We start from the raw sequence: 245,600 nt of genomic DNA, 5'->3' as shown, positions 1-245,600 counted from the left end.
GTAATCCTGTTCTTTAATGTAAAAAGAGAAGCCATAAACATTTAGATCAGCAACATCTGAAGAGAAAAACAAAGTTATGTTTCATGTTTGTGGAGCACTTGTTTGCAGGAGTGACTCCCAAGCTTTAATTCATCATCTAACTCTCACTCTAACCTATCTGTCTTCAGTTAGGTCAAAGCAAACTTGAGGAACAATCTCTTGCCTTCTCAATCAATATCAAATTCTCCAGATAAGGTAGCTTTTTTGTATCAGAACTGATTCCTGATGCTAGTATATTCTGCCTATTATGTTGACTTGATTTTTCTTGTATTACAGTTTGTGTAATTTGATCCACTGGATGAGTCCCAAAGCTTATCCTTTTTTAATATATTATACATACAAGCTTAGTGTGCTGGGAATTGCCCATATGCCAATTGGACAGATTATCAAAGATGTTCTTCGTTTTGCACCTCATCACCTCCTGAAAAATTAAGTTTCCTATCATTCCAACTGTTGCATGTAACCAAATCCAGTTCAGTGGGTTTACAGAGAAACAAGTCCTGGCACAGGGTGAACTGGCACAGGGTGAACTGGCACAGGGTGAACTGGCACAGGGTGAACCTTTTTCTTTTTAACTCAGTTACCACTTTAAGTAATCCCTATGCCTTTGGGGCTCTGTGTTAAGTAAAGGATTGCTTAAGGTGGTATGTGAGTGGAAAGGGAAAGTTGAGAATCACTGCTCTTGACCCAATTTTTACTGAAATAGTTGGAGAAAAATTGTCATTGGTCCATTTCCTTTGGTGTTATGAAACCGTGAGCATAATGAGTCAATTAGGGACGACTAAAACAGTGGTTTTAAACTTTTTCTTTCTACCCACATCCTACCTGAAGCAAACTCTTACTAATCACAGAGCACCTGTGGCATAGGGAATTCTTAGTGGTATGTGAGTGGAAAGAAAAAGGTTGCGAACCACTGAGCTAAACCAAGAATAATATTTATTGCACACATGGGGAAATGGTAACGGGGATGACACAAAATAACACTCTGCACTTCAAACAATGTAAGCTGTCACATCAGATACAGTGATCTCTGATACAAGTGGCACACGCACGCACTCTCTCCTCTGGCAGGTCATATGATCCTTCACAATCCATACTCCTAGGACTTGCTACCAAAATGATAACGATTTAGCCATCTCCAATACTGCCTGTTTTGAGCATTTTCTTTTATTGTTTAATGCTTTGGCTACAGATTCTGTCTGATCTGCTGAATATTTCCAACACATTTTTTAAATTTGTTCATTTTCAGCTGGATGTATTTGTCTCTTTCTCTATAACCCTGTATTTTTTCCTTTTACAGTCACTGTTCAATGTTTTTGAACTGTTTCCCCACCTCTTTCAGTTCATTGCTGACTGGATTTTATTTTGAGGTCAAAGCTTTAATTCTTTTGCTAGTTATCTTAAGTGAATAGGTAAGCATTAGATTTGTAATAACAATTTGTATTTATTGAAGTACACTTAATAATTTTGAACATTCTCCACTGTAGGGCTAACCCAGAAACAAGTTACATGGCTTCTTCAGTCTGCTTTTCTATTCAATATGGTGTGGCCAACTTCATCAATTGCCTCGTCTCTACTTTCCCGCCTCACTGTGGGCAAATTTATCTTGATTAAAAATAGTATAAAAATAAGGAAGTCATATTGCAGTTGGGCTGCACTTCGTATTATACACATTGGTCGAAGTTTGTGGCACTTTTGGAAAGAGTGCAGAAGAGACTCTCCAAGCGCCATCAAAATATGATTTTTCTGAGGCCTGAAAATTTTAGTTTATCATATGATCTTCGTCCCAGGAATCTATCAAATGAATCTTCTGTACACTACTTTCATGATGCATGTCTTAAATAAGACTAAAGTTGCATGCTGTTCTTCACTTGTAACACCAAAGCCTGTGCAAGTAACATTTTGGGAGGGGGAAAACATTTTTTACACAATAAAATATAATTTAAGAAATAATATCACAGTATTTGAGCTAATTTGGGAACCGTACATGGAACACAACAGAGAAGTCCTACCGCGGACCTCCACCCCCTAAAATGACAGAAGGAGAAGACGAAATGAACTGACCCAGTGTGTAAAAGTAGAAGACACAAATTTCTTGTTTATTTTCATTGTGTGACGACATTGTTTAATGGGTTTAATGTATCATATAGGTTGAACGTTAAGTGAGTGGGGGGGGGGAGAAAGGGGAGAAAATTACACTGTATATTCAAGAGGGAAATGTTTGTGTGTATTTTGGTCAGTATGTGAAAAAAAAATGTTTAATTCATTTACCTAACTAAACCTTTATCCATTTTTGTACCAGAGCCCAGAGGTTTCTCTGAAAGCCAGCACTTATTTGTCTCATCATTTAAAGATTCAGGTTTTTTTTTCTGTTTTCATTAAAGTAGATGACTTCACATTTTTGTTTTATGTTCCATATATCTCAAAAATAATTTTGTTCTTTACAATAGTGGGCAAGAACAACTGCTTCATCTTTTCATATAACTGAAGATTTGCATACTAGAAACTTCACAGTGACAATGATACAGTTTTTTTTAATAAGCTGTAGATTATCTATTTTTAATCATGTTTTGCCAACTGCTGTTTCTCTAAATTCACATCAAAGCCATTAAGCATCTACCCTTCAACAAAATGTTTATGGAAATTAGGGAAATAATTGGTGCCTGAACACAGCAATCCATTTGGCAAAGAAAAGCTGGTTGTGACTGGAAATGCAGTGTTTGCCAATCCAGTATTTTCTTGCCATGACACCACAGTGAACAAGTGAATTCATTTATAAGTCATGAGAATTCTGTCCGTGTACAACACCGAGAACACAAACAACTTGGTTGCAGACCAACTCAGCGAGACATACCCAGTGCCTTTGGCATATTTGTTTCCTTTTCAGACATTTCTGTGCAATCTGATTGGTCACGTTCAACATTGGCCCCACTGTTGCAAGTGATATTCATTCAAAAGTTGCCCTGACTGTCAGATGTGCTTGAACATGTGTTTTTGACAGACGTAATAATCTGCTCCATAACAGTATCAATTGATTGGTTGCTGAACTGATGTTTGTATATTAGTTTTTTTTTTAATTTCAAGGACGTGATCATTGTTGATCAGGCCAATATTAATTGCCATTGGTTATGAGCTGTCCCCTAGAACTACAGATCACAGTGTACAGAGTAGGTAGCATTTTGATTATAGATGATGATAAAAAGGTATGTTTGTCCAAGTCTGGTTGTTTGACCACATAAGAAGAGCACGATGTTGAAGTTCCCGGTCTCCCTTTTGAAGATAATTTGGAAAGTGCAGTTGAAGATATTTTGCTAATTGATCTTCTGTACATCATGTTGCTAGGATGCCTGCAACCACTGTGTGCCATTGATACACGAGGGGCCAATCAAACAGTTGTATTGTCCTGGTTAGTGGAATGGCAGATGCAGTCGATTTTTTATTACTTTTTATAGTGGTAGTGGATTGATTTTCCTCACTGCAAAACACACCGCCTGCATCTTCTGTTATCGTTTTAATGGAGCAGATTCAGCTGATGGTTCTAAAGAAGTTGAGAATCAGTGTAGTTCTAAATGAATACTGCTCCTCAGTAATAGCCAGTGATGAGGAGGCTGGAGAGTAACAGGAATAGTACTTTGATATTCAGGAAGGAGGAAATGTAGCAAATATTGGTGCCCATTAGCATGGATAAATCATTGGGGCCTAATGGAATCAATCGAAGGATGATGAGGCAAGCAAGAGAGTAGATTTGCTTGGGGTCTTAACACAGATTTTTACAATATTGTTTGCCACAAATGAGGTATCAGAAGAAGGGGGATAGCCAATGTATTATTCATAGGGGGCAGAGAGGATAAACTTGGAAACTACAGGCTGGTGAGCCTTGCATCCGTGTTAGGGAAGTTGTTAGAGAAGATTCAGAAGGAAAGGATTTGTGTTCATTTGGGAAAGGCAGGAAATAATTAAGATGAGTCAATACAACTTTGCGCAGGGGCAATGACCATTCACAAATTTGAATTTTTGAGGAGATAACTAAGAACTTTGTTGGAGCCATTGCAGCAGACATGGTTTACATGGACTGTAGAAAGGTTTTTGGCAAGGTCCTGTGAGCTAGGATGGTCCAACAGTCTAAGACATCTGAGATGCATTGACAAACTGGATCTAAAATTTGCTTGTTGGTAAAGAAGCAGAAGGTAATGGTGAACAAAAAATCTGCAAATGCGGGAGCCTAGTGTAGTGCAAAATATCACAGGAGGGTAATGATGAGTGGGTGAATTTTCTGATAGGAAGTCTATAAAAAAAAGTACTGCTGGGATCTTGCTGGTTTAGAAATAATTCAGAGGAGAATGTGGGTGGTATGATTTTTGCAAACAATGCAAAATTTGGAGGAGCCATTGATGGCAAAGAAGGTTGTACAGGAATACAGCAGGACATGGCTAGCTGGAAAATTGGGCAAAGCAGTGGCAGATAGAATTTAATCCAGATAACTGAGGTAATGGATTTTTGAAGGTCAAATTTGGGCAGGACTTGCAGAATGAATGTCAGGAACCTTGGGTGCATTGAAAGCCATAACAGGCGGATAGGATAGTGAAGAAGGCATTTGGTATGCTTGCCTACAAAATGCAAGGTATTGAGTATAAAAATTGGATCATACTTGATGACATTTATTGGGAGAGTGCTTAAATTAGGCTCAAAAATTGTAGAAAGCCCTTTTCATCCACCATTCTATATCTTTGAGCCATTCCCATCAATAAGGAGGTGCAGAAGCATCAAAATTATGACTGCTAGGATAGGAAATGGCTTCTTCCTGCAGGCTGAGGTTCATGAACTGTATCCTTTAAATAACTAAATCCTCCTAAACTATATATAGGTTTTGCCCGCTTTACGAATACTCGAATTACAAAAGTTCACTTTTATGAAGAAAACTATGCTTTTATGAAAATAGCCTCCAATAGTAGTCGATGTGTCTTTGCTTTATGTCATTTCAGCCTTATGGAAGGCTTCCTAGGAATGTTCTAGTTTTGTAAAGCAGGGTATACATGTATATTTTGTTTATGTATGTGTGTGTGTGTGTGTGCGCACACATGTGATTATTATGTATTGTGTAATAAATGTGTGCACCATGGTCGTCAAGTTCTATCTATAGGCAGATGATATTTTTTAAATGAATTTGAGTAGTACTTAGTTCTGGTATCCACACAACAGAAAGGAGGTGCAAGAGAGTGCAGAAAAGATTTACCAGGATGTTGCCTGAAATGTAGGACTGTAGTTTGAAACCCAAACCCAAACCCAAATGAAAGTGATATATCACAGTCGGCAACACCTAGCAATCTTTTCCTGATGATTGATTGTAGATGGGATGATAATGGTGGATTTATTCTGCCCTTTGGGTACAGGACATAACTGGATGATTATAGATATCCCACAGTTGGATAGGTGCTGCATTCACAGCTATTTCTTGATCACATTTTCATTGCTACTGTCAGGATGTTGCTATTAGGTAACAGTCATACAGCATGGAAACAGACCCTGTGAGACTACACCAATCATCCAGCACCCACTTACACTAACCCTAGCCTAATCCTACTTTATTCTCCACATTTTCCCATCAACTAATCCTAGACTCTACCCATACACAAGGTCATTTACATTTGTCGATTATTTTACTAATCTGCATTTCTTGGGAATGTGGGAGTGAAACCATGGCACCTCGACAAAACCCATACACTTACAGAAAGATCTCCACACAGATGGCACTGGAGGTGACGATTGAACTTGTGTTGCTGGAGTTGAGGCAGCAGATCTGCTTGCTGTGTCACTGTGCATTCATCAGGGCTATATTTGCCAAATCGGTTTCCCTAAATGATTGCTCTCTTTTAACTGAGACCCATGGTGCACTGTCCCCAAGAGGTATTTCTGTCTTTGTTGAAAATAAACACAAGATGTTTGTTCTATACTTCCACCATTTCCTCTTCCCCAATACCATTCCTTCTGTTTAAGAATGTTAAGTTCCTGCATTTCTTCCATATATTTAGAAGATGCAACATCTGGTTTCCCATGAACTTGGTCTTGTATTTTATTTTCCCTTGTCAATCCTTTCTTGTCTTCTTCCTGTTCCTCAGGTGGACTACTTTTGGTCACTTGCAATTCTTTTCCTTTGAACATTTTTCCATTGTTTGTAACCTTTGAATATAACTTGTTCTGCCCTATTGACTTTAAGGTTGATTATTGCTAGTTTACTGATAGTAACCAAGAATGCCGTTTTCTGAACTGCCCATATGCCTTTATGGTTTGCTTCATTCAAATTGAAGACCTTCAACCAAGTCATCTCCTGTCTTTTTGTAACATATTATGATCACTGAGCTTTCCGAAGGCCCACCACATCATCTGCTCATCTTTCTTCATTTTACAGTAGAAATGTAAAATAGTTCTACAAGATCTACCCCATCAGAACAGGAAGTGCTCAGGGTTTATTCCAGAACCTAATGGTAATGAATTTATAATCCTATATATTGTCAAATGTATATAGACACTGAATTTCTTATTTGCTGCAGCTGAACAGGTATTTAGTTTCAAAAACAACTGCAATAAAACACAGTGCGGAAAAATATTTTAAAAAACTGCAATAGTGTACATTAAAGAAAAAAATATAAAATATAGATTATAAATATTAACAGTTGCCACAGTGCAGAAAAAAATACATTGCAATAGTATAGCCTTTTTATGATATTGGAGCAGTTCTTGATTAGTGTAATCAGGGGAGTTTCAAGATAGCTGTTGGAAAGCAGTTCTTGAATGTGGTCTTCAGGCTTCTGCATCTTCTACCTTAAGGTAATAGTGAAAATAAATTGTCTTGGGGGGTCGTTTGTGATGCTGGCTGCCTTCAATGGAGCTTGTGATGGACTATGGTAGTCGCTTCAATGCAGTATTCTCTTACAGCTGTATTCAAGTGGCAGAGATTTTAACATTAGGCTATATGCTTAAATCCAAAAACAATAAATCTCCCAGTAACACTCAGCTAACGTAACATCAACTGAAGATAGCTTTTTTTTGCCACCGTTTGAGTGTGAAGCGGAAACAACAATAATTTAGTTACCTTGGGGAAATGTGAATCATTCCTCACACTAATCTATGTCAATAGCTTGCTCAGATAAGGAAGTACATCCAATCATGTGATGATGACTCAGTGATGTACAGTGAATGATATATTCCTTTTGAGATTGTTCAATGTATTGTACAATCCCTCTCATACCTCTTTCCTTATAAGACTATTGGTGTAATCTGGATTTTGAAGTTAAGTCCTTGTGGATGTATTAGTAAAACTGACCCATTTACAACTGCTACAAATTTCCAATACCATCTCTAAAGTATACCTGCATTTGGTGAACACACAGGATATTGCACATATGTGCAAACACAAGCATTTTAAACAAAAAATAGTAATTAATTCCTTATGGTGGCAACCAGACTTGAAATCCATGCAAGTACATGGTATTTTTAAAAATAACAATTGGAGCCAGGTTCCATGATGATTCCAGCATCGTGCCCTCAGCAGGAGGGAGTGTATTACTGGGTTCGGAAGCACAGGGTGACAGTTCTAATTACTCACAGCAGTGTAAGGGAAGATTTTAACCTTGTTAAACATTTCTGTCTGATAAATTGCTACCTTTGTTATTTTGTTGAATCTTCATAATATTTTTGAGCTTTTTGTTTTTGCAGAAGGTAGGTCCTCTTCCATCTAATGATGTTTTCGGGGTGGGGAGGGGGGAGAAATGAAAAACATTAAAATATTTTTATTAGAAATTTTGATTTTGTACTCTATCTTTCTCATATACAAAGCAAACCTGTCATTGAAATGTTATTTCAGATTATGGGCTTTCCAAATAATATTCCAACTTCCATTTTAGTTACTTTTGACAAATCCTTGTGAAATATAGTACTTCTACAATTATAAACAATCAGTATTTTAAAATAGGCACATTAGCAATAGTGTAGCCTTTGAGGAACTTCAGGTTATTTAATTTGGATTCAGGCTTGAACAGTCAATCTTGCTAAACAAAATTCCTGTCATTAAATGTCACGAATTGAGGACATTAATGGAAATTCCAAAGCCTGCATTTCCTTTTATTCTTTATGTATTCCATATTGTACGCCAAAGCTTGACAATGGCACAATTAGAGTTGTCACCGTCGGATTGATGTACATTTTTTTGGAGTCCAGGCATTTCCTTGGCTAAATTGCCTTTGGCTCCTTTTGTGCACCGCAGCTGTCTGCATGTTGGCCTCTTTGATGTAAAGAAGGGCATAGATCACCCAGCGCTCTTTTGAAGAACCATCCACAATTCAGGAGAGAGAAAAACACAAAAGAAGTAAATAGTTGTTTTTATCATCTTCCAGCAATCTGACTCGATTATATTTCCAGAGCGACAATGCCTGGGCTGAAGGGAGGATCATTACAGATGGCTCTTTGACATCTCCCCAGCTCGAAACAGAAACAAAATGCCAGAAGTTGTGGCAAAACACAGCAGGCTCATGGAATGTGTTAGTGCTCTACGTCACCCCTACTGTGGGTTCAAATGTATAAGCAATTGGTAAAAGAAATTCAGCATATAGAGCAATAGGTATTTTACATTTTCAGTGAAATGCAGCATATGATATTGAAAGGAATTTTATTTGGGGTGCAGTACTTCACGATTTGACAAAGTGGAGGTTGGATTCAAGGACATTGCAGCTAGTTAATATTTAAATAGTTACAGGGGTAATTGTATTGCTATTAAACACAAAAGTAAATGTTTCCCTTCAAATATTTCCTCGCCAACAGTGATCTGGAACAGTAACGGCTTGGTTGGCATGGCAGTTCACACAACGCCTTGGCAGCACTAGCATTCGGGACCTGGGTTCAATCCCACACTGGAGGAGTTTATACGTTCTCCCCGTGTCTGCGTGGGGTTTCCCTGGGGACTCTGGTTTCCTCCCACCGTTCAAAATGTACCGGAGGGGTTGGGGGGGGGGGGGGGGAGTTGGTTAATTGGGTATAAATTAGGTCATGGGCCAAAATGGCCTGTTACTCTTATGTATGTCTAAATTTTAAACTTTAATCTATTAGAAGAGGTTTTTGAGCACAGACTACACCGAAGACTGAAACAGCCAGTGGTGATAGGTAGGCAGTTTATAGCTGACAGGTTCTTAATCTTGTCTCCTCATTTTCTTGACCACCTTTGCATTTTGTAGGGAATAGCTACAATCTCGAGTCCGTCCACTGGGCATTGAGGGACTGAGATTAAAGGAAAGCCCCTCAAGCAATGGAGGGGGAATATCGACAAGGTGACAGTGGTAGCAATATTGCAAATAGAGAGCAATGTACAATGATGAGAATGTATAGACATTAGGGTTAGACTTTAAGGATGTAAATAGACTTTGAACAGTTTTTGGTTTAAAAAGAAATTGTGAATAACAGTTAAAAATGTATTCTGAATCTACAAGTGCAATAGATGGCCCATAATTGCATGAATATTGAGCAAAAAGAAAGAAACAGGAGGAACTCAGCAGGTCAAGCAGCATTTAGGTGAGGGAGAGGGGTTGTGATCCTGCATCGGGTCTTGTTCCTGCTCGAATATTGACTTTCGCAATATAGTCATTCTGAATTTAAGTTCTTCACAACCAGTTAAGTACATTTGCAGCTTGGTCACTCACATAATACCAGAAGAGTGGTTGTCAATCTGTGCAGAGCACGAGTCGATGAACTTCATTGTCAGAATGGACAGTTGTTTCAAGTGAGAGGAGTAATTGGAAGGAAGTGCCCTGCTCTTCGTAACTGTGTCTTGGGAGTATTTGTAACCTTTCATGAATGCAGACGAGGCCTTGATCCAACATTTTCTCTATAGATCAATACAACCTGTTCTCATCTTGCATCATATGCTCTTGTTTTTGGAGTGGGATTGAGTTCACAGTAATTAATTTATGATGCCTGGTGCAAAACCAATTCTAACATGTTTTTTTTCTCCTGTAAATTAACTGCTCTTAAATTACTAGCCATATTACTGTAGTTCAAGAACAATTCAGGTATATTTTAATCTATAACTTCAGAATTGTAACTGAAATAATAATATATAAAATTCATGAGCTTCAGAAAATACAATATCCAGTTGTTTTGGTGTCGGCCTGCTGCATGCCAGGAGGTTTAATATTGTACAACTTTTTTTAAAAGTAGTGATATCCTGGCTGTTGGTATAGATAACACTGGACAACATTTGTTTCCAGAATGTTTGCTTCCAAAACAATTTGGGATTATGAAAGACAACTTCAAACTGAACAGAAATATAATTTCAAATTTGCTGTATCATGTAGGAAGTTGGAGAAACATTAAATGAACTTTTTATTAAATTTAGTATGTTTAATTGCATGATGATGCTGAGACATTGCATTAGTTCAACTGACCAAAAATATTTTGCTGCTAATTTTTGTTTGTCCTCAGCATCTGATACCTCTTGTGTCAGTGTCCAACAACGTTCGGCCAGCATTGATAGAATCCAGTTGCCCTGATACTGCTTTTCCATAGTCGCAATGTCAGCATGTTCATCACTAACTGCAAGATCAACAGAAAAGACGTCCAAGTACAAATGCAGAAAATGAATTTTCAATGACATATTGCACTTCATGTTTAAAATAGACTTAAAATATAACCAGAAAGCACAAAAATTGGTCATATCTAAACAACGGAATGCAATAGGAAATTTTGGGGGCAATTTTCGTGATCAACAGCCCAAAATTCATAAAATACACTCAAAAGTGTTCAGGAAGTAAAATCTTCAATGTCCACTATTATCTTGCATTCTGCTGAGGGGAGGGAGGAAAACAACCCTCGGCTCTTAAATTATGTGCTTTATATATCTGCTGATCACCCAACCCACCCATCTGAAATTGATGGAATAATTATTTCTCTGTTTTATTGATTTTTTTTGTGTTCATTGAAGGAATACATAAATAATTGCCTGTCTTCTGTAACAGTTGCACAACTGGAATTGTGCAATGTATGGTTATTGAGTTTGCAAACATTAACTACAGTCCTGACTTGAGCAAATATAGAGTGGAATTTTAGTAGGGAACATTGCACAGTGAAAATGCTGATAACAAATCCATCCCTTTATTTCACAGTTGTAGCATTGAAAAGAAATTGATACAGATTAAGTGAATACTTAACAATGTTCTTTCACCAAGAGAGAGTAAAAACATGTATATTTTGTAGCTTTATGCGATGCAGCTTTTCAATTAAATTTTTTTTTATGTAAACAATTCAGGGGTACCAGAAAGAAGGGAAAAATTCAGCCAAGATAACTAACAAGTGGTCAAGATGGCATTGTACTTGACATTTTGAGGCCCCACAGCCATTGAAGGGATTGCAGTCATGGTGGGTTAAGTACTGGATCCTGCTTTCATTACCATTGCCCACAGCACAAAGATCATAGAGAATTTTTTTTTAAAACTCACTGTTTAACATAGTGGCCTCCAAAGTGGTCAATATTGCACCTGGGGGTCGATGAGACTATTCAAGGGGTCAAAAATTGCCAGTGCGTCGAAAGGGGGTTGATAAATGCCAGAGGTTCAATTGAATTTATGGGCTCAAAAATATTGTAGAGCTCGAGGTCCCCATCCAAGGTGACTTCTTCGATGCGGACAGAAGCACACCTGATGTTGAAAATGGAATTACTGTTGACAACGCTGAAGTCTTGGACCCAGCTCCGTTTGGCATCTTCCCAGCCAGAAGCAAAAGTTTTTTTTTTAAACTTATAATCGCTTTCTTAATTTACAGATTTGTTACTTGGTGATTGGGGTGTTGTAACAAAATTTGGGTTGTTGCTGGGAGGTCCAAGCACTGCGCATATGGTATGCAGTTGCCCTCTAATACATATGGAAAATGCACATCTACCTAATTAATTAATTTTGTACCTGCCTGGGGGTCTGAGGGATCAACGATTCCATGAAGAGGTTGATGGTCTAAAAAGTTTGAGGAACCCTGGTTTAACACATCATCAGTGCAATAATTCATGGGATCATAATGTTTGAACAAAAATCTATTCTGAAATGCTTTCATGGGGAATTAAACTCAAGATTTTCATATGCTGGTTTCATAACTTAAACAGCAAAGCTGGAATATTGACATTCACTAAACTTTGGGCAGGACTAGAGAAATTGATCACAACCAATAAATCTTAATAATGTACAATGTATTGATTATGTAGTTCTCAGATTATGATTTTTCAGATTTGTTTCAACTTTCATACTTTGGCAAGACCTCTTCCTGACAGATTGATTTCACCCATCTCTGCTTTTTTCTTTATACCAATTCCTAAGATAGATGGCTATAAACATTGTTGTGAAATACAAAAGTCTGCAGACACTGATTGGTGTACAAATATAGAAATGCTGAAGAACTGGGCAGGTGTTGCAGTGTCTGTAGGAGGTAAAGATATACAACTAATGTTTTGGGCTTGAGCCCTTCAATGTACAAATTAAAAGCAAGCAGGTGCCTGAATAAAGGCTATGGAGAAGGAAAAAGGCAGGGGGAGTACAGACCAATAGACAAAAGGTGGACACAGACAGGAGAGAGGAAAGGTGAGAATTGATAGGGGGAGGGGGTTGGCTCTGTGAATGCAGAGGTAGGGAAAAGGAGGCAGAATGAATAGAGGAGAGAGAGTGACAGAGCTAGAGGAAAGGAGACTGATCGAGAAGGGGAGTTGGTAAAGGAAATGGGGAAGGTTGATATTAATACCATCCAGTTGGAAAGTGCCCAGAAGGAGATGCTATTCTATCAATTTGCGGGTAGTCTCATTCTGGCAGTGCATGAGACCATGGGTAGACATGTCAGCAAGGGATTGGGGAGGGGAATTGAAATAGTGGCCACTGGGAGATCCACACTATTGTGGCAGATGGAGCCAATGTGCTCAGCGAAGCGATCTCCCTGACTGGGCACTGTCCAACTGGATACCATCAACATAGACCTCCTGGTTTTGGTTAGTCACTCCCTCCACTATTACACTATATCTTTCCTCCATCTCTTTCTTCCCTTTTCCCGCTGCCTCCTTTCCCCCAGCTCTGCATTCACAGAGCCGAAACCCACCTTTCCTCTCTCCTGCCCTCTGATCCCTATCCAATTAGGCCCTTTGTCTGTTGGTCTGTGCACCTACCCTAACCTTTCTTTTCTTCTCCCCAGCCTTTTAATTCATGTACCAGTCTGTGTTTTACTCATCCCTTTTTTTTTTAAAAAAAGCAAGCAAGTCCAAAACATATACACATACGCGCACACACACACACACACACACACACACACACACACACACACACACACACACACACACACACACACACATAATAATTATATATTTATATCTCTCTCTCTCTCGCCCCCTCGCCCTCTCTTGGATGCTGCAAATCCTGCTGAGTTCCTCCAGCATTTCTGGGTTTTTACTAGAAATATTGTCTACTTTAGTAAGGCATTTGACAAGGTCCCATGTGGTAGGCTGATCCAAAAGGTTACAGTCAATAAAATCTGAGATGAACTGGCTAATTGGATACAAAATTGGCCTGGTGATCGTAAGCAAAGGGTAGTAGTAGATGGGTGCTCTTTTGATTGAAAGTCTATGATGACGGTGTTCCACAGCGATTGGTGTTGGATCCTTCTTGTTTGTGGTGCATAGTTAATGACTTGCATGTGAATGTAAAAGTATCTAGAGGACTTCCAAGTTTGTGTTTTGGATGGTGAGAAGAATTGTCCAAGGTCAAAGCAGGACATGCATCCCATGGAAAGTTTAACAGAATATTGACAGATGGAATTTAATCCCAACAAGGGTGTTGCATTTTTGGAAGCCTTATTGCAATAGTAAATATTGCAGTAAATAGTAGTGTTAAGGAATGTTGATGAACAGAGGGACCTTGGAGTTCAAGTTCAAGGTTCCTTCAAAGTGGAGAGGGCAAATGGCAAGCTTGCCTTCATAATTTAAGAGCGTAGAATATAAAAATTGGGCAACTACATGGCAACATCACAAAACAGTGCACAGTTCTGTTTGCCATGAAATGGGAAGAATGTGGTTTTGCAGTGAAGATTCCCCACCGTGATGCTTGGGTTGGAGGACGTAAGTTATAGGAGAGATTGGAAAGCCTGACATTATTTTCCCTGCAAGGATGGAGACTGAAGAGTGATCTCATGGAGGTACATGAAATTATATCAGGTTTAAATACAGCAGATAGATTCATTTTCCCCCATGTTAGGAGAATTGAAAAAAAGATGATATTAAGGAAGGTGAAAAGTCTGGTTTGGAGGGGATTTGAGGGGAAATTTATTTTGTACAAAGTGGTTAATATCTGGAACTCGCTGCCAGAGGAGGAGGTTGGAGTCGGATGCAGTCACTTCATTGAAGAGACATTTTGAAAGGCTATTGAGCAGTGAAGGCGTAGAAAGATATGGATCAACAATCTGCTGGAGAAACTCAGAGGATCGAGCAGAACCTAATGGGGAATGGGATTGTCATGTTTGAGTTTAGACCCTGCATCGGGATAGTGGGGGATTAGTGTATGTGGGTTGAAGAAACCTTTTCTGTGATAGCTAATAAGTGGAGAGGTGGATTTATCTTCCCTTCCCTGTGCTAATGCTAATTGCCAACATAATCAGCATTGCATACAAACCAGTCTAAATCCATTAAAAGAAAACCGATTATGACACAGATAACAATTATGGACAGAATTAAAAGTCAGAATAAAAGGAAATATGATGCTCCACATATAAAGGAAATGGGCGCTGGTTGAATAAAACCATAAGACTGTCACATATAAGAGCAGAAGTTGGCTATTTGGCCCATCAAGTCTCCACCAAGCCATGATGAGCTGATCCACTCTGCCCCACTCCCCTACCTTCTCCCTTTAATACCCTGACTATTCAGACACCTATCAATCTCTGCCTTAAATACACCCAACAACCTGCCCTCCACAGCCACCTGTGGCAGCATATTCCAGAAGCTCACTATCTGGCTAAAGGAATTCTTCTGCATCTGTTTTAAATGGGCATCTTTCAATCCTGAAGTTGTGCCCTCTTGTCCTTGACTCCTCTTCCATAGGAAACCATATTGCCACATCAACTCGGTACAATCTCCCCACCCCCCTGCTCTGTTCTCCAAGGAGTACAGTCCAAGAGCCATCAAACATTCCTCATATGCTAATCCCTTCATTCCAGGAATCAATCTTGGGAATCTTCTCTGAACACTCCCAAAACCAGCACATCCTTTCTTAAATAAGCAGCCTAAAACTATAGCCTGTTCTCTAATTGAAACCTTACCAGTGCCTTGTATTCTATTCCTCTAGAAATTAATGCCAACATTGATTTTGCCACCTTCACCAATGTGGAGGTTAACCTTTAAGGTATCTTGCATAAGCACTCCCAAGTCCCTTTGCACCTCCAAATTTTGAATTTTCTCCCCATCCAAATAAGGCTGCCTTTTTTTTTCCTTCTATCAAAGTGCAAGACCGTGTATTTTCTAACATTGTATTTCATTTGCCACATCTTTTCCCACCCCCTCCCCCCCACCCCTTATAACTTAAAGCAGGAAATGAAAGAAAAGAAGAAATAAATGATAAGAAGAACAAAAGATAAAGAAATAGTATCATCCAATATTTCATATTCAATTTTTTTTCATAATTGTAAACATCACTTCAAGAGATGTTGGTTTCTAATAAACCTTGTGCATGGTTCCCAAATTTGTTCAAATAGAGCACATTTGTCTTTTCGATTGTAGGTAATTTTTTCTAATGTAAATACACCTGCTCATTTCCATGTACCATTGTTGTATTTTTAAGGTTGCTTCTGTTTTCCAAGATATCATTTTTTTTTACTGCTGCGAGTGTCATAATAAATTGTTTTTGAACCCTGTCTAATTTTACACCTAATTCTTTATCTTTTATTTTGTTTAACAGGAAGATTTTTGGGTCTTTTGGTATCCTACTTTCTGTAATTCTATTTAATATTCGATTTAAATCCTCCCAAAACATTTTCACTTTTGCACGTCCAAATTGCATGTATTGTTGTTCCAATTTCTTGTTTCTTCTTTCTTTGGCTTGGCTTCGCGGACGAAGATTTATGGAGGGGGTAAAAAGTCCACGTCAGCTGCAGGCTCGTTTGTGGCTGACAAGTCCGATGCGGGACAGGCAGACACGGTTGCAGGGGAAAATTGGTGGGTTGGGGTTGGGTGTTGGGTTTTTCCTCCTTTGCCTTTTGTCAGTGAGGTAGGCTCTGCGGTCTTCTTCAAAGGAGGTTGCTGCCCGCCAAACTGTGAGGCGCCAAGATGCACGGTTTGAGGCATTATCAGCCCACTGGCGGTGGTCAATGTGGCAGGCACCAAGAGATTTCTTTAGGCAGTCCTTGTACCTTTTCTTTGGTGCACCTCTGTCACGGTGGCCAGTGGAGAGCTCGCCATATAACACGATCTTGGGAAGGCGATGGTCCTCCATTCTGGAGACGTGACCCATCCAGCGCAGCTGGATCTTCAGCAGCGTAGACTCGATGCTGTCGACCTCTGCCATCTCGAGTACTTCAACATTAGGGATGAAAGCGCTCCAATGGATGTTGAGGATGGAGCGGAGACAACGCTGGTGGAAGCGTTCTAGGAGCCGTAGGTGGTGCCGGTAGAGGACCCATGATTCGGAGCCGAACAGGAGTGTGGGTATGACAACGGCTCTGTATACGCTGATCTTTGTGAGGTTTTTCAGTTGGTTGTTTTTCCAGACTCTTTTGTGTAGTCTTCCAAAGGCGCTATTTGCCTTGGCGAGTCTGTTGTCTATCTCATTGTCGATCCTTGCATCTGATGAAATGGTGCAGCCGAGATAGGTAAACTGGTTGACCGTTTTGAGTTTTGTGTGCCTGATGGAGATGTGGGGGGGCTGGTAGTCATGGTGGGGAGCTGGCTGATGGAGGACCTCAGTTTTCTTCAGGCTGACTTCCAGGCCAAACATTTTGGCAGTTTCCGCAAAGCAGGACGTCAAGCGCTGAAGAGCTGGCTCTGAATGGGCAACTAAAAACTGCCTCAGGATCTTCGTGATGCCACCATCATCACCCTTTACAAAAACAAAGGCGAGAAATCAGACTGCTCAAACTACAGGGGAATCACGCTGCTCTCCATTGCAGGCAAAATCTTCGCTAGGATTCTCCTAAATAGATTAATACCTAGTGTCGCCGAGAATATTCTCCCAGAATCACAGTGCAGCTTTCGCGCAAACAGAGGAACTACTGACATGGTCTTTGCCCTCAGACAGCTCCAAGAAAAGTGCAGAGAACAAAACAAAGGACTCTACATCACCTTTGTTGACCTCACCAAAGCCTTCGACACCGTGAGCAGGAAAGGGCTTTGGCAAATACTAGAGCGCATCGGATGTCCCCCAAAGTTCCTCAACCTGATTATCCAACTGCACGAAAACCAACAAGGTCGGGTCAGATACAGCAATGAGCTCTCTGAACCCTTCTCCATTAACAATGGCGTGAAGCAAGGCTGTGTTCTCGCACCAACCCTCTTTTCAATCTTCTTCAGCATGATGCTGAACCAAGCCATGAAAGACCCCAACAATGAAGACGCTGTTTACATCCGGTACCGCACGGATGGCAGTCTCTTCAATCTGAGGCGCCTGCAAGCTCACACCAAGACACAAGAGAAACTTGTCCGTGAACTACTCTTTGCAGACGAATTTCTTGTTTACAATGGAAGCATTTGTCTAATAGTGTTGGATTCCATTCTTTTAACTTTTGAGGCGTAACATTTAGTCTACAGTATTGTATCATACAAAACCAAGTATTTATGGTATTAATCATGGTACCTGCACATAGTTCCTTCCACGTTTCATTCTTTATTCATATATTTAAATCTTTTTTCCAACCTTCTTTGAGTTTATTTATTACAACATCATTTTTCTTGTTTTGTAATTTGCTATACATGTTTGATTATATTTTTTTATTATCACAGTGTCTGTAATTAAGTATTCATAGCCCCTACTCTCAGGTAATCTTAGACTTGTTCCCAACTTTTCTTTCATAGAAGTTCTCAACTGATAAAATGAAAATATTGTACCAAGTGATATTGAATATTTATTTTTTTTCACTGTTCAAATGTCAATAAATTATTTCCCAAAAAGCAATCTTTTATTCTTTTAATTCCTTTTCTTGCCCATTCCTTAAAAAAATGTCTATTGAAAAAGAAATTAATGAGTTTTGCGTTAATAACATTTTTGGTATTTGATCATTTATCTTTTGTTCCAGATGTATTCTCTTCCATATTTTTAGTATATGATGTAGTATTAGTAGATTGTTATGTTGCACCAGTTTCTCATCCCATTTATAGAGTAAATGTTCAGGGACCTTTTCTCCTAATTTGTATAATTCTATCTTGAGCCAAGCCAGTTTTTCTCCCATCTGATTTAATTTTTTTTTAATTGATAAATATCTTAACTGTGGTGCCCTGTAATAGTTTTTGAAATTTGGTAGCTGCAATCGTCTTTGTTTATGCCCATGTTAATTTTTCCAAAGCCACTCTTGATTTTTTTTTTACCCTTCCATGGCAACTCATTAATTTTTTTAAATTTCATAAAAAATTCCCTTTAAGGGAATTGGTAGCATTTTGAAGCCATGGAAATACATTTATCTTGATGCAATTTACTCTCCCTATTAGAGTTAGTGGTAAATCCTTCCATTTCTCGAAGTCTTCTTGTATTTACTTTATTAATGGTTGGTAATTTAATTTGTACAAATGATTTAAATTATTATCTATCCTGATACCTAGGTAACATATGATCTGTGACTGCCATTTAAAAGGGGATTCCTTTTTACATTTTGCGTAATCAACTTTGTTCACTGGTATCACTTCACTTTTATCAATATTAACCTTGTATCCTGATATCACCCCATATTCTTTCAATTTTCTATATAACCTTTTTTATTGATTTATCTAGATCCATTAAATATATTAATATCATTTGCAAATAAGCTAATTTTAAATTCTTCCGCTTTTTTATTTCCCTTTATCGTAGGTTCTTTTATCAGCTCTGCCAATGGTTCTATAGCCAAAGCAAATAGGTCGTGACCTACTTAATTTAAAGTGGTCTGAAATATCTATTGTAACTATTTTTTCCAAAGGACCATTTATACAATGCTCTAATCCAATTAATAAATTTTTCCAGTAATTTGAATTTCTGTAGTACTTTAAATAGATAGCTTTTGATAGGGTGGAATGGAGTTTTCTCTGCATTAAGAGCCACTGCCACAGTTGATAATGTTTATTTGTACTGTATGGATTAAATTAATAAATTTACAGACATCTGCCACTCTCCTATTTTTAGCAAATCTTGTCTGATCTAATGTCACTAATTTCGGTACACAATATGTTAATATATTTGCTAGCAATTTTGCAATTAATTTATAGTCTGTATTTAGTAGAGATATTGGTCTATATGAAGCTGGTGACCATGGGTCTTTTCCTGTTTTTGGAATTACTGTAATTATTGCCATTTTACATGAGTCAGGCAAATTCTGGGTTTCTTCCACCTGTTTCATTACCTCGAGGAGGGGCAGAATTAATAGATTATTGAGTACCTTATAAAATTCCATAGGAAATCCATCTTTGCCTGGCACTTTATTACTTGGTAATGTCATCAGTGTATCTGTATTTCTGTAATTGTCAGGGGGTTTTAGTAATTTATTTTGATCTTCCCGTTGTAATTGGGGTGATTCAAAGTTTGACAAAAAATCATCTATTTTGTCATTCTTCCCTGGGTCTTCGGTTTGATACAATTGCTTATAAACTTTTAAAATTTCCATTACTCTCTAATGGGTTATATGAGATCTGTTTATCCTCCCACCTTCCTTGTTGCTATGATAGTTTTGTTGCTTGTTCTGTTTTTAGTTGCCAAGCCAAAATTTTATGGGGTTTCTCTCCCAATTCATAATATCTTTGCTTTGTTTTCATAGTATTTTTCTCCACTTTGTAGGTTTACAACATATCATATTTCATTTTTTTCTGTCAATTCTCTTTTTCTCTATATCTTTCCTTCTCATTAAATCTTTCTCTATAATTACTATCTCTTTTTCCGACTGCTCTATTTCCCGATCATATATATTTTTAATCTTGATCGTATAACTAATTATTTGACCTCATTCTATCCCATAATATAAATTTGTCTGTTACAGAATTTGAATTTGTCTCAAAATATATTTTCATTTGTTGTTCTATGTATTCCTGAAAGTCTTGCCTTTTTAACAATATGGGGTTCAGCCTCCATCTATATGTTTTCAGCAGAATATCCTCTAAAGCAATTGTCAATAACAAGGGTGAGTGGTTTGATAAAAGTTTTGCCTTGTATTCGGTCTTTTGGACTCTCCCTTGAATCTGTGCCAACAACATGAACATATCAATCTTAGAATAGCTTTTGTGTCTGTTTGAATAATTCCTTTTGGATGTTATTTTCTCCCTATATCAATTATCTTCATATCATGCATTGAATTTAATGTAAATTTGGCTGTTTTATTTTCTATAATAGTCTTCCTGATTTTTATCTATTGATGGGTCAAGATTAAAATTAAAGTCTACCCCTAGTGAAATATGTCCCTGTGTGTCTCCTATCTTTAAAAATGTCCTGCATAAATTCCTGGTCATCTTCATTAGCTGCATAAATGTTCAACAAGTTCCAAGATTTTGAGTAAATCTGGCACATCATCATTACGTATTTACCAGCTGGGTCTGTTATTATTTACCTTAATTGGAAAATTCTTATGAACTAATATAGCAACTCCCCAGCTTTTGAATTGTACGATGGTGCAACTACATGGCCTACCCAATCTCTCCTCAATTTGCGATGTTCTATCTCAGTTACGGATGTCTCTTGCATAAATGCTATGTCTATTTTCTCCTTTTTAAGTAGTGTCAGTAACTTTTTTTCTCTTAATTGGATTGTGAATTCCATTAATATTAATAGTCATATATATATTCAGTGTTATTCATCTTATCTTATCCATCTATTTTCACCTCTATTCCATCTCTTCAACCCCCCCCCCATCTCCCTTCTAAAATCACACTTTAGATTGTTCTTACTCTTTACTATATGCGACGACACAACTAGTGGGAAAATAACAAAAACTATAAAAGATGAAAGAATAATATTAAAGAAAACCACATTAAATCTCCCTTTAATGAGTTGTACTTGCTACCTCGCAAGACAACCATAACTCCCTTTTCTTTGTGGGTTGTGGAATATATTGCGAATTTTAACAGATTTCGCAGTGGACAGATCCTTCCCCCTCCCCTAGAGAAATCACTATATTATTCTTAAAAATACAAGTTTTTAAAATTTTTTTCTTAAACGTCTGTAATCAAACTATTAAACATTCAAACTTATTTATATACATTATTTTAACAACCCTTTTGTTATTCTCCTTACTCCTCTTCTTGTTTTTTATTTGGGAATTGGACCGCAAAACGACGGGCTTCTTTTGGATCTGAAAACCATCTATTTTGTCCACCAGGGATAAATATCTTCAACATTGCTTCAACATAACACAAAGTTGTAACCTTTTTTTCCATAGTACAGTTTTTGTTAAGTTAAACTCCTTATGCTTCCTTAAAAGTTTGAAGCTTGTATCTGGGTAAAGAATTTTTTTTTCTCCATTGTACTCCAATGGTTCCTTGTTTTCTTTCACTCTTCTAATAGCCAGTTCCAATATTTTCTCTCTTGTTATGTATCGCAGTAGTTTTACCAGTATGGAACACTGTTTCTGCTTTGGTGCCAATGCCCTGTGGGCTCTTTCAATTTCTATTTCTTCTTGGAGTTCTTCTATTCCCAAAATCTGTATGGATCCATCTTTTTATAAATCCTTTTATATCTGCCCCTTCTATTATTACATCTGCTAAAATTCTCTAAAATGTCTATTTTCTAGGCCAATAAGTCACGTGTCCTCTTAATCTTATCTCTGTCTTCCAATTTTTCTCTCAATTCATTCACCTCCATTTCCACACCTATCACTCTGTCTTCCACTTCTTCACTTCGCTTTCTCATTTCTACCATAGCATTCTCCATTCTTTGTATTTTTACATCTGTCTCTTGCATGTTTTTTTAATAGTACTGAACTCAGCCATTATTGTTTCCATTAAAATCTTTATTTGACTGTCAAAATATTCCTATTGTAAGGTAAAACATCATGAGATGGGAATGTGTAGGGAGTTACCCTGTACAGGGCAGTAACAAGAAGGGGAGGTGTCCTTGTACTCCTGTTAGGTAAAACATCATGAGATGGGAATGTACAGGGCTGTAACAAGATGTGAATGCATCCTTGTACTTACAAGATAAGAGAGACATTGATGGATTGAGAGGCAGGAAGCTAGCAGGGAAAGGATAGCAACAGTTTTAGTCATTGGACAAGTAATGATATGATGATGTTCTAAGCACATATCCAAGGGTATAAAAAATCACCATTTTGCTGATAACGGCAGAATGCATTCTCCGACTAACATGGTTGGTCGCAAGTGTTACAATCCGGTAATAAAGAACAAAGAACCCTGATTTCGACTCAGCCTGGTGTTTGTCTCACTCATTCATGAACAAAGCAGACCTAACACTATCCACCATGTTTTTTTTAACCTTGTACATTTTCTTGTATTTATCTTCTTAATCTTCTTTCTATCGCTCCATTTCTTGGCTCAGTGTTGATCTTGCTTCTATCGTTGCCTTCCCTGTGGCTTCTCCCATTATAGAGTTAGCGTCTTGCTGTCAGCATCCGTTCCCTTCAGCAGCGTCTTTAGTATGAGTACTGTGCATGCGTGACTCCTCGCACATGCACGCTGATATTTTTTTCTGGCTCCGCAAGCCAGCATTCCAGACTGCCCCATGGGGACATCACCCCTGAGAGCCCACTTACCAGCATCACAGTTCGGGCCATCCTCTTCAGCAGAGCTCCATGTTTGTGGACTCCAGTAAGGACTTCCTCTTTTTTTCCTGGTGATTTCTTCACCTCTTCTTGTCATTGTAAACTCTTCTTTCCTTTAAGCCATCGTCAGCTTCTTCTTATACTGTTTATCTTGCAACTTTTTAATGTTTTACTTCTCGACTGTGTTTTTCTGCCTTTTCTTTTCAACTTTCTGTGTGGAGGGCGTCCTAATCTAAGTATCTCTGCAGCCTTTCATTTCCTCCTCACTATCTGCCCCACCATCTATCTTTGTATCATCTGCAAACTTGGCCACAAAACTATTTATTTATCCGAATCATTAACATGCAGCATGCTTTAGAAGGTCCTTGCAGTAAGGCATGATTGCTTCTTTGCGTAACGAGAGCAATGACTCATCTGGAAATGACCCTGCACAAATAGTTCCCATTCAGATTGTTGCCACTCACATGATAAAAATATTTGCCATCCAAAACCTCCAGCTCATACACAAATGGATTCCAGATTCCCCAGGTTGTCACATCCTTGGCAGTAGGCAAAGAGCTCCACTTGTTCACAATTCAAAATGGCCAAACTGATGCCTGCTCAATGCTGTTGAAATAGCTGTTCATAGTGGCTGAAAGAAAACAGTTGACATCATGTAAGTGACTTGTTCATCACCCTTATTCTAGGTGGGTGTTTAGGTAAGGGTCAAGTTTAACAAGTCCAAGAAGCAACAAGTCTAGGCACAGATCAGTTGTAACAAAGGTCTATTTGCTTGCAAGGAAAATTCGCCACTGTGAATCGTACTCACCCACAGAGTACATACAACATGTGCAGCAAGAGGCAACTAAACAAGCAAGAACTATAAAACAGGCTAGATATAATGTAGAGGAAAACCCAGCCACAGTACTGTGATAGAATGTGTTTTATATTGTATATTGATGTGATTTTGGGAGATAAAATGTGGCAGGTTTTTTTTTTAGTGTAGGTCACATACAGACACTTCAAAACAGATCTCATTTAAAATACTGGAGCTCTGCTCAAGCTAGACTTTCTGGCTCGAAGGACTTTGCAAAAGCTTTGGGGAGTGCCCAAGGGACTTCACTAATGGATTGTTGTTTAGAAAAGCAACAGATAAAAGAACTCGGAGGAGTAGGTCTGGAGCTGCAGGCTCTCTGGGAGTGCTGCTTGATGTTCTAAGAGGGTCATGTGATTTTTGCAAGCAGAGAGGAAAAAAAAATAGACTTTCTCTATGAGAGAGAGTTCAGTTCTGCAGTGCTGCAGTCAGTAGCAGCAACTGGGACTGGAACAGGACCAGCTGGCAAGCTTGTGGAATCCCCCATTTTGAAGATTGATTGTGAGTACTTAGTTCAGCCTGGTCAAAGTCCTTGTGGTCATTATAAGAGGAGATGGCTGGCTGTATAATGTTTCACTTGAAATAAGAAAAACAAAAAGGAACTCTGTGGTGACCTGAAAGAAAGAGGTTATCATCTGGAAAACCCTGATGGGACAAGTTTCTTTGGCAAGACACTGACGTGGCTGATTAAAAGGGATCAATTTGTGTCCAGGAACAACAAATCTCTCTCTGAAAACCAACAAGAACCTTCCTGAGCAGTAACCATTTACCTTACAAGTCTGGTGAACTTCATAAATGTTAAATTCTGGGCACAATATAAGAATTGCCTCCAACCAGTGAACTTGGAGGAATGAGAAGTGAGATTGGACTGTGAATTAAAGAACTTTTCCAAACTTGCACACGCATTAAATACACATGCACTTAGAACTAGAAGGGGGTTAAGTTAGGTTAATTAAGTTGATAGTAATAAATTAGAATTTGATCCTGTTTTCAGGTTTAAAGATAATTAAACTTTTGTTTAAGTAACCATTGGTGAATATCTATTGCTGCTGGGTTTTGGGGTCCTCTGGGCTTGTAACAGTACTCACCATCCCTTGACATGGTGCAGGTATGGCACTAAGATTAATTAAGAAACACAATATAATGATGGTTTGTTCATGTACATCGCGAAAACCCCACTCCCTTGATATCAATTCTCTGGTGTCATCTCTGCCTCGTGACCTGGAGTGGAACTCATTCCTCAGGGAGAAGAGACCCAGCTGCTCCACGTGTCGAGCTTTACATCCCCTTGCTGGTCAGTGGGGCCAGCCCAGGTGATTAGCAGTCAGTGGTGACGAGTGGGGTCTTTTGAAGAGGCCAATTACAAAGTCAGTGTTCAGCATGGGTGGTCTTGAGCTTGATTGACAGATGTGGCTTCGGATCAGATTCCTGCCGGAAAGGTCACATGACCCTCCACACTACAGGGGGCCTGTATCACAGCATTTTAACCTGAATGCCACCGGGGAATCTGGGCAAAATTTGTTTGAAGAACTTGGTGGGTTTCATATTTCTATGTGTACATTTTATTTAGCTTGGATTTTGCTGAGCAATCATTAATCTGGTTGATATCAACCAGCTAACATCTGTGTTAAAATATCTCTGACTGGAAGGGCCTATTATCTATAAAAATTATAAAAAGCTATTAAAAACAATAGGAATCGAAGGATACTGGGTATTTTTGAGCTATCTATGGTAAATTGTCAGCTAAATACAAGTTAATAGTGACTGATTTTATTTAAATTTATTCATTTGAAGCAGGGGTCGGTAAACTTTTTAAACCATCACCCTTTTCATGGAATCCTTGATCTCTCATCGACCCCCCCCCCACATGTAAAATAAATAAATGGTATCAATGATCAATTTCTCTATAGCCTAGACATTTATCGACCCCCTTGGATAGTCCAATTGACCCCCAGGTGTCAATATAGACCACTTTGCTGACCCCAGATTTAAAGCCTACTGTTTTAACTGTACAAAGTGCATTTGCTCTGGGTCCTTTCCCTGAACACATGCCTGTTATGAAACAGTCTGGTGTTAAATACCATCTGCTCTTTATTTAGCCCTCTCAATAGCAATAACGATCAGCAGCAGGCTAAGGACATTGGACATGTTCGTCAGTGAGAGGACCTCCAGTCACTTGGCCATCACCATACAGAACAGGGTTAAAATATATCCAGTATATTTCTCTGAAGCATTTGTTGTGCTAAAAGCTTGTCAACCTGCCTCTCTCTTCTCAAGCACTGGCTGACGCAGCATTTTCTGAATTATTTCCAAAATCTGCAGGAGGTTTGGTTTTGCATTATTCTTTAATTTACAATAATGCTCAGCATAAATAATTAGCAATGGGATTTTTGCCCATCTTTTAACCTTGCACCTCATCTTAACCATATAACCATTTACGGAAACAGGCCATGTTGGCCTTTCGAGTCCGCACCGGTTCACTGATTTTGTGCGCTCTCTTCAGGCAGTGGTGATTTTAAGTGTAGTGTATCTGAGAATTTTAACATCTATCCGTAGGTACTCTGTACTTTGGATGTGAAATCTCATATTAAAATATTCAAAATGGGAGAAGCCAGTGAGTGGCCGTGGACAATAGCTTCTCAGACTGGAGGCCTGTGACTAGTGGTGTGCTGTAGGGATCGGTGCTGGGAATAGCGTAGCTTGTCATCTAGATCCACAATCTGGACAACAATGTGGTGATTGGATCAGCAAGTTTACAAGATAGGTAAGTTGTAGGCACAGGCACAAATTGCTCAGTTGAAAGGGCAAATGACCGACACTGCCTGAACGGCTGACATTTTCTGCTTTTACTTTTATCATCAGATTCAGACTTATTGTCGGAATACATAAAACCCAGAGATACTTTTTCTTGCGGGCAAGGCGGAATTACCACTTTTTAAAATTATGCAAAAAAAACTGCACAATGTACACAAATAAAAGAAATGAAAGCAGAAAGAAATGTAAACAAACGGACTGCAGTACAGAGAGAATTTTTAAAAAATCCATGTAGTGCAAAAGTAAGAGTCCTTAATGGAATTTATTGCTGAGGAGTCTAATAGTGGAGGGTAGCAGCTGTTCTGAACCTGGTGATGCAAGTCTTTGTAGCACCTATACCTCTTTCCTGACGGCAGCAGCGGGAACCGAGCGTGTGCCGGGTGGTGTGGATCCTTGATAATTGCTGCTGCTCTCTGACGGCAGTGTTTCCTGCAGATGTTCTCGACAGGGAGGGTTTTGCCTGTGATGTCCTGGGCTGCATCCACTACCTTTTGCAGGGCTTTACACTCTGGGGTATTGGTGTTCCCATATCAGACCGTGATGGAGCCGGTCAGCACATTTTCCACTACGCATCTGTAGAAATTTACCAGGGTTTCTGGTGTCATACCAAACTCCTGAGGAAGTAGAGACGCTGACGTGCTTTTTTCACGATGCTGTAAGTGTGTTGGGTTCAGGAGAGATCCTCCGAGAGAGTGACTCCCAAGAATTTAAATTTGCTCACCCTCTCCTCCTCTGATCCCCAATGATCACTGGATTGTATATGGTGGATGATGTTATTGCCATGCTGAGCCACACACTTGTAGGTGTAAAGCCCTGTCGCGCTCTGGCACCATGAGATTGATGGAGATTTGTATCATTCTTGACACCCTTTGAAGATCTGAATCAGAAGTATTTGCCCCTGCTCTCATAGGGAAGAAAGCAGGTGCATTTTTATGGTCCCTTCACTATTTGATGATACCTCAAAGGAGTGCTTTTGAATTTTGTAAATAATGGTATTACAAATCAATTATTACAGTGGGAAATGTAAGCAGTTCACTTGCTTTTTCTGCATTGTGTGGGGGATAATTGGTTTGGACAACAGAATAGTTGCATGTGGTATTTTATTGCTCATGTCCAAGGATTTATTGAGTTAGGATCTGTGTTCCTCAGTGCCAAATCCCCAGAGTTGTATCCTCTGGATATGCTGTTTAACACTGATTAACCAATAACTTTGATGGAAATAGATAGCATGTCACAGTTTAAATATATCCTTTTCCCTCTCCTCTCTCCAATCTAAGCTCTCTGCATTCTGTTTGATGGGATCGTGTTGAGCTGTCCTTTTACCTGGATAGCAACACTTTACATTTCAGAATGAGTTCCAGGAAAATGAAGTTTGAGGTGTCAGAAAGACTTATGGTGGACATCTTCACATTATAATGCATTCCTTTATTTGCACTAAAAGTAAGTTGAATTAAACAGTGCATCTAATTTATAAGTAATGCTCTAACTTGAGAATGTAATCAAAACATTTGAATGTTTGTGTGGAAGAAACCGCAAGTGATTCCAACCGTTATTTTGGATAACCTTGCTACAGGATTGCCATCAATTTTATTTTGTTTAAACAGGATTGTTCAGCAGCACAGAGAGTGAAAGGACAGTAATTAAACAAGATTTCTTTTTTGTAGCACAAGTACAAAGGGAGCTATAGGGTACATGTCTAAAGCTCTGCAGAGGACAACACTATCCCCAAATAGAAGTGTTGGGTAATGCCCTTTCAAGTGAAGCTTTGTGACCCTGTAAAAATTGATTTTCTACACACTATTTGTAATAACTATCTTCCATCTATTGTGTAGTTCTGCAAAAACTACCCTGATATTATTGGAAGAATTTACTATAGTTGCTGTGGTAAATTAGACCTTAGCTCTGGCAAAAAGAGTAAATTGGAAACAGATGTTCAGGGTGAAAGCACAGAACCAATGTGGAGGAAGTTTAGAGACCACTTGTGCTGGGTTCAGGATAGGTTGTCCCACTGGGACAGGGAAAAGATGGTAGGAAAAGGGAACCACGGCTGATGAAACAGATGAGTCAAGAGGAAGAAGGGAGCATACATTAGATATAGGAAGCTGGAAACAGGAAGGGCTCGTGAGAATGATATGGTAGCCAGGAAGGAGCTGAAGAAATAAGTAAGAGCTTGAAGGGGACATGAGAAGGCCTTGGCATGTAGGATTAAGGAGAACCCCAAGGTGTTCTATGCGTCTGAAGAACAGAAGGATGATGAGAATGAAGGTGGGGCCACTGCGCCTGGAGACGGAGGAGGTTGGGGAAGTCCTAAATGAATATTTTGCGTCAGTATACCCCTGTTTTACTCCAAAGAAAAGACCTTGAATAGGGGGAGGTTGGAATAGAATAGGTTTGTGTGCTGGACAATGTGGAGATAGAGGAAGAGGACGTGTTGGATCTTCTTAAAATCATTGGTTGATAAGTCCCTGGGCCAGACACTATTTACCCCAGCTTGCTGTTGGAAGTGAGGGAAGAGATGACTGGAGTCCACTTTGGCCATAGGGGAGGTGCCAGAGGATTGGAGAATGACAAATGTAGTCCCCTTGTTTAAAAAAGGTAATGGGGAGAATCCTGGGAATTATAGACTGGCGAATCTTCTGCCAGTGGTGTGCAGACTATTGGAGAGGATTCTTAAGAATAGGATCTAGGAACATTTGGAGAAGTAGTTTACTCAAGGATAGTCAGCACGGCTTTGTGAAGGGAAGATCGTGCCTCACTGGTCTAATTGAGTTTTTTGAGGAGGTAACAAAATAAATTGATGAGGTTAGGGCAGTAGATGTGGTTTAATTGGATTTTAGTAAGGCATTTGACAAGTTCCCCCATGAGACTCGTTCAGAAAGTCATGAGGCATAGAATGTATGGAACCTTGGCTGTGTGGATAAAAAATAGGCTTGCAGGTAGAAAGCAGAGAGTAATAGAAGAAGGTAAGTGTCTGGAGGACAGTGACTAGTGGAGTGCCACAGGGATCTGGAACCCCTGCTCTTTGTGATTTTTATAAATGACCTGGATGAAGAGGTGAAAGAATGGATCAGTAAGTTTGTGGCTGATACAAAGGTTGGAGGAGTTGTGGATGAAGCTGAAGGTTATCTGAAGTTACAAGAGGATACAGGCAGAATCTAGAGTGGGGCAGAGAAGTGGCAGATGGAGTTCAATCCAGATAAGTGTGAGGTGATGCATTTTGGAAACCAGAAGACTGAGTACAGGGTTAATGGTCGGTTACTCAAGAGTGTGGATGAACAGAGGGACCTTGGGGTCCAAATCAATACATCCCTCAAGGTCGCTGCACAGGTTGATAGGATAGTTAAGACAGCCAATGGGATGCTGGGCTTCATTAATAAGGGTATTGAATTCAAGAGTGGAGAGGTTATGTTGCAACTCTACAAATCTCTGGTGAGTGTTGTGTTCCGTTCTCATCACCTCATTATAGGAAGAATGTGGAAGCTATGGAGAGCCTGTAGAAGAGATTTACCAGGATGTTACTGGATTTGGAAAATAAATTTTATGAGGCAAGGTTGGGAAAGTTGGGACTTTTCACTTTGGAATGTAGAAGGATTAGAGGAGACAATAGAGGTCTACAAGATTGCGAGGCATAGAGAGCTTGGACAACCAGTGCCTTTTTTCCCCAAGGCAGGAATAGCAAACACCAGAGATCACAAGGACAAAGTGAAGGGAGGGAAGTTTAGGGGAGGCATCAGGGGTAAGTTTTTTTTTATATAAACACAGAGTTGTGGATGTCGGGAATGCTTTGCCAGAGGTGGTGGTGGAGGCTGAAACATTGGGGGCATTGAAACTCTTGGACAGGCTCATGGATGGGTTACAGGGTAGGGAGAGTTTAGTTCTTTTTTTTAAAGGAATATATGGGTCGGCACAACATCAAAGGTCCAAGGGCCTGTATGTGCTGTTGTGTTCCATGATCTTAAAAGCATAAAAGGGAGCCCAAGCTCAAAAGAGCTGTGATAAAATTCTAATTATGGGCTGAATTTTCCATTTAACTAACCTTTTTATTCCTTAATTAACAATTTTAATTCCAATCACTTCACCAAAATTTAATTAGTATTTGAAATTTGCTGCTGGTTACAGCATTAGCCTGAAGAGTGGACTGGAACAAGTAGCAACACAGCCAAAATATTAATACATTGCTTGCCGTCAACGAACATGACTTTAGTGGCAGGGAACATTGACAGTTGTTGATTAAATCATAACCTGATATGTAGGTAGAAGTATTTTTGCTCATATTTCTTCTATTTATTCTTCTATCAGTGTACGTGCATGGCTGGCAAGGCCAGTATTCAGTGCCCTTGAGAAGGCAATGGTAAATTACCTTTGTGAAAATTGCTCTGACCATTGTTGTGTAGTCTGACCCTGTTGGGCAGAGGGTTCCACAACGTAGACACAACAATGAAGAATGTGATGTATAGTAGAAGTTAATCCGACTGGGGAATGTGGAGATGATGTTCCTGTGTACCTGTGCCGTTGGCTGCCTTGGTCATGGGAGGCCCTGGGTTTGGAAGGTGATGTCAGAGCACCAAATAACTATGGGGTATTTAGTAGATGCTGCACACTGGATCCACTCTGCTTCTGTGGCAGAGGGAATGAATGTTTGGATGCCAGTCAGGCTTTAGGGTGCCAACAGAAGTGTCACCCCCCCCCCACCCCCCTCCCCGAGTGGATATGCAGCCTCTAATCCTCCCTTGTAACCATGAAAATTGTGTTTGATCTATGGTGACCCACCAGATGTTGTTGGTAAGGAACGTTGTGATGATAATGTCACTAAAAATCAAGGATGGCCACATCCCTGGTTGGAGATGGTCATTACCTGGCACTTCTGAAATATACCCACCACTTTTCAGTCAATCCCTGAATATTGTCTCGGTCTTGTGAATGAGGGAATGGATTGCTTTATTTCCTGCAGAGATGTTAATGTATTTGTACATTGTGCACTCATTAGCTGACATCCTCATTTCTGACCTTATTTATAGAGGAAAGATGTTGATGAAGCACCTGTAGATGGTTGGGATAAAATACTGCACCAAGGAAATGCTGCAGTGATGTCCTGCAGTTGTTTATGGTCTCCAACCATCACAGTCATTGGATTATTTTCTCTTTGATGGCCCTCACTCAATTTTGCCAGGACTTCTTAACGCCTCACTTAGTCAAATGCTACCTTGATGCCAAGGGCAGTTACTCTCACCTCCTTTCTGGAATTTAGTTCTTTGAACTATGGTTTTGAAGATGTCACAACCTGGAGAATCCTATCAAGGCATTAGTGAGCATTGTGATGCCACTTGACTTTTGATGATATCTTCCTTCAGCTGATGATTGAGAGCAAACTGAATTGGTGGTGTGACAAGAGATATATAGATATTATTTTGGGAGATGAATTGGGAAAGGTTTGTTAGAGAAGGTCACATACAAACACTTTAAAACATCTTATTTGAAATACCAGAGCTCTGCCCAATGCTAGGCATATCAGGGCGTTTGAAGAGGGCTCAAGAGACTTCACCAATGGATTTTTGTTTACAAAAGGCAACAGATGAAAGAGTTTGTTGGAGCTGCATATTGTCTGGAAGAGAACTTGCTGTTGTAAGAGAATTATGTGGTCTTCCGAGCAGAGGGAGTCAAACCGGCTTTCTCTCTCTGAGAGAGAGAGACAGAGATCACTTGTACAGTGTCACAGACAGCAGCTGGGACTGGAACAGTGCAAGCTTGTAGAATGCCCCATTTTGGAGGACGGCCTGATCAAAGCCCTTGTGGTTCATGCAAGAGGATATCTAATGTTTCACTTGGAATAAGAGAAACAAAAAGGAACTGTGGTGACCTGAAAGAAAGAGATTATCATTTAGAGAACCCTGAAGGGGCAAGTTTCATCACCAAGACATGGAAATGGCTGGTGGAAGTACATCAGTTGTGGATGTCCTGAAACAACAAATCTCTCTCAAGACCAACAAGAACCTTCCCGAGCGGTAACCATTTACCTTTCAAACACCAAAGCCTGGTGAATTTTATACATGTTAAATTCTGTGCACAGTATAAGAATTGCCTGTAATCACTGAACTTGGAAGAATGAGAAGTGAGATTGGACTGTGAACCAAAGAACTTTTCTGAACTTACACACCCATTACATACATGTGCGCTTAGAATTAGAAAGGGGTTCAGTAAGTCAATAGAGATAAGTTTGATTCTATTTTCATGTTTAAAGATAATTAAAATCAACTTTTGTTTAAGTAACCATTTGTCTTGGTGAATATCTATTGCTGCTGGGTTTTGGGGTCCTCTGGGCTGGTAACAGTGGTAATTAGCAGTTAATTAATAAAAGAACTGGAATAATTTGGCACAGTTATTTCTGGAATGCAACTCCTCAGTAGCACCACTAGGATGTTTCCCGGTCCCATTACCTTTGTATATTTAGTGTTCTGACATTTCTTTATATTACCTGGAATGGGTCAAATTAGATAGAGGGTTGGTTCTTTGATGATGGGGATTTCCGAATGATGTCAAGGTAGATCATCTGTTCAGCGTGTCTGGCTGAACATGTTCACAAATTCTTTATCCTCGGCTCTCACATGGAGCTCCACCAACAGTGAGGATGGAGATCTTCTTGGTGCTTCCTCCCCTTGTTAACTATTCAACTGTATCCTGCCATTCATAATTGGAGGTGCTAGGGCTGTCAATCTTCAGTCTGATCTATTGATTGTGGGATAACGGATCTCAAATCTGTGTTGCTTGTCATGCATGGAATTCCATATTGTGCCCAATTAACTGATGCCTGATCATTTTTGGTTTTGCCTTGTGCTGCCCCAAGCAAGTCCTTTTGTAGACCTCATTAAATCAAGGTCAATCCCTGACTTGCTAGTGAAGGTAAAGTGATGGATATGTCAGACCATGAGATCACTGACTGTACATGGCTGAACTGAAGGCCCACAGGACCTCATGGATGCTGAGTTTAGAGCTGCCAGATCTGCTCTGGGTCTATCCCATGTAGCACAGTTGTAGTGCCACACACCACACCATGGAGAATGCATTTGGTATGAAGTCTCCACGGGGACTGCAGTGATCGCCTACACTAATGCTGTCATGGGTAGATTGACAGGGATAAGGTCAAGTAGGTTTGTCCCTTATGCCAGTTAGCTTTTCTCCTGTCGCTGACTTAGTCCAACAGAATTTTCCATCAGGATGGCCAGCTTCCTCATTGCTGATGCTACCAAGCCATTTTTGGTGATGGTCTATGAGAACCTACTGTGGCTTGGATACATTTGGAACTTTTTCCATGATCTGCTCAACACTGAGGACCACTGATTCATCACCAAAAAAAAGACGGTAGATGGTAATCAGGAAGATGTTTCCTCAATTTTGGGGAGAGAATTGATCCCACTTGATATTTCTCATCAGCCTTTACTGTGGAGAAGTTCGTGGAAACTAAGCAATTGAGGCAAATGAATTGTGATGTTGTTGATCCCATTAGAAGTACTAGGGAGGAGGCTTTGGCAGCCTCGGAGTGGACAAATCCCCAATGTCTAGCCAAGTGGGAAGCAGGGGAAGAAATTGCAGAGGCCCTTGCAGAGATATTTGCCCTTGGGTGAAATGCCAGAAAACCAGATGTTGACTAATGTTATGCCGCTGTTTAAAAAGTGAAACAAAGACAAGCCAGGGAACTGCAGGCTAGCAACCCTGATATCACTCATTGGAAAATTGCTGGAAGTGATTCTGATGGACTGGACTGATCAGGATTTGGACAGACAGGGAATGATTGAAGGAAACTCATATCTCAGTGGTTAGAACACTGGTCTTGTAAATGAGGGATTGCAAGTTCATTCCTTGCTGGGGCCTCATTTGTGTGAGGGGTGCTGGACAAAGTAGTGACTGTCTTCCTTACTGTAGACAAAGTTAAAGAATTTCATGTGTGTTACATTCTAAATGTAGTATTACATGACAATAATGGAACTTTTGTTAGCGTGGCTTTGTGTGCGGGCAATCGCATCTCATGAATCTAACTTTAATTTGAAGAGGTGACAAGAATATTGAAGGCAGAGCAGTGGATCTTCTAGATGTGGACTTTAGCAAGGCTTTTGACAAGATCCTGGATGGCAGGTTAGTCTGGAAAGTTAGATCACATGAGATCCAAGGTGAACATAGCAGTTGGATTCAAAAATGGTTTGGTGGAAGGAGTCAGAAGGTAATGAAGATGCCTTTTTGATTGAAGGGCTGTGGCCAGTGGTGTGCTCTAGGGCCTAGTATTGGATCCATTGTTATTTATGATCTTCAACAATCTGGATGACAATGTAGTTAATATAATTAATTAATACATTTTCAGCTGACACCAACATTGGTGGTGTAGTGGACAGTGAGGAAGGATATCATAGTTTACATCAAGATCTAGATCAGTTGCTAAGGAGTGACAAATGGAATTTAACTCTGACAAGTGTGAGGTGTAACTCTGTTCTACACCACTATCAGGACCCTTGATAGTGTTGTAGGACAGAGGTACCAAGGGATGCAGGCACAAAGTTCCACAAAAATGACGACGGGGTGGTGAAGATGGTGTTTCACATGCTTGCCTTCATTGGATGAGGTATCGAATACAAGAGTTTGATCTTGTGACACAGTTGTGAGTCCACTCTTAGGTGTATTGTGCACAGTTCTAGTCAGCCAGCTAGAGAAAGGACATCAAAATGTTGGACGTTCTGCAAAGGAGATCCTTTTGGGTGATACAGGGTCTGAAGGGCTTGAGTTCTGGGGAGATGCTGGCCTTTATTCCCTGAAGCATAGGAAGCTGAGGGATGATTTTCCAAGGGTACATAAAATGATGAGGGGCATGGATAAAGTGATAAATTTTTCCCCAGGGAAAGATGATTTGATGTCTTGAAGGCATGAGATTTAAGAGGGACCTGAGAGGCCAGTTTGTCACCCAGAGGTAGTCCATATTTGGAATGAATTGCCAGAGGAAGATCTAGAAGTGGATACAATTACAATGCTGAAAAGATTAGATAGGAAGAGGTTAGAAGGAAGTGGATCAAATGGGATGAATCCAGAATTCCAACTTGGGTGGCATGGAGGAGTTGGGCTGCAAGGCCTGTGCTGTATGAATCTTCCTCTTTCAACAAAGTAGAACAGTGTTTTATCTGGTGTCCTGCCTAATATTTCTCATCTCTTAACCAATATTTAAAACAGATAATTTGGTCATTAACAAATTCCTCTTTGTGAGGCATTCCTGTGACCAAAATGGCTGACGGGTTTCCTGAAATAGCTTCCACATTGAAAAGAGCTCTTAAAATAGAGTGCTTGGCATGTCCAAAAATTCATTACATGCCTGTGTAAGTGCTAAGTTGCAGTTGGCCTCCTGAAAATGATAACTTAGAAAAACTCTTCGATTTGGCATTTTAGCTTTGAAGCCAATTGTCAAGTATCTTAATTTGCAATGGATTAAGTTACAAATAAACTTGGGCTTTTGATACTTAAAGAACATTTAGGTCTATGTGTATGTTTACATATATAAAATTCAAATTACATTAGAAATACTTACTCAAAGATGTTAAGAGTATCATTCATGATTGTACAACTGCCACGGAGTGGTGTTCTGCCAGGCTTTTATTTTTACATCGGGATATTGTAAATATTTCCCCTCCTTGAATTCAGAAGGGTAGTTTATATAAAAATATTGTTGCATAGTCTTGGAGATAGAAAGAAATAAATCAGAATGATTCTGAAATTGGAATCATCAGTTGTAGTGCCACACACCACACCATGGTGGTAATGATTGCTCAACTTAACCTACTCTCCAAATCGGTGTTTATTTTAAAATCTTGTTAAATGGTATCGCCTATTGCTTGTATGAAATTTTGTTTATTAAATACCACCAATATAACCATGTACATAGTGATTTAGATCCAATTATGTAAATTCAAAGTGCCCCTTTTGAAACCTCACCAGATTATCTTCAAAGTTCAAATTTATTGTTAGACGACGTAAATGAATGACGTAGCATACAACCTTGAGGTTAACGATACTCAAGAAAAGCGATACGTAGGGAAGGTGAAGGAGGTCAGGATATGAAGACATTTTTAGAAAGTTGGATACCACAAGTGCTGGGAATGGAAGAATTTAAAGGAGACATTGAAATTGAAAGAGCGCATAGATCTTTAAGATCAAAACCACGGGCCAATATTGGTTAATTTCTTTTGCTGTGAGGTGAGAGAGCAAGTTCTGGAACTAACAGCAAAGCAAGCGAGGGCAAGGCAAGCCCCAATGATCTACAATGGAAACAAGATCTTCTTTTATCTGGATACAAGTTTTCAACTGTTGAAAAAGAAAAAGGAATTTAATGTAGTTTAAAAAATTTTGTGGAAAAGGTATATGCAATTGTTTTGTGATATCCTGCTGTGTTTAAAAAAAAAAAAAATTCTTGATGATCAGCATAAATTTTTTTTGGGATCCTTTTTCAGCTTTTGCTGAATCTTTGCCTGTTAAGATGGGAAGTAAGGGGTAACGTACCTACGACTGACATCAGGCTCACTGACCTATAATTTCCAGGGTTACACTTGAAGCCTTTTTTTAAACAACAGAACAACGTGAGCTACCCTCCAATCCTCTGGCACCTCACCTGTGGCTAAGGACATTTTAAATAGTTCTGCCAGAGCCCCTTCAATCTCTACAATGGTCCAAGGGAATATAATTTCAGGCCCTGGGGATTTATCCACCCTTACTTGCTTTAAGATAGCAAGCACCTCCTCTTCTTTAATCTGTATAGATTCCATGACCTCACTGCTGGTTTGCCTTACTTCCCACAACTCCGCATCTGTTTCCTGAATGAATACTGATGAAAAAGACATTTAAGATCTCCCCCATCTTTCTTGGCTCCATACAAAGCCGACCACTCTGATCTTCAAGGGGACCAATGTTGTCCCTTACTAACCTTTTGCTCTTTCTTCTCTGTTGCCTCCTCCTGACCAGTGAGGAGATTTGTCCAGGATAGGAACTTGGAGCACACTATTCTCTCCACTACTGAGTAGTGGAGGGTGGTTGTTCCAGGTCCACTGTCATCTCCTATGTCTTGTCCATGATGAGACTCAGGTTCTTATTCTCGCACCGAGTCACGAGATTTTCGATCTCTTCTCTGTAGTGCGACTCATCGTTGTTGCTGATGAGGCAGACGATTGTCGTGTCATCTGCAAACTGGATGACGCTATTGGAGCTGGATCTGGAAGTCGTAAGTCAGTAGCGTGTACAGGAATAAGCTGAGCACACAGCCCTGAGGTGCGCCAGTGCTCAACATGACGGTGCTTAATATTTTGCTACCAACCCAGACAGACTGTGGTCTTTCCATTAGGAAGTCCAGGATCCAGTTACAGAGTGGAGTGTTGAGTCCCAGCGAGGACAGCTTCTCCACCAGCCTCTGAGGAATGATTGTATGAAATACCGAGCTGAAGGCAATGAATGGCAGCCTGGTGTATGAGTAGTCATTTTCCAGGTGAGTCAGGACGGCGTGAAGCGACAAGGCTATAGTATCAACTGTTGAATGATTTTGTCTATCAGCAAACTTGAACAATCACTTATGAAATCCAAATTAAACTCTTTCCTCTTTCAAAACAAAATTCTCTTTGTCAAGAACTTGAAAGTGTATGAATTTCTCATATGAAATCGTGCTGTCCCTGGATAAGACCACCAACCAGTCTGTGTCAAAGCCCTTTCCATCCCCTTTCACCATCGTCAGCAGAGAACTTGAAACAGGACAGTGAAGTCTGACACACAGGGTCAGCACCAAGGGGGGCATCTGCAGGCATTTGCTTCCCTCCCCATACAGTTGCGGCCATCGCTCACCGTCAGACCCACCCCCATCCCCTCCCCTCCCGCATCACTCGCGTCTAACTTGATGGATGCTAGCAACACTCCACCCACCCCTGGCCATGTCATTAGCAGGCATCGTGTTAGTAGTGTCTAGTGACGCTTGACTCAATAAAAGCAGCACCCTCGTATCCACCGTTGGAGGGGCTGATGGTGTTAACATTCCTTGACAGGTAGGTCCCGGCATCCAATAGCAACCCCCCCACCCCACCCTCGGCTGAGTGAGTTGTTCCACTGGGCCCCTCCACCCCCCCAAGCATTAATTCTGGCACTGACCCTGCAGCATCCATTAATGGTTTCTAACTTTCTTGAAGATGGTCGCTAAGTCCCCTTGGTACCGCAAGGAGAATGGAAAATTGGAAAAGCATGAATCTTGGAATGAAATTGAGATGAAAGAAACAAAAACAAATGTCAATTCTGTTCAGCAGCTACTACAGGTAGCAAAAACTAGTTTTGATATCTCTGGTTCAGGAAGAGTGCCAGGTCAACTATGATTCCTCCCACTGTTGGCCAAAATGGCCCAAGATCTTCTATTTCTTTTTCCTCTACCTTTGACCTAAGTAGTAGAGGTTACCTAGCATGGGTAGTGTAGTTAAGCCCGCCTTAGTGAGTAACTAGGCACACACTACTGCCAGGAGATGAGGGTTGTGGAAAGGGTGCCAGCTAAAATGGGTAGAGAGATAATGTATCTGACTTTTCCCCCTCTGCTACCACCTGCTACGGTTACTGGACAGAATCCTTTTCACGAGACAAAGTTATGCCCTACCTAAAACTTTATTTTAAACCTTTCCAGGCTCAGCCCAATTCCTGGCATTTTCCCCTCACTTAATTCAGCTACTTCTGATTAACTATTGCCACTGGCAACATCCTCTTCTGCCCACCTGAGCTACTGTTTTTGCCATCCAGTATATCAATGCTGCCATTCCCTCCATACAATGGCTGCTTACGTTTACATAGTGGCTTTCACTCAGATGTCCTGCCTCCCCCAGTGCTCCACTGGAGCGTAATTGAGCAAAATTTGACACAAACCGCCTTAGGACGTGTAAATGCAGAAGTAAGTGGCAAATTTCTTGAAGGCAGAGAAGTGGCAAGACAGTGGACCAGCAAGGGGATCAGCGGCTCATGGACCCACATAGGCTGTGAGCAACTTGTAGTCGGGGGTGGGTGGGTGGGTGGGGAGGGCTCCCACATGGCCAGGAAACTGGCTAATGGGAACCAGGCAGATTGCCGATGGATCGAACAGGCGTCTGAGAGGCTGTGGGAGACTGAATGCAATTTTGCGTAATATTACATGACAATAAAGGAATCGAATCTTGGTATTTCTATATGTGAGGAAAGTACTGGCTTTTAAATACCTAATAGAAATATCTTGAATAATAAATAAGCATGTGAACTCCTGAGGAATGTCATACCCAAATAAAAAATGGAAGACAGAATAGATGAAAGAGCAAAAGAGAAAGTGCAAGAGTTGGACTTGAAGAGATGACCTGCTGAGTTTCTCCAGCACTTTTGTGCATTCCTCTGGCAGTCTGTTCAAAGTACCCACCCCTCTGCGATGGTCCCCTTTTGAACAACATGCTAACTATCATTGTCAATATTGTCAGAGTTGTCAGGGTCAATTTTTCTGAGGAAACATTGACGAAATCACAGATAAACGCCAGCTATCTTTCTGAGCCAAAGAATAGGGGATCAAAGGTTAGAATATTCCAGTAAAGTATATCCATTTTAGGGCCATAGTTTTTTAAAAAATAATAATGATTTATATAAAGTGATGTGTATAGAACCAACGTTTAAAACAAATTGTTACACTTTAACAAGGGAGAGGGGCAAAAGACCAGAAATTCTAGGTTGGTTATCTTTACTTCAGTGGTTGGTAAGATTCTAGATCAACTGAGATTTCAGGGTACTTGAAATCTTGGTAGCTGATGGTTGAAATTTAACTGAAATGGAAGGACAATTCTTCACCTACCCGCACAATGGTTACATGATTGTAACAACTTACCAAAGGTTGGAGAAAATTAGATACAATATTAAAGATAGAAAATTTCAATTTGTAAAGGTGCGGAGCTCATTCTTGGAATACTATTATAATTAGAAGGATTCAGAAGTCTGAAGATCCGGGAGGTCACTATCTGATTCCAAACTTCCTTCTGAGCAACTAATGATCACCTTGATTAGAGGGAGGTTTTAGTTTTACTAGGTTTTCTTTTTTTTTTAAAACCCAAATAATTTGGTAAATGGGTTTAATTATGTACATTAAGAATGTTAATTTGTTTTTCATATGAATAGGCAACTGTTATTCGTTCTGATTTTCTGTACTTGTATATGAGATGACAGGTTATATATTTCATTGAATTTTGTATTTAAGTTTATATATTAAACTCAAGGAAAAATATTTTAAAAAGAAAGCTCAAGATAAAACCGACTGAGGTCAGTTTAGTTTCCTTCAGGGAAATCTTTCCTGACAAATCAGTTGGAGTTCTTTGAAGAAGCATCAAGCAGGACAAGTCCATGGATGTTCAGAACGCTTTACGTAGACATAAGGACAGGTACCACATATGAGGGTAAACCAGATCAGAGCCTGTGGTATTGGGAGGGTGGTACTAGCAAGGATAGTAGATTGGTTGAAGAACCAAAGGCAGAGTGGGAATAAAGGATACCTTTTCTGGCTAGCTGGAGATGATTACTGGTGTTCCGCAGGGATTGATGTTGGGTCCACTAAATTTCGTGCTTCGTGTAAATAATTGAGATGATGGAATTGTTGTCTTTGTGGCCAGGTTTTCAGAAGATACAAATATGGGTGGGAGGCACAGGTAGTCTTCAGGAGGTAGAGACTGCAGAGGGACCTGGATAGGTTAGAATGGGCAAAGAAGTATCAGATGGAACGCCAAGTAAGTAAGGGTGTGGTCGTGCACTTTGGTAGAAAGAATAAACAAGAAGACTATTTTCTAAATGGGAAGAGAATTCAGAAAGCAGAGGTCTAAAGGGACTTGGGGGTCTTCGTGCAAGATTTACTAAAGGTTAACTTGCAGGTTGAGTCAATAGTAAGAAGGCAAATGTAATGTTAGTGTTTATTTGAGAAAACGAGAATATAAAGGCAAGGCATTGGTCAGACCACATTTAGAGAATTGCGTGCAGTTTTAGGCCCCACTTCGAAGGGAGGATGAGCAGGTATTGGAGATCATTCAGATGAGGTTTATAAGAATGAACCCTGCAATAAGCGGGTTAATGTATGAGGAAAATCTAATGGCTCTGTACTCATTGGAGTCTAGAAGGTTCTCACTGAAACATGGTGAACATTGAAAGAGCCATAGAAGTGGGCATGGAGATGTTCCCAGCGGTGGGAGAGTCTAGGACCAGAGGGCACAGCCTCAGAATAAAATGGTGTCCCTTTAGACCAGATATGCGGAGAAGTTTCTTCAGCCAGAGCATAGGCAATCTGTGGAATTCGTTGCTATAGATGGCTGTGGAGGCAAGTCATTGGGTAGATTTAAAACAGAGTTTGATAAGTTTTTGATAGTGTCAAAGGGTATGGGGAAAAGGCAGGAGAATGGGTTTGAAGGAAAAATACATCTGCCATGATTAGAATGGTGGAGCTGACACAATGGGCTGAATGGCCTAATTCTGCTCCAGAGATTTCTGGTCTTATGCTAATTCATTCATAGCATTTAAAGGAAACTGAATATTTCCAAAAGCAGAAAATAAATGTATTGGAAGTGAACATTAAACGGAAGTGGTAAAATTGACTAAAGGTGGCCAGGGTATCTTTGAGTATGAATTTCCAAAAGTGAATATCCAGGTTCATCAAACAATTAGAAAAGAAAAAGGTGTGATGGCTTTTATTGCAAGAAGATTTGATTAATCTTGCTCTATTTATGTAGAAGTATAAAATGGAAGTCTGCAGATGCCATGATTAAAGTAAAAACACAACACTGGAGAAATTCACCAGATCAAATACCTTATTTTATTTAGCAAGTTAAAGATGCATAACCAGTATTTCGGGCTTGAGCCCTTCATCAAGGCATGAACAAAATATCAGCAGGCACCTGAATAAAGTGGTGTGGGGGGAGGAGCACAGACCTACGTGCAGGAGGTTAAGGGAGGAAGGGCATCCAGCAAACAAAGGGATGGGGATGGCTCCGTGAATGGAGAATTAAGAGGTGGAGAGCTGGAAGAAAGAAGGCAGAGGAATAGGGGAGAACAGGGAGTGGGGCAGACAGAAACCAGTAATGTTGACATTAATGCCATCCAGTTGGAGAGTGCCCAGATGGAAAATTTAGGGGCGGACTTGGTTTGGCAGTGCATGAGATTCTATTGATATAGAACCCTGAAGAGACCACATCTGGAATATTGTTTAATGATATTGTCCTTGCCTCAAGGAGGGTGGAGGTGCAAGAAGTGCAGCAAAAGCTTGTCAGATTTGTTCCTGATAAGAGTTGAGACTAAGCAAAAGTATCCTGCACTCTTGGGTCAGAAGAATGGAGAAGTGGTTTCATTCAAACGTGCAAACTATTTCCACTGGTTGGGGTGTCTGGAACTAGGGGGTCACATGTTCAACATCAAGACTGGAGGGAGAATTTGGGAGGGGGGGGATATTCAAAGTCAGAAAGTGACAGATGCCTGGAACATGCCAGCGATGGTTGGGGAGTGGGTGCAAGAATTAACAGTTACATTTAAGAGGATTGGGAACAGGCAGTGAACAGAGGAGATGAGTGGGAGGAGTACTCTCAAGCTCTACTACCATGCATCACCAGGTAGCCTGTAATGTTAGTTATATCCCTTTTTTTCATATTGAAGCTACATGACAGGCTGAGTTTTGTGTATTGCAGGAAATGGATCATTCGGCACCAGGTCAGTATGATCTTGCGCTATGTTATATGTCAGGCCATATCTGTGGAATAAGGAACAGTCATTTATGTTTAGATTGCAATGTCAGGAAAATCGCGGGAAAAAAATTAACATAATTACCGCCCGTGTGGTTGTTCACACTGGGTGCAAGCCCCTGAGTACAACAGTCCCGGGGGGGGTCCGGTGTGCAGTAGAGTAGATGACAGTCAACATATTCTTCCCGGTTATGATTTACACCGGAGGCTTCCTCCAAAAAGTTGTAGGGGCCCTGCAGGATAAATCGCGGGGCAGGAATCGACTCCAAATTCCTGCACATTTCCTTTTGGATTGCCTATGCAGCACCAAAATTCCTTGATTGTGCTGTTTCATGCCTGCTGTCTAAAAACCATAATTGCTTCAAGCTGGAGACCTTTGTCAGAACCAAATAGGAGACAAAGGAAGCTTGTAAAGCTGCAGGGAGGATGGGAAGGGGGGGGGGGGGTGGCGGGGAGGGGAGGGGGAGGTGATGATACCGATAGTGTAAAATTGGGGCGATCATGGAAAGAATCCGTAAATGTAATCTGATTAATGAATGAATGGGAGCAGTTCCCACATTCTCTGAGCAGCAAACAACAAGAAACTGGAGTAATTCCGCAAGTTAGACACCATCCATTGCAGAGAAATGGTCTCGATAAAGGATCGCAATCCAAAATATGGACTCGTAACGGACACACAGCGAACCACCATTATCACTCACAGACTTACCTGACACGTGGCGGGCGAGCAGTGCTGGGCGCCAGAGTACAGCAAGTGGATCAGATGAAGCCTCTGCCTAAAGGTGTGGGGCACTAATGGCTCATAGCTTTAACCTACTGGTCCACAGGACCAGCAGCTGCTCATTAACAGGCAGGGAATAAAAGGTCTGTGTATGTCTGCAATAAACCAGTCTTGAGTTGACTACCTTTGTGTGTGTTTGCCTTTATTGAGTAGCATTTACCATAGTAGCCACACAAATTGGTGACCCTGAAGTTAAGATTCAATGAATTTGAATCATGGAAAAAGAGGAAATTTCTTCAACAGCACCAACAACTGCTGTCGCCGCCATGACAGTTAATGTAGTTGGGCTTCATTTGCCTCCTTTCTGGACACATCAGCCTCAAATTTAGTTTCTTCAAGCTGAAACCCAGTTTTGGAAGACACAAAATTTTGGCATGTCGTGAGTACATTGGACGCAGCCACTGCATCGCGAGTAAGCGAATTTATTGCTCATCCTCCGGCAGAAGACCAGTACACCAGGTTCTGCCAGTTTCTTCTTGACACATTGGAATTTACTAGGCATGAGCGTGGCATGCATCTTTTGAACATGGAAGGCCTAGGTGACAGGAATCCATCAGACCTGATGAATGAGAGTCTGGCATTGTCAGGTGGTCATTCCCATTGTCTGCTTTTCTAAACATTATTTCTGTCATAACTTCCAGCTCACGTTGCCATACCCATTGGTAATATGGATTTCCGCCGTCCCCATGATGTGGCTCGAGAGGCTGACAGGCTCTATCATATCCTACACAAGAGTCTGCCCGAAAACATCCAGGTTTTGCAGCACAAGCATCTCCTGCATCCTACCAGCCTCCTGTACTTGCACTCCAATCCAAGCAAGAGGAACGTGCTGATGTACATCGAGAGTGGTGTTTTTACCATCGCCGCTGGGGGAAAAAAATGCCCATAAGTGCATCCAGCCATGTACCTACTACAAAAAGAAATCGGGAAACGAGAGAGCTGGCTACCAGTAGTGGCCTCGGCAGCTGCGTACATACAGGCCTATTGTATCTTCAGGACGATGTGGGTAAACGCAAATTCCTTGTAGACACAGGTGCTGAACTCAGTTTCCTCCCGCCGATCTATTTTGAAAGGATGCATAAAAAATGCCACTTGACCCTGTGAACGGCAAATGGAACTGCTATTCCAAGTTTCGGCACTAGACGAGTCACAATTGGAATAGGTGGAACCACGTTCCATTGGAATTGTGTCCTTGCTTCTGTCGCTCAACCCATTTTGGGTGCGGATTTTTTTTGGTCCCACAACTTACTGGTAGATGTAAAACGCAGATAATTAGTTCACACCACCACCTTTCAGACATATCCACTGGTGTGTATCAAGGGGAGAGTTTCACAGCTCGGAGTACATACATTACACAAGGACACATATACTGCTCTACTCAATTAATTTCCCCATATTCTCACCCCTAACTTCAATGCCTCAAGAACCGCCCATGGTGTATCTCATTACATAGACACATCAGGCCCACCGGTCCATGCCAGGGCTCGTCATCAGGCACCTGATAAATTGTGGCAAACAAAGGCAGAATTTAAACCAATGGAAGAACTGGGTATCATCCGATGCTCAAACAGCCCTTGGGCCTCACCTTTGCATATGGTACCCAAGAAGACAGGTGGATGGAGACCCTGCGGCGACTACCGTAGGCTTAATGATGTCACTACACCTGACAGATGCACAATTCCACACATACAGGATTTCACTGCCCATCTGCATTATTGCCGCATATTTTCAAAGATTGATTTGGTTAAAGGATATCATCAGATACCAATTCATGAGAATGATATTCCCAAGACAGCAATTATTATGCTGTTTGATCTTTTTGAATTCTTCAGAATGCCATTTGGCTTAAAGAATGCCGCACAAACTTTTCAGCGGCTTATGGACGCTCTAGGCAGAGATTTAGACTTTGCGTATATTTACTTGGATGACATCCTTGTAGCAAGTCAAAATGAGAAAGATCACCGCCTGCATTTGCATCGCCTTTTCCAACGGCTCCAAGACTTTGGTCTGACAATTAACCTTGACAACTGTCATTTTGGTAAGTCAACCATAGAATTCTTGGAGCATAAAATTACAGCAGATGGCATATCTCTGTTATCAGGCAAGGTAGCCGACATCCGTACATTCTCCAGACCCGTCACCGTCAAAGGGCTACAGAAGTTTTTGGGAATGATAAATTTTTATCACAGATTTATTCCCGGGATTGCTGACATCCTGCGACTCCTGTTTGACATAATCTCTGCTCCAAACAAAAACATTACCTGGACCACAGAGGCAGATGCCGTATTCATGTCCGCCAAAGAGGCATTAGCCAAAGCAGCAATGCTTGTGCATCCAAATCCTGAAGCTGCTTTGACATTTAGCACAGATGCCTCAGGAACAGCTGTGAGTGCAGTTCTGGAACAATATGTCAATGACCATTATCAGCCCCTTGCCTCCTTTAGTCATCATCTAAGACGAGTGGAAATTAAGTACAGCGCCTTTGGTCAAGAACTATTAGCCCTTTATCTGGCTATAAGGTACTTTCGTTATATCTTGGAAGGTCAACATTTCACCATATTCACAGTCCATAAACCGCTCATTTTTGCCTTTAGCAAAGTTACAAATCCTTGGTCGGCAAGACAATGACGACATTTGTCCTACATTTCGGAGTTTACTATGGACATATGTCCTATTTCAGAAAAGGACAATCAGGTCGCAGATGTGCTCTCTAGATCAAGTGTCTGCCATATTCAAGGTGGAATCAACATTGCTGAACTGGCTGCGGCACAATCCACGGATCCGGATATACAGATATACAGTACAGCTATTACTGGACTTTACATTCCACAGATGGCACCACAACAAGGTAGTCCAGAACTCCTTTGTGATGTACCGTTGGGCTATCCTCGCCCATTGGTCCCATTATCTTGGAGATGGCGTCTTTTTGGTGACATTCACAATCTATCACACCCATCCATCAGGACTTCAGTCAAAATAATGTCAAACAAGTACATGTGGCATGAACTGAAAAAAGACCTCGTGCAATGGGCACGAACATGTATATCCTGCCAATCTGCGAAAATTCAACACCTCACCAAGGCACCCCTGCAGCCTTTCTCGACAATATGCAGAAGATTTGAGCATGTGCACATGGATCTGGTTGGACCATTACAAGTATCACAGGACATGAGGTATATTCTCACAGTAGTAGACCACTTCACACGCTGGCCAGAGGCCATTCCATTACCAGTCAGTGATACTGAGGCATATGCAAGAGTGTTCATCTTAAATTGGATTGCTAGATTTGGAGTTCCTACACACAACTTCGAACTGTGGACCATAGTTCACTTCGGCGTTTTGGGCTTCCTTGGCTCGTTTTTGTGGTACACAATTGCACCACACTACTGTGTACCATCCACAGTCCAACAGCCTGGTGAACGTTTCCATCGACAACTTAAATCTTCACTGAAGGCCCGACTCACTGGCCCCAACTGGGTCGATGCATTACCTTGGGTTCTACTAGGAGTACGAACAGCTCCAAAAAAAAGATCTGTCTGCATCGTCTGCAGAATTGATGTATGGTATGGCCCTTATGGATTCAGGAGATATTCACTTCACAAGCAATTCAGACATGGACGTCCTGCAACAACTCTGCAAGGGAATTGCTAAAGGAAACCATCCTCTACCAATTGGCATGGCAAACCTGGGCAACATGTGCCCCAATCACTATTAAACACTGAATTTATATTTGTACGGAGACAAGTTCCAGGGAAACCGTTACTAAAACCATATGAAGGACCATTTCATGTGATTGAGAGATGGAGTGGTATATACATTAGACATCGGAGGGCATCCGCAGCTATTCAGCGTGGACAGACTTAAACCTGCCTATACGGACACTACTTCACCAGTTCAGTGCCCTCAACCCAGGCAAAGTGAACGTCCACCTAAGTCCAGCGTATCTGGCATCTTAAGTTATAATGACGATTCTAAGGGGGGGGGGGGTGATGTAGCAGGTGCACACCACCACCATCAGTTCACAGACTTACCTGACACATCACAGGCTGTAGTAGCCACTACAGACTGATATATGCTGTTTATTGACTTTAGTTCTCCATTCAACACCATCCTTCCTCAGTACCTGATAGAGAAGTTGAACCTGCTGGGTTTAAACACTACCCTCTGCAACTGGATACTTGACTTCATGTTGGGAAAACCTCAGGCAGTCCGGATCAGAAACAGCATTTACATCACATTAAGCATTGGGGCCCCCCCCCCCACCCCCCAGAACTGTGCAGCAAAACACAGCTCGAACCATATCAAGTTCACTGATGACACGACTGTGACAGGGCCTTATCAGTAAGAATGACAAGTCAGCATACGGAGATCAGGTGCAGTTGCTAACGGACTGGTGCAGCGCCAACAACCTGTATCTGAACATCAATTAAAATGAAAGAGATGGTTGCCCACTTCAGGAGGGCCCAGGGGATCATTCTCCACTGTCCATTGATGGCTCGACCATTGAGGTAATCAAGAGTATCAAGTTCCTTGGAGTGCACTTGGTGGAGAATCTTACCCTCAACACCAACTCCATAGCCAAGAAACCCCAGCAGCGCTTCTACCTCCTGCAAAGGCTGAGGAAAGTTCATCTCCCACCCCACCCCACCGCCCCCCCCCCCCCCCACCATCCTCACTACATTCTACAGAGGTTGCATCGAGAGCATCCTGTGCAACTGCATTACCGCCTGGTTTGGAAGCTGTACCACCTCGGACCGCAAGACCCTGCGGAGGACAGTGAAGTCAGCGGAAAAGATCATTGGGGCCTCTCTTCCTACCATGAAGGACATTTACTACACTCGATGCATATGGAAAGCAATAAACATTGTGAAGGACCCCACCCACCCGTCATGTAAACTGTTCTCCCTTCTGCCATTTGTTATGAGACTCGGGTCACTACGTCCAGATTGGGCAATAGTTTTTTTTCCCCCCCAACCATCAGGCTTCTGATTTCCCAGAACATGTGTGGATAGTATACTATGGACTTTTACTGTTAACATTTTAACTTATATTTATGTAAATATGGTCCTGGAGACATGCTATCTTGACCATGCAATACATGGTATGAACAACAAATAAAGATTACTTAATTTAGTCTGTCTTAGGTATGTCCCCCTCACTCTAATGGGATTGGTAGATGTTGGATAAGCGAGTTTTCTGGTTGATTGAGACTTGCTTTTATAATGCCTAACTGATACACCTCCATTAAGAATAAACCTTGGGGAGGAGTCACGTGATGGAGTAGTGGCCGGACAGTGAACTCCAGCCCTCTCCAGAAAAGTCGGAAAAAAAAAAGGAAAACACAAAGGCACCAAAATAAAAATTAAAGTAAAGTGAGTATAAAGGTGGAAAGAAGATGGGGACAAAAAAAGAAAAATCAAAACCAACGGTAAGAAGAGAGGAAGAGAAGACAACGGAAGAAGAAGGAGAAGGCCTTACCTGTTCGAAGAGGCCCGCGGTGGAGAGAGAAACCCGTTCCCTCAGGTCGGTAGAAAGTGAACTACAAAAATGGCTCGCTGAGCCGAGTAAAAGTGCGCAACCGCGCATGCGCATGCAAAAAAACACACCGACGGGAGGGGTGACCAGCTGGGGAGTCGATCTCCACAGCCGGCAATGACAGCTGCAGAACAGCTGCAGCAAGAGGAGAATATAGAAGACAACGAAAACAAGAAAGAAGAGAAGAAAAGGACAACAAAGAAACAACAGATGGCCAACCCAGAGGAAGAGGAAGAGTATAGTGAAATAGAAGAAGAAGGGAAAGGCAAGACAAAGGATATAATTTCTCTTATTAAAGAATACATGGAGTCATTTAAAGAATGGCAAACACAGGAATTTAATGATTTAAGAAAAAGAATAAACAACACAGAAGAGAAAATGAATAAAATAGATATGACCTTAACAGAAATGGGAAAGAAAATGGACAAGATGGAAGAGCGGGAAGCAGCAGTAGAAATGGAGGTAGAGGACTTAAAAAAGAAATTAGAGGAATCTAATAAAAAAGTTAAAGAGACACAAGAGGTGTTAGCTCAGAAAATAGATATAATGGAAAATTATAACAGAAGAAATAACATAAATATAGTGGGCCTTAAGGAAGATGAAGAAGGCAAGAATATGAGAGAGTTTATAAAAGATTGGATCCCTAGGATCCTAGGATGTCCAGAACTACAGCAAGAAATGGAAATAGAAAGGGCACATAGAGCATTGGCCTCTAAACCACAACCACAACAAAAACCAAGATCTATTGTAGTAAAATTCCTAAGATATACTACAAGAGAAAAGGTACTGGAGAAAACAATGGAAAAAGTAAGAGAGGGCAACAAGCCACTGGAGTACAAAGGGCAAAAAATCTTCATTTATCCAGATATAAGTTTTGAACTCCTGAAGAAGAGAAAGGAGTTCAATACAGCAAAGGTGATTTTATGGAAGAAAGGGTATAAATTTATACTAAAGCATCCAGCGGTATTGAAAATATTTATTCCAGGACAGCAAAACAGACTATTCTCGGATCCAGAGGAAGCACGAAAATTTGCAGAACAATTACAAAATAGACTGAGAGATGAAGACGTGTAACGAGAGTACAAAAGACTGCGAACTAAAAAGACACATAAGTTTGAACTTACATCAATACATCGAAAACGATCTTATGGAAAAAAACTATTCTCGAATCCAGAGGAAGCAAGGAAATTTGCAGAACAACTACAAAATAAACAGAGAGATGAAGACATGTAATAAGAGTAAAAATGACCACGATTTATATGTATGTGGGTAAAGAGGTATATGTGTGTATATGTATAATGTGCATACATGAATGTATCCGTATTTAGAAGAAAATATAGATAGTATAGACAAGAATTAATAAGGGAAGGAAATGGAATAGAGGGAATAAGGAGAGAATTAAAAGAGTGACCTTTGTTACATATGAAAAGTGAAATCTTTTCTGGGGGGGCTGGGTGGGGAGGAGTTACGGTCACTGCAAAATCAGCTGACGCTTGCGAGTGAATTCGCAAATCCAAATGGAGAGGGGAGATGTGGTTGTCCGACAAGGGATAAAGGACAACTCAGGAGGGGAAGGGGGGATTGGGGCTATAGAAGTTTTAAATAGGAGAATAAGGAAAATGTTTGATGTTTTAGAAATGTTGTCTTATAAAGGGTTCAAAACAAGAAAACAGAAATGGATAAGAAGGAAAGGTAATGATCGAGAAACGGAAAGGGAAGATAAACAAAGTATAAAATGGCTACGTTGAACTATATGACTTTAAATATTAATGGAATACATAACCAAATTGAAAGGAAGAAACTGCTAAATTTACTGAAAAAAGAAAAAATTGATATAGCATTTGTGCAAGAAACACATTTAACTGAATTGGAGCACAAGAAATTAAAGAGAGATTGGGTAGGACACGTAACAGCAGCATCGTATAATTCAAAAGCAAGAGGAGTAGCTATATTAATTAGTAAAAATGTGCCATTTAAAATAGAAGAGGAAATAATAGATCCAGCAGGGAGATATGTAATGATAAAATGTCAGATATATTCGGAGTTTTGGAATCTACTCAATGTATATTCACCTAACGAAGAAGATCAAAAGTTTATGCAAGATATCTTTTTGAAGATAGCAGATACGCAAGGGAACATATTAATAGGAGGGGATTTCAACCTGAATTTGGATTCAAATATGGACAAAACTGGGAAAAAAATTAACAGAAAGAACAAAGTAACCAAATTTATAATTAAATCGATGGAAGAAATGCAACTTTTGGATATATGGAGGAAACAACACCCAAAGGAAAAGGAGTATTCATATTACTCGGCTAGACATAAAACATACTCAAGAATAGACCTATTTTTGTTATCAGCTCGTATGCAAGAGAGAGTAAAAAAAACAGAATATAAAGCTAGAATACTATCGGACCATTCACCCTTAATATTGACAGTAAAGTTAGAGGACATCCCTCCAAGAATGTATAGATGGAGATTAAACCCCATGTTACTTAAAAGGCAGGATTTTAGAGAATTTATTGAAAAACAAATTAAAATGTATTTTGAAATAAATACGAAATCAGTGAAAGATAAGTTTATACTATGGGATGCAATGAAAGCATTCATTAGAGGGCAAATAATAAGTTATGTAACCAAGATGAAGAAGGACTATAATCAGGAAACAGAGCAGTTGGAAAGGGAAATAGTAAATATAGAAAAAGAATTAGCAATGAAGGAAGATACAACTAAAAGAAGAGAATTGGCGGATAAAAAAATAAAATATGAAACACTACAAACATATAAGGTGGAGAAGAATATAATGAAGACAAAACAGAAATATTATGAACTAGGTGAAAAAACGCACAAAATCCTAGCATGGCAGCTTAAGACAGAACAAGCTAAGAAAATGGTATTGGCATCAAGGAAAAAAGACAAACAAATTACATATAATCCAAAAGAAATTAAGGAAAACTTTAGAGAATTCTATGAAAAATTATACTGAACTGAAAACGAAGGGAAAGAAGGGAAAATAGATGAATTTCTAACTAAAATTGAACTACCAAAACTACAAATAGAGGAACAAAATAAATTAACAGAGCCATTTGGAATAGTAGAAATACAAGAGATAATAAAAAAATTACCAAATAATAAGACACCAGGAGAGGATGGATTCCCAATAGAATTTTATAAAACATTTAAAGACTTATTAATTCCGCCCCTCCTGGAAGTAATCAACCGGATTGATAAAACACAAAGCTTACCAGATTCATGTAAAACAGCAATAATTACAGTAATACTAAAGCAAGGGAAAGATCCACTCACACCAGCATCATATAGACCAATATCTTTACTTAACACAGATTATAAAATAATAGCTAAACTATTAGCAAACAGATTAGCAGAGTATGTACCAAAAATGGTAAATCTAGACCAAACTGGATTTATCAAAAAAAGACGCACAACAGACAATATTTGTAAATTTATTAACTTAATTCATGCAGTAGAAGGGAATAAAGCACCAACAGTAGCAGTTGCTTTAGACGCAGAGAAGGCCTTTGACAGAGTAGAATGGAATTATTTGTTCAAAGTTTTGCAAAAATTCAGTTTACCGGAGAAGTATGTTAATTGGATTAAAGCATTATATAAGTGACCATTAGCGAAAGTGACAGTAAATGGACATGTATCAAAGCAATTTAACTTAAGCAGGTCAACACGGCAGGGATGCCCACTATCACCTTTATTGTTTGCGTTAGCTATAGAACCACTAGCAGAATTGATAAGAACAGAAAATAATATAAAAGGGATAAAAATAAAAGACAAGGAATATAAAATCAGTTTATTTGCGGATGATGTTATAGTATACTTAACAGAACCAGAACTATCAATAAAAGAATTATGTAAGAAATTGAAGGAATATGGAGAAGTGTCGGGTTACAAGATCAACGTAAATAAAAGTGAAGCAATGCCTATGAATAATGCGGATTTCTCAAAATTTAAGAAGGAATCACCATTTAGATGGAAAATGCAAGCAATAAGATACCTAGGTGTACAAATAAACAAAAATCTCAGCCAACTATATAAACTCAATTATTATCCACTAATGAAAAAATTACAGGACGATTTAGAGCATTGGAAAGATTTACCACTAACACTAATAGGAAGGATAAACTGTATTAAAATGAACATTTTTCCAAGGATATTATACCTATTTCAGGCATTGCCAATACAACTGACAGAGAAATTCTTCAAGGAGTTAAAGAAAATAATAAGGAAATTTTTATGGAAAGGGGGGAAACCGAGGATAGCACTAGATAAATTAACAGAATGGTATAAACAAGGAGGCTTACAACTGCCAAACTTTAAAAATTATTACAGAGCCGCACAATTAAGATACCTATCAGATTTTTATCAAACAAGGGAAAAGCCAGATTGGACTAGGTTAGAATTAGATAAAATAGGGGAAAAGATACCTGAACACATATTATATAAATGAGATGAAAAATTGGTACAACATAGAAGTTCTCCAGTATTACATCATCTCCTCAATATTTGGAAGAAGATTCATGTAGAAAGAAATAAAACAAATTATCAATTGCCAAAGCTAATACTGACGCAAAACAAGTTACTCCCTTTTACAATAGACAACCTTTCCTTTAGAGAATGGGAGAAAAAAGGGATTAAAAGAATAGAAAATTGTTTTTCAGGAAATAGATTCTTATCCTTTGAACAAATGAAAGATAAATACAATATAACTCAAGATACAGCGCTGGCATATTACCAGTTGAGATCCTACTTGAAGGATAAATTAGGAAGCAGTTTGAGTTTGCCAGAGGGAAGTAACTTTGAATATGTGATTACAGATACAATGATAATCAAAAGATTTATAACAAATATGTATATTAAACTGCAAGAAAAGGAGAATGAGGAAACAAATGGTAAAACTAAACAAAAATGGGAACAAGATTTAAATATAAAGATAAAAAAGAAAACATGGGAGAAGTTATGCTCTGGAACGATGAGAAATACAATAAATACGAGGTTACGTATGATACAATATAACTGGATACACAGGCTATACATTACACCTCAAAAGTTAAATAAATGGGACCCAACAGTATCTGATAGATGTTTTCGATGTAAAAAAGAAATGGGAACAACAATTCATGCAATCTGGACATGTGAGAAAGTAGAAAAATTTTGGGAAGATCTAAATCAGATATTAAATAAAATAACAGAAAACAATATACCAAAGAATCCAGAGATCTTCCTCCTAAGTAACATAAAAAACAAAGAATTTGGAATTGATTTGGAGGATGCACAAAAAAGATTTGTTAAGATAGCTCTAGCCGTAGCAAAAAAATGTATTTTGTCAACCTGGAAATTGGAAGATAATTTGAAAATACAACAATGGTATATAGAAATGAATAAATGTATTCCATTCGAAAAAATAACATATAGTTTAAGAAATAATATTGAAATATTCGAACAAATATGGGAGCCTTACATTAAACACAATAGCGAAAACCTACCGGGGACAATCACTACCTAAGTTAACGGAAGGAAAAGGAAATGAAAAGAATGGACTCAGTGGAATTTCTGGTGTATTTTTATTGAATGACAACATTGTCTGACTGGTTTAATGTATCCTAGATTTTGTACCTTAAATGGACGGGAGTGGGGAGGGAAGGAGGGTGGGATGGGAGGAGGGGGGGGGGGGGGAGAAAATGGTACTGTATATGTGTGAAAAGGAAAAAGTGTGTATCATGGTTAATGCAATTTATGGTGTGAAAAATAAAAAATTTAAAAAAAAAACCTTAAAGCATTTTATACTATTTCCTGTCATATTCTTTGAAAATATTTAACTGTTGCTGCATCTGCAGGTTCCTGCGCCTCCATGGAACCATCCAAACAACAGTCATGAAAGATATCCCCCCCCCCACCCCCAATCCTTCCCCCAAGTTTACAAATAAAGCCTTACTAATCTACTTAATAATATACTAGTAAAGATGAAGACTCTTACTAAGCAGGGATCAGGAGACACTTTAAGAGAGACACCCCAACGATGAGTGGCATCAACCAGCTCCTCATCCTGGGCGACACCATTGCTGTTTCATGCAACTTTATTCAAACAGCTGCTACAAGCAAAGCCCAACCAAGGTGCTCTGCTGACTGAAGGTTTATGTGCTACTTCAGAGAACCTTTTCTTTTACAATTTTAATTAAAAAATTTTAGTTGTTTTTTGGTGGTTACTTGAATTTCAGATAATGGGTTTTGTTCTAGCCTTTCCTGTACATTTTAGGCTTGAAGCAGATTGGCTTTACTTCTGATTTGACGTAAAAATGCACATCGTGCCCTGCAATGCAATGGAGGTGTCTTCAAATGCATCATTACCACCTTTTCAATAATGCGTCACGATATGAATCTGAAGCATTTTTGCTGAAAATGTTCTACCAATCTCGCGAGAATGATCCAAGACAGTCCTTCTCTTTTAAGTTAACCTGATGGCATTGAATTGACATGATGTGTAGCATTACTCACTGTGTATTGTGTTGTACTGTAAAACTTCAGTGAAATTGATTTTTCAGTTTGATGAAATGGTTGAAATTGAATTTTAAGAAAGAAAATATTACTGAATTGTCTGTAGCAGAATCTATTTACATGTTAAGCACTGGATGCAAGTTTATTTGTTAACATACAAATTTATAATTTCTCATTAGAACCGAACCGGGAATGTAGGTTACTTGGGGGTATTGGGTGTAATTGGGCAGCACGGACTCGTGGGCTCAAATCGCCTGTTACCATGCCGTATGTCTAAATAAATAAACAAACTAATTTCCAAATTAAGTTGTTGATTTAAGTTGCCAATTAAGTCAATTAATGGTAGTTGCTTTTGGATCTGAAGGCTGTGGAAATTTGACTTATTTTTGAAACTGAAACACTTGGATACTTTAAATTGACAAAATACGCTACACGATGATAACAGCGAATTGAGCACTGATTAGGTGCTTTCACAAGGTAGCTTGAAAAGGTCCAACCCAGTCAGCGCCGTCCAAAGTCAACCGGGTCTCTGTCCCACCTTGGAGATCGTCAGGGGACCCAGTTAAACTTACCCAAGGCTCGATGACCAGCGGCTTGAACAACAAAATGGCCAACCCGGTTACTCCTGTGATGTCAGCACTTGCACACTGGCATCACAGGGAAACCCCGTCTGAAGTGTCTGCAGTGATCGGGGAGGAGAGAGGGGTTGCTGCCAGGGCCCAGGATGGAGAAATGGGGGAAGGGTGAGAGGTCGCTGCTACAAGGGGCAGAAAAGGGGACCACAATTGGGGGTAGTGAAGTAATGTCGTGTGGGGGAGGTGGGGGGGGGGGTGCCATGATCAGCGGGAGAGGGGTCACCTGCCGCGGGGTGGGGGGAAGCATGATTTATGGTGGGAGGGAGACTGACAGCAGATGGTGGGGGGGGGACAGGGTAGACTAGTTTGCATGAAGCATCACTTAACCCGACATCGCGGGGGCCGGATCCCACTTAAATTGCCAGGTTGGTGATTTACTGGGGCCAATCCCTCCCCCCCCATTTCAGCTTAAAAGGTGCTGGAGGCATCTTTGCCTCACTAATCGCACCAGGGTCCCAGGAGGGATACCCAGATGCTGCAGCTTAAAAGCACCTACTGGTACACTTTGCAATTTTTTTGTAACCTTTGATCAGCCATTCTCAACAGGGGGTGGGGGGAAGACAAGGTCCTCCTGGGGGCCACAGCACATTTAATGGAGGCCACAGACTGCAATACTTAATAAGGGGGACCCAAGGTTAGATGCATTTGGAGACAGGCCAAAATTAGCTAGATGAATGCAGAAAATTAACAATGTGTTCAGAACAATGTTTGACTGATAGGGTGCCAGCTTTGGCTATGAATTTCTTTCCACATTATTCCTCTTTTGTTCCATTGCCTTTGATTCCAGGAAATAAGCGTTCAGGCCAAAAGGTTTTGTTCCATATTCATTTTGGTACAAGTTTTCATAATGGGTAATGAATGTGTGTCTCCTTCTGCTTGCTTTTATTGAAGAAGGTACCATATATTTTGGCAGATGAGATCGAAGCACCCATAAAACATCCCAAAAAAGGGGTCATCCTATAGGCCTGATACAAAAACAGTGGCCTCAAAATACGACTTGATTGGTTCCATAACCCACCCAGACCCCACCCTATAACAAATTTTAAGCTATTGGTATATTTTTTTTAAAAGCTGCTGTAGTGTACACAATTTTTATTTTACACTAAAATCCATTATCAAATGTGTTAAACAAAAAAAAATTGTAAAATAAAAAAAAATACACTTCTCATACATTTCTTTTTTTCTTTGGCTTGGCTTCGCGGACGAAGATTTATGGACGGGTAATGTCCACTTCAGCTGCAGGCTCGTTTGTGGCTGATAAGTCCGATGTGGGACAGGCAGACACGGTTGCAGGGGAAAATTGGTGGGTTGGGTGTTGGGTTTTTCCTCTTTTGTCAGTGAGGTGGGGTCTGCGGTCTTCTTCAAAGGAGGTTGCTGCCCGCCGAACTGTGAGGCGCCAAGATGCACGGTTTGAGGCGATATCAGCCCACTGGCGGTGGTCAATGTGGCAGGCACCAAGAGATTTCTTTGAAAATCACCGGCTTCGTCGTCTGAAGCAAAGAACCTGGCAACACATATCCGGAGTCTCACTGTTTACACTATCGTCATACGGGTCCCAGTCTGAATCTGATGAGTCGGCTTCTGCTTCATACATTCTGTGCCATACATTGCATTTGAGATACCGCATGTTTTGGAAGATTTTAATACTGTATCTTTAAAATCTCTACACTGTTTCTTTGGCATTTTTCTTAAAATATCTTCACTCTCTTACCACCTTCTCAGTTATGTCAAATGTCCTTGTGAGAGTTGTTAGATTCCTTAGCCACTTTAATGACTTGTAGCTTAAAACTTGCTTCACAATTTCATCATTTTGCTGGTAGCTCCATGATAATAACCAATTTAATCTTCTTAAAAATTAAGCTAGCTACAGACTGAGCCGTGAATTGCTTTGTGACGGTGTTTCAACCACCTGGCCACGCCCACCAGCTCAGTCAACACACGTCTAGTACCGATATGTTTGGGGTCGTCTAATACCACTGATACAAGCTAAAAACCATGAAATTCAGACTGATATTGGGGTCTACCGAAATATATGGTATGTATTGTTCCTTATTTTTGATTTAAAAATTTAAACTGACTTTTGAGCTAGCCCTTATAAGAAGTGATTTGTTTTGGAATTGTTAATTTTTGTTAGTTTCAGAAATAATTTGACCCATGAGTTCCTTGGCAAAATAGAAGTGGCAGTAGCATTTGGTAGAATACTTATTGTACAGTGTCATTCCATCTCTGCACAACCCTTCTCTTCCCATGCATTTGATTTGTTAGAATACATTTTCAAATGAACACACGAGGCCAAGCAAACTGAAACAACATATAGAGACCTTACATAAAGAAAAATTCTCAGATTACTTCAAAACCCTTCAATCTAATTTTGAGAGAAGGCCCAATGTTCATGCAGATAACTACTGAAACATGTTACAAACTAACACATTTGTTAAGAACAAAGGAACAGCAATGGAAAATTCACCAGACAATGGTCAATTCAAAATAAGTTTTTATTAACCTATTAATAACTTTTGATTTCTTACTTATCTCTAAATTTAAGTCTAACTTGATTCCCACTATGCACAAATGTAGATATGTGTGTGTGTAAAAATCCAAACCATTCCAGTTTGAATTTGTCTGAAAAGTCCATTTTAAACATCAGCATCAAACATCTTGTGTTGCGTGAAGATTTTAAAATCACAGTTCAGAAGTAATTATGAAGCACTTTTAAACATCGTGTCTTCAGATCTCTTTAAACTCGTGAGTCTTTTGATGAGTTGCCTTTCAGAGAGATATTCTTCATTCAGTGTTTTCACAAGTTTCCCCCTATCTTGTTAGGATTATAGAACTGCGATTTTTCATAATTTTTTCTTAATCAAGAGCAATGTGGTCTTACTTTAAAGCCATGTGTTAATTATCTCATTTAAGGATAATACAATACAGAACAGCATCTCCCTCTCTCTCCAGAGACCATTTCACCCCTTTGTCTTTCACAAGAAGGCCAATCTCTATTGTATCCAAAATGTCTCTCTACCTTCAATTATGTTTCTCTGAAATCATGTGACATGACATCACCACTGTTTCAGTTTAATTTCTCCAAACCAAAATCATGGTTGATGACCTTTTGCCTTCCTTCAAATTATCACTTCACATCCATAAAAAATATCTGACCTCATCTCTGATCAAGAGGTTCAAGTGGTTACAACTCTGGAAAGTCTGAATACATGTCATTCAAGGAAGACCAGCTGCCAACAGAATGCTGTGTATATACACATCCATTGTCCTGGAATCAATTAAGACACACTTCAGTTCCTTTATCATCTGGTTCTTCCAGACTCAGTGACTCCAAAAATAACTCTTCCTCTCTGAGTGCAATGGCGTCTCTGTAAATGTAATGCGACCTTTGTGTGACCCTGGCCACCTCTCACTAACTTTACAAAGACATATATATGAAATATCGTTTAACATTAAATGAAAGATTAACACACATCTGTGAAAACATCACAGAAATTAGGAAATTATTCCTATTGAACATATAGGAAAGAAGAAAACATATGAGTAAAAATTTTAAAAAGATCCTTAGAAGGCAATGGTTTGAACACAATAATTCATTAGTGAACCTTAAGCATAAACTCGAGGATGCAAAAACTTAATAAAAATAACTTTAAGAAATCTCTTATAGAATGAAAATTTTAGTGAGATCCTTGAGTTTAATGTTCCTGTGCAATATTTTTGATGTCAGGTACCAAATTGGATAGTGGTAGTCGAAGGTCACCTCATTGTTTTATTGTCTGTCCCTGGATTTTATCACGTAAACTTCCTTGCTGAATCCACATTCAACTAAGTATGTTAAGTTTGTCCAGAGATCAGGACAGCCAGAAGGTGGTTGTGGGAGGCTGAAGAACGGTTACAGGACTACCTCAAGTCAATGGGTTGGGCGGTGTTCAAGAACTCAGCTGAGGATCTTAATGATTACACCAGGGCCATTATAAACTTCTTAAAAACTGTTGTGGGCAAGTGTGTCCCAACCAAATCATTCAGGATTTTCCCCAACCAGACGCCCTGAATGAACAATGAATCTGAGAGCCAGTTCACAGGCAGTAAGGTCCAAAGATCCAGAACACTACATGAGGAGCAGGTACGGCTTACGAAAGCCATCTCCTGGGCCAAATAGAGAATCTGGACAGGAATGGAAACAATGAAAGTTTCTCGACAGCTGTGGCAGAGCCAAAATGACAGAACCCACATCAAAACCAAAGCTGGTACAGTACGCCCAATTTGACCATCAGAACAAGGAAGAACAACTGTGCACCCCCATGTACCTGATAATCTTCTACTGTCTTTATCTGAGTAGTGGGCTGCCTTCAGGAGAGTGAATCCATAGAAAGTATCTGGTCCAAGTACCTGGTGCAGAAAACTGTACTGACCAACTTGCCAATGTATTCACGGATATCTTGAACATCTCACTCCAGCAGGGCGTGGTACCTACCTGTTTGAAACAGGCCTAAATTGTATCTATGCCCAAGGAGAGTGTGGTAACCTGCCTAAATTACTGCTGACCAGTGATATTCACATCAACATGATGAAGTGGTTTGAAAGATGATGTTGAAGCATATCAGCTTCTGTCTGGTCAGCGACATAGTTCTGTTCTGATTTGCCTACCACAGCAACTGATCTATGACAGATGCTATTTCACTGGCTCCATACACCTGGTCAGCAAAGACACAAGCATCAGGATATTCTTTTTTGACTACAGGTTGGCATTCAACACCATCATGTCTTCAAAACTGATCAGCAAACTCTAAGACCTGGGTAATTGGATCCTGGATTTCTTCACCTCCAGACCAGTCAGTGAAGATTGGTAAGAACATGTCCTCTACAATCTCTATCAGTATTGGTACACCAAAGAACTGTTCTTAGCCTCCTGCTCTACTCATGTTACGCCTATGACTGGGGCTCAGTACGATAACACCATCTACAAATGTGTTGGCAATACTTCGGTAGTGGGCTGTATAAAAAGGGGGGATTAATCAGTAAACATGAGGGAGATTTAAAAGTTGACTGAATGGTATACTAACAACCACTGTGCACTCAATGACACCAAAACTCAAGGAGCTGATTGTGGACTTTAGCAGGTGATAACCAGAGGTCTATGATCCAATGGTCATTGAAGGATCAGTGGTGGAGGGGGAGAGCAAATTTAAATTCCTAATACAAAGATTGAGAACAGTGAGGAAAGTGCTCAAAGAGAACCTGGACCAGCTGGAAAAATGGGGTGGAAATTGGGAGAATGGAATTTAATGTGAACAAGTGTGAGTATTGCACTTTGGGAATATGAACCAGAGTAGGACGGTAAACAGTGGGGCACTTCAATCAGAGGCTATTAATGACACTGGACAACGAAGAATTTACTTCCTGTACACTTTTGGGTGTATTTGATAGATTTTGGGCTGTTGATCACAAAAATAACCTCAAAAGTTTCCTATCGCATGCCATTTTCTAGCTACAGGCAATCCCCGGGTTATGAATGTCCATGTTACGAACAACTTGGACTTATGAATGGACTGTTCCCCAATTCACACATGTATATAATTGTGTCCCAATTCGTACGTGCACATAAAATGTGCATAATGTTACCTAACAAGTGTTAAATACGAACCATAAATGCCTGTTCTGCCTTGCGTATAAATTCGGCTTCTGGACAGACACAGGTAACAGAACTTGTTACTATCTCGGGGCCTGCCTGTATAACCTATTTCTGTGATTTCCTGTCATATTATATTGTCCAGAAAGCAAGATCTTTTGGTCAGTCCAAGCAGGCCTGGGCATGCACTCAGTGCAGGTGCTATGCAAATGTAATCTGGGCCTGGGCAGGCTTAGTCAGGATAGATGCAGACAGACTATAAAAGCAGCTCGCGTGTACAGATGCTGAGCATTGCATTGAAATAAATTGTTGATACATGTTGATGCACATGTTCTACAGGCAATAGCACAGTGAGTGTACAGTGAGTGTACATAACAAAAGCATTTATTGTCTTCAGGAAGATACAATACAGCAGAAATGTCTCAACAGTTGCGATACATTCTGTTACATTGTGGTGTGATTTTCCACCCATTCTTTATAGGTGACTCATCATGGTTGCTGATGAGGCCAATGACTGTTGTGTCATCTGTAAACTTGATGACATTGCTGGATCTGGCAAGGCAGTCATGGGTCAGTAATGCAAACAGAAGCAGGCTGAACACACATCCCTGAGGTGTGCCAGTGTTCAGTGTGATGATGCTCGACGCTCTGATACCAACTGAGACAGGCTATGGTCTTTCCATTAGGAACACCAGGATCCAGTTACAGAGAGGGGTTTTGAGTCTCAGTGAGGACAGCTTCTCCACCAGCCTCTGGGGAATGATCGTGTTGAAAGCCAAACTGAAGTCAATGAACAGCAGCTTGGCGCATGAAGCATTTTTCTCCAGGCGGGTCAGGACAAAGTGAAGCAAAAAGGCTATAGCATTGTCTGTGGAAATGGTTTATTCTCTAGGCAAATTGAAATGGGTCCAGCATCGCTGAGAGATGTGCTTTGATCTATCACCAGATGCTCAAAGCATTTCATAATTGTGGAGGTTAGTGCCACAGGGCAGTAGTCATTGAGGCCTGTTATTGTTGCCCTCTTGGGTACTGGGATGATGGTAGCTGTCTTGTACCCTCCAGGATCAATGAACTGCTATTCTGCTGCCCTCAGGTATATGTGCTGTATATAACTTGGCAGTCAGGTAACTGCTTTGCTAACATCAAGACTCTTTAAACAGTTGTCCCCTTGTCCACAGGTTTATTGATATTGCAAGTAAAGGTGAAACTAAAACATACAAAAAACATAATCACACTCTGATTGATTTTAACATGTACAAATATGCACAATGTAACTCAAACTTTAACATGAATTGAAATCCCCTTGTTATTTTACTGTTACAGGTTTCATGTATTTATTGTATATTTAGCTTCAAATGTTATATATGGCATCATTTGTTAACATGTAATTAATTATCTGTTCATTTATTTACTTGTAACTATTCTCTTGCAAACTTCCAAAGGCCTAGAAACAGTGGAGTCCTTAGCAACAGTGAGTCAATAGATTTCTAGCAACAAACTTCACAGATTGCAACATTTTCCCAAAAAATAATGATCTGTGATTGTAAATGACAATATAAAACAAACAATACATACCCACAATGCTATCAAAGTCATAAGATGTTTGCAGATGGCCCTGGATTAGTTCAGGATCAATGAATATGACTACGCCACACTGGCTTACTTCCTGGTTACTGGCAACATGACATAATATCCTGTCATTGACATCCTGGGATTCTTAAAATCACCTCAACATAATACAGAAACACCCCAAATTACTTTAGAAAATGGAAACCAGTCTTCTTACATATTAACTTAGTTGTAACAAAACAGCAGTTGTGAGGCATTGAAGATGTCTTAAATGTCTTCAGATTAAAGTTGTCTATCATAATCCCCAAAGCTTTTTCAGAAAGCAAACCTTTTGGAAGAAAAAAAAATTGCTTCCAGTGTAAATAGAGTCCCTGGGTGATTTTCCTTCTCATCCAAGATATGCTCATAGATTGTAGATCCCTTGCCCTTGATGTGTTAAACTGAATCTCTCTGTAACTTGCTGGACACCTGTGGCTCTCCATTTTGCAATCACATGTTTAGGTCACTTTTAACTCTGTTCACTTGTGATGCACATTTCCCTCATTATTAAATGAGGAAAATTGAAAATTGCTGCTTTTTACCAACTTTAACTCATACTGCTTTGACCCTGCAAAGTGCCATTTGGAGTGCAAAAATATCATTGAGTGATGGTAAAAATGTACATTTGTCCGACATTTAAAATGAAAATATTCTATTATTATACAATCCAAGTATTCCACCATTTGATGAACGGTTCTGACATTCAGCTTTACCAGATATTTAATTAGGCACTTCAAAAGTAAATGTTTGTAATATCTATAACATCTTGGCAAATCTCCTCATCTGGTTTCTATTCTCCTTGACCCTTCCATGATGGATGCATCAATTACAATTTGTTCACAAATTCAGTGAATGGTTGTCATTTGTCTTCAGATATGTCACTTCTCCCGGTTCTAGTTCCGTTTCTGTCTGGTGATTGTAAACAGCTTTATGAATAAAGTATACCATCATGTACCAATGCACAGAAGAAATGAAAAGAACACAGTGAGTCACATCGTCTGAGGTTTGCCAGTAGGTGAAACCTCAAGGGGTTCATGCATGCTTCTCTGTCTCAAGAGAGAATGAATAGGGGAATGTTATCAGAAGTTGTTAAAAGCTGGGAAAACCCGGCATGTTTGTAGAAGGGGCCAATGAGGGGAGAACAGAGGTTATTGGGGGGGGGGGGGGAATAAATCCCATTTTGGAAAAAATTAGATGCTCCACTGCTGAAATAAATTTTTGTTTCCATATGGGGTTCATTTCTTAATTATTTTCAAGATTTTTAAGGTTAGTTTACTTTTGATTTTTTAACCTCATTGATACCTTCCCTTTTTTATTAGGTAGTGGTTATATTTAGCCAGTCGCTTCCGAAGGTTAACAATTAGTATTGTTTTTTTTTAGGTTTTTTTCTTTTCAATATAATATAGGTCTTAACACCATTTTTATTATTATGTGATTTGTTAATACTTTATTATCATGTACCTATGTAACATTTACTTGATGAAACCAATAAAAATATTGAAAGAGAAATAAATCCCACAGATCTTTTAAGAGGAGGCATTTGGCTGAGTTTCAATGTTTCTGCTCCAATAGTGAGGCAAGGTGCTAATGTCTATACTGGTCCCATGAAACTCACTGGTGTCAAGGCGAGACCAGTCTATTACATTGGTTTGAGTAATGCCCAGGTCCATATGGACACTAATTTGGTGGACATAGCTGGGATTTAGAAGGTGTGGAATGGGCCATCCGCAGGGGAAGCAAGCCAACATGAACTTTCCACCGAACGCGGCAGCACAGAAACAGACCCTTCAGCCCATCTGGTCTGTGCTGAGCTAATTTTTCTGCCCAGCCCCAACTGTTTACAAGTTTGCGGAACTATGGAAATGAGCCTCCTTCATAAACTTGTTTAGTGTTCTAATGCAATCTTTGTCAAGACCCAGTCGACGCTGATATTCGGTGGGAGAAGATGGTGAATGGAAAGGCTCTAAAGAGTGAAAATAATCAAATGGTGCACCAATCAAATTCCCTGAAAGCAAGACTGCAGGTAAATAATGCAAAGAAAGTCGCACATAATTTAGATTTTGAGAATGAATAAATTATGAATTTGCACAACACCATTATCAGGTCACAGATTTTCTTGGACCTCCTGGCAAAATACTGAAGAGGTTGTACATAGCAGAGGGTAGTATATTTGAGGAAAGGTTGGATCTCATTCCACAGGTGTAGTAATGGTTAAGAGCAGATTTAATACTTTTCCATTCAGGAAAAATTAAATCAAAATGTGATCTAACTGGTTGTCCTTTAAGACATAAAAATAATAAAGTAAAGTTGACATCTGTATATCATACTGCCTTGACTAAATTCCAATTAAATCAAAAATTACTATTCTATATATGTTGGGCTCTATTTGAAATAAAGCATTAATATGCAAATCAAATCATTAACAAACTCTCATATCCAACATGCAAAGCCAATCCCCTAAAAATTCAATACCTTGATCCTCTGTTTCAAGAAGTTATCGATATCTCAGTGGCCAGTGTGACACTCCAATTTCTTCCATACTTGCAGCACTGCCTGAGCCGACAATCTGTGCTATCCTGATCCTCTCTAAACCACCTTTGTCAGGATTAAGAGCTGTAACAAAGGTAAGTTAAAGAAATTGAGGAGACAGGGCAAAACTGTTAGCGTAGTGCTTAGTGCAACACTGTTTCAGCACCCGCAATCAGGACAGGGATTCGAATTCCCAGCTGGCTGTAAGGAGTTTGTATGTTCTCCCCGAGTCTGTGTGGGTTCTCCCAGTTTCCTCCCACTGATCAAAACGTACAGGGGTTTGTAGATTAATCGGATGGCATGGGCTCGTGGGCCAAAAGGGCCTGTTACTGTGCTGAATGTCTAAATTTGAAAGTGAGGGCAAGGAAAGCAGCTTGACAGGCAAACAAAGAAAAAAGAGTGGAACCCAGTAAAAGGCAGAGTACAACTGAAAGAGGCAGAGAATGACCAAGACTCAGAGAAACAGTTAAAGTAAGAGAGGCCCCAATTACTTTGGGTTCCTGAACAACATGGTGGGAGATCAGCAAGCCAAGCAGAAAGAGTTCATGCTGCATTTTGACTCAGGTCTCCTTAAAACAGAAAATAAAATGAAGGAAGTGGCAGAACCCGCACTGAAGGAGAGCAGAACAAAACATCAATGCTGGATACTTACCTCAGTCCTTTACCCTCCAATTAACAACCCACTCACAGAATTCGGAGATAAATTTGAACACATTCCAGAAGACCCAGAGCTCATATTTGTTTCTTCACATCCACATAAACTCTTCAACACACAGGCAAAGTGGTTTACATATCATCAATAAAGACGGAAATTGATGATCTTTGAATGATACTGCACGGCCGCAAAGCCAGTGAGTAGTTTTGACATAAAACGTGACAAAGATCATATCAGCGGAGGTAAAATTTGCATGCATCTTGTGGTCTGTGACAAAATGCTACTTTTCCATTTCAAAACGGTGAAGATTCAGGGATATAACTTAATACAATTTACATTTTCCAAATGTAAAGACTCATTTGAATGGTTGACACTGAATGCAAGAACTAAATATGTAGTGTTAGGAAATTGAGTAGTCACACCTCCATACCTTGACCAGTTACCGTAAACTTATCATCATCATGCAAAACCAGCTGAATGGGAATATTAGAAATATGTAGTTCAAGTTTGTTATCACATCTACTGAGAAATTTTGTTTTACAAGTAATCCAGCTAGTCAATGCACACGTAGTCCTGCAGTAAAAAAACAGTACAGAATGCAGAGTTACAGAAAAATATACCTTAGAATAGAGCAAAGGCAACACATTTTACTGGTATGAGATTAACTAAGGATTTCTGGTGGGAAAGAAACTTGAATCTGGTGGTGCGTAATTTCACACTTGAGTCTTTTTCCCAATGGGAGGAGGCTGAAGAGATTGTGGTTGGGGGGGGGGGGGGGGTGTGATGTCTTTTAATATATTGGCTGTCTTTCCAAGGCTTTAGGAAATGTAGATGGAGGAGTGTGGGGGGAGGGTTTGTGATGGTCTGGACTGTGTTCATAATTCTCCGCCATTTCTTGCTGTCTTGGACAGAGCAGTTTGTGTATCATGTAGTGATCCACCCTGACAGGATAGAGGAATTGTGTACATTTACAATCAAAGACCTTCGTGTAATAGAATGGAATAATTCATCCTCTACATTTAAAATTCTTTGAATTTAAGACTCTGATTAAGGAAACTATCTTCACTTATACACAACTCTAAATGACATACTGTATATAGACATGGTATACCTTCAAGAGTTCAAGCTGAAGTGATTCACAGGAGACTTCAGTGAAAACTTCACAATTATAATGTATTAATTTTTTTGTTGGAAAAAAAAACCTTCTCAAAACAAAACTGTTTAATTCAAGTGAGGTAATGTTATCACTTTAAAATTCCACTTCTGCTGTATTTTTGCACTGCTTAAATCAAATGAGATATTAATTCAGTTTAAAACACCAAATGACCATGCAGTGATCACAAGAGGCTGCAGATGCTGGAATCTTGAGCAAAAAAAACCCCAATCTGCTGTGGGAACCAATCAGGTCAAGCAGCATTTATGTTCAAGACCCTTCATCGACACTTTATAGCATGGTCATAGGCCATTTCAGCTCGTGAATCTGTGCTGCCCAATTTACCACCCAATTAACTTGCATCCCAGGTACGTTTCGAATGGTGGGAGGAACCTGGAGCTCCTGCAGAAAACTCACACCGACATGGAGAGAACGTATAAACTCCTTACAGACAGTGTGGGATTCAAACCCGGGACCCAATCGCTGGTGCTTTGGCACTAACGGCTACACCATTTGTGCCTCCCCAATTGTTTCCAACCTGAAACGTCAATTGTTGATGCTTCAGGTTGGAAACGATGAAAGGTTCCAACTCAAACCATCAACAATCCTTTTTTTTCCCCCCATTATTGGTACTTGGCTTGCTGAGTTCCTCCAGCTGCCCACGCTGTTATGTTCTCTAAGTATCCTAATTCAAATTATTGGATAATTGAAAATGGTCACAGAGACATTTTAACAAGCTGCCTTTATAAAGTCTGCTCCAGCGAGAGGATGCAGAGGAGATTTATACTTAAGAAGAGACTCTCCAGACTGAATTGTATTCTGGAAGTGAGATACTTGGGGGAGATGAAAGCAACAAGAGGAGTCAGTAGGGCAAACAGAAGGGGTCTATTTTCCAATTGCAGGAAGTCAACAACCAGCACATTCAGAATTATATTAATTGATAGAAACCTTAGAAAGGGGTTGAAAATAAAGTTAGTGCACTTAAACAGTGGTGGAAATCCAGATTTGATAACCTGTCAGGTAGTGGAGGCCAAACTCCTCGCCACAACTCCAAACTGTGCCCTGACAATTCAGTGAAAAACTAAAGTGAGAGAAACATAATTCCATGACTCCCCAATCCACACCATTAAATCATCTCTCAGCTTCTATCTACAACAAAGCATGCAGAAAAAAACTCCACTGTGTAAACTCAATGGATGTTGCAATTTCCATCACTGTTTAAAAACCCCTTTTCACAATACTATATACATAAAAAAGCTCAAAATCTGTAAGGACGGTTCAATTAATTTTATAACTCAGTTAAGAGTAAATGTGGTTCAGTTAAGTCTTCTGACAATTCCACCCTATCAGGGGACTGGAATAGAAAATTTGCTGAGTTCTTCTTGGAATTGGGGCCCTGACTTGTAACTTGCGGACAGAAGAAATTGGATTAAACTCATCCAGTTTGTTCATGAAATTAACTGAAGCCAAAGTAAATCTGTTGAGAGAAATAGATAGGAATATAACTTGTGACGTTTATATATTAACAATTTTTTAAAATCTGTAAAGGCCATATAAAATTTGTACAGGATCCTGCAGGGTCTTGATAAGGGAGAGGACGTTTCCTTTATAAAGGAGTTGATCAAGAACTTTTTCAAAATAGGGAGTTTCCTATTTAAGACAGACCAAGGGAGTCTTTTTTTTCTCTCTCCCTCTCGGATGGTCTTTGAAATGTTCTTCCGCGAAAGCTTGTGGAAGTAGACTCTTCCAACAATTTTAAAACTGGTGTAAGGTAGGAAGGCAACGCGGAATCGAAGACTGGAAACATCAACCAGATTTGATTAACTGGCAGAATGGGCTCCTCTAATAATTCGCTCTTGTATCCCGTTCATGTCAATAGCGATCAGGATGTGCAAACATGGATCAAAAATGCGAAAGTTGCTACATCGTACAGTGTAGCAAGGGTTGCATGGTTATTAATGAATGATGCTACTGTACTGTGGCGGGGAGGGGGTGGGCATCGGGTAAGAGGGGCTGGAGAAGGAGTTCTGCCGGGGAGGGGGTGGGCATTGGGTAAGAGGGGCTGGAGAAGGAGTTCTGCCGGGGAGGGGGTGGGCATTGGGTAAGAGGGGCTGGAGAAGGAGTTCTGCCGGGGAGGGGGTGGGCATTGGGTAAGAGGGGCTGGAGAAGGAGTTCTGCCGGGGAGGGGGTGGGCATTGGGTAAGAGGGGCTGGAGAAGGAGTTCTGCCGGGGAGGGGGTGGGCATCGGGTAAGAGGGGCTGGAGAAGGAGTTCTGCCGGGGAGGGGGTGGGCATCGGGTAAGAGGGGCTGGAGAAGGAGTTCTGCCGGGGAGGGGGTGGGCATCGGGTAAGAGGGGCTGGAGAAGGAGTTCTGCCGGGGAGGGGGTGGGCATTGGGTAAGAGGGGCTGGAGAAGGAGTTCTGCCGGGGAGGGGGTGGGCATCGGGTAAGAGGGGCTGGAGAAGGAGTTCTGCCGGGGAGGGGGTGGGCATTGGGTAAGAGGGGCTGGAGAAGGAGTTCTGCCGGGGAGGGGGTGGGCATTGGGTAAGAGGGGCTGGAGAAGGAGTTCTGCCGGGGAGGGGGTGGGCATTGGGTAAGAGGGGCTGGAGAAGGAGTTCTGCCGGGGAGGGGGTGGGCATCGGGTAAGAGGGGCTGGAGAAGGAGTTCTGCCGGGGAGGGGGTGGGCATTGGGTAAGAGGGGCTGGAGAAGGAGTTCTGCCGGGGAGGGGGTGGACCCAGCACCAGTTCGCTGACAGGCGCCCCGTGCGAAGGTCGCCGAGCGCCGCTCCTCCGCCTGCCTGCCAGCCCCGGGCGCGGAGACTCGCACTCCCAGGCGACCGCTGACCCCTGCAGCACAGCAGCCCAGCCGGACGCCGCCGGTGAGACGCGGGGGGGGGGGGGGGGGGTGGGCAGCACATGTCAGCGACTGCAGACCCACAAAGATCCGGCGGGGTCTGAGTCAGGGAGGGGGTGGCAAGGAAAGAGGGAAATGGAAAGCGCGCGTTTGCGAGCAGGTTGCATGGGTTCAACTTCTGTTGGGTGGGGGGGGGGGGGTCAAGTTGCCGAACGCGAGGCTGTCCCGTCACTTTGGGGGGACCCCTCCGGCTGACCGGCTTCGCAGCATCGGCGGAAGGGGTCGGTCCCTTGGTGGCAGGCGCGCACTCGGTGTGTGAACAGCAGGGGGGGAGATCACAGCGAAACCTGGGGGGTCCGACAGCCCGGTGACGGGGTTCCAATCGGAAATGTCCAGCTCGACTCCACGGATGACTAACTCGCCCCAGAGTTGCCCGAGCGTGTCTTGCCTTCATGTGCACTTCCAAAAGCTGATGTGTATGTGTTTTACATACTGATGTGTGTCATGTGTTGTTGACAGATAGGTGCTGATGTATGTCTTGGCATGTGCATGCATGTCTGTATCTGTCCACATATTAGGTGATCTGTTCCTCCACATGTGGGTCCATACATAGGTATATGTGCACATAATATATGTTCACGTGTTGTCATCTGGAGGCCAATTGTGTTTGCCAAATATTGCTGCATGTTTCTGCGTGTGTGTGTGTCTGCAGAGCTGGTGCTACCATTAGGGCAACTAGGCAGCCACTTGGGGCGCTGAGCTCAGAGGGACGCTGTGGCCAGACATCCGGTTGGAGGCCGGTCAGGCTTTCGAGGAATCCGTCCACCACCACCTCGAGCTGCACGTTAATTTGCCCTCCACTTGGGGGTGGAGGGGGGCACTTCCCACGTTAAATGCAGCGTCCCGAGGTCCGGAGGCTGTGCGCGGCCATGTTTCTTCTTGCGCGCCTGCCCTCGGGGCGGCTGGTGCGTGGGCAATGGGTTGGAGTACCGGGGCCACTCCTGGCGCTGCCATTGGAGGGAGGGAGAAGTGACCCTAATGATGGTAGGGGCCTCAGTCCTCCAATCCATTGCGCACGCGCCAGCCGGCACGAGCACGCGCGCGCAAGAAGAAACAGGGCTGGGTATGGCAGATGAACCTCAGGACGCCACATTGAACATGGTAGTGCCCCCTTTCTCTCTCTTCTCCCACCCTCCCCACTCAGCCTGGACAGCTCCCACCCCTCCCTGGCTCAGCCCGGTCAGCAACCCCGCAGTCAGCCCGGCCTAGGGCACCAAAGAGTCTGGCGCCGCTGTGTGTGTGCGCGCACGTGCAAGTGGTTTCCCCTCTTTCCTGGGGCTGCTTGATCTGTCCCACTCGATAAGATCCCAAGCTGACGCACTTTTCATCCCTGCTGTCAGTGAAGTTCAGGGACAGTTGCAGAGTCCCTACCACCTGGCAGCCTGGGAGAAGCCGAAGCAGCAACATTCTCAGTTCACTGCTTTGGCACTGGTAGCAGGTTCAATGCAGTGTCTTAGCCTCACACGCTGTATTTTTAGTGTCGCTGCCATATTAAGACTTTTTAGTTGCATGTGCCAGCACCAAAAGCAGAATGTAAATGGGTAAGACTACTAGTGCCAGCTTAATCTGGTCCACTGTGAAGCTGATGAAATCTTCTCCAAGACTTCTTTTCTACAGTTGTGAACTGAGCAATCCTCATGCAGGGCCATAATGATGCTAATTACTGCCCCACAAAACTCTTTAAAGTTGTCAATGTGAGACAATATACTGCTCTCTATTAATTTGAAAAGGTTAGTAAAATATTTCTGAATAATGTAATACAGTATAAGTTTGTACTTTTGGAGAGGTCTGCTGTTCCCCAGCAATGCAAGTAAACAGTCTAAATGTTCTGTTCCCGTTGCAGCTTCCTTCCAGTAGTATATAGTTGCCACATAACAGCAGCATGTCAGACTATTTGTCAATATGTTCAGATCTTTCTGTCTGCCCTCTTCTCTACCAAAAGCTTCTCTCTCTGTGCAGCACTAACCCCGCTCTCTCCCCCCACCTCTGTGTTTCATTCCTCTTGAATCTTACACAATCCGTCGCTCAGCTTCCCTCCCACCTTTGCCCCTTATCCTTTTCATGTGAGTCTCACTTCCCACCACATGATTTTTCCAATGCAGTTTATCCTCCCTGCTTCATTGTCAAGTTCTGTCACTGTCTTCGTAATTTAATTTTCTCTCGCTTACCAGAACTAACAGCTGCTCTTCAACCACCATGGCCCACTACTTTCACACCTCCACGTGCTTTCTTCCCTTCAGGATCCTGGGTAAATTCTAGACTCAACCTGCCTGTCTCTATTTTGTGATTCACTTACTCTTTTCGGAAAATTGGAATTCCTCTGATAGGAGACTCCTGCTTACTTTAAATCACTTGCTTTACATTTTTGCTTATTAATTGACATAGAGAGAAGATCAGTTAGGACAGCGGACATATTTTGTCTTGCTGAGTATTTCCAGCAGTTTTACACCAGGCAGGTTTTAACCATGCTATATTAGTTTGTAGAGATGGATTCTGACCACGTAACTTCACCATTTCTAAGAACATCTACTTCAACCCCGTTACATCAGTCTTTGTTCTGAAAGACTTAACCTTGCCTTTTTTAAATAAAAATCCAAAATCTTTATTCGTAAAGAACACACAGAAATGCTTGAAGAAGGGCTCGGGCCCAAAATGTCAGTAATATATCTTTACCTCCTATGGACACTGTGAATCCGGCTGAGTTCCTCCAGCATTTCTGTGTGTTTTTTCACGACAATCGCAGCGTCTGCAGACTTTTGTTTCACTCCCCACTTTCTCTGCATCCCTCTCTTTCATTGTTCAGGTCACTCATTAACCACATGTCTGTTGAACCATATTTGCCTCAGTTAAATTCTTATTTTCACATCCCTTTAATTGTTCATCCCTCTCAAGTCACTGGATTCATCTCCCCATTCCCATTTCTGGCCTTTTGTGTGTCCTCAATTTTAACCACGTGGCTTCGTCTGCCAAGGCTTCTTCAGCTCTCTCCTACTGCCCTTCCTTGCTCATTGCGACATCTCTGTCCAAGCCCCCTCCATTTGTAGCTCAGTGGCAGATTTTGTGGGGCACCTTGTGGTGTTTTGCCGTGTCAGTGGTGCTACATGCATACAAGTTGTCAGAACAAAGGAAGTTAAGGGGAGATTTAATAAACCTTTTCACAGTTTTGAATGGTTTAGTTAGAGTCGACAGACCGTAATTGTTGTTATTGGCAGGGAGAGTGGTAACCAGAGAGCAAAACTTCAACGTGCAGTAATTGGCAGAAGAGCCAAAGTATTATTATACTCAGCAAATTGTTGTTATGTGGAGTGTACCACCTGATGCAAGATGCCTTGCAGGAAGGAGTCTGCCATTGATACGAAAAGAAAGTTTAGTCAGGCTGCTGGGGAGGGCGTCATTTTGTATAAGTTGCCATAGATCTTCCCACACCTGATGAGCTGAATGATCTCCTTCAGTGCTGGGCGTCTCTGGTTTTTGGTTTCTTCATAAATCTGGGCTAACGTTCCACAATGAGGTGGAGCCTCTTTTTCTCTGTAGCTCACTGCCAACTACCTATACCATGACTTTCAAGGATAGAAAATCACCATTCGCTGTATGACATGGGATCATACACCTGTGTTTTGATTCTAAACTAGGTCACATTCACTAGTGTGTATAGTATAAACACAAAATGTTGGAGAGGTCAGCAGGTCAGACAGTGTCCTTTATGTAGCAAAGACAGAGATACATCACTGACATTTCTGTCTTGAGCCCTTCATCATTGACTTTGATGAAGGGCTCAAGCCTGAATCGTTGGTTTTTGTATCACTGTTTGACCTGCTGACCTTCTCCAACATTTTACTTCAATCACAGTGTCTACCGAATGTGGTGATTCATTTCAGTGTGTAAGATGACTTTCTACCTCACAGCTATCAGTGACTGTGATTTTAGTCCCATGTAATAATGAACTCATGAATTCTCCCATTTTAGCATCCCTCTCCTCGATGTTTTTCCCTTTGGCTATTTTCCACTCTCTGCCTTTCTGAGCATAGTCCTGGACTCGCTCTGTTATGTCCCCGTATCGACCTCTCCCACTTTCCGTCTCTTTATATTTACTTGTTCAGACTGTTTAGCATTTTTTGTCACAGGGGTTTGGTGGTGGTGGGCATTCACAAACTCTTGACTGTAACTTTAGTTAAAGTGTAACAGAAGTGACTGACTGATTTAAAAAAGTTGGAAAGAAAGCAGGAAACTCCCTTGCAGAAAGTTGCCCCCAAGTACGGTTTCTTTCCAGTAGTTGAATTTCGTCAAACAATGATGTCCACCTTTGAATCTTTCCTCCTCCAACCTTGTTCCATCCCATGCTACATTTTTTCCCCCATTTCAGAAGAAGTGCAGTGTTTATTCAGGCCGGTATTTATCCCTTCATGGACATCTGTAATGGCTTTGGTCTAAACTACATTAGTGTTTGGGCATGATTTTAATGCAACATTTTAAATATTATAGCAGTGGCACCCTCTTCAGAATTATATCATTAGTATAGAAGACTTTGTGAAGTACTGATGTTATTAAGTGTCAAATAAAAATCACCTCTCAAACCCTGAAGTTCCTTCTCCAAACCTTGCTTCCATTGTTCCCCAATTTCTTCAAGGGTTATCTACTTTCCTTCCAAATCCAACTGCCTCTGATCCTTCATCATCTTCAAATATTTTGATTCACTGAAATATAAATATAAGAATAAATTGCATTTTTGTGAGCTCTGGACATGCAGTTTGGTAAATCAATAAACACATAAAATCAAGCTATTTGCATTGGAGACAAAGAATATAAAGTCTTTTTTTTACCCCCAAGCACTTCTTTGGCTTGGCTTCGCGGACGAAGATTTATGGAGGGGGTAAAAAAAAGTCCACGTCAGCTGCAGACTCGTTTGTGGCTGACCAGTCCGATGCGGGACAGGCAGACACGATTGCAGCGGTTGCAGGGGAAAATTGGTGGGTTGGGGATGGGTGTTGGGTTTTTCCTCCTTTGCCTTTTGTCAGTGAGGTAGGCTCTGCGGTCTTCTTCAAAGGAGGTTGCTGCCCGCCAAACTGTGAGGCGCCCAAGATGCACGGTTTGAGGCGAGATCAGCCCACTGGCGGTGGTCAATGGGGCAGGCACCAAGAGATTTCTTTAGGCAGTCCTTGTACCTTTTCTTTGGTGCACCTCTGTCACGGTGGCCAGTGGAGAGCTCGCCATATAACACGATCTTGGGAAGGCGATGGTCCTCCATTCTGGAGACGTGACCCATCCAGCGCAGCTGGATCTTCAGCAGCGTGGACTCGATGCTGTCGACCTCTGCCATCTCGAGTACCTCGACGTTAGGGGTGTGAGCGCTCCAATGGATGTTGAGGATGGAGCGGAGACAACGCTGGTGGAAGCGTTCTAGGAGCCGTAGGTGGTGCCGGTAGAGGACCCATGATTCGGAGCCGAACAGGAGTGTGGGTATGACAACGGCTCTGTATACGCTTATCTTTGTGAGGTTTTTCAGTTGGTTGTTTTTCCAGACTCTTTTGTGTAGTCTTCCAAAGGCGCTATTTGCCTTGGCGAGTCTGTTGTCTATCTCATTGTCGATCCTTGCATCTGATGAAATGGTGCAGCCGAGATAGGTAAACTGGTAAACCCCAAGCACTACATTTTTAAAAAAGACCATTGAAGAGTGAAGGACTTGGAAATCCACTGACATTTTCTTCTTGGGCATTCGTGTTCAAATTGTGTTAATATTGTGTCAAAGTTTTGGAACTGAGTAGATCAGTTGCTTAACTTCACCCATGTGGTCGATGCAGTAACACATCCGAAAGATCATTTTGGGCAGATATTCATGTTGCGGGCTTTAATACGTTGACCATACGTCCATAATCTACTGATGAATGTAATAAAAGTGTCATTAAATCACCATAGTTGAAAAGTAGTGATTTTACAATGCCACACAATTGTGGAATGTCCTTAAATTTTGCATCTACAGTGTGCTGGTCATTATTATTTTTAAACAGTACATCTGCTGATCGGTAACAATTCAGTTTGTTCAAATACTCTTTTCTTTTTGAAAAATTTATCTATAGTTTTACAGACTCATATTAGCCAGGCAATATAGGGGGAATAATCCTCCCCTTTTACAGGTCATCATTTGCCGACTCTCTCTTTTCCCTTTCCTTCTCCTTTCCACACCACCCCTCCCCCTCCCCCCCAACATCTTTCATCCTCCCTCCCTCCCACTTCAATAAAAATCAATTACTGAGAATAACAATGCAAATACATGGGGGGGGGGGGGGGTGGGAAGTGGGGGGACTTCCAAACTGTCTCCTCGTTCTCAATATTTCAGGGCTTGTGTGATCCTGTTATTCACTGTATTCCTATTGAGAAAGGCCTTAGGAAGGCTAATTTGTTCAAGTACTCTTAAATTTACTTTTAAATAAAGGTCAAAAAGATGTAGGATTGGTTAATATTTCTAATTGTATATGCGCAAGAGTAGATCAGTAACCCGCAGTCTCTCATCTTTTTATATAACATGACATTGCATCTTCAGAAAGCCAGGCATGCAACACTTCATTAATTGAGGTTCCCTATTCTTTGCAAATGGATTATTCTCCTTTTAGCTTATAAATACTCAACTCTATATTCAGTACAAGCATACTTATTTCACCATCATTTAAAACAGCCACTTTTTGACTATGCCCCCCCCCCCCCCCCCAACCCTTATGACTCTCTTCAAAGCGTATGCGCTTCCCCATGAAGCTGTCCAGTTTAATTGGTTTCTTCCATACTTCTTTCCCAATGCAAACATTAAAAAATAAGAAATATTTTACGATCTCACGCCTTAAATGTACTGTGGTAGGTGAGGATGGGGCGGGGGGCGCGTTTGGCCGCCCTTGAGAATGGCTGATTTAAAATGCTAGCCTTAATATTCCGGGCTGTGGAATGGAGAAAACGAAAAGATTTCAGACTTTTAAAAAATGTATTAATGGGAAGGACCAAACATATACTGTCCATCCCCAATTGCTGTAGAAATTAGCAATTTACTAAGTGATAGAAGAGAATAGTTAAAAGTCGGGAATTGCATAACAGTCCAGACAAGGCAATAAACAGCAGATTTCTTTCACTGAGATATCCAGATTTTTAGGCTAGTTTTAATCACCACTTTTGGTTCTAGATCTTTAATTGAATTTAAATTCTCCAGCTGCTGAAATCAGGAGATTGATTATCCAGACTTCCGGCTACCGATCCACTAACTTTTACTACTATGCGGCACCTCCATAAATCTCCTTCATTTACTAAAGCATCTGGGTAGTTGCTTCCCCTCACAACCCCCATCTATCCCTTTCTTCCAGCTCTGTTTGACTGTCTCTCTTTCCCTTTCCCTCTGTCTCCTTTCCTCCCACTCTACATTCGTACAGCTATCACCCCCCCAAATAAATCCTCTCCTCTCCTATCTATGTTCAGTTATCACCTTGTGTTTGTTGGTCTGTGATCCTTCCCCCTGCCCTCTCTTTCCTTCTCTCCAGCCTTTAATTCAGGCACCTGCCCGCTTTTGACAGGCCTTGAAGAAGAGTTCAGGCCCGAAACATCGGTTATATATCTTCACCTCCGATGGGCACTGTGAGACCTGCTGACTTCCTCCAGCATTTCTGTGCTCCCTCCAAGTAGTTGGTGTCTTGGTCAGTTGTTTCCTCTCGAAGCTCTTCTACTCAGGGAAGTGCAAGGAGACAGATATAAACTGGGCATTAATCCAGATGTTTAGGAACATGAGGCAAGTGGCTACAACTTTTAAAGAGGTTGGTCATCTAAAGGTGTTTTGGGCATCATCACATATGATGTGTAGGTCTACAGTGTTAAAGTTTTGTAAACTCTACAAAATGAGGCAGTGTTTACAAGCCTTAAATTTTTTTTTTTGCGACGTGACAAAAGACAGGAAGGGGAGAAACAAAGTGGCTTAAAGAGAAATCACAGGAAAAATTAAAAAAACCCAGGGCCATCGTGCAGAATCATGTAAAGGGGACTATGAATGTGAAAATGTCAAGCCTAAAATTTTTGTCTTTTAATGAGAGGAGTGCATTCTATTATATAGTGGATGAATTAATTGTGCGTAGATATGATCGAATGGACATTAGAGCAATACTACTGCAGGGAACCGAACACGATAGTGCATTCAATATTTGGGAGGGACAGGCAAGAAGGAACAGGAGGAGGGTAACATGGCTATTTAAACATAGGTTAAGGCAACAGTGAGGAAGGATGTGAGCTGGGATGATTTGGAATCCATATTGATGGAGTTAAGAAATGCCAAGGTGTCAGAAAATGGGACTGTAGCAGTAATGTTGGATGTGGAATTAAATAGAAAATTGGAGAGGTGTGCAATAAGGGTAGATCTGTAATCGTGACTTCAATTTGTGTCTGATTGTCCTGTCCAAATTAGTAACAGAAGTGTAGAGGAGGGATTCCTGGTGCGATTTTTCTTGACCAATACTTTAAAGTACCAACTGGACCATCCTGGATTGGGTCTTGTACAATGAGAGAGGTTCGGTTAGCAATCTTGTTGTGTAATGCAGCGTGTTATCGTTATACGATAGAATTCTTCATTAAGATAGACAATGACACACTGGACTCTGAGACCAGTTTCCTGAACTGAAATTAAAGCAGCTACAATAGTAACAATGGAGTTAGCTAAGATGGATTGAGCAATATAGCTCAAGGTATTGAATGTCAATCAGCACGAACAAATATTTAGGAAATGCTTTCTTTGTTCCTTTATGAGGTGTTCCAGCCCAAAATGTCAATAATTCTTTTACTCCCACTCGTGCTGCTTGACCTGCTGAGTTCCTTCAGCAGATCGTTTAATTCCAGCATCTGAAGTCTCTTGTGTGTCTTCAATTGTTCATTCCTCTCGGGCCCAAGACTGAAACAAGAAGGGTGGCTCAACCATGGCTAACAAGGAAAGTTAGGAATAGCTGTATATCGAAGGAAAAAATATAAATTGGCCCCGGAAAGCAGCAAACCTGTAACCTTAGAACTTTGTCGTTGGACTAAGGAATTTAAAGGGGAAAACAGCGTACGGGAGCAAGCAAAGTGGGAACATAAAATAAACTATGAGATTCTCTCGAGGTGAGAAGGGAAATAAAGGATTGCTAACATTAGATGGTACTGAGCAAAATGGGGAAAACCATGCACAAGGTTTTCCTGATGGTGAGCCTTCTCTCACCATTTCATCCATGAGGGAGAAGGATGCAGCTGGGGTGTTGGCACTCAGGAGAAGGCCCCGGCCTACAGATCATCATTAGCCAGAGGTCTGGTCCTTTTAACTGGGGAACTGTGACACAACTCAAGGCAAAAGACAAACAAACCCTCTCCGCCTTTTATTTCGACAAGGAAGTACAATTTTTAACTGCACGCTGCTGGAGTAGCAAATATTCGTGAAGCATCTTCTAATGTTGACGTTATTGTGACGAAATTGTTAAGAGCATTAATGTTTTGAGGGATTAATTGGAGGATTTCTTTCATTTTCGATTTCTGGGACAGCCTTTACTTTGAAAGAACAACAAACGATCAGATTATAGCTGCAGCTCATCTGCTTATAGGTTGACCTAGTTTCTCCAGACAAATGAACACAAAAACGCATTTCATTGGCATGTCTGGTGATGGGTTTAAATTTGAAATGGGGGAAGGATTTTTTTTTGGTGGGGGGGGAAGCTGGCATGTGCTGCATTTCAGTCATTTGGGGAAAATTGTGCAGAAATGGTTTTCTTCTGTGGATTGTAATTCATGTGAGATTGTGACAGTGTGTTTTTGCAGCATTTTACTTGGATTGCACAATAATGTGAACTTTGATCCACCATTTAGCACAAATCACCTCGGGAAATAGCACGTAGGCAACACAGTGCCACAACTGGTAAAGCTGCTTCCTCGCGGATTCTGGTTCAGTCCTGGACTCGGGTGCTGTCTCTGTGGTGTCTGCATGTTCTCCCTGTAAACTCATTTGTTTCCTCCTGAGGCTGCAGTTTCCTCCCATGCCCCAGAAACATGGTTGGGTCGATGAATTGGCCACTGAAAGTTGCCCCAAGTGTGCGGGTGAGTGGTAGAATTGGGGAAGCAGCGTAATGCAAAGGGAGTGTGAATAAAATGGGATTTGAGAATGAATGACCAGAGTTGACACTTGTTGCTCAGTTTGGACTCAAAGGCCCTTTTTTTTTTAAGCTGCATGCCTCTCAGACCCATGTGTCCAATCTGATATCTGAATATGCTGTTCTGAAATGACGTCTTACACATTAATTGTTCTCTTTAACACTATACCTGGCACTTTTGTTTATGTTTTCGCACTACCTGTTGTACTGTGTATATCAAGTCAATGCAAGTTTATGTCATCTGATTGTACAAGTACAACCCGACAAAACAGCATCCTCTGATCCTCAGAGCAAAACATGCAGACACACAACCAGGCATAACACACAGGGCAAACAATACATACGCAGGACAAGTATGTCATTCATACAAATAACTAAATATATATTGTTTTGTACAAATGAGAGTCTCGGATGGTTAGTGTGAGCTGTTCCTTTGGTCGATCAGCATTCCTACTGTCTGTGGGAAGACGCTGTCCCTCAGACTGGTGGTGCCGGCTCTGATCCTCCTGGATCTCTTCCCTGACAGGTGGAGCTGAAAGACGCTGTGTGTGGGTTAGAAGGGGTCCTCAATGATCTTGCGCGTGTTCATGGGGGGCTGGTGAGGGAGACTCCAGAGATCCTCTCTGCCACTCATGGTCCTGTGGATTGACCTCTGATCCATTTCTCTGCAGCAACTGTAGTGCAGTTTCTGTGATGCAGCCGGCCAGGACGCTCTCAATAGAGCTCCTATAGAAGGTTGGCATAATGGTGGCCATAGCCTTGCCCGCTTCAGTCTTCTCAGGAAGTGCACTCGATGTTGCACCATCCAGATAAGTGAGGAGATATCCACGCTAGGTCACTAGCTAAGTGAACTCCAAGGAACCTGGTGCTCTCCACTCTCTCTAGTGCAGAGCTGTTGATATGTAGTGGAGGACGGTTGTTCCCGATCCTCCTGAAGTCCACGATCATCTCCTTAGTCTTATCCACGTTGGGACTCAGGTTGTTCCTCTCGGACCATTTCACGAGATTTTCCACCTCTTCTCTGCAGTGCAACTCATCTTTGTTGCTGATAAGGCCGACGACCGTCGTGTCATCTGCAAATTTGATGATGCTGTTGGAGCTGGATCTGGCACTGCAGGCGTGGGTCAATAGCATGAATAGGAGTGGGCTGAGCACCTGGCCCTGAGGTGCGCCAGTGTTCAGAGAGACAGTGCTCGATATTCTGCTACCAACCCAGACAGATTGTGGTCTTTCCATTAGGAAGTCCAGGATCCAGTTACAGAGAGGGGTGTTGAGTCCCGGCAAGGACAGCTTCTCCACCAGCTAAGCTGAAGTCAATGAACAGCAGCCTGGTGTATGAGGCGTCATTCGCTAGGTGGGTCAGGACAGAGTGAAGCAACTAGGGTATAGCATTGTCTGTGGAATGGTTTCTTCTATAGGCAAATTAAAATGGATCCAGCATCTCTGAGAGGTGGGCTTTGGTGCGTTTCATCACCAGAACCTTGAAGAATTTCATAATGGTGGAGGTCAGTGCCACAGTGCAGCAGTCATTATTGTCGCTCTCTTGGCTGCTGCCTTGAATTTTGCAGGAATGATGGACTGCTGCAGTAAGATGTTGAAGATGTTGTTCGTGAAGACTTCCGACAATTGATCTGCGCAGCCCTTCGGTACCAGATCAGATATTGAATCTGCCACCTCGTGTGGGTTCACCTTGGATAGGGCTCTCCTCACCTCAGCCGCGGCCATTCAGGGGGACCATTATCAGGTGGACATGGGCTTCTATGCTTCATTCTTGCCTAGATAGCTTGCAAAACAACTTTTGTCACTCCATCTTAGTTCACATGACATTTCAAGTCAGTTCAAAGTTCTGATGCATTTGAATGCCAGCTGCATCTGCCTCTAGATTGCAAGTAGAATGGTGAAATAGCATGTTAATTTGATAGGAAGACATTCTACAGGCCTGTGACTGTTGTAGTTCTTCCCTGCCTCCCTAATTCCCATCTCTACCCATGGAAGGGAGCCTGCAACCCAGGTCATTTGTACATCCTCATACCGAATCATCTTGGATGGGTTAGCATGAGCATAATACTTCTGCCCACCACCTCCCTTTCACTCGTACCCACTCTCCTTGTCCAGCTCACCTAAAGCTGATATGCAGATTTTGAAATTGAATGGCGGAGAGGGGAAATCTTGAATGGGCGTTTTAGAAATTTATAAAAGTAGGAATTACATCATTTCAAGGAAAGTCGATATCAAAGTCTCAAAGACTTGGCAAAATGAGTTCTACTCAATGTCCCACACAACTTCCAAACAGCAGGAGTTTGAAATGTCTATAGTGACTAGTCTGTCCTGAAGTTCACTAGTTATTGAAGAGATCCTTGGCTTCTCTTCCAGGAGACTGGGCTGATTTATAAACAATTTGGACATTCAGGAGCCAATAGCTCTCAAACAGAAGGCATTCCTTGACTGGGAACATCATTGTGCCTCTCAACAGGAAATGAAGGAGATATATTTGGGCAACTGAAAAGGTCTCACAAAATACCTGTGATCTGTAGAAGATTAGGAAGCAGAACCAATTGCCACTCAAAGTCTTTGTTGGCCTCAATGAAGCCCCCTTTGCAGTCAACTGAGAGGGATTAGGGAGAATCCTTTACTAATGCAAAAATTCTACCACCGGATCAACAGACTCCATTGCCATAAAACCATAAGGCATAGGACCAGAAATAGGCTATTCATCCCATCGAGTCTGCCCCTCAATTTAACCATGAGCTGATCTATTTTCCCACGCAGCCCCACTGCTCAGCCTTCTCCCCATAACCTTTGATGCCCTGGCTAATCAAGAACCTATCAATCTCTGTGTTGTGAACACCCAATGATGTGGCCTCCACAACCGCCCCTGGCAACGCCTTGCATAGCTTTTGTTTGAGTCAAGCAAAGCCATGTCTTACACTAATCCTCTTCTCGATCTTCATTGCTGCAACATTACTCAGCTTCCTTGAGCTACCTATTGGAGTGGAACCCAGGAAATTGTTCACTTTTCATTACCTCAGCACAAGGATCAGGGTCATCTCAACCTCGGTCATCAATTTACATTAAGGGGGCAGTGCGTAGATAAACACATCCAGAGGCAATATACCTCGATCAGTCACTGAAGCATTTGACAGGATAGGCCTTTCACTCAATATTCATTGAATGAAGGCCCTGAATCAAGCTGTGACTCGCGTTCTGCGACTTGTGAGCTACCTCTCAATGAAGGCAGATGCCACTGATGGGATTCACCATCACCCTACCGCCCCCCCAACAACGTAGTCGATTGAAGAGAGTGTTCGGCGATCTGAAACCTGCTACCCTGCTCACTCTGCTCCCTGCTTACTCGTGTGGTTTGCAGGCATTGATGTCCAATAGCAAACTCCTCAATACACTGTAAAAAAAACCCAGAAATGCTGGAGGAACTCCGCTACGCTCCACAGGAGGTTAAGCTACATTTAGCAATGTTTCCAGCCTGAACCCTTCTTCAAGGTATTACCTCCTTTGGACGCTGTGAGACCAGCTGAGGTCCTCCAGCATTTCTGTGTGTTTTCAGTGCAATCACACCGTCTGCAGACTTTCGTGTTTCACCTCAAGACACTGGAACAGGTCTATCAATAGCAACCTTTGTTGGTGTCCTCTCCCAGGCCAATGTCACCAGCATCGAATCCCTGATCATATTCCATCTGCAACAATGGGCAGACCACAATAGATGCATTCCTGACTGAGTCCTGAAGCAAGCACGGTGTGTTAAGCTTCTTCAGAATAGATTTCCAGCAGGACAGACAAATGTCTTCAAGGACCTTCTCAGAGCCTCCTTGAAAAATGTAACCCCCCTCGTCATTTCAGAGAGTGGTGAAGGTGCTTGGGGAAGGCGCAGAACAACTGGAATCTCTCGGCAGGATACGTGTGGTCAAGTACAAGCAGAGGAAGTACTGGAATGAAACAAGCCACCACTCTTTCCCATCTCCGATTGTCTGCCTCAACTGTGATGGAGCCACTGGAATCTCCAGAACTCTTCAGCTACTTCGGGAAGCTGGAAATGAAACAAGTTGTTCTCAACCCCAATGAAAAATTGTTGGTTAAATGGCTTGAAATAGTTCTCAAAGTAACCAAAGGAACAATCAGAATTAGGGGGGGTTTCAAATCAAGTCAAGGCAAGTTTATTGTCAGCTGATTATACAAGTACAACCTGACGAAACAGCGTTCTTCAGTCCTCTGATCAAAACACACAGACACACAGGTTGACTTAACACATATACAGATAAACAATACATATGCTGGTCAAGTATTTCATCAATACGAATAAATATTCAGCATTCTCACTGCCTGTAGGAAGAAACTGTTCCTCAGCCTAGTGGTTCTGCTTCTGATCCTCCTCTATCTCTTCCTCGATGGGAGCAGCTGAAAGATGTGTGCAGAGTGGAAGGAAGATTTGTGCACTCTCTTCAGGTAGATCACGTTGATTAGGAGCGGGAGATTCCTTTCTGCCTCTCTTACGGTCCTGTGCTTTGACCTCTTATCCATTTCTCTACAGCAACCGTACCGCACTGTGATGCAGCCAGCCAGGACGCTCTCGATAGAGCTCCTGCAGAAGGTTGACGTGATGGTGGCCAGCAGCCCTACCCACTTCAGTCTTCTCAGGAAGTGCAGATACTTTTGGGCCTTCCTGACAAGTGAGGAGATGTTGAGTGTCCACGATAGATCACTAGTTAAGCGAACTCCAAGGAACTTAGTGCTCTCCACTCTCTTTTTTCTGCAGAGTTGTTCAAGTGTAGTGGAGGGTGGTCATTCCTGATCCTCATGAAGTCCACGATCACCTCCTTTGTCTTGTCCATGTTGAGACTCAGGTTGTTCCTCTCGCACCATTTCACGAGTTTTTCCACCTCTTCTCTGTAGTGCGACTCATTGTTGTTGCTGATGAGGCCGACGACTGTCGTGTCGTCTGCAAACTAGATGACGCTGTTGGAGCTGGATCTGGCACTGCAGCTGCGAATCAGTGGCGGAATGGGAGCGGACTGAGCACGCAGCTCTGAGGTGCACCAGTGCTTAGTGTGATGGTGTTCAACATTCTGCTACTGACCTGGACAGACCTGGATCCAGTTACAGAGTCCCGGCAAGGTGTGATGTCAAAAATTTGTACAGAATATTAATAGCTAATTGCTTACACAGTTTTACCTGCCATGAATTTTATGAAAATCGAAAAGTCCAGTTGATTCATTTATTTCTAAAGTGCTGGTAAATGAAATGGTACACTTCCTAACCCCTGAATATTATTACAAAGGTAACAATAATTTGCTTTCCTCTGAGACACTCATCAATTTAGAAGGAGGTTATAAGTTAATTCTACAGGATTGTGCCCTCAGGTAAGCGTCTTTTGAAGATCAGTGAGGCACTTGTGAGAACTTCATGGCTTCTGCGAAGTTTCAGATATTTTAAAAGAGCAAGATTAAATTTTGTGAAGAGTTGGGGTGGGACTGAAACTCACACAATGGCTGTATTATCAGTTGAGGTCTCTGGATTACTAACCGCAACCAGCCTGTACTCCTACCATATCTAGTGAATAGCAGCGTAGGAAGTTCTCATCGACCCAGTCAGTGCACGGATGTGTGGCAATCAGGCCATAAATAAACTAAAATGATATTTGAAGTTAGTGGCAGTCGACTTGCTTCAGAAACCTGAGCACATGTTCCCAGTGCAATACTGCAAGAGCGCTGCACTGTCTGAAGTGTCTCCTTTTGGATGAAATGTTAAGCCAAGTCCCCCTTTGTCCTTTGCAGTCCCATGCAAGGTGCCACGACTCTATTTCAAGAAAGAGCAGGGCAGTTTTCCCCCATTATCTGAGCCGATATTCATCCCAGAAGAAATTACATGGCAATGACAATGCAACCAGTGGGAGTAGGTTGCGCATAAAATTAACCACTGCATCTCCCACCTTATAAGTGACAAGACATTAAAATCCCCATTATCTGAAATTCAAGTAACCGGCAAAAAAAAAAGAGGATTAAGAAAATAAATAAATGCAATGAATAAAAATTTAAGTAAGTTTAAAATTGTGAAAGTAAATGTTCCCCGAAGCAACACACAACCCCTTGGTGAAGGTGGGAGCAAACATTCAGCCAGTGGAGCACCGCCCCCCCCCCCCCCCCCCCCACGGCCATGCCCTGCCCGCAGCAGGTGTTTGAATAAAGTTTCAGTAAAGCTGTGTTTGAATAAAATGGCAATGCCCAGGATGAAGGGCCGGCTAATGTCACTGGGGCAACTCTCCCAAAGTGTCTCCCTATCCCTACCTCGAAAGAGTCTTTATTAGTATTAAGTATATTCGTAAGGCTTTATCTGTAAACTTCGGGCGGGGGTGCACCTGGTGATTAAATTATGACAGCGGCACGGTTAACATAGCAACACTGTTACAGCGCTGGTGACCAGGGTTTGAATTTAAATTTAAATTTTGTAAATGATGGGAATTACCAGATTAAAGTGGACTTTACATAATTAAAGAATACAATACTGATTTTTTTTCCCCAATGACTTTATTTTGCACTGATTTCTGCCTTTTTCAACTGTTTATTCTTAATGCAGGTGTATTAGTTAAGCATTGCAAGAGTGAGTCTCACGCAACTGGAAAATTTGCATATCCGGTTCTATAGGTGCCGGATACCGGGGGTTTTACAGTACTTCACTAAAGTTGTAAAATTTGCTGAATAAATACAGAAGAGATGGTTTCACAACCTGCAGCCTCTGCATCCAAGGAACATTTCCTCGTTTAAATGTTATGAATCATTTAGGGCTGTGTGTTACCCTTGAACTGAGCACTGAGATAAAAGCAAGAAGGCTGTTGGTAAAATTTTTCAGCTGGGGGATTCAGTAGAATCTGTCCTTTTCCCAATGTGGACATTTCTATGTCAGCTTCTCCAAGGAATCGAACCTGCCTGAAAGCTCCAGTTCTGCAGCTTTAAGCTGAGCGCATTCTTTGCACATCCCAGTCGATACTGTGTGATTTTCTAATGGAGAATATGATAATTATTTTTGCAGCTCTATTATTAGGAAGGAAAATGAATAAGCATCTTGAAAGACAAATAGAGATCTTTAGTCCTGTGCTGCAGGATGTTGAAGTTTATGAATAGTGTCTACTATTCAAGGGTTACAGAACTAAGTGCAACTCTTTTATGCTGTTGCCCCATTTTAAATACTTTCATTGTTTTTACCGGAGTCTTAAAATCATTAGTAATCATTCCAACCTCCCAACCTGTTCCGTTCAACCCTGTGAGGGCATATTTACAGAGAGACCAAGAATTTTTTTAAAAATTCTCTGCATGGGCCAGCTGTAGCCCCGTGCTGTGTAGGAAGTTCTCATCGACACAGTCAGTGCACGGATGCGTGACAATCAGCCTTTTCGCAAGTGCGTGGGTATTTTAAGAGCCTCATAAAGGAATTCTCACCACCCATCCCCCTTTGTACCCTCATCAGGTCAGCCTCAGGAAGAGTTTTGGCCCAAAACTGTCCTCTGACTTCCATGGATGCTGCCTGACCCGCTGAGTTCCTCCATCATTTTGTGTGTTGCCTGAGGAACCATCTGACCCTAGATCAGAGGTGTATAGTGTTAGAATTATTTTAAAATTAAGCCATCTATCCACATTAATTATTGCTGTCTCAGGACTCTGGGAATATTTTCCTCAATCTGGTTGCCTTCACCCTTTCATCAGAAGTTTCCTCGAAGCTACGTTCTGTGTCCCACCACTTTCTCAAGTATGTGACCTACTTTCCTCCATCATTACAGCCATGGAGTGATTCAAGGAGCCTTGCTGTGTGTTAAAGGTGCTGTGCAACTGTCAAGATGCTTTTGTTGATCAGCTGAAACTTCATGACCGGTCTTGTGGGAAGACATTTTCGAAGTAAACAAAATCTAAATATGCCATTGTGAGTGTACATCCGCTGAGTTGCCACAGTAAGGCAAGTATTATCGGCAACGAGAAGCTACAACAATAAGGAACTTATATAATAGCATTTTGAGCCACCCACATTGTACAAACAACAATTGCAAGTGAAACTTTGGGTGAAGACAAAGAGGGGCTGATGCCAACCCAGGAAACTTTCTCAGCTCTTTCCATAAAACAGCAATTAACTTGACTCCTTCTGATGGATTCTGTATTATTACCGTGCTCTCCAATTAACTACAGAGTAAGTTCTTGTCCCACTGAGGAAGGAATGGGTCAGCAAATGATAGATATCTTTATCAGCGCCTCTCTCTTTGGAAATGAATGTCTTGTTTACATCCAAATTGTACCTCAACTTCCCGCACCATGGCAGAGTGAAAAGTTAGACTTGTTTTTTCTCGAGAGAGGAATTTGAGAATAAGAGGCATAAATTAAGCATGATGGGTAAGAGCTTTCTTTCACACATTGGATAGCGGAAATCTAGTACTCTCTCCCTCAGATGGTTGCTAAATGCAGTGGGATGAGCAGAAACGCTCTCAAGTGGAACTGTTGGATTGTTATTAGGTGATAGAAATAAGGGATTTGGACCAACAAAATAACAGTTCTGGTGCACATTCAAGATTCAATTCAAGATTATTTCATTGTCATGTAATAAAACAGAAAATGTGATAGTACACAACATTTCCTTTAGTCTATCGTAAGGCAGACAAAGATTTGCCATCAGCACAAATTGTCTGGTGCCCCTTGCGGCCAGAGAAAGAGAAGCAAAAGAGAGGTCAACCCCCCCCCCCCCCCAGAGTCACTGAGTGTCCATAGATTCTGCAACCACACAGCCTTCAGTCCAAACCGTCTGCAACCTGAGATCCAGATTGATACCCGATCAATTGCACAAAGACTGAAGTTGCTGAAACTGAAGGCTTTTATTTACAGGAGGTGGACAACATCCCTGTGTTGGTCGCTCACACTGACCTGGACTTGAATTGTGAGGCAGGCTTGTGGCATAATGGCCTTTATGGGGAAGAAAGGGGGAGGAGTCACAAGCAGGCTAGTGGGAACACGGTCAACCAGGAAAGGTTATGTAATTTACATATGACTTGTATGTACACCACACAGAGGCACACCTCTGACACGATCAGGAAGCTTCCAGCACCCTCTTGCATCTCAGTTCCGACAACCTGGTACCCCTTCAGACAACCTCGAGTCAGTCTCCAGCTGCCCACTGCCTGGTGTGAATCCCTGCATGGGTTCCTCGCCTCGAATCGCCAACAGCCCGCCGCTCTTCTGTTCTTCAGCCTCAGAGCCCCTCACTGGTCCGCCACCGTCGACACTGGCCCGTGGGTCATCTCATCTGCTTCTCCTTCTCAAACAGGGTGTGCTCTTCCACTTTCTGGTACCCAGTGCCTTGTTCTCAGCTTCCCCGGGGTCTATAATGCCTCGTGGCCACTTCCAATCAAAGGTGCTGCTGCCCTGGGCCCAGACCCCGCAGTCGCGGGGTTTTAAAATCAACCACCATCAGCTCCTTTGACAGGCTGTTTAAAGCCTGCACGGAGCTGACGGCAGTCAGACTCATTGTCAGACTGAGCGATGAAGCAGGCTCAGAGGAACAAATAGCCATTTTCCTGTTCCTGCCTTCCCACAGATCACTGTAAGTCCACAGTGAGGCCTGACCTCGCAGAGAGAAAACCCTGGAGGAAGTTTCTCTCCATCTCCCCAAACCCTGATGGTCAGCAACCAAATGCATAGTGAGAAAACATTTGAAAACAAGGCAAAGCTTAAATCAGAATTAATCCAGGACGAGTTTGAAAAGTCATGATTTGTTAAAAGGCATAAATCAAGGTGAACTTAGCGGACAAAATTCTTTTTGTAGGTGTAATGCGTAATGCCTGAGAAATCTCAGAGGTCCATCCTGTTCTGAAGCAGAAAGAAATTTCAGGATTTAAAAATCTGCAGCACAATGGAAAGAAGAGTTGTGATAAGATGCTGGAAATGAAAGTCTGTCCTGGGAACTGGTAGGAGAAAGCCTTTTTATGTTCAACATTTTTTTTTTGAAGGGGAAAACTAAGTAAGCCAACAGTTTCAGGCAAAGGTTCATAAGTGAGCTTCAGTGCTGCTCACAGCTGGCGTCGGCTTGGATTCCAGAGGAAAGTAAGGGAGGGTGGCACCAGCACTTTGCTGTTCAAATATTCAATTGCACACAGCAGTCTCTGTTCCCAAGGTTTAAATCTGCAGAGAGAATAATGGACGCACAGGAATGTGAGTCACAGACTGAAATTTAATTGAGGGGTTCGCTTGGGAAATGGAGTAATGCTATTCTCCCAGGAGTGAAGTTGAAATCAAAGGGATCCATGGTCAAAGATGGAGCTGATGATCCGATGCTTGTTGATTGGCCATGTACAGTATATCTCCTCATTCAGAATGGTGGATAACTTGGATTCGTTCATGGTCGCACTTACCAAGGGGCAGTGATAACATTTGTTTTGCGAGCAGGCAGCTCGACATCCCACGTGCAGAGTTACAGAGGCAGATCAGTGGGTTCAGAGCAAAGGCAATATAATTTTACCATTGTAAAGGGTCATTCAAAAGTCTGATTATACTTCAAAAGCACCAGCGCAGTTACAGGCCGTTCATCAAATCTACTTGATGCCATTAGGTAAGTTAAACACAAATCTCATCTCAGTTGATTTCTTCTTTCACCATACCCTTCCATTCCTCTACCAAATGGTCTTCTCTAGATTCACAATAAATGCATCAATTAGATTTATTGAGTGTATTGTACATGTAAAAGTTCCGATTTTGGAATTCCCAGAAATGAACCTATCCAATCTCTTCAGTTTAAAGACCTCTGTGAGGACCTATTTATTCAATTAAAAAAAAAATTTTAGACATACAGCACGGTAACAGGCCCTTCCAGCCCACAAACCCTTGCTGCTCAAATGCACCAATTAACCTACAACCCCTGGTATATATTTTGAACGGTGGGAGGAAATCAGAGCCCCCGGGGAAAACCCACACTGGCATGGGGAGAGTGTACAAACTCCTCACAGGCAGTGCGGGATTCAAACTTGGGTCACTGTAATAGCATTGCGCTAACCACTGTGTGAACCATTGCCTTACAATAGTTTCACTTTCACATTATTATTTCAGAGCTGCAGTGAATATTTATCTATTACACTTTCAGGGTGTACATTCCAGATCATACCCATAAATAAAATGCTCCCTGACTCCTCAAGTACGGACAAATGTTAAAGACTGCTTTCAAGGTTACCATCCAGTCAAGGCGTTCATATTTCAAAGAGAACATACCCCCAACCCTCTTCATCCAAATGTGGTCCTTTAATTTTTTTTTCTTATACCTTTTACAGTGTCTCTACATTCTTTCTTGTGTGTGGTTCACTAACTATGATCAACTAAATTCTTCTTATATCTATAATAATTGACCTTTGGAATAATGGTACCTGTGAATGTCTTTGAATATTGTGTGCAGTTTTCATAACCTAGCTATGGGACAGAAAAGATGCAGAAAAACTGATGAGAACATTACTGGGACTAACGGTCTTGAATTAAAAAGAGAGGCTTTTCTCTCCGGCTTATCGAATGCTGAACGGGAAACCTTATGAAGATATATAAAATCCTGAGGGGCAGAGATAAGGTAAATATTTGTAGTTTTATTTCCCCCAGAGTAGAAGAATCTTAAAATCTACAGATTTAAGGTGAGAGGGGAAAGGGATCTGAGGGGCACATTTTTCACACAGAGAGTAGAGCGTATATGAAACAAGCTGTCAGAGGAAGTGGTAGGGGCAGATATGACTATAACTTCTAAAAGACAGGTACATGTAGAGGAAAGGTTGAGAGGGATATGGGCCAAACACTGGCAACCAGAACCAACATGGGTAGCCAAATTTGTTAGCATGGACAGCTTGGGCTCAAAGGCCTTCTTTTGTCCTGCTATTTTCGAGAGCTAAGGCACTGACATGGTGTCGGTGCTACGCAGTTGCTCAGCAAAAGGAGGTGTAAGGTGCTCCTTCCGTCTGATAGCCTACAGGTCAAGGTGTAGGACCTGCTTAGCCTCCCAATTAGGGTCACGTGAAGCCATGGATTGCTGATGGTGAATGGTTTTTACAGGCAGATTCTACAAATTGGAATTGATGATTGTAAAACCAGATGAATCTGCTGATCAATGGGCAGGGTGACCCATCCAGTATGGACACTGCAACTGAAGAAGGCAACGGGAAACCACTTCAGTATCTTTCCCCTTGTATAATCATGAACTCGACATTGACTACGGTCTCAGCTCAAAGACTGAGCCTTCACTGAAGGAGAACAGGGGAGGCAACAGCTACAATTCGGAGGGTCAGAGATAGTGATGGGTGGAGAGACATGATCGCCTACGCCGAATGGCAACACACCTGAACGAATTATTTTGTCATTAAACAATTTGGCAGAGAATAAAGATGTTTTGGAACAGATTGAAAATTGCAATCTTATTCTAAAATTTGGATGTCAGAAAATGAAAGAGATGTGCAGTCAGGTTCTCACCATCATTTAAAGCCTTTGACTGGAAGCTGGTCTTGTAACTTACCCTTACCACTCACCCTTAGCATGTGGCTGTAACACACAAGTGTTACAAAGCAAATCTATTTGTTGGAATGATCTGGAATGCACTGCCTGAGAGTGTTTTGAAAGCAAATTTGACTGTGACTTGCAGAAGGGAATTGGGTAAAATCACGGCAGTGAAAAAAAACATTGAAAGGCTGTTGAGAATGGGCAGGTGGGTGGGACTGACTGGATTTCTCTGCAAAGCGATGATCCAGACTCAAAGGCTCTTTTTCAATGTTGTGATGGATTCTACACGTGATCCAGAACAAAATATCAGGCATTCAGGGACATAATTCTTAATGGCTCATTGTTAATACTTCCTGGATTAGGAACTCATTGTGTGTGAAACTGAAGTTCTTCCTTTCCTGCTCTCCCACCACATTCTCATCAGTTTCATAATTTGTATGTACAAATACTCTCCCATAAATGAAGCAAAAGAATGAAACAAAAGTCGTCTTTGAATGAAAGAAGCTTCAACCTAAGCTTTCATTGTTAATGATCTTGAGTAAGTTCATGCTAGTTCTGAGGTTTTTGTTAACTCTGTCACAAACGCTACAACCTGTAGAACTTGCTGGCAACACGTTGCATATTTTTGCATTCAGGCCCTCATTTCTCGCTCTCTGCCATTCCCAAATCTGTTCCTTAGGAATAATGTATCTGATAAGATGATTATTTAAAGCACTGCTTCTCAACCTTTTTCTTTCCATTCACACACCACTCTAAGTATTCTCTACACCAAGGGTGCTCTGTGATTAGTAAGGGGTTGCTTAAGGTGGGATGTGGGTGGAAAGAAAAAGTTTGAAAACTATTGTTTTAATCGTACCTCATTGACTCGTCATGTGCACAGTTTCATAACTCCAAAGAAAATGAGCCAATGACAGTTTTTCCTCAATATTTCAGTAACAATCGGATCTGGAACAGTGATCCTCAACCTTCCCACTCTCATCCCATCTTAAGCAATCCCTTGCTAATCACAGAGCACCGATGGCACAGGGATTAGTTAAAGTGGCACTTGAGTGGAAAGGAAAAGGTTGAGAATCACAAGGCTAATCAGTTTTCATTTCATGGTCATGTATGTGATGAATTTTCTCAATTTTTCATATCATCAAGAGTAATCTTCATAGATTAAAGGTGAATATAAGAAAAGAGAAATTTTGAAAACCAGCAAATACAGAAGTAAATGCTTATCTTTCTTATTTTGGAAGTGAAGTCTGACTCGTCGAGGCTGGTTGAAGGTTTCCAAGCAGAAATGTCAACTATTCTCTTTCTCCCACTGGTGCTGAGATCCTCTAGCCATTTGCTCCAGATTCCAGCGGTCTCTTGTGTGACTCTGGACTGGACACCAACTCTAAATACCTCTTGTATGGTACAATTCTATTGTACAGATGTAATTGAAGCTCTATCTGAATCTCCTCTAATAGCTGTGAACTGGCTTTCTGCTGGACATGGTTCATTAGAACAGGTTGAGAAACCACGCATCAGGGTGAGATTGTCAATATGTGGGCAGCGGGAAAATCATCCCTCTTGTGTTCACTTGCCCTCTTTTTCTCTGAGGTTTTGATGCACTGTAAACTGCCACTTTTGTTGGCCCATGCCCTGGACCTGTTCCTGGCTCTTGGGGGGATCACTGCCATCCTTCTTTCCCCACAGTTTTTATGTGTATTGAATGCATCTTGGAGCAAGTTGCTAATATCTGTCAAGTGGGTAACCTTGTTTCTGTTCTTTAGTAGGTCCCTTCATGGTTGGGGTTGTGTGTACTCTCCTGGAGTTAGGGAGTAAGGTGGGGGGCAATGTGGGTCCAGTGGTAAGTCTGCATTCTATGTTTCTAGTGGGTGATCCTTCCCATTTCAGGGGTTGAGATTGAGGTTAGGGTTGGGGCTCAGGTTAGGGTTCAGTTTCGGGTTAAGCTTTGGGTTGAGGTTAGGTTTGGGTTTCAGTTTAGGGTTAGGTTTGGGTTGGGTCATTGAATGTCTCAGACAGTGATTAACATTGGTGAGAGAGGGTGGTCATTGGCATCTGTTGACCCTTGTACAGAAAAAAGCTGCCTGACTGCATCTCACCCAGGAGCAGACACCACAATAAAAATGGACTCCCATTAAGTTAAGGTTAAGGCTACATGTCACTTCTCAATAATAGTATTAGTGAGTTCTTCAAGGCTCACCACAACAGGAATCTAAATCAAACAGGAACCTAGAGACGTTGCACGTGAATAATTAAAGAATAACATCAGGGGTCACTGTCTTAATTACACTGACAAAAAATGGTGCATTAAAACACAGAGAAAGATGTGAAATAGTTGGAATTATGTGTCAGGTGCCCACTAACTGTCAAAAAGACTGCCTTTCAAAGTCACTTAAAACAAAATCGGAAATCTCACTCACTACTAACCATCCTCACTGATGCCTAACCTTTAGATTCTGCTGCTTTCAATTTTATTCATTGTTGGATATTTAATTTAATTTAAATTATTGCAATTTTTTTCTTTCTTTCTCATTTTAGCTTCATCTCCATGAGTAGGGGTAGAATTTTATACAGGTAATTCTTGACATACGTCCATGTTCCGTTCTGGATGATCAGTCGTATCTTGGAAAGGACGCATGTCAGGGAATTGCCTGACCTGTGATACTGAAGAAAAATAATCAATTTCCTTCCATTCTCTATCTCCGAATCCTTCTCATTCTCTCTGTGGCTGTGGACCCTAAGCACCCTGCCGACTCTACTGGCCTCTAAAATCTGCCTGACCGTCAGAATATTAAGCAACAGAATCAGGAAAAATGGGACACAAGGAGTTAAAATGGGGTGAAATATCCCAATATGGTGGCCACCAAGGCCAGCTCTCACGAGAGGTTGGCCACCAGCCAATATGGCGGTCACCAGCCAATATGGCGGTCACCGGCCAATATGGCGGTCACCAGCCAATATGGCGGCCAGCTCTCGCGAGAGGTTGGACATCAGCCAACATTGCGGCCACCAAGGCCAGCTCTTGCGAGAGGTTGGACACCAGCCAACATGGCTGTAATCATGTAAGTTTTATATTTTTTTAATTTAAAAAATTATTCAGTCGAATGAGCGGATAGACATAAGTCACATGGATCGCAAGTCAGGGGAGTACCTGCATTCTAGAAACTTACTGGCTTTGGGCTGTGAGCAGTGTAAGATCATTTTGTGATTCTGCTTGGTGTAGTTGGAAGCACAGGTGCTTTATCTGGTCACCTGGTTTCCAGATCCCAAGTGGAGATCACCAGACTCCTCAGCACAATCCAGTCACACCCCAGAACCTCACAATGTGTATGGGTGCAATGAACCGCCAGTATTGACGTTCATCACAATTAATTGAGAAACAAAGACCAATACTTTCTATAAACATTTGATTGTCTTTTTAATTTTTTAGTAATATCTACACCCATCTGGACAAGAAGTGAGACAACATGGAATGCGTACAAGCAGATAAAGAGGCAGAAATGGTGGAGATAATTCCAAATGGCAACCACATGGAAGATCTTACTGTGCCAATCAAAGTGTCCACAGAGGAGGACAGGTGGGTGACTGTTCAGCACAGGAACTGGGCCTTTAGTTCACGATAATTGCAAAATGACATGCTAAATTATTATTTTTTAAAATTTGGACATACAGCATAGTAACAGGCCATTTTGGCCCACGGGTCCGAGCCACCCAATTTACATCTCATTAACCTACACCCCCGGTACGTTTTGAATGGTGGGAGGAAACCAGAGCCCCCAGAGAAGAGCCACGCAGACACAGGGAGAGTGTACAAACTCCTTACAGACAGCATGGGATTTGAACCCCGGTCCATTTCTGATCGATGATGCTGTAAAGGCGTGTCTATGCCAACAGTGCTAATTCTAAGTGAAATCTCTTCTGCCTGAACTTGATTGATTTTCTTCCATTTCCTGCATAATCGTGTGTCTATCTTGAAGCTTTCTAAATGATGCTATTGTATCTGCTTCCACCACTCCCAATGGCATCTCTTCCCCTCTATATATTCCATGCATGCCCTAGCATTTTTACCCTGCAAAAAGATTCTGACTGTTCTTGAGGTCTTATTCTCAGTGAATGTGGTCAGGGATTCTAAGTTCTTGTTCATGGTAATGGGATAAAAGCATAGTTTCCATTGTGAACAAATGGCCATGTTGCTCTGTGCCAGATCAAAGCTGTATATTTCCTTCAGCTTCTACTTTGTCCAGTCCTTCGCATGAAAAGCATCGGTGGCTGCAGGTAGAGGCAGGTCCCATTCCATCGACCACATCACGGGGAGGATGTAGTGACCTGGAGTAGAAAGGCATCAAGGGCTTGCTTGCTCACCTAACATGTCTCCTCGTGTGGGAGAGGAACAAGAGTGGTGCCTTGAACCTGAACCAAGCCAGTTTACCACCTGCTGCTGGGTGGCAGGGGTTGAAGATGCTCTTGGTAGAAATCGGAAATGAAGGCAGAACCTGCTGGAAATGCCCAGCAGGTCAGGCAACTCCAGTGGAGAGAAAAAAAACAGCTCATCTCACATCCTGATTACCTTTCACTTGGAGCCAGAGGTCATTCCTTGAGGCACACCAGTTTTAGTGGGGTGTGTTGAGAAATGTGGCCCCATTCTGATTTGCAGAAATACAAAGTACTGAGTTCGAATGGTACACCACACACCGGAACTTTCCTTCCACAGCTCTATCTCCACATCCATCTGGACAGCACAGTGTTGGTGGAAAATCATTTGGTTATATAGGACCCTAATGCAAATGTCAACAAGAAGATCATTTCCCAAATGGTCTGTAAGTAATTGTAGCTTTACAGAGTTTGACTTCTCATGTGCATTCTGACCTTTTCGCCCATCTCGCTAATCCCATTTGCCTGAATTACTCTTCCAGTGCCAAAGCTGGAACAGACACACAGAGAGTCAAGGAATGGAGGTTTATGGACTGTGTGCAGGAAGATGTGCAGTTTAAGTTGGTCCAGGCATTGCGGATATACTGAACTATGTTCTATTAAAAACATAATGCTGGAGAAACTCAGCAGATCAAACAGTGACCTTTATAGAACAAAGATAAAGATACATAACCAATGTTTCAGGCTGAAGTCCTTTATCATGGTATCATCAAGGATGAAAGACCCAAGCCTGAAATGTTGGTTATGTATCTTCATCTTTGTTCTATAAAGGACACTGTTTGACCTGCTGAGTTTCTCCAGCATTGTGTTTTTACCTCAACCACAGTGTTAGCAGACTGTCATGTTTTACTTCTATTCTATGTTCTTTGACATGTCTTGCCTAGCTTGGATATGCAGAGCTGGAATCATGAATTCAGAGAAAGTTTACAGCACATGTAAACAAATGCACAGGAGAGACCACTCAGCCTATTGCATGCATGCCAATTGAGAAAGAGCAACCCAATGTTATCATATCTCTGTACTTGATCCATAGCCCTGTTTGTCGCAGCTCTTCAAATGCATGTCTGGACGCTATCTAAATGCAATAGGGGCTTCTGCTTCTATCCTCTGCCTGGTGGCGAGTCCCTGGATTCCCCCTCCACCCCCCACTCCCTCGTTGGTTTTGCAATTTTCCGAAATCTCTGCAGCACTCATTCACAGAAAATACTCCTCAATTAAGACTCCTCTCGCTGCTACAAAACATTCTCAATTCATCTGCTCCTTCCTCACTTAAATCCTGGAAACATTCTAGTAAGTGTCCTTTGTCCTCTCCAATGCAGGTAATTCTCCTCCAAAGTACAATGTGTGTCCTTACTGACCTAAGTCTGTTCCTTGTCTCCTGTCCTTGCGCTACTAGCAGGCATCTGGATGAAGCTCCAGGCAGCCTGTAGTTGCGCCGAGGAGAGAATTTACAGTGCTAGCAGCACGGTTGGTGTAGTGGTCAGCGCAACGCCTTTACAGCGCCAATGATCAGGACATGGGATCGAATCCAGCACTGTCTGTAAGGAGTTTGTACGTTCTCCCCATGTCTCTGTGGGTTTTTCCCAGGGGCTCTGTTTTGCTCCCACCAGAATCTGGATTTATGGTCATGAAAAAGTCATGAAATTCAGCAGGTACATCACAGGGCAAACATTCATATTATAAACCATCTTATGACATTATGATAAAACAAATAAATAAAATAATAATAACAATAAAAGGGCACGAAAAGTCAGGCAGTGTCTTTGGTTCACTGATCATTCAGGAATCTGATGGCAGCGGGGAAGAAGCTGCCCTTGTGCCGCTGGGAGCTCGTCTTTAGGCTCCTGTACCTTTTCCCCGATGGTAGCAGAGTGAAGAGGGCATGGCCTGGGTGGTGGGGGTCTTTGAAGATAGAGGCTGCTTTTTTTAAGATGCTGCCTCTTGTCAGTGTCCTCCATGGAGTGAAGTCTGGCGCCTGTGATGTCGCAGGCCGAATTAGCAACCCTCTGGAGTTAATTCTCGTCCTGAGAGTTGGCGCCTCTATACCAGGCAGTGATGCAACCAGCCAGAATGGTCTCCTCGGTACACCTGACATACCGAATCTCCTCAGATACCTCAGAAAGTATAGCCACTGGCGAGTCTTCTTTGCCATTGCACTAATGTGGAGAATCCAGGACAGATCCTCGGAGATGATGACACCCTGTCCACTACTGAGCACTTGATGAGGACTGGGTCGCGTTCTTCCTCCTGAAGTCCACAATCATCACCTTGGCTTTGTTGACATTGAGCACAAGGTTGTTATCATTACACCATTCAACGAGCTAATCCATCCCCCTGCTGGACACTTCCTCAATGCTGTTTGCAATTCTGCCGACAACTGTAGTGTCATTGTCAAGCTTGAAGATGGCATTGGAATTGTAATTTGAAACCATTTGAAACGTACCGGGGTTGTAGGTTAATTGGGTGGCTAAATTTTTTTTTTTAAATGACCCTTGGTGATGGAATGTAGGGGTCTATTCATGCTCTGCTGGTGGCTTGTTGATGAAGCCCAGTTGCTATCTTAAAAGGAGAGTTTTGCCATTGGGATCTCTTCTGGGGAAGACGGGACCTATACAGGAGGGATGGTTTACACCTGAATGCGAAGGGGGCCAATATACTGGCAGTTAGGTTTAATAAAGCTGTCGGAGCTGATTTAAACTAATTTGGCAGGGGGAAGGGAACAGGACTGATAGGGAAGTAGATAGGAGAGAGAATATAGGGGTGGTTCCGATAGACGGTGAAACAATAAGGAATAAGGGAGCTAAAAATGATAGGAGAATAAGAACGAATGCACCAAGAACCAAGGTGGAGAGAGAAAGGAGGTATGGCATCAAGGTATTGTGTATGAATGCAAGGAGTGTAAGGAATAAAATGGATGAGCTTGAGGTGCAAATGGCAATGGGAGGTTATGACATTGTCGGAATAACGGAGACATGGCTGCGGGAAGGGCAGGATTGGGAAATAATTGTTCCAGGGTACACGTCCTTTAGAAAGGACAGAAAGTTAAGAAGAGGAGGTGGGGTAGCTCTGTTGGTAAGAAATGAGATTCAGGCGTTTGAAAGGAAGGACATTGAAACAGGTGAGGTAGAGTCTGTTTGGATTGAATTAAGAAATTGCAAGGGCAAGAGGAATATAATGGGGGTCATTTACAGGCCTCCGAAAAGTAGCTCAGATATCGGTAGTAGTATAAATCAGGAATTAAGAGTGGCATGTCAAAGTGGTAGCAATACAGTAGTTATGGGGGACTTCAACATGAAGGTGGACTGGGATAATCAGACGGGGGCAGGAACACAAGAGAGCGAGTTTATAGAATGTCTACGAGATACTTTCTTGGAACAGCTAGTGGAGGAACCTACCGGGGGAAGTCGATTCTGGACTGGGTGCTGTGCAGCGACGCAGACTTAATAAGTGACCTTGATGTAGGGGAGCCATTAGGGAATAGTGACCATGGTATGGTTACTTTTGAGCTGCAATTAGAAAGGGAAATGGAAAGGAAGTCGGAAGCATCTGTACTTCAGTTAAATAAAGGGAATTTTGCAATATGAGGGAGGAGCTATCCAAAATAAAATGGGAAGATACACTAGCTGGGAGGACAACTGGGGAAAAATGGCAGGTTTTTATGGACATTTTTCGCAGGATTCAGGACAAATTTATTCCAAACTGGAGGAAAGGCTCTAGGAGATGCAAATGGCAGCCCTGGCTAGCTAAGGAAATCAAGTGCATTATCAAGTCCAAAGGGAGTAATTATAAGATAGCGAAGCGGAGTGGGAAATTAGAGGATTGGGAAACCTTCAAAGAACATCAGAGGGTAACTAAGAAAGCCATAAGAGACGGGAAAATGAAGTACGAGAGGAAATTAGCAGATAATATTGCGGAGGATAGCAAAAGCTTTTTTAAGTATGTGAAGAGGAAGAAATTGGTTCAGTCTAAAATTGGCCCTTTGAAAATGGGCAAGGGTGAAATTATTACCGGAAACAAGGAGATGGCAGAGGAATTTAACAAATACTTTGCAACTGTCTTCACCAAGGAGGATATAGGTTATAGTCAGTTAGGGGGTAGTGGTCATGCAGTACCAAGAGACTTGGGGAACTTTACTGGGGAGGTAGGGGATCTAATGGATATCCGGATCTAGAAGCAGGAGGTTGTGAGTAAATTGTTGGGACTGAGGGCTGATAAAACCCCAGGGCCTGATGGGCTGCATCCCAGGGTGCTTAAAGAAGTTGCTATGGAAATTGTGGAGGCACTGGTCGACATTTTCCAAAGTTCCATAGATTCCGGGGAGGTCCCTGAGGATTGGAGAGTGGCTGATGTGGTGCCGCTTTTTAAGAAAGGAGGGAGGGAGAAAACGGGAAATTATAGACCGGTTAGCCTGACATCAGTGGTGGGGAAGATATTGGAGTCCATCATAAAAGGAGAAATAGCAGAACACTTAGTCAGTAATAATAGTATAAGGGCTCGTCAGCATGGATTCCTTAAGGGTAAGTCATGCTTGACTAACCTTCTGGAATTTTTTGAGGATGTGACAAAGAGGGTGGACTCGGGAGAGTCAGTGGATGTGGTGTATTTGGACTTCCAGAAGGCCTTTGATAAGGTACCGCACGGGAGTCTAGTGGGCAAGATCAGGGAGCATGGTATTGGAGGTAAGGTGCTGACATGGATAGGAAATTGGTTAAGAAATAGGAAACAAAGGGTTGGAGTAAGCGGGTCTTTTTCAGAATGGCAGGATGTGACGAGTGGAGTGCCTCAGGGATCGGTGTTGGGTCCTCAGTTGTTTGTAATTTATGTTAATGATTTGGATGAGGGGATTATAAATAACATGAGCAAATTTGCAGATGACACTAAACTGGGTGGCGGTGTGGGGTGTGAGGAGGATGTAAGGAAAATGCAGAGGGACTTGGACAGGCTGGAGGAGTGGGCGGCTAAATGGAAGATGAATTTCAATGTGAACAAATGTGAGGTTATTCATTTTGGGGGAAGTAATAGGAAAGCTGAGTATTATTTAAATGGAGACAAGCTAGGGAGTGGGGAAGTGCAAATGGATCTGGGTGTACTTGTTCACCAGTCACTGGTGTGAAGAAGCTGTGAAGAAGGCAAATGGAATGTTGGCTTTCATAAAGAGGGGATTGGAGTATAGGAACAGAGATGCCCTTCTGCAGTTATTCAGGGCCCTGGTGAGACCCCACCTGGACCAGTTCTGGTCTCCAAACTTGAGGAAGGACATACTAGCTATAGAGGGTGTGCAGCGCAGATTTACAAGGTTAGTTCCAGGGATGGCAGGGTTGTCATATGCAGCAAGGCTAGAAAAACTGGACTTGTATCCATTGGAGTTTAGAAGGATGAGGGGGGACATGATTGAGGTATACAAAATCATCAGGGGGATAGACAAGGTGAAGTCTGATTACTTGTTCCCAATGATGGGGGAGACGAGGACTAGAGGGCATAGTTTAAGAATACAGGGTAGGCCCTTTAGGACGGAGATGAGAAAGCATTTTTTTACCCAGAGAAGTGTGAATCTGTGGAATGCTCTGCCACAGAGGGTGGTAGAGGCGGATTCGCTGACTATGTTCAAAAGAGAGTTAGATAAGACTCTTGTGGGTAACGGAGTTAAGGGTTATGGGGATAAGGCTGGAAAGGGGTACTGATGGTAATGATCAGCCATGATCTAAAATGGCGGTGCTGGCCCGACGGGCCAAATGGCCTACTCCAGCTCCTATTGTCTATTGTCTATATGGTTCCTTGGATGGGGGAATTGATGATTGATGAAGAGGCTGAATCAGACCCACTCTTGTTCAAGGAAATGAGAAGTGACCTTGGACAACTCTGGACAGCACCTACAGGAAAAATATGATTGAACCGGATAGAATGTAAAAGAGATTTATGAAAATGTTTCCAGGACTGGGAACATTTTAGCGGTGAGGAAGATTGGATTGTCAATGGTTGTTTTAGTTGAAATTAAAGTAGTTGAGGAGAGGCAAAATTGAAGTGTATAATATTATGAAGGGCTTAGAAAGAGCAAATAGCAAGGGTCCACATCACTCAACTGATGTATCAAAAACCTGGGGTATTAGTTTAAAATAATCGGTACAGGATTGAGAGGGAAGACAGCAAGCAGTTAATTTTTTCAGCCAGAGACTCTAGGTCAGTGGATCTCAACCTTCTTCTTCCCACTCACATCCCACTTTAAGTAATCCCTATGCCATCGGTGCTCTGTGATTAGTAAAGGATTGCTTAAGGAGGGACGAGGGTGGAAAGAAAAAGTTTGAAAACCACTGTCTTAATCGTACCTCCTTGACTCGTTATGCGCACGGTTTCAGAACTCCAAAGGAAATGGGCCAGTGACAATTTTTCTCAAGCAAAATATTTCAGTCACATTTGGGGCTAGAGCAATGGTTCTCAACCTTCCCTTCCCACTCACATCCCACCTTAAGCAATCCCTTCCTAATCACAGAGCATCGATGGCACAGGGATTACTTAAAGTGGTATGTGAGTGGAAAGAAAAAGGTTGAGAACCACTGGTGTAGGTAGTCTGGTACTCCCTGTCTGAAAGGACACTAGAGGAAGGAACTCTCAATGTATTGAGAGAGTGCCTGGATGTGTACTTGAAGAGCAGTGACCGGCAGGGCCACTGATCTATCCTGGGATTGGAGCACCCTTTCTTGACTGGCACAGGCACTCCAGGGCCAAATTACCTCTTTTCTCTTGTTCCATGGGCCCTTCCATTTCCTGTTCCTTGCTTGGAGTAGACATCATCTCCCTGAGATCGAGACGTTTATTTGTCAGATGTCCATCAAATGGCCCAGTCTATTTTTTTGAAACTGTCTTTTGCCACACTTTGCTCAATCATCGTTTGAGTTACAGGGAAAGGTTGTGCAGACTGGGGCTTTATTCTCTGGAGCATAGAAGATTGAAAGGGGACCTGATAGAGGTCTTTAAGATTTTAAAAGGGTAAGACAGAGTAAACGTGGATAGGCTGTTTCAATTAAGAGTGGGGGAGATTCAAACTAGAGGGCATGGTTTAAGATTGAAGGGGGAAAATTATAAGGGGAACATGAGGGGAAATTTCTTTACGCAAAGGGTGGTAGGGATGTGGAATGAGCTTCCTACAGACGTGGTCGAGGCGGGATCATTGGTTACATTTAAGGAAAGACTGGATCGTTACATGGATAGGAGGGGACTAGAGGGGTATGGACCGGGTGCTGGTCAGTGGGACTAGGAGGGTGGGGATTTGTTACGGCATGGACTAGTAGGGCCGAACTGGCCTGTTCTGTGCTGTAGGTGGTTATATAGTTATATGGTTATTGTCCAGTATGTCCATCTCTTGTAGCCCTCTGTTAAACCCTGTGTCCTGCTGCATTGCAATACAAATTATTCTTCCATTTTACTCAATCAGGTTTAAAGCAATTAATTCTGATGGTCAGTTCTGACATAATTTAACAATAGTAGAACACACTAGTTTTTTTCATTTCTTCCATTAGAATTGAGTTTGATCCAGAAAACCTCTTGAACTATTTATTTTGGAAAGTATTATTATAAACACAGGAAAAGAGCCAAGATTAAAATGAATCTTTTGGAGGATTTAGCTGCTCTATTTCTAGTCCCTGCCATAAATATTTATTCCTGTCCCTCAGAGGATTGCTCTTGTCAAAATGTCATGTCTCTATAAATTTGCATTTAAAACCAATCGATTCTGGTCCCATTAGTTTGTCTCAGGGTTAAGGTGATTTTTTTTCCCCCAATTGCTTATGTAGTTCCGAGAATGTTAGGGTTTGGTTGGGAATTCTCTGTCTTTTCCTTCCAGTCCTAGTGTTACCTTCAGGAAGGGCTCAGGCCCGAAACGTTGGTTACACACCGTTACCTCCTATGGACCCAGCGTGACCTGCTGAGTTCCTCCAGCATTTTCTTTTCCTAATGTAGGCTCAAGTCTTTGTTCCAGTGTCGAGGGTACAGCATTCTAGGCTGGCACTTTAGTGCAGTGCTATGGGAGTGCTACAATTTGGCCTTCTGAGTGAAATGATAAACTTTGAATTCCTTTTGAAGAAGGGAAATTTCCCTAGAATCCTGGACATTACTTTGTTTCACTCAAGGGCTTAGGGGCCTGTCATTTTGGATACCTCGATAACGTAGTAATTAAATCACTTAACTACCGATTTGGGGATATGAGTTCAAACCCCAGCATGGGAGATGGAAAATTTTAATTCAAGAAATTATATAATCTTGCAGTAAAAAGCTAGAATTCATCGTCAGAGAGAAATACCGCATGGAAACAGGCCCTTCACCCCATTGATTCTGTGCCACCCATCACCACTAATCCTACACTAACCCATTTTTTCCCCTCTCCACGTTCCTATCAGCTCCTCCCCAGATTCGACATCACATCTGCGAGCTGGGGACAATTAACGGTGGCCAATTAGCTTACCAAGATTCACATTTCTGTGGGTCGAGGGAATAAACCACACCACCTGCTAGAAAACTGCACTGTCGAACAAAAGTAACAACACTGCAGGTCAGGATTGAACCCAGGTCACTGGACCTATGAGGCAGTGGCTCCAGTACTCTGACCAGGGTGAATGTAAACCCATCAACTTGAAGCAAAATGTCGGTAGTTTATTGATATTTTTCAGGAAAGGAAATTTGCCATCTTTACTCAATCTGATCAAGACATGGGTTATTCTTAACTAAGATGGTCTAGACTCTGAAATAGCCTGGCACATCACTCATTTCAGGATCGATTAGCAATGGGCAACACATTCTAACTTCCCAGCATCATTCATGTGCCGTAAATGAATAGATTTAGAAACAAAAAGAACACATTTATACATATTTTAACACTTTTTATTTCTTCTCACCACTCAACCTGACAGATATGAAGAAAATGAAGGAAACTCAGCCGAGTGTGATGAATTCCTGCCTCACTCAGATAGTGAGAAGAAGCCAACTCGATTTACAGATGTAAGTTAATCTGGTGTTTGCGACAGATTTCAGATTTATTGTCTGAGTACATACATGGCATCACATACAACCCTGAGATTCTTTTTCCTGTGGGCGAGGCAGAATTACCACTTATTGGTAGTGCAAAAGACTGTACTCAACCCACACATATTAACAGATAAAGACATATAAACAACTTGACTGTGCAATATAGAGAGGGGGGGGGGGGGGAAATCAATGAACTGCAAAAATAATAGTACTTAAATGAGCCCCTGATTGAGTTTGTTGTTGAGAAGATTGATGGTTCAGGGGCATCAGCTGTTTCTGAACAAGTTGGTGCAAGTCTTGTGGCACCTGTACCTCGTTCCCGATGGTAGGAGCGAGAACAGAGCGGGTGCTGGGTGTTGGGATCCTTGATGATTGCTGCTGCTCTCCGACAGCAACGTTCCCGGTAGATGTTCCCGATGATGGTTCCTTCTCAATCAAATGAAAGTGCTAAATATGGTCAACTGGATCAAAGCTGATCTTTGCTTCATGAGAGAAAGATTGCCTCTGGAATACTAAATCAGTAGATCTGTTTTCTCTTTTGGTTTTCTATGCTTAAAACATTTTTTCTGTTGCAGTTCGAAGGGAAAACTTCCTTTGGAATGTCTGTATTCAATCTGAGCAATGCTATTATGGGCAGTGGCATCCTGGGACTGGCATATGCGATGGCCAACACAGGTATTGTCCTGTTCCTGTAAGTACACGTTTCATATATTTTAATTTTCTTCCACATTCCAGTCACACACTTTTCATCCGAAGAGGACAAGTTGTTATTCTGCTGTTTGGTTTATACTGTTAGAATGGTTGTTGTAAAATGTGCAAATTGCCCGGGAGTAGCTCTCCTACCTGTGCTCCTCCCCCTGCATTTCCAACCACAGTCAACGCTCCTATCCCCTGTCAGTCATAGGTCTCTAGTTCATCATTGGGTCGTCCAATATTCTGCAGAGTTTTGTAGAATTGTGGGATCTTTCTAGATTTTGCTTCAGATCCACGAGTCTTACTCAAGTCTGAACCTCACTGACTGATCAATGGTGCAAGGTCTGTTATTATGCACGGTTGCTGGTCACCAGATTGGAGTTTACATATCTGCCACATCTCCTTGAGGTTGGCTGCACTGACATAGCATGAGGCCGCTTACCTAGGCAACAACATTTCTCATAGTTCGCTTCTTGCAATTCATGCAAAAATTACTTAGCCTTTAAGTATGAAGCTGGAAGTTTGCTTTACCTTATGGTTTTATGCTCCTTTTGCATTGCATGTGCTGCTACTTTGAATTTATTGGCAGCACTTCAGATATCGCCATATTCTAAAAATGGGCCAGTCAGTCTGTCAGATCCCGTTTTTCCACTGTAAGCAGGGAGTCTCTTCTTGAGCTGAAGTTCCAGCCTTGATTCTGTCTCTCCTTATGCAGAGAGAGAGAGAGAGAGAGAGAGAGAGAGAGAGGCTGGGGGGGTCTGGCTTTTGTTTGGATCTCCCAGGAGGAGAATGAGAACAAAAATTTCACCAAGAACAAATGGTGTCTTTGCCCAACACCAGGCCACCCTAATTTACTCAATAGTATATTGTTGAGTTGTTTTAAGGACAATTCTTCCATCAAAAGCACTGTGAAAATGCAGAAGGAGAAATAGAGACATGCTTAACTAAGAACTGATGCAACTTCTGTAGATCATATTTATCTACCAGCTAACGTTACACGTGGCTGTATTTTAAAATCAGTGATCTCATTACTTCAAATTGATCCATAAATAGAAAAGTACCCATAAATTAATATCTCTATACACGTGTTTTTGATGATGTGGTTCTGCAAAGTTAGTTCTTGGAAGGAAAAATAACTTTGCACTTGCTTTCTAGATTCTGGGAGGCTGTGTCTGTAAAGATTAAGTGTAATAAACTGTCACGCAAGAAAAATAGCAGGCACTGTTAAATGATTGATTTTGTTATTTTTTTCAAACCCACCTGAAATATTTGTGAATTGATCACAAGAATGAATGTGTGTAAATAGGAGGAGGGTAGACGGGCAAAATGGCCTGCATAGATCTGTTGGGCTGAAGAGTCTGTTTCTGGTTTGTACAATGATGCACTTAAGATCTTTGACTTCAAAACTTGGATAATGATTGCTAATCGATTTCCATTTCTAAAGGGACTTTACAAACAAATAATGAGAGAATAGTGGGTGGTTGAATTGAAACACAGGAACGGGACCCTAATCGAATCGCCACACTGAGCTCCCAGTTTTAACACCACTTAAACTGGGTTCTGGTACTGAACACCATGACAGATCAACATGGGAAAGAATGAGGTCCAGTAAGTAGGTTGTCTCTGTGTGACGGTCCTGCTGGACAGAAAGGATTTGAATTAGTTCTGGCAATGAAACCACAATGTTTCTCATTTGCTGCTTAAATCAAATCATCGTGACTGAGACTTGCATGAGAGGATGAAGATCAAAGGGATTATATTCTTTTGAAGAACCGTCTAGTATTTGGATGAGGGAAAATCAACAGCCTTTTTTTTTGTGTCTGTAAATGTGAAATGGGGTTGAGCTTCGCACAAGTTTCCAGGTGAAATTCCATTAAGAGATTGAACTGGGTTCCTTTGTGTGATTTACCCAAATACTTTTTCCTTGAGGTATTTTGTGGATATGATGACGTGATCAGTACATCAGGCAGTGCATGTAATTGACTTCATGACAGAAGTTGGATTGAAAGATCTGATTTGCAACTTGCAGTTTAACAATGCAAGGGCATAAAGTCGTAAAACCTGTGTGATTTAAGGGGTCCCTCTGGGACAAGGTTTCCTTGTGTTTGTCCCATGATCTGCACATGTGATTTTTTTTTAAATTTTGACCACTTTGTTGCTGGTAGCTGGTTAATATTGATCAGGGCTTCTGTGAAGTTGCCAATAATTGTGGAGGCTAAGTACCACCCAGAGCATAGCTCCATGATTGGCCCATTCTGCATCCTTTAGTTGCCGGTTTTGTTTTCCGCCATCTCCCCCCACCCTCTGTCCTCCTCCTCCCCCCTCCATTTAACCTCAACTTCATGGCTGTCGGAGGCTGCTGTGTGAAGAGGTCAGTTTAAATGTGCCAATCCTTTTCACATTGGCCACTGTGTAAATGAGTTTGCCTGTTGCCTGCTTAATATGTAGCAGTCTATGCAAAATGTGCAGGGCAGATTTTAACACCACAGAACAAACCAAATTCTGAAACTTTTTTTACCTGACTTTTGATCGGACAAAAACATTAATTTTTAAAAAAAATTATTTTTTTCACACTATAAACCATATTGATCAAGATACATACATTTTTCCTTCTTAAATATATTCAGTGTCATTTTCTCCCCCCCTTCCCTCCTCCCCTCCCTCCCTCCCTCACCTCCCCTCCCATTTATTTAAAGTTCAGAATCTAAGATACATTAAACCCGTCAAACAATGTTGTCACTCAATAAAAATAAACAAGAAATATCACTGAGTCAGTTCTTTTCATTATCTTCTCCTTCTGTCATTTTAGGTGGTAGATGTCCACGGCAGGTTTTCTCTATTGTGTTTCATGTATGGCTCCCATATTTGTTCAAATATTGTAATGTTATTTCTTAAATTATAGGTTATTTTTTCTAATGGAATACATTTATTCGTTTCTATATACCATTGTTGTATTCTCAAGTTATCTTCTAATTTCCAGGTTGACATAATACATTTTTTTGCTACAGCTAGGGCTATCCTAACAAATCTTTTTTGTGCTCCATCCAAATCGAGTCCAAATTCTTTGTTTCTTATATTACTTAGGAGGAAGATCTCTGGGTTTTTTGGTATATTGCTTTTTGTGATTTTATTTAATATCTGGTTTAGATCTTCCCAAAATTTTTTCACTTTCTCACATGTCCAAATTGCATGAATTGTTGTTCCTGTTTCCTTTTAACAGCGAAAACATCTGTCTGATACAGTTAGGTCCCATTTATTTAACTTTTGAGGTGTAATGTATAGCCTGTGTATCCAGTTATATTGTATCATACGTAACCTCGTGTTTATTGTATTTCTCATAGTTCCGGAGCATAAATTCTCCCATGTTTCATTCTTTATCTTTATGTTTAAATCTTGTTCCCATTTTTGTTTAGTTTTACCATTTGTTTCCTCATTTTCCTTTTCTTGTAGTTTAATATACATGTTTGTTACAAATTTTTTGATTATCATTGTGTCTGTAATCACATATTCAAAATTACTTCCCTCTGATAAGCTCAGACTGCTTCCCAATTTGTCCTTCAAGTAGAATTTCAGTTGGTAGTATGCCAACATTGTATCGTGAATTATATTATATTTATACTTCATTTGTTCAAAGGATAATAATTTATTTCCCGAAAAACAATTTTCTATTCTTTTGATCCCTTTTTTCTCCCATTCTCTAAAGGAAAGGTTGTCTATTGTAAAAGGGATTAGCTGATTTTGCGTCAGTATTAGTTTTGGTAGTTGGTAATTTGTTTTATTCCTTTCTACATGAATCTTCTTCCAAATGTTGAGCAGATGATGCAATACTGGAGAATTCCTACGTTGTACCAATTTTCTCCCCTATTTTATCTAGTTCTAATCTAGTCCAATCTGGCTTTTCCCTTGTTTGATAAAAATCTGATAGGTATCTTAATTGTGCGGCTCTATAATAACTTTTAAAGTTTGGTGGGTGTAAGCCTCCTTGTTTATACCATTGCGTTAATTTATCTAGTGCTATCCTCGGTTTCCCCCCTTTCCATAAAAATTTCCTTATTATTTTCTTTAACTCCTTGAAGAATTTCTCTGTTAAGCGTATTGGTAATGTCTGAAATAGGTATTGTATCTTTGGGAAAATGTTCATTTTAATACAGTTTATCCTTCCTATCAGTGTTAGTGGTAAGTCTTTCCAATGCTCTAAGTCGTCTTGTAATTTTTTTCATTAGTGGATAATAATTGAGTTTATATAGATGGCCGAGATTTTTATTTATTTGTTTACCTAGGTATCGCATTGCTTGCGTTTGCCATCTGAATGGTGATTCTTTCTTAAATTTTGAGAAATCCATCCTCTCCTGGTGTTTTATTGTTTGGTAGTTTTTTTATTATCTCCTGTATTTCTTCTATTTCAAATGGTTTTGTTAATTTATTTTGTTCCTCTGTTTGTAATTTCGGTAGTTCAATTTTAGTTAAAAATTCATCTATTTTGTCTTCTTTCCCTTCGTTTTCAGTTTGATATAGTTGTTCGTAGAATTCTCTGAAGTTTTCATTAATCTCCGTTGGATTATATGTGATTTGCTTGTCTTTTTTCCTTAATGTCAATACCATTCTCTTAGTTTGTTCTGTCTTAAGCTGCCACACTAGAATTTTGTGCATTTTTTCTCCTAGTTCATAATATTTCTGTTTTGTCTTCATTATGTTCTTCTCCACCTTATTTGTTTGTAGTGTTTCATATTTTATTTTTTTATCTGACAATTCTCTTCTTTTAGTTGTGTATTCCTTCATTGCTAATTCTTTTTCTATATTTGCTATTTCCCTTTCCAATTGCTCTGTTTCCTGATTGTAGTCCTTCTTCATCTTAGTTACATAACTTATTATTTGCCCTCTGATGAACGCTTTCATTGCGTCCCATAGTATAAACTTATCTTTCACTGATTCCGTGTTTATTTCAAAGTACACTTTAATTTGTCGTTCAATTAATTCTCTAAAATCCTGCCTTTTAAGTAGCATGGAGTTTAATCTCCATCTATACATTCTTGGTGGGATGTCCTCTAACTCCATTGTCAATATCAGGGGTGAGTGGTCCGATAATAGTCTAGCTTTATATTCCGTTTTCCTAACTCTCTCTTGCATGCGAGCTGACAACCGGAATAGGTCTATTCTTGAGTATGTTTTATGTCTACCCGAATATTATGAATATTCCTTTTCCTTTGGGTGTTGTTTCCTCCATATATCCAAAAGTTGCATTTCTTGCATCGATTTAATTATAAATTTGGTTACTTTGTTCTTTCTGTTAATGTTTTTTCCAATTTTATCCATGTTTGAATCCAAATTAAGGTTGAAATCCCTTCCTATTAGTATGTTCCCTTGCATGTCTGCTATCTTCAAAAAGATATCTTGCATAAATTTTTGATCTTCCTCATTAGGTGAATATACATTGAGTAAATTCCAAAATTCCGAATATATCTGACATTTTATCATTACATATCTCCCTGATGGATCTATTATTTCCTCTTCTATTTTGATTGGTACATTTTTACTGATTAATATAGCTACTCCTTTAGCTTTTGAATTATACGATGCTGCTGTTACATGTCCTACCCAATCTCTCTTTAATTTCTTGTGTTCCACTTCAGTTAAGTGTGTTTCTTGTATGAATGCTATATCAATTTTTTCTTTTTTCAGTAAATTTAACAGTTTCTTCCTTTTGATTTGGTTATGTATTCCATTAATATTTAAAGTCATATAGTTCAACATAGCCATTTCATACTTTGTTTATCTTTCCTTTCCGTTTCTTCATCATCACCTTTCCTTCTTATCCATTTCTGCTTTCTTTTTTTGATCACATTATAAGACAACATTTCTAAAACATAAAATATTTCCATTGTTCTCCTATCTAAAATTCCTTTAACCCCACTATCCCCTCCCCTTCCTGAGTTGCCCTTTGTCCCTTGTTGGGCAACCACATCTCCCCTCTCCATTTGGATTTGCGAATTCACTCGCAAACGTCAACTGATTTCGCAGTGACTGTAATTCTTCCCCACCCAGCCCCCCCCGAAAAGATTTTGATCTTCATATATAACAAAGGTCACTCTCTTAATTCCCCCATACTTCCTTTCTTCCCTTTCTTTCCCTTCTTAGTTCTTACCTATACTCTATTTTTTTTTATATATACATACACACATACATATAGTTTGTGGTCATTTTTGTTCTCGTTACATGTCTTCATCTCTCTGTCTGTTTTGTAGTTGTTCTGCAAATTTTCGTGCTTCCTCCGGATCCAAGAATAGTCTGTTTTGCTGTGCTGGAATAACTATTTTAAGTACCGCTGGGTACTTTAGCATAAATTTATATCCTTTTTTCCATAGGATTGTTTTTGCTGTATTAAACTCCTTCCTCTTCTTCAGGAGTTCAAAACTTATATCTGGATAGAAAAAAAAATTTTGACCTTTGTATTCCAGTGGCTTTTTGTCTTCTCTTATTTTCCTCATTGCTTTCTCCAATATATTTTCTCTTGTTGTATATCTTAGGAATTTTACTTGAATGGATCTTGGTTTTTGTTGTGGTTGTGGTTTAGGGGCTAATGTTCTGTGTGCCCTTTCAATTTCCATTTCTTCCTGTAATTCTGGTCTTCCTAGGACCCTGGGGATCCATTCTTTTATAAATTTTCTCATATTCTTGCCTTCTTCATCTTCCTAAAGGCCCACTATCTTTATATTGTTTCTTCTATTATAATTTTCCATTATATCTATCTTCTGAGCTAACAGCTCTTGTGTCTCTTTAACTTTTTTATCAGATTCTTCTAATTTCTTTTTTAAGTCATCTACTTCCATTTCTATGGCTGTTTCTCGTTCTTCCACCTTGTCCACTCTTTTTCCTATATCTGACATGATCATCTCTAATCTATTCACTTTTTCTTCTGTACTTTTTATTCTTCTTTTTATTTCACTGAATTCTTGTGATTGCCATTCTTTTACTGTTTCCATATGATCTTTAAAAAAATATATATCCATGTATTTGCCCTTCCCTTCATCTTCCATTTGTCTGTGTTCTTCCTCTTCTTCTTCTGAGTCCACTCCAGGATCTGTGTCCTTTACCTCTGTCTCTTCTGGTTTTCTTGTTGGGTTGTTTGTTTTATTTTGTTGGGTATTTTTGGTCTTCTTATTTTTACTAGAAGTGTCTTGATGCTGGTCTTCTTCCTCTGGGTTGGTTATCTGTTGTTTCTTTGATTTCTTTTTACTCTCTTCTTTCTTGTTCTTGTTATTTTCTATGTTTTCCTCTTGCTGCTTTGTTGTGGTTGTCAATTTCAGCGGTGGAGATCGACTCCTCAGCTGGTCCCCCCTCCTGTCAGTGTTATTTTTGTCTTGCGCGGTTGCGCACTTTTGTTTGGCTCCGTGAGCCATTTTTGTAGTCCCGAGTTCGGGGCTTCGACTGACCTTAGGGAGCGGGCTTCTCTCTCCACGGCGGGCCTCCTCGTACAGATAAGGCCTTCACCTTCTTCTTCCGACGTCCTTTCTTCTTCTCTTCTTCCCGTTGCTTTTGGCTTTTCTTTTTTCGCTGCCATTTTCTCCACACCTTTACTTTCACTTTATTTTGGTTTTTGTGTGTGTGCCTTTGTTTTTTCACTGTCTTTTTTTTACTTTTCCAGAGAGGGCTGGAGTTCCCCGACCTGCCACTACTCCATCACGTGACTCCCCATCGACAAAAACATTAATTGATGCACCAAATTTGACAACAATCCAATTTCTTGGCATCATTTTCCTGATCTCCAATAATTAGGAGATCAACATCATGGCTCCTTCCTTTGGGATCATGACAGGTCACATCCAGTTTTGTGCTCAAGTTTATATTCTCCCTTCCGCTGCACCGAGGGAAGCAGCAGACTTGTGAGTGAGTGGAAAGGCAGATACGTACCTGGCGGCTGAGTCAGACTGGCCTTGAAGCAAATGCCTCGTGCTCCAAATGGAATAGTGCAAGTGGTGCCTTGTTGGATGGTGAAACAGGAATGGGAGGAATTGTCAGAGGAAGAAGCCAGGGTCTCCCCATGGATGCGAGGAGTAATGATGATTCATTTGCAACTGTTGTGACCTTTCCTGTCCTAGGTCAGTGGTTAAGGCATTCCTTGCATGGGATCCAGAGGCTGACCTTTGTCCTCATTGTTCCCCTCCTAAGCAACTTCCCATAATATTTGAATTTGGTCTTCCCTTAACATTGTCAGCTAATATTATTTTTTTCTTCAGTTATTCAATTCATCCAACCCTACTGCAAGAGGTAGGTGATTAAAGCAGGGCAAATCTCAAACTACTAGAGAAAAGGTGAAAGGTCAGGTATCAGGTAGTGTTTTATTGCCTGTTTGACACCATACTTCAAAGCAGAGCCACAGAATTAAAATGAGACAACGTTCTCGAGACCACAGCGATTATACAAAAGCTACTTGACAAAACCGTACTACATACAAATAATTTTTCCGAGATTAGACAATGGCCCGAGACTGGTTGCAAACTAGATGTTAGAAGTGTCCACCAGTTCAAGTGGAGAAGAACGTTCCCCGATCCTGAGGGGCCGCTGCGGGCTGCTTGACCCACAGCCATCACAGGTCAGGTTACCGTCCTCTCCAGGACAAGATGTTAAAGGTCCGCCAGTATCCAGGAAAACCAGACTACCACGTGGTCATAATTCACGGAGCTCCCAAAAGCTCTGGCGCCATCCGCCACAAGGCCCAGGACAATGCAACCTCTAGACCTCTGACCTGGCACGGCTCCGTAGCACTGGTTGCAACCAGATGCCACCTCCCGGCTCCGCCACTCCAACCTTTCCACTGGACATCCCCGATGTTGACCCGAAGAGTCTGAAAAGCTGCAAGGCCATAACAACACAAAGCGGCTAGACCTCTTTCTTGAGGCCACACCTGAAGCTCTGTTCTTCAGCGAACAGTCTCTCTGCAACTTCGCAGCATCAGCTCGGGTCATCTCCTGTTCAGCGTTTCCCACTTGCAACACTCGACTCACAGTGATCCAAAGTCCAACTTCATCAAATCAAAAGTTGTGCTCAGCACCAGCTTGTGAGTTCCTGCAGTGATCGTAGTCCAGAGTAGCTGCTGCAGGCTCTACCTGCGCCGCCATCTTTTGAAATAAAAACAGATTTTTTTTCCAGAAAAAGAAATCAAAATGCCCATTGATTACAATTGTCAACAAATTTTATCAAAAGGTTTGCTTCCTGAAAAAAAATTGGGATTATGTGAGACAACTTCAAGCTGGACACAAAGATAATTTCAGATTTGCTGTATTACGTGGGAAGTTGGGAGAACATTAAATAAACTTAGCTTGTTTAATCACATAATGATAGATTAGTTTGACTGACCAAAAAATGTTTTGCCACTGAATTTTGTTTGTACAGGTGCCCATTGTTTTATCCGGGATTGTTGGGACTGGTCACCTGCCAATGTTTGGAATCTTTCGAATTTCAGAATCTTTTGAATTTTGGTTCCTTTAAGCCTACTGCCATCTTTCCCCCATCCGCCTTCACCTTGCCCACCCGAGAAGTGCTGTCATCTCTTCCCCCTCCCCAGGCCTGCCTGAGTTGTGCTGGTGTCTCTCTTTCCCCCCCCCCCCCCCACCACACCCCTCACCGCTGTACCAATGCCAGGGGAATGGACCCCTTCTCGATTCCCCAGTGCTGGTACAGCGGTTTTAGCTCCGTAGGGATTATGGGTAGTGTTAGGTCTGCATTGTTCATGAATGAGTGAGACAAACACCAGACTGAGTCGAAATCAGGGTTCTTTGTTCTTTATTACCGGATTGTAACACTTGCGACCAACAAAGTTAGTCGGAGAATGCATTCTGCCGTTATCAGCAAAATGGTGATTTTTTATACCCTTGGATACATGTTTAGAACATCATCATATCATTACTTGTCCAATGACTAAAACTGTTGCTATCCTTTCCCTGCTAGCTTCCTGCCTCTCAATCCATCAATGTCTCTCTTATCTTGTAAGTACAAGGATGCATTCTGTTACTCCTTAGTACTGGGTGACTCCTTCTCCGGTCCCATCTCATGATGTTTTACCTAACAGGAGTACAAGGACACCTCCCCTTCTTGTTACTGCCCTGTACAGGGTAACTCCCTACACATTCCCATCTCATGATGTTTTACCTTACAATCCCTCCTTTGTCCTCTTAGAGGACAATCTCGCCCTGACTATGCTACCACCGCGTTACATTAGTTCGCCTATTATTGCCAAGCTCTATACGGGTTCTGTTCACAGGGTAGTTCGGCTGGTGGGCGAGGGCTCCCCCAACCCTCCTTTGCGTACACCCCCCATCCGTCACCCCGATCCCATTGCCCGTTTACAAGTTTCATCCCATTTGCCCCCAAGCAAAAAACTAGCTAACCCCCCGTACATTAGTAAATTCCCAAGTTAACATATGGTCTACAATCTAATTCATAATACTTGTTCTACAATCTGATTAATAATGTTTGTGTTACAATCAATGTTATAATATTTGGGTTACAAGCAAGGTTAAAATTATATGTGTAACAATCTAATTCACAATCCCTCCTTCCCATCACATTCCCCTTCAGACTCCAGATCGATCTCAGCAACTTTCTCCGTCTCCTGTAATGTGAGATAGTCTTGCTCCACAGCCTGCACAGCTTGATATTTCGGAGGCAGTTCATCACGGTCAGCAAGGGCTGTCTCTATGGTCCTCGTGACCAGCGTTCGAATGCATGGAATACAACAACAGCCACAAGTGAGAAAAATTGATACAGAAATGAACAAACCCAGCAAAAGTTGTCCTAACAATGTGCTCCATCTCCCAAACACTCCCTGTAACCAGGATAAAACAGGATTGGAGACTCCAGACTGGGCTTTTAATTCTTTCGCCAATGCCCTAAGTTTCGTTAACCCCTTAGTGAGTGATCCATCTGGCCCTGTGTTATTAGAGATAGAAGTGCAGCATAGATCTCCAAACATAGCACACACTCCACCTTTCTCTGCCAGGACCATATCAATCGCTATCCCATTCTGAAGTGTCATAAGGGAAGTTTCTGACAGTTGTTGATGTATTGCCTCAACAACGTCCCTGGTCAGATTTGCAAGGCGCTGGACATTATAGTGAATAAGGTTGATTCTATTAACATTCTTATTTACAGTGATGGGAAATATTGCACTAAAAACAGGAAAGCTTTCAAACCCAGCTGCAATCTCATCGGCTAATTTAAATTCGTCCGGAATATTCCGGGCTTGGCCAATGGCATCAATCCATACCCCATCAGGGTTCCTTCCTCCCGGCCCCAAGAGTCCAACACTCCTCCTTTTCCTCCACAGCCAACTCTCTGTGTGGCGCAATTCTAGGGAATCCTCGTCTCCCTCCTGCATTTTGACAATCAGCACTGGCGCATTAAGGGTTACTAGAGCACACCGACCATCCCAGTTAGCGGGGAGCCAGTTGTACAGCACTCTTCCTCCACAAAACTCATCTGTGTAGTCATTCAATCTGCTACAAGTCTCCTTAGTTTCAGATTCATTTTTTTTTGTTATGGGACCTCAAAATCATCCCCTGTATATGTTCATGATAACCAGTAACCTGTTTGGCTGCCCTGTCAGGCACCCATGTGGCGTTTTCCCTGCTAATAGTAGGTCGTCTACATACTGAATCAGTGTAACATCTTCCGGGAGCTTTAATTTCATTAGGATTTCGCTAAGGGCCTGATTGAACAGTCCTGGACTGTCCTTATAACCCTGAGGTAATCTAGTGTATGTGTACCGATGTGCTTGGTAAGTGAAAGTTAACCAGTCTTGCCATTCCTCAGCTAAATTCAAGCAGAAGAATGCGTTTGCCAGATCAATGACAGTATAGTATTCGTGCTCCGGACTCAGAGCCCTAAGTGCTACATATGGGTCTGGGACTGGTCTCCCGATGGTCTTGGTAGCCAAGTTAATCTCCCGGAGGTCGTGTACCATCCTCCAGTCTTTTCTACCCGGTTTGGGAACAGGCATGATGGGCGTGTACCACATACTGTCAGGTGCCGCCCTTAAAACCCCTGACTCCATTAACCCTTCTATCGTTCCTTTAATACCCTCCTCCTGACTGGGCGACAAGCGGTATTGTTTTCTCCATATTGGTTTCTGCCCGGGGTTGGCCAATTCTAGAAATACCTCTCCTTTTATTACTCCCACATCATAGGGCCCCGTTGTCCATATATGTGGACTCAGATTAGAAAGATATTTGTCTGAGTCTCTGTGATCAATATTTTCTCCTTCTATGGCTCGGTCTCTTTCTACTTTCTCATTCACACCCTGGTCCCATGCTTCAATATTCAGTCTGACAAATTTTCCTCCCTCCGAGGTGGAATATCCCGGGATTTCTGTCTGCCTGTATTCACACCCTATCGCTTCCTTTACCATCGGACCCAGCTGTCGAGCGTGATGATCTTTGGCAATACCCAAGGTCACATGAGGCACACTTTCTACTCCTAAGCAGAACCACTCCATTTGTTCTTCTGTCATGACAACCATAGCAGCTATTCCCTCCTTACCTACAAAGATAAATGGACAATGTATCGTTTCTGTCTTCCCTTCTTTTAGAGAGTCCCACCTCTCCTCATATTCCTGGTCCGGGTGGATGGTGTGGTTTAATGTAACATGCATAGGATCTAGTGGATAATGGTAATCCCCATACCGAGGAATACTGGCCCTCCACTCAAAAAACTGGTTAATCAGCCCTGGGCCTGGTTCATCATACAGTAGCCGACTCCAGAAAATACTTCTGAAGCGTTAGATGGGGTCATTACTATAAACTGTCCTCCCCTTCTTATTGTATCCCCTGGGTATGTTAACCGAAGGCCCTTCTCAGAACATTGTATGGTTATTCCTAGTTTGGTAAGAATGTCCCTTGCTAATAAATTAATGGGGCAACTTGGCACAACCAGGACAGGCGTTTTAACCCTTTGTCGTCCAAATGTCATGTCGATGTTATCTGTATAGGGCTGTGTTTCCCTTATCCCGGAGAATCCTATTGTAGATAATGTTTTGCCCGAAAATGTGCTCCCTGGGGGTTTTTTAATCACTGTCGTAACTGCTGCCCCTGTGTCAACCATAAATTCAATTTTTTCTCCATTTACCGTCCCCCAAATTTTTGGTGGCTCCCAGGGAGGCGTGATTTTTGATTCTCCAGGGCACCTTCAATAATCAACTTCAGCACCTTCCTCAATATAGTCATTACACTGAGGTGCCTGGACTTGTTGATCACTCTGCCACCCCCCGATTCTCTGGGGCCCATCAATGTGTCCATCCCTACCCCTTGCTTGTCCTCTTAAGTTTCCTCCTCTTCCCCGATAGCCTCTAATAGAGGGTAATCTTTTTCCCCTTGCTCTCCCAGCCTCCGGACAGTTCCGCTGGTAGTGTCCAGGATTTTGGCAGTACCAGCATACTGCATGTTCCCCTCTATACATTGTACCTAGCTGTCTTTCCCAACCATTTCTTACTTGGGGTCCCGGATTTATCACTGGCCCCATGACCTGTGGGACTATCTGTTGGGCCGCTAATTTAACCCCTATATGTTCTATGGCTCTCACCAATTTATCGGTTGTTTTGTCCACCTCCTTCTGGGACGCACTTTCTGACTTAGCATGCTCTGATTGACGATGTCGTTTGATTGCATGTGTCAGGTGTCTTTTCCACAAATCCTCTGACATTGTCTCTAATCCCACAATGTCCCTTAATTTTGCTTGAACCGTAGCAGGTAGTCCGTTTATTATCCCATTACGAAAGTGAGCCCTTCCTAAGGGGCTGTGGTCGGGTCTTTCTCCAGTCCCTGTTTCCCATAAGTCCCATGCTCGAGTGAAATACTCGTGTGCAGTCTCTCCTTCCTTTAGTTGAAGGGTTACCAAGGCATCCAAACTATAGGGTGTAGGAAATGTTTCTCTAAGTGCTTCCCAAAATTTATTCCGAAGTGGGTTAAATTCTATTTCATCCCCCAATTTACTGCTTCTTACAATTCTCTCTATTTGCTTCAGGGCCCCTTCTGCCTTTAATTTTATCATGATAGTTCTGACATCTGCGAGTGCTAATTGTTCTTGGCAGGTTTCTCGCTCAAAACAAGAAATCCATGGACTAGCCCCATTACTCAACGGAGGTAGTTTTTTCATTAAACTCTCTAAGTCCATTCGTGACCAGGGTACATATTTTTGAGTTCCCCGTCCCGTGATCAGTAATGGGCATTGATATCTCAATTTTTGGGGATTTCTGCTCCTTCTTTACTCTTGGCATGCATTTATTTATCCCACCTTGTTCTGACTCTTCTTCGTCACTGTCACTGTCCCTATCAGCTTCCAATGTCTCAGGGTCAAAGGTATATTGGTCACGTTCATCTCTAAGATAATCTTTTCGGCCATAGTTTAGTTGTTTCACATCTTTCTCTTTTGTCCTAACTATGTCCAGGTAGGCATGTCTATTTTTCTCCCTCCCGAGTCTTTTCCTTCTACTTTCCTCCCATGGTGGATCGTATCTCGTTTCCTCTTCTGTACTACACTTTTCGTCCTTTACTCCTATTACCATTCCTTCAGCTTTAATTTCTCCTGACAGTGTTGTAGTTATCTTTTCCACTTCCTTCAATACACCTACCATTAATTCTTTTTGATCCTCACTGATCTGCCCCAGCACATTAATATCTCTGTTTAATTTTTTAATGTTATCCTGAACCTTTTTCATGTTCCATTTCTGTATCTCTAACTCCTTTTCTATTTTCTTGGACTCCAGAGGGGTCTCTACATCTATTACTCCCCCTTCTATTTTTATTAAAGGGGCCTGTACCTCGTCTGATGTGTCCCTATTCCCGTGGTTCTTGTCACACCCCAGTGTCTCAATATCTGGATATAAGGGACGTGACTCCAGTGTCCCATCTGGGGTGCCAGAGAGAGAGAGAGAGAGAGAGAGAGAGAGAGCATAGCGAGAGAAAGAGATAGAGAGGCAGATACACAGAGCACAAGAGATAGAGAGAGAAAATGCCTTGCACTGGCCCCACTGGGAGAAAAGTCTTCAGATTAACACTTTCGTTTCAAAGGTTTTAAAAGGTTCTCATCCTGTGATCACTGGTCTGGATCAGATTGGGTCTCCCACCACTGGGAACTATCACTCCTTCCTTCCCTCCCACCTTGAGTGAGCTACACGTCAGCCCACAATGTCTGCCCTGATCCCGCAATGGTGGGGGTGCGGGAAAAAGGGAGGGAGAGAGGATAAAACAGGATCCCATTTGATGCGGAGCTGGAATTGTGGGCACAAAATTAAAACCAAATTGTATTTCTCTGCCCTGCCCAACCTGGGGATTTCAGGGCAGCACCGCCACAGATTGGGATTGGGAGGGGGAGTGGGTGAGAGAGGAGGGGGGGGGAGAAGAGAGAGAGGGGGAGAGAAGAGAGAGGGGGGAGGGTGAAAGGAGGGAGGGAGAGAGCAAACCCGGACACTTCGTGGCTGGAAACTGGAAACAGGCACTTTTCCTTTCCCTTCTGTGTTTTGTTTCTTCCAGCTTATCTAAGCCTCTACGTTTTAAAATTTTTTTCCTCACCTGTCAGGAACATCTCAGTGCCCCCGGGTAACCAACCCCTCTTCCTCCAGCGGTCTACACATTTTCGGAGCATTTTTTGTTTTTCCAATGCCGCATTACTGGTATTTCGCTCCTCTAATTCCTGATTAATTTCCTTAATAACTTGGTCAAAAGTCTTAGCAGGCAACTGTACAGCCATAGCTGCGGGACCGCTTTCTAATGCCTGTTTTAATTTAGGTTTTTGTCCGTTTAGGGGATCTATGTCAACGAAAATTGCTTTTAAAAATGTCTCCTTGCAAGCTGGATGACTAATATCTTTTAAAAGAACAGTCTCTAAGTCTTGTCCTCCAATTGACTTCAGACTGTCCTGTATACTCTGATTGCTCGTTTTCCACTCTCTGTTTTCCCAAAGGGGTCTGAAAGTTAAATTACAACTAGAAAACCAAATATTTGGGCTATACTTTTGTCCTGTTTCCCTGTACCAATCTATGAATTTACGTAACTTTATCTCCTTGGTGATGTTGGGAATACCCTCATTTAACTTATCAAAAGTATTTCGAATAAACTGGGTGTCTCTTAGGAGTTTGTCAACTTTTTCATTAATATCTCCTACCTGATCCGGACACAGCTGTCGCAGCCTTCTGTCGTCGTTCTTGTTCACCAGGCAGGTGTCCCTGAGTACTTTTTTTGTTGTCTCAAGGTCTCTAGTGTCTGCTGTGGTATTCCACCACGGCGAATTGGGGAAATAAATTCTTAACTTCTCAAGTGTACAGACATTATCATACCTACCGGACATTTATAAGTCAGTCTCTCAGATACAATTGAGGCCAATAAGCCTGAACCTTTGTTTTCTTTCAAAGCCCAACCTTCACGTGGGAGATTTCTCCTCTTAATAACCAGTTTAGGGCAGAAAACTCAGGTCCTCAATTGTTTATAGACCACCTTCTCACTCTATTGGACTTTGCAACGACACAATAAAGACTTTTAAACTCTAGTAGTTTCTTGCGAAGCACTTAATAAATGTCATTCAAACACCTTAAGGACTTTTATCTTGTCTGTAATCACTTACGTGTTACAATCCTGGCATGCGACCTTCAATTGTGGTCGTCTAATTTGTCCGATCTCCAGTTCTTACTGACAATCATAAAGATTTTAAAAAAAAAAAGAGAATTTTGTTAAAACAGGCTTCTCTGGACCTTTTTATCAGCCGGCTGAGATGATTGTCAGAAAAAACAGAAACCGTCGTCCAGTGTTCACTCACCCATCACGTCGGGGTCACCAAATTGTTAGGTCTGCATTGTTCATGAATGAGTGAGACAAACACCAGACTGAGTCGAAATCAGGGTTCTTTGTTCTTTATTACCGGATTGTAACACTTGCGACCAACAAAGTTAGTCGGAGAATGCATTCTGCCGTTATCAGCAAAATGGTGATTTTTTATACCCTTGGATACATGTTTAGAACATCATCATATCATTACTTGTCCAATGACTAAAACTGTTGCTATCCTTTCCCTGCTAGCTTCCTGCCTCTCAATCCATCAATGTCTCTCTTATCTTGTAAGTACAAGGATGCATTCTGTTACTCCTTAGTACTGGGTGACTCCTTCTCCGGTCCCATCTCATGATGTTTTACCTAACAGGAGTACAAGGACACCTCCCCTTCTTGTTACTGCCCTGTACAGGGTAACTCCCTACACATTCCCATCTCATGATGTTTTACCTTACAGTAGCAAAGACGGGCATTGATCCTGCATTGAGCCACCGCCAGGCTGACTAAAGGCATCGCGATGCTGGATGGGCATCAGTATACAGCTATTTGAAAGCACTTATAAAGTAGTGGAAAGTCACAGGATATTCCAGCGTGAGTTGAGCGAGGGTCACGCTGGAAGGGTAGGGTACTTATAAAGTAATTATACCACTAATTAGTGATGCTGAACCCGACGGAATACACGGGAGTTGAGCGAGGGTCACGTCAAGTCATGATTGGCATCAAATTCCACCTTTGATGAGCAGATGTCATCTACCGAAAAAAGTGCTGGTTTTTGGGGGCTGCCGGTTTTGGGAATCCCGAATAAAAGTTTAGTCACCTCTCGTGTCAGTGTCCAACAATGGTCGGCCAGCATTGATGGATTTCAGTTACCCTGGTACCGCTTTTCCATGGTCACAATGTCCTAGTAAAACCTTTCACCATGTTCATCTTTGACTGTACCAAGATCAGCAGGGAAGATGTCCAAGTGCGAAGGCAGAAAATTAATTTTCCATGACATGTTCCACTTGAACATGCTTGAAGCATGTGGTCAACCAGCTGGAGGTAGTTTGGTGCTCTGTTGTTGCCAAGAACATTTTCAACAACATCTTTAAATGCCTTCCAAGCATTCCCTGGCCTAAGACAACATTTACATAGCACCTGAACTGAGTGCATGCCCAGGCATGCTTGGACTGACCAAAATCAGAATCAGAATTTATTGTCATGAACAAGACATGTAATTTAGTGTTTTGTGGCAGCATCACCGTGCAAAGGTTCATATAAACCACTTTTACAACAATCAATTTAAATAAAACAAAATAGTGCACGAAAAGTAAGGCAGTGTTTTTGGTTCATTGATCATTCAGGAATCTGATGGCAGTGGGGAAGAAGCTGTCCTTGTGCCGCTGAGTGCTCGTCTTTAGGCTCCTGTACTTTTTTCCCCGATGGTAGCAGAGTGAAGAGGGCATGGCCTGGGTGGTGGAAGGTCTTTGAGGATAGAAGCTGCTTTTTTAAGATACTGCATCATGTAGATATCTCGATGGAGTGAAGTCTGGTGCCTGTGATGTCGCAGGCTGAATTAAAAACCCTCTGGAGTTTATTCTTGTCCTGAGAGTTGCCGCCTCCTTACCAGGCAGTGATGGAACCAGCCAGAATGGTCTCCATGGTACACCTGTAGAAGTTTATGAAAGTCTTCAGTGACATACCGAATCTCCTCAGACACCTCACAAAGTACAGCCTCTGATGAGCTTTCTTTTTGATGCATCAACACGGAGGTTCCATAATAGGTTCTCGGAGATGTTAAACATGCAGGAATTTGAAGTTTTTGACCCTCTCCTCTACTAAGCCCTCAATGAGGAATGGGTCGTGTTCTCCTTACTTTCTCCAGAAGTCTACAAACATCTCTTTGGTTTTGCTAATGTTGAGCACAAGTTTGTTGGCATGACACCACTCAACGAGCTGATCTCTCTCCCTCCTGTACCTCCCTCCTCATTGCCGTTTGTGATTCTGCCGACAACTGTGGAGTCATCGGCAAATTTGTAGATAGAATTGTGCCTGGCCACACAATCATGGGTGTATAATGAGTAGAGCAGTGGGCTGAACACGCATCCTTGGGGTGTGCCTGTGTTGATAATCAGTGGGGGAAGAGTTGGTGTTTCCAATTCATACTGACTGTGGTCTTTTGATTAGAAAGTCAAGGATCCAGTTGCAGATTGGGGTGCAGAGGCCCAGAGTTTGAAACTTCTTGACAAGCACTGAGGGAATAATGGTGTTGAGGGCTGAGCTGTAGTCGCTGAAGAGCAGTGGAGTTGCTGTTTTTGAAGTGATCCAGAGCTGAGTGGAGAGCCAGCGTTACTGTGTCTCCTGTGCTGCAATTGTGATGATAGGCGAATTGCAGTGGGTCCAGGTCTTTGCCATGACCAGCCTCTCAAAGCATTTCATCACAGTAGATGTTAGTGCGACTGGGTGATGGTCGTTGAGGCAGCTCACGCTTCTCTTCTTGGGTACCGGGATGATTGACCAAAACAGCTTGCTTTGTGGACAATATGCTAGTAAAATTAAAATATGACAAGAAATCACAAAAATAGGTTACATTGGAAAAAAACCAGTACATGGCAGGAACGTTTTAAGGCGATTTTGGTGACCAGCAGCCCAAAATCCATAAAATACACCCAACAGTACTCAGGAAAAAAAATCTTCATTGTCCAGTGTTATAAATGCTGGTTGGTGGAACTTCCTAACTAATTAAGATGCAGTGGAAATGGTCAAATATAGAAATTGGTTATGGCTATCGTCATATCTTGACAAAGGCGATCGTGTGGGAACCATTTTCAGAAGAGCATTAATTTAAGGCCAATATGCTTGTATAAACTGAACTTTTAGTTTTACAGCACAGAAACAGGCCCAACTTGTATATCTTGACCAAATACAACCATAGAACCGTACAGCACAAAAACATATTCCTTTGGCCCCTTCTAGTCTGTGCCAAACCATTTGTTTTGCCTAGTCCCACTGACCTGCATCCAATCCATAGCCCTCCATGCCCCTCCCATCCATGTACCTGTCCAAATTCTTCTTAAATGTTAAAATTCAGCCCACATTCACCACCTCAACTGGCAGCTTGATCCACACACCCACCACTGTGGAGAAGTTCCCCTAAACTTTTCCTCTTTCACTCTTAACCCATGTCCTCTGGTTTGTACCTCACCTGACCTCAGTGATAAAAGCCTATCTGCATTTACTCTGTCTATCCCCTTCATAATTTTAAATTCCTCTATCAAATCTCCCCTCATTCTTCTATGCTCCAGGGAATAAAGACCTAACCTGTTTAACCTTTCCCTGTAACTCAGTTCCTGAAGTCCAAGCAACATCCAAGTAAATCTTCTCTGCACTCTTTCTATCTTATTGATAATTTTCCTGTAGTTAGCTGATCAAAACTGCACACAATACTCCAAATTTGACCTTACCAATGTCATATACAACTTTACTATAACAGCCCAGCTTCTATACTCAATACTTTGATTTATGAAGGCCAATATGCCAAAAACTCTCTTTACAACCCATCGTCCTGTGATGCCACTTTCAGGGAATTATGTATCTGTATTCCCAGATCCCACTGTTCTACTGCGCTCCTCAGTACCCTACCATTCACCATGTATGTCCTTTCTTGGTTTGTCCTTCCAAAATGTAACACCTCACACTTGTCTGCATTAAATTCCATCTGTCATTTATCAGCCCAAACGTTGGTTTGGTACTGTTCTGTGTCTTGGTTGGCAGAAGGCAAATAGAAATTAAGCTATGATTAACAACCTTGTTTTTGATTGGTTCCCCAATTCCTCATTCTCACCTCTTTCTTGTAACTTTTTTTTTAAAGTTGGTGGAGGAACATCCAGAAGGATCAGAGTCGATGAAGCATCAAAACTGCATAATTGCTACTCTTACCAATATTAAAAGCAACTTGAGCAAGTAGAGCATATTTAACATCTTAAAGCACTTCAAATAAAATTGGGCGCCAAGCCAAATAAAGAGACACAAGAGAGAATGAGAAAGGAAAAGAGGTCTCGGGAACCAATTCAGGAGCTTAGAGACTGACTTTTAGTCCCTGCGTTTGAGTGAGGGCCTCATAAGAGGGCAGAATTGGAGGAGATCAGTGGATTGTAATGCTGATCATCGTTGTTGGTCTGTCAATTGCACTGAGATTTCTATCAGTCCTCTCATTTTTCATCTCCACTAGCCATTTAGCAATCTCTTCCAATTTTCCTGATGTGTTTTGTAATTATATCTGACAGCATATCCAACTTTTCCAAGAATACCAGTTTATTTTGAACGTGGAACTGCTTTGATTTGGAACAAGTGGTTTTCATAAAGAGGTGTTGATGTCAGTGCTGTTAACGAGGGTTTATGCACGTAGCCTTTAAGTGTGAACAATGTATGCTGTGTTTAAGTGCTTGAGGTTGGGAGAATGGATTCTGAAGGTGTCAGAAAACCATTTCAGCTTTATGGTATATTCTACTGCGATGCATAAAATAGGCTGTTCAGGCCTAATTTCAGCATTTTTATTTCATTGAAATTCAAGAAACCTTTGAGAACAGAGCTGCAAACGTCTATATGGTTTCTTTTGAATCTCTGAATACTTTATTACTATGCAATAATGTTAAAAATTTTACTGATGAGGACTTCTACAGAAAACATTTTACCATACTGGTGGGCATAACTAGACAGCTATTAGAGAGATGGACTGTGGAGAGAAGGATCGGCCTTGTGTACATCAGTGTGGGAATGGTATGTGAGTGGCTGTTATAGTGTTAGGAAGTGGCATGACTTGTACTTAGACACTGAACCCTTTTAGTTTTCAGTGAAACCAATTTTCTTCTTGACTGTTCACTTTTTTGTTACTCAAGAGTGCAAAGAGTCGGAAAAGTGAGGGGGAAGTGAACATGTGGACTCTGACTTTTCGGTGCATTTAACCCTGATTTTTTTCCAGCTGGATTTCTCCACAGATCGCCGCATGAAAATATCCCATTGTTTGTTCAATCTCAATGACTTTTAAAAGTTTCTGAACTTCATGATTGCTCAAAAGTTTTGAAAAAGCTTGAAAACCTGGCAGTTTGCTTTGCCATCAAAAATTTCTCGAGAAATCATGCAAGATGGAATTGATCTTACAGAAGCCCTCATTACTTGGAGCTGGTAATATCTTGGCAGGCAATATCAAGCACATGGATATAGGTTCTGGAAGTCCTTACCTAGTAATGTTGTGAGAGGACTTCCCTTGGACAGCATCAATCCATGAAAGTGGTTCACCATCAGAAAGAGAAAGAAACGATGGTCAATAAATGCTGCATTTTGAAAGTGTGAAAATACACAATTTTGAAAATATCAAATTATTTTGCAGCACCAAGTCCAGGGTAATGTTTTCCTCCTTTGCGTTTCAGGGAATTGTAAGCTTTGAAAATTCATTTGCATGTCTCCATCTCAGAGGGGAAAACTATCCATGGAATTTTTCTGCAAACTTCCACCCAGGCTCAGGGCCTAGATGCTGAATAAGCACATTCTCCAGCATGCTGGTGTTTTTACCTTCATTTTACTGGTCTGTTCTCAGACACTTCTCTCCTCTTCCTTATCATATCTTCACCAGCTCAAGGGAAAAAACTATCCATCTATTACAAACCCACTGATCCTCACGGGTACCAGGATAATACGTCTTCCTCTGACTCTGCTTCACGAGGCCTTCTGCTACAAAACATGGACTCCCCCTTATTGTTAATTTGTTAATACATCTTGTGTTAAACTTAACCCATCTGTTTATGTGTCTCTCAATTGCTGCTGGTGAGGCGTAACATAAATTGGGGGATCGTCTCTGGGATAGTTAACCAAATTTGGAGCTTGGTCATCGATTACATTTTGATTGATTGGTTAATTTCCTCTAGCAAGCTAAGTAAGAGGCTTGCGTGTGTGGAAGAATCAACAGCAATGGATGTGAAGAAATTTGTAGAGTCCCCCCTCTCTTTAGACGAGTTGGGGAGGGCTGGAAAGCATGAATTAGTGGCTATTAACCAAAAATTAGAAATTACTTCAGTAAAACCACCAGTGAAAAAGGTGGAGAAAGATTGGAAAGTATTACATAGCAGAAGGAAAATTTGAAGAAGACGTGTTCAAATATTTTGCCAAGAGTCAAACTCCTGGGCAAATGTAGTTGGAACCGAAGTGCTTGGATATGGAAATGGGACTTAAGAAATTAGAAATGGAAGCAGGAGTAACTGAGAGGCAAAAGAGATTAGAAATGGAAGCAGAAGAGAGAACTAGGCTACATGAGGTAGAAAAACTTAGAACAGAGAAGGAAAGGAGAGAGGTAATGCCACAGAACCCACCTCCAGGTGTTGGTGGAGGGTTCAGAGCTAGTAGAGAAATTAGGCTTGTTCCACCATTTGATGAAGCAGGAATAGATGATCATTTCCAGCATTTTGAAAAGGTAGCTGTGAATTTGAACTGGCCAAAAAGTCAGTCGTCCCTTATGCTGCAGAGTACGATTAGGGGAAAAGCTCAACAGGATTATTCTGCCCTTGCAATGGCACAAGCTGCAAATTATGATGTGGTAAAAGAGACTATCCTTAAGGCCTATGAACTAGTCCCAAAGGCCTAGCAATAAAAGTTCAGGAACTTGAGGAAATCCCCAACCCAATTGTACACCGAATTTGCATAAAAGAAGGTTATGTGCTTTGACTGGCGGTGTACTTCAGGGACATAAATAATGATTATGATTGGTTGAGAGAATTAATAATCATGGGAGAAATTAAGAGTTGTGTCCCTTATGACATCAAACCCTATTTGCATAAGAAAGAGACAACAACTTGGTTGGAACCTACTAAGAGAGCAGATAAGTATAACCTAACCCATAAGTTTATGTGGAAGTCAAGAAAAAATTTCCACAAAGGACAGAGGGATAGTCTGAGTAAGGTAGCCCGTAAACTTGAGGGTAGAAGACTCAAAGAAGAAATTAAGGTGATAAGAGAAAAGCCTTTGGGTCCTCTTTATTACTACTGCAAAAAAAGACTGGTCACGTGTTGAAGAGAAGGAAGGAAAGGAAAGGGAGGTAGCCCCAAATGCTTGCATTCAGAATGAAAGGAGATCTAACAACTGGGAAGGATCCAAACTTATTGATGGAGTTAAGGAAATATTTAAACCTTTTGTGACAGAAGATTCAGGGTCAGTCAGAGAAGGGTCAAAACCAGTGCCAGTAAAAATCTTGGGAGATACAGTGGTGGTTCAGTCACTCATGCAGGGTAGCTTCTTAGATTTGGTTGAAAAAACTGATACAGGCGAGATAAACTTAATTCAAGGTACCGGGAGTGATATTGAACCTATTTCTTTACACTGAATAGTACTAAGATTAGACTCAGTCAACAGGCTGGTTATCATAGGAGTTAGGGCAAACCTGCCAGTGGATGGAGTTTCACTATTACTGGATAATGACTTGGCAGAAGGAAAAGTTGTTCCCGCAGTACAATTGCTGGCTAAGCCAGTCAGTGAGGTGTCCAAAAAGGGCTTAGATATTTACTCCAGCTGTGCGATAACCGGGGCGATGTCTAAGAATATGATGAGCCTAGATAAGGTGGTGGAAAAGAATGTGGACCGAAATGCAATTGGTAGAGGTTTAGAACAGGTTTCGAGTAAAACTGACCTGGTTCAAACTGAGAAATCAATCACAGTCCCGAGCTGTCATCGTCTAGACAAGAATTGATCATCTGACAAAAGAAGGATCCAGAACTTGCGAAGGTAAGGGACAAGGCCCTCCCCGAGGAAGAACTAAAGAAGGTGCCGGTGGGATATTATGTTAGGGATGGAGTGCTAATGTGCTAATATTCCTGCCAGTGAAGGCTGGGCAGTGGTGCAGCAGGTTAGAGCTCACAGAAATGAAATCATGACTTCGGCTCATAGCACTCCTTTTGGAAGTCACCTTGGGGTGAATAAGACTGTCAATAAGATCACCAAACAATTTTATTGGCCAACTGTAAGGAAGGATGTGTTGCACGAAGGATGTTGCACGTTTTTGTAGGGTCTGCTGCTCCCCGCTTTTAGTGAACCATTTTCTAAGGTAATTGTGGACTCTGTGGGCCCATTACCAGGAACAAAGGCTGGAATCCTGACAATTATGTGTGCCACTATGAGATTTCCAGAGGCTATTCCTCTGAGGAATGTTAAACCCAAGATGATCGTGAAGGTTTTTCACCTTAATGGGCCTGCCCTGGGATCAGATCAGGGGAGCAATTTTATGTCAGGGCTATTCCAACAAATGATTTATGAGTTGAGGATTAAACAGGCCGTGTCTTCTGCCTACCACCCAGAGAATCAGGGAGCATTGTAAAGGTTTCATTCAACCCTTAAAAAATATGATGAGAACTTAATGTTCTGAACATGATAAAGATTGGGATGGAGTTCACTTACTTTTATTTGCCATAAGAGAATCAGTTCAAGAATCACTTGGTTTTAGCCCATTTGAGCTAGTTTTCTGGCCTGAGGTGAAAGGTCCTCTAGTGTTACTGAAGGAACAATAGATTAATCAGGATATACTTTTGATTATTGGATTACGTCTCTAAATTTAAAGAACGATTACAGAAAGCCTGTGAAATGGCAAAGGAAGATTTGAAATCCATTCAGCTTTCAGAAGTCTGGTACAAGGCAAAAATGAGGAGTTCCAAACCTGGTGACAGGGTGTTAGTACTGTTCCCTACCCAATCGAATGGCTAGGTTTTCCGGGCCACATGAGGTTCAGTCTAAAATTAGTGAGGTTACAGCTGTAATTAAAACACCTGATCACAGACAGGAGAGTCAGGTCTGCCATGTAAAGATGATCAAACCATATTTTGAGCAGGTGCCTGCTAATGAGATGAAACCCTCACCAGAGGTGATGGTAATTAACCAGGAAGGAACAAATAGATCTAGTTTCAAAGAAGGCCATTGGACACAGAAAATGGTAAGTCCGGGACTGGAGAATTCTATAGTTTTACGAGACCCGGAAACAGAATTAGCTCATCTCTAAATTTTAGAAAGGGAAGAAATGAAACAATTACTTCTAAAATTCAAGAACTTGTTTCCGGATGTACCCCAATGAACTTCCATAGCGTGCCACGATGCGGACGTAGGTGATGCTAGGCCTATTAAGCAGCATCCTTATCAGGTGAACTTTGGAAAGGATTAGTTAATGAATCAGGAACTTGATCATATGTTAAAGAATAGAATCATCCAAAAGTCAACTCCAGATTGTAGTTCATCGTGTGTTGGTACCTAAGGCAGATGGCACGGTTAGATTTTGTACAAACTATACCAACTAAGACCAGTGTGCAACCAAACTAAGAATCCAAAGCCTGGAGACCGGACTACATGAGCTGTTCCTTTCTGACTGACGGTCTTGACGTGACTGACTTGATGTTTTGTTTTGGAAGTTTTCTTTTGGGGCATTTTGAGCTTGGACTGTAATGGTCTGGGATCCCCCCCACCACCACCACCACCCCCACATACACCTTGTAAATATCTATTGTTAATGTAGAATTGCTATAAAGGCTTATGTGCGGAGGTTAAGTTTATTGAGGTAATTCTATTATTGTTAATTTGTTAATAAATGTTGTGTAATCCTTTTGTTAATGCATTTCTTAATTACTGCTGGTGAGGCCTAACACCCCATTTCAATACTTTCTTTCCCCCTCCCTCTCTCCAACTTTTCACCCCCTCACCAGCGGTCTCTTTGTCTACCTGTTCCTCCACCTCTTACACCTGCTGTATTCACGAGCTTGTGGATGAAGAAATTATTTCAAGTTTATTATCATCCATTTGTGCAGGTACATATAGACATAGAACATCTCCAGACAAGGGATTCATGTGCAGTACATATAGACATATTTAAAAATAAATAAGTATTGTTAAATAAATAGTGGCGACTCAGAGTGTTAGTGTGAGCAGTTCCTTTGGTCGTTCAGCATCCTCACTGCCCTTGGGAAGAGGCTGTTCCTCAGCCTGGTGGTGCTGGCTCTGATACTCCTGGATCTCTTTCCTGACAGGTGGAGCTGAAAGATGCTGTGTGCGGGGTGGTATTGGTCCTTAATGATGGCAGTAATTACGTCAATAGAAGGGGGAGGGGAGAGGAGAGAGACCCCTGAGTTCTTCTCTCCATTCTTATGATCGTATGGATTAACCTCTGATCCAGTGCCCCTCTGCAACCACATTGTGATGCACCCAGCCAGGACACTCTCGATAGAGCTGCTGTAGGAGATTGACCTAATGGTGGCCGGTGGCCTTGCCCGCCTCCGTCTTCTCAGTAAGTGCATTCGCCTTCCTGACAAGTGAGGAGATAGGTCCAGGATAGGTCTCTACTTAAGTGTACTCCGGAGAGCTTGGTGTTCTTCACTCAAGTACAGTGGCATTTAGTGTAATGCCTTTACAGCGCCAGCAATCGGGGCCTGGGCTCGAATCCCGCGCTGTCTGTACGTTCTCCCCGTGTCTCCGTGGGTTTGCCCCAGAGGCTTCGGTTTCCTCCCACTGTTCAAAATGTACCGGGGATGTGGGTTAATTGGGTGTAATTTGGGCGGCGTGAAATGGCCTGTTACTGTGCTGAATGTCTAAATTGAAAAAGATTAATTCTCCAAAGCGTGGCTCATCATCGCTGCTGATGAGGCCGACGACCGTCGTGTCATCTGCATGTTGGTGACTCTGTTGGAGCTGGATCTGTTGATGCAGTCGTGGGTCAGTGGCGTGAACAGGAACACAGCCCTGAGGTGCGCCAGTGACAGTACTGGATGTTCTGCTACCGATTCGGTCAGACTGTGGTCCTTCTGTTAGCAAGTCCAGGATCCAGTTACAGAGAGGGGTGTTGAGTCCCAGCGAGGACAGCTTCTCCACCAGCCTGTGGGGAATGATCGTATTAAACCCCGAGCTGAAGTCGATGAACAGCAGCCTGGCATATGAGGTGTTGTTCTCCAGGAGGGACAGGATGAAGTGGAGGAACAAGGCTATAGCATCTTCATTGGAAGGGTTCAGTCTGTAGGTGAATTGGAAAGGATCCAGTGTTTCTGGGAAGTGTGATTTGATGTGTTCTACTGCTCGAAGCATTTCATAATGGCAAAGGTCATTGCCACTGGGCAGTAGTCATTGAGGCCTGTTACTGTTGCCCTCTTTGGTACCAGGATGAGGGTGGCTGTCTTGAAACTTGTGGGAATGATGGACTGTTACAGTGACGTATTGAAGATGTCTGTCAGGGCGTTCGTCAGCTGGTCTGCGCAGTCCTTCATTACCCGACCCGGGACGTTGTCTGGACCTGCTGGCTTGTGTGGGTTCAGCTTGGATAGGGTTCTCCTCAGCTGCAACTAGGCAGGGAGCCTGTTCATCGGGGGACACAGAGCTTTCTTCGGCATCAGCCTATTCTTCTCATCAAACCGTGCATCACAGACGTTCAGTCTGTCTGGAAGGGAGGCATCATTTTCTTTAACTCACAAGATTGTCTTTTTATTGAATGGGTGACAATTTATTTTGAGGCTGTGATCCATCCGGGGGAAGTATTAAATCTGCACCTGTACTGTCAAGCCCCATAAGATCACTTTGTATTCTTCTTCACTTTATATTGTATAATAGGCCTAGTCTATTCGTAACGAACCTGCAATTGCAGGATTTAATCTGGTGAACCTTCGCTGCATTGCATTTGTCTCAAACGGATTCCAGGTTGGAATAACAGGCCTGTTCTTATTGAGAATATGAATGATAACCACGTTGTGTAAAAAGATTTCAACTCTCCCCGCTGTCTGTAAGGAGTTTGTACGTTCTCCCCGTGTCTGTGTGGGTTTTCCCCGGGGCTCCAGTTTCCTCCCAACCTTCAAAATGTACTGAGGTGTAGGTTAATTGGAAGTAAATTGGGCCTGTTACCTTGCTGTCTGTTTAAATTAAAAGAAATTTAATATATATTCATGGGGCACGCACGCGCGCGCGCACGCACGCCAACACCACAGTTTAAACCAGTTGTTTGGAGCCACATCATGGTAAAGAAGCTCATGCCCAGGCCTCTTCAGGCAATGACAGTGTATCTTTGCCGTAGGTCTGGGTGAGGACGCGGTGTGAGGCAGGTGGGGACAATTAGGTCATCTTCCTTGTTCCATTGGCAGGGGCCATAGATGATGATTGAATGGCGAAAATAAAGATCTTCAAAAATAAAAATCAACAGTCAGGGCAAGTATAAAACACGGCATTAGCATGTCAAGACAAACAAGGAGTCCATGCCAGGACAGTTTGCCTCCTTTGGAACCAGTTTGGTGTGGTGGTCTTCTTATTTTGATATACAAGTAGATGTAAAGCTCCCTCTTTCCACACTAGAGAGGCTTGCAGTGTGGAAATTCTCCCTGTCTGTGTTCATGTGAATCGACAAGTTGTCAGCTGGTGTAGGGTCCAATCACCTCCATGATTCTGCAGGTAAACCAAGGGGAGAAAAAAGAAATTAGACCTTGCCTGCAAGGCAGATCCCTGAAGGGGATCAATGTACTTGAGTGAGTGTGTCAGGGGCAAGAATGCATAGTCACACAGGGAGATGCTTGTCATCTCCTTCCTTATCCTTTTAAGCTTACCTTTGTGTCGGCTTGCTCGGCAAATGTGTGTGCGTGCATGCAAGCACATCTGCAAGAGGAATGGGCAGGGATTCAGATCTGCACTGACGTCCTCACCAGTCACCAGGTGCAGTTCTGCCACCTTTCGTTAATTACATTAGCTAATTAACTGGACGTGGAAGGGATTGACGTCCAAATAGTAGTTCTTCCCAGAACTGCTTCAGAAATTCATTTTGTTCATGAATAATTTCAACTTCCTTTCCCTAATCAGATTGACCTCTGGGCTCCTTCAAATTTGCAAAATATGCTGGAATATCTTAATATTTCCTGTTGTTACTGCATTGGTACTGCCTCTGTATGTGGTCGACAAGCATCAGGACAAGTTTATTATCATCTGATTGTACGAATACAACCCAATGAAATAGCGTTCTCCGGTCCTCGGTGCAAATCACGTAGACGCACCACCAGACATAACTCACATACAGACAAACAATTTACATGCAGGACAAGTATTCAAGATGTTGTTTTGTGAATATGAGTCTCAGATGGTTAGTGTGAGCAGTTCCCTGGGTCGTTCATCAATCTCACTGCCCATGGGAAGAAGCTGTTCCTCAGCCTGGTGGTGCTGGCTCTGATCCTCCTGAATCTCTTCCCCGACGGGAGCACCTGAAAGATGCTGTGTGCAGGGTGGGAAGGGGTCCTCAATGATTTTGCGCGCCCTCTTCAGACTATGATCCTGGTAGATCACGTCGATTGGGAGGAGGGAGACCCCAGTGATCCTCTCTGCCACTCTTATGGTTCTGTGGATTGACCTCTGACCCATTTCTCTGCAGCAGCTGTCCTAAACGGTGATGCAGCCGGCCAGGATACTTTCAATAGAGCTCGTGCAGAAGGTTGAAATAATGGCAGCCAAATGCCTTGCCCGCTGCAATATTCTCAGGAAGTTGAATCTTCCTGAGAAGTGAGGAGAGGTTGTGTGTCCATGAGAGGTGTGATAGTACAGATCTATCACCAATGTACATAGTGTATATAGTTACTGTATCGAGACTGCGCTTACAGCGATTGGCTGAGAGCTAAGCCACACCTATTGTTTGGGCCTTAAAGGGTTGTGTCCCTAGCCAGGTCGGATCATTCCGGACTGGTCGGCCACCTGTGAAGAGCTCCGGTCTTTTGCTAATAAAAGCCTTGGTTTGGATCAACAAGTCTTTGGTTCTTTCGACGAGCTCTACAATTTTATTAGCAAAAAGAATTTTTTTTGAAAGGGATGGAGCGTTTAACTCGGCCAGAAAAACTTGATATCGACCCACAGTCAGCTACAGCCTTCAAAGCCTTTAAGTTCTGGCTGCTGAACTTTGAAAACTTCCTGAGATTCATTCAGGTAGAGGAGGATAACCAGCGTCTAACAGCATTGCTGTCTATGGTGTCCTTGAGAGTCTACGAGAACATCCAGGATGAGACCACTTACACCGCAGCCATAAAGGTACTGAAGGAACTGTATGATCAACCGGTGAGCAGAGTTCATGCCCGGCTCATGCTTGCGTCGAGGAAGCAACAGCCCGGCGAGTCCAGCAGGGCATATTTACAAGTATTAAAGGCATTGGGCAAGGACTGTAACTGTGTGGACAAAACTGCTGCCGAGATCACTAGCGACCTCGTCCGGGATGCCTATGTGGCCGGGCTCCGATCGAACAAAGTGAGGCTGCGTTTGCTCGAACAAGGGGTAGAAAAACTAGAGGACGTGGCCCGGATTGCAATCACAATGGAGGATGCAGCCTTAAAGTCCACCGAGCTCTCTAGGGACTGGACCCCTCGTTCTGATGTGAGTAGAGTGCCCTTCTACCCTACCCCTGACGGCCTGTCGGCTGCTGCTACCCTGCCCCGTGCGAACCCGAAATGTTATTTCTGCGGGAGGGACAAGCACAGCAGGTCCCAGTGCCCAGCAAGAAAAGCCAGGTGCCAGAAGTGCCTTAAAAAGGGCCACTTTGCTGCAGTCTGTAGGTCTAAAATGGCCGCCAGCAAACACAGTGCCTCGTGTGAAGCTCAACCGCCACTATCCCATTCAAACTCTTCTTCCCCAGAGCTCTCGTCCAATGAGAGCGAGGGCTCCCCTGCACGGCAACGCCTGACGTCACGGAGACGCCGAACCCGGAAGGGGCAACCCACCGTCGCAACCATGGTGATGGCCTACCTCTCGCCCCCGTGCGGAACACTTGACACTACCTCCGCTGCTGCCGCCGCCACAGCCACCCCCGGGGCCGACGCTACCGCCGCTGCTGCCGCCGCCACAGCCACCCCCGGGGCCGACGCTACCGCCGCTGCTGCCGCCGCCACGGACACCCCCGGGGCCGACGCTACCGCCGCTGCTGCCGCCGCCACGTCCACCCCCGGGGCAGACGCTATCGCCGCTGCTGCCGCCGCCGCCACAGACAACCCCGGGGCCGACGCTACCGCCGCTGCTGCCGCCGCCACGGACACCTCCGGGGCCGACGCTACAGCCGCTGCTGCCGCCGCCACGGACACCCCCGGGGCCGACGCTACCGCCTCTGCTGCCGCCGCCACAGCCACCCCCGGGGCCGACGCTATCGCCGCTGCTGCCGCCGCCGCCACAGACACCCCCGGGGCCGACGCTACCGCCGCTGCTGCCGCCGCCACGGACACCTCCGGGGCCGACGCTACAGCCGCTGCTGCCGCCGCCACGGACACCCCCGGGGCCGACGCTACCGCCGCTGCTGCTGCCGCCACAGACACCCCCGGGGCCGACGCTACCGCCGCCGCAGCCACCCCCGCGGCCAACCAGGTGCTCACCCTAGCGTCCGTCGCTGACGACCGCCAGGGCCCGACCACCGATCACGAGCAACTACAAACCCCACTACTTACCATTCACCCGCCACAACAGCACTTCCGGGAGGTTCTCCAACCTGCTCCTCGAGCGTTGACTACGTCATCCCGTTGCGTGACGTCATCCCGTTGCGTGACGTCATCGCGCAAAACTCGCCTGTCAACTGCTTCAATAACATTAAACCAGCAATGCTCTCATCCCCTCACCAGAACAATGGAACTGATTAAAGTGCATGGACACTACACCAATTGCTTATTTGACTCTGGGTCAACTGACAGTTTTATCCAGCCAGATCTGGCCCTCCGTTGGGGACTTGACATTATCCCCACTACCCAGAGGATCTCATTAGCGACGAGGTCGCACTCGACTGGGATAAAGGGGTATTGCATCGCCACGCTGGAAGTACAGGGCGTGACGGTCACCCACTTTAAATTATTCGTCCTTCCCCAATTGTGCGCCCCAGTGTTGCTGGGATTAGACTTCCAGTGTCAGTTCCAAACGGTGTCCCTACACTTTGGGGGACCCCACGCCCCCCTCTCGGTCTGCCATCGCCCCACTCCCGAAGCACCCGAGCAACCCGCCCCCGTGCCCCGGGGCCAATCCTGCGGCCTTTCCACACTCCGGATTGCCCCGCCAGCACTCTTCGCAAACCTCACCCCTGGCTGGAAGCCTGTGGCCACCAAAAGTCGGCAATATAGTTACGAAAACAGGCAATTCATTAGGAGTGAGGTGCGTAGATTGCTGGATGAGGGCATCATCGAACCCAGTTCAAGCCCCTGGAGAGCCCAGGTGGTGGTTGTCAAGAATGGGGAAAAGCTACGGATGGTGGTCGACTATAGCCAGACCATTAACCGCTTCACACTCCTGGATGCGTACCCCCTGCCACGCATCACGGATGTGGTGAACCAGATCGCCCAGTACCGCATTTTCTCCACTATTGACCTACGTTCGGCCTACCACCAGCTCCCGATCCGCTGCGAGGACCGACCATTCACGGCCTTTGAAGCGAATGGGCGGCTATATCAATTTCTCAGGGTACCATTCGGGGTCACAAATGGTGTCGCGGTCTTCCAGCGGGAAATGGACAGGATTGTGGACCAGAACGGGCTAACCGCTACCTTCCCGTATCTGGACAATATCACCATCTGCGGCCACGACATGCAGGACCATGACGCCAACCTAGACAAATTTCTTCAAACTGCCCGTCAGCTAAACCTGACTTACAATTTGGACAAGTGTGTTTTCCGGACCACACGACTCGCTATTCTAGGTTGTGTGGTGGAAAACGGGATAGTCATGCCAGATCCTGACCGCATGCGTCCCTTAATGGACTTACACCCCCCACATACCCAGAAAGCTCTCAAACGCTGCCTGGGCCTTTTCTCTTATTACGCCCAATGGGTTCCAAACTATGCCGACAAGGCACGTCCTCTTATCAAGACCACCTCTTTTCCCCTCTCGACCGAAGCAACAGCGGCTTTCGATCGAATCAAATCTGACATCGCTGCTGCGACGCTGCACGCGATCGATGAGTCTGTCCCGTTTCAATTCGAGAGCGATGCATCAGACTTCGCCCTGGCAGCCACCTTGAACCAGGCCGGTCGGCCTGTAGCCTTCTTCTCCAGAACCCTCCAGGGTCCGGAGAGTAGACACTCCTCGATCGAGAAGGAGGCCCAGGCCATAGTTGAAGCGGTACATCGTTGGAGACATTACCTCGCTGGGAGACGCTTTACACTGTTGACTGATCAACGCGCGGTCTCCTTCATGTTCAGCAACACCCAGCGTGGTAAGATAAAAAACGACAAAATCGCCAGATGGAGAATCGAACTCTCCACCTTTAACTATGACATCCTGTACCGGCCTGGTAAGCTCAACGACCCGCCTGACGCGCTCTCCAGGGGGACGTGCGCCAGCATACAGATGGACAGACTACGGAAACTCCATGAGGCGCTCTGTCATCCAGGGGTCACTAGGTTTGCTCACTTTGTCAAGGCGCGCAACTTACCCTACACAGTTGAGGAGATCCGCTCCATGACCCGAGCCTGTTCGGTGTGCGCCGAATGCAAGCCCCACTTCTTCCGTCCGGATAACTCCCACGTCATCAAAGCCACCCGCCCCTTCGAGCGTCTTAGCGTAGACTTTAAGGGACCCCTACCGTCGACCAACCGTAATACCTACATCCTTACGGCCATCGACGAATACTCCCGCTTCCCATTCGCTGTGGCCTGCCCAGACACCACTGCCACCTCAGTGATACAGGCCCTTCACAGTATTTTCACCATCTTCGGGTACCCCAATTCCATCCACAGTGATAGGGGGTCCTCATTCATGAGTGCAGAGCTGCAACAGTACCTTCTGGAGTGTGGTATTGCTTCAAGCAGGACCACGAGCTATAACCCACGCGGTAATGGCCAGGTCGAGAGGGAGAATGCCACCATATGGAGAGCGGTTACACTGGCTCTCCGGTCTAAAGGTCTCCCCACCTCTCACTGGCAGGAGGTTCTCACTAGTGCCTTACACTCCATCCGCTCCCTCCTATGTACTGCAACAAATGCCACCCCCCACGAAAGGATGTTCCTTTTCCCGAGGAAATCCGAATCGGGAACCACTGTACCGGGATGGCTCACCGTCCCTGGCCCCGTCCTTTTGCGACGCCACGTCCGGCACTCAAAGAACGACCCCTTGGTCGACCGAGTGACTCTACTCCACGCGAACCCACATTACGCATACGTGGAGTTCCCAGACGGGCGGGAGGACACTGTTTCGGTGCGGGACCTAGCTCAGGACGCGGTAGACCCTGCAAACCCCCCAACTCCTTATGCTCCAGGCCCCGTGCCGCAACAGAAGGACCAACAGCACCCCAATGACTCGGGCCACCCTGCCGACAAAACGACTGGGGAATTGAGCAACGGAGCAGTCGCACCCGATGAGCCCGCTGGTGACACCACTCCAGCGACCCCAATCCCGGCACCACGGCGGTCACGCCGGATGGTCAGACCCCCTGACCGCTACAGTCCTTGACCTACCCCTTCCTTTTCATTCTCTCCCTCGTTTTTGTTTTTTTTTTTCCCGGGTCAATTCTCCAAGAAGGGGTGAATGTGATAGTACAGATCTATCACCAATGTACATAGTGTATATAGTTACTGTATCTAGACTGTGCTTACAGCGATTGGCTGAGAGCTAAGCCACACCTATTGTTTGGGCCTTAAAGGGTTGTGTCCCTAGCCAGGTCGGATCATTCCGGACTGGTCGGCCACCTGTGAAGAGCTCCGGTCTTTTGCTAATAAAAGCCTTGGTTTGGATCAACAAGTCTTTGGTTCTTTCGACGAGCTCTACAAGAGGTCACTAGTTAAGTGAACCCTAAAGGACCTGGTTCTCTCCCCTCTCTCCACTACAAGCAGCAAACCCTTCGACCTGCGAAGGTGTAGATGTTGTAGAAAGTTGCTGGGAAAGTTGTGGTCACCACACATGAAATAAGACTGTACCTATTAAATAAACCTGCAAATGAAGAGATCCTTTATGGCCAGAACTTGAGAGTTCAAACCATCTACTCAGGAAATATTAATTTAATTGAGGATTTTACAAATGTCCTGAAACCGCCTGGCTCAGGTTTTGTTGAGAGCTTCCTGCACTCGCTTCTCAGATACCCCGCTGCCTCCTGGCTTTTCTTCCCGTTCCTTTGGTTTAAATCCAGAAAGCCTAACTTGTTAGAGTGAAGCATGGAAGTCTACAGATGCTGCAACTGTGGTAAAAACACACAGGAAGCTGGAGGAATTCAGCCGGTCTCGCAGCGTCCATAGGAGGTCAAGATATTTCACAGATGTTTCAGGCCTGAGCAAAAAGCAAGCAGATGCCTTGAATCTAATTGGGAAAGTCGCTAACTGGCACCTTGAGGGTTGAACATGTGAACAGTTCAGAGAAGGGTGACCACAAAACTGATGGACCGCAAGGCAAGTCAGGCTATTTCCATTTGGGAGTACTGAGCAGGGTGATGCTTTGAGGAAAGATTTAGAGAGAATGTAGGGTAGATATTTACCACAAATGTTTATGAGTGGAAGAAAGTTTACGGGTGATGTCAGAGGTAAGATTTTTTTTATTTTGAGAGTAGTGGGTGGGTGTCTGCAATGCATTGGTGGGGGAAGTACAATAGGAACATCCAAAAAAGCTCTTAGGTAGGCACATTGATGTAAGAAAAATAGTTATGGGTGTGAGGTAGGGAAACATTAGATTGTTGAGGAGTTGGCAGTTAATGTCTCTAAAATACCCCCACTCTGGCTCAAGATGCAAGTTGCGGTTGGTGGTGACAAGTGCTGGTACTGCCATTGGATTTTACAAAGGCTGTGGTTAGGCTCACTGTCTTGGAGATTTGCCTAAAACTTGTGCGACGCGAATTTTCCCTCATTCTTATTTGCCCAAGTGTGCATGCTGTCCTGATTTTGCTAGCCTAAGCTGTTTTGTCACTGAAATAGTTAATGAGTGGAGATTATCAGTGCTTATTCCACTTCAAAGTTTAATCGGTTGCGGTGGCAGTTCATGAAAGCAACTCACCATTATCTTCTTGTGAGCAGTCAGGACTTGGCAACGAATGCTGGCCTTCCTAGCAAGGCTCACGTTGCAGAGGGAAAAAAAAGGAACACGTTATTTTTACAAAGCTTGAACATTGCCCTTGACCTCCTCTGGTGTACTTGGTGACCACACTCCTACCAGAGCTGCCAGGGCCAGTGATTATATAAGGAGGGCAAGTGGTTTATTTCATCTTGTTTGTTCTCTGGCACAGTTGTATTTTTGAGTTACATTCCTTAGCTTGGACAGTGGTTGCATCACTAAGCTGTACTTGCCATTGGACATTGAAGTCCCAGAGTATCTCCAATGCTTACACTACGTTCTGAGATTCTTCAAGTGGAGGAGTAAAAGAAAGGGGATCATTACTGTCAGTCACCTGTGAAGGTAACAGCTCAATCTGTTCCAAGCACCGAATATCATTTTCCTTCTTTTGCACCTGTTTCTTTTTTTCGGAGACTTTCAATTTGAGCTCTCTGCTTTGTGACCCATTCATCCACTGGAGGCAATTTCTCCATATCAAACCCTGTATTGAATGAAAAATAGCAGAAGTGCATTTGCCAGTGGCTGCAATGAACTCACGACACTCGCTGAGTTCTATTTCTTGGCAGGAAACTGTCTGTGACAGGCCTAGTGCCTCAGGGCTGAAACAGATTTTCTCTCCCCAGATGCTTACTGTTTCTTGTGATTCCGGTTTCATTTCAGATTTTTAGTGATTGATTCAGTGAGGGAGGTTTCCTCTATCTGGGGAGTGAAGTTTGCAGGAATCTGGTGTGAAACATTGGTCGTTCTTTATGGTGCTTGACCCACTGAGTTCCTCCATCCGGCTGTTGCTCCAGATCCCAGCATCTGCAATTACCTGTGTCCCAAATTTGCATCATTATTGGAAATGATTTCAGGTCCATGTCATATAGTCAACTTTGGGATTGAAAGTCTAACCAGAATGCTCTGTACTCAAAGAACAAATGAAATAACTAAAGATATAAATTCTTTTTTTGAAATTATTCTTTTTTAGTGATCTTGACTCTGCTGGCAGGCCAGCATTCTCTGATGGTCTATGACGACCCTTGAGAAGGTGCAAAAAAGACAACCTGATGGAGGACCTCAGCAGGTCACTGCTGCTCATCCTTTTTCTATAGTTGATTTTTTTTTTGCTCAAGATTCCAATATCAGCAGACTCTTGTGTCTCCACTGTTGAGGTGGGGGGTGAGCTCTTTTCTTGAACTGCTGCAGTCCCCTATCGCAGGCACTCCCTTAGTTGTTCAAGAATTGCTTGGATTTAAATCCACTGATGACACAGGGCTGCTAATGGTGTTGTTATGGGCCCAGAGGACCCCAAATCCCAGCAGCAATAGAAATTCACCAAGACAAATGGTTACTTAAACAAAGGTTGCTTTTAATTATCTTTAAATATGAAAACAGGATCAAACTTTAACTTATTACTATTTAACTTAACCTAATTTAACCCCCTTCTAATTCTATGTGCACATGTATGTAATGTGTGTACATTCAGAAAAGTTCTTTAATTCACAGTCCAATCAATCTCACTTCTCACTCCTCCAAGTTCACTGGTTGCAGGCAATTCTTATACTGTACACAGAATTTAACATTTATGAATTTCACTCGCCTTTGATGCTTGAAAGGAAAATGGTTACCACTCAGGAAGGTTCTTGTTAGTTTTCATAGAGAGATTTGTTGCTCGTTGGACTCAAATTGATTTCTTCCGATCAGCCACATCAGTGTTTTCTAGATGTTACCTCTTTCTTTCAGGTCACCACAGAGTTCCTTTTCTGTTTCCCTTATTTCAAGTGAAACATTATGCAGCCAGCCATTTCCTCTTGTATGGACCACAAGGGCTTTGACCAGGCTGAACTAAGAATTTACAACCTGTCTTCAAAATCGGGTTTTTCCACAAGCTTGCCAGCTTGTCCTGTTCCAGTCCCAGCTGCTGGTGCTGAACTGTAGAATTAAATTCTAATTCTCTCTCTCTCTCTCTCTCTCTCTCTCTCTCTCTCTCTCTCTCTCTCTCTCTCTCAGAAAAACCACATGATCCTTTTAGAACAGCCAACTGCACTCAGACAGACTGAGGCTCCAGACCTAATCTTTCGACTTTGTTCATCTGTTGCTTTGCAAAACAATAATCCATTACTCCACATCATGTCCAATTAACACCTACTTGTGAAGTCCTTATAGGCATTCTTCAAAGTTTTTGCAAAGGAACCCAGAGCCTGGACTGTCTGGCTTGAGCAGAGCTCCAGCATTTTAAATGAGATCTGCTTTGAAGTGTTTGTATCTGTATGTGACCTACTCTTAAAAAAACCTGCCACTATTTATCTCCTTTAAAACATATCTATATACAATATAAAATATAACATAATCTGTCACAGTATACATGCATGCAGTGAGTTTCCAAGCACCTGCTGTTCTTTATCTTGTAGTTGTTTAAGGTCACTGGTTTGGGATATGCTGTCGGGGTGGACTTATCTGTGGAGTAGCTCCCTTAATTTGGACACCACTCACTCGATATTTGTGGGAGGAATTTTACAAGGCTGACATGATTTTATCATGTCCAGATTTGAAGCCAAGGTTGATACCAGATGGTCTGTCCAGTTTTATTTTTTTCTGTTTGAGAATGTACTGGTGCAACTGAGTGACTGAATCATTTCATGCAATCGCATTGGCCTAGGTCTGGAATTACAGCAATAGGATGGGAAATGTCTTCCCTGGAAAGTGAACCAGATGTGTCATTATTCCTAAGACTGCGTTCTCTCTCAGTTGCCATGGTGGGATTTGAACTTGGGTCTCTGGGTTGTTTGTTCAGATCTCTGGATTACGTTTAGTAATTTACAGCTGCATCACGCTCAAGGGCAATTACATCACGTGAAATTACATCTTTGTGTTTCAACAATGGAAGAAGTGCTGGAGGTCATTTGTCTCACTGATCCCTAAATGTATTCAACAACTGCATATCCACAGCTCTCCAAGAAAATTACACTGACAGCTTCCAGGATCAAACAGATTGAGTTTACATCCATGTAAACAATACATCTGCACAGCTGAATGTTGCTATGTTTTCTGAACATTGTCACTGATGTGCATTTGAGACTCCAACTCAGAGGCAATACACAACCCCATCTACTGATTTAAATAATTTTGAGAGTCATTGAACTGGAACAATTAAGAATTAGGGCAGCAGAAGTCTGACATTTAAAGCACAATAAATATAGAGCAGGCTGGAAACTGAACAGTAGTGCCGATTACCTTGTTTCTGTGATTTAGATTTAAGAATTCTTTGTATTGCAGGCCTCGTCAAAATATTTAACAGGCATAGGGATTCGGAGACTTTTGCTTCCAGTTTTGAAATGTTCTCATTTGATTTGGCAGATGGGAGGAATAGAATATTTATGTTTTACCATAAATTAAATGCTAACACCTCCAGTGCAGAGATGAGTCTCATGATGTTCTCAGATGTCATTTTCTCGAGCACAGTGTAAGAACCAGTTTTAGACAGGATCCATTTATAAGGAAACATTCTGTGGCGCTCTGTGTGAAATGTTTTACTGTGCCTCTAGCCGTTTTAAAGGGTGAAGTGGAGATTTAGTATCTAAAAGCTGATGGGATTTAAATCCTTGTTTTAGCTCGTGAGTACAGAAGGAGGATTTAATGGTTCTTTTTCTCCTTCACTAATCCATAGCCAGCTCTTCAGCGCTTGACGTCCTGCTTTGCGGAAACTGCCAAAATGTTTGGCCTGGAAGTCAGCCTAAAGAAAACTGAGGTCCTCCATCAGCCAGCTCCCCACCATGACTACCAGCCCCCCCACATCTCCATCGGGCACACAAAACTCAAAACGGTCAACCAGTTTACCTATCTCGGCTGCACCATTTCATCAGATGCAAGGATCGACAATGAGATAGACAACAGACTCGCCAAGGCAAATAGCGCCTTTGGAAGACTACACAAAAGAGTCTGGAAAAACAACCAACTGAAAAACCTCACAAAGATAAGCGTATACAGAGCCGTTGTCATACCCACACTCCTGTTCGGCTCCGAATCATGGGTCATCTACCGGCACCACCTACGGCTCCTAGAACGCTTCCACCAGCGTTGTCTCCGCTCCATCCTCAACATCCATTGGAGCGCTTACACCCCTAACGTCGAAGTACTCGAGATGGCAGAGGTCGACAGCATCGAGTCCACGCTGCTGAAGATCCAGCTGCGCTGGATGGGTCACGTCTCCAGAATGGAGGACCATCGCCTTCCCAAGATCCTGTTATATGGCGAGCTCTCCACTGGCCACCGTGACAGAGGTGCACCAAAGAAAAGGTACAAGGACTGCCTAAAGAAATCTCTTGGTGCCTGCCACATTGACCACCGCCAGTGGGCTGATAACGCCTCAAACCGTGCATCTTGGCGCCTCACAGTTTGGCGGGCAGCAACCTCCTTTGAAGAAGACCGCAGAGCCCACCTCACGAACAAAAGGCAAAGGAGGAAAAACCCAACACCCAACCCCAACCAACCAATTTTCCCTTGCAACCGCTGCAATCGTGTCTGCCTGTCCCGCATCGGACTTGTCAGCCACAAACGAGCCTGCAGCTGACGTGGACTTTTTACCCCCTCCATAAATCTTCGTCCGCGAAGCCAAGCCAAAGAATCCATAGCACTAATTTTCCCAGATGTTCCAGTCAGTCTTGTCTGTTGAAACATACTGTGTTACACCATGTTCAAACTTCCCTGTACGTGAGTCAAACCACAGAGAAACGATGCGTGCAGGGTCAAGCTCAATCAGGCAGCAGGAGGTGTTGGCAACAAATAAGAAGCTCTATCAGGTCAATGCCACGTCTTATTAATGGATTATCATTACCTCTTTTCAAAATGTTACCTGAAGCAAAATTTGCACACGACACCTCAGTAAAGAGTTGAAACTATGTTGCGCAGTCTTATCATCACAGCCACTGATTAAGATAGTTGAGTCAAATTTAGTTGGAAAAATACAGCCAGATTCACTGAACGTAGGCTGGTTAAAATAAAGAGAAGCATATTTGTATAACATTTCTCACAGCAGTGGAAAGCTCTTCATAGCCATTATTTTTTTTAATTTATTTTTTTATTTTTCACACTAAGAAACAAATTAATCAAAATACACACAAACATTTCCCTCTTTAATATACACAGTGTCATTTTCTCCCCTTTTCCCCCCCTACCTTCACTCCCTCCTTCCAAACCCATTAAACATTCAACATATACAATACAATAAAACCATTAAACAATGTCTCACACAATGAAAATAACAAGAAAATTGTGTCATCTATCATTACACACTGGCTCAGTTCATTTAGTCTTCTTCTTATTCTATCATTTTAGGGGGTGGAGGTCCGAGGCAAGCCCTCTCTGTTGTGTTCCATGTACGGTTCCCAAATTTGTTCAAATAAAGTGACTTTATTTTTTAAATTGTATGTTATTTTTTCCAATGGAATACATTTATTTATTTCCTGTACTCTCAGGCTCTATTCTGATTTCCAGGTTGACATTATACATTTTTTTGCTACAGCTAAGGCTATCATAATAAATCTTTTTTGTGCTTCATCCATTCTTTACTTCTTATGTTACTTAGAAGAAAAATCTCTGGATTTTTTGGTATGTTTTCTGAACATGTGATTTTATTTAATACCTGATTTAGATCTTCCCAAAACTTCTTCACTTTCTCACATGCCCAAATTGCATGAACTGTTGTTCCCATTTCCTTCTTACAGCGAAAACATCTATCTGATAATGTTGGATCCCATTTATTTAACTTTTGGGGCGTGATATATAGCCTGTGTAACCAATTAGATTGTATCTTGTGTAACCTCGTATTTATTATATTTCTCATAGTTCTGGAGCATAACTTTTTCCATATTTCATTTTTATCTTTATGTTTAGATCTTTTTCCCACTGTTGTTTCATCATTTTCTTTCTCTTGCAGTTTGATGTACATGTTCATTATAAATCTTTTAATTATCATTGTGTCTGTAATAACATATTCAAAGCTGCTTCCTTCTGGTAATCTCCATCTGCTTCCCAATTTGTCCTTTAAGTAGGTTTTCAGTTGGTGGTATGCAAACATTGTACCATGAGTTATACCATATTTGTACTTCATTTCTTCAAATGATAATAAATTATTTCCCAAAAAACAATTTTCTATTTTTTTAATTCCTTTTCTCTCCCATTCTCTAAAGGAAAAGTTATCTATTGTGAAAGGGGATGAGTTGATTTTGCATCATTCATAATTTCGGTAGTTGGTAATTTGTTTTTTTCCTTTCTACGTGAATCTTCTTCCAAATGTTGAGCAGATGGTGCAGTACTGGTGAACTTCTATATTGCACCAGTTTTTCATCCCACTTATAAAGTATATGTTCTGGTACCTTCTCCCATATTTTATCTAGCTCTATCTTGGTCCAATCTAGTTTTTCCCTTATTTGATAAAAATCTGATAGATATCTTAATTGTGCTGCTCTATAATAATTTTTAAAGTTTGTGAGCTGCAACCACCTTGTTTGTACCATTCTGTTAATTTATCTCGTGCTGTCCTCGGTTTCCCCCCCTTTCCATAAGAATTTCCTTATTATTCTCTTTAGTTCATTGAAGAATTTCTCTGTTAAGGGAATTGGTAATGATTGAAATAAGTATTGTATCCTTGGGAAGATATTCATTTTAATGCAATTTACCCTCCCTATCAGTGTTAGTGGCAAATCTTTCCAATGTTCTAAATCATCTTATAATTTCTTCATTAATGGCTGATAATTTAACTTGTATAGGTGGCCTAGATTATTATCTAGTCTAATACGTAGGTATCGGATTGCTTGTGTTTGCCATTTAAATGGTGATTCTTTTTTAAACTTTGTGTAATTCGTATTATTCATTGGCATCGCTTCACTTTTATTTCCATTGATCTTGTGCCCTGATATTTTTCCATATTCCTTCAATTTCTTATGTAATTCTTTTATTAATAATTCTGGTTTTGTTAAGTATACTATGATGTCATCTGCAAATAGACTGATTTTATATTCCTTCTCTTTTATTTTTATCTCTTTTATTTTATTTTCTGTTCTTATCAGTTCTGCCAATGGTTCTATTGCTAAAGCGAACAGTGAGGGAGATAGTGGACATCCCTGCCGAGTTGACCTGCTTAATTTAAATTGGTTCAATAATATCCATTTACTGTCACCCTCATCATTGGACCCTTATATAATGCTTTAATCCAATTAATATATTTCTCTAGTAGGTTGAACCTCTGTAATACTTTAAGTAAATAATTCCATTCTACCCTGTCAAAGGCTTTCTCTGCATCTAAAGCAAAAGCCACTGTTGGCATCTTATTTCCTTGTACTGCATGGATTAAGTTAATGAACTTACAGACATTGTCTGTTGTTCGTCTTTTCTTAATAAATCCAGTTTGATATAGTTTTACTATTTTTGGTACACAGTTGGCCAATCTGTTTGCTAATAGTTTTGCTATTATCTTATAATCTGAGTTAAGTAGAGCTATTGGTCTATACGATGCTGGTGTTAGTGAATCTTTCCCCATCTTTGGTATTACTGTAATTATTGCTGTTTTACATGAATCTGGCAAGTTTTGTTTTTCTTCTGTCTGGTTCATTACTTCCAGGAGAGGAGGAATTAGTAACTCTTTAAATGTTTTATAGAATTCCATTGGGAGTCCGTCCTCCCCAGGCCTTTTATTGTTCGGTAGCTTTTTTAAAATATCTTGTATTTCCTCTATTTCAAATGGTTTTATCAATTTGTTTTGCTCCTCTTCTTGTAATTTCAATAGTTCAATTTTAGCCAGAAACTCATCTATTTTGTCTTCTTTCCCTTTGTTCTCAGTTCAGTATAATTGCTCGTAGAATTCCTTAAAGTTTTCATTGATCTCTGTTGGGTTATATGTAATTTGTTTGTCCTTTTTCCTTGATGCCAATACCGTTCTTTTAGCTTGTTCGGTTTTAAGCTGCCAAGCTAGTATTTTGTGCGTTTTTTCTCCTAGCTCATAATACTTCTGCTTTATTTTCATTATGTCCTTCTCCACCTTATACATTTGTAGTGTTTCACTATTTTTTTTGTCCGCCAATTCTCTTCTTTTTGTTGTATCTTCCCTTATTGCTAATTCTTTTTCTGTACTTGCTATTTCCCTTTCCAACTGTTCTATTTCCCGATTGTAGTCCTTCTTCATCTTAGTTACATAACTTTTTATCTGCCCTCTGATGAAGGCTTTCATTGCATCCCATAATATAAATTTGTCTTTCACTGATTCTGTTTTTATTTCAAAGTACATTTTAATTTGGTGCTCAATAAATTCTCTAAATTCCTGTCTTTTTAGCACCTATATGTTCTTGGTGGGATGTCCTCGAGTTCTATTGCTAATAACAGGGGTGAGTGATCAGATAACAATCTCGCTTTATATTCCATTTTCCTAACTCTCCCTTGGATATGGGCTGAAAACAGGAACAGGTCAATCCTTGAGTATGTTTTATGTCTACTCGAATAATATGAGTATTCCTTCTCCTTTGGGTGTTGTCTCCTCCATATGTCCAAAAGTTGCATTTCCTCCATTGATTTAACCATAAATTTGGCTACTTTGTTCTTTCAGCTAGTCTTTTGTCTAGTTTTATCCATCTATGAATCCAAATTAAGGTTAAAGTCCCCTCCTATCAATATATTCCCCTGCGTATCTACAATCCTCAAAGAAATATCTTGCATGTCATAACTTTTGATCCTCTTCATTAGGTGCATATATATTGACCAAATTCCAGAGTTCTCAATATATCTGACACTTTATCATTACATACCTTCCTTCTGGATCTATTATTTCCTCCTCTATTTTGATTGGTTCATTTTTATTCATTAATATAGCTACACCTCTGGCTTTTGAATGATATGATGCTGCCACTACGTGCCCGACCCAGTCTCTCCTTAATTTCTTGTGTTCCACTTCCGTTAGATGTGTTTTTCATAGCTATTATTGAAGTACAGTCACTATTTAATTGCAGGAAGTGTGTCAACCTGTCAATAGCAAACACCCCCCAGATGGCAATGAGATGATGATTGAATAGGTTTTTACATGATGTTAATTAAGTGATAAATATTGGCTAGGACACTGGGGATAACCCCCCCCCCCCCAAAAATTATTCAAAATTGTGCTGTAAGACAATTATGCCTGAGAGACCTTCAATTTTTCCCCTCATTAGCAAAGCAAGATTGTCCCACGCCAACTGCAGCATGGCCTTAGGACTGGCGGCCTGGGTCCTGTCAAGTAGGATCAACCCACAGATTTTGATTGCAGAAAGATAGTTTTCTTTCTCTCTCTCCATTTTTCTCTTTCTCTCTTTTCCTCTCTTTCTCTCTTACTCACTCTGTCTCTCTCCATTTCTCTCCCTCTCTTTCTCTATCTCCCTTTCTCACTTTCTCTTTCTCTCCCTTTTTCTTTTTCTCTCTTCATTTCTCTATCTCTCTTTCTCACTTTCTTTCTCTCTCTCCATCCCCGCCCTAGGTGGGAGCGTGCTGTGCATGGATTGTGTCTCTCACTTTATCCAGAAGCATGACTGTGAATCTAAAAGTATTCCATTCCCTTACTCAGCTACAAACAAAAGATTATCAGAATTACTGTGTAGTTTCACACAGACTTCCAAACTGGAATGCACTGAACCCTATTGTGAATTATATTTCTACACTGCTGTTGTCTTACTGTGAGAACAGGGCTTTTGTCAATAGAACCGTTTTGGAAATCAGTGTGGGACCACAATTCCAAATCCCAGGTCCAGTTGCAATCTCTGGTGTTGTCTGAGTGGAGTTTGTACGTCGTCACTATGATTGTGTGAGCTTCCTTTAGATATTTTGGTCTCCTTCCATGTCCTACAATGTGCATGTGGTTGGTAGGCTAATTGTCCATTGTCAAATTCCCTCATTTGTGTGTGTCACAGGCACAGTCATTGCTTGACAGACTGTGAAGTTCTTTGACAGACAAGTTATGACTAATGACTACCATCCAGGGAAAGTATAATAATCAAAAAAGGTGTTCTTTCTCAAATTCAGTTAAATAAGAAAGCCTGCAGGTGCTTGGGTCGATTGCAGTATGCAACTATTTTTAAACAAGGGAGTCTGCAGATACTGGGGATGAGTGCAATACACAAAAGTGCAGGTTATTCTATAGATGCTGTGTGACCTGCTGAGTTTCTCCAGCACGTTTGGGAATTGCACACAAATGGTTTGGCTTTCTTAAACTCAGATGCATTGACATTCTTATTGCTTTCAGTAATAAATGTGAAAGACCCCACTCTCTCTCCCACTCTGGGCTCCTGATGGGTCGGCATGCTGTGCCACCCCCAGTGCAAGTTTTGCAAAGTGTACTCAGTGAATTTAATGAGGGAGAATGGAAACTGTCCAATCCCTGTAACCCAAGTGGAGATCCAGAAAACTGAGGGTTCCAGATGGCATTCAGATGGCAGATTTGTTTAAAGGCACAGTATAAATAAATTGTTGTTAAATGACATATTTTGGAAGATCTTATATCAAAAGCATTCTGGTCACATTTCCAGTTTGAAATTGCTTTCTATCAATTTAGAAGCATGCCTAAAATCCTCTTTCCCTCTTTGTAAAGGAAAACCAAGCAAGAGCTGAGCTGTGAATCCTCTCAAGCTTTAAACTAATGGTTCTCAACCTTTTTCTTTCCACTCACATCCCACTTTAAGTCATCCCTATGCCATCGCTGCTCTGTGATGAGTAAGGGATTGCTTAAAGAAGGATGTGAGTGGGAAGGGAAGGTTGAGAATCACTGCTCTAGACCCAATTGTTACTGAAATATTTTGCCTGAGAAGAATTGTTATTGGCCCATTTCCTTTGGAGTTATGAAAGTGTACGCATGATGAGTCAATTAGGTATGATTTAGTGGTTTTCAATCTTTTTCTTTCCACCCGCATACCACCTTAAGCAATCCCTTGCTAATCGCAAAGCACCATGGCATAGGGAATGCTTAAAGTGGAATGTGAGTTGAAAGAAAAAGGTTGACAACCACCGCTTTAAAACATTCAAAAAGCACTAGTTTAAGCAAGCTTTGTTGGCCAGTGAAATGATGCAATTGTTGGCCCACTGCCTCACATTCCCACTGTCCACAATTTCGTTCACTCCTGGCCTCAGGTGCTGTCTATTTAGAATTTGCATATTGTCCCTGTGACCACATGGATTTCCTTCAGTGCTCTGATCTCCCACGACCCATAGACATATGGGTTGGTAGTTTAATTTTACACCGCCAGCCACCCGGGTTCGAATCCAGTGCTGTCTGTAAGGAGTTTATATGTTCTCCCTGTGTCTGTGTCGGTTTCCTCCAGGTGTCTGGTTTCATCCCACCGTTCAAATCCTACAGGGTTTATAGGTTCATTGGGGTATTTGGGCTTGTGGGCTGGAAGGGCCTGTGACTGTGCTGTATATCTTTTTAAAATACTTTTATTGATGTTTACATTATGCACAATTGAAAGGTGAAATTGAAAAGAAGAAAAAAAAACATAATTCAGAACCCCTACCACTAAGCAAGGTTAAAAGCTGACATGTATGAATCAAGTGCCAACAACCTGGAGATGGAGAGGACATGTTGTATGTTTAAATTTAAGAAAAAAAATCCCACTGTGGAAGAGCCACAGTGCGCAGGTGAGCAGTAGATTTGGAGAGGGGGTGGAGAGATGATGGGGATGTGGGGTGAAATGGAAATAGCACAATGTATGAGTACTTGATGGTTGGTGTGGATACAGTGCGCCAAAGAATCCCACTTTAGCCCCACTATATGACTCAATGTCTGGGGCAAAGCTCTCCATTTTAGAATAGAGGGGAATATTTTAATTTCCCTCACCAGATGAGAAACCCATGAGGGCGTGTATGACACTCACCTGCCCTCTCCGTATCAGCCTGCAGTTACTTCAGAACAGAGTCAAATAAAGGGAACTGTATATTTATTCCTCCTCCTGATCCCTTTAGTGTCTTAATAGAATGGTAGATTAAAATTTGCCCATGATATTCCTTAGCAGAGTGGTTCTCAACCTTTTCCCACTCACATCCCACCATAAGTGATCCCTCTGCCATCGATACTCTGTGATTAGGAAGGGATTGCTGAAGGTGGGATGTGGGTGGGGAGGGAAGGTTGCAAACCACTGCTCTAGACCCAATTGTTACTGAAATATTTTGCTTGAGAAAAATTGTCATTGGTCCATTTCCTTTGGAGTTATGAAACTATGCACATAACAAGTCAACGAGTTTCGATTAAAACAGTGGTTTTCAAACTTTTTCTTTCCACCCACATCCCATCTTAAGCAATCCCTTACTAATCACAGAGCACCGATGGCATAGGGAATACTTAAAGTGGGATGTGAGTGGAAAGGAAAAGGTTGAGAACCACTGCACTAGAGTGAATCCAGACCTCCAGAGAACAGAAGAAACAAACTATGAACATCAGCCATTTCTTCTCATCCGAGGGCAACAATGCCAGAAGCTTCTGCTAGCCTCTTGGTTAATATATGTGTGAATAAAAGTCACTCAGGTGATGTCAAAGCGATTGGGATCATTGCTGACCCTTTACCAAGCTTTTGAAAATCCTCCACAAGAGAGCAGGGACTTAGCATGCAGAGTGGCACAGAGTTGTCAGATAAGGATACCCCCGACCCAACCCACAACGGCCACTTCCTGCGCCCTCCTGAAGCACCAGGAGAGAAAGCAGTTTGTAGAGGATGGAGGGAGGGGGCAAAGGTCATGGGGAGAGGTCCATGATTTTCACCTATCTTAGCCGCGTCACAAGTTGTCACCTACGCCCTCTGCGATTGATCAAAGATACATCAATTAAATGAAGGGAATTAAATTAATCCACGAAAATGGATTTGGAACCAACATTTAAAAGTGAATTGGATTGACATTTTAAGAGGAAGATTTTTAATTGCTTTGATTAGAATGCAGGAGGGTGCAACTGATTTGGGTCATACCATCCGATATCCAGCCCAGACAGAATAGAACAAGTGACCTCTTTTTTTGGCTCACTCGAATGAATAAGGAATAAATGTGCTCCTTCATGCTGGAGACAGTGGGGAAAGAAGCTTAAGCTATTAAGTTGCCTCATTTCACGGCCTCTTCTGCCCAATTAGTATGACTCATTCCATGGAGTCTAATATTAGAGCTGCTGGCTATCGATAGCCTAAGATCAGGCATCAGTGCTGTGTGAGGTTTCCACACCTCCCACCGCCACTCTCAAACCTATAAATCCCCCAACCTATTTGAAGTGATTGGATGGTGTTCCTTTAGAACAAGGCACATTGAACTTGTGTGTACAGCAGGCTGATCATTGGTGGAGGGGCCAAAATGGAATGGCGAGCTCCTGACATGTTGTGAGACAAAATAGAGCCCAATCACTTCAGCTTCCTTGACCCATTGTCTGTCAGTCCCACTCGTTTAATCCACTCATCTGTCCCAGTTGTGCAGCCCTTCTACCATCTGTCCAATCTTATCCACTGAGCCCATGACAAGTGCATTCCACATGTTTCAAAATACATGTTGTTAGTGCAGAGAGCATTCCAATATCATCAGTTCAAGCTCTGTTGGAGAAATCAGAAATGATATTTAAGCATGGCATTTTTTGTGATCAGGAAGAAAATAACAGGCATCATCTCTGTATCAGAACCTGTTCCATTTCCAGCTCTCACCAAAAGAAGAAACCCTGCGGAAATCATCTGACCACACGGAGGAATTAAATTTATTTTCCTGATCGAAAGCTAATTTCAGTTAGATCACAAGGGAACTGGCCGATTAATGTAATGCAGGAAGGGCTGAAATGGAAATTGTCCGGCTTGTGGTATTTCTAATCAATCGAGTGAAGTGCCGTCTTCTGGACAGTCGGAGCAAAGGGGAAGCTGAAGGGGTAACCAGCCAATCCCATGCTCGCACAATTTCCAATAGCCAGCTGCAGTGAGATGCTCGGAACAACTTCACAATATTGATGGAAGTTCTGAGGGAAGTGAGCTGCCCCTTCTCCTCGTTGTGAAGGGTCAATAATCTAAAGGTGCTGTACAGTTGTGATAAATATGTCACAGATGGTAGAGCAGGTAATTGACCAGACACCCACCTGCAGGTTGGAGTTCAAGATGGAATTGATTTCTCTATTCATCTTCAATAACGCTCTCAGAAATTCTACCAGAATCTCCTACTAATTTATTTTGAGGGATATAGTTCTAAAAATATTGGAGATGGAACTTACAGATGTGCGAGCAGTAATCATTAGGATAAGCTCCAAAGGGAACATGTTTCCAAAGTCGCTCACTTTTCTGGCCAAAGTTCATGCTACAGTATGATTCTTGAGGAACTCCAATGAACTGTTGTTTGAGTATTTTAAGTCTCAAGAATACAGTAAATTAAAGAGTTGCTCTTGCCTTAAAAAAAACCTTCCAATTATCAGTTTGATTAAGGAATTGATGTTGAAGGTAACTCTCTTTCTTCCATTCTGTTTTGGTTTAGCTTTCTGTTGACAGCCGTGGCTCTCCTTTCCTGCTATTCCATCCACTTGCTTCTGAAAGCTTCTGGAGTGGTTGGTAAGTGAAGTGTACATCTTCTCTGTCCTTTGCTTTGAGATCATCCATGCTTAGAGAAACTTACTGAATCATTTCATTGTGTGCTTTAATATCTTTGGGCATGGTCTTGCCCAAAGTTTCCTGCCCAAGATAAGCACAATCGGTACATTGGAAATTGATACATCAGCAATGTTGAAAACATTAAGATGCTCGGATCAAAAGAAAACGATAAACCTCGTTGATGGATGTGGAGCTCAAAAGGGCGGGCAGCTGGAGCCTAGGCGAGAGTCGTGGCCAGGGCCGCGGGACCTTCGGTGAGCGGGTGGCCGCGGCCTAGGCAAGAGTGCCCAGAGGGTGGGCGGCCCAGAGGGCTGGCGGCCCAGATCACACTAGCCCTTCGCCAACTTCACGGCCCGCGGCACGACCACACACATCACAATCACACGATCACAAGCCATGCCCACTGTAACTTACAGTGCGAGCACCGGCTCGTACGATTCCTGTCTCAGCCAATGTATTTCCGCGAACCACACATTATATGTCAAAGAGCCACGTGGCTCGCGAGCCATGGTTTGGTCACCCCTGGACTAGAACTAATAGTTTCAGAAGGAGATTCTGGTTGATGTGAAGGGTTGTGAATCTTCGGCACTCGCCGCCTCTGATGGTTTTGGATGCTCAGTCATTATTTGTTTAAGACTGTGATAGACACACTTCATGAACTGAGAACCATGAGGAGAGGGCAAGAAAGTGATGCTGAGCCTTGATGAAAGACTAAGCAGGTTCAAGAGGCTATTTGGCCAGTTTTTCATTTTACAATTGATGGACTGATAATCTTGGCTCAAATAAATATTAAATTTCACTGTTTATTGTGATGTGTATCAAGATGCAGAGAAAAGCTTTGTTTTGGATGTTACCTAGCCAAGTCAGCTCGTGCTTAAGTACAGCACGTGGTGCAATAATAAAACTGCAGGATGTAGGGTCAGTAATTCAAGGATGCAGGGTGCACTGTTCCAAGGACAAAGTGCAGGGAATCATAGAGAGTACAGTTAAGACCGTGCAAGGGCATCCATCCATTTGGCTTTGGGGTCTTTGGAGTTTAAACCGGGTTCTTTCATTCCCAAAGCAGTATTTTAATTTATTAACCAAACAGGCTAATGATGATAATAGGGCCCAAGGTGCTTTGCTTAACAACCATGTTGATGGATCTGTAATCTCCAATGGTCTTTGGAATTATCTACTGCGTTATTTTCTCTGCTGGTTGAACAGCTTCATTTTGAAACCTTGAGGACGGGAAACAGTCAAGATATGGGAGCAATATCATAAAAATATCCATGGGGCTCAATTGCAGGAGAAGGGATTAAAAAAATGTTTGTGCTCCTCTGTGTCCCAGAGACACATGGCAAGGTAGTCTTCCGCTTGGCCCAGTCCTCCAGAAATTACAGATTTTCCCCAGGACCACATAGAGGGATGGAGGCCCATGCCAACTTTTTTGCCCATCTACATTCATCCCTACTCGTCCACTCCCAAAAGTTGGTTGCATTGACTAATTCAATGACAGCCTCCATTATACAGGAGTCATCAAGTCACACAGCACCAAAGCAGGCCCTTCCGTTCATGGTGTATGCTTGTGTGACAGATCAAGAGCAGGTTTCTCCCTCCGTTCTTTGAAGATGGAAGAAGAAGTGTTATCCATGAGGAAACCTGCAGATCACTGTTACCACTGTCCACTCGTCCGTTCAACCTTTTGCTCTTCTTTAGTTTACACACATCGTGCACCATTGCTATTCAAGTGCCTACCCTTTTATCCGGGATTCCTAACACTGGAAACCTCCAAAAACCAGCACATTTTTGGTAATGAAATGCCCAACTGCCTCTCTCTTAGCCCTGCTGTCACTTCCCCTCCCCCCCCACCCCTGGCCATCTGTCAGTCTCCCACGACTGTGTTTCCCCCCGCCCCACCCAAGACAGTCTGTCGGTTCACCTCCCCCTGCCCCCAGCCGTCCATCGCTCCCCCCCCCCCCCCCCTCTAGCTCTCAACACTGCCCTCACCCATCTAACTCTCAATATAGCAGTAGTGGTGCAGTGCTGCCAAGCCCAGAGTTCACACGTCGGCTGGCGATGGGTCAATGCGGGAGCAATGGCCGTCTTCCTTACCTGTAAACTCCCACGCAGCTGGAACCCCTCTGGCGCTGGCAGAGTGGTTCCAGCTGCGTGGGGGATTATGGGTAAGGAAGATGGCCATTGCTCCTGCACTGAGCCAGCTGCCGCCTTCCTCTCTCCCACCGGGTGCTCAGGCCAAGAGTCACCTTTCCACTGAAGGTAAGAGAGGGAGGAGACGGGGATGGCGGGGATGGGGGTCTGAGCCAGTTTTATTTTGAAGTCTTACTTTAAAAACATGCTCGTGATATTATGGTCTATTATGGTCTTTATTTATCTAAATTAATTTAACACCCTGCACCCTCTGTTTTGTGCGATTTTGAAACATCACATTTGCTTCAAGGTACCGGCATTTTAAAATGATTTTGAAATCCGGAAGATTCTGAACAACAGCTGGTGTCCAGTCCCAACGATCCCGGATAAAAGGCTAAGTACCTGCACCAAGAGAGATGACAGAAAGCTTGTCCCCAAACTCACGCCTTTGCCAAGAGTCTATCTGAAGCACTTGGGAGCAATGGCTCCCCAGAAGGCCATTCTATCTAGTTCCAGGTCCTGGCTTACATTCTGATCGATAGGGCACCTTTCAGGAACATTTATGCTCTGCCCATTTTCAGCTAGGATATCTTTTTAATGAAATCCTGATGGCAGGTTTCCATTCTCCTTGTAAACATCCCTCCAGAAGATCATGTGTATCTCCTACACCCTCAGGACTTGGGTCCACAAAGTGTGAGATAACTATGTGTCTCTCATTTTAGCTGCTTGTTTATCTTTGGTAGCCACCTTCATTTCACATGCCTAAGCTCCATCTTTGTCAATTTCTGATCCACATTCTCTTTAAAACCCACTTCTTCAAGCACTTGCTCTACTAAAACATTTATGCACTGCAATGAAATTTTTTATTTGCTGGCACCCCTGGCAAAACAACTTGATATGTCTTTGCAACATTAAACATGATGCATAACTGGATCTGTTTGTTAATAATGCCTATTGATCATAATGTAAGCTTTTCCAGTATGCAAATATTTGGATCCAAAATCTGGGCTTTATGTCTAATGATTGATGTCATCTTTTCCTTCATCTTCCAGGAATCCGTGCTTATGAACAACTTGGTCTTCGGGCATTTGGAACCCCTGGAAAGTTAGCAGCTGCTATTGCAATCACCCTGCAGAATATTGGAGGTAGGAATTCAGACTTAAAATTCTGCAAGCTTAGAATTAAGCATTTACCTGAGACGGCGTATGTTTTAATGCATTTAGGCAGTAGCGGTGTCTGACGAGATCTGTGGGGAAGACTGCAGTGATGCACTGTATTGCTCAGCCAGCATGAGATCTAATTTACTGTAATCGTTTTGTTATTCACCGATAATCGGAAGATTATCAGTCTCGGATAATACAGTCCAAAGCAAAGTAACCCTGAGAAAATCAGTGGAAAATGCCACTTTCCCCTCGTGTGAATTGGATCAGAAATCCATGAAATTCTATACCTCAAAGGACAATAGCTCTTTAGTGCTGGGTATTCTCAAGACAATTATCGCTAGGAAATCAAGAAAATGTGCATGTGATGCTGAACTTGTTCTGCTTTGGATGACAGATGAGGCTTGTGGGTTTCCCAGTCCTATGTCTCACGTCTAATATGGGCTCACTGTCTAGTTAATCCTTGTATCATTAAGGCATCACTCAAATTAGCAAGATTAGAATTATATTTTGTTGAGAATACCTATTTAGGCAGATTTTTTACAGTCTGCTAAGTTCTGCAAGAGGAAAAAATTAACATCATTTCAATTAGCACCTACTTGTGAAATGTGCATAGCATTCTTCATAGTTTCTGTAAAGTCACTGAATATGAATTCTTCAGTATTTCAAATAACATCTGTTTTTAGAGAATAACTTAGAGAATAACTTCTCTAATTTTACCAATTTATCTCCCAAAAAACATCCCCAAATATTCCATTGTGGCGGTACACCATTAGACAGGTGAACCAGCCCTGCTTGTCACGCACGCAGTGGGGCAGCCAGCCAAAATGGTGCCAGCGGGCGTTTCCTCCCAACCTCAGCACCGGGCTCAGAAGCCTGCGCTTGGTGACCCAGCACAGTTCTCAGCCAGGCAATATAGCAGTAGTGGTGCAGTCCGGGCTAGGAATACAAAACCAGCCAGGCAGCCTGCAATAAATCAGTTTTGCCCACTGAACTGAACCTGTATGGTTGTGTGATCCTTCAGTTAGCAGTGTAGCCACCGCTACAATTGGTGACCCCGACAGGTTCAAACGTTTTTGAACCCAGCATGAATGACCCTTCGATCAACGCTATAGCCATCAAGCTTCCTGACTTCTGGGTTCAGGAGCCAGAGACCTGGTTCAGTCACGCAGAGGCTCAGTTTCACCTCAACCAGATTTCATCAGATTCGACCAAGTTTTACCATGTGGTCACCGCCCTGGACCAGGCCATCGGCAAACGAGTGCTGCACCTCATTCAGCACCCACCTGCGGAAGATAAATGCGGGACCATCAAGTGGATGCTCACCGGCTCCCTTGGCCTCTCCAGGCTCCAGTGTGCCGCTCAGATAGTGCGTCTTGACGCCTTGGGGGACTGAACGCCAGTTGAGTTGATGGATGAGATGCTCGCGCTCACGGTCAATCACACCAACTGCCCACTCTTTGAGCTCATCTTCCTTGACCATCTGCCTGAAGACATCCAACCCTTACTGTCCCAGAAGAGCTTCATTGACCCTAGGAAGGTAATTCAAAAGGCTCAGGAGCTATGGCTCGAATGATTCCTGGAATGCTCAGCAATCCAGCAAGTTATGAGTCATGGGCATGACCACGCCAAACCTTCCTCTAGCACTGTGATGGAACACCCGCCCCCTGCAGGGGCCTCAAAAGCATAGCCAGGAGCAAGCCATCCACTTCAGACCTCTGCTTCTTCCACCAGCGCTGGGGAGCCAAGGCTCAGAAGTGTTGTCAGCCTTGCTCGTTCCAGGGAAACAAGCAGGCCGGCCACTGTTAGTGGCTGCGGCGCCTGGCCAAGAACACAGCCTTCTCTACCTGCGGGATTCAGTCAGTGGCCGACGCTTTCTCATCGACACCGGGGCCCAGAGCAGCGTCATCCCAGCCACAGCTATCGAGTCCCAGAACTGGCCTCGAGGATCTCCCTCCATGCAGCCAATTCAACGGAGATCCGAACGTATGGAGACAAGACCGTCCAGATCGGCCAGCAGAAGTTCTCGTGGAAGTTCACTGTTCCATCCCTCCCAACCACCATCCTGGGTGTCGACTTCCTCCTTGCCCACGGACTCCTGGTCGACATTTGAGGTACGCAATTGGTAGATGCCCGTACCGTCCAATCCGTTTGTCTCAACGCCTCCCGCACAGAGCAGCCACAGATGGCCATGGTCAGCACGCCCAAGGATGAGTTCCAGCGTATCCTGGACGAGTTCCCATCCCTCCTCAAGCCACAGTTCTCCTCTGCCTCACCACGCCACAGGGTGTTTTATTACATCCCCACCCAAGGCCCGCCGGTTCATGCCAAGGCACGCCGGCTCCCGCCAGATAAGCTCCAGATAACGAGGGAAGAGTTCTCGCATTTGCAGGAGCTGGGGAATCATTCAACGCTCGGACAGTCCTTGGGTCTCACCACTCCACCTGGTCCCGAAAGCCTCCGGTGGCTGGCGCCCCTGCAGAGATTATTGATGGCTTAACGACACGATGGTACCTGACCGTTACCCGATCCCTCACATCCATGACTTTATGGCCAACCTGCATGGCGCGAGGGTATTCTCCAAGGTCGACCTGGTGCGCGGGTATCACCAAATCCTGGTGCACCCTGTGGACATACCAAAACCGCCATCATCACCCCCTTCGGCTTGTCCGAGTTCCTACGCATGCCACTTAAGCTCAAGAATGCTGCCCAGACCTTCCAGTGCCTTATGGACACAGTGGGCAGGGATTTGAATTTCATATTCATTTACCTGGACAACATCCTTGTCACCAGCAAAGACCGGGCACAACACAAGTCTCACCTGTGTACCCTCTTCTCCCAGCTGGCCGACTTTGGCCTAATGATCAATCCGGCCAAATGCCATTTCAGGAAAGAGCCCATGCAGTTCCTCTGCCATACCATCACGGCCGAAGGAGCTACACCTGCCGATACCAAGGTCACTGCAGTCAGGGAGTTCCCATGCCCGGACAACCTCAAGGGGCTACAGGAGTTCACGGGTATGGTCAATTTCTATAACCGCTTCAGTCCAGGTGCTGCGCGCATCATACAGCCACTCTTCGCCCTTATTGCGGCCAAAGACAAGACACTCACCTGGACTCCAGAGGCCAGCAGGGCATTCGAAGCCACGAATGTTGCCCTCATGAAGGCTACCCTGCTCGTCCACCCACGCACTGACCTGCATATGGAGCTCTCTGTCGATGCCTCTGCCACGGCCGTCAGTGCCATCCTGGAGCAGCAGGTGAACAGACAGTGGAAACTACTGGCATTCTTTAGCTGACTTCTTCGCCCGCCAGAGCGCAAGTATAATCGTGAGTTGCAGGGCATGTACCTGGCAGTGTGTCATTTCCACTATTTCTTGGAGGGGAGGCCTTTCACCATTTTTACCGACCACAAACCCCTCAACTCAGGTGCTCGCTATGACAAGAGATCCCTGGTCGGCCCGCCAACAGCATCACCTCTCCTTCGTGTTGGAGTTCACCACCGATATTTGGCACAAGGTGGGGAAAGACAATGTGGTCACTGACGCACTCTCATGACCAGCCATTTGTGTGCTGACACCCGGCCTCGACTTCGACCAGCTTGCCTGGGACCAGAAGTCCGACGAGAAGATGCAGGCCTTCGGACTGCAGTTCTAGGGCCTCCCGACTCCTCACGGTGAGGACACCATCCTGTGCGATGTCTCCATGGGTACCCCGTGACCAGTGGTTCACCAGCAGTGGCGCAGGCAAGTCTTCCACCATATCCATGACCTTTCCCACCCTTCCATCAGGTCCACGGTTTGTATGGTGGCAGAACGTTTTGTCTGGCACAGGCTTCGGAAGCAGATTGCGGACTGGGCCAGAACCTGCACCCATTGCCAGCTTTCCAAGGTACACAGGCGTACCAGACCACCCGTACAAGATTTCAAACATGTCCGGGAACGGTTCAGCCACATACATGTGGACATTGTCAGACCCTTACTCGTTTCCCGAGGTAACTGTTACCTTTTCACAGTGGTAGACCGCACCACTCATTGGCCCGAGACGATCCCGATGCCAGATGCCTCCATCGACTCCTGGTCCCGAGTGCTTTTGAATGGTTGGGTTGCCCGGTTCAGCATCCCGAACCACCTCACCAGTGATCGGGGTGCCCAGTTCACCTCTGTGCTCTGGGCACAGCTCGCCAACAGGCTGGGGATCGAGCTACATCACACCACAGCCTATCACCCACAGGCCATTGGACTAGTCGAGCGACTGCACTGCCACCTTAAGTTGGCACTTATGGCCCACCTCACCAGCCCTTGATTGCCTTGGGTGCTCCTGGACATCCGCTCGACACCCAAAGAAGACCTACAGGCATCATCAGCCAAGCTGGTCTACGGTGCACTGCTAGCCCTACCTGGTGAGTTCGTCAACGCACCTCACAACCCCCAGCAGCCACCACACTGTCTACTTCCTTGCCTCCAGGCCCAGTTGGACTCCTTCACACCCCCACCAATACCAAGACATGGCACACGGGCACCTTACATCCCCAGCGACCTGTACTCCGCAGAGTACGTTTTTATCAGGCGGGGCCTGTCCACTGCACCTCTATAAAGACCATGCGAAGGGCTGTACAAAGTCATCCAGCGTTCAAGATCCACTTTCACACTGGACATCAGGGGTAAGAGGGAACTGTTTACGGTGGACAGGTTAAAGCCAGCCCACCTTGACCCCACTTAGCCAGTAGTTGTGGCCCAACTCAGTAGCCCAAGAAGCGAGGCCACCTGGCAAAAAAGGACATTGGCGCTGGTTCTGGGGGGGGGTTCTGTGTGGCGGTATGCCATTAGGCAGGCGAACCGGCCCTGCTTGTCACTCATGCGGCGGGGCAGCTGGCCAAAATGGCGCCGTCAGGGGTTTCCTCCCGACCTCGGCACTGGGCTCAGAAGCCCGTGCTTGGCAACCCACATGACGCCCCGGTGATGTCGGGGTCCCCCCAGCGCGGTTCTCAGCCTGCAATAAATCAGTTTTGCTCACTGAACTCAACCCGCCTGGTTGTGCGATCCTTCAGGTAGCAGTGTAGCCGCTGCTACATCATCACTAGATGGACTACCCCCAAAATGGTCTTGCTCACTGTACCTTGCTGACAATAAACTTGAAATTCAAACTTCTGAATTTCTAAATGGAACTCCACAGTGGACTGAATTGAAGAACTCAAGACAACCTGTCTTGCTTCATTAAGCAATAGGTAGGAAAGAAACATTTCCTCAAAACATTTGGATTAAAATCTGATTTTCATGAAATAAAATCATGGATAATTGAAGAAATTCCATGTTTCTCTTGCCCACGTTGCCAGACAAGAGAGAGCATTGTCCCTTTTTTTTAATTTATGGGATTTGAACTTTTTGTTTCCTTTGCAATCCTGTGCCCTACACAGCCCCATGAAAATGTCGACATGATTCCCACCAGCCGATCACTTCCTTGAGTCAGCTTGCTGAATTCATCATAACACCTGTATCTTCTGCATGGCTGATTATTTTTTTTCGGCTACCTGAAGCTGACTGACCTGTTTGTTAATGCTCCCTTACACTTAATATTTATTTATTAGAGTGGTCCAACATCAGACCGTACCTGCAGCTTTCACACGTGAGCATACATCTGCCCATTGAATACGTAATATATCCCTCTATGAGTCGCTGCCACACATCCTCTGTGGACATTATCATTTATTTTGCCCTTTTTCCCATCCGTGCATCATTAATATTTGAGAACGCTTAAAAGTTATCTTTCTTCTCGTAATCAGGGGCAAAGCTAGTAGAATGCCCCACGGTTCTAGATTCGGTCCCGATTTCCAGGAGAGCTGGCACCTTCTCTTTCAAGGGCTTCCTCTGAGTGCTCAATATCTCAAAGATATGTATTGATCGATTAATTGGCCCTGATTCGTATAGAGAATGATGGAATCTGGGGTTGGGAGGGGGGACGGGGTGTGGACTAGATGGGAATGTGTAATGGGATTAGGAGAGGACTAACGTAAATTATACTGTGGGCTGAATGGCCTCGTACTGCATCATGTGACTCTATGAAGCTTTATTGTCAGCATCTAAAGGAATTTATTGTCATGAACAAGTCACGAAATTCAGTGTGACAGCATCACAGTGAAAATGTTCATATTATTACCATCGTACAACATTACAATTTTTTTTAAAATGCACGAAAAATGAGGCAGTGTCTGGTTCATTGATTATTCAGGAATCTGATGGCAGAGGGGAAGAAGCTGTCCTTGTGCTGCTGAGTGTTCGTCTTTGGGCTCCTGTACCTTTTCCCCGATGGTAACAGAGTGAAGAGGGCATGGCCTTGGTGATGGGAGTCTTGGAGGATAGAAGCTGCTTTTTTAAGACACCGCCTCATGTAGCCATCCTCAGTGGAGTGAAGTCTGGTGACGTGATGTCGCAAGCCGAGTTAACAACCCTCTGGAGTTTATTCTTGTCCCGAGAGTTGGTGCCTCCATACCAGGCCATGATGTAACCAGCCAGAATGCTCTCCACAGTACATCTGGAGAAGTTTTCGAGAGTTTTTGGTGACATAGCGAATCTCCTCAGACATCTCATAAAGTATAGCCACTGGCGACCTTCTACGTGATTGCATTGACATGAAGGCTCCAGGACAGATCCTCGGAGATGTTGACCTCCAGGAATTTGAAGTTGTTGACCCTCTCCATTACTGAGTCCTCGATGAGGTCTGGGTCATGTTCCCCTGACTTCCTCCTGAAGTCCACAATCATATTATGCAATAACAAAGTTAGCTGATCCACATGGATATTCCAAAAATATAAGTAAAGCAGAAAAGATTTACATTTATAAAATAAGTTTCACAACCTCATCACAAAAGCAAATTACTGTAGTCACTGCAAATCTAAAATAAAAAAATGTTGGAAAGGCTCTGAGAGGAAAAAGGTTTTCAAAGTTTGCAGAGGGATCTGGTCCAGCTGTAAAAATATGCTGAAAAATGGCAGATGGAATTTAATGCAGATAAGTGTGAGGTGTTGCATTTTGGAAGGACAAACCAAGGAAGGACCTATATGGTGAATGGTCAGGCACTGAGGAGTGTGACAGAACAGAGGGATCTGGGAATACAGATACATAATTCCCTGAAAGTGGTGTCACAGGTGGATAGAGTTATAAAGAGAGCTTTTGGCATATTGGCCTTCATAAATCAAAATATTGAGTATTGGAGTGGGGATGTTATGGTAAAGTTGTATAAAGTTGCAAATTTGGAGTATTGCGTGCGGTTTTGATAACCTAACTACAGGAAAGATATTGATAAGATAGAAAGAGTCCAGAGAAGATTTACTTGGATGTCGCCTGGACTTCAGGAACTGAGTTACAGGGAAAGTTTAAACAGGTTAGGACTTCATTCCCTGGAGTGTAGAAGAATGAGGGGAGATTTGATAGAGGAATTTAAAATTATGAGGGGGGCAAACAGAGTAAATGTAGATAGGCTTTTTCCACTAAGGGCAGGTGAGGTACAAACCAGAAGACATGGGTTAAGAGTGAAAGAGGAAAAGTTTAGGGGGAACATGAGGGGGAACTTCTCCACACAGAGAGTGGTGGGAACGTGGATCAAGCTGCCAGCTGAGGTAGTGAATGTGGGCTGAATTTTAACATTTAAGAAGAATTTGGACAGGTACATGGATGAGAGGGTTATGGGCTGGGTGAAGGTCTGTGGGACTGGGCAGAAAAAAAAGGTCTGGCACAGACCAGAAGGGCCAGAGAGGCCTGTTTCTGTGCTGTAATGTTCTATCGTTCTATTAAATAATAAATTCTGACAAAAGCTAATTAACCTGAAACATCGTTTATCCCTCCATCGATGCTGACTGCTGAACACTTCCAACATTTTCTGTTTGATTGCAAGGTGTACTTCAATATTACTGTTGAGGTACTTCAATAATTAAATGATTCTGACATGTGTGACTGATGTAACATGAGACCAATTGTCCCCATAAATGCTTTCATGTTGATCACTCTAGCTAAAATGTCTAAGGATCCAGTTTTCCAATTACCCAGGTCAAAAGTTTGTCCTTAGCCACGGTTCACTGTTGGGGATTAAACCTTAATGACCTTCATCTGCTTTCAGCCATGTCCAGTTACCTTTACATCGTGAAGTATGAACTCCCGTTGGTGATACAAACCTTTCTCAATGTCGAGGAGAAAACTGGGTGAGTAGGAAGCTCCTGAAAAGGAGAAATGGTCCAATTTAGGGGGGAAGGGATGGGTTAAACTTTACAGAGCCATTCCTATGCCATTACCTTAGCAGCAGCTCAATGAGCACCCATTATCCAGCAGTATAAGTGGGCACAGCCATCGATGCACCAGCTGCCTTCTGCACGCCCGAGAGAAGACTTTAAATCCTGGGTCCGCCAAGGGATATGTGTAGATGGATTAAGTTTTAGGACCTTATGTGGCATCAAAACTGTTTTTAATTAATGATACTGTAATTTGGGAATGTAGAAGTAAACTTGGGAGTAGAATATCTTGTGGTGCTTTCAATTAATTTGGCAGAATTGATAATGCTTGGCAAATAATATAGATTGTTGCAATAAAACTCTGAAGATCAATGGTCAACCTTTGGTACTCCATGTTTGTATCCAAGATCTGGGTGTTGCCTGTTAGACCAGCTTTATTGTGCATCCCTCGAGTCGGTGTTGGTGAGCTGCACTCTTGAACTATTGCAAGCTTTCTAATGAGGCCACTGCCACAAAGTTATTGAGTCGGGGGGTGGGGAGATTCTATGCTCTAGACCCAGCAATGATGTAGAACCATCAGTACAATTCCAAGTCTGAATGGTGCAGAGGCACTTGAACGTAATGGTACCTCCATGCACCCGTTTCTCTGACCTCGTGTGGTGGAAATACTGATGGAAGTGGCTGAGTAGTTATCATGATGCGATTGCTCGTTGTCACTCCATTGACAATGATTCTGGGCCACACTCTCAGTGCGTAAAAACTAACGGAGGAACTTAGTATTTCGAGCAGTGGGAAATAAGGTATCATCTGAACCAGGATGGAGAGTGGAAGGGAGGATAGTCTGAATAAAGGTAAGGTGTAAAGGTAAGAGAGGCGAGACAGTCAGGAGTAGGTGGATCGAGGGCTGAGGATAACGGGCAGGGGGAGGAGGGTGAGGGTGCATTTGGAAGACAAAAGCCAGTGAGTGATAGGTGGAAGCCTATCACGGAAACAAAAGGCAGATGGATTTGTGCGTGGCAAGGAGAGGGTGAGGATGTCCACACTGTGATTATGTTGTCTATAAGATGCAATTTTATAATGTTTGTGAGTTCCATTCTGCTTCTGAAATTTGGTTTGAGAAGCATAGCTCGCAAATCAATGTAATTAGATTTAACCAGGGCAACACACAAGCGCGCTGGAGAAACACAGCAGGTCACGCAGCATCCACGGGAAGTAAAGGGTAACCCCCGTTTTGGGCATGAGCCCTTGACCATGCTATGAGGAAAAAGCAGGCAGGCACCTGAATAAACAGCAGAGGAGAAGGAGGGACGAGGCAGGAGCGGGAAAAGCACGGGCTAACAGGTAAGAGGTCAGAGGTGGATGTAAGTGGGAGGGTGGCAAGAAAAGAAACTGAGGTAATAATGGGGACTGGTTGGCCTTAACTTCAATTTTAGGTACGTTCCGTGCTAACAAATTCTTTGGCTTGGCTTCGCGGACGAAGATTTATGGAGGGGGTAAAAAGTCCACGTCAGCTGCAGACTCGTTTGTGGCTGACAAGTCCGATGCGGGACAGGCAGACACGATTGCAGCGGTTGCAGGGGAAAATTGGTTGGTTGGGGATGGGTGTTGGGTTTTTCCTCCTTTGCCTTTTGTCAGTGAGGTAGGCTCTGCGGTCTTCTTCAAAGGAGGTTGCTGCCCGCCAAACTGTGAGGCGCCAAGATGCACGGTTTGAGGCGATATCAGCCCACTGGCGGTGGTCAATGTGGCAGGCACCAAGAGATTTCTTTAGGCAGTCCTTGTACCTTTTCTTTGGTGCACCTCTGTCACGGTGGCCAGTGGAGAGCTCGCCATATAACACGATCTTGGGAAGGCGATGGTCCTCCATTCTGGAGACGTGACCCATCCAGCGCAGCTGGATCTTCAGCAGCATGGACTCGATGCTGTCGACCTCTGCCATCTCGAGTACTTCGACGTTAGGGATGTAAGCGCTCCAATGGATGTTGAGGATGGAGCGGAGACAACGCTGGTGGAAGCGTTCTAGGAGCCGTAGGTGGTGCCGGTAGAGGACCCATGATTCGGAGCCGAACAGGAGTGTGGGTATGACAACGGCTCTGTATACGCTTATCTTTGTGAGGTTTTTCAGTTGGTTGTTTTTCCAGACTCTTTTGTGTAGTCTTCCAAAGGCGCTATTTGCCTTGGCGAGTCTGTTGTCTATCTCATTGTCGATCCTTGCATCTGATGAAATGGTGCAGCCGAGATAGGTAAACTGGTTGACCGTTTTGAGTTTTGTGTGCCCGATGGAGATGTGAGGGGGCTGGTAATCATGGTGGGGAGCTGGCTGATGGAGGACCTCAGTTTTCTTCAGGCTGACTTCCAGGCCAAACATTTTGGCAGTTTCCGCAAAGCAGGACGTCAAGCGCTGAAGAGCTGGCTCTGAATGGGCAACTAAAGCGGCATCGTCTGCAAAGAGTAGTTCACGGACAAGTTTCTCTTGTGTCTTGGTGTGAGCTTGCAGGCGCCTCAGATTGAAGAGACTGCCATCCGTGCGGTACCGGATGTAAACAGCGTCTTCATTGTTGGGGTCTTTCATGGCTTGGTTCAGCATCATGCTGAAGAAGATTGAAAAGAGGGTTGGTGCCAGAACACAGCCTTGCTTCACGCCATTGTTAATGGAGAAGGGTTCAGAGAGCTCATTGCTGTATCTGACCCGACCTTGTTGGTTTTCGTGCAATTGGATAATCATGTTGAGGAACTTTGAGGGACATCCGATGCGCTCTAGTATTTGCCAAAGCCCTTTCCTGCTCACGGTGTTGAAGGCTTTGGTGTGCAAATTAGTGTGCAGATATAATGTCACTACAAACCTTTCTTGGTTTCTTCAGTTACAGTCAAAATGTCACCTCCATGACATTTTTAAACATTACGTTGTTGAAATTCAGCTGTAAATTATAATTTTCCTCAGTGTACTTTAAAGCCATGTTTTCGCCTCTTTCTCCTGTAAAACGGGACGGGTTTGGCTCACATGCTGATTATAACCGAGTTACTAGGAGACAGAAATGAATAAGCTCCAAAGGATTCTGAAAGGAAAATATTTATTTTAAGGCTGTTGTTAAGCCTATTGATGATCAGGGCGTTAAGGATCCATTAATGGCTACGTGCCAGTTCTTTGGTGCTGGGAAGAATGTGTGAAATGTGCAATGTTTTGCAAAATCTGTTGGATATTAGGCCCAATATATTGTAGGAATCAAATCAGGCCTTCCACGTTTAATCCGCCCACCCTCCTCTCCCTGTCCTTTTCTCCTGCAGCGGATGTATCACATGTCCTTCTCCACCTGAACCGCTTCCAACCTGTGGCCTCGTCTACACTGGTGAAGCCAGGCATAGAAGAGGCAGCTATTTTGTAAAGCACCTGTGCTCTGCCTGCAACAACCATCTTGAGCTTGCGATTGCATGTCGTCGTGACTCTCCACTCCCACACTGGCCTGTCCATCCCCAACCTTCTCCATTTCCTCAGAGAGGCCAACACAAATTGGAAGAACATGTTATGAACATTATGACGGGCAATCAAGTGACCCCACGAGGCAGTAGATCAGATTCAAAAGGCTTTTATTAGCTGGAGCTCAGAGCATCTGGCCTGGATCCAAGCAGGAAGTGATCTGGGGCCAAGGTCTTGGGTTGGGACCTTTATTTGGAAATCTCCTGGGAGGGGTCAGAGGGAGGGAAGGGGCGGTCCAGGCCAGTACATACAGTACATACAGTTATTACAGTGGTGTGATGCCTCATGCCACCACACATTGCATTGTCCAATTTCAAGTAACCTACACCCCTCTCACACATATCCATCCATTCATCTCCATCTGCCTGTCATCCTCTCCCCAAATGGTTCCACCTATCACCTAACAGCCCCTATCCTACCCTCCATGCTCCTGCAATCGTCCCACTTCTCTCTCTCTCTCTTTTTTTTTTTTTTTAAATTTTTTTTTTTCACACCATAAATCACAATAGCCATGATATACACTTTTTCTTTTCCACACATTTACAGTGACTTTTTCTCCCTCCCCCCTCCCTCCTCCCAAGCCACCCCCCATCCCCCCCCCCTCTCATCCATTTTAGTTATACAATCTAGGTTGCATTAATTCAGTTAGACAATGTTGTCATTCAACAAAAATACACCAGAAATTCTACTGAGTCCATTCTTTTCTTTTCTTCTCCTTCCATCAACTTAGGTAATGTTTGTTCCCGGTAGGTTTTCGCTATTGTATTTAATGTAAGGCTCCCATACTTGTTCGAATATTTCAATATTATTTCTTAAACTATATGTTATTTTTTCTAATGGAATACATTTATTCATTTCTATATACCATTGTTGTATTTTCAAATTATCTTCCAATTTCCAGGTTGACATAATACATTTTTTTGCTACAGCTCGGGCTATCTTAACAAATCTTTTTTGTGCATCCTCCAAGTCAATTCCAAATTCTTTATTTTTTATGTTACTTAGGAGAAAGATCTCTGGGTTCTTTGGTACATTGTTTTCTGTTATTTTATTTAATATCTGATTGAGATCATCCCAAAATTTTTCTACTCTCTCACATGTCCAGATTGCATGAATTGTTGTTCCCATTTCTTTTTTACATCGAAAACATCTATCAGATACTGTTGGGTCCCATTTATTTAACTTTTGCGGTGTAATGTATAGTCTGTGTAACCAATTATATTGTATCATACGCAGCCTCGTATTTATTGTATTTCTCATCGTTCCAGAGCATAACTTCTCCCATGTTTCCTTTTTTATCTTTATATTTAAATCTTGTTCCCATTTTTGTTTAGTTTTACCATTTGTTTCCTCATTTTCCTTTTCTTGCAGTTTAATATACATATTTGTTATAAATCTCTCTCTTGATGCAGGGATCAACTCAGAACATCAGTTTCCACCTTTTGCCTTCACAGATGCTGCTTCACCTGCTGTATCCTTCCAGCATTCTGATTTTTTTTGTTCTAGATTCCAGCATAGAACACCACAGGACTGAAATAGGCCCTTTGACCTTCCCAGTCTGTGCCAAGCTATGATTGTGCCTAGTCCCAATGCCCTGCACCCAGTCCATATCCCTCCATACCCCTCCCATCCAGGTACCTGTCCAAATTTTTCTTGTATGTCAAAATTGAGCCCACATTCACCACTTTAGCTGGCAGCTCATTCCCACCACACTCTGTGGGAAGAAGTTCCCCCTAAACCTTTCCCCTTTCACCCTTAACCCATGTCCTCTGGTTTGAATCTCCTCACCTACCTTCAGTATAAAACAAAAAGCTACTTGGATTTATTCTCCCTCAAAATTTTAAATACCTCCATCAAATTCCCCCTCATTCTTCTACCCTCCAGGGAATGAAGTGCTAACCTGTTTAACCTTTCCCTGTAACTCAGTTCCTTAAGTTCTAATAACATCCTGGTAAATCTTCTCTGCACCCTTTCAGTCATATTTACACGTCCACGGTCTCTTTTGTCTTCTTGATGTTTGATGCCTAGAGGCCTCCCTTCTGCTCTCTTGAGCTGAACAGGGTGAACAGTAGCATTGTGTCTCCAAGTTGCCGGTCTTGCTTTAGGGAGCCATGGTGGAGAGGCACTGGTGTGATGAGGCAGGGGATAGGGAAGTTATACACAACTAGAGGAACATCACAGTGGAAGATTGAGGGCTTCAGAGTCAAGTTGGGGCATCAAATAAGGGTCACAATCTTGTATTTTCTCATGATGATGGCAGCCGTCCTCTCTGCTGGCATCAGGGAAGAGGTCTCGGTGCCACAAGACTCACACCACCGGGTTCAGGAACAGCTGCTACCCCTCTACCGTCAGACTCCACAACAACAAACTCTATTAGGGACTCATTTAAGGACTCTTACTTGTGCACTTGATTGATTTTTTTAAATTCTCTCTGTATTGCGCAGTTGGTTTACATTTGTTATTTGTTTAGAGTTCTTTATTTGTTTACATTTACAATTTTTTTTTGCACTACAAATAAGTGGTAATTCTGCCACTCTTGCGGGCAAAAGAATTTCAGGGTTGAATGCAATGTCATATGTGTGCCCTGACAATAAATCTGAAATCTCATGTAGACAGAGGCTCCCAAGAAGTGTTGTGACAGAGAGAGACCTATGGACACAAGTACATAGTTCCCTGAAACTCGTGACGTAGATGGACAGAGTGGGGAAGAAAGCATTTTGCCTGCTTGCCTTTATCAGTCAGGGTGTTGAGTGCAGGAGTTGGGACCACATGTTACAAGACATTGGTGAGGCAACACTTGGGAGTATAGTGAGCAGTGTTGATTGTCTAGCTACTGGAAGGATTTAATTAAACTGGAAAGGGAGCAGAAAAAAATTTGATGTGATGGCCTTAGTTATAAAGAGAGGCTAGATAGATTGGGACTTTTTGCGCTGGAGCGTGGGAGGCTTAGGGTTAAACTTACAAATGTTTATAAAATCTTGAGGGGCATAGGTAAAGTGATGGCCACAGTCTTTTTCCCTGGATCATCATCATTCAGGTGCCTTGCCGCTCGGCGTGGACGATCATATCCCTTCATCCATCACGATCTCCGAGCCTCCGAATTGTGATTGTTGCCTGCCCAGTTCTCCCTCTTTGAGCTGAGACCGTAGTCGATGTCGAGTTCATGATTACACAAGGGGAAAAATACTGAAGTTGTTTCCCATTGCCTTCTTCAGCTGCAGTGTCCATATGGGATGGATCACCCTGGCCTTGATCAGCAGATTCATCTGCCCAGCGTTTTTAGTTTTGACACCATAAATTCCAATTTGTTGAAGCAGCTTGTATTTCCCAGGATAGGAGAGTCTAAAACCAGAGGGTATAAATTTAAGGTGAGAAGGGAAAGACTTAAAAGGGACTTAGGAATTTTCACACAAGGTGGTGAGTGTGTGGAACGAGCTGCCAGAAGTAGAGGTGGAGGTGGGGACTATTATAATGTTTTAAAAAAACATTTAGTCAGCAACGTGGACAGGAAAGGTTGAGGAGAACACGGATCAAACACAGGTGAATGGAACTAGCCCAGGTAGGCTACTTGTCCACCATGGATGAACTTTGGCCAAAGGGCTTCTTTCCTCCCCTAATGCAGGATCTTGATGCAAAACGTTGCCTGTCCCTTAACGTCCACAGAGGGTGCTTAACCTTCTGTGTCCCTCCAGCAGATTGCTTCAATCCCAGAGCAAACATTGTGCGAAAGCAGCAAACGACCACTTCTGTGACCAAATACTCTCCGTTTCCTAGTCACTCAAGCGCTTCCTGGAATACAGAGCGAGCAGACGCTGGAGCCAAGGGCTAACTGCAGACCACTGTGTTTCCAGGCAAACACTGCAAAAATGTTTTGAAAGTTACTCACCTCTTGGCATACAGACAGGCCTTTTAATCAAAGCGTGCCCAGAATAACGTTTTGTTGCCCCTTAAAAAAATTTTTTTTGCATGATATGCAAGTGCAAAGTTCTGCTTCATTCCAATTGAATCGGTTCATAATAAGTTAGTTTTGCACAAGTGATTAATTTTCTTTTAATATTAAGTTTCAGTACAAGCAACATTTGAAATGCACTGCAAGTTTGGATTTATGGAACATCTTTCATGACATTCCAAAGCACTTAACAACCATTGAAAGACTTTTGAAGTGTAGTGACTGTTGTAATGTGGGAAACAATTTGTAACAGGACCAAGCTTCCTCCCAGCAGCAACCTGTTCATGGACTAGAATTCTACTTTAGTGATAGTGGCTGAAGGAGAAATAATGGCCAGGACCTTGCCCTTCCAATGCCGCGGTTGGATTTTATTTTAGTAAGAACACTTTAGTTCAGAGTTTATTTAGTTTAGCTATCAGAGCACAATGAAGCCATCAGTCAGATGATGAATCCACTCGCGAGGCTCCCAAACCCTGTTTCTGACATGAGGGACGTGAACAATAGGTGAAAGTCCGACTTAACTTGCCTCCTCCACAATTTACCTCCTGGCTGGATTCCGGATTCCCTGCTCAGAGCAGGAGGATATTTCAATGACGGCCCTGTGTAGAGATCCCAATCGCAAAGGGCGATCCATAAAATTATTTTTTCTTTACATTTAATTTTAGATGTACAGCGCAGTAACAGCTCCCTTAGGGCCATGAGTCTGTGTCGCCCAATTGACCTACACCCTTTGAACGTTTTGAACAGTGGGAGGAAGCCGGAGCACCTGGAGAGTTTGTTATTGCGTGTTGGTGTAGAGCTCGTCGAAAGAATCAAAGACTTGTTGATCCAAACCAAGGCTTTTATTAGCAAAAGACAGGAGCTCTTCACAGGTGGCCGACCAGTCCGGAATGATCCGACCTGGCTAGGGACACAACCCTTTAAGGCCCAGACTGTAGGTGTGGCTAAGCTCTCAGCCAATCGCTGTAAGCACAGTCTAGATACTGCAACTATATACACTATATACATTGGTGATAGATCTGTACTATCACAATTGGATAACTAGATAAGTCGGCAGGTGAGAGGAACCAAGCAACTTTAGACAAGCAAAGAGAGAGAGAGAGAGAGAGAGAGAGAGAGCCCCTTGCGTGGCATCTGCTCCATGTTAGTACTCAATTCAACTAACACGCCCTCGTGGAGCTCGCGCATGCACAGTGCGCTGTTGCGAATGCGGTGGCTGCAATGCGATTGCAGCGGGGGTGCAGAGCAGCTGACGGCAGTGGCTGTCTACATCCCCTTTCTGGAGCAACTTGCCACCTACCACAGTACAAGCCAATTTTAAGATTTTAAGCATTGCATGGGTAACATTCGAATATCATACATCCAACCCCATTCAGTCCCGGTATCTCGGGTTGGGTTTACAGAGGCGCCCAGCGCTTGTCCTGTAACAGCCCTCTGTGGATGTGGAGGCTTGGGGTGCCTCATCCTGAGGGTGTGCATTGTCCATTGTACTGCCCATTGTCTCATTAGTGGCTCCAGGGAGACCCCTGCCGACTTCAGGCTCACATTCCAAGTCCAGGGACACAATTTCATCTGGGTTGTTTGAGATGGGGGTGGCTCATGTGCTGCCTTTTTTTTTCTGTACATCCTCCCTTCTGAACACACCAGGTATGACCTGGGTTCCTGGCAGCTCCTTTCGACTATGCCCATGTGGTGATAGCCCTGTGGAGTCTGCATTTTTATGACCTGCCCTTCTGCCAATGGCTGGAGCGGTCAGCTTGTTCTGTCGAAACATTTCTCTTGCGCCAGCCTTCTGTTCAGCAGCTGGGCCTTGACTTCTTGCGGGGATCTTGATTGAGGCTCCAGAAGCCTCCTTGCCACCGGTAGAGTCGTCCTGGTCTGCTTTGACATTAACCATTGTGCCAACTACCCCAATGTGGTGTCACAAGGGACATTCCTCAGGTTGAGTAGGTTGAGGAACACATCTGTGAGACATTTCCATGAGCTGTTTTGCGCTTCTTACAGCTCTCTCAGCCAACCCATTTGACTGGGGGTTCTCTGGGCTGCTGGTGATGTAAGTGAAGTCTGACACTGCTGCAAAGTCTCTGAATCCCTAGCAGGTGAACTACCTGCCATTATCTGATAGCAGAGTGTGAGGCGCCCCAATGTACCGAGAAGTGTCGTTTCATTTCACCTTGGCTATGACCACAGAGGAACTTGTGTCGTGCAGCAGATCTATTTCAAGCCATCCCAAGTACGAGTCAATTAGTACCAAGTATTGCTGTTTCCGCCATTTGAAAATGTCCGTTGCTACAGTTGTCCAGGGTAGGTCTTGCACAGGGTGGAGTTGCAGTGGCTCTTTCTGCTGGTGTGACTTGGTCTATATTTTCTGTCATGCCTGGCCAGAATACAATGTCACTCACCCTGCATTTTGTCACCTCTGCTCCCAAGTGCCCTCTATACAGGATTTTGACGTATGTATTCTGCAGTGAGCTCAGGATTACCGCTCTTTGGCCTTTCGTCAATGAGTAGCTTGACATGGAAGGGAAAATAGGGTTGTACTGCTGGTGGCAGACTGCGCTGCTTGTTTGGCCAGCCGCCCTTGATGAAGGTGTCTAAAGTATCGGCCTCCACCTTGTGTTCTCTTAGTTCCTCCAGCTGGGCCAAGGATATTTGGGTGACCATCATAACATCTAAACTGTCTATTTCTTCTTCAACCTGCCGGACGTTGTATTTTCTGGGGGCACACGATAGCACATAAGCTAAGTGCATCCCCTGACCGCACTTGTGCACCAGACTACTTCTGGATTCTGAGCATCATTCGCTGTAGTCTCACTGGTGCCGCATGTGTTGGTCTGTTCAGTATTATCTTCGGTTTCTATGGTAATCGTCATAGGCATAGTCTTTGAACTTAGAACAGCCAAAAACAACCGCTAATAGTTTTTTTTCAACTTATGCGTACATGGTTTCCATGTCAGTGTGTGACCTTGAAGCATATGCCACCAGTTTTCTGTCCTGCTGGTATGCTGCACCTAGCCCATGCTGCGAGATGTTGCAGGTCTTCCTACTTGGTAGTAGGAGAGGACTGGTGGGCATGACGTGTCTCTATAAAGTGGCAAAAGCATTCCTCCACTCTTCGTGCCAGGGCCACTCTACATCTCTGTGCGACAGCTGCCTCAGTGGGGCTGTCAGTTCACTCGAATTGGGGATAAATTTCCTCAGGTAGTTTACCATGCCAAGGAATCTTTGCAGGGCCATCACGTCCATTGGCACCAGCTACATTTCCTTCAAATACGAGGATCAGGCTGACTAAATTCGTCCTCCGTTATGGTGACTGTTGCAACATGATTCTGGTTACTCCCTGCGACTGATTGTAAGGCCTCAGGTTTGGGACACTCTCGGTCCAACTTCTGACACCATGTTTGTAATTGCATGCTAAATAACTAGAGGAATCGGCAGATGAGGTGAACCAAACAACTTTACTGTACACAATCAGAGAGAGAGAGAGAGAGAGAGAGAGAGAGAAAGTGGCCCTAGCATAGCGTCTGCTCCCTGCTAGTACTCAATTCAACTGGCACGCCCTTGCAGAGCTCGCACGTGCGTGTTGCGAGTACGGTGGCTGCAGCCGATGGCAGTGGCTGTCTACACTGAGGAAACCCATGCAGGCATGGGGAGAAGGTACAAACTCCTTTTGGATTGGAATCCCTGGTTGTTGGCTCTGTAGAAGCGTCACACTAACGTTGGCACCCCAGTACTGGAGAAACTCAGCAGATCATGCAGCATCCATAGGAACGAAAAGGTAGTCGATGTTTCAGTCCTGGACCCTTCGGGAGCGTCAAAAATGAGGTGGACTGAGTTTTGGCTCTCCTGTCGAAGGGCTCAGGGCCAAAGCATCAACTGCCATGTGACCTCCCGAGTTTCTCCTGCTCTAGATGCCTGCACCTGCAGATTTCTTCTTTATCCCTAATTGCAGTCTAAGGATTAATGACTGAAACATTCTCCTGTTTCTCTTGGTATTGAGAAATGTGTTGAGAGCAGTGTAACAGCAAAGAATAATTAAGAAAATTAATGGTTGTTTTAAAATGACACGCTGCAATTATGAAGTATGACCTTTCTGAAATGTTTTCCAAGGCTCTCCCATCCATTGGCATCTTTAGCCCTGAAGAAGTATTTGTTATTGCATCAAGTAAAGAATGATCGTGTCCATTTTAGCATTGTCCTTGCAATACAGTGATTTCAGATCCCTGCCACTTGGGTTTCACGTTAATCTGCATTTATCTCATAATGTACACGTTAACTTCTTTCTGTTGTATCCATGTAACCTTCCATTTTAATTCTTTTCTCTGTTTCAGCGAATGGTACCTGAACGGAAACTACCTGGTGATCTTGGCCACAGCCACAGTTGTGTTGCCTCTGTCCTTAATGAAACAACTTGGTTAGTTTTGGTAACGTTGTGATGTTTCTGTGAAAGAGGGTCAGCTTTCATTCGCAATGTTTAATGCCTTACATTGGGACATCAGAGGAGATGTTTGTTACTGCGTCATGTAATGTTTGACCTTGTCCATTTTCTCATTGTCCCTGCTGAAGTATTCTCTTTGTTGGTGACACGATTAGTGTAACGGTTAGTGCGACGCTGTTACAGCACCAGTGGCCCGGGTTCAAATCCCACACTGCCTGTAAGGAGTTTGTACGCTCTCCCCATATCTGCATGGGTTCCCTCCCACCTTTCAAAAACAGAGGTCAATTGGGTGGCACGGGCTCGTGGGCCGGAAGGGCCTGTTACCATGCTGTGTACCTAAATTTAATTTTAAAAAATTTAAAACTCGTATGAGAATTCCTACCATTTTTACTTTAGAAATGATATTAGAGTGTAGGAAATGTGCAATATATTGGTATTGTTTCTGCCATTCTTAAAGCTTGGAATCAACTAATTTAAGGCAATAATTGAAGACATGAGGCACTCTTGGACCAAGATCAGGAGACAGGTGCTCCTCTCTCCATCAACTCTCCAGAGTAAGTCAACCTAATCTTCCAGTCAGCAAATGGAAAATGACCGAAGAGCATCAAACGTTCATGTCAACCATGGAATCTGTTTGTCCGACTCCAGTGCTTTCAGGTGCCTGTTTCGCCTCTGTACAGAGGTGTTCTGGATCGCATGGTCCAAGACCAAATATTTGTTGACATGAGCAAACGCTGTGTGTAAGCATTGGCTGAGGCACCCGAGCACTGGAACCTTTATACCTTTGCAGGGCCAGTATGCGTGTTGAAGTATTGAGGCTCTGACAATTGTGCACTGACTGCGTTGATTCTCTTCCCCTCCATCCTGGTTTTGTTTATATTATGATATCTAGTAAAATAACAGACAAAAATCAAACATCACAGCATCCAAGCTTCTCCAATTATAGTTCAGCTCATCCAAAAAGCACAGCCTTTTATATTCCTCTTCATTCCTTTACCTGCCTCAGTGCTATCTGCCTGCCTCAACTCCTCTAAGAAACCAAGGTTCCATTTCAAACTCTGCGATATGTTCCCCTGATTTTGCAATCAAATTTTCTCATGAACAGGAACTGTTTCTTGAGTACCTAGTATAGGACTTCGCAATTTTAAAGACCCCCATTAAGTCACCTTGCTTTAATGTAGAAAATATTTCCAGCTGCTGACTGGTCGCTCGTTGGACTACTAATCCAACGCAGAAAGAATGGACTGACCTCGAAGTCAGTTATGGTTCAACTACATGGAATCCATTTCCCATTGTCCAAAATAAAATCATGGCCACTGCGCAACCTTCTTGTCAGAAACTTATCATCAATCTGTGAACTACAATTTGTTGAGTCCAGCACTTAAAGCACCAAAGGAGCAGATTAAATTATTTTTAAAAATTGAGACAGGTAGAGCTATAACAGGCCAGTTCAGCCCTACCAGTCTCTGCCGCCCAATTTACACCCCATTAACCTACACCCCCAGTACATTTTCAAATGGTGGCAGGAAACTAGAACCCCAGAGAAAACCCATGTGGATACGAGGAGAACGTACAAACTCCTTACAGTCAGCGCCGGATTCGAATCCCAGTTTGCTGCCGATCGCTGGCGCTGTAAAGGCGTTGCGCTAGCCGCTTCATCAACTGTGCCACCCTCAAAATTCTATGCAGCACGGTGGTGAAAAGTGACATTTGGCTTATGACTCCAAGGCACCTGCATCTAATTTGAAATAGAAATGTGTAGCTGGGGAAAGAGTAATTGCCACACAGTGAATGAACAGTCCCTTTGTCTGTCAACATGAATGTTTGTTAATTATTGATGTACTGTGGACATTTGATTCAGCTTAAATTGCTTGTAATGAAGTGGACCAAAAAAATGGGTCACAGTATTTTTTTTCTCATGGGGTTCTGAGAATGTTATTGAAGAGATCGCTTTTTATTTTCTAAGTTGTTTTGTTGGCCCTTTGCGTAACAATTTTTCATCTGTTCCCAGAGACATCTGATGTCCCAGCATAGCTATTAGAAGACAAAACAATTTTAAACCAGCATATTTAGTTAGCATTAATTCGGTAGATCAGCCATACTCAGTGGGGGCCTTACGCCTCCCCTTCCCCCCCCCCCCACCCCCCACTGGGATACACAGCACATTTAAATAAAAACCTTGTTTTCTTTTCACCGCATGTAACATAAATATTTTTTATGTAGTTGGCAGGAGAGAAGAACAGAAGAAACCAAAAACCTGACTGCTTTACAGGGAAGGAGGCCCTTAAATTTTGAGCAGAGTCCTCAATGGGTGGGGGGGTATTGCTGTTAAATGGCTGAGAATGGCAAGTAAGGATATTTAATTAGTAGACACATTTTTAGACTTTCTTCTCTCCTCCTGTGACAAAATTGCATTGAGTAAAGTAGTAAGCTGGTGCTACAGGAACGAATGAAGTAATTAATCTGATGGGACTTCCCATTCTAATTTATTCTTTTCCATGATGACAGCATTGTGGGGTCCCTCCTTCATTCCATCTTCTCTGGTCCCAGCTTCCACTAAATGGGAATAACATGGGAATAACAGGGGCACATTGGGCAGAATGGCATGTTTCCATACTGTAAACTCTCAGGTCCATGAAGGCTTGAGGTTGGTGCCACTCACCATCTTGTTATTTACTTTCTGCAGACATTTTTCAAAGGGTGGCTGATGTAGGCTTGGGTTGGAAATCCTGGGGTGGGGGGAAATGGGAAGGATAATCACACGACAGCTTGATGTTCCGCGGCACTGTTTTCTGACTTGACCATCTGGATCTGGGATTAAAAACCGAGTCAAGCCCATTGGAAATGTGGGAATTATTTTCACGCTACAAGTTTGGGTGCCATCTGCAGAATGTTCCCTGGTTTAACATTTCAAAGTTGTCTGAATGGCCATTGGGACCGTGATTTGTCTCAGAGATTGAAAGGACGATGCTGAGACATTGTTGAGAGAAGTTATCGATCAGGCAAAAATGACAGGATAAAGGGTGGGCCAATTACGATCAAGATGAGGAGAGGAAGAGGCTACAAAATCTGACTAGTTCCTCTGACAAGATTCCCCAAAATAATTCTTCAATCATTATTGCTATTCCTGGACTTTGAGGTAAAAAATGATAGAATAATTATTTTTTTAAGCATTCAACCGACTTTCTCTGACTCTTTTTGTAGGTTACCTGGGCTACACTAGTGGCTTCTCTCTCAGCTGCATGGTTTTCTTTCTAATTGTGGTAAGTGTGCTAACTCGAGCAACTTAGTAGCTGGGAGACTGGAGATGGTCAGCTGAAATTTATCTTTGGCCACGAGAGCCTCCCATGTCCTCTCCCGATACTGGCCTCTACTGACTTCAATATAGGCAAAAGGGCAGTGTCTACGGATGAATTTCTCTACTGAATTTAGTTCTACAAAAGATCATAATTGAACAAAACTCATTGATCTCTTACCTTATGTAGCAGCATCCACAGGGCATTTCATTATGTTTGCAATTCCCATTATCTTTCCTTTGCATCACTTGTGTATATATAGAGTAAGCTCACATCCCACTTTAAGTCATCCCTGTGCCATCGGTGCTCTGTGATTAGTAAGGGATGGCTTAAGGTGGGATATGGGTGGGAATGAAAAGGTGAAGAATCACTGCTCTAGACCCAGTTGTTACTAAGAAAAATTGTCATTGGCCCATTTCCTTTGAATCATGAAACCGTGCACATAACGAGTTAATTGGGTACGATTAAAACAGCAGTTTTCAAACTTTTTCTTTCCACTCATTTAGGGGGAAATTCTTACCAATCTTGCCGGCATGGTTAGAGTAGAGGTTAGTGCGGCGCTGTCATAGTGCAAGCGATCCGGGTTCGAATCTGACGCTGTCTGTAAGAACTTTGCCTGGGTTTTCCCCAGGGGCTCCAATTTCCTCCCACCTTCCAAAATGTACAGGGTTGTCAGTTAATTTGGGAGTAATTGGGGGGACCAGGTTTAAATGGCTGGAATCTGGCTCTGCTGTAAATAACATTTAAATTTTTTAAAATGTAAGCATATCAAAAAATCTAAGTCAGAAAAAATATTTTACAGGGTAGTGACTTCTAAATTAAATGAGAACATGCCAAGCAACTGGTGCAAAGGTTGGATGTTGAAAAGGCAGAACAGGGAAATCCCAATATTCATGGAGAAAATCAGAGGAACTGCCGATGCTGGGATCCTGACCATGTTTTCCATTTTTTTAGTAATCCTCCATCCTGATCTGGTTCCACTGTTTCCATCTGTCTTTCTTCAGCTCCCCTTCTCACCTTCCCTGCATCCCTCCCCCAGCCAGTGCTCCTCCCCTCTCTGTCTCTCCACCACTCCTCCCTTCATTTCTCCAATATCCTTTCGCCTCTTGGCCCCTGCACAGCCCTCTGCCACCCACCTTTAGTTTATTCTTGTTACCTCCTTTTCCTAATTTAGTCTCAAGAAAGGACCCCAACCCACTGAGTCCTTTCAGCCTTCATTATTTATTCATGAGAAAATCTTGGCAAGTTCAGAGTTTTGAACCTTTCCCAAACTGTCTTTTATTTAAGGTAGAAATATATGGTATAATTCCAGCAAATTGTTTCTCTTATTTCAACTTTGTTGTTTCTGTGGTAAATATATTGACTGTACAGCAGTTAGTGTTCCTGCCTCATAGCTCCAGACATCTGGGTTTATCCTAACCTTGGAGGCTACCTTTGTGGAGTTTGCATGTTCTGTGTGAGGTTTACACCAGGTGCTCCTGTTGCTTCGTTTACTCAAAGATGGGCTGGAGAAGAGGCTCCAAAAAAATTGACCCCTTACTGTTGGTAAACGGCCGAAGCAGAGTGGGTGGGCATCCCGGGGAGGATAAGGTGCAGAGGTACAGGGAGAATACCAGTGGGCAAATGAGGCAGATGGGATTGAGCTTCTGGGAGCCAACATGATCTTCATTGGCCCAAAGGTTCTGTTTATTGTCAGAGGAAGTCAAATTCCTGTTCGATGCATTTTACTAAATTCTAATTGAAGAGATCAAAAAGGTGAAGAGCATGTAAGGTGCCACCAATGTAGGTGGTAACATCGAACCATACAGCACTGTAACAGGCCCTTGGGCCCACAGCGTCTGTGCTGAACATGATGCCAAATTAAAATAAATCTCTTCTGCCTGCATGTGATCCATTCCCTGCATATTCATGTCTATCTAGCAGACCTATCAACATTATTCTGTTATCTGTTTCCACGACTTCCCCTGCCAACCCATCCAGGCACCCACCCAACGTTTCCTCTAATTTTTTAGTTGTCAGTGTGCACAAAAATCGTATGTTGTGCAACTTTTATTTCCCTGTGACAGAAGTATGTGAGCACTGAATCCTTGTTCCAATGCAAACTTGAACTTGCTTCAAGATCATTTTAGCACAGCCAATCTCTCATGCCTAATAAAACTGTACTGGCATGTTTTAATATAATACAAATGTGATTGCATTCTACAAAGTATAATTATTAATGCCTACCTGATTTTAGGTAACTAACCTTTTGTGCGCCCATCGATTTCCTTTTTGCGCTGGCTACAAATCGTGTGTGTGCCCATGCACTCATACAGCTTGAAGGGAACAGTGCACCTACCAATGCAGTATCTCCTTTAACCTACCCGCCCCCCCACCTTCAACTTTAAACACAGGTCCTCCATATTTGACCTTTTTTTTTACCCTGGGAAAAATGTGCTGATTGTTCACATTATCCATGGCTCTCATAATTTTATAAACTTGTATCATGTCTCCGCTCAGCCTCAGTCGAACCCAAGTTTTTCTGACCTCTCCTCTAATCCCCTCTAATCTCTTCTGTCCCATTTTCAAAGCCTCCCGTGCTTTCTGGAATGGGGCAACCAGAACTGCACATACTGTATCCCCTGATTAAAGCCCAACCAGAATTTCGTATAACTGCAGCATGACTTCCTTACTCTTGATCTCAAGGTATTTTATTAAATGACCAAACAAGGTCAATCTTGATCAGATTATTTTTAAATGGCAGTCAGTGTATCGAATTGCTGGTGACACTTTCGCTGCAGGTCCTGAAGAGGGTAGAGAAAAATAGTTACAAGAACAGTCAAGAAGTTGAAGGGGTTTAGAAAATCATACCTTGTTTACATAGAGAAAATCGAGAGGTGCTGTTCCCATTCGGGCATGGCTGGAGGACCATTGGCTAAGCTTTAAAACTGAGGGGTGAATGGGAGAAAAATTGTGTTTGCACAGAGAATGGTGCAAGGCTGATGGAAACAGAGTTAATCAGGAGAAAATTGGATGGGCTTTTGAGGGGATTTAACATGGAAAGAAGTGGGAATGGGGCTTAATAGGTTGCTGCACCTGAATTTGGCATGGATTTACATGTGAATGTCTCTTGTGGCATAATAATTTCATGTTTCTATGAACCTTCCAAGTGCTCAAATGTTGAGATGCCCAATGGTAATTTCAGTCCATATGTGGGTTTTCAGGTGATCTACAAGAAGTTCCAGATTCCTTGCCCATTTACCAATATACATGCAAACAGCTCCCTTGTGGACAACATTAACTATGCAAATAATACTTACAACAACATCAGTGTCATTGACAAGGAGCCTGAGGAGCAATGCACACCACGGTTGTTTACTATGAACATTCAGGTAACAAATCGGGGGAAGAAGCATTGACGGGCATGTTCGGTAGAAGTAGTGAGCCTGTAACCTGCGAGAACATTGTGTAAGGGACGTCAGTATTTGGCTTTCAGTGCATTTGAGATCTTGGTGAAGGATGGCCCTTGTTGTCAATTCACCTTTTTAATAAATGGTGCAGTATCCCTTTGTATTATTTGTAGAACAATGGAGAATGTTTAGTAATGATAATAAGTAAAAGTTGGGATCCTGTTCTGGTAGCTTTCACACTCTCTTCATTTATTAACTTTAAATGATTAATTTCCCATCTCTCTTATCTGCAGACTGCATATACCATTCCCATCTTGGCTTTTGCCTTTGTCTGTCATCCAGAAGTTCTTCCCATCTACACAGAGCTGAAAAAGTATGTATGCGCATCATTTTAAGTTGAGTTCTGAGCTACAAGGGTTCTGAAGTTGTTGTAAATGCAACAAGGCTATTTTGTTGTCCTGGTTTACTGACATGGTGAGCACTTGCACAAGACTTTGCATATTTCACTGCTGGCCACACGTTTCTCAGATATAACAAGCTGAAATCAGCTATTGACAAATCGGTTTTGCTAAGAGTCTTGGGGGTTTCTATTTGTCCTGGGCCCATCCTCACAGACAGTGATCTCCTACTTATAACCATTTGTGCATAAAATGCTTGAGGAAGATGTTTTTATGCAGCAAAAATATAAGGACAAACATTTCCCACAGGGAAAAATGTTCCCAATAAACTCCAAAATTTAAACCTGTATCCTCTTGTTCCTGATCTAATGTTCCTGATTTTTATCTGTTTACTTTATCTGATCTTTTTATTCTCCATTTCTTAATCTTACCCTTCATCTTAATTTGGTGCACCACTATTTAACACTTTGCTCCAGAGAGAAAAACTCAGCTTCTCCAGTCTAACCCTGTAACTAAAACTTCTCAATGCAATAATCATTCTGGTAAATCCCTTCTGCCCCATCACAAGGATCATAATGTCCATCGTAATGTGTGATGTAGATACTGGAAATGAGATTATCCGACCTCTGATGGACCTGAATTTGTAATCACTGTTCTGTAACATGAGAGAATGTGAGGAGTTTTCTTTCTTGATGACAATTCTCTAAGTTGTTTGATGTTTCACATCTGAAGTGTACAACTTCCATTCTAGCCCATCCAAGAAGAAAATGCAGCATGTATCGAACATCTCCATCTTGGTTATGTACTTCATGTATTTCCTGGCAGCTTTATTTGGATACTTGACATTTTATGGTGAGTTCAAAGAATGTGTGCATCTTTGTTTTTGCTTTCTCGCTCCTATAGTTGCGAACAATGGAATGACTCTGACAATCAAGTTGTCTCAACTGGTGGATAATGTGTAGTGATCATTGGGAAGTTGATGGCCAAAACTTGATATAAGGAATACCATTGAGTTATTGTAAATGTATTCATCGCAGGTGATGATTTGATATATTTGGCAAAACCTGAAACTTCTTTACGAAAACTATATATTAAATTGGAAGAATATGGGAAAATTTGAGGTTATAAAATAAATTGGGATAAAAGTGAAATTATGCCATTAATGGAAGGAGACACTAGTCAGCGCTAAAGGAATACTCAGTTTAAATGGCCACAAAAGATGGTATTAAATATTTAGGGATTCGTACAGATAATAATATGAAAAATTTATAGAAATTGAATTATTTATCACTACTTAAAAAGGTTGAAGAAGATTTTTCTAAATGGATCAATTTACCTATAACTTTAGTGGGAAGGGTTAATTGTATTAAGATTAATGTATTTCCAAGAATGCAATATCTTTTTCAAACATTACCTAATAAAATAGGAAAGAGAAATGCAGAAGAATTCATATACAATTGGGTTGCAAAGTTGATGGTGTGTGATAAAGGAACACCTTTGTTGATACACCTGATTAATAGCTGGAATAAAATAAATTATGAAATTGGTGCAAGAGGACGTATATCATCTAAAATGCCTTTGACTCAAAATTCACTTATATCTTTTTCAAAAGATAATCAATTTTTAAATATTTGGTTTCCTAAGGGGATTATAAATGTTTTTTTTATAATTTTTTATTTTTCACACTGTGAACCATATCAACCAAAATATATACAAACATTTCTCATTAAATATACACAGTGGCATTTTCTCCCTTTTTTTTCCCCTACCCTCCCTCCCACCTTCAAAACCAATAAATATTCAACATATACAATACAATAAAACCATTAAACAATATCATCACACCATGAAAAATAAACAAGAAAAATGTGTCATTTACTTTTACACACTGGATCAAGTCGTTTTGTCTTCTTATCATTTTAGGGGATGGAGGTCTGTGATGTTCCATGTATGGTTCCCAAATTTGTTCAAATAATGTGACTTTATTTTTTTAATTATATGTTATTTTTTCCAATGGAATACATTTATTCATTTCCATGTACCATTGCTGTATTCTCAGGCTCTCTTCCATTTTCCAAGTTGACATTATACATTTTTTTGCTACTGCTAAGGCTATCATAATAAATCTTTTTTGCTCTTTATCCAATTTGAGGCCTAATTCCTTACTTCTTATATTACTTAGAAGAAAGATCTCTGGATTTTTTGGTATGTTATTTTTTGTGATTTTATTTAATATCTGATTTAGATCTTGCCAAAACATTTTCACTTTCTTACATGCCCAAATTGCATGTACTGTTGTACATCTATCTGATAATGTTGGATCCCATTTTTTTAACTTTTTGGACATGATATAATCTGTGTAACCAATTATACTGTATCATGCGTAACCTTGTGTTTATTGTATTCTTCATAGTTCCAGAACATAACTTTTCCCATGCTTCATTGTTTATCTTATGTTTTAGTCCTTTTCCCACTTTTGTTTGGGTTTATAGCTTATTTCATCATTTTCTTAATCTTGCAGCTTAATGTACATATTCGTTATAAATCTTTTAATTATCTTTGTGTCTATAATCACATATTCAAAGCTGCTTCCTTCCGGTAATCTCAGTCTGTTTCCCAATTTATCCTTTAAATAAGCTTTCAGTTTATGATATGCAAACATTGTACCATGAGTTATTCCATATTTGTACTTCATCTGTTCAAATGTTAATAAATTATTTCCCAAAAAACAATTTTCTATTCTTTTGATTCCTTTTCTCTCCCATTCTCTAAAGGAAAGGTTATCTATTGTAAAAGGGATTAGTGGGTTTTGTGTCAATAACAATTTTGATATTTGGTAATTCGTTTTTTTCCTTTCTAAGTGAATCTTCTTCCATATATTAAGTAAATGATACAATACTGATGAGCTTTTATATTGCACCAACTTTTCATCCCACTTATAAAGTATATGTTCCAGTACCTTCTCCCCTATTTTATCTAGTTCATTTGAAATAGAGGAAGTACAGGAAATACCAGTATACCAGTCCATTCTGGTTTTTCCCTTGTCTGGTAAAAATCTGATAAATACCTTAATTGTGCTGCTCTATAATAATTTCTAAAATTTGGTATCTCCAAGCCACATTGGTTGTACCTCTCTGTTAATTAATTTAACACTATATGTTTGACCTGGAAGTCAGCCTGAAGAAAACTGAGGTCCTCCATCAGCCAGCTCCCCACCATGACTACCAGCCCCCCCACATCTCCATCGGGCACACAAAACTCAAAACGGTCAACCAGTTTACCTATCTCGGCTGCACCATTTCATCAGATGCAAGGATCGACAATGAGATAGACAACAGACTCGCCAAGGCAAATAGCGCCTTTGGAAGACTACACAAAAGAGTCTGGAAAAACAACCAACTGAAAAACCTCACAAAGATAAGCGTATACAGAGCCGTTGTCATACCCACACTCCTGTTCGGCTCCGAATCATGGGTCCTCTACCGGCACCACCTACGGCTCCTAGAACGCTTCCACCAGCGTTGTCTCCGCTCCATCCTCAACATCCATTGGAGCGCTTACACCCCTAACGTCGAAGTACTCGAGATGGCAGAGGTCGACAGCATCGAGTCCACGCTGCTGAAGATCCAGCTGCGCTGGATGGGTCACGTCTCCAGAATGGAGGACCATCGCCTTCCCAAGATCCTGTTATATGGCGAGCTCTCCACTGGCCACCGTGACAGAGGTGCACCAAAGAAAAGGTACAAGGACTGCCTAAAGAAATCTCTTGGTGCCTGCCACATTGACCACCGCCTGTGGGCTGATAACGCCTCAAACCGTGCATCTTGGCGCCTCACAGTTTGGCGGGCAGCAACCTCCTTTGAAGAAGACCGCAGAGCCCACCTCACTGACAAAAAGCAAAGGAGGAAAAACCCAACACCCAACCCCAACCAACCAATTTTCCCCTGCAACCGCTGCAATCGTGTCTGCCTGTCCCGCATCGGACTTGTCAGCCACAAACGAGCCTGCAGCTGACGTGGACTTTTTACCCCCTCCATAAATCTTCGTCCGCGAAGCCAAGCCAAAGAGAGAGATCCTCGGTTTTCCCCCTTTCCACAAGAATTTCCTTATTATTCTCTTTAGTTCATTAAAGAATTTCTCTGTTAAGGGAATTGGCAACGATTGAAATAAGTATTGTATCCTTGGGAAGACATTCATTTTAATGCAATTTACCCTCCCTATCAACGTTAGCGGTAATTCTTTCCAATGTTCTAAGTCTTCCTGCAATTTCTTTATTAGTGGCTGATAATTTAGTTTGTACGGGTAGCTTAAGTTATTATCTAACCTAATACCTAGGTATCGGATTGTTTGTGTTTGCCATTTAAATGGTGATTATTTTTTAAATTCTGTATAATCCACATTACTCATTGGCATCACTTCACTTTTATTTGTGTTGATCTTGTTCCCCGATATTTCTCCATACTCCTTCAATTTCTTATGTAGTTCTTTTATTGATATTTCTGGTTCGGTTAAGTATACTATGATGTCATCTGCAAATAAACTGATTACTCCTTCTCCTTTATTTTTATACCTTTTATTTTATTTTCTGTTCTTATCAGTTCTGCCAATGGTTCTATTGCGAAAGAGAACAATGAGGAGGACAATGGACATCCCTGTCTCGTTGACCTACTTAATTTAAATTGGTTTGATACATATCCATTTGCCATTGGTCCATTATATAATGCTTTAATCCAATTAATATATTTTTCTGGTAGATTGAACCTCTGTAATACTTTAAATAAATAATTCCATTCTACTCTGTCAAAGGCTTTTTCTGCCTCTAAAGAAACAGCCACTCTTGGCTTCTTAGTTCCTTGAACTGCATGAATTAGATTAATAAGTTTACAGACATTATCCGCTGTTCGCCTTTTCATAATAAATCCAGTTTGATCTTGTTTTACTATTTTTGGTACACAGTTGGCCAATCTGTATACTAATAATTTAGCTATTATCTTATAATCTGAATTAAATAGAGATATTGGTCTATGTCAGGGGTGTCAAACTAAAATTCACGGAGGGCCAAAATTAAAAACTTGGACTAAGTCGAGGGCCGAACTAAATAGTTATTGAAAATTTTCAACAACATCTGCATGTTTTCTCTTCTTTCAACATATGTAATGTTAAACTTTTTTGTATTAAAATAAATGTTTAATAATAGTTTTGGATAACTCTTTCCAGAAGCATTAACAAATGAGAAATAAAATATTCAATAAATAATATTTCTCTATAGAGGATTTGTCAAATGTTGCTAGTGTGCTGTCGAATAGTAAAATCTGAGGGCTATTGAGAAAGTGGGAGAATAACATGATTCCTGAAACAATCAAATGGGTGACTGATTGTGGGCATGAACTCTAGCAGGGTTATTTGCCATGCCCTTTTTCCATTGGTACAGATATCCTTTGATTTACACACTTTTCAAGTTTTATGCCTAATGAGCTTGTATCCAGGTGCAGGACCATTTTTAACCAGGAATATATTTATCACTGTGACATGAAACTATTGGAAGATCGTTTTATTCTGAGATTAAAGTTCATAATACTTATTCAGGCCTGTGTGCGGGAGGGCGGGGTTTGCGGGCGATCGGGTTGGACAACGACAGTGCGGGGGCATCGGCTCTCGCTGCAGGGCGGCATCTCGGCGGATCAGCGGCCCCGTCACCGTGAGTCACGGGTTGGCCTGCGGCAGGGAGGGGGAGTGGGCAACGGTCCTGGCGAGGTCAGGCCCCCCCTGAGTTTCTGCCGGACCCCCCTTGACCTGCTGAGTTTCTCCCGGACCCCCCTTGACCGGCTGAGTTTCTTCCGGATTCCCCTTGATCAGCTGAGTTTCTCCCGGACCCCCCTTGACCTGCTGAGTTTCTCCCGGACCCCCCTTGACCTGCTGAGTTTCTCCCGGACCCCTCCCCCTTGACCTGCTGAGTTTCTCTCGTACCCCCCTTTGACCTGCTGAGTTTCTCCCCCTTTTCTTTCCGTGCCGGTGTCCCAGGACCTTTCCAGGGCAGTCTCCGCGCTCAGGACCGCGCTGGGATCCCGGTCAGCGGTGGAGGAGCAGGTGAGCGTGGCTAATCCTGATCCAGCCCACGCCACTCCTGAGATTGGCGGGGGGTTCCACCCTACCTGCCCGACCAGCCTCGCTCTCCACGTGTACTCCGGGCACCCGCCGCTGGTCCGGTGGGAAGGCGCAGGGCGGCCGGCGGCCGGCGCCCCCATAGCCAGGCGGGGAGCCCCAATCTTCCTCCGGCGTCCCGACTCCATCTGCAGCTCCAAATAATGCTGTGCCACTTGGGTTCCGGATGCTGGGAAGCGGCCTTGGCTTCCCCTGACACCAGCCAGGGCGTGCTGCGGTGGGGGGGTGGGCGGGGGGACATGACAGCGTGTTTATAAAACCACCCACCACTACTTTTCAAGGACCAGGATTTTTCTCTCTCTCTCTCACCCTGGGACACAGTGGTTACTGTGCATGCGCTATACTGGCGCGGCGGCCTGCGGGCCACCTCTAATACATTTTTGATATGATCTTGCAGGCCAAATATAATTATATCGCGGGCCAAATTTGGCCCGCGGGCCAGAGTTTGACATGTGTGGTCTATGTGATGCTGGTGTTAGTGGATCCTTCCCCGTCTTTGGTATTACTGTAATTATTGCTGTCTTACATGAATTTGGCAAGTTTTGTGTTTCTTCTATCTGGTTCATTACTTCCAAGAGAGGAGGAATTAATTTAAATGTTTTATAGAATTCTATTGGGAATCCAACCTCTCCAGGGGTTTTATTGTTTGGCAGCTTTTTTAATATATCCTGTACTTCCTCTATTTCAAATGGTTTTATCAATTTGTTTTGTTCCTCTTCTTGCAATTTCGGCAGTTCAATTTTAGCTAAAAACTCTTCTATTTTATCATCTTTCTCCTCGTTCTCAGTTTGGTATAATTGTTCATAAAATTCCTTAAAGTTTTCATTAATCTCTATTGGGTTATATGTAATTTGTTTGTCCTTTTTTCTTGATGGCAATACAGTACTTTTAGCTTGTTCTGTTTTAAGTTGCCAGGCTAATATTTTGTGTTTTTTTTCCTCCCAGTTCATAATACTTTTGCTTTATTTTCATTACGTTCTTCTCCACCTTGTACGTTTGTAATGTTTTGGGGGTTTTTTTGTCCGCCAATTCTCTCCTTTTCGTTATATCATCCCTTTTTACTAGTTCCTTTTCTGTACTTACTATCTCCCTTTCCAACTGCTCTATTTCCCGATTGTTGTCCTTTTTCATCTCTTAACTTATTATCTGCCCTCTAATGAAGGCTTTCATTGCATCCCATAATATAAATTTGTCTTTCACTGATTCCGTATTTATTTCAAAATATGTTTTAATTTGGCGTTCAATAAACTCTCTAAATTCCTGCCTTTTAAGTAGCATAGAGTTTAACCTCCATCTATATGTTCTTGGTGGGATGTCCTCAAGTTCTATTGCTAATAACATGGGTGAATGATCAGATAGTAATCTAGGTTAAAATTCAGTTTTCCTAACTCTCCCTTGAATATGGGCCGACAATAAAAACATATCAATCCTTGAGTATGTTTCATGCCTACTCGAATAATAGGAGTAGGCATATTATTATGTCTAGGTAAAAAAAATATTTTTTGACCCTTGTATTCCAATGGTTTATTGTCTTCTCTAACTTTATTCCTTGCCCGCTCCAGTATATTTTCTCTTGTATATCTCAAAAACTTTACTAAAATGGATCTTGGTTTTTGATGTGTCTGTGGTTTCGGAGCTAGTGTTCTGTGTGCCCTTTCTTCTTCTTTCTTTGGCTTGGCTTCGCGGACGAAGATTTATGGAGGGGGTAAAAGTCCACGTCAGCTGCAGGCTCATTTGTGGCTGACAAGTCCGATGCGGGACAGGCAGACACGGTTGCAGCGGCTGCAGAGGAAAATTGGTTGATTGGGGTTGGGTGTTGGGTTTTTCCTCCTTTGCCTTTTGTCAGTGAGGTGGGCTCTGCGGTCTTCTTCAAAGGAGTTTGCTGCCCGCCAAACTGTGAGGCGCCAAGATGCACGGTTTGAGGCGATATCAGCCCACTGGCGGTGGTCAATGTGGCAGGCACCAAGAGATTTCTTTAGGCAGTCCTTGTACCTTTTCTTTGGTGCACCTCTGTCACGGTGGCCAGTGGAGAGCCCGCCATATAACACGATCTTGGGAAGGCGATGATCCTCCATTCTGGAGACGTGACCCACCCAGCGCAGCTGGATCTTCAGCAGCGTGGACTCGATGCTGTCGACCTCTGCCATCTATTTACATTTCTTCCTGTATTTCTGTCATTCCCATGACCTTTGGGATCCATTCTTTTAGAACTTCCTTCATATCTGTGCTTTCTTCATCTTTATTTAGGCCCAATGTTTATAGGTAAACAACTTTATGTTGTTTCCCCTACTATAACTTTCCAACATATCAATTTTCTGAGCTAACAACTCTTGTGTCTCTTTAATTTTTTTTATCACTTCCTTCCAATTTTCCTCTTAAGTCGTTTACTTCCATTTCTACAGCCGTTTCTCATTCTTCCACATTTTCTACTCTTTTCCCTATTTCTGTCATGACTAGTTCTAATCTTTGCATTTTATCTTCTGTTCTTTTCATTTTTCTTTTAATTGCACTAAATTCTAATGACAACCATTCTTTTAATGCTCTCATTCGTTCTTCAAAAACAGCTTTATCTATATTCTGTCCATCTGTTTTACCTTCTATCTCTCTGTGAAGATCTTGGTCTTCTTCCTCTTCTTCTGTGTCTGTACCTGTGTTGGTGTCTTCTTCTTTTCTTCTTTGTATCTGTGTCTCTTCTGATTTTTCTGATGAGTTGCTTGCCTCACTTTGTCGGGTCTCTACTTGCTTGGCCTCTTGCTGTTGGTCTTCTCCATCTAAGTTGCTCATCTGTCGAGCCTCCTGCTGCTGCTCCTCTTGCCGTTCACCCCATCGACTTTCTTTCTCACCTGGTACTTCATTCCCTCTCCTGCTTTCCTCATCTTCCAGCTGAGAGCCCTGGTGTTGGGCGTCCCTCAGCTGGTCACACCGTGGTTGCCTACTCCTCGGCTGAGCCCCCCTCCTGTCAGTGTTTTCCTTTACCTTCGATCGCGCACTGCTCATGCCCGACTCTTCGCGCATGCGCAGTTGTGGACTTTTGTTTGGCTCAGAGAGCCATTTTTGCAGTCCACCCATTCAGGGGGTCGTGACTCCGCAGGGCCGACACCAACCTCAGAGATTGGGCGCTCTTCGCCACCACGGCTCCCTGATCCTTCATGTAGGTAAGGCCTTCTCCTTTCTTTTCCAGTGTCTTTTCTTCTTTTTTTCCAGTTGTTTTTACTTTTTTCTTCTTAGATGCCATCTTCTTTCTCTTCTCTGTAAATTTATTTTTTATTTCATATTTATTGAACTTTGTCTTTTCTTAACTTTTTTTCTCTTTTCTAGAAGAGGGCTGGTTTTACCCTACCGGCCACTACTCCATCACGTGACGGCTCCCCAGGGGATTATAAATTTTGAAGATTGTTACGAAAGGGATCAATATTTGAACAATTGAGAAATAAATAAGGAATAACCCGAAATACTCTCTTTTTTTGTTATTTCCAACTGAGAGCATACTTGAGAGACAAGCAAGGACCAGCCATGATGTTACCTGGTTGTAGTGAAGTACAAATTCTTATTAGGAAAGGAATTTTTAAGAAATTTACTTCCTTATTAAAATTAAAAATGTGGAGTTCATAAATCTAGACAGAGGTGGGAATTAGATTTAAATTTCACAATCGACAAGCAAAGATGGGTAGATCTTTGCAGAGATTGTATGACTAATACTATAAATGTAAGGTATAGATTAGTTCAGTATAATTATTTTTACATCAGATATATCTTACACCACAAAAATTGAATAGATTGAAAACAGATTTATCAGATCAATGTTTTAGGGGTGAGGATATAGGAACTTTTTTTACTTTCAACTTGGTCTTGTAAGATCTTTTTGGGTGGATTTAGGAAACTTTCTGGATCAAGTTACAGGTTTTATATTTCCGCAAAACCCAGATTTAATTTATTGAAATATCAAAGGAACAAGAGCTAGATTAAAACTGTGAATATATCAATTAGAATTTGTTAAAGTTGCATTAGCAGTGGCAAGGAAATATATTGCATTTACTTGGAAATCAGATACAGTACAACTCTGAGTATCTGAAATCTGAAAATTTGACTAAATTAAATCTGATAAAAGGGGATATCAAAACAAATTAGAAATCCTCATTTATCTGAAATATTTTCAGAGCCGAACTGACCAGGGAACTTGGGCCCCTGGCTGGAGCGGGGACATTAGGCTCCCAGCAGGAGTGTGGATGTCAGGCTCCCAGCAGGAGCGCAGACCTCAGGCTCCCAGTGGCAGCATGGACCACGGGCTTCCGGCAGGAGCAGGGACCTCAAATTTGTAATATTTTGTAAATATTATGGATATTGATGTTTTACTTTTTGATTATTCTTAGTTTTAACTGCATGTTGATTGAAAATTCTCAAAATATTTTTTAAAAATAGAAATAACCAAGGTTATTTTATATTATTGACTTGAATTTATGCTTTTGTATATTTATCACATGACAATAAAGGGGGAAAAATGTATTCTAATTTACAATGTTGACTTTGCAAATCCCCTACTTTTCTAAGGCTTAGCTTGTTATGTACAGCACTAAAGCAGGCCCTTTGGCCCACTGCATCGGTAATAACCTTTTCACCCAGTAGTGGAATGCAAAGGGATCTGTTCAGGGACATCTGCTCTTTGTGATTTTAATAAATGACCCAGATAAAGAGGTGGAAGGATGATATGAAGGTTGGAGGAGTTGTGGATGGAGCTGAAGGTTGTTGAAGGTTACAAATGGACATAGACAGGATGCAGAGTTGGGTAGGAAAATGGCAGATGAATTTCAATCTGGATAAGTGTGAGGTGATGCATTTTGGAAGGACAAACCAGAAGGCTGATTACAGGGTTAATGGTCGGTTACTTAAGAATGTGGATGAACAGAAGGACCTTGGGATCCAAATCCATACATCCCTCAATGTTGCCATACAGGTTGATAGAATAGTTAAGAAGCCCTATGGGATGCTGGGCTTCATTAATAGGGACATTGAATTCAGGAGTAGAGAGGTCATCTGACAACTCTACAAATTTGGTCACCTCATTATAGGAAGGATGTTGAAGTTATGGAGAGGCTGCAGAGAAGATTTACCAGGATGTTGCCGGGATTGGAAAATAAGTCTTTAGAGGCAAGGTTAGCAGAGCTGGGACTTTACTCTTTGGAGCGTAGAAGGATGCGAGGAGACTTGGTAGAGGTCTACAAGATTATGAGAGACATAGATAGGGTGGGAAGCCAGAACCTGTTTTCTAGGGCAGGGTCAGCAAACACCAGAGGACATGTGTACAAAGTGAAGGGAGGGAAGTTTAGAGGAGACATCAGGGGTAAGTTTTTTTTTAAACACAGAGAGTTGTGGGTGCCTGGAATGCCTTGCCGGGGATGGTGGTGGAAGCTGAAATATTAGGGGCATTTAAGAGAGTCTTAGACAGACATATGGATGAAAGAAAAATGGAGGATATTGGGGTAGGGAAGGTTTAGTACCTTTTTTAGCAGGAAATTTATGAGTCAACACAACATTGAGGGCCGAAGGGCCTGACATGTACTGCACTGTACTATGTTCTATCTACCCACATCCAATTTCCCTGCATTAGGACCACATTTTTCTATGGCTTGCCTATTTAAGTATCTGTCTAAATGCCTCTTAAAGATGATAATTTCATCACCTCCTCTGGCAACGCATTCCAGATCTCAATCACAAAGAGCTTTTGCCAGCAGGCACGCATCCACTGGAGTGACTTGATTGAAACCCAAAAGATCCTGTTGGGTATTAACAGGATGCATGTACAGAGGATGTTTATTTAAGACATGGATAAGATTTTTTTTTTACTCATTAAGGGTCGTGCATCTTTTTTGATTCTCTCAAAAGGCAGTGAAAGTATTGTTGATGAAGGGAAGGGATGAGAGGTTACAGTGGGCAGGTGGGAACGTGGAATTTTATTGATGTTAGTAAGTGGCATTGCAGACCCGTTGGGCCGAGTGGCCTGCTTTAGTCACTCCATCATGTGCTCGCATGTCGCTGAGTTAGTAGCTCTTGCCACTTCAGAGTCACAGGACTCTGTGCAGATCATCCCATTGCAGACAGAATTGAGACCACTATACCCAATAACTGACTGAGGGTGTGCTACACTGTGGGGATAGTGTCCCTCTCATGGGCCATTGGACCAAAGCTGTTTCCTTTTGATAGCATTACTTCAAAGAAAAACTGGGGAGTTAAGCATACATAGAATGTAGAACATTACAGCACAGTACAGGCCCTTCGGCCCATGATGTGCCGACCTACATAAACCTACTTGACTAACTAAACCTTCCCACCACACACCCATAACCCTCGATTTTTCTTGTGCCTGTCTTGTGTCTTTTAAATAACCCAGTGGTTCTCAACCTTTTTCTTTCCACTCACATCTCATTTTAAGTAATCCCTATGCCATCGGTGCTCTGTGATTAGTAAGGGAGTGGAAAGGGAAGGTTGAGAACCACTGCTCTAGACCCAATTGTTACTGAAGTATTTTGCTTGAGAAAAATTGTCATTGGCCCATTTCCTTTGGAGTTCTGAAACCGTGCACATAACGAGTCAAAGAGGGACGATTAAAACAGTGGTTTTCAAACTTTTTCTTCCCTCCCACATCCCACCTTAAACAATCCCTTACTAATCGCAGAATACCGATGGCATAGGGAATCCTTAAAGTGGGATGCGGGTGGAAATAAAAAGGTTGAGAACCACTGAAATAACCCTAATGTACCAGCTTCCACCACCAACCCTGGCAATGTTTTCCATACTCTCTGTGTAAAAAGAAATTTACCCCTGATGTCTCCCGTAAGCTTACCTCCACTCACCTTGTACAGATATCTTCTAATATTTGCTACTCTGGCCTCAGAAAAAAGGCACTGGCTGTCCACCCTCTCTGTAGGTCTTATAATCTTTGGACCTCTCATCCTTCTTTGCACCAAAGATAAAAGTCCAACTCTGCTAAGACACGTTCTCCAATCCAGGCAACGTCCTGGTAAATCTCCTCTGCTCCCCTCTCCATACCTTCTACATCCTTCCTGTAATGAGGTGACCAGAACTGAACACAGTTCTTCTTGGCATTCTGCCCAAACACCAAGTCTTTGGCTAGATTTTTTTTTGCATTGCTAATTGTGTCATCTTTCTGTGCATAAATTAGTGCATCCTTCCAGTGCATCAGAGAGTGTAAAGCACGTTGGAATGTCCAGGCCTTCTTGAAGGCATTACATAAATGCAAAGGTTTTTTTTAATTGATAATTAAAAGCAGGAATTTTAATGAGCCTGTTAATTTCGTCCAAAAATCAGGTCGGTTCTCGACTTCCACTGTGACAGTATTCATTATTAGCACGGGCTTGCATTTATATTCTTGTCGCAGATCAAATGGGATAACATTCTGCTGATGCTTTACAGGAAGGGTTGAACCAGAGATGCTGCACACGTACAGCAAGATTAATTCTTTCGATACTTTGATCCTGTGTGTCCGTGTGGCTGTGCTGATTGCAGTGACCCTCACTGTGCCTATTGTGCTTTTCCCGGTAAGTCCAATGGGGATGTCTTGCTCCAGAATTAATCTAACAGTATATTCTTCTCAGCTGCACCCAGGGATTAGAAATGTTTACTGAAAGTTCATGATTTATGCTACAAGTTCTCTGAAAGTCAGAATTTTGCCTCTCTCTCTCTCTCTCTCTCTCTCTCTCTCTCTCTCTCTCTCTCTCTTCCTTCTTCTTTCTTTCTCTCCCTCTCTCCCTTTGGACATTGACAGAAGCCATTCACTCCTTCACATCCATGCCAGCATTTACATTCAATATATATTCACATTTAGTGCATTTTCTCATTTTTCACCCCTTAAAAACTAGGCAACATTGAATCCAAATGGTAGAAATCATCACCCCATACTTGTTTGTAATGTGGGAGGAAACTGAAGCAACTGGAAGAAACCCGTGTAAACTCCGAGAGAACGTACAAAGTCCTTCCAGACTGCTGGATTAGAACCCGGATTGCTGGTTCTAATAACAGTGTTGTACTAACCATGTGATATTTGTTCTCTATTTGTCTCTAAATAGCATCAGGAAGTAGAATGTGGGAAAAATAGATATGTGCTATGTTACTTTCAGCTTAAAATAGCAAAAAAAAAATCTCTGGCAAGTCATCTGTCCATTGCTCTGGCACATATTGCACTAAGCAATAGAGGTCAGCAGTGGAAATTGTTAAGAACTTCCAAGTTCCTGGTGTCAATGTCTCTGAAGATCTACCTGGGGCCTTCGTGTCAAAGCAATCACAAAAAAGGCTTGCCAGCGGCTCTTCTGTGAGAGGAGTTTGAGGAGATTTGGTACGTCACCGAAGACTTACAAATTTCTGTGGGTGTACCGTGGAGAGCATTCAGACTGGTTGCATCACTATCTGGTCTGGAACTGCCAATGCACAGGACAGGAAAAGGCTACAGAGATGTGAATTCAGTCAACACCATCATGGGCATCAGTCTCGACTTCACCAAGGATATCTACAGAAAGCAGCCTCTATCCTCAAGGACTCGAAGCACCCAGGCCATGCCCTCTTCACTCTGCTACCATGGGGAAGGAGGTACAGGAGCCGGAAGATGAGCACCCAGCGGCACAAGGACAGCTTCTTCCCCGCTTCCATTAAATTCCTGAATAATCATGGAACCACAGACCATACTGCACCTCCCACTTGGGAAGAGATTCATTACTCTCTGGGTGAAGAAATGTCTTCTTATCTCACCCGGAACCATTATCTTGAAGTTGTAGACACCCCACCCTAAGCTGTAGGAGTTTTGTCAGTTTCATTGCGATCACCTTTGATTTTTTTCCACCAAACTCAAGATGATTATAAGCCCAGTCTGTTTACTCCCTCCTCATAGATGCAGCTCAGGCCAACCTACCCTCCATTGACTCTGTCTGTACCTCTTGCTGTCCCAGGAGTGCTGTTGATGTACCAAATGATTCATCCTACCCCAGTCATACTCTCTTCCCTCAGGGACAGGGGTGGCCAACCTTTTAATTTTTAATGTAGACATGCAGCACAGTAACAGGCCATTTTGGCCCATGAGTCCGTGCCGCCCAATTAACCTACACCCCCGGTACGCACAAGTGGGCCGAAATAGCCTGTTGCCATTCTGTATGTCTACATTAAAAATTAAAAGGTTGGCCATCTCTTTGAAAACACCAACCTCCAGATTTAAGGACAGTTATTTTCCAATTGTTATCAACCTCTTGAATAGATATCACACTGAATGAAGTTCCCCTTTCACTGACTATGTTTTCTTTACTTCCTGCACCATGTTTTATACTTTTCTCCATACCCTGCACTATTTGACCACTGATACACTCTTCCCTACACTCTCATTTATTTGTCTATTAATTTGTTTATTGTTATTATTGCATTATCTTCTGTACGAGTTAGATCGCTGGGATGAGAAGATCCGAAGGGGCCTGTTTCTGTGCTGTTGCGTTCTGTGGGTTGGAACCCTTTATTGGAAGAGTGGGACAGGCTCAGATGGCTTATTGGCCAACTCCTATGTACTCAACTCCTCTCCCAGATAAGATTGAGACAATTTGCCTTCCTCATTGTCTGCTGCGTGCCAAAAGACTCCCAGGTCCCCCTGAAGACCGACACCTTTCAATCTCACAGCACGTTAAAAATACTCAACCATTCATATTCCACCTCAGATTTTTCTACATTGTATTCCACCTGCTATGTTCTCCCCCATTCATTAGGTCTGTCTTGAAGTGTCACTGAATCATAGAGTTGGTGAGGAGGGCAAGTGAGAGATGACAAACTTGAGCCTGTTATCAGACCGACAGTTTTGGTGGAAGAAATGTTAAGAATTTTCCTTTTTTTTGTGGTTGTCAAATTTACAACCTTGTTTTACACAATGTGTGGCCCAGTAACACATCATTGACATGGACCAGATATAAACAAACCAGGACCAGAACGGAGAAATACTGGGAAAGAGGGTTGAAGTTCCCAAGTTACATCTCCCCAGATGAATTTTATTCTGGCACTTGTATGCTGAGGAATGCTTTTGCAATAAGATTTTAAAAAACAGATTTTCCAGGCATTTTCGTATTGCAGTTATTGTAATTACAAACATTGGTATTGAACTAGTCATTTAAAGCGTGGAAATGAAAATGAATCCTAATCAGCATAAATTTGCCTCAGAACGGATTTTAATGTTGCATTGGCGCAACTGGTTTGAATAAAGGTGTGAGCAGTGGTTGGGGAAGCAGGCAATCTTGGGGTGTAAGAGACAAGTGGGTATGGGAAATACAGTGGAATGGATAGTCTTTGTCGCGTTTTAAAACTTTTCCTATATTTTTGTGTTCAGGTGCGTCGTGCTATCCAACAGATGTTGTTCCAAAACAAACCTTTTAGTTGGCTCAGACACATCACCATTGCCATCCTTCTTCTGAGTGTCATCAACTTGCTGGTTATCTTTGCACCCAACATACTTGATATCTTTGGAATTATTGGTAAGTCAGATGGAACTCATTCGAATGAATAGCCGACGGAAAGCGTTGAAGCTGAAGTAACGTCCAACAGTTTGAAGGATAACCCAATGTAATATGCTGCTTATATTTAAACAGTGCTGTCCGCCACTGGGTCTCTTTGTCAGAAGGCTTTTATCTAATATGAATATTACCAAAGTACAGCAAATCCCCTGTTATCCAGAAGTCAAGCAACCTGCAAAAAAAAAAACACGGAAAGTAAATAAATAAAAAGTACGGAATTTTAAAATTGGTGCGCCTCGCCGTTAGTTCGTCAATCACGCAGCCCGCAACCTCAAAACAAGTGGAAAACTCACTTATCCGGCATCGACCAATTTCATCCCCCCCCCACCGCCGCAGATGTCAGACACCAGGGGTTTTACTGTACTTTGGACACAGTGCCTGATAAAGTATTTTGCTATCACTCTCTTGATAATGGGGTAGTTACCTGCATAGGAAAGCTGCTTTATAACTAATGATGACCGCAAATCTTTCCACTAAATAGAATTTACAAGCCGTTTGTTAAGTCACAGGATTTGGAATTTAAAGGGGAGACACCGATGAGAAATAGGCAATTGAACAATAGCGGTAGAGTGAAAAATCCCTTTCCGTGGAAGGTTAGAGTGCTTTGATTCTGCATCCAGTGTCTGCATTGCAGGAGAGATCTTATGAAGTGATTAACCAGACACACAACATCCCCTCACTTGTCAGGAAGCCACCACAGCAACTGCATTTCCCTGAGAAGACGGAAGCGGTCAAGCCTACCGGCCACCATTATGTCAACCTTCTCTCGGGGCTCCATCGAGAGCATCCTGGCCGGCTGCATCACTGTGAGGTTTGGTTGCTGCAGAGAAATGGATCGGAGGTCAATCCACAGGACCGTAAGACTGGCAGAGAGGATCACTGGAGTCACCCTCCTCTCCCCCCTCATCGACATGACCTATCAGGATTGTTGTCTGAAGATGGGGCACAAAGTCATTGAGCACTCTTTCCACCCTGCACACGGCATCTTTCAGCTGCTCCCATCGGGACTGAGATACAGGAGTATCCGAGCTGGCACCAACATGCTGAGGAACAGCTTCTTCCCACAGCAACACTAACCAGTTATTTATTTATTTCTATCTATGAATACTGCAAATGCATTTTTGTCTGGTTGTGTGTCCACATAGTTTACACGGAAGACCAGAGAATGCTATTTCGTCGGTTGTACTTGTGCAATCGGATGATAATTGACTTGACTGAAATGATCAAGCAATGAATACCAGAAAAATCAAACAGACTCTTCAAAGTCAATTGCCTGGCTTACTTGCGTCTGGTGTATTGTATGGGATGTAATGCCATTGGGGTGTTCTGTCTGTGGAACTAATGGATGTAGGTACATCTGTTTGGCTAAGTTGGTAGCTTCATCAATCCTGAGACAGGAAAGTTGTCCTTTCTACTCTTTGCATCCTGATCGTGTCATCCAGGCAGAGAATGTTCCACCGTCACTGAACATCAAGAGAAATTTTAAAACAATGCCTAGTCTCCCTTCACACTTTGAGAGAGACCAGAGTGTACATGTTCATTAGCCTTGAGGTGGACATGTGGCTTCATAAATGGAAACATCGAGAAGGACAGAAGGGACAATGTGTGGAACATTTTTGAAGTGTGAGGATGAGGTCATCTTGAGAACATTGCATTCATTCCTGGTCGTTGTATTATCGGGAGGGTGTGCAGATTCTGGAAACGATTCAGAAAAGATTTACTAGCATGAAGGTGAAATTTAGCAGTGTTACTGAAAAGAAAAAGAAAAAGAGGGGACTTGATAAAGGTCTACAACTTCATGACGAGTTTGAGTGAGGTAAAGAGAAAAATATTCTCTTCCCCATTAATAGGTGCCTCAAGATCTGGGGGACTTGGATTTAAAATAATTGGGCGATACGTTTGGCCTAATGGTTAGTGCAACGCCGTTACAGTGGCAGCGATCGGGACCGGGGTTCAAATCACGTGCTGTCTGTAAAGAGTGTGTGCGTTCTCCCCGTGTTTGCGTGGGTTTTTTCTGGGGGCTCTGGTTTCCTCCCACCGTTCAGAAGCATACTGCGGGTTAATTGGGTGGCACAGGCCTGTGGGCCAAAATGGCCTGTTACCATGTTGTATGTCTAAATTAAAAAAAATAATGGGCAAAAGAATCAGGGAAATGTGCAAAGTAATGATCATCTGGAATGCATTGTCCACAAGAAGAGTGGAAACAGAATCAATCAAGACTTTCAAAAGGAATTGGTTGGACTTGACGGGAAAGAAGAGACTAATTCAACAGACTGGACAGTGACCTCATGGCCTCTTGAAAAATCACAGCTCGGCAAATTTGTTTTCATGGATTGTTGCAGAAATTCGATATATTTTAGTTATTGACATCGCAATACTTGTTTGTCACTGAGCTTTTCACAATAATTCCAGATAAGAACTGTACAAATGCAATGTCATGACCTGTTTGTAACCCAGTTCATGATGTAGCTTTTAATAATACTGTGATTTGATGACACACTTGCACTCTTTTGTGAGAAACATCTGAGGGTTTCTGTGGGGAGAGAATGCAGTTTCGTCCACATGAGCAGTTAGAACCGGCTTTTCAGACACCTACAATGCACAGCCCTCAACCTTCTCTGAACTTCTTCTCACGTTGTGACCTTGACTGGGGTAGCATGCGATTGATGTCACAGGCTGTGAACGATCCAAGTGTCAGCAGGGTTATTATTAGGAAAGGTCGATGTAGCCAATCTGTGGCCTGAGCTTTGGGGCGGTGATCACAATGCAGATCAATTTACATACTGTAGCTGTGGTTACTTGTCATATTTATTTACTCAGTGTCCCTTTTTCCCCAAGCTCCCTGTGATTCATTTTAAAGTAAAACAAAATGTTAGGAATGCTCTGTGATGAAAGCATGAAGTATGGTCATGATACCCTGGCGGTGTTCCAAACCAACAAAAAAAACCTTTACTAAAAACTGGCAGATTTATAATCCAGACTTTATGACTCAGTCGCTTAACAGACAACTTCATGTTTACTTCAACAAGCACGTCACCAAGACTGCCCACCAACGGTAAAGGCCAGATATATCTGGGCATCGAAACTCTTTCAAGAGTGTTCAAGGGACACTGTATTTTGGTCAAAACACAGAAATGCTGGAGGAACTAAGCAGGTCTCGCAGTCCCCATGGGAGGTAAAGATATATTACCGATGTTTTGGACCTGAGCCCTCCCTCATCGTGTGAGACGTCTGTGTTAAAGGCTGGGGAGCAAAAGGGGGAAGAATGGGAGGGGGAGCAGTACAGATAACAGACAAAAGGTGTGAATTGGATATGAGGAGAGAAAAAAGGTGTCTCTGTGAAAGGAGAGAGAAAGGGGAAAGGAGAGAGAGAGAAAAAAGAGCCGCTTTCAGGTGCTCGGACACAGATAATGCGCTGGCAGATGGGAGTGCAGCTAGGACATTCGGGTGGCTGCAGAGGAGACGCTTTTCTGTCACCTGAACGTGCCGGCTGAAGGAGAGTCGCGTCCCAGCAAACGCCAGCTCCTGTGGACTGCGGCCATTGTCTCACTGCTGCTTTCAGGTGCAACGGGGGGATTCTCCGAGCTGGAGAATAGACCTACAGGAGGAGGGTCAGGTAAGTGCTCCTCCCGACCAGGTTCTCCATTTTCAGGTGGCCACCCAGCAGCTGCAGCAGGGTAGAATAGGTGACTTTACAGTCGGGTGAAGAAGGTCGGGGGTGGGGGGTGGTTCTAACAGAAATCAGAGAAGTCAAACGTTAATCCCATCCAATTGGAGGGTGCCCAAGTGGTAGATGAGGTGTTATTCATGTTTGCTTGTACGTTCCTGCCCTGGTCAGACAACGGATGGGGGCAGAGGAAGGAAGTGAACGGAGAATCTTGTGGGCTTTAACGCCCTTGCAAGAGAGCTTTGCATTTCTGCAGCTCCTCCTTTCAGAATGTCCAGCAGGATGTCTTGTTGAAGAGCGTAGAGTAATGCAGCTGTCAGTTAGTGTTCAGCAAACGTGATCATTAAAGAGAGCAAAGTGCTGGAGGTGTTCAGAAGCTCAGGCAGGGTGTGTGGAAGCTGAGAGGGATGGTTGCGTGATAATAATCTGATGGAGTGATGCTAAACGTAGGTCAGGAGGCTTGAGATAATTCTACAGTGAGGCAGAGGTAATGGTTCTTATTCAAACATCCTGGTGAATAGGAAAGCCACAATTCTGACATTTGGCCAGGGTAGGCAAATGCAGCCCCTGGAAGACGATTTGTTGCTGAGATGTGCTCAGATTCTATTGGCCAAGTGACCTCCAGGTGCAATCCTGGAGCAAAAGTATGTTTGAATTGAAAAAAATTCTAATTCACAAAACTATGGAGAATGTCACATCTTAAAAGTCTTGCAGGGAGCAACACTTGAGTGGAAGTTGTTCCCTCTCCACCTTGGTTGATAATTTGGCAAACATATTCCCCTATTTCTCAGCGTAAGCAGTTCTAAGAAGCAGGGGGACAGAGCAAATTTTTTAGGTGCCGGAGCTCACCAAAAACTGCGACAAGGAGTCTCACGAGACCTGACCTTGGTGGCCGCCATGTTGTAGTTGACAGCAAACTGTAGCACTATGAGGTAGGACAACCGGTTGTGGAAGAAACAGGGGTGCCCAGAATAAAAAATAGCGTGGGGTGGGGGGTGGGGGACACAAGCGTGCTCACTTCCCTGCCACAGGCACTGGGGGATTGTGGGTAACAAAGACGGCCACTGATCCCGGATTGAGGCACTGCCACCCTGAGCAGGCCCGTGAGGTACCGAAGTGGCCTGATGAGGCGCTGGAGCAGCGCTCCAGTGAGGTTGGGCAGTGTAGCACGTCGAATGACTCAAATTAAGGCTTTTATTAACAAAAGACTGGAGCGTAGTACATTGAGGTCAACCAGTCTAGAATGACCTGGGTCTGGTTAGGAGCACTCCTTTATGAACTGCCGGTGGGTGTGGCTACAGCTCTCAGCCAATCACTACGACTATATGTAAATATATGCCAATATATACATTGGTGATAGTATCCCATACTATCCTAGGCAGCACTGCATCCCTGCTAAGGAGGGGCTGCTGCGATGTGCCACTACAAGTCAGAAGAGGCGCTTAAGTTTGTGTTGTTGAGAGAGCAACAGAGGCCACAGACAGCGTTCAAAGTGGGGTGGAGAAGAAAGGCGGGAGGAGACAGGGAGCATGGGATCAGCCCTGCGGACAAAACGGAAAGTGTTCTGCAAAGTGCTGGCAATGAGAATATGATTAAGATAGAAAGGGTGCGGAAAGTATTCCCAAGGATGTTACCGGGTTTGGAGGGCTTGAACTATGAGGGGAGGCTGGATAGGCTAGGATTGTTTTCGCCTGGAGTGAAGGAGGCAGAAGGGGTGACCTTCCAGAGGTTTGTAAAATCTCGAGGGGTATTTTCCCAAAGGTAACAAAGTCTAAAACTAGAAAGGACAGGGTTGATTTGAGAGGGGAAAGATTTGAAGGAGATCTGAAAGGTGGATATGTGCAGTGAGCTGCCAGAGGAGGTTAACCATATAACGACTTACAGCACAGAACAGGCCAGTTCGGCCCTACTAGTCCATGCCGTAGCAAATCCCCACCCTCCTAGTCCCACTGACCAGCACCCGGTCCATACCCCTCTAGTCCCCTCCTATCCATGTAACGATCCAGTCTTTCCTTAAATGTAACCAATGATCCCGCCTCGACCACGTCTGTCGGAAGCTCATTCCACATCCCTACCACCCTTTGTGTAAAGAAATTTCCCCTCATGTTCCCCTTATAATTTTCCCCCTTCAATCTTAAACCATGTCCTCTAGTTTGAATCTCCCCCTTTCTTAATTGAAAAAGCCTATCCACATTTACTCTGTCTGTCCCTTATAAAATCTGAAACACATCTATCAAGTCCCCTCTCAATCTTCTACGCTCCAGAGAAAAAAGCCCCAGACTGCACAACCTTTCCCTGTAACTCAGACCCTGAAATCCTGTCAACATTCTCGTGAACCTTCTCTGCACTCTCTCTATTTTGTTTATATCTTTCCTATAATTTGGTGACCAAAACTGTACACAGTACTCCAAATTTGGCCTCACCAATGCCTTATACAATTTCATCATAACCTCCTACTCTTGAATTCAATACTCCGATTTATGAAGGCCAACATTCCAAATGCCTTCTTCACCACACCATCTACCAGAGTATCAGCCTTGAGGGTACTATTTACCATAACTCCTAAATCCCTTTGTTGCTCTGCACTCCTCAATTGTCTACCATTCAATGTATATGACCTATTTAAATTTGCCTTTCCAAAATGTAGCACCTCACATTTATCTGTATTAAATTCCATCAGCCATTTCTCAGCCCACACCTCCAGCCTTCCTAAATCACCTTTTAATCTACGGTAATCTACCTCACTGTCCACAACACCACCAATCTTTGTGTCATCCGCAAACTTGCTTATTCAATTCTCCACCCCTACATCCAGATCGTTAACATATATAACAAATAATAGTGGACCCAGGACCGAACCCTGAGGAACTCCACTAGTCACCGGCCTCCAATTGGACAAACAATTTTCTACCACTACTCTCTGACACCTTCCATCCAACCACTGCTGAATCCATTTCACTACCTCCTTATTTATACCTAATGCCTCCACCTTTTTTCCTAACCTCCTGTGGGGAACTTTGTCAAAAGCTTTACTAAAGTCCAAATAGACAACATCCACAGCTTTCCCTTCATCAACCTGTTTTGTAACCCCCTCGAAGAACCCAATCAGGTTTGTCAAGCATGATCTACCCCTGACAAAACCATGCTGATTACTCCCTATCAATCCCTGTACCTCCAAAAATTTGTAAATAGCATCCCTCAGAACACTTTCCATCAACTTGCCCACCACAGACGTCAGACTTACAGGCCTATAATTCCCAGGTTTGCATTTGGACCCTTTCTTAAACAGAGGAACCACATGCGCCACCCTCCAATCCTTTGGTACCACCCCCGTGGCCAGTGACATCCTAAATATCTCTGTTAATGGCCCTACTAACTGTCCACTAGCCTCCCTGAGTGTCCTAGGGAATATTTTGTCCAGTCCAGGAGATTTATCCACCTTTATCTTTTTTAACACAGCCATCACTACCTCCTCGGTTATCCTTATATGCTTCATGACTTCCCCACTATTTTTCTTTACTTCAACTGTTTCAACATTTTTTTCCCTAGTGAATACCGAGGCAAAGAAATCATTCAAAATTTCCCCCATTTCCTCAGACTTCTCACTCAGCCTACCCTCGCTATCTACAAGGGGTCCAATTTTATCTCTCACTAATCTTTTACTTTTAATGTACTTATAGAAACCCTTTGGATTTATTTTTACTCTGTCAGCCAAAGCCTCTTCATGCCTTTTTTTGGCCTTTCTAATTTCTTTCTTAAGATTCCCTCTACACTCCTTGTAGTCCTCCTTTAACTTCTCAGCTCCCTGCTCTTTATACCTCTTGTACACCTCCCTTTTTCTCCTAACCAAATTTCCAATATTCCTCGAAAACCAAGCCTCCCTATGACTTCCAGCCTTTCCTTTGATCCAGACTGGGACATAACTACTCTGTACCCTCAAAATTTCTTTTTTGAATATCCTCCATTTTTCATTAACATCCTTACCTGAAAATATCCTGTCCCACTCAATACTCCCCAAATCCCTTCTTATTCCTTCGAAATTTGCTCTTTTCCAATCCAGAACCTCAACTTTAGGCCTCTCCTTGCTCTTCCTTAAAACTACCCTAAAACTAACAGAATTATGATCACTAGACCCAATTGGTTCTCCAACATTAATGTCCGCTACCTGACCTAGCTCGTTCCCTAACAGGAGATCCAGTATTACACCATTCCGAGTCGGTTCTTCTACTAACTGATTTAGAAAACAATCCTGAACACATTTAACGAACTCCAGCCCATCCAGCCCTCTAACCATATGGGTATCCCAATCAATGTGTGGGAAGTTAAAATCTCCCATGATCACTACCCTATGATTTTCACACATATACGTTATCTCCCGACAGATTTGTTCCTCTAATTCCCTTGGCCCATTTGGTGGTCTGTAATACACCCCTATTAGCACCCTCTTGCCTCCTCCACCCCTCAATTCCACCCAAACAGCCTCACTGGTCGATCCCTCCATACCATCCTGCCACCTCACGGCAGTAATGTCCTCCCTAACAAGCAGAGCAACTCCTCCTCCTTTTTTACCCCCTGATCTATCACATCTAAAACAAATGTATCCCGAAACATTAAGTTGCCAGTCCTGCCCCTCCTGTAGCCAGGTCTCACTAATTGCCACAATATCGTGACCCCAAGTATCTATCCATGCTCTCAGCTCATCTACCTTGTTCACTACGATTCTTGCATTAAAATATATGCATCTCAGAGAATGACCCTCACATATATTCTCTTTTTTACCTTCTACCCTAATCTCCATCCTACCTTTGTTATCTTTTTGTATTCCTAGCTAGGTGGCCATACTCCCTGGACACTGCTCTCACCCTCTGTAGAGGCAGGTGCAATTCCAATGTTTAAAAGACCTTTGGATGGATGCATGGATAGGACAGGTTGAGAGAGATATGGGACAAACTTAGGCAATTGGGAATGGTGCAGACAGATATCTTGAACAACGTGCTCATTGGGCTGAAGGACCCGTTTCCATACTGTATAAACCTTTATGTAGAATTTGTAGTACAGGTAGTCACCGATTTATTACCATAATTGGGACCAAAGGATCAGTTGTATCTCAAAATGGGCACAAGTTGGAATTTTGCCTGCACATGTGGAGTACTGAAGTCTTAAAGCAGACTTTCTAATCAATTGTTTTTTTTCATCGTAGATTTGACGATAACAGCTTAAAGCTTCCGGAATTTGTCGATCAACCTTGGAGAATCTTTCCACATTCTAGTCCATGCTTATCTTGTTAGTCGGCATCCCGGGGTCTAAAGGCTGGGCCCGGTTCGTAGGCTGGGCACGGCCATCTTGATTCCTGTGCGTATGCATGAGTCTGCGGTTGGTGCATGAGGGGTGGATTTGTGTATTGAAGTTTGCTTTGCACATGCGTGAGAGTCAAGTGCCCTAACGATATTGAATTTGCGCGCTTAACTCTTGCGCATGTGCCAACCAAAGGCTTGCGCGTGTACACAGGAATCAAGATGGCCACACCCAGCCTACAGACCCCCGGACGCCGACTGACAAGGTAAGTATGCGCATTTTGGCTCTTACATGCCCTGTATCCCTGTTATACTTAGCCAAATGCAGCATAATCCATGTAAATTTTATCAACAAATTTTCGGTCGTACGTGTGGATGGAGGTAAATCACATCAGGAAGTACCTGTATTGTATATATTTTTCTGAATGCTTAGTAAGGAGCCAAGATTATTTCCACTTTCAGTAAATGCTGCACTTGGAACAGAGTAAAGAAGTGTTTCATTAAGAAAGTACATCACTTGGAAGCCTCATCTTGATTACGTTTGTGTACGATTGTCTAACAGTCTAGTGAGAATGATTGGTTCAATCATTTAGCAGTTCAATTATATAACATCAAGGAATTATTTTCAGACAGTTTCATGGAAGGTTTGGGAGCACTCAGTAAATCGGAGCTTCAAGCTGCCTGGCCCTCTGAAGACATTACCTCAGCCTTTTCACACTGTGGTCTGCTGTATTACATTAAAAATAAATGGAACAGATGAGGTTGTGGTGCTACCATCGATGGGGTGAACACTGAGGAGACACTGGAGTCTGTCGGAGGTCTAGTAATGCTGCTGTGCCTGTGATGCAGACATGAGCCCAGAGGAATGGATGTACTGACATTTAAGATGAGTTCATTGCTGTGCTCAGAAATGGTTCCAGGCCAGTTTCTCTGATCATCGTTTTATCAAGAGCCAACAATAAGTCAACAGAGCTTCAAAGGGAGGTTTAACAATACAAACTAAACAGGCGTGACAGCATCTACAAGATAAAGATGGATTAATGTTCCTTGGTTAAGTAAAGTGAACACACAAAATGGTAACTTGTAATCTTACAGACTGAACAAAATGCCATATATTTGCAGCTCCTCCCAACTTAAACAGACACAATTCAGGGAAGTGCTAATATCATCCTGGATTTGCCAGTACAGAAGGCATTAGGGAGAATAGGAATTTAGACATAGATATAGTTGTACGGAACGGTAACAGGCCATTTCGTCCCACGAGTCCATGTCCTCAATTTACACCCAATTAATCTCCACCCCTGGTACGTTTTGAAGGAGCCCCTGGGGAAAACCCATGCAGAACATGGGAAGAATGTACAAACTCCTTGCAGACAGCGCAGGATTCAAACCCCGGTCCCAATCACTGTCACTGTAAAGCCGTTGCGCTAACCGCTACACCAGCTGTGCCGCCTTTTTAATGAAGTTTTAAGAAGCTCTTTAGTCTTTCAATTGTTCCACCTCTCAAAGTAAAATCTAATACAGTAAAGCCCCTAGTATCTGGAATTCAAACAATCGACAGCGTCACGCAACTAGCAAAAAAAGAAAGAAAAGAAATTTTAAAATCAAAATAACTAAGAATAAAAAAAGTGCATATGTTTAAAATTGTAAAAGTAAATGTTCTCTGAAATAACATATAAACTTTTGGTGACGATGGGAGCAAATATTCAGCCAGTAGAGTCAAGCTTGTAGCAGGTGCTTGAATCAGGTTTGAATAAAGTTGTGTTTGGACAAAATGGCATTGCCTAGGATGATGCCGCTCGCCATTGGGGTGACTCTCTTAAAGTGTCTCCTTATCCCTGCTTGGTAAGAGTCCCGTTTCCCCTCCCATCCCCCCCCCCCGGTCAGAGTCTTTATCTGTAATCTTGGGGGAGTTGGGGTTAATTATCTATAACGTTATTGTTCACTTTTTGGGCGGCTCTGTGGAGGGAAGGAACCTACAGATGCAGCGATAGTTAAATGCTTTCAAAGAAAGTGACTGAAAATAAAGTAAAATGCTTCAATATTCATGCAAGTGGAGTTTGTAAGTACAGTTTAGTATGTTTGTATTTTGTCTTTTAAACTGTTTATTCGTAATAAAGGTGTATTAGTTAGGCATTGTAAGAGAAAGTCTCAAGCAACCAGAAAGTACACTTATCCAGCATCTACCAATCCCCATAGGTGCCAAATACCAGGGGTTTTACTGTATCTTGTTCTACTGCTTATTTGTTTCAGTTCTTTGCATGATACTCCCTATGATTCCCAAGAAGCTGATTCACAACATTTAGCTTCACCCACATGCTGCATTTCTAACCTGACTGAAGTTGGAATTTGGAGTTAGAGCCTAGCATGGCACAGGAGCAGAGAAAAATTGGGTATGGTGATATAGATATAGTGTGAAGGTGCATGGTCTAGTGTGGTGGGGCACAGGGGAGTGAGCTAGTTAGAAGGGTCTGTAAGGTCTAGTGTGATAATATACGGTTGCCGTAGCGGTTAGCACAATGCCTTTACAGCGCTAGAGACCGGGACTGGACTGGGGTTTGAGTCCCACGCTGTCTGTAAAGAGTTTGTACGTTTGTGTGAGTTTTCTCTGGTTTCCTCCCACCCTTCAAAACCTACCAGGGGTGTAGGTTACTGTAGCCTGTTACTGAGCTGTATGTTTAAATTTCAAAAATGAGTTAATTTATGGACCGGTGTAGCAATGTATAGTTTGCTGTGTTAATGTATGGTCCAGTTTTTAGGTTGACAGCATAATGCAGTCATATCTGGCCTTGTGCAGCATGGTATGCTCTGGCATAGTGATGTTTGGTCTGTGCCCTCGTGCAGTGTTTTATGCTGTGGTATGGCCTCAGGTCTCATGTAGTGTGTGGTGTGATCTAATGTGGTGATGCAGAGTCTTTTGTCTAGTTTGGTATGCATGATCAGTGTAATATGGTCCAATGTTAGGAAATTTAAGGCTTGAGATTTCTAGTCTAATGTAGACTATAAATAATGCATGGGGTAATAAGGCTTGTTACTGATCACTGGTAAAAATTGGAGATCTTGTGCCATCATGGATTCCCTCTTGTTGTTTAAACAGTTAATGCATTAGGACAGTCATGGGTTATATTTCTCACTTGGTTCTGAAACCAGCAAAAGGTACGGGAGAGGGACAATTCAGTGTTTATCTGAGGGTCATTGAGCCGTGGGTCTACTAGCAAGCAGGACTGAGGTGGTATGTTCAAGTCTCAAAAACAAAATGGCGGCACTGCTGTAACAGCAGCGCTGCCACTGGTGCAGACCCGGGAGAGTGAAGAGCGTAGACACAGCCCTGCTCCACAGGGTCCTATTGCCCAGTTCTAATGGTGACGGCTCTGTACAGGCTTTAAGCAGCCTGTTAGATTTCAGATTTATTGTCAGAGTACATACATGGCATCACATGCAACCCTGAGATTCCTTTTTTCCTGCAGGTGCCACAGAATTACTCCTTATTGATAATACACAGCACAAACCTGCAAACAATTAAAGAACTGTAAACAGATAACGAATGTAAACAAACTGACTGTGCAATACAGAGAAAACAAAATGAAAATCACTAAAGTGCACAAGTCCTTGACTCTCACGCATGTGCAAAGCAAGTCCTTAAATGAGTCCTTGATTGAGTTTGTCATTGAGGAGTCCGATGGTGGAGGGGTAGCAGCTGTTCCTGAACCTGGCGGTGCGAGTCTTGTGGCACCGATACCTCTTCCTTGATGGCAGCAGCGAGAACAGATTGTGTGCTGGGTGGTGTGGTTCAATGGTGTTTTTTTTTAAACATCCTGCAACCACAGAAGTCTAGATCTGTGCCCAAGATGGCAGCACCTCTGCTAGTCAATGTACCACAAGAAGTTGTAGACTCTTATGGCTACCAGCCACCATTCTGACATTTGTCTGGAGGAGTGCCCTCGAGAGCATCCTGCCAGTTGCATCATAGTGTGGTATGGTTGCTGTAGTGAATCAGATCGGAGGAGCAGTAGAGAAGCTCACTGGGGAAAACCTCACCTTCCCTCCCTCCATCGTTCAAATTTACTGGAATCATTGTCTAAAGAGGGCTCACAAAATCATCGAGGACCCCTTCCACCCTGCATGCAGCATTTTCCAGCTACTCCCGTCAGGGAAGAGATCAGAACCAGCACCACCAGGCTGAGGAACAGCCTCTTCCCACGGGCAGTGAGATGCTGAACACTGATAAACTACTCACACTAACCCTTCGAGACTCTACTATTTATTTAGCAATACCATGGTATTTATTTATTTTAATATTTGTATACAAGTACTGTGCATATATATTATTTGTACGTGTGTTATGTCTGTACGTGTGTTCGCACTGTGTTGCGTCGAGGACCGGAGACAGAGTAGCTGGTTGACTTGTACAATCAGATAATAAATGAACTTGTTATTACGTTTTGACATTGAAAGGAACCTTTGACGTTGGAAGTGTGTCTATACAAAGAAATTGTACTAAACCGAGTAAATTGAAACCACAAACGGTATAGCTTAATTTGGAATCATTGGTCTCCTTGTAATACCTTCTCCTAATTTTTTGGATGTGCATCGTTTTATTATACCTTTCTTTTCATCTGCCCAGCTGACTCAGAAACTGTAACCTTCTTTGTCACCCACAGTGGCCATTCTCAGAAGAAACAACTTATTTGTTCTAGCCCCTGAGGGGAGACTGCATATGTGAGAGCGGAATGTAGTTTCCACCCTGATGCTGCAGAACTGTAATAACCAGATGTATTGTGTAACTGAGCTGAGGAATATTGTATGGCAGGTTATTTACCTGAATCGCTCTGGGTGCTTGGCATGCGACTCCTTCCTTCTCAGCCTCCCCAGAAGCTTGTGATCAAACTAGGCTGGTACTGACATAGAACCACACAGCGTGGAAACAGGCAATTCAGTCCAACTTACCCCCACTGGCCAAAATTTCCCACCCATACTAGTCTGTGTTTGGCCCATAACCCTCCAGACCAGTGGTTCTCAAACTTTTTCTTCCCACTCACACACCACTTTATGTAATCCCTATGCCATCAGTGCTCTGTGATCAGTAAGGGATTGCTTAAGGTGGGATGTGAGAGGGAAGGGAAGGTGGAGAACCACTGCTCTAGACCCACTTATTTCTGAAATATTTTGCTTGAGAAAAATGGTCATTGGCCCATTTCCTTTGAAGTTATGAAACCGTGCACATAACGAGTCAATAAAGGACGATTAAAACAGTGGTCTTCAAACCTTTTTCTTTCCACCCACATCCCACCTTATGGGTGCTGGACAAAATGGTGACTCTTTGTCTGGCATACAGTAGACAAAAGTTAAAAAATTTCATTTATATTATAATCTAAATATAGCATTACATGACAATAATGGAACCTTTACCTTTAATCCCAATGGCATAGGGATTACTTAAGGTGGTACGCGAGTGGAAGGAAAAAGTTTGAAAACCACTTGCTCTAAACCCATCTTATTCATGGATCCATCCAATTTTTTTCTTAAGCCTCAACCATCTCCTCCAGCAGCCAATTCCATACGCCCATCACCCTCAGGTTCCCGTTAAATCTCTCCCCCCTCACCTTAAACCTATATCCTCTCGTCACTGATTCCTCAATTCAGGGGAAAAAAGACTCTGTGTTTACCTGATCTCTTCCTCTCGTGATTTTGTACACCTCTATGAGATCACCCCTCAACCTCCTGTGCTCTGAGGAATAAAGTCCCAGCCTGCTCAACCTCTCCTCGTAGCTCAGGTCCCTGAGACCTGGCAATGTCCTTGAAACTCTTCTCTGCATCCTCTGCAGCTTGCCAACGTCAATCAGCTCCACTGTGTGCCAGGATCTTTGATTACCATTGTCAGCATTTCCTTCAGCTGTGCAGGCACTCTGGACATACCTTAAGCCAGTAACTGCATATTGAGGAAATGGTGCCAATTGTGTTCCAGATGTATATTGATTGGACTTAGAGGTTAGGTAGTCAGATTAGTCTTGAACATTGCAACAGGTACCAGAACCCAAGCAGGCCAGGGCCACAGTGGACGGCAGCCTGCTCGGATACCTTTCCTTGGAGTACCGACAGTGGGTCAAACCTCCCTGGCACTTCTGCATTGAACAGCCCAGGCAATGACTGCACCCTCCTGTGAAGTAATGATGTCGGAGCCTGAAGTCGGTAGGCTTCTCATTTTGTAGAGTTGGCCTTAGCTTATAAAGTCATTGAGCAAAAAAAAATCGCAAGCAAATAAAAATGTGGGTTAAATAACCAGTGTGTGAGAGAAAGAATCACTTGAACAGATCTCCAATTTATGTGCGTCTTCAGGCCAGGTTGTGCACTAATCGGTTTCTCTTTCTTCAGGTGCAACTTCTGCCCCGTGTTTAATTTTCATCTTCCCGGCTGTATTCTACATACGGATCGTACCAAAGGAAGAAGAGCCCATGTGCACGCTTCCAAAAATTCTGGTGTGTCTCACAGCATTTAAGTGAAATATAAAAATCTTAGAGAATAATGTGCCAGTTTACTAATGCTTAATCTGTTGTTATATTAAGATAATGCTGAAGAGAGTGGCAGAGGTTTCAAAGGCATAATTGTTATTGCAGAAATGCAGTTAATATTATATTCTTGGGACTGTATTTCTCAACAGAGTGGATTCCGCTCTGAAAGTCAGCTGAGAGTGATTACATCTGCTGTCAAACCTTTGCTGGGTTGGGCTGTTTAACATTGAATGTCTGGGCATTGCCAACCCAGAGAGGGTGCCAGATACTGTCGTGAATGCAAATGGATTCCGCTGCTATGGGAAACTTGCTGCAAGAGAAGAGGCAGCTAGCGTTTAAAGGGATAGTTGCCCTTGGTGGGGATTTTTGTGATTTTTAATGGGCTCCACATATTGCAGTGAAATTCACAAAAACAACCCCACAGCCTGCACTGCTTTAATAATGCCTTCTAGTCAAAAAGTATAATTTTAAATCATGATTTCAATGTGCATAGGTTCATAACCAAGGATGACATTGAACGGCAGCCTCTGTTACAGAGGTAAACACCACACATGCTGTCCAGGGCACTGGAATATAAAAGTGCTTTATAATCTCAGACTGGAGCACACTGCTGCCTTATGCACAGCACTGAGGGCATGCAAGATCTAACACTCAGGCACAAAGTGGCAATTCAGCACCAGAAAAGGTGGTTATCTCCCCATTTTTAACTGGAATATGTACTGCCCATGAGTCAAACATGCCCTTGTGCAGTTTTGTTACCAATGTCATTAGCTTTAGATAGTACAAGAGTCTGCAGCTATTGGCAGCATGAGAAAGAGATTTATTAAAGCTAGGCATGATGGAGCCAGTTTAAGGACATTGGATTTTAATCAGAAATTTGAAGGACGAGTATGTTTATAACGACTCCAAGCCAAGTTGCAGTGATGGTGCTGTGCCTGTTCGAATGACTGGGTGCCTGTCGGTCATCAATGCGAGGACAGAGCAAATGTTTGTTGTCATCTGTACTGATCAAGGCAGAGCAAGAACCAGCCCGAACAGAGTACAACTTATTCTTTGGTGTGACCGCCCAAATCCGATACAGACGCCTGTGTCAAATGAGCAGCCCATCTATCTGCTCCTTCCCGTCACTGGCTGAAAATGCAAAGCAAGCTCTACTGCCGACTGGCTCTTTCGGCTTCAGAGGAAATGAACTTTTTTTTAAATTGTTTTGCTAGTTTTAAAAAAGTGGAGGATGGGAGATCAGGCGATCTTTCTGCTGACCCTAGATTCTTTGCCTGGAAACAGATTTGACCAATTCTCTGCTGATAAAGGAATAATGTGTGTAGGCCTGATGGGGTAAAGCAGGGGAGAGGACTAACCAAGGTGGGAGAGGCTCAAAAATTTCTTCCATGTTATCTTATAATTGGATAGGAACATGGATGGTAGGGGTCTGGAGGGCCATGGTCTGGGTGCAGGTCAATGGGACTAGGTGGAATATAGAGGCAAAGCCAGGCCAGTCAGCCTGCCTGCTCTACAATGGGTACATTTGATGGCTATACCCTGTAGGTGTGGTTTTGCCAAGTCCCAGCACTCCAAGCCCTTGCCCATTTCCTGAAGGCATCACTCTGCTGTGTGAGATTTTCCCAATGGTAATCACACCTTGTTCTCCTGTCTGTCTTTTCTCACAGGCTGCTTGTTTTGCAAGCCTGGGCTTTCTCTTCATGACCATGAGCCTGAGCTTCATCATCATCGACTGGATCACAGAAGGAAACAATATTAACGGAGGCCACTAAGCGACGGAGTGCCTCGTCCACTAAGAGCCAAGTGCCCCCCTCACCCTCAATGAGCAAGACCATTGTTGTAGAACACGGGAGATAAATACAGTGTCCATACTGAACCATCCACGATGAGACATATGTACAAACACTGCACATATATATATATAGTTTTGCAGACCAGCAAATTTTATACCGTGTTACTGTACAGTAAGAAGTTGATCCACATTTTGCATGAAATTTTATGAAACCACACCATTTCTAAGTTATTTTGTATGGAGCTAGGACAGGGGTGTCATTCTGAGTGTTAAAGTGAAGTAGAGCAGGGACTTGTGTGTTCAACTATGTTCCGAACTGAGGATCTTAGATTTACTTGGGAGGGTGGGGAGGGCCCTTGTTTATATATGTATTTTATATTGCGCTCCTGTGACACAATTGAACTCTATATTGGCACCTTGTTGAAGGTGGTTCAGAAGAATACAAAGATCACAAAATGCCACATGTTGTTTCCACCTCCAAACTTCTACCAAGTGCTGTGGGCACTTTTCATAGTTCTGTTGTAGATAGCAGTTCTGAGCTGCATTTTGTTGCCTAAACAATTAATATTTCTTTGGTTTTAAAAAAATAACACTGATGTTTCAGATGGTTAAATGCATACATGGTATTGTGCAGAGCCATCCATGCTGTGGGCAGTTACCCAGTCTGGGGTTAAGGAGCTGCTGTCAGCCAGGGTAGGTTTCCTATGGTAAGGAGAAGCATGAAGCCAGCCAGGATTCCAGGATCCAGAGCTCTCCTGCCGAAGGAGGAAGAGTTATTACAGTAGGTACATTCTTATTGTTTTGACTCCCTGTTCCTACTCCCAAATAAAGGATGTCCATATTGACGGAGGTCACGTATCAAGTGGCTCCTGATATGTATATATTTTTCGGTCAATTCAGAGACAGAGCAGATAAATAGAGCACTTTGGTTAATGCACAGTTTTGTACAGTCTATTCCTTGGTAGGAAAATTGTCCTGTGTTTTAAGCCCTAGAGCCATTTTTAGGCTTTCAGCTCATAAACATTCTGGAGCCCGGCAATGTTTGGTCATGACAATCTCACAAAGCAATAATTCTGTAAAACAAATGATTATTTCATGCCTGCCATTTTCACACCAAGAAAGAGTTCCTTGTCACCAGGGACACCGCCACCACCACCAGGTTGCTACTTTATTTAATTTGTAAAACATGCCCATGACCTGACCCTGTGAAGCTTGGAGCTATGCGATTTTCTTGTTTGGGAGATCAGGGTCAGAATGGTGATGACTGCTTCGCTAAGCTGAGTAATTTGAGCAACTGGATTGTTTGCATCACACATCTTGAGCAGAGGAGGCAAATATCTTCACCCATGGCTTTCCCTCCACCAACCCTTCTTCAATACAGATCCTGAAGCATGATATACCCTTGCTCAATACCGAACAAAGAACAGATGCTGGCATGGGTCAATTCACCTGATGTCAAACAAGGAGGAAGAAGCATGTCGATGATTTCCTTCTTGTCATTGCGAAGGCAGGGGACTGCTGGAAACTCTGCGACTGTGTTCCTTCCCTCCCCCCCACTCCCCCACTTTTGTGGAACTAATCACAAGAACCCATTGGGAAGGCATCCCAATGGGAACCCATTAAATCCAACAGGTCAGTCACCCATTTCATCAGGGAAGGCCAGTCCATCATGAGTGCAGAGTATCCTGGACATCTTCCCAGAGGTGGAGTAACATCTGTTTGCAGGATGGGGAACAGAGGGTGGATCAACAAAAAAAGAAAGCATATGAATGAAGATTCTCTTCAACTCAAAACATTTCAAATGAAAGGAGTGGGCAGCAGTAATCTTCTAATGGCTTTAATAATTTAATTCAATGTCTGTGTTTTAATAATTAAATGTGATCTTCCTTATGAGGAACTTAACCCATATTCTTATTATACTGCAAGTGTTTGTCACAGTCCCCTGGACCTTGTTAACATTGTATGCAGTTTTATTAACAACTCAGAACATTTAGAAAATAATAATTCTGGGGAGAATGAATAGAAATTGTGTATTTGGTGAAAACAATATTTGCAGCTATGTCTGAAGAAAATGTGTGTTTTATTTTTGGTTTGTGTTATAATATGCAGCATTGATTTGTTTTTATTAGATTGCGCTGTCATGTTTAGAAATGAAGCTTCTCAGATTCCTTTACACAATATTTATATTTTATTAAATGGATAATTACATTTTAATTTAATAGAAAATAAAAATAATTAAAGCTTTTTAATATTTAATGGTCTGCTTGGCACTGGACACCTTCTCGAGCTGATCAGGGTGTGTGAGAGGAATCTGTGTGACTGCTAAATTACAGAAGACATTTGTGTCATGTGACAATCCTCTGCATTACCCTGTAAACTGTAATGCAAAATCTGCCTGATAATGTAGTAAACCACGTGAGCTATGCATCACTTGGCATATTGAGGGAGGCACTAAAATATGTCATAGAGTCATGGTTTGATATGTTTGACTTATCCACCTCACACAAGTGTGAGTTGCTGAGCAGTACAACATGAAAACAGGCCCTTCAGCCCAATTCATCCATGCCAACCCAGTTGCCTATCTATGCTAAAACAATTTTCTTGCAACTTGTTAAGCTGTTGCAAGGGAATAGACCTAACTCATTAGCTTGCAGAAAACCTTCAGTGTTCTGCTTCTGATGCACTTGTACGTCAAGTTTTCATTCTTCTATCCACAATCCTTCAATCTTCGCGTTTTAATTCTTCAATCCTCTGCTGTGTCTTTACCCTTCCAGCCCTTCTTTCCTGTTTTCCTGTCTCCAATTCACACAAGTTTCTCCATATTTCAATATACTGATCTGAAGTATATTGTTCCTCCCCACCCCCACCACCCTTGCGGCTCTGGTATCGATTCTGGAATATATTCAGACCTTGTCTCTTCCTTCTGAATCAGAAGTCTGAGGGACCAAGTCTCCCACTGTTGACACTGGATTGAGAGTGGATTAAGCTGCAATGTTAGAGCATCTATCTTTCAGAAGACCCATGCAACCAAGGTCAGGGCTCATGTAGAGAAGGCCTCAAGGCAACATCTTCAAAACAGCATGCCTCATGCCAATATTTATTCTTCAATCAAGATCCTTTTTGTTTTAAATACCTGCTTGTATTGCATTAGTGATTGTGGAATCTGGCCACACATAATGTGATGGCTACAGTCTCAAGATTACAACAGTAACTATAACTCAAGACCATTTTATCTGCTAGAAAGCTGCTGCAAATGTGCAAAGTGATATCTAGTCATTTTCTTCCTCCTCTTCTAATATGCAGTAGATCAGGTTAGGATGCTTCCTCAACCATCTTCATTCAGCTCCACCTTTCAGGACTGAATCAGTATCTCTCAGTTCGTAATGTTGCCAACTAACATTGACTTCCGAAAAGGTTGTAGTTCATGGAATATATTTAGTTTCTGGTTGGGGTACAGAGTCCTTCATGTAATTGGACGCCCTCAGATTGGGAAAGTGATTTCCAATAACCCGCCATTCCTCTGATTGGATGCTAATGGTGTTGGGAAATGCCTTTCATTCTACTGTGCAGGCACAATACTTCTGTTACTCTTGTCATCACCTGCTCTTTGCCACCCAGACCTGAAACCATGCAAACTTTGAACTCAATCTTGAGTTATTTGCACTTGTATGGTGTCTTTCATCTCACTTCAGAGTGACTAAAAGCCACTTGGGTGGCACAGTCACTGTTGAAATGTTTGAATCACTGCAGTCAGTTTGCACACAGCAAGTTCCCACAAGATGTGAATCCGGGAACCTGGGATCATTTCCCTTTCCTTGAAAGGCTGTTTATATCTACCTGGGAGTGGAGAGAGGGATTTGGTTTAAAATATCTTTATCCAAAAGAAATCACCTTCAATAGTTCTCCACTTGCTCAGCACGACACAAGACAGCCAGCTTATAGTTTAAGTCTCTGGAGTGGGGCTTGGAATGCTATCATTCTTTTTCAGGTCGGAAGGGTGTGTAGCCCAGTTTGATCCAGAGTACATTTTCCCCGTGGGTTCCTGTAGGTATTCTGCTTTCCTCCCACAACTCCAACATATGTTGGTAGGTTGACCGACTGCTATAAATGACCCTTCAGCTATAAATTGGGTGGCAGAAGAATTGGGAGGATGGGCAAGTGAGAGGGAAGAGATGACAGGAAAAATAAGCTTCAACAGGAACACCGCTCCGAGAGGCAGGATAAAACCAGTGGGGGTGAATGGCCTCATGACTCGTGAGAGGAAGACAGGATTTAGAGATAGGAGTAGCTGACGCTGCCTGAACTTCTAACGGATTTGTGCGCACTGCAGAGCTGGGGTGGAAAGGAAATGAATTGGAAATTACAGTTGGTGTGTTGATTTATGACTAAACGGTAAACAAAGAGAAGTTTAATTTAAAAAAAGATAATTTCCTTGACTGTTCTGGGATCAAATTGATTTATGTGTTTAATCAAAAGATGATACTGTACTTTTGTTAGATAAAGTGAAAAAGGAAACAGATAATAAAATATTTTATTGCCCCCTTAAATCCAGAGTTTTGGTTCTCTCTGCTTTTTTGAGACCTGAATGTCATGAACTATTGAAGTCAAGTGGATATATGATGTGTGTGAGGACACCATGAATATTGAACGAATGTAAAACCTGATGCACCTCATAACTGCTTGTGTATCAATTGACTAAATTAGGCTAATATGTTTTAGAAACCTCTGTATTTTTCCTGCTGTGTATGTGTTTATATTGATTTCATTGTAACATTTATAGAATCCCCAAGGAATATTGCAGATGAAGTGCACAATTGAGGGGCAAGTTGCAAACTTTGCGCTTTGGATTTAAATGATTGGAAAGGTTCTCTTGGTGCATGTACGCATGAGGATGCATGGTCTCTAATGTCCTACAGATGATGTTTAAACAAAAAACAAACAGGTGAAGAATGATAATCTCAAAGTAGTCCTTACAACCACATTCAAAAGGGAGACTTTTGGAATTCTCACCAACCGCCGAATATCTTCACTGCATACGAGGGAGAGAAAATAAATGCTTGGATGCTATTGTCATCAAAGACTATTGTAACAGGTAGGATCTTACTGAATGGTAGAAGAGAGCACAAAGGGTAAAGGGCCTCTTCCACCTGCTGTTTGTTGAGTTTTGGGTGCGACTCCACTGGCTCTAGTTTGTGCATGCTTCCGGATCATTCGCATCTCTCTGGAAGGCTCTTGCATCACAGTGAGAAGGTACCCTCCCCCCGTAGAATGCAGCCACATTCAGTCTTCCCACAGGGCAGGATGGAGTGAAATGTGAACATGCTAGATGGGTCCTAGTAGTTCTCCTGACTGACATGTGTGATCATGGCCTCTGCCTACACCCAGATCAGTTGAACCTTAATTCAGCCAACAATTTGGAATGAAAGAATGATTGGTTTCCATCTTTGCACTTAATAGGGAAAGTACAACATGCAAAGGCGCTAGTGAAACTCAGGAGGACATGCAACATCTATTGGAAGTAACGGGCAGTCGATACTTTGGGCCTGAGCCCTTCTTCAGGAAGGCTCAAGTCTGAAACGACAACTGCCTTTTAACTTCCTATAAGTGCTCTGTGATCTGCTGCCTTTCTCCAGTGCTTTTGTGTACTGCACTAGACCTCCGCATCCACAGATTTATTGCTTACCTCCGTTTAATAAGAAAAGGTGGATTTATAAGTTTGATATTGATTCCTGGAAGATCATCCTCCCATTTATAGCACACAATACAATTATTTTCCATCTGGAAAACAGATGATTTTCTATCTATTTATGTACTATGCCCGATTTGAATGTTCTTTTTGGTCTTTGAACTTCATTCCTTAAGTCATTTCATATACATTTAACATCCTGTCTACAGCCTTAGCCTTGTTGACTGGTTCATCAAGGGTATGTAATTCACCTGCTTCCATAATTACAGAATAATGTTTGCTCCCATATATTTCAATTTATCCACAGCACCATCATATTGTGGTGTAATAATTGCTCTTGCTATTGGCTAAATATTCACCCTAAACAGGATGTGGCAGGACAAGAAATCCTCAGTGAATGGTCACAAAATTTTGGTCCTTCAATGTTAAAATAGGCTTTGAGGTGGGCCACCAGCAGATGCCAGTCTTTACTTAAATCATAGGCCTTTGCTGGTTGTAAAATCAATGATGCGGGTTTGAAATTTGAAACATAATGTCAACATTTGCAGAAGACACTAAAATAATACTGAGGAGGACTGACCAATGCAAGGCATTTACATCTCTTCTGAGAGGAAATGGCAAATGTGAGGCATTGTTCTAACAAAGAAGGTGGACACATTACTTGTAGTTGTAGGTGGGATCTTGATGCAACATGATTTAGGTGACCAGTTGTACACAAGTCATAAAGTGTACAGATCACAAGGTCTTTAAAAGTGTACATTAAAAAAATGGAATGGAAAAGCAGAACTTAAGATCAGAAAACCTGTCTGCAGTACTCTTGGAGTTTCGTGCAGAGGGAATAAAGGTTCTACTGTAAGAAAGACAAGAGAGTCGTCACTTTATCCAGCGGCCCTCACAGAAATGAGGCCCCAGTGAGGAACAAAATCGCTACCCCTGGTTTACAGGACCAATGCTCTAACCACTGAGCTATTGGAGCCTCCAATTCTTAGACTTCAATCCTGACAAGTGTGAGGTGTTGCACTTTGGGAGGTAAAATGTAAAGAGAAAATAAATAGTTAATAACTGAGCACTTAAAAGCATTGCTCTGCAGAGGAATCTGAGATTCCCGGTCCGTGGTCCATGGAGGTGGAAAAGGCATAAGGAATGCTTGCCTTCATTGGTTGGGGCATTGAGTATAAGGAATTCAGGCTGTGTGGGCTATGATGTACCTTATAGGAAGGATGTGGACAGTTGCACAAGTTATTAAATGTCCAGGTAACAAGATCATCAAAAGTTCTCACAAAACAGGGAATTCATCTCTGAAAAATCAGATCAGAAAATGGTGTAAAACTTATATGAGGTACTCTTGGAGTACTGAACAGAGGGATGAATCCTCCTAAAGGGAATAGCAGAGGATGTTATCTGGATTAGAGGGTATGAGTTTAAGGGGAAAGGTTGGACAAACTTGCACTATTTTCTCAGAGGGGAGGCTTGGCAGTTTATAAAGTAGGGTAGATGACCATAATCTTTTTTCCAGGGCAAAAATGTCACATATTACAGGGCATGCATTGAAGATGGGGGGGTGGGGGGGAATGGATGGAATTTATAGGAGCCGCATGGGACATTTATTTTTACACAGTGATAGGTGCCTGGAATAGGTTGGGGGAGTAATGGTGGAAGCAGATAAGATAGCAATTTTGAAGAGGCTTTCAGATAGATAGGGAATGGAGGGATATAAGCATGAAGACCCACCTGGTAAAAACGTTTATGGAGAAAAATAATGTAAAGAGAAAACAAGAAAATATTTTAACATATTCAAAATACTAATATTACTTGTCGATTAATAATCAGAAGGTTTAAATATTTATTTTACTTTTCTAATCAGATATTTTGCTATTTTATCTCCACTTAAACCTTCTCCACAGATGGAACCAATGGAAAGGCTCTTTATTGCTTAGAGTTAATACACAGAGTTGCTGGAGAAACTCAGCAGGTCCTGCATCATCTATAGGAGGCAAAGATATACAGTTAAACCTCCAGTGTCTGATTGGTAGATGCCGGATAAGAGCATTTTCCAGTTGATTGAGATTGAGTTTTGTGTGGATTGGCGAACTAACTTTTTGGGTGTCAATTTTAAATTTTTATTTTCCGTGATTTTTTTCTGCCAGTTTCTTGAGGCTGCCGATTGCTTAAATTCCAGATAATGGGGATTTTACTGTATGCCCAACATTTAATTATATTATCTTTGCCTCCTGTGGACACTGTGGGATCTGCTGTGTTTCTCCAGCACTTTTGTGTATGAACTACAATCACAGTGTCACTTTGTTGCTGTCAATGTCAAATACAAACAAAAAGCATTGGCATTACCATTAATGTAGAGAAAAGCAAAATTAATATTTCACATTGATGGCCTATCATGAGAACCTTCCCTAGCCATCACTTGATTCCCTGTGGGCAGCTGCTGCCAGAGCTTTGGTTTCAGATTTCTGTAATGTGATAGTGATAATCCTGACCACTAGAGGGAGTTGGAGATGAGTTGTTGCAGCGAAGAGTACATTCAAAATGGATGCCTCCACAAATCGTGAGTACTTTAGCTAATATAGTTGATATAAAAGAACCCAAGTTTCTTTATTACAATAAAAGGAACATCACATGGTACCAGGAGTGGAAGAAGCACCAGGAGTGTGCTTAATGACAATCAGTCGATAGCAGCAGAAATCATGGAGCATGTAAAGGCTCCTGACGCTGTAAATTGAGCTGGAAATGCCGACCATGAGTGGAGGTTGTTCAAATAATGATTTATGCTGTACCTGCAAACCATTGGACCTGATAGCAAACCGGATGCATGGAAGATTCCACCGCTACTTACCGTGGCAGGACCTCAAGCACTAGAGGTTTTTCAACACATTTGTTTTTGCCAAAGCAGCTGACCAGGGCAAGTTCGTCAAGGTTATCGAGATGTTCGATGAACACTGTTCACCAGAGAAAAATGAAACGTTCAAGAGGTACGTGTTACGCTCGTGCAAGCAGCTGCAGGGAGGGAGCTTTGATGCTTTTTTTTTAACAGACTTGAAATTAAAAGCAAGAACATGGAATTTTGGACCGCTGCAAGATTCGATGTTCTGTTATCAAATTGTGTTTGGGATTATTGATAAGAAAGGGAGGGGTTGCTGCAGGAGACAGAGTTTACCTTCGCTGTAACTGTGCATATATGCGGCACCAACAAATTAGCTTTGCAGCACGCGAAAAAAGTTCGGTGACAGTGCAAAAGCCAAGGAAGGCATAACCCTCTTTCAGGTGGCCAGAATACCCCAATATAAAGCCCCATATTCTAGCCGATTGTGGCTGTTGGGAGGCCACCTGAAAGAGCCTGACGCAGCTCAGAGGAGTACTCACCAACCCTCCTCCGGGAGGTATAATCTCCACATCTGAGCAGTCCCTCGAGGTACCTGGATATAGCCACCTAAAAGCAGCTGCTAGGGAGCGGGCTGATGACAATCAGCCAGTGACCCAAATCCCCGCGCCCGAAAGCCCCCCCCACTGCCTGACAGCCCTCTTCCCCACACCTGACAGCTCCCCTCCACACTCCTGACAGCCCACCTCCCCTGCCCCGACGTTCCACACCAGCCGCCCCTGCCCCGACGTCCCGCGCCAGCCGCCCCTGCCCCTGACGTCCCGCGCTGACAGGAGCTGGAGTGCACTCCGAGGCGTCTCTCCTGCAGCTGGCTCTTTCAGGTGGACAGCACAGCACTTTCAGGGCTGCCACCTGAAAGACCATTCCAAAGGGCTGTATCTGCTTCTGCAGGCACATTCTTGGCAGAGAATGCACCTGAAAGTGGCTGTAGTCAGAGCCACAGTGTCTGGATATGCATAAAAACAAAAGAAAATGAGATATTGGAAACAACAAAAAGGTGGGCAGGCATTCAATTGTAAATGATGTGGCCCTCAGCATGCACCCAAATAATGCCCAGCCTATGGAAAAGTCTGTAACAAGTGCAAAGGGCAGAATCACTGTGCAAAGCAATGTTTTTTTTCTAGAGAGAAACAAAACAGAAGGAAAAGCTTGCACATACTACAGAAGAAAGTGCTCTCAGTGATGCACTCTTCGTCCATCCTGGCGCTCTTGGATAATATCACTCCGCCTAGAACTGGTTGACTTTAATAACAAGTAAAAATGCATTTGTCTATAAATAAACACAGTACACTCACTCAGGTTGTTTTTATGAGCCTGTAGTTTGCCTTTGAATCAAGTTACTTGGATAAACTAAGTTCTGAGCTCCCTCTGCTGGTATCCAAAGGACTGAACGGTAGCTTAAAATAACAAGGCAATGTACCTGTTCAATAAAATATAAGTTATTTATTAACAATAACTGCTCACATTGTAGGCGCAATTGTACAATAGTGAAATCAGTGGAAATAAAAATAATAACGTTAAGTTATAAGGCTTCACGGTGGCTCTAATCTATCCCGAGTGAAAGACAGCAGGAATATTTGAGATGAGTGAAGGCAGTAGGTGCCCTGCCCAGCATGTGTCATGTGACCCAAGACACTGTTTCTTTCCAACACGGTCCTCTTGATTCTCTGCAGTGTGGTAATTCCATCCATCTCATGCTCATTTCATAGCCAATTGCCACAGCCACTAAAATAACGGAATGTCTTATTTATTTATGCTTATTATTACATGTACCAAGGTGCAGTCAGAAAGTTTGTTCTGCGAGCAGACCAGTTTGGACATCGCATCTGTAGTATAAGTGCAATCCAGTGCAGAAGCAGAGATCAGACAGGTCAGAATGAGGGCAACATAATATTCCTGGTGTTACGGTTCATCCATGAGATGTGGGTGTTGCTGTGAACAATGTGGCATTTATGGTTCACCTCAAATTCTCCCACAACTCTCACGGCAGATGGCGAATGTTATGAATTGGACACATTGGTAGCTGAGAAGTAAGGTATAGACCAGATCTTCTTCCACTGAAGGATACTGCTGAAATGGGTAAGATTTAGACGTGATTACCATGAATTGATTTTTTTAAAATTCCAGATTTATTTATTTGAGGTTGCATTCCACAGCTGGGATTTAAACTCATCTTCCTGGATACACGAGACTTCAGAAGCTGGAATTCAAGGCAAAGAGAAAGCAAGGTTTGGCCCACTGACTTCCAGCTCTTTGGTTTTTACTCATCGACTTGGATGAATAGTCTAATTCTAACTGAGATACTGTGGTATTACCCCAAGTCTGGATTGTAGCGGGCCACCAAAGGCGCCATGGCCAAAGCGGCGGCCCGACACCAGGAGCCTACACAGCCGTCCAAGATGGGCTACGCGCTTCGAACTCGGCGCCCAACTCAGCAGCACGTAGCTCCAGCACCCCACCCCAACGGGCTGTCTAGTGGCAGCCCATTGGGTGGAGCTAGGGAGGCAGCCACACCTGGGGATGAGAGGGGATCCCTGATTGGCCGCTCCCCGGGTAGCTCTAAACAAACAATGCCAGGGATCTGATTGTAATGCCACCAGTCGGGTGGCATGACGATGGCAGTGATGGGCTTCTGAGCCCTTTATAAGCAGGGTTGCCAACACAATAAACCAGTTGTGAATTCACTCCCATCGTGTGTGTCTCTCCAGCGGTAGCAGCTGCTACAAGCTATAATTCATTGAACTCAAACTTAAGTAGCATTACAATTCAAAGAGAGGCATTTAAAAGAGCATTAAGTTCCAATCTTTTCAATAAATGCTTACTTTAATGTAGAATACAAAATGTTCTACGTGACAAAATACTCAGAACAGATTTAAGACATCTTAAAATATTCGAAGTAGTTGACACAGGGTCGGCATCGAAAAATTTGCGTTTTATTAATTAATTGATATTTATCATATTAAAAGTGAAAACCTTTTCACTATATGAAATAAAAGAAAAAAACCACAGCCTGTTGGTCATATTTGGAAAAGTAGTATGCTCTTTGGTCTGGTCTCATTGGACTCTACAGCACATCCTCTCAAAGTACCACACACATCTGATTGGAATGCCCCAGTGAACTGACTGATTTCAAACATGCCTTGACATTTCGCGCCTCCACAGCAATGTGCGAGAATTCATTCTCCAGTCCGAGAAACTTATTTTCGGACCGCAAGCACGCAACGCTCCACAGAAGAAAGCCAGTTGGTTCAGCTACCGTTTAAGAGGGACTTAACCCAAAAATATACAACTGAGTGGAAGGACTCTCCAACACTTAGTCAATCCAGCACCAACACTTGCTGCCTGCAACTCTTCTCAAGGTAAGGCATGCGCTTAATTCACTTTATGATGCCAGCCTTGGCTTTCATGATTATGGCATAAAATGTTGAATGATTTTTGGGTCTGTCTGCATTTATTCTGTCTAAAGATGCCCACAGTGTGTGTGTGTGATGGAGAAAGACATGGCTTGTACATAGGCTCTATTTTGTGCAGTGTGGGGGAATATGTGTGTGTGTGAAAGAGAGAGACTTTGCGGCATGTTTTTAAATTGTAACTGGGTTGGTGCGCCAGTTGTTGACAGCAAACTTATTATCAAGTATTCACATTATAGATTGAGTTCTCAAACGGCAGTTTGTGCCCCCCACAACGGTTAACCCTAATCCCCCAATTAGATTTGCTCCTGACACTGACTCTGAGTTGATGTTGTTCAGTCTATTTTTAAACTAGAATGTAATATCTCAAAGATTTGGTGTGATATTGCTTTAACCTGTCAGTAAATGTTGACGAACAATTCACTCCAAATGTGAGGTAGGGAAGGCCTAGTTTGCCAAGTAGGTTTAAATAGGTTGGCACATCATGGACTGAAGGGCCTGTACAGTGCTGTTAAACAAATCCTAGAGGTTGCTATGAAATGGTATCCTACTCCATGTATTTCATAGCTGACAGCTGCCTGCCTTTAGCCAAACTCCCAGGTCAGGCACATGGAAATGTCCCACAGAAGCCGACAAATCCACCCCCATCTATCCCACTGGTCTCCCAAATGCTCCTTCACATATAAGTCGGGCATTAGAGTTGAAGTTAAAAGATTTTTGTGGAAGTTTAAGCGTTAAGGTTGATTCTGTGGATGGGTCAACTGTGCTCGTTCAAAAATGCTACACGTCTGCATTTGACTTGACCTGACTCGATTTGTCATTTGCCAGTCTCATTGCAGGCTCCACAGAGCTGGCTGTGGTTATATCTCCAGGATCACTCAAAGTAGGTCAGGTGCAGGCAAGCCCCAATGAGAGGATTAAAACCGGGATTTAATAGCCAATGTGTGAAGTGCAGGAGGGGGAGGTGCATGGTGCCATCTAAATCCCTTGCACATTCTGGCAAATTTAATGAAGAAGTTGCTGTGTGAAACTCTGTTCTGCGGGAGGCCAGCTAATAAAATGATGTCCTTGTTATTACAGCTCTCATCCAAGTCTTTAATTTCGACCCTTTTAATTCTTAATTAGACCTCTCCAGCAGGAGCAATGCGTTTTTTCTTCTGCTGTTAACGATCCCCAAGAACAAGAACCAGTAATAGTCCGAGTGATGATCTAAGTAAATGCAGTTAATAAGGATGGCAGAGGCTGGAGCAGAGAAACAAACTGTTGGAGGAGTTCAGCAAATCAGGCAGCATCCACTGAGGGAAACGGTCAATCGATGTGTCAGGTTGAAACCCTGCTCCCACTCCTGAAGCCAATCATAGGCAAATGGGGCCAGATTAGGTGGACAACTTGATTGGTCGGGCCAAAGAGCTCTAATTTCTCTGGCTCTAAATGCAAAGGATTCTTCTCCATTGTCCTGGCCAATATTTATTCTTTGCAGGGGAGGGGGTATGAATACTGCAGATGTGGGAAATCTGAGACAAAAACAGAACATGCTGGGACTCCTTGAATGGATGAAACCAGTTTACACAGGGCGGATCGCACATTGTTGCGTGGCTAATAGCATCTCTGAAGTACCTGTAATTGGTCAGATACGATGAATAGAGGGAAAAGCGCTGAGCCATGATATGCTTAAAGCAGGATTGACCAATTGTGACACAGATAAATAAAGCAACTCAGCTGGAGATTTTAACATTGAGCCTGGAAGACCGCATGTGCCCAGACAGAAGGTGAAGCGTTCCTCAAGCTTACATTCTTATAACAGTACAGGAGACCATATGGGAATGGGACAAAGGACTAAAATGGCAGCTCAAGGTAACTCTGAGGCTGAAGACAGGTGCTTTGCAATCGCCCAATCTGCCTTTGGCTTCTCCAATGTGGAAGAGACAAGATTTCAAATATTTCGCTAGATTGAAAATGCAAATGAATCAGTGGAAACACTGACCCTGGTCAGTGGGTAGGTAAGAGGTGAAATACAGGCATAGCACAGTAACAGGGCCTTTTGGCCCATGAACCCCTACCACCCAATTGACCTACAACCCGGTATGTTTTGAATGGTGGGGAGGGGGCAACTAGAGTATCCGGAGGAAACCCCCACAGACACGGGGAGAATGTACAAACTCCAGACAGACAGTGCAGGATTTGGACCCCAGACCTGGTCGCTGGCGCTGTAATGATGCTGTAATCACTACGCTAACCATGCCCCCCCCCCCTAATTTCCCCTGGGAAATTGGCATCAGATGGGGACAACTTGGTGGGGAGAAAAGAGCAGATGAGGGAGTCCCAAGGAGAGCAATCTTCTTGAAATACAGAAGGGGAAAGAAGGGTCTGGCAGTGCAATCACGTTGGGGCTGGCAGAATTTGTGCAGCATGATGTGGGGTGGAGGGGGAGTGTAACTGTATCACTAGGCCTTTTCACACTGCCGAATCTAGGCGACCCTCCTAGGACCCGAGTAAAGTTTCCAGAAAGGCTGCTCCTCCCGGGCCTGTCACACCACAGGCTTACTTACCTGGTAATTCAGCAACTGGGCATTTTAGTGGGGGGGGGGGTCCCACCCCCAGTGATAAAATCACAAGAAGTCGACTCGTCCAGTTGTAATGGCAAATGGGATGGATGCTGGCCCTGCAAATCTGTGCCTCAATTGCAAAGCAGGCAACTAGCATATAGTTATCAACGGCACGTTGTGATCACTGGAGAAACAAGACCATATATTCGCGGAGCACACGATGTGATGCAGGCGCTGACATCATGAAGCTTACCTGGTACACCATTTGCACTTTCACACCGCCAGAAGGGGATTGGCGGGTGAACTCGGCCGGGGTCACAGAGCACCCTCCACCCAGATCTCGGAGCCCAGTCAATTCTGACCGACTCAACCCTGCCCAGTCCAAACTTTTCACACCGCACGATTCCCAGGTAGATAATACCCGGTTAACCCACTTGTACACGGTGGTGTGAAAGAATCCCCTCCATTCAACTAAGAAAGAGGACAGGAGAAGAAAGAAGGTGACACAGTTAAGGTAGCAATGCCAGTGACCCAGGCTTGAATCCCGCACTGTCTGAAAGGAGTTTGTACATTCCCCCCATGATCTGCGTGGGCTTCCTCCGGGTACTCCAGTTTCCTCCCACATTCCAAAGACTTACGGGATGAGTAGGTTAATTGGTTACATTGGTGTATTTGGGCGGCACAGGTTCATGAGGCCAGAAGGGCCTGTCACTGTGCTGTTTCTCTAAATTAAAGATAATTCTGCCCTGTAACATTTCATACAAAGCACCAAAGTACAGTACTCCCAAAAGGAATCTTCTTTCTTACAGAGGAGCTTGAACTAACAATTTGTCTTTTATACAATAGCGTAAATGTAAAAATAATTGACACAGGGCACTACGCCTAAAGAGAATAGAAAGGATGCATTAGAGCATCATACATATTTTCATTCCTTACAGAACCAGGGTGAGAGTCTAAATCAATGCACATTACATCATGTTGCTTCATTGACTCTATGTTCAATTCAGGTCTTTTCCAATATTACATTTGCTCTTGACTTAATATGAACTTCCCCTCAGTCTCGTTAAGGCGTCATTTCTGTTGCTTCACATACTCTTCCCAGTCAGGCATAAGATTCATGATCCTAACATGTGCCGTAGATCAGCTGTGCAGTTCGTCCTGAACCCACAAGATCTCTTCACTAAAAATGTTCCAGTTTGTGCTTTATCAATGCTGTTAAAAATTTGTAGTGATGTTTATTATCAGTCTCTGGGATATGTGTCGCAAAACATAGTCATTGAAAAGCTATATTACATAAATATCAGAAACAATGCTTGTTAGATTCCTTGAAGAAGGACTCGGGTCTGAAATGTCAGTAATTTGTCTCCGAGAGACGCTGAAAAGACTGGCTGAGTTCCTCCAGCATTTTGGTGTGTTTTTACATGTTATATTTCCTTGTCCATTTCAATGATCAGTAGGGAAGTGTTGTTCATTTTCTTTCACCTGTCTTCAATTGGTTGGAATTGGTATTGGAAGTCCAGCCCTAAAAATCCAGCAAATCTCCAGAAAATCTGCAGATGCTGGGATTGTAGATTAATACACAGAAGAGCCGAAGAAGCTCAGCAGGTCACGCAGTACGCTTCATGGCAAAGATGCATCACCAATGGTTCAGGCCTGAGCCCTTGGTCGAGGCAGGTCTCTGAATGAAAAGGTGGCAGGGGGCAGGAGCACAGGGCAAAGAGGGCAGTGATAGGGAGAGGGGGCAGCTAGTTGAATGGAGAGAGAAGGGGGTGGGGAGCTGGAGGAAAGGAGATGGAAGGTTGGGGAAAGAGAGAGAGAGAGAGAGAGAGAGAGAGAGACAAGGGGTGGTGGGGGCTAATGGAAACTGGAGAATTCAAATTTAACACCACCTGGCTGGAGAGTGCCCAGGATTATTAGGTGTTACTCCTCCAATTTGCAGTTGGCCTCAGTTTAGTTATGTGGGAATGGCCTCTATTGCGGCAAACGGACCATTCTTTCCCCCGATTACTTCCCAGCTTTTGCTGTGGGCCTGTGCTCCTCCCTCCATCCCTCACCCCACCATTTTATCCAGGTACCTGTTTGCTTTTTGCTCATACCTCGTCAAATGGCCCAAAACATTGGTTATATATCTTATATACGGAATCTATAAAGAACACTGTGTGACCTGCTGTGTTTTTCCAGCACTTCTCCAGGTCCTCCTTGCAAATGGAATCATCTGGCATCTATCCATGCAAATTTGGCTGGGTAGATTCGGAACTGGCTGCCCACAGAAGGCAGGAGGTGGAGGTTGATAGGCCTCTTTTGCCCTGAAGTCTGCGTCTAGTGCTGTTCCACAGGGATCAGTTCTGGGACTCCCGGTCTCTGTGATCATTATAACTGGCTTGTTGATGGAAGCGGAGGGATGGTCAGTAGGTTTGCAGATGGCACCAAGGTTCGAGGTGTGGTGAATAGTGTGGAGGCTTGTACAGACGGGATACAGACAGGAATGAAGAGCTGGGCAGAAAAGTGGTGTATGGAGTTCAATCGGGGGAAAGTGTGAATTGATACATTTTGGAAAATCGAACCCAAAGATAGAGTACGTGGTGATTCTGAGCAGAGTGGAGGAACAGAAGGATCTTCGGGTCCACATCTATAAATCTCTCAAAGTGGCCACACAAGTTGATAAGATAGTTCAGAAGGCAGATGGTGTGCTGGCCTTCAGTCATTGGGGGATTGAGTTCAACTTGATGTTACAGATGTATAAAACTTCTGTGTTCATTTCTGGTCGCCTCATTATAGGGAGCACGTGCTAACTGTAGAGGGGATTTTCTAGGATGTTGCCCGGATTAGAGAACATGTCATGAGGAAAGGTTGTGTGAGCTTCCCTTTGGAGTGACGGAGGATAAGAAGGGACTTAACAGTGTGTAAGGTTATGAGGGGGCTGATAGAATGGACATCCAGCACCTTTCTCCCCCAGAACTGCAATGGCCAATACTATGGACATCTGTTGAAGGTGAGTGGAGGGAAGTTTAGGGAAAATGTTGGAGTAATCCCATGCCATCGATGCCCTGTGATTAGTAAAGGATTGCTTAAGGTGAGATGTGGGTGGATAGAAAAAGTTTGAAAACCACTGTTCTAATTGTACCTCACTGACTCATTACGTGCACGGTTTTGTAACTCCAGAGGAAATGGGCCAATGACAATTTTTCAGCAAAATATTTCAGTAACAATTAGATCTAGAGCAATGATTCTCAACCTTCCCTCCCCACTCACATCCCACCTTAAGCAATCCCTTACTAATCAGGGCACCAATGGCACAGGGATTGCTTAAAGTGGGACGTGAGTTTAGGGAGGCTGTTTGAAAACCACTGATCCAAAAGATTCAGAGAGACCCATAGTTGTGTGAAAAATAGGAGATTATGGGCTGCAAGGAGGGAAGGGTTCAACTGATTGTGAAGCAAGTTTATATAAATGGGCACAACATTGTGGGCCGAAGGGCCTGTAGTGTGCTGCACTGTTTTGTATTCTGTGTTTTATCATCTGCCTCTGACTGACTGATATTCCTTTCATTTTGTTACCATCTGAAGATGTGTACCACAGAGGAATGTCTCTAGTGGCAAAATGAAGGGCCTGGTATTCCTAAAGTCCAAGCCCAGAAACATGCTGCAGGCAGCAACCTCTCTCAAACCATGCTTTCTAACTGCAAGTATTCCTTCTTCATGGAGGGACATGGAGGGAGACCATCCTCTTGAGCCATGCTGTTCGAGTCGTCCTCGTTCCTTTCGTCAGCCTCCCTGGACAGTTTTCGCTCAGCCAGTGGAACAAAAAACAAAATAAAGAACGAGACAAGGTAGCAAGTGCCCGCCAGCTGGAACGAGGCATCGTAATTTTTGGTGAAGTCATGAAGAGTTCCTAAAACAAGAGAAATTAACTTTAGGTAAATGTCACGGTTTTTTTTAAATCTTTCCCACACACCAAAACCCTTTTTTCTGCAATTTGGTCCTTCACAAAGTATGATCCCTGAAGAGTAGAAAAGCACTGGGTACAATAGCAGGAGAAGGTTGGTTAGCTCCTCAAACCTGCTATGACAGAAAACTGATGTGTACCTAGAATGGCGAAAGGGCCGGTTTCTGGCCATAGTTTTCTATTAATTTCGTAATTGTGAATTGTAAGTGCCTGAATTATAAAGAGAGACTGAAATAGACTGGGACTTTACTCCCTAGAGCAGTGGTTTTCAAACTTTTTCTTTCCGCTCACATCCCACTTTCAATAATCACTGTGCCATTGGTGCTCTGTGAATTAGTAAGGGATTGCTGAAGGTGGGATTTGAGTGGAAGGGAAGGTTGAGAACGAGAGGAACCTAATAGAAGTTTATAAAATCATGAGGTACATAGATTAGGTGGTCACAGCCATTTCCTCCTGAGTAAGTGAATCTAAATCGAGAGGACATCGATTTAAGGTATATTTTTAAAAAGTCCTGAAGGGCACCTTCACACAGAGACTAGAGAGCATGTGAAATGAGCTGCCTCAGGAAGTGGTAGATGCGGGGACAATTGTAACATTCAAAAGACATTTAGGCAAGCACATAGATAGGAAAAGTTTTGAGAGATATGGACTGAACATATACCAGTGGGAATAGCTTTAGCAGGCCTGGACAAGATGGGCCAAAGGGCCTGTTTCCCTGCAGTAGAACTCTAATAATTGTAATGAGTTGGAGAGCATTTAGAAATACAGGCAGTCCCCAGGTTACGAATGAAATCCTTTCCTAGGTCTGTCTTTAAGTCGAATTTGTAGGCAAGTCAGAACTTACTGCACGGGGCAGCTTTTAAATCATTGAAAAGGCTTTGAGCTTTTTCTTGCACTGAAGTCCAGGCTAACAGGCAGATTACACTAATTTTGATCCTCAATGGCAAGGTTTTTTTATTTAATACTTCACTGTGAACAAACATTCATCATTAAAATATACACAGTGACATTTTCCCCCTTCCCCCCACCTTCCCAATCCCCTAAAACATAAATCAAAATCAAAATAAATAAACAATAAAAGAATAGAGAAAAAAAGAAATAGACTCATCCTAGATTCCATATTTAAGTATTTTCGTACTTGCAGCTTATCATTTTAAGAGCTGGAGGCCTGAAATCGGTGGTTTCTAGTATACGCGATGTTTGGTTTCCAAATTTGTTCAAATAAAGCATATTTTTCTTTAAGATTGTAGGTAATTTTTTCTAATGGAATACACTTGTTCATTTCTATTTGTATTTTTAAGGTTGCCTCCATTTTCCAAGTTGTCATTATGCCTTTTTTTTCCTGCTCCTGCAAGCTCAATCATAATAAATCATTTTTGAATCCTGTCTAATTTTAGGCCTCACAGGAAGATTTCTGGATCTTTTGCTATCTTATTATTTTGTAAATCTATTTAATATTAAGTTTAAATCCTCCCAAAATGTTTTCACTTTTGCACATGTCCAAATGGCATGTAATACTGTTCCAATTTCTTGTTTACAATGAAACATCTGACCGACATTGTTGGATTCCATTCTTTTAACTTCTGTGGTATCACGTATAATCTATGTGTCCAATTATATTGCATCATACGAAATTGAGTATTTATTACTCCTGTGCAGAGTTCCTCCCATGTTTTGTTCTTTATTCGTATTTTTAAATTTTTTTCCCAACCTTGTTTAGGTTTCTACATTGCTTCATCATTTTCTTGGTATTGCAATTTTCTGTACATATTTGTGATAAACTTTTTTTTAACTATTCCAGTGTCTGTAATTAAGTATTCGTAGCCGCTACTTTCAGGTCATCTTAAGCTTTTTCCCAAGTTTTCTTTTAAAAAGTTTTCAATTGATAGTATGAAAAAATAAATGGTCCATTGTAAAAGGAATTAATGGGTTTTACGTTATTTAGCATTTTTGGTATTTGATAATTTATCATCTTTCGCTCCAGATGTATTCTCTTCCATATTTTTAGTATATGATGTAGATTGTTATGGTGCACCAGTTTCTCATCCCATTTAAGAAGTAAATGTTCTGGGACCTTTTCTCCTAATTTGTATAATTCTATCTTGAGCCAGTCTGGTTTTTCTCCTGTCTGATAAAATTCTGATAGGTATCTTAATTGTGCTGCCCTATAATAACTTTTTAAATGGTGTTGGTGGTGGTAGTAGTACCACCACCACCAAGTTGTACCATGTCATGGGCGCCCTCAATCAGGACACGGCGGTGAGGGTGGATGATATCATCCATCAGCCACCAGCGACTGAAAAGTACACAGCCCTCAAGAATCTGCTCCTGGGGACGTTTGGCCTCTCATCCCAGCAGCGTGTGTCCAGACTCTTACATCTAGACGGGTTGGGGGACCGCAGCCCCTCAGCCCTCATGGACGAGATGCTGGTCCTGGCAGAGGATCACAAGCCGTGTTTCCTCTTCAGACAGATCTTTCTAGAACAGATGCCAGAGGACATTCGGCTTCATCTGTCTGAAGAGGACTTCTCTGATCCCCGCAAGGCAGCAATCCGGGAGGATGCCCTCTGGCAAACTAAGCAGGAGAATGAGGCAGCACTCAGCCAGGTCTCCAAGCCAGCGCCCCATTGTCAGCAAGATTCCCCCAAGGGCAAGCCCAAAGAAGTCCAGTCATCATTGTGCTTCTACCATCAATGCTGGGGGGCTAAAGCCTGCAAGTGCTGCCAGCCCTGTGATTACCAGGGAAATGGCCAGGCCAACTGCCGTTGATGGCTGCGACGGTTGGCCACATGAACAGCCTCCTCTACATCCAAGCTAGATCCATAGGCCAGCAGTTCCTAGTCAACATGAGCTCGCTTCGACATCGCCTCTCCCCAACATGGAGTATTCCATCATGTCTCCACACAAAGCCGCCCGATCCACAACAGGGCTAGACGGCTGCCACCGCAGAAACTGAAGCAAGCCAAGGAGGAACTCTCCAGACTCCAGGAGTTGGCCATCGATCGGCGATTGAACAGCATTTGGTCAGCACCGTTACACATGATCCCAAAGTCATTGGGAGGTTGGAGGCCCTGTGGAGACTACAGAAGGCTGAACGATGCCACGACTCCAGGCAGGTACCCAGTCCCCCATATCCAAGACTTTGCAGCCAACCTCCACGGTGCGCAGTTCTTTTCAAAGGTC

General features: G+C 42.7%; 2 protein-coding genes across 13 annotated transcripts in view; one reads left to right on the top strand and one right to left on the bottom strand.

Moving 5' to 3' along the window:
- Nucleotides 1-27,948: 27,948 nt before the first annotated feature.
- Nucleotides 27,949-228,484, top strand: LOC138763025 (sodium-coupled neutral amino acid transporter 3-like). 11 transcript variants are annotated; one of them, XM_069936534.1, is made up of 19 exons: nt 71,150-71,325; nt 86,393-86,614; nt 89,271-89,443; nt 91,295-91,436; nt 97,415-97,561; nt 107,316-107,403; nt 108,006-108,121; nt 159,402-159,475; nt 162,697-162,789; nt 170,916-170,997; nt 182,777-182,859; nt 186,088-186,146; nt 189,383-189,550; nt 189,862-189,941; nt 190,718-190,818; nt 203,557-203,681; nt 206,492-206,636; nt 222,009-222,112; nt 223,813-228,484. In XM_069936534.1, the coding sequence occupies exons 5-19, from the start codon at nt 97,452-97,454 to the stop codon at nt 223,915-223,917; spliced, it is 1,533 nt and encodes a 510-aa protein (XP_069792635.1). In that variant the 5' UTR covers nt 71,150-71,325; nt 86,393-86,614; nt 89,271-89,443; nt 91,295-91,436; nt 97,415-97,451; the 3' UTR covers nt 223,918-228,484. The 11 variants fall into 11 exon arrangements, 10 of the variants coding, with proteins under 10 accessions (XP_069792643.1, XP_069792640.1, XP_069792644.1 ...); XM_069936539.1 differs by lacking the exons at nt 71,150-71,325; nt 86,393-86,614; nt 89,271-89,443; nt 91,295-91,436 and adding exons at nt 58,753-58,909; nt 61,616-61,720; nt 66,025-66,134; XM_069936536.1 differs by lacking the exon at nt 86,393-86,614.
- Nucleotides 228,485-239,122: 10,638 nt separating this feature from the next.
- The window catches only part of LOC138763022 (monocarboxylate transporter 5-like), a 68,473-nt gene continuing 61,995 nt past the window's right edge, over nt 239,123-245,600 (bottom strand). For both annotated transcript variants that reach the window (XM_069936525.1, XM_069936526.1), the window contains one exon: nt 239,123-242,363. In XM_069936525.1, the coding sequence (XP_069792626.1) occupies nt 242,134-242,363 (230 nt within the window). In that variant the 3' untranslated portion in view covers nt 239,123-242,133. The remainder of the gene's footprint in view (nt 242,364-245,600) is intronic.

The sequence above is a fragment of the Narcine bancroftii genome, chromosome 5 (assembly GCF_036971445.1).
Source record: "Narcine bancroftii isolate sNarBan1 chromosome 5, sNarBan1.hap1, whole genome shotgun sequence".
Lineage (NCBI taxonomy): Eukaryota > Metazoa > Chordata > Chondrichthyes > Torpediniformes > Narcinidae > Narcine > Narcine bancroftii.
This window is presented reverse-complemented; position numbering and strand designations above follow the sequence as displayed.

Coding starts and splice junctions, on each gene's coding strand:
- LOC138763025 (XM_069936542.1), top strand. CDS start 97,452: ATGGAATGCGTACAAGCAGATAAAGAGGCAGAAATGGTGGAGATAATT. Junction 189,551..189,861: donor TGTTTACTATGAACATTCAG/GTAACAAATCGG, acceptor TCTTATCTGCAG/ACTGCATATACCATTCCCAT. Junction 190,819..203,556: donor TGGATACTTGACATTTTATG/GTGAGTTCAAAG, acceptor GATGCTTTACAG/GAAGGGTTGAACCAGAGATG.